We start from the raw sequence: 267,148 nt of genomic DNA on the forward strand, positions 1-267,148 counted from the left end.
AATTAAATTATTTTTAATTAAAACCAATTTATCTCTATCAACTCAGAAACTAAATTGTAAACTCACATCTCGTAACAAATTTCAAAAATTCCAATATTAATTCCACAGGTTCAAAATAACCTCTAGATAAAATAAGGAAAAATCTATTTTTAATTAATAAAACCAAAAATAATTCAAATAGTAATTTTTATCTCCATAACCACGAAAATAACACTAATTTTAATTATTTTTATCCAATACACTCATATATTAATATTATGCTCATGCATTATTATTTGAAAATCAAAACAACACTCAAGATAACCACGAGTCAAAGTCAAACAAACAAGTCAACACAACACAAAAGTCAACATTCTCCTAATAATAATAATAATAATAATAATAATAATTAACTACTAAAATATAGGGTCTTACAGGCGGATTGGCTCGCGAAGCATGGCCTTAGTCTCTTGGCCCCTTGAATTTTTAATATTGTATAGCCGGAGAGTGAACTTCAGTTGATTCTGCTAAAGGACTCTCTAGCGGTGCCTTAGTTTTTTTGGTTTTTGTTATTAATTTTCTGATGTAACAAAAAAAAATGGAATAAGGAAAGGTTAGGTCCACCCACGTTCACTAGATGAGATAAAAATAAAACAAATGATAAAAAAAAAGAGAAATTGAATGCAGCCATTCTCGCACAGGAGAAATTACAGCCACCAAAGTCAAGCCTATGAGGCTATGATGATATGTAACCATATGAACAGTGGCTGAACTTGAAGAAAAAATTGAGAAGACTAATTTAACATTTAGATAAAATATATTTTCCTTCATAAAAATAATAATAAATTCATGAGTTAAGGGTCATATTAGTCTCTGTGTTTGATTTTGGTCCATTAGTAAAAAAAATGATGATTAGTGGCGATTTTTTTTACAGTTACTGGCAGTTTATAATTCAGTTACTGGCGATTTTTTGACTGAGGAATCAAAATCAAATGTTTTTACAATTACAAAGACTAAAACTAATATGACCCTTAACCCTAAATTCAGGGAAATTATATATTATTTGCTCTTAGGTGGATAACCCAAAAGAAGGTGGGGTGTCAGGGAGGAGTTGAACCCCTGACCTCTCGGAGATATCAAAATTCACACACCATTGGGACGAGACTTACATTGCTACAAAGGCCATCATTTATTATATATAAGGTATTCTTAATGCAAAATTTGTTTATACTATCAATTACAAGGCTCCCCTATGTCACCACCAAGTTCCACCCCTGCCTACGAATTGCTTTCTACCTTCATCTTCTTGAGCAATAAAAAAAAAATTCGAAAGCAAATTCAATATTATCCACCTTGGTGAACCTTAAGAGTAAACCAAAAACAAAAAATGTAAAACCTACTTTTATTGTTTTTAAAATATAGTAAAACCGTTTTGAAATTGGCTTAAAACTGACTTCAGCACCAATTTAGCCAAACAGGTTTTTTTTTGCCGGTATTCAACATGCAATTGATCTGGGTTACAGTATTGATTCGTGCTCCTCAGATTGCCCCGGGGTGGTCCATGCGTTGCAGCCAGGCAGTGATATAGCTACTCATTGGGATAGGGAGGATGTCGGTCGCGTGCGTGAGGTTTTGGCCCGTCTTTCGAATTTCACCTTGATGCATATTGAGCGGGATAAGAATAACACGGCTGACTGTTTAGCTCGGGAAGCCTGTCGCCTTCAGCGAGTACTCGACCGACATGATGATATCACAAAAGGTGGGTCCTCAGTTCAAGTCTGGAAGCTACCACCCTCATTTGTTTATGCTTCTTTGTTCATAGATTTAGCTAGTTAGTTCTTGTTTTTCTATTACTTTTGCTCCTGTAACAAAAAAAAATCTTATCTCATATCTAACACTGTTTATGTGACCCATTGGATTTCTCCTACGTATATATAATAAGTTTTGAAAAATGAAATTTAAATAGGGTCAAGAATGCAGTTTTGATGTACTTTGGTTTTTTGTGCTCTTGAAATGCTAAAAATAGCTTACCACCAAAATAGACTCAATTGTCCGATAAAGAAATATGATTACAAAAATGCTCAATCATGCTTATGTATTCATTGATTTAGTCCTGGGTTAAGTTGTGTATTTTTGACTCTCTTAGCATGGGAATGGAGTAGGGATGGCAATGGGTCGGGTAGGGTGCGGGTTTTGCCAAACCCAAACCCAAACCCGAAATCAAAAACCCACACCCGCACCCGCACCCGAACCCGAAATGGGTGGTGAACTTAAACCCACACCCGAACCCATTGGGTTTCGGGTTCACCCGACCCGTACCCACACCCGCACACAACCTTAAACAAACAGTTGAACTCGGAAACCCGACCTGAAAAAGACTGTGAAGAGAGCTATATTATGTAATGTAACATTGTAATTGTCATGTTACTGTTAAATTAATATGCAAGATGCTGCATATATTGTACTGCACAAGCAGAATACTTAGGTTTCACTTATACAGATCCGGGTTCGGGTGCGGGTTTGGCCAAACCCAAACCCGAACCCGAAAGTGATCGGGTAAAACCCGAACCCGAACCCGAACCCATTTAACTCGGGTTTTCACCCAAGAAATCGGGTCGGGTCGGGTCGGGTGCCCATGGGTTCGGGCTTCTCTGCCATCCCTAGAATGGAGTGTAGAGAACTAGAATGGATAAAGTCAATTACTATAAAAGCAACAAAATACAAAGTCTATAAAACATCTCCCTAAACTAAACTAAGTTTTTTTGTGTTAATTTTTTTTTACAATTTTAATCGGATGTGATGAAGGCCAAAAATTCTCCGAAGAGTGCGGTTTTTACGTATTAAACTATCAACCTATGAGTTCAAACAATCAATTTTACTACTACGATTAACATCTGTTACGTCTTAAACTAAGTTTCTTCTAACTTGATATGTAACGAAATACCTCATTTGCAACATTACTTGTGAGTTGGTTACTCTTCTCCTATGTTGATTGCTTAACTCTAATGAAAATTTTAACATAATAAAAATTATAACTTAGTAATAAATGGATAATAATCTCCTCAACTTGAAACAATCCGTGGGAAGCAATAATAAACGAATGATCGTAGTAACTAAAAATTACACAAAGATTTTAATGTGGAAAGACCTCTTCGATGCCTTATTGGGAAGGCATGGAGAGCCTATAACATCTGATCATGCACCACCGTCAGGGTTTCAGTCAATTCCAAATTTGAGAGCAATAGCAATTGCAACCACAGCCTGTTTCCACATTGTGAAATTAATTCAAAATACATGAATTCAAACATATAGAAAGAGTTGAATATGAAATTAGAATAAAGTGCATACCTGACATATCAATATTTGGATCCCACCTTCAAGGAAGAGGGCTCTCCTACCCCACTTATCAACCCCATTAATGGAGACAAGGTTCGCAAACACATTAAAAAGTCCAATGATCACAGCTGACCTGTTGTCTTTATACCCGATAAAGCAAAACAACACAGGTGCGTAAAACATGATCACATTGATGTCGATAAACTGCTGGAACTTTTTGGGGATGAGCGTGGCCATGGAGAGTTGGGACTCGTCACTAGCTGCCACGGGGCCATTAAACTCTGGTCCTTTGAACTCAAGGTCATTTAACTCTAAGAACTCAAGGTCATTTAACTCTAAGAATATGTTTTCCCCCCTGAACATTATCTTCAGCTGGCCCTTGGTCTTGTCCCGTTCGCCTAACACAACCAGAAAATTCAGATAATCTAGAGTGTCAGTTACGTAGAATGATCCCATCATGACTACGAGAGCTGGCATCCACATAGCACCCAAGCACATCCTCCATTCGGGAACCGTTTTGATTTCGGCAAAGACGTAGGTGAACCAATTCGTCAAAAAAATACCGATTGTCATAGCAAATTGGAACCCGATGTTTAGTGCTCCTCTGTATTTGTAGGGAGCCATCTCAGAGAGATACATTGGCATTGACTGTAAAATCAAAATCAAACAGATTTAGAAAATTATATATGTTTCAAATTTTAAATTAATATATATTGATAGATAGATACCTGATTGACAAATCCAAAACCAATGCCGAGCACGATTCGACCGAGAATCAACATCCAAACGTATTCGGCGAAACCACTGAGCATAGCACCAATGTAAAGGAGGAAGCCTCCTAAAGTGGTGGAGCATATACGACCAACGCGACGGGTGACAGTGGGCGCTCCTAGGGAAGACAAAAGCGCCGCTAGGTACAATGACAAGGTGAACATTGTCAGCATAAGACTGTCGTAGTTGTTTGTGAATTTGTCCAAATTCTTCTTCCCACACACAGAAGGGAAGAACTTCAACAGAAACGAATCCATGGAAGTCACGACACCTACACATTCACAAAATTAATTGTTGGAACAAAAGAAACATTAAATTAAAGAAGGTGCAATGTGTTACGTACCTAAAATCCCAATATCATAGCCAAAGATGAGACCACTCGTTGCAGCAGCAGCTATAGACGTTTTCAACACATAGGGAGTAAGGTCTTTCACACCTTTCACAAGGTTCTCCTCCTCAACCCTTTCATACCTTTCACATGTTCTTTTTCCGGCAGACATTTTTCCCACTTACGCAAACAAATTAAGAAAGCAAGTGTGATGAGATGTGAAGTCTATATATAGGAAAATTTGTTTAGGGATAATGTTGCAAATTAAAATAAAATTATCAGCATAAAGATAACGATTAAGCTGCGATATAATTTGTATAAATAAATTTGAAATTGAAACTAAGATGATGGGTAACTAACTAATCTATCACAATCTAGATTTAAATTTTGATCAAGATTCATTTAACTCATATATATGTAGCTAGGAGTATTGAAGTAAATATCAGTTTGTTACATATCTGTTTGTTATTGATAACATTATCTAGTTGTTAGTTCTCCTATTTTTTAGCTTATCTAGTTGTTAGTAGTTCTCCTACTTTATTATTTCCTGGATATGATATATCTATAAGTTAAATCATTCAAATATCTTTTACCATATCTATTGCACAATATAAAGATAAACATTGATAAAGTAACAAGATATGCATTAAACTGTGATATAATTTGTATATATTTGAAATTGAAACTAAGATGATGGGTAACTAACTACTCTATCACAATCCAAGATCATGGTTCATTTAAGTCATATACATCTATCAATTAAATCATTCAAATGAAACTAATATTGCAATAATGTTTCGATGATTTACTTATTGGTATCTATACCGACTAGCATTTTTTCTCGTGCGCTGCACCACAAAGTTTCCTATTATATTTGACACATTAATAAATATTTTGATTATAACTAACTTAAGATACTAAAAATGAAAGAACAATCATAATAAAGATGTAGAGTTCAAAAAAAAAAAGATGTAGATATTAGAAAAACATAAATTATGCACATGGGACGTACAAATGATTTTTTCATGAAGATGTAAATATATATATTTTAATTTATTAGGTTCGTGACTTACAAAGTGAAACCAATATATATATAGATATATAACTGCACATAAATTAATTTTAAAATTATTAACAGCGCTCTTCAATTATTTGAAATGCACCAAAAAATATATATACTAAAATAAATATTTAAGCCAATTTTCAATCTTTATAAAAAAATTAAATTTCTTTAAAAATGAAGTTGACCTATATTATTATGCTTACAAATTTAACATAAAACAATATTGTAAACCAGAGAAAACAACTTAAAATTTATTTGAATATTATTTTTTATATGAAAATATTTTCATTCAAAATATTTCAAGTAAGAATTTCTTCTAAGAATAAAAATCTTAATATACTTGATTGTAAAATGTTCATTCCCGTGTTTTGTATTTTATCACTTAATTTTGTATCCCAAGTTACTTATCATCATTGTAAAATAATTGAAAGAGTAAATAAGGATTAGAACCGCGTAAGGATTGATGCTTTGAACAGTGGAAATTCTTTTTTAAAATTTGAAAAAATATGCTTTCAATTTCAAAGCACCGTTCATGAGAGCATTGCATAGATAATTATGTTGAATCCTTGGAAAGTGGAATAAGAAGTCATGGCATTTGTGCTTGGGATTCAAATAAATAATGAGTGATTGCCATAACTTATATTTCTAAACCGTGAATAATATAAAGTACACTTGGTCATCAAAAGTGGTTGACATTGCTTGAAGTAGAGCCTTAGGCATATAGTGAGGACAATATCAATTCCTTCTTTACAGATTTATTTCCAATTCATCTTCTAGTGGAACCATATGCTTAAACATCACTCCATTATGCATTAGGATTCCACACAACAACATATTATAAAAAGGTACGGAATAGATGACAATTTTTCTCTATAATGAATCTGATGAACAAACACTACTTTATACTAAATACATGCTCCAATCCTTTTCCCCATAAAGATTCTTTTCACCACCTACATATGGAAGAATATAAGAATATAGATGAGTGAGAAATAGAGAGCTAAATCAACAAACTTCAGCTTTCTCATTTATTGACATAGATCCATAGCAAAATACTAAATGATGTAGGTAAACAACCAAAGAGTGAACGATGAGAATTTCTAAAATGACAAATGATGCATGCAACAATAATGAAGTTCAGATCATGCTTCTATTGACATGGATAATGCGTTGTGAATTATATGAGCAGAAGATGATTATGAAACATTAGGAATCAGAATTAGCAGCATGAAGGAGTGCTTGTTTTTGCAAATAAATATATAAAAAAAAATTGTGGGAAGTATAAATTCACTTTATAAAGATAATCTGGAAATTTAATAATTAATTTTTCTAAGCTTGTAAAACAAAAAGACCGAACCAATGTGTAACACCCCGATTTCGGAGGCGTCACTTTAGTAACCAAAAAGAAATTAATGAACGGAAAAACGTGAATATTTTTTTTTTAATAATAGAACCAAAGACTGGAAGAAATAGAAACTCTACAACAAAGGATATCCGAACTAATATACGATAAATACAGCCCCCGCTGTAGTACCAAACCAAAAGAAAGGTCAAGTGTTCGCAACACTATCCCTCAAAAATGAGAATGAGTTAGCCCAAACGGCCTAAAACAAGACCTCCTAAGTCCAACCAACTCTCTGTGATTCCCGTAAAGAAACCACACAAAAAGCTATAGGTGGGAAACTACCCTGTTCCCAAAAGAAAACATAACGGTCAGAGCTAAGACTCTACTCCTACACTAATCCCATCTCGAGGAGCTCACGCCAGCACTAAAACCTACACACTAGCGTGATCGTCGTCCGAATCTGAATCCAGAACGACCAAGTCTATGTACATCATCCGTTCTCCTCTCGCTACCGCGATGCGCTCCTATCCCGGCATCTCGAACCTAGTTCCCCCCGAAGGGTGAACCGTCGTGAATCAGTCCACCATGGACATCTGACAATGGGCGTTTGTCCGCCAAAGCACACACAGAAGACGCGAGGGTCAACTCCAAAGAATTACGTAAATAATAAATCCAATAGATACAGATAGATATAGCTACTTAGGCTTATAAGTTAGAGATAGCATCCTAGGGTTGTACAGTTCACAATGAATATAAAAGACGATAATAACAATTAACATGCATCAGATAAGATTAACAATTATCAATCACACACAGCAACTAAGTCAGTATGCATGTTGCATGAAATGCAAATGACGGTTAACCCAGTTAACCAAATGCATTCCGGAAACGGATGGACATCAACGGATCAGCCCTAACACCAGCCACGGTGGGACCATTTCGGCCCGCGTGCCTCTTACACCACACAAAGGTAGCCAGATCAGCAGTAAACCCGAAGGTCTGCCATTTCGGTCTGCTACAAGAGTCGTCTACAAACGCTCTTACACGGCATTCCGGGTCTTATGACCATTTTGGAAACCGACGAGGTCCAGAGTACGTCCTGTGTTAATACCTCATTAATGTTGCATGAATGCAGGATGATTAGTCAAACAACGTCTCCGAATCTCACTCGACACGTCGCCACGTGTTCTAGCTAAATTAATGTCTCTAAAAGCTTACCCTAAGGTAAAGTCGATTCTGCGACAAAAGACACACTTCACAACAACACATTATCTCGTGATGATCTCCAAATCATCCGACTCATCTCCATCCGATGGTCAAAACTGCTCAACGAGCAAAGAGTATCAACATACTCGAAAACTACCGGTTTCCCGGACTTATCCCCAGGATAGCCCCACAACACAACTGCTCCCAGAGCACAAGAGTATCAACATACTCAAAAACTTACTAGTTTTCTCAGCTCTTGGACTCGACGACACTTCTCATTTTCAAAACTTAATGTTCAAGCCCTAAACTTTCGTCTGAGTCTTTTATCATTACATTAAGGGTTTTGAGGTTGTTTAATACATTATGGAGGTTCATTATGCAATTGTTTAAGTTTCGTCTCTAATCCTATTAGTTTCAAAGTTCTCATAATTCCAATGATTCCCTGGAGAAGGTCTCAAAACAAAAGGTCCATCATCACCCAAGTAAAGGCCCGAGAAGTTCCCAGGTAAGCTGGCCGGGCACAATGCCTCATTAAAAGCCCTTCTTGCCTTAGACAGAACAACCCAAGTTCTTACGTGACTTCAAATGGGGTGTTTCCAATATCATTTTCAAACTCATTTTCCTTTGAGAAGGTCTTGATCCATAAAACAATAATAGGGTACGAACCTCGGTCCGTCCCATGAAACTTCCTCAAAATCTCAAAATAAAATCGGCATAACATGCCCGTTATCCTCACTCTGAAGCATAGCAGATATATGTGTAATAACATAGTTAAGTCAGCACAATCCAACAATCATAAATCATGTATCAACATATCCTAATTTAAACACGTAGCACTTAGCATAAATAGCAGATATCACACATCCTAGATTAACCATGTAGCACATAGCATATGAATCATTTAGCACACAATATCAAGGCATCATGAAATCAACAAGCTCGGCCGAAGCCTCAGAAATCATTTCAGACATTTAGCAATTAAGTGCATAACACATAAATCAAGTCGAATTCGTCGACACCTAAAGCATTATCTAGTAAATTCAGAGAGTAGCCCTCACCTGTAGATTCTCCAGGGTTCTCTTCAAACGCTCCTTCACAATCCTCTTTTCCTGCTCCAAGTGTTCCTCCAAACGAATCTTTGAGCAAACGAAGCGAAGGTCAATCAAAACAAGTCAATTCGGTCAATACAATACTAACTAGCGTTTAGACAAAGCTTAAGAAGCTTCAGAGTACAATATTTAAGCATGAATAGACGACAGAACCTCGTTCGCTAAAACGAGCATAACTCGAGCTACAGAACTCGGAATGGCACGAAACCAGCGCCAAAATTTCGACAATCGAAAGAGCTACGCAATGGCTCAGGTCATAGAGACCCAAAAATTATTTTTGGACACGGTACCCTAAGCAATAGGTTTCGGCCACTATGTAAAATAGGGTTTCCAAACTTTTTCTTCGATCTAAATCGATTCCTAGGTATTCTTAGGCGATATCTAGGCCAAGGAAACTCTCAGAAAAATTATCGAATCGAAAACTGTCGCAGGGGTATTTTGGTCATTATTTTTAGCTCAGAATTTCAAAACTGAAATCTCAAAATGCAAATTGGATGGGGACGTCACCAACGACGTTTATGACAACTAATCCTACTAGCACTAAGCTAAGGCGATAGTTTTCAGCCCAAAGGACGAAGCTTTACCCCAAAATGGGTATTTTAAGCAGAAATTGATTCCGGCGGAAATCCGGCGATATAACGGAAAAACTAATCCGACAGAAGTGCTCTTGGGCACGTAAGGAAGATGTTTAGAATCAAAAATGAAGTATTCAGGATAGTTTTGCAAAAACCTCAAAACTATGAGCACAGAAAGACATAGAGAAAAGCTATGGAAAAAGCGATCAGAGGTAAGGATTAGCGACTATACCTCGAAACCTTGAAGTAGCAACTGTTGAATCAACGATCAAGCAAGAAATGAAGAAAAGCTCTCCTCCTCCTTCTTCTCTCCAAGCCGCGGGTTGTGTGTGTGTGTTTGTGAGGTTTTTGTTTCAAGCTTCACATATTTATAGGGAATGAAATGGAAGATATTTATTAAGGATAGGATAAGTATGAATAGATATTTATCAAGATTGGATAAGTATGAACAGATATTTATCAAAGATTGGATAAGGTTGAATAGATATTTATCAAAGATTGGATAAGAATGAATAGATATTTTGTAAACCGGTACAGTTTTATTTAGATATCGGAGGATTTAACTCATAGAGTTAAAATAAAAATATAAAAGCGATCCCGATTTCTTCCTACTGATTCCAACGTATTTTAGACACGATATTCTCCCCGCTGAATCTTCTAATTCTTCAAAGAAATATCGGTATGATTTTTGGTTTTCGAGGCTTGTTTTTAATGCTATATATAGAGGTTGGAAAACACGGGAAAATGAAAGTTTCGCGAACCTGATTTTTCCGGCTTCATTCTCCATGAATTCTAAGATAGGTTTTGGCGAAAGAATTCCAAAACTAAAAAGAGGTTCCCTTGTATTTTAGGCGACTAATGCAAAGTCGGTGTAAAACTATTTTGCCCGATAAGTTACTTTTTGCATCGAATGTCGGAATAGAAAACTTTCTTCTGAAGAAAGATTGAAATCATCAAGAGAAATGGGTGTACGCGTGTGGAATCTTCATTTGATGTTCTGAATAGAAAAAGTCTTCATTGTCGGGTGATTTCTAGGGTTTTGAAATACCAGGGTTTCGGTTTCGGCAAACTTCCGATGATTGGAATCGGACGTTCGTAGATCCTAGAGTTTCGCCTCGAAACGATTGTGATATATGGAAAAAGAGAAGTTCTAACATTTCTCTGAAGATTTTTGGAATAAATTCCTACAGTGTTCCAAGGGTGGAAGATTTTTAGAAATTTATTCTTATAGTGTTCCAAGGGTGGAAGATTAGTCTTTTCCTGAACTTTCTCCTTCATAAATTTATTCCATTCGATAAACTCTTGTTCAGGTTTTTCCTTCACGATACGTCAAGCCTAATCGTAAATGGAAGTCCCTTCCACTTATTCTAAGCTTAAAAACTTGGGTCTTACACAATGTTAGATTGTTAAAGAAAACATTAAGGCCCGGTCATTAAGGGATAAAAGAAATATTTGAGTGGTATTGATGTGGTAGGAAATTCGGCATCTTGAGGTTGTTACTAACTTTAGATGCAAGACCAGCAGGTACCTCATCCTCCATAGCAATAAGAACATTTGACAGCTTCATAATTAGGGTCCTATTCTATTCCTTAAAATTCTTTGCCAAAGCCTCCATGTGATCCACTACCTTGCACTCCTAGAGAGACAGGGGGCTCCAATACAGCCACCATGGCACAAATCACGACAGCCGCATTTGAGACCTTCACCATTAGGTAGTAATTGAATAATGCATGCAATATATTCCCTTTTTCTACCTGCTTAAACTAATACCAATGCAAAAATGTTATATACTATTGTCCATAAACAAAGATTTCCCCATTTTGGTTAAATTCTCCTACTCTGCAACAATGGAAATAAAACTCCTATTTGAGAGCATAAATGATCATTTAATAGGGGGAAAATGGAAAAAACAATTAAAGCTTGAGGGATATTAAAAGCTAGAGGAAACATTAAAGCACTATATGAAAAAAGTATGGAAACCATGGTGAAAAAAACGTAAAGAAACAAATAGGGACAGTAACCAACCAAAGGAACAAAGGAAGAAGTAACTTCTGCACACACGTTCTTACATTCATAGACAATTCATAAACCACAGGGTTAAGTACTAAAGTTCATGTTTAAAGGAATGCCACACTAAATTGGAATCAAGCTGCAAACAACAGTCTAGGCAAATAAAAAAGGAAGAACCTGAATTGCTATTCATCAGCACAATCAAATAAAAAACATGCAAAAATTAATTCCTTCAAAGAACAATAAAAGAGGAAGCCACACCCGTATGAGGAGTTATTAAATCTATATCCCCTAAAAGGCCTTCATAAAGATATTACCTTGCTGCCAATTGACTTTGCTCCCTTGTTAGCAATCTTTTCCTGGCACCTACATCGAAGCAAACACTACAACAAAAATATTAATCATATACAAAAGAAAACAATCAGAAAAAGAAGAAGGGAAAACAATCATAGAGAACGGTTTCTTCCTGAGGGACCGGCAAGATTGAAGCTCGTAGGGGGAGTGGGAGAGTAGAAGTCGGGGCTGGGGCTCGGAGAAGAGAAATGACGCCAGCGACGGTGGTGGGGAGGTGGTTGATGAGGGTGTTGTCAAGGAAGGTTGAAAGAACGGAGCGCCAGTTGGTAGGAGAAGAAATATCGCAGAAAGCTGGGGAAGAATGGGCGATATTCGGGAGTGAGAGAGTGCTTCATGGGGCGATATCCCATCACTCTTCACATACTGTATTAATCTCATTTTTCTAATCAATCACAATTTATACTGAACATACATTTTATCACCTTTTTCATTTTTTTCTTTCTTTCCCTTTGCTGAGTGTTTCTACTCTGCAATAGTAGCAGCATCATTCTACAGTTACAGAGTTACCTACATAATCAAAGAAAAGTAGATTAAGAAAGGTAGCAAAGATAATAATTTTGAGTTACATTATAAGTTTTTAACCTTATGAATAACAAACTCATCCTCAAATTCTAAATAATCATATTTTCATAAATAACTGGAACTAAAGAGACCAGACCAATAAATATTTGAATAACTACTGCAAAATGAAGCCCACACAGTAACAGGAAATTGAGACATAATAAAATTGAATCAGAAATTTGAAAAACACAGAAGCTCTAAATCAAGTCATGAATAATTGGATTGAGGCTGACGATCTTAACATAAACATGGGACATAGGTCATTGCAAAAGGGAAAACCAAGCTGCTGAGTAAAGAATAGTTTACTGAGAAAGGAATGAAGTTGAATTGAGATGAAAAAACATTGGGTTATTTATAGGAGAAAGATGTGATAGAATCCATAAAATTGATTAATAACTATTGGGAATACCTCACATTTATGTGTCTCAATTCTACTTCCAATGTTAAATGTGGACGACTCACACAAATTATTTTACAGTTTTATTTCTTTTAATTTTTAGTGGTTAATGAAAAAAGAAGATAGATAGATAATCAATTAAAAATCATGTATAAAGAGGATGAATCTCAAACAATTTTCAACAGATTTTTTTTCGCAACACATCAAAATGAATAAATTCAATATTGATACACAACCACTGTTCTCAATGCAAGTATTGAACCAATATGCTCCCAACGATAATTAGATGGCAACAGATGTAATATTCATCTTCAAACCTGAATAACTATTGTAACGTATAAAATCAAAGTAAAACAAAAATGTACTCGAGCAAAAGATAATCACTTTTTTAAAATAGTTTAATTTGTTTAAATATGATTGGTGTAGAAGTAGGTAGTGAAATAAATATGAGTTAAAATTGAATTATTAGAAATTAATAACTTTTTGGAATACATCCCCTTTTATGTGGCTCAATTCTCATTCCAATGTTAAATGTGGACGGCCACCACAAATTATTTAACAGATTTATTCTTTTAATTTTAAGTGGTTAATGAAAATAGAAGATAGGCAGAAAATCAACTTAAAATATGTATAAACAGGATGAATCTCAAACAATTTTCAACAGATTTTAATATCCACTTACCGACTATCAACCTATTGGCTACTTTAGAAGTGGAATTAAATATAATTAATCACTTCTTTAAAATAGTTTAATTTGTTAAAATATGATTAGTGTAGAAGTAGGTAGTGGAAAGTAAATATAAGTGACCAATTAATGTTAGTCAAAATAAAGCTTTAAAATTATTTGAAAATTATTAAAATTGTAGGTGCTATTTCATGGTTACCCTCCAATAAACTTACAATTAGCAAGGATGTCACTCTCAAGTTTCCAAAAGTGGTAATCATATTTTATTTTTATTTTTTTTTAATCTTGCAAAAAAAGCTGAAACCTCCCTCAATGGATGCCAAGTGATAAAAGTTTCCATCTTTTAAGGCTTCTTTTATATTGTATTTAGATTTAGATTAGAAAATAAGGAAATATAAAATTTGAAAGAACATGAGAGGAGAGAAAGAGGGGAAGTACCGAAATATTAATAAATTGATTGTAGTCCCACTAAATTAGAATAGGAAGATTTGGGGAATTTTGAAATTCCATTAAATGGGAGAGAGGAACGAAAGTTGGGGGAAGAGAGAATTAAGGAGGAATTTAATGGGTAGAGGAAAATTTAAAATAAAGGTTTTAGAAAACGGAATTAATGAGGTTTAATTGCACATATATTCTCATGGAATGAGAGTTAATTGTACATAAAAAACATATAGTATTAAACACTCATAATAAATAGTTGAGGATGCCGAGTAAATGTGGGAGAGAAAAAAGGATGGAGATAGTGGGGGAAGAGGAAGAATGAAGAATGGATCAATAAATTTGAATATAATAATACAAAGATGACAAGTGGCAAGTTGTGGCTCAAAGTTAGGGAAATAAAATATTGTAAAATATTCTGGAGCCGAGATTTTTTATAATGACATCTTAGAAAGTTACTGCTTTAATATATATATATTTATTTATTTATTTATTTATCTATGAATTTTGAATTTAAAACTGATATTGGAGTGCACCGCGTTGGATCTTTAGCCTTCACACCAAACCAGGATCACATCCACCTTGGTGAACCTGATTAGTCTGGATATACAAATGCATCTTCAGTTTATCTGTTTGAAAGGATCAATTCCTGCAATCTGTAGTACAAATCAACAATTATTGTAGAAGGAAAAGGAACACAATTCCTAAATTAACAAGAAAAGCTTCCCTAATGTCATGAGCTATGTTGCACGTGTACGTTAAAATTGGCAGAGTACCGATACCGGTTACCAGGGTCGGTCCCGACATTTTGGAGGCTCTAGGTAAATAATAAAAATGGACCTCCAATTTTTCTTTTTTGAGAAAGTTTGATGGGAACACTACGCTAAAAAATGCTTTTTACAACGGTTCGGACCCGCCGTAGATCTCGCCGCTGTAAAAAACTATACAGTGGTCCAAACCACTGTAAAAGATAGATTATTTACAGCGATTCTTTAAGGATAACCGCTGTAAAAAAAATTCGATTTTTTTTATGGTCCCTTCATTTTGGAGGCCTTTGGCCGTGGGTCTGCTTGCACAGGCCTTGAGCCGGCCCTGCCGGGTACGTACCCGTTACAGGTACAAACAAAAAAAATTGGGTACGCACGTTTTGGGTTCATCGAGGGTACGCTGTATAAGGTTTTTTTTTTTAAATGAAAAATGTTCAAAACTATGTCGTTTTGTAGTTTTTTATGTAATTTTAAAAATAAAAAATTTATTCTCAATTTATTCAAAAGATCAAAACCTAATTTACCTTTCACTCTTTCTAATATACGACTGCTATGGAAAATGAAGAGAGAGAGTCGCTCACGTTCTTCTTCCTCCCATCATGCCACCATTGAATCCACCGTTCTGTGATGGCTTTCATGGTGGTCTTTAATATGAATATTAGCCAAGAAATACGAGTATTGTACATTAGGAGATTTGATATTTTTAATTAATAATATTGTGGTAGAAAACATTTTATTTCAATTTTTATATATATATATATATATATATATATATATAAAACTGGCGTATCCTGTTTTTTCAAAAAAATGTCGTACTCGGTACCGTACCGGGTATCCGTGCAACATAGGTCATGAGTGATTCAATTTTTTCCAACCAGAACGATAAATTAACCTTGATTCTAAGCTTTGGTCATACAAATTTGAATAAAAAAGGATGAAGAACATAATAAATCGCACACACATGCATGAAGCAGCAAAAGAACGAAACTCTAATTTATACATTCAAACTGAGACCTGAAAAATTGCTCTTCAACAACCCACCCAGCAAGAAAGCGAGCATAAGCGAAATAGGAGAAGAAAAAATGGAAACTAAGAGAGAAGAGAGAAGAAGAAAGCACAGATAGAGGGAGACTTCACCTGAAAGATACGGGAGGGAGGGAGGGAGGGAAGGAGGGGAAAACCAGAACTCTGAGTCTGAGGCACTTCCAATTCCAAGGTAGAAGAAGAGAAGCGGTATCTATATAGCTATATAGGTGCTTACTACCATACTACAAGAAAGATTGTGGGTATGATACATGAGCTGAGGTGGACCAGTAGGATTTAAGTGGGTTAGTTTACTTTTATTTATCATTTTTCATTTTATTGTATTTTAATTTAAAAAGTTGGAAAATAATTTTTCTTAACCCATAGTTAACCAACCCTAGTTAGATTTCAGTAACTTATTGTATTTCCAATACTTTAAAAATCAAAACTTTATAACCAAAAAAAAGAAATCAAAACTTTTCTTGGGGACCTGTTCTTCTCTTCTGTGTTGGGCGGCGTTTTTGTCAAGCTGGATTGTGCCTCACCTAGTTCCCGTTCTCAAACTTTTCTTGCTTCTTGTCTTATGTTTTCATTTTCTCTTCTAGTTAGTTGTTATTGTTTATCCGTTTTTCTGGTGCAAGGTGTATCTATGAGCCTTTATTTGCTTTTCTATTTGTTTGTTTGGGTTTTATACCGTGAACCTCTATCTTTTTATATAATTTGATTTGATTTTGAAAAAAAAAATCAAAATTTTTCCTTCTTCTCCACACTTCTGTTAGAATTCTAAAGGTTGGTGCTTTGTTCCAAAATTCTTTCTCTTTTCTCCTTCCCCCACCCCACCCCTCTCTTTGTTCGGTGTTGTCCTCCGGCGGCAGTGCATTTTGAGGTAAATGTTCATGGCCCTGTTTTCTCCTTTATGCATGTTCCTGCCGCTCCATTTTCCTTTCTTTCTTCATCGTTTTTTACCGTTTGGTTTCTCGTGAGCTCGCATCTTTTTCGTTCACATCTGAACTTGTTCATATATATGACATATTACAAAGATTCATCAATTGATTGTGCAAATAAGTTGCCTTGGTGAACTGAATGGATAAATCGCTAATTCTTAAGAAACGGTAGAAGGAATTGGGAGAGGCTACCGTAAATCCCTAATTCTCTCCATGCTATGGACTACTTTCTCACCTTTCAATAACTCAACCTAATGTAGGGGCATAATGGTAATTTGAATCTAAATAGTGACTATTTCTAGTTTCTATTTTGAAATTGTAAACTTTTTTTTTTAAAGAATTCTGAAATTGTAAATTAAACTAGTGTTTTTTTCCCGTGCGTTACACGGGGAATATGTCTATTGTATTTTATATATCAATTAATCATGAATGTGATTATGTGTGTTTGTTTAAATCTTAGATAATTAGGGTAAATATTTTAAAATTCGATTTCAAAATTTGTTTTGGAATTAAGAAACACATGTCAACAAAATATAAGTTATCTAATTTTTTTCTAATATATATTAATATATAGAGGGGGAGATGACTGGTGTTGTATCTTAGACAATTAGGAAAAATCTTTTAAATTTTAATGGATTATAATCTCAGCATTACATATTTTTTTATATTGTAGATCATGAGAAAGAATAAAAGGAGAAATCACGGGATTCCTGTAAATATGCAGTAAATTAGGCTTGATCTTTTTCCTAATTTAAAGAGATAATAAAAACGGTTTCAAGATTTGTTTTGGAAATAAATTTAGTTAGGAGTAATCTAGGTAAATCTTAGATAATTAGGGCAAATCTTTTAAAATTCGGTTTCAAAATAAAATAACACAACATAAGAGAATCTATCAAATGAAATGACACGTGGAATTTTTTTTAGAGTATTAATTAATTTCAGATAAAAATAAACAACCTAAATCCTAATTAATTTATACTCTAAAAATAACTTTAAAATAAAATAAAATATTTCCTGAAATTAACATTAAATAAATAATAAGATAAAATCAAAAAATAAAAAATCTAAATCCGAATCAAATCTAAAATCTAAAAAGGTAATAAATAAAGATTTAGAGAAAAACTACAAAAATCTAGCAAATCACAATAAAAAATCATAAAATCCTGAATTAATTAAAAATCTGAAAATTAAATAAAAATACCATAAAAAGTAATTAATACTCTAAAAATAAATAATAAGGTAAATTATGATAAAATCATGAAATAAACACATAAATCATATTCAAATCTAAAATTTAAAAAGGTACAAAATAAATATAGATAAAAACTATCAAAATCTAGCAAATCACAATAAAAACTCATAAAATCATGTATTAATTAAAAATCCGAAAATTTAATAAAAATACAATAAAAATTAATTAATACTCTAAAAATAAATCAAAAATAAATTAAGATAAAATCAAGAAATAAAAAACCCAAATCCTTTTCAAATCTAAAATTTAAAAATGTATTTTTTATGAGAATTAACCTGAAAATGACACGTGGAGTTTAAAAGGTATTTTTTTGGTCCCCTTAAACATAAGGGGTCAATTTGGGGATGAGTATACTATGAGAACTGAGGGCTAAATGCCGTTTAGTCACTCAGAGCCATGTTTAAGAAATGTAGTCATGACTCCTTCAAGGTTATATCAATGATGTTTAAATAAATCATAGAAATTGATGAACCCTGTTTTTGAAATATTTTCAAAAACCATATAAAAATATAATGGAGGTAACTTTATCAATTGAAACTACACTTTACTATATGCAAAAAATACTGAAATCTGAATCTATTAGAGACAATTGAAGGCATTATTACATCTAGAGAGGTTATAGATGTTTGCTCCCTATTGGAGTATGTTATCACCTCTATGCGACAGAAGGATGCAAAATCAACTAAGTAATTATAGAAGATATAATTTATGCTTACATATTTGTCCACTGCTGAATCAGGTCAAGCAATATAGAGAACAAAAGAATCGGAATCCTCAAAGGATCTGAACTCCCCACTGTTTCCTCACCTTGTTACCCTCATCACTCAACAATGTAAATGGAAGTCTGTACTTGTGTGCAAATGCTTGCATTCCATGCATTCAGAGTAAAATAGCATGATCAAATGCAACTAATAATAACAAAAAATAACAGTGGAAACTGTAACTTTTGATTTTTACCTTGTGAGATGAAGAATCATCACCATCAACTTCAGCTCCTGCTTTCTTGAACTTCTCATATGAATCCATGAAAGTGCAAGCTTGTAGTAATAAATAAATTAAATTGGCAGTGAGACTACATGATGTAGCATGGTTTTAAATTGCAATTGCGGTTGCAGTAAATACGAACCCAAATCAAGAAGAGAAAGAGCGGTGGAAAGAGTAAAAACAGAACAAATAAAGAATGAAACTAAAAACCCTAATGCTATGATAACGGAACAATATGGAATCCTAACTAAACACTGCTTCAAATGATAGAAGAACAATCGTACGATGGGAAAAAAGAGAAGTGCAGGAAAATGCGTTGGTGAGTGGGACGGTGAGAGAAGGGAACAAAGGGAGGAGAAACACGGTTGGAAGAGAGGGTGGAGAACCACGGTTCGACGACGATGGATCAAATAGAGGCGCGGCGAGCCCAGATCATGAGATCGTCGACCTTGGAGATTCTTTTTTTTGAGAAATAGGTTTAGCCTTAAGGACAAATTTAGGACAAATTTTTTAAAATAATCAACTAAAACATAAGTATGTATATAACACATACTAATTTTTTTTTCAAATTTTTTAAAATATATAAAATTAAAACATAAGATTGATTTGATTTTAAAATAAAATATGTCAAGATAAAATCTAGCAAATACCTAAATCCTAATCAAATCTAAAATTTAAAAAGGTACTAAATAAATATAGATAAAAACTACCAAAATCTAGCAAATCACAATAAAAACTCATAAAATCCTGAATTAATTAAAAATCCGAAAATTCAATAAAAATACCATAAAAATTAATTAATACTCTAAAAATACCTGAGAATGACACGTGGAATTTTTTTTATTAGAATTAACGTGAGAATGACACGTCACTAAGAATTAATCTGGTGCTGACACGTCATGCTAGAAGTTGTTCTTTTCTAATATATATTGATTGATTGATATTGATATTGATATTGATATTGATATTGATATTGATTGATATTGATATTGATATTGATTGATATTGATATTGATGATAACGTGATGGTTGAAAAAATAATTCAAACAGTATATCTATGTTAAAAAGAATCTAATATTTTGAAAATAAATACAACATTAAGATTTCATTAGCAAAAAAAATATAATATTTTGAAAACAAATGCAACATTAAGATTTCATTAGAAAACATAATATAATGTTTTGAACATAAATACCAACATTAATATTTCATAGAAAAAATAATATAATGTTTTGAAAATAAATACAACATTAAGATTTCATTAGAAAAAAAATATAATATTTGAAAATAAATACAACATTAAGATTTCTCATAAACCTTTTATTTCTTATCAATAAATTCAGTTTGCTCTTAAAAAAAGATTTCATTAGCTAAAATGAATATAATATTTTGAAAATAAATACAACATTAAGATTTCATTAGCAAAAAGAGAATAAATACAACATTAAGATTTCATTATAAAAAATAAATATAATATTTTGAAAATAAATACAACATTAATATTTCATTAGAAAAAATGAATATAATATTTTGAAAATAAATACAACATTAAGATTTCATTAGCAAAAATGAATACAATATTTTGAAAATAAATACAACATTAAGATTTCATTAGCAAAAATAAATATAATATTTTGAAAATAAATACAACATTAAGATTTCATTAAAAAAATATATATATAATATTTTGAAAAGTAGTTAGGGTTGATAACACACTCAAAGAAACTAATCACTAATGGAAGGGTGGGAGAGGTACATAGGGTTGATGACACACTCGAAGCAACTAAGCACTAAGGGAAGCATCAGAGAGGTAATTAGGGTTGATGACACACTCGGAGCAACTAATCATTAAGGGAAGGGTCGGAGAGGTAGTTAGGTTAGGGTTGATGACACACTCTGAGCAACTAAGCACTAAGGGAAGCGTCAGAAAAGTAGTTAGGGTTGATGACACACTCGGAGCAACTAATCACTAAGGGAAGGGTCGGAGAGGTAGTTAGGGTTGAGGACATACTTGGAGCAACTAAGCACTAACGTCTAAGGGAAGCGTCCGAGAGGTAGTTAGGGTTGATGACACACTCAAAGCAATTAATCACTAAGGGAATGGTCAGAGAGGTAGTTAGGGTTGGTGCCTTAAACTAAGCGCGACTAAGCACTAAGGGAAGCGTCAGAGAGGTAAATAGAGTTAATGCCTTAAACTAAGCGCGACTAAGCACTAAGGGAAGGGACAAATAGCTAGGTAGTTATGGTTGATGCCTTAAACTAAGGGCTACTAAGCACTAAGGGAAGCGCTAGAGAGGTAGATAGGGTTGATGCCTTAAACTAAGCGCGACTGAGCACTTAGGGAAGAGATTGAAAGGTAGTTAGGGTTGATACCTTAAACTAAGGTCGATTAAGCACTAAGAGAAGGGTCTGATAGGTAGTTAGAGTTGATGCCTTAAACTAAATTGTTTTAACTTAAGCTATTTAAAATATTAACTATTAATTTGCACACTTTACATAACTTTATCAGTGTCTTAATGGTTCAAGTGGTTGCAAATTTATTACTTGTCCATGGTTCGATTCTTGTTGAGTGGATTTTTTCTCCATTATATTTCTTTCTTTTACTTTGAATTAATTTTTACAAACTATTTTATTAATTTATCAAGATTTTTGAACAAAATCATAATAAGTGGTGTAGTGGTTACCTTTGTGCTATTACTACGCGAAGTCTTGTGTTCCAAACCTTACTCTTGTGTTTTTTTTTCCTTGAAAAAACATCATTAACATAGTACTTATACGACTGTTGGAGCTTTAAATAACAAACTTTCAACGTAGTACCGCGTTGGTGCTTGGGCCAAATGCTCTCATGTCTTGTGTTCAACACCTATCTACCTTTTTTTATTATTAAATGCAGTGATTGTTATCTTGTTGAAATTCATTCACGTACAGTTCTTGTGTTCAACACAAAAATTCCATTTTTTCTAATAAAAGATGTACCATATAAAATTAGATAACTCAAAGGCCCACCAAAGGGCATTTAACCATGTCAGAAGCATCAAAATTTGGCATACACATACCTTGGAGTTAGACACACACAACAAGTGACTTTCTAACAATGTCAATATATCATCTTAACGAGCAACATCCACAAAAAAAAATGTAATCAACATAAACATGTCTTATAATAAGCAAAAAATGACTTCATTAGCAACTTTTTGTCCAGCATCCCTTCATTGTCCACTGTCTTCACCTTCGCATTCCGTTCAACTTCATTCAAATGACTCATAAACTATGACACATCAACCACCAAATCAAAAGTTTGAAAAAAGGAATTGAGGGAACATTGCAAATCCATTCACCAAGTTCACTGGAGAATGAGAATAAAACTGAACTCCACCAACATGCACTTGTGTAGCATGATGATCACTCAAATCCTGTTACATTTACATCCAAGAGTTAAGTAAGTTCAATTGTACCAGAGAAAAATCAATATAGATCAAACGAATAATGTAACAGATCATATCACTGTAAGGCACAGAACTTGTGCACATAATATTTCTCCAATAATTTCTGCAAGAGACATTTATGGATTTGGTCAAACTTGAAGATAGTGTATGCATAATGCAGCACTATATGAAACGACAAAGTTTGTGTGCTGGATGATGCTGTGTGAGGTACTTCAATTATGCAGTACTTAAATGCTAAACACTTAATTATTTACAAGTGATTTGAGCTTTGTTATTTCCACAAGTGTTCAATTATGCATCATTTAGAGAGGATCAATAGTCTTTATGTCCTTAATCAATTTTATCTTTAAAATCAATTGCAACATACAATATCAGCAAGTTTGGATCAGTTTTTTATCTTTTCAGAATCAATTATGAAACTCATAGTAGAAGCTACTCACTCACATAAACTTCTCTACAAAATTGATTTTAGCTTCAGAATCAGTTTTAGAATTTTAGTTAGACTTTGGATTGTTTTTTTTTTTGAAAAGCCAAATTTGAATATATGAATATGAATAGCATTTGGGAGGGCTATAAACCCCCTGTAAAAGTAAGTGGAATGAAAAAAGAAAAAGAGCTGGTACCAGACACAACTGGCTAAACAGCGAAAAGCAATTAGCCTATGAGGAGCAAAAAAACCTCAGACCAGCAAAGCCATCCACTTGAAATAAAAAGCACAGCCCATCAATCTTGAAACCCAATTCAACCAAAGAAGCTCCCAACGATGCAAGCCAGCACAATCAGGAAAACACGACCAAAAGATTGGTTTTGAAGAAAAAAGCACAGAGCCTTCAGTTTCCAAATTGGGATCAAAATACTCCCTATCAATACTGCGGCCAAGGTCCTCCCAAATTAACGATTCCATGCTAGACCCATCCCCAAGCATAAGGACGGGTTTGGTACCTTCTAAGATTTAACAATATCTAAGAATTGTGTATCTTATCAAGAAAATGGATAATCACTTAATCAGTGAACTCAACGAACCAAATACCAGAAGCAAGAAGATGGAAACAAAATTTCAACACAATGAAACATATAAAGAAAAAACAAACGAGTTTGAAAATCAAATCCGACAACAATAAAAAACCCAAAAACCTGAAGTAAGAAAATGTAAAACCGGTGACCTAAACCCTAAACCAAATACCAGAAGCAAGAAGATGAAAACAAAAATTCCACAAACTGAAACAAACAACGATAGAACAAAGGGAAGTGCCAGATGCAAGAAGATGGAAACAAAATTCTCAGAAACTGAAACAGAAAAGGGAAAAAATAGAGGGACTTACCACGTTGACGATGAAGACGCCACCCTCAACGAATCAAATCACCGCCGACGACGATGAAGAACGGCCCAGCCGACAACCCCGCCGTTCGCCGCTGGTGAATATGAAAACACCTAAATCAGTTTACTCTCCTATGCATCTCTATTTTCCTCTTCAGAAATTTTTGGAAACTTGAACAATCTCTATTTTTCCTCTCTTCTCATTAATGTTAACCACACTAGTTTAATTTAACCCAACCTCACAATTTTAATTTTCGAATATCTTTTCTTTTATGTTTTTTGAAATGTTTAAAAAAGAAAAAAAACGAAAGTCAAAGATTACAGTCAAACGTTTCTTACTAGTCCACATCACTATGGTATGATACAATTGAGGTATGGTAGCATTCACCATCTATATATATATATATATATATGAAAATAAGGTTTTTTTCTAGAAACCTATGACACATGTCACCCCCAAAGTCTTTCATTTTTCTTCCAAGAAACAAAAACACATCCTACTTTTTTGTCCCAACATAAAACCATGACTCACCATAATTATTGTGGGCTAATTTAATTACAATTTTAATTTTCAGTTTTCTTTTACAATCATAAATTTGAAACAATTGCAAAACACATGCCTAACATTCAAAAGATTAAACAAATACGGATTTGTTTTTTTGTTACATAATAAATGGAATTTCTTATTATGTAAAAAGAGATATTAACATAAAAAGGATTGAAACCCATATTTTTTTTATTAATTTTATTTTACAGCAAAATATATTGAACCCAGCCTTTTTTATACAAAATTACTACAGCACAGCTTTTAAAATAAAAACTTCATACTGTTTTAACATTATAAATAAATAATGCAAAATTATAAGTTAAAACCCTATATTTGTTTTTATCAAAAAAAAACCCCAAAATTTGTTTTTTACGAAAATTATACAACACAGCTTATAAAATAATAATTCCATAATGTTTTAACATTTTAAATACATAATACAAAATTAGAAAATGCAGTAAATTCATATTTGTGTTTACAAATATAACCAAATAAAAGATGATTTGCAATACAAATATATTAAAAAAATTCATTCAAATAATTTTGAAAAAATTCCTATTTTAAACAACCATTTTTTTTTAATCTAAACAACCATTGTTAATTCCGCCAAACTCATTAAGTTTCTACCTAAATTAGAAATGTTTTCCAATTTTTAATAGCCATCAATGCTAAAATTGATTGAATAGGTTTTAAAATAATGTTTTAAAAATATTTCCGGCAAAAATAGACTAAACAAATATTACCATAAAAAATATATTAAAAAAATACAGCTTAGATATTCCAGCTTCGTTTTTTTTAATATTAAAATACAACTATATTGAAAAAGTCTTTCAAATTTCAATTATTTTCCTATTTTAAACAACCATGATTTTTATTCAAAAAATAATCATTATTAAGTTTCTCCATAATCATTATTTTTCTTCTCCAATCGCTACCTACATTTCATTTTTTTCCTATTTTAGTCAAACATTTTAATGTTATTTTAATGCTGAATTTGGACGAGGAATTTTCTTGATTGCATTATGCTATATTTAAAATCCTAATTCTAGCAATAATATACTCCTCCCTTGATTATACTATATACTATTCTACAACATTTATTATACGTTTTTTTTTTCATTACACGGTTTATTACAAGTATAACTCCCGGTAAAGTGTTATTTCATTGCAAAACAACAAATTTTTCTTTCACCACATCAGTGCCTTCACAGACAACACACAATGAATTCAAACATCGATCCTATCTCCAAAATTCGGGTGGCGACCAATAAGGCTTGGAAGATTGTTGCCAGAGTGATACGATTTTGGAGAGTCCCAAACAACAAGGAACCGAGTCAACCCGACTTCATTGACATGATCCTTATGGATTCTAAGGTTTGTTAACGACCAAATTCATGACTTTGTGTTTTTAGATCTCAACATGTTATCTATTTTTTAAAAAAAAAAATCTTCCATCCATTTTTTTAACGAAAATAAAACATTTTTCAGGGTGACAAGATTCAAGCTACAGTGTGGAGTAGCCATGTTGAAAAATTTGAGGCAGTCTTAAAAGAGGGGTTGTGTTATGAAATTGTTATTCTCAGCGTTGCTATCAATAGCTACAAATACAAACCTTGCACTCATCCGTGCAGGTTGTATTCCAAGTTGCAAATCGAAGTGAAACCTATAGAAGCACGAAATATTCCCTATTATGGGTTTAGTTTTGCACCATATGCTTCAATATTTGAAAACCCTAAAGAGGATGAAAAATTGATCGGTATGTTTTACAAGTATTAGTATTTTAAAAATAAATATAAAGATTATCACTAATAATATTTTGATGCAAACGTCATAGGTGTTGTCATAGGACATATTTCTAATTTCTTTCCAAAAAAAAATAATATAAAGATCACCACCATCTTCAATATTTTGATGCAGATGTCATGTGTTTTGTCGTAACTAGAGGTGAACTTTAGATTTCAAAAATTGAGATACAAAAGTCAACTATATTGTTGTTGATTTGGATGCTCTAGAGGAAGTAATATAATTTAACCTTCTTGTGATTTCTAATTTGAAAACTATATATTTACCTTAGTGATTGAACTCCAGCGAAACTGAAATCTTGAGGTGTACACTGCACAGAGAAGACAATGGGTAGGGTCTGGGTGGGGTATTATAGTACTCATCCTGTATTCGTGCTTTCGAAAACTACCTATACCGTCCCTATACCCGCGTATATAGCTTTTTTAAAAAGAGGAAGTGAGAAATTTGTAATTTAAGGTTGTAGGTTAATAATTTACTTATTTCATAAAAAGTTGAGTATATTAGCAACAATATATACAATATTACTATAAGAAAACAATAGATACATTACTTTTGGGTAACAATATATATAATATCATAACAATACTTATTCACTTATTTTTTATAATTAAAAAAAAACTTATTTTTTTAAATAGTAGAAAATTATAAACATTTGTTAAAATACTATGTCTATATATATATATATATATATATATATATATAATAATGTTTGGGTGGGTTGGGTAACCACTATTTTTCGGGTAATTACCTATACCCAATTATATACCCATCTAGCGGGTTTTCACTCTACTCATTCTATCACATTGACTCAAACACAAACGATGTTAATATACCCATTGACCAATTATGTGTTAAATAAATGAGTTTACAAGATAATTGTAAAACTAAAAAACTACAATGAAGTATGTAAAATAAATCCCTAAAATTTATTCGTTTCATACCAAAGTAGGAACATAATTTAGTTGTTAATCTATCTTAGATTTAAACATTGAATTACAAAGAAAAAAAATCACGACCTCAATATTATAACATCTACCTTTCAAAAAACAAAAATTCTATCTTTATTCATTAAAAAAAAGTTATATTCCCCATAAATTTTATTTTAGAACTTTTTAATTTAAAATTCATGTGAATTATAAAAAGATTCTGAGTTGAAAATTTAAGTGAATTTATATAAAAAATCTCAATTTTTCCAAATTTAAATAAGTAAAAATTTCTGGTAGATTAATACACAATGTTCACTACTAAGAACATATAATTAAAACAATTGTTAAGATATATTTACTAAAAAATAAAAAAACATAATACTACACAAAGTTTACATTTTAAATAACAAAAGTCACCCCGTGCAGGGCACGGGTAATTCCACTAGTTTATAGGTAATTGAAAGAAATAGCTCAAAATAAGAAAAGATAATTGAAAGATATATGAAATTTTACAAATTTAATTAAGGGTATAAATTTGAATCACTAGTTTAAACATGTTTAGCGGGTTGGGAAAATTGTTTTTTTTTTCCTTTTCAACTTAATTATTTTTTTTATAAAATTTAAGATAATTATTTTTATCAGTGTTTTAAAACTCGGCTCGGTCATCGACTCGGTCGGGGTACTGAGTCACTGGTCGGACCAGTGGGTCACTGGTTCGATTGCTCGACTCGGTGTGTATTAAAAAATTATAAAAAATGTCCAATGCAATATAAAGTTAATATATAACTCATAAAATGTGTCTCCAATCAATAACAGTCAGATGGTGCAGTGGTAAGTTACTCTCCATAATTCCTGTGTGACCTGTCTTCGAACCCTCCTGGCTTCCAAAATATTTCCAACTGGATCAAAAAAGACGATTTGAAAGGCCCAATTTGTTAAATAATTACTAGACAACAAAAAAATGGGCTTGTATATATGGCCCATCATCAACATATTAATTAAAAAAAATATGAAATGGGTGACTCACCGGTTTAATAAATAACCGGCCAAGTCACCGGTTTAATTATTAAACCGGCCGGTTCAAAACGGTTCCAACTGAGTGGTATGCACAACCGATCTAAGGTGTGGCTCGGACCGGTCAGGTCACCGAATCCCGGTCGGACCGGTGGGTCCGAGCCGAGTCTTAAAACACTGATTTTTATGTGATTCAAAGAAAAAAAAAAAGAAAGACAGTTTCTCTTGTAAACTTCTAAAAGTGAAGGGTTTCATATTTTTTGGCTTTTTAGTGAAATAATGAAAGCGAAAAACAAAACACACTAAACCGGCACAACACATCTATCAAAAGCAGGAATATGACTAAGCTCGCAGGGAGCAAGGGCCCAAACTAGTGAGCAAGCTCGAACCCAAAGAAACAAGTTTTTCAACACATGTATTAGGCTTTCGACGAAGATACTAGAAAGATATGCACCACGATCAAGTAGAAATATCAACAATATTTCCACTTGTTGATTGATTGTTATGTCTTGTTTTAACACTTCATGTTTCAACATCTACATAGCCAACTTTTAATGTAATCAGAGTTGTTAAGACTTGCCTTCGCAATAATATCAAATATGACTTTCTCAAAAATTTGTTAGGCTTAAATATGTCTTTGGTTCCTCTAAAATTAGGGTACTTTGGTTTAGGCCCTTCAAAATATTTTTTGTTGGTATACACCCCTAAATGCAAAATGATATTGAGGTTTCAGCCCCTGCCATCAGCTTACGTAGTTTAGAGAGACCTAAACCAAAGAACCATGATTTTAGAGGGACCTAAGACATGATAAAAATTGAGTTTTAGATCCCTCTAAAAAAATATTGTTGATACAATAGTAGATACGTTTATAAGTATGAAAGAACGATGAGTGATGAGTTGTATTTAAATAAAAAAAAATATTATTAAATTAAGTATATTATTTGATAAATTTGTTAATATTTTATTCCATCCCCCAAACAATAAAATTTTAGAAACGCACCTAGGAAAATAACTTGTAAATAAATAAAAAAAATTGTAGCTAGCTACACTTTTTATTTTTTTGGTCAAAAGCTAGCTACACTTAAAATAATAATCTGTGACTTTACTTGCCCACAATGCAGAAGTTCACAAATTTGTGGGCTGGCCCACTAACCAACAAAAGAACGACGGGGAAAACAAAAAGCACATAAAAGGAATGTATAGTCAATTACATATATAAAAGTAAGCATAAAAAATTACATATAAAGGCAACAAAATACAAAGTGTAATAAAATATCTACCTAAACTAAATTAAGTTTTTCTTAATTGTTTTTACAATTTTAATCGGACGTGATAAAGGCCAAAAATCTCCCAAAAAGTACAGTTTTTACATATCAAACTAATATATACTTGTTGTAATATACATATTCGTGTACATATTCTCACAACCCCTCCAATGCTACCTTTTCCACTTAAATCTAGGGGTGTCCATCAGTCGATTTTGGACGGATTCAGGCCAAAAAAGCTCAATCCTACCAAAACCGACCACCACACAGATTGGAATGTGACCGTCCGAGAAGGTTATCAGTTTTTTGAGTTTCAAGTTGGGCAAATAGCGGGTTACTCTGGTGGGTTCATGCAGTTAGTTACCCATTCTGATCCAGAAATTTTGGCAAAACAACAAGAAGAGATGAGAGCAAGAAAGAGATACAGAGAAACCATTAAATCCACAACTTTTTCGAGAGAAAAAAAACAGAAGAGATGAACGTGAGAAACTGAAAGATAGAACAGAGAAAGATCAAAAGTTGATCTCGTTGCCACGGATTTTCAACGACAATGTCTTGGTGGGGGTGAGGGGTAGCTTCGAGATGGGAAGAAGAAGTGCTTGCTCTGGTGCCTTGAAATTCAAGTGAGTATATAGTACATGAATGATATGGACCAATAATATCAATACACGTAGCTGTCATGGATAAGTGAGTGATGACTTCACTCTCTATTCTAATTTATCCTTGTTCTTTGACTCCCAATTTTATTTGGTGTGTGCTTATTTTCACCCCTAAGTCTTCTTTCTCAATCACGCTCAAAACATAACCTTTGGCTCTTCTTCTTATAATTTGGCTTGTTTTAGCTCTCTTGTTGCCTTCATGTGGTTGGGATAGTGAATAACCCAACGAAATAACCCAACAAACACCTTTAGGGTTTTTGGACAGTGAAGAGAGTGAGAGAACTCTGTGACTTTTTCTTCACTTGTTCCCCTATTTTGAAAAATAAATTAATCATTTTACTTTGGGTTGTTGTTAATGGCGAAGCTTTCTCTGTAACAAGATTTCATTTGAGATTGTCGCATGTTTCAAAGGAGGACCTCATAGGACATAGGAGGACTGAAATAAAAGTTTTAACACTTTCATGGGGCTGATTTCTAATTATTACAAGTTTGTGACTTCAATTACTAGATAAAAAAATTACATGTGTAATCATACAATTGGTACATGTCATTCATATACTATGCTCATAAAATTATTCCTACACCACAAATGCTCGATGAGGAAAGGCCAGAAGGGTGCACTTCCGGCCGCAGAATGAGATGATGGAGGCTCCTAGGATCAGGGGAGGACCCATGTTAATAGGGATGGGGTCAAGTGCCCCCACATCATTTTCACTTTTGCTCCATATATTACATAGGATATTACATTGCCCCTCACTTTTTTTCATTGAATGAAAAAAAAAGACACTATTTGATCCGATTTTAATGAAAAAAAATCAGCATTAAATTAAACAGTTTTCCTTAATTTTAAGCCCTTGATAAATAGTTAGGCTAATGCTTAGTTAGTGAGATATTTAATAGTGAAAATTTTGTGCAATATTTTGAAAATATGAAAACTTATTAAGTGTTCACTTTCCCTCTCTCTTGTGCGTGCGTACATTCTTCTGGAAAAGTTCCTCATCGCGTTCGTTCCTGTGCGACTTGGAATTGACCTAACACTCTCAAATTCGCCGCCGCAGCTCCTCCTCCTCCTCCTCACAGAGGTAATTTGTTTCTCTTCTTCCCATTATGGTTTTCACAAATTCTGGGTTTGACATTTTGAGGACTGTTTGTTGTGATTGTGAGTGTGGTGGCCATTGCTGTATTTCTGTGTTCTTTGCTCCTTTTGGTGTATCAGTTCATTATTATGGGCCTCTACACACCCTGGTAACCCAATGTCAAGTGGGAACTAGGTTAACTTCCTTGGTATCTGCTGTTGTAGAACTAACGACACATTTATTGCTCTGCAGAGGGCAAAGATGGGCCTTTGTTGGACACGTCTCTAAAAACTCGATCTAAGGGCAAGGATTGGGAGAAGTTGTCAATCACTAAGCTGGTGTCTTTGGATCTGTTCACAGTGCTTGATATTGAAAGAGGTTTGTTACCAGTCTTATAGAACTGAAACACAAGGTCTCTACTGTTTTCTTGATTATGGGGATTCTCAACGGGCAATGAATTGAAATGGAATCACGATTTGTAAAAATCAAGTCTTTTGGTTCCTTCTGTTTCTGTTTCTTACTTCTATTATTCGTATAATGTTAATTAGATATAAAGCTTTATCCTTTTCCAATGTTTTCCCTTAATTTTATGATTTTATACTTTTTCAAATTTCAATGCAGTGCTATAAATTTTGGTTTCTTTGTTTACTGCTTCACTGATGTGTTTCATTCTTACTCTCTTTTCTGTTTCACCCTTTTTATTGTTTATTGATTCTTCATATTGACCGCTAAGAATGGTAAACAGTTTATAGGAGTTCACTGGACATTCAAAGTTGGTATTTTTTACTTGATATTCTACGCAGCCAGTTAGATATTGAAATCTTCTTGTCATCACTAGATTTCTTTTATTAAAGTTTCTTCTGAAGCGGATTAACCTTTTGAATTCGATAGATTACAAATAGTATTCTGAAAAGTGTATCAGTTGTGAAGAATCTTTCTCTGTCAGTCTCACTAATTATTTATTTGTTAACTTTCCCTTTCCCCACAATAAAAAAAACATACCTTTTGTGTATTGAAGGCATGAATCACATAGATGGTCTTTACTTTTGCAGTTACCTTTGGGGTCAGTTCATCCCCCTTTCATTTCTTTGTTTTTTCCTTTTTCAATTGACATTTTTGGTGAATTAGAATTATAGATAGAACCTTGAATTGGGTTATTTTGCTGAATTTATTGCAGACACTTGTTCCTGTTGGTGCATTAGCTGAGTCATGTCTATTTGAAAGTTTCTCTACATTTTGTATTGGGAGTTTTGCATATATTGAGTCTTGATGCTTTGCCTATCTCATGGTGCAAGAAGCCATTCAAATCTAAATTGAATGTTTCATCATATTTTGACACTTCTAATGTAGCCACGTGAGGTTGGCTACATAGTTCATAGGGTGCACTGATTCCATATCATGTACCTCTAAATATCTCTTAGTTGTTTGACTTATAATTTCTTCTTTTATCCCCCTCAACTATTTGAATATCCTATATCTCCTCCATCTGGTCAGCTCTTCTTAATGGTGCTTCTACAAGTCTTTTTCGCTTAGCAGCTCCTAATTAAAGAGGATTGTTTAAAAAATTCATTTTTGATTTTTGATCTAATGTTATCTCATGACTGTACTGAATTGTTGATATGACATTTACAGGTTATTCTCCAAAAGAAGTGTTGCTCCTGTTATTCTCCTCAGCCAGTAGAGAAAAGGAGAGACTTTCAAACTCTCTTGCTCCCTTCCGCAATCCAAACAAGTCAATGAGGTTCTTGAGGTTGAAACTGTTTCTAAGTTTTGCTGGTGTGCTCTTGATGAGCTTTTCTATTGGTCCTGCTATCTCCAGCATGATGGAGCTTGGGCTAATTGTTCCGGCCTTTTTGACATTTGGGTCTGCTGGAGTCATACTGATAAGTTTTATGATTTGGGTCTCCAAGCTCTGGCTGAAATTTGTGGCGGTTCGTGATTTATTTGCACCAGGGACAGCACTGAGATCTCTAGCCATAGTGTTACTATTGCTGATTAGTTATCTCTTCAATCTTGCTGTACACTTGCTGCGAGTACCCTCAGATCCGATTAGCGATGCCGTACATGATCAGACTGCAACTGCGAGCTGCGTTCTCTGGGGTTTGACTACGGTCATAGCTGGGCGGCTATATTATCTGAAGGGTATAATTCTGTTACTTCAACGGCCACTAATTGCGACGAGTATCAGTTTCGGATTCAGATGTGCTGATATTGTTGAGTGTTTTGCGGTACGGTATTCTATCTACTTCTCGTCACTGCTATCAGCAGTGGTTCTGCTGTTGCTTTTCGATGCCGGAATCTTCCTTACCTTCCGCGATCTCCTCCGCCGTCTCCTCCGCCGTGCTCCTGCTGCATAAGACTTCTTACAACTGAGACTTGAAAACTTATTGCTTATTTGCATATTGTGTAGGATTTGTGAGTTATTCTAATAATGAAAACTTAGACTTTTGATATGAGTTTTAGTATCAACTTTGAGTCAACCTTCATTTCTGAGTTTCTTGCTTCATTGTTCATTGGTGTTATGGATTTGATTAACCTGTGTGCAGCATTAAGAGTCCATTTTATCCATAAATTCTTGGCTGAGACATTCTTTCATCTCTCTCAAATAGTGTTCTTTAAGTTGATTATGGTTTGGTGGGATTTCCTTATTTTCTAGAATTGTAATTTGAAGCTATGTCTTTCATGATTCATTTACTGCTTATGATAACTTTAACTTCATTTTTATATGTTTTATAAATTTTCATAAATAATAAATTATTGTGTCAACAACCACAATTCACACATAGAACTGTCTCTGTCTTGACTTCTGGTATTGATAAATAAGCTATCCGTGAGGGATTGTTTTTATATACGTATTTTCTATATTGAGATCTAAACGAATGTATGTTCTTAAATCTTATCTCATATCTAACAGTGTTTATATGACCCATTGGATTTCTCCTACGTATATAGAATCAGTTTTGGATAATGAAATTTAAATAGGGTCAAGAATGCAGTTTTGATGTATTTTGGTTTTTTGTTCTCTTGAAATGCTAAAAATAGCTTACCACCAAAAATAGACTCAATTGTCCGATAATGAAATATGATAACAAAAATGCTCAATCATGCTTATGTATTCATAGATTTAGTCCTGGGTTAAGTTGTGTATTTTTGACATTCTCTTAGCATGGGAATGAAGTGTAGAGTGTTAGAAATAGTAATAATTCAGAATTCAGTCCTCTTAGTTAGTTCATGAGTGTATGTTAGTCCCTAGAGATTGTATTCATTAATCATTTCAGTCCTTGTTGTAATTGACTTAAATAAGACACACACTGTGAGAGTGTGTACACAATCAATGTTAATCATTTTTTCCCTCTCTCTCACCAGTTAATTCCGTTTACCTTCATTACTATCTTTCTTCCTCTTTTCTGCACATTGAATGGTTTTAGCCTTAGCATTGAATTGAAGCATTCAATCAGGGTTTTCCTTCTTCATCTGAGTATACACAAATTCTCCAACAGTGGTATCGAGAGCTAGGTGACATCCGGCGACCTCAAACAACACGCGAAGGCGGCGAGCTGCGACGGCGAGCTGCGGCGGCGTCCAAGAAGCGACGACGGCGGAGATTCTGAATACGGTGAAGGTGGACGTGTCTTTCAAAGTCATGGCGGGTGCGAATGGAAACTTTCCGGCGTCACTGCCAGTTCTTGACGGAAAGACCGACTGGGATCGTTGGCATACCCAGATGGAGGTGATCTTCGGTTTTCAAGAGGTTCTTGAATACGTAACTTCTGGGTACGATCCATTACCGGCGAATCCGACGGCTGAGCAAACCGAAGCTCACCGTGAGGCGAAGAAGAAGGATCTGAGAGCTTTGTTCATCATTCACCAGTGTGTGAATCCGGCCAATTTCGAGAAGATTGCGGCGGCCAAGACCTCAAAGGAAGCCTGGGATATCTTGAACAAGAGCTATGATGGTGTAGCCAAGTTGAAGAAGGTGAAGTTGCAGACTCTTAGGAGGCAGTATGAAGCATTGCGCATGGAGAAAGCAGAAACGATTTCGAAGTTTTTCACACGTCTTCAGACTCTCACGAATCAGATGAAGACGAATGGCGAAGCAATTACTGATCTGATTCTTGTTGAGAAGGTACTTCGATCGCTGACATCGAAGTTTGATCACATTGTGACCACAATTGAAGAATCTAAGGATCTTGAAGCCATGAAGATCGATGAACTGCAGGGGTCACTTGAGGCTCATGAAATGCGCTTGAACCTGAGGGATAATGAGAGAGATACTGAGCAAGCTTTGTATGCTCGTGGAAATTCCAACAAGAAGAATTGGAATGACAAAGGCAAATCTTTCAAGGGAAAATCTTGGAAGGGAAAAGATTCAGGACAGTCATCAAGCCATGAGGAAGATACTGATTCAAAAAGGAAGTGGGATTCTAAGGATAAAGGACAGGACAAGGAGAAGGCCAAGAAGGGAAAAAGCAAGAAGAAAGATGTTCAGTGTTATGCTTGTAAAAAACTTGGTCACTATTCCTATGAGTGCAAGAGCAAAAAGAAAGGAAGCAAGCCAAGTGGAGATGATCAGGCTTATTCTGCTCAAGATGATGAGTCAGATTCTGAGCAGGTATTGTTTGTTCTCCCAGCTGATGTTGATGAAAATTGTCCTGCTAAAATTGCTAGTATTCCCAGTGTTGAAGTGATTAATTCAGTTGTTAGTACTCATAAAGATGATGTTAGTACCTGGTACCTAAATTCTGGTTGTTCCTCTCATATGACTGGTCACAAGGATTGGTTTGCTGACCTTGATGAGAGTAGAACTAGCAGTGTGAGGTTTGCTGATAATAGCATGATCACATCTGCTGGAAAGGGTAGAGTTTTGATCAGGAAGAAGAATGGCAAGCAGGCTGTGATTCCTGATGTATTGTTTGTTCCTAGTGTAAAGCATAATCTCATAAGTCTAGGACAGCTCATAGGAAAAGGTTATTCTATGAAAACAAAAGGGAAGAAGCTGTTGATTTTTGATCCAAAGAAGAGATTGATCTTGCAGTCAGTTCTGTCCAAAAATAAGACATTCAGGGTAGATTTGGACACTAGTAGATCAGAGTGCTTCTCAGCTAAGATGCAAGAATCAGATTGGCTATGGCATTTGAGGTATGGACATCTCCATTTCAAAGGGTTATATCAGTTGTATCATGAAGAAATGGTCAAGGGTCTACCTCATGTGAAGGCTTCTGGACAGTTGTGTGAAGGCTGTTTACTGAGCAAGCAACCTAGGAACTCTTTTACTGATAGTATGCCAGTGGTTTCCAAGGGTTCTTTAGATGTGATATATTCTGATGTTTGTGGACCCTTTGAGGTTCTATCAACAGGAGGAAATAAGTATTTTGTCTCCTTTATTGATGATCACACAAGAAGAATGTGGATCTACTTATTGAGTAGAAAATCAGAAGTATTTGAGGTATTCCAGAAGTTTAAGAAGCTGGTTGAAAAACAAAGTGGTAGAAGCATCAAGACCCTCAGAACTGATGGAGGAGGGGAATATGTATCAAATGAGATGAAGGAATTCTGTGAAGAAGCAGGGATTGTTCATGAGGTCATAGCTCCTTACACCCCTCAACACAATGGTGTAGCTGAGAGGAGAAATAGAACTATTTCCAACATGGTGAGAAGCATGTTGAAAACTAAAAATCTTCCAATTAAATTGTGGGGAGAAGCTGTGTCCACTGCTGCTTTCATTCTCAACCGATGTCCTACTAAGAAGCTAAAGTCATTGACACCAGAAGAGGCTTGGACTGGGATCAAGCCAATTGTGAAGCACTTTAGAGTGTTTGGATCAGTTTGTTACAGACATCTGCCAGACCAGAGAAGAAAGAAACTAGATAATAAGAGTGAGAAGTTATTACTAGTTGGTTATCATTCCACTGGAGCATATAGACTACTGAACCCTACTACCAATGTAATTGTCATCAGTAGGGATGTGGTAGTAAATGAGGCAGCTGAATGGAAATGGCAAGATGATGGTGATGATCAGCCAGAATCATCTAATGCTAGGGTTCCATATGAGTTCCCTGAGATGATGGTTACTGCTGACTCTGTGGATGTGAGAGGTGAGGGTCAGGATGGAGCAACTGGACAGGCAACAAATAATGTGCATACTGACAATGGAGTACAGAGAAACCAAAGGATGAGACAACCACCTTCTAGATTGAGTGACTATGTATTGTTTCCTGACAATGAAGTTACTCATGAAGGTGACTTGATCCATTTATCACTTTTCATTGAAGCTGAACCCGTGAATTTGGAGCAGGCTTTTAAGCATGAGAATTGGAGAATAGCTATGAAAGAAGAGCTTGATTCAATTGAGAAAAATAAGACCTGGAGCTTGGTAGATTTACCAAAGGATAAGAAGGCTATTTCTGTGAAGTGGGTTTATAAAACAAAACTGAAGCCTGATGGATCTGTGTCAAGATACAAGGCCAGGTTGGTGGCAAGAGGTTTTCAACAAAGAGAAGGATTGGACTATACTGATGTTTTTGCTCCAGTAGCAAGAATGGAGACAGTGAGGATGGTGGTTGCTACTGCCAGTTTGAAGAATTGGAGATTGCATCAACTGGATGTTAAATCAGCATTTCTGAATGGCCCCCTTGATGATGAGGTTTATGTTCAACAACCTTCTGGTTTTGAAGTTCAGGGAGATGAGCACAAGGTGTATAGATTGCATAAAGCTCTATATGGGCTCAAGCAAGCTCCTCGAGCTTGGAATAAGAGAATTGATGGATTCTTGAGTCAGTTGGGTTTCTTAAAATGCATTTCTGAACATGGTGTGTATGTGCTTAAGACCAAGAGAACTGGTATGCTTATTGTGTGTCTTTATGTAGATGATTTACTAGTCACTGGAAGTGATGAGGCTGAGATAAGCAGGTTTAAAGAGAAGATGCAATCAGAGTTTGAAATGAGTGATATGGGAGAGCTAACATACTTTCTGGGAATAGAGTTTATCAGAACTAAAAGAGGAATTTTCATGTGTCAAAGGAAATATGCAGCTGAAGTCTTGAAGAGGTTCAAATTGGCTGAGTGCAATGCTGTGACCACTCCAGTAGAGTGTGGTGCTATTCTAACCAAGTCTGATACAGGAAAGCCAGTGGATTCAACACTGTTCAAGCAGATAGTGGGTTCACTAAGGTACCTATGTAGTAGCAGGCCAGAAATTAGCTATGGAGTGGGATTGATAAGCAAGTTTATGGAGAGTCCCAAAGAATCACATTTTCTGGCAGCAAAGAGGATACTAAGGTACATTAGAGGAACCCTTGATCATGGAATATTGTTTCCCAATAAGGCTTGCAATGTGAAAAATGAAATTACTGGTTATGTAGACTCAGATTGGAGTGGAGATAAAGATGACAGAAAGAGCACAACTGGTTATGTGTTCTTGTGTGGAGATGCACCTGTGTCTTGGTGCTCAAAGAAGCAGCCTATAGTAGCTTTGTCCTCGTGTGAAGCTGAGTATGTAGCAGCTTCTTTCAGTGCTTGTCAGGCCTTGTGGATTGGTATGGTTCTGGAAGAGATAGGTCTGAAGGTTCCTGAGGTGATGAAGTTACTGATTGATAACAGATCAGCTATTGATCTAGCTAAACATCCTGTGGCACATGGAAAGAGTAAACACATTGAGACTCGCTTTCATTTCCTCAGAGATCAGGTGACAAAGGGAAAGCTTGAGCTGATTCATTGTCCTACTGAAGAGCAGTTGGCAGACTTGTTCACTAAACCATTGAGGGCTGAGAGGTTTAGTGTATTGTGTAAGAAGCTGAATATTTTGTCTGTAGCTGAGGTTTTGAATTAGGAGAGAGTCTTTTGAATTCTGAATTAGGAGAGAGTGTTAGAAATAGTAATAATTCAGAATTCAGTCCTCTTAGTTAGTTCATGAGTGTATGTTAGTCCCTAGAGATTGTATTCATTAATCATTTCAGTCCTTGTTGTAATTGACTTAAATAAGACACACACTGTGAGAGTGTGTACACAATCAATGTTAATCATTTTTTTCCTCTCTCTCACCAGTTAATTCCGTTTACCTTCATTACTATCTTTCTTCCTCTTTTCTGCACATTGAATGGTTTTAGCCTTAGCATTGAATTGAAGCATTCAATCAGGGTTTTCCTTCTTCATCTGAGTATACACAAATTCTCCAACATAGAGAACTAGAATGGATAAAGTCAATTACATATAAAAGCAACAAAATAGAAGTCTAATAAAACATCTCCCTAAACTAAACTAAGTTTTTTTGTGTTAAATTTTTTTTACAATTTCAATTTCCCTAAAAAAATAATTCCATTGTACAAGAATATGAATATTACAACATCTATGTATATGACTATATGTAAATAATCTTGATAACAAAGAATTTGCAGTCGGCACCCCCAACATGCTCTACAATTTTGATCCCCTTCCACAACCCTCACCGCCACTCTCATCCCTCCCAACCCCAAAATTCACTTGTGAACCTCATCAAGTCATTTACTGGAATCAAAAGTAGGGGAAGAAAAGGCCCAAATGTTAAAATTATCAATCACTGTTGTGTTTGAGTGAGGTAGAGAAGATAATTTGTTGAAGCAAACATCACAATTTACAACAGGAAAGATAAGAATAAGAATTCCTCCTCCGCTTCATGCTGCCAGTCATCGTATCGAGCCACCGTCAGGGTTACCGCTGTAAGAGAGGGTGCTCCACTTTCTTGGACTCGTCACTAGCTGCCACGGGGCCATTAAACTCTAGTCCATAGAACTCTAGGTCATAGATCTCTAAGAAGACGTTTTCCACCCCGCGAAAACTCTTCAGCTGGTCCTTAGCATTTACACCAAAAAAAAAGGACGCAATTTGTATGACCCGGAAATTATTGAATAAGTATTTCGAAATAAGTATATTATTATGATAATAACTATATTATTTGATCTTGGTTGTTGATTGTTTTTCGTAGATTAACTTCCGTTGATTCATTTTTTGCTGTTGTCAATGTGAAAATTTTGTATATTTCATGCTTACATAGTGGAGGCTCTTAGGACAATACCCTTGTTGTTGATGTTGTGTTGTTGTTGTGATCATCATTGGTTTGACGTAGGAAAACAACATGGAATATTATTTCTGTAATTAGTTGACTGTAAACGACAGAAATGAGCTATTTTTGGAAATAGACTTAGGATAATTATTTATTTAACCTTATGAATCATAAAAAAAATAAAATAAAGTGAAATAAGGATTATTAAATTTGTAGATTTCGAGGTTGGTGACTAGGAGAGAGAAAAATAGGGTAAAAGCTTAATTTAGAATTGTTGAGGGTTTTTGTATAAAATTATGATAAATCTTTTGAAAATAGAGAAGTTGATGAAAAATTCAAATAAAATTATGATGGGTCTGAAGTTACTCAAAAATATTTATTTTATTAAAAAAATAAATTATTTTTACAAAGAAATTCGTAATTTGCTATTTTTGAGTTTTTAAGGTAAATTGAAGTTTATATCTTTAGCATATCACGGGAAAATTTGAAATGAGTTAGTAAAATTTATAAATAATTTTTAGAGGTAACTAAAAACCCTTGGGAGTAGGGAATAAGTTGAAATTCGGATTTGTGGTTTTTAGCAATTAAAATGAGCATTTAATCATATTTTAGACTTTAAAATTCAAGAAAATAGGAGATATGATTTTTAAAAATTGTGGGAAGACTTCTAGAAGCTGAGGAAAGCTTGATACTTTCAAAAAAAAAAGGAAAGCTTGATGAATGAATGTGATCTATGTCTTGACTTAAGGGAATTTAATTTCATATTTTTCATATTTAATTATATTATTTAGCATTTTTGGGGTTTTGTTGCTTAGAGTGCAAGTAATTAACCTACTTTGATTCTAGGACTTTTGAGAGGCTTCTAGAAGAGTGATAGACTTTAGGAAACTGAATGGAATCAGTTTTGATTAAGTTCCATATTTAATTAATTAATTTAGTGTTTTTTAAAGATAATTTGATATAGTAATCAAGTAAATTCAAAAATAGGGTGGAGTTTGAACCTAGACCTAAGAATGGACTAAAAGGAGTTTTTAAACATGAGATAACAACCGTCAAGGTTGTTTTGGTTGAGCTTCTTAGTAGGGGGAAGGTTGGTTAAATATCTTCTATAAATAGAGCATTAACTGTAGGCAAAAGTCACAAAACCACAGTAGCTGATACCTTCACTCAAAAACCAAAAACACTTGAGACTTCTAGGACCTTAGAGCTCTCCTCCTTTGGCTGAAACTCCCCTCTCACCTTGGCATACTCATATCAACTTCATCCTTGTCCAAGGTTAGTAGTTTGTCACCTAAGTTTTGATCTTGATCATATTTCGTAAGGTTGGGACTAAACATGTCTCGTATGATCTTTTACTAAAAATGAAACTTAAAGTGGAGTAATCTCTCTGTTTTTTTTTTTTACTCAAGTGGTTAAAAGATCTTAACTTTTCAAAAAGAGACGTTTTGGGTTCATTAAGGGGCTAAGGTTTTGAAATCGGGTTTGCAAACAAAAAGAAGAAAAAATTCTTTCCTCCTTCCTTGTAGTAGTCGTGGGTTGGGGTATTAGGGAGGGGGTAATTACTATTCTTTTGGTAGGTTGTCATCACATGCAATACAACTTGAGAAGGTAAGGGTAGTCTTTTTACTAGTGCGTGAGTCTGCATGTCTCTCTCTCTCTTTTGCATGGTATTTGAGATGAAGGTGTTGAGGCGTTTGTTGTTGTTTGCATGCTATGCTATTGTATTGATTGATTTATGTATGCCTATGACATAAATTTGTTGGATACATGTTAAGATGTCAAATTTGGAAAATTGTCGAATTGTTGAATAGAAATTTGGAAAAACGACATCCCTTGTTGATATATGTGACCATGGGTCACGAAATTTGTTGTTGAATAACTTGAGCATTAGGGCTTGAATTTGAAGTGGCAACATGTTGGTAATTGTCCCACCGTTGTCCCACCTTTCGAGGTGTTTTGAATTACTTGACGACGAAGTCGTCTAGCCTTGTGAGGCTTGATCGATCCATGTTGGTAGTAGCATATAGGCATTAGGACTAACCCTATATGTTTTGAATGGTTGATAAGTTGTTAATTGTCTATCTTTAAAATTTAAATTATGAAGTTTGTTGTTATTGATAAGGATAAGACTTTTAATTTGTTGTTATCTCTTCTTTAATTTTGAATTTGGAATTTGTTATCTTTAATTTTGAATTTGAAATTTGTTGTCTTATCTTTAATTTTTGAATTTGAAATTGTTATCTTGTTTGATTTTGAATTTTTGAGACTAACCCTTAATGATTGTTACTTGAATATGAGGGCGCTTAACGCCAGATGAGCTGTCGGACAGCGGAGTTTGAGCGACGAGTTGGGTGTGGATTGTTGATGTGGCGACACAAAAAATCGACACTTTCGTGAGGAGTTTCTCGGACTGATTGGTTGAAGAACATAACTTTTATTTATGGATTTCATTTTAAACCAGAGTTTTTATTTTTGTCGTACGTCGATATTTTTATTTGGAATTTACGGTAGCGCGGGTTCTTAATTAGGTTTTATCGGGTTACTTTATTATTATCATAACTATTCTGTTTAAAGTTCTGAATATCGTTGTTGGATAAGTTTTTTGAAAAGGACCAAATGATAATGTTTTTGAATCGACTAAGATAAAAACAAACGACGAGTTTTTGAACTTGAGGATAATGAATCAGTTGTGAAAATGATTTTGAAAATAAGATTGAAAAACCCCATTTGAGTTCAAGAAAGAACTCAGGTTGTTCTGTCTAGGTAAGGAGTGCTTTCAATGACGCATTGCGCTCGACCAACTTACTTGGAAACTTCTCGGGCCATTACTTGGGTGATAGTGGGCTTTGTGTTTTCGAAAATCATTACCTTCGAAAAAAAACCCCGAGTTAGCCCTCATATTTGATTGGGTTACTAATGTGATCCCCGGTTTAGAAATTGGGGCGTTACACAATTGGGACTTCACTGTGATAGATTACTCAACCAATACAACCACCCTCTAACAATTTGGTAACCCAATTTTCCAAAGCTGCAACCTGTGTGGAGGAACTGTGTTTCCAAGCCTAAAAAAATTCTCCTTATAGAAATTAAACCATGGACGAAAAACCTCACTCATCATGCCAGATTCGCTTCTTTCCTCCCCAAATGAGTACCAAATGATTTCCCATCTTCTCCAACTTCCATTAGGAAGAAGCACATTGATTTCCAGACTCAAGTCACATAAACATTCTACCTGAATGTAATCAGGAATTGTCTGCAAAATTAGAATGTATTATGATAAGTATAGCAACAACTATCTACAATTAAAAAACCATACACTTAGACAAAATAAGTCAACAAACCAGATGACAGAATCCATTCATTAGATCAGCAGTGAGAGATCAAAAGTGTGTATCAACATACTCATCACCTTCTTCCTTAGAATCAGAATCATCAACATAATCCATACTTGAATCTTCCCCTTCATCATCCGATAATATATCAATAATAACTTTACTTGGACCTGCCACACTCGCCCCAACATGGCAACACCGCTCTCTATATTTGATCTCACTGAGGTTGATATCAAAAATACGTATATTAAACTTACAACCACCTACGTAGATAAACTGAATAGTTATATCTCCATTAATTTGGTGCACAGTTTGCAACTCAGAAAGATTAGGTCCAATTCTCGGTTCGCTCTGATCATAATATATTTTTGAAATTAAATTATTTTTAATTAAAACCAATTTATCTCTATCAACTCAGAAACTAAATTGTAAACTCACATCTCGTAACAAATTTCAAAAATTCCAATATTAATTCCAAAGGTTCAAAATAACCTCTAGATCACTTTTCAAAATAATAATTTTGGATTTTAAAATTATCTTAACCAAAAATAATTTTTATCCTATTTTCTCTCTATAAAATAAGGAAAAATATTTTTTTAATTAATAAAACAAAAAATAATTCAAATAATAATTTTTATCTCCATAACCACGAAAATAACACTAATTTTAATTATTTTTATCCAATACACTCATCTATTAATATTATGCTCATGCATTATTATTTGAAAATCAAAACAACACTCAAGATAACCACGAGTCAAAGTCAAACAAACAAGTCAACACAACACAAAAGTCAACATTCTCCTAATAATAATAATAATAATAATAATAATAATAATAATAATAATAATATTTAACTACTAAAATATAGGGTCTTACTGGCGGATTGGCTCGCGAAGCATGACCTTAGTATCTTGGCCCCTGGAATTTTTTAATATTGTCCAGCCGGAGAGTGAACTTTAGTTGATTCTTCTGAAGGACTCTCTAGCGGTGCCTTAGTTTTTTTGGTTTCTGTTGTTAATTTTCTGATGTAAAAAAAATGGAATAAGGAAAGGTTAGGTCCACCCACGTTCACCTCACCATTAATGATATTAGATGAGATAAAAATAAAACAAATGATAAAAAAAAAAGAGAAATTGAATGCAGCCATTCTCGCACAGGAGAAATTACAGCCACCAAAGTCAAGCCTATGAGGCTATGATGATATGGAACCATACGAACAGTGGCGGAACTTGAAGAAAAAATTGAGAAGACCAATTTAACATTTAGATAAAATATATTTTCCTTCATAAAAATAATAATAAATTCATGAGTTAAGGGTCATATTAGTCTCTGTGTTTGATTTTGGTCCATTAGTAAAAAAAAAAGATGATTAGTGGCGATTTTTTTTTACAGTTACTGACAGTTTATAATTCAGTTACTGGTGATTTTTTGACTGAGAGACCAAAATCAAACGGTTTTACAATCACAAAGACTAATATGACCCTTAACCCTAAATTCATTAAAGTTATATATTATTTGCTCTTAGGTGGATAACCCAAAAGAAGGTCCCTAAATTCATTGAAGTTATATATTATTTGCTCTTAGGTGGATAACCCAAAAGAAGGTGGGGTGTTAGGGAGGAGTTGAACCCCTGACCTCTCGGAGATATCAAAATTCACACACCACTGGGACGAGACTTACATTGCTTCAAAGGCCACCATTTATTATATATAAGGTATTCTTAATGCAAAATTTGTTTATACTATCAATTACAAGGCTCCCCTATGTCACCACCAAGTTCCGCCCCTGCCTACAAATTGCTTTCTACCTTCATCTTCTTGAGCAATAAAAAAAAGATTCGAAAGCAAATTCAATATATTCAAAGAGATAGTGATTTTCATTGGGCGTAGTACTTGTCCGTTGCTCCATACATGAATATATATGGCCGTGTTCTTCAGATTAGGCAAAAAAACAAGGTGAAAAAGACATTACAAGAGTTTACACTCTTAGAGCGATGGAGAGAGATACGTGAACACTTATGTGTACATGATCCTAAAAGTAAACCGAAAACAAAAAATGTAAAACCTACTTTTATTGTTTTTAAAATATAGTAAAACCGTCTTGAAATTGGCTTAAAACTGACTTCAACACCAATTTAGCCAAACAGGTTTTTTTTTTCAAAATCACTTTTCAAAACCAAAAACCAGAAACCTGCAACCAAAATTAACAACCCATTGGCCACTCTCATCCCAACCCAAAATTCACTTGTGAACCTCTCAGCTTCAATTTTGTGAACCATGGCGCCAGCGTCAGATCAGTCAGGGTTTCAGTCAATTCCAAATTTGAGAGCAATAGCAATTGCAACCACAGCCTGTTTCCACATTGTGAAATTAATTCAAAATACATGAATTCAAACATATAGAAAGAGTTGAATATGAAATTAGAATAAAGTGCATACCTGACATATCAATATTTGGATCCCACCTTCAAGGAAGAGGGCTCTCCTACCCCACTTATCAACCCCATTAATGGAGACAAGGTTCGCAAACACATTAAAAAGTCCAATGATCACAGCTGACCTGTTGTCTTTATACCCGATAAAGCAAAACAACACAGGTGCGTAAAACATGATCACATTGATGTCGATAAACTGCTGGAACTTTTTGGGGATGAGCGTGGCCATGGAGAGTTGGGACTCGTCACTAGCTGCCACGGGGCCATTAAACTCTGGTCCTTTGAACTCAAGGTCATTTAACTCTAAGAATATGTTTTCCCCCCTGAACATTATCTTCAGCTGGCCCTTGGTCTTGTCCCGTTCGCCTAACACAACCAGAAAATTCAGATAATCTAGAGTGTCAGTTACGTAGAATGATCCCATCATGACTACGAGAGCTGGCATCCACATAGCACCCAAGCACATCCTCCATTCGGGAACCGTTTTGATTTCGGCAAAGACGTAGGTGAACCAATTCGTCAAAAAAATACCGATTGTCATAGCAAATTGGAACCCGATGTTTAGTGCTCCTCTGTATTTGTAGGGAGCCATCTCAGAGAGATACATTGGCATTGACTGTAAAATCAAAATCAAACAGATTTAGAAAATTATATATGTTTCAAATTTTAAATTAATATATATTGATAGATAGATACCTGATTGACAAATCCAAAACCAATGCCGAGCACGATTCGACCGAGAATCAACATCCAAACGTATTCGGCGAAACCACTGAGCATAGCACCAATGTAAAGGAGGAAGCCTCCTAAAGTGGTGGAGCATATACGACCAACGCGACGGGTGACAGTGGGCGCTCCTAGGGAAGACAAAAGCGCCGCTAGGTACAATGACAAGGTGAACATTGTCAGCATAAGACTGTCGTAGTTGTTTGTGAATTTGTCCAAATTCTTCTTCCCACACACAGAAGGGAAGAACTTCAACAGAAACGAATCCATGGAAGTCACGACACCTACACATTCACAAAATTAATTGTTGGAACAAAAGAAACATTAAATTAAAGAAGGTGCAATGTGTTACGTACCTAAAATCCCAATATCATAGCCAAAGATGAGACCACTCGTTGCAGCAGCAGCTATAGACGTTTTCAACACATAGGGAGTAAGGTCTTTCACACCTTTCACAAGGTTCTCCTCCTCAACCCTTTCATACCTTTCACATGTTCTTTTTCCGGCAGACATTTTTCCCACTTACGCAAACAAATTAAGAAAGCAAGTGTGATGAGATGTGAAGTCTATATATAGGAAAATTTGTTTAGGGATAATGTTGCAAATTAAAATAAAATTATCAGCATAAAGATAACGATTAAGCTGCGATATAATTTGTATAAATAAATTTGAAATTGAAACTAAGATGATGGGTAACTAACTAATCTATCACAATCTAGATTTAAATTTTGATCAAGATTCATTTAACTCATATATATGTAGCTAGGAGTATTGAAGTAAATATCAGTTTGTTACATATCTGTTTGTTATTGATAACATTATCTAGTTGTTAGTTCTCCTATTTTTTAGCTTATCTAGTTGTTAGTAGTTCTCCTACTTTATTATTTCCTGGATATGATATATCTATAAGTTAAATCATTCAAATATCTTTTACCATATCTATTGCACAATATAAAGATAAACATTGATAAAGTAACAAGATATGCATTAAACTGTGATATAATTTGTATATATTTGAAATTGAAACTAAGATGATGGGTAACTAACTACTCTATCACAATCCAAGATCATGGTTCATTTAAGTCATATACATCTATCAATTAAATCATTCAAATGAAACTAATATTGCAATAATGTTTCGATGATTTACTTATTGGTATCTATACCGACTAGCATTTTTTCTCGTGCGCTGCACCACAAAGTTTCCTATTATATTTGACACATTAATAAATATTTTGATTATAACTAACTTAAGATACTAAAAATGAAAGAACAATCATAATAAAGATGTAGAGTTCAAAAAAAAAAAAGATGTAGATATTAGAAAAACATAAATTATGCACATGGGACGTACAAATGATTTTTTCATGAAGATGTAAATATATATATTTTAATTTATTAGGTTCGTGACTTACAAAGTGAAACCAATATATATATAGATATATAACTGCACATAAATTAATTTTAAAATTATTAACAGTGCTCTTCAATTATTTGAAATGCACCAAAAAATATATATACTAAAATAAATATTTAAGCCAATTTTCAATCTATATAAAAAAATTAAATTTCTTTAAAAATGAAGTTGACCTATATTATTATGCTTACAAATTTAACATAAAACAATATTGTAAACCAGAGAAAACAACTTAAAATTTATTTGAATATTATTTTTTATATGAAAATATTTTCATTCAAAATATTTCAAGTAAGAATTTCTTCTAAGAATAAAAATCTTAATATACTTGATTGTAAAATGTTCATTCCCGTGTTTTGTATTTTATCACTTAATTTTGTATCCCAAGTTACTTATCATCATTGTAAAAAATTTAATACCCATACAACAAATTTCCCTTAATTTTTATAACCTTCACTTGCAATAATTCCTCTAAAAGCAACTGAAAATTTTCACTTTACACCCTTCAACAACAATTTGCAGTTGGTAACAAAAAAAATTGCAGTTCTCTCTAGTTAATAGTATACATTAGCGTCCTATGCCCTTTTACTATACATGAAAGAACAAAAGAATGTAATTTTTTGAAGACTATCTTAGAAGAGGTTGCTAGCAATAGGCCAACTACATGCCCAGAATAGCATTAGAGCCATATTTTTCAAACTGAATTGAAACTATGAAAGAATAAAATAATTGAAAGAGTAAATAAGGATTAGAACCGCGTAAGGATTGATGCTTTGAACAGTGGAAATTCTTTTTTGAAATTTGAAAAAATATGCTTTCAATTTCAAAGCACCGTTCATGAGAGCATTGCATAGATAATTATGTTGAATCCTGGGAAAGTGGAATAAGAAGTCATATGGCATTTGTGCTTGGGATTCAAATAAATAATGAGTGATTGCCATAACTTATATTTCTAAACCGTGAATAATATAAAGTACACTTGGTCATCAAGAGTGATTGACATTGCTTGAAGTAGAGCCTTAGGCATATAGTGAGGACAATATCAATTCCTTCTTTACAGATTTATTTCCAATTCATCTTCTAGTGGAACCATATGCTTAAACATCAGTACTCCATTATGCATTAGGATTCCACACAACAACATATTATAAAAAGGTACGGAATAGATGACAATTTTTCTCTATAATGAATCTGATGAACAAACACTCCAAGTATAGATAAACACATATGCTTTAGACTTTCTACTAAATACATGCTCCAATCTTTTTTCCCATAAAGATTCTTTTCACCACCTACATATGGAAGAATATAAGAATATAGATGAGTGAGAAATAGAGAGCTAAATCAACAAACTTCAGCTTTCTCATTTATTGACATAGACCCATAGCAAAATACTAGATGATGTAGGTAAACAACCAAAGAGTGAACGATGAGAATTTCTAAAATGACAAATGATGCATGCAACAATAATATAATGAAGTTCAGATCATGCTTCTATTGACATGGATAATGCACTGTGAATTATATGAGCAGAAGATGATTATGAAACATTGGTAATCAGAATTAGCAGCACGAAGGAGTGCTTGTTTTTGCAAATAAATATATAAAAAAAAATTGTGGGAAGTATAAATTCACTTTATAAAGATAATCTGGAAATTCAATAATTAATTTTTCTAAGCTTGTAAAACAAAAAGACCGAACCAATGTTAGATTGTTAAAGAAAACATTAAGGCCCGGTCATTAAGGGATAAAAGAAATATTTGAGTGGTATTGATGTGGTAGGAAATTCGGCATCTTGAGGTTGTTACTAACTTTAGATGCAAGACCAGCAGGTACCTCATCCTCCATAGCAATAAGAACATTTGACAGCTTCATAATTAGGGTCCTATTCTATTCCTTAAAACTAGTGTTTTTTTTTACCTGCGTGTTGCACGGGGAATTTGTCTATTGTATTTGATACATCGATTAATATTTTTAATTATAAAATATTTAAGATGCTAAGAATGTAAGAACAATCATAATAAAGATGTAAATATTTTAAGAGCACAAATTTTGAAAAACATAGAAGTTAATAAGCCAAAAGCTTTAAGTTTTGCATATATGTGAGGTATAACTGAATTTTGTTTGTGAAGATGTATACTCGTGTTGCATAAAATGTAATGTTTTTTTGTTTTAGATATATAACAATACAAAAATATATAATTATTGTTTAAATTATTAAAAATACACTTAAGTTATAGAAAAATGAATTATTTTTTTTAACTCGTACAAATTTTCATTTTTCATGTAACATGTTCCTCCCCGTGACATCTCGTAACTCTAATTTGTTATCACTAATAAACTTAGGTCCTATCAAAATCTAGAAAATCACAATAAAAACTTATAAAATCATAAATTAAATAAAAATCCGAAAATTCAATAAACACACCATAAAAATTGATTAATACTCTCAAAATAAATTAAAAAGAAAATAAAAGACCCAAGATAAAAAATTGATCTCCTAATTGCCATTTGTCTCTGTGATTGACTTGTTGGCTTTCAGAGTTTAAGAGCCTAAATGTGTGAAATTTGTCTTATTCCTAGTTACAACCTACTATTTATAATGTCTGAAATAAAACTGCTAACATAATCCTACGGTTAAGATTCAAACATAGAAAATAACTTCCTAATCATAGCCTTTGATTTCTTGTAACTGTCATCTTCACTTCTGCTTCTACTTTGCTCGATCTCCTTTCTTGAATCAGCACATTCTTCTTGTAACTGTCACCTTCTTGTTTGGTCGAAAAACATCATTTCCTGAATTAACTTGAGACTTGGCCTTCATTTAATTTAAATAGTATCTAGCCCTTTCATAATAAGGGGTTGTCTAAATAACCCATGCTCAATTTTGGGTTATATCACCCAAGGTCTTGTTGTACCAGTTATAATCTGACACGTGTCATCTTATTATCCACATCACTTCTAATATTTTATTTTCGTAATATATATTTTATTATTTAATTTAATTGCATAATAATCCCTACCAATTTAGTTAATAGCTTAGTAATCCTTTAATTTTAAATATATCCCCATTCCCCCATTCACGTTCTTCTTCATAAAAAAGAAATCGTTCTTCCTTTCCTTTCGCCGGCGGCAACAACGACCTAGCGTGGTGCGGTGGTGGATCTCCGGCAACCTAGCCCGCTTCTCCAACCAGCATGCTGATTTGGTTTTCCTCTTCTCCTTAAGTCCTTGTTGATTTGGTTCATTTTTCTTGAATTCAGTTGTTTACAAGTTCAATTTTTCCATACTGTTTTTATATCAGATCTTGATTGTGTTCATGGAATTTGAAGACTTTAAACTGAGTCTAGTTTCTTTTCTGCAATTGTGGTGTTACATTTCTACATTTGTACAAACTGATTTTTATGATGCCCTTAAGCTGTTCGATGAAATGCTTCATTGAAGTGTCTTTGTTCAATTACTTTGTAGTAAGTTTCGTGTCAATCCTGGCTCTGAGTTTGGAGTGTCATGTGATGAAGCAAACAAGTATGTTGGTTTTTTTTTTACTTTGTAGTAAGTATGGCTGATTGAATGAAAATCAGAACTTTTACTTGATACTTCACTCTTGATTTTAAAAACTTTATCTGTTAGTAGATTATAGCTTTTACTTTTTGTAAATATGGCAATGTACTCTGTCAAAGGCATTCCCCATTGGCTATGTTAATTTGGCTGATTCATGAGAGGTATGAAACTATGAATATGATTTTTTTTTTTTAGTATTTTGCTCTTATTGTCAAGTTATTGTTCCTTCCTTATCCAAATCGGTTAAGTTTTCAGAGTTAAACCATGCTTAATAGCTTATATGAGTGGATGGAATATCAAAAGGGTTTGATGAAATAAAACTGATAGCAATAACTAATCATATTTAGCTTGTTCCTCAGTACTATCTTATGTGAACCATGCTCAATATCAAAACTCAAATGGGTTGAAGGAATATCAAAATATATTCTTGCTTAGGGAACTTCCCACACATGAACCGTAGCAATATAAATATCAACCTTTGTTTTGTTGCATTAGACACAAAAATCAGTTTCAAAAAAAAAGACATAAAAATCAATGGTTAAATGATAAATCTTGACATGATCTGCATTTTTTTTACAGTTGAGAAGATTCATTTCCCTTCAAATTCACATGCCTTGATGATGTTAAATATCAACCTCTGGTGTATTTCCCTTCACATTCAATACACTCCCTGGCGACGTAATTTGTTGCTGCCCTGTATCTCCTATCTGACTGGTGCGGTCTATTCTTTTTTCTGTACTGTGCACTCAGCCTGCATAGGCGCTGGTTTAGTGGTGTGGGCTGTGGAATATTTGTAGGCGAGTATTCCGCTTGACCGGGGAAATTGGAAAGGAATCCTGGATAGAATAGTGGTCTACTGCAGTGATGAGTTGCCCCTAATCTATTTATCCCATTGAGTTCTATGTGTGTGCTGATATGCATCTTGTTGAGTTACATGTTCAAAATTTATTAATCTTGGCTCCTTCGTTAGCATCACTGATCCAGGTGGCAGATTTGATGAAGGTAGCTTATTGATTGTGCTGCATAGTGGCTATTGGTCTTGGTTGTTGGAGGATTGTGGCTACCTGTTTTGTCTCTAATAGCTAATAAAATCCACAAAAGTCAACAAGGATTTGTATGCTGCGTGGATCTGCCTTGTTGGCTTTAGGGAGCATTTGAATTACAATGTGATATTTTAGTGCTCTCTTTGATGGGGATGGAGGGATGGTTTAGAATCATGTTTAGGTTCATCTTGTAGCAGCTAAGGTTGTTCTTAGGCATGTCTTGTATTTTATCTTTATCTTTTTAAACTATATATTTGTATTGGGTTGAAGTACCCCTTGTACTTCTCATTCAATACATTGTTTTGCTTATAAAAAAAAACCTCTGATTTATTTGGTTTATTAATGCAGCAACTATATACAATTTGAGTGTGTCATGCATTGGAATTATTGGGATCATTACATCGTCTAAAAATCGACAACCAGGAGCCATAGTCTGCAAGACCTCTCTAGTTGCTGGGATAACAACATGGTCCACGAGCACTTCTCTGTGAATATAGAAATAGAAATAAGAGGAGAAATATTGACATTTTGTTTATAAAGCTTAAGAAACTATGTCAAATCACAAATGAAGAGTGTTATATATGTTACTCTTTTGGAAGTGTATCAGAGAAAATGTATTCAGCAACATCTTTCTTATAGACATCTAGCAGCGGAGTGACGATAGACAAAGAGTTGGTCAAGACCTCCTGACATTACATTAGATAGGAACCCATTAAATCATGTTGTTTTTGTCACACAAAATACTAAGTTGACTAGCTTTTCGTTATTTAGCTTACATTAGTTGGACGATCCATATGAAACGATCGTTTTGCTGTGTAGTGACTCTTATTTAAAGCATTCGGGTTAAATTTGAATAACACTCTACCAGTTGGGAATTTTTCATCACTGATTGAACTTGAACCCTAAAAAAAAGTTAGGAAACCAAGTTTATATATCAACAATTACTACAATGTTATGATTTAAACAAACAAAATGATGTTACCTCAAATTTTTTGTAGAATGTTGGTTGAGGAAGTTTAACATTACATGGTGGTGTATCGTCCTCATTTTTTGCTTTCTTCCCTCTTGAATTGCGTAAATTGTAGTCATGTTTTCTTGTTGCATTTGGCACTTTAACTTCTTTAGCATGACTACTTGCAGTAGCCGGCGATCCTTCAGCCTACACAATAGTATAACATGAGTCTGATTTGAATGTTACATATACACTATTACACAAAATTTTAAAAACCATGAAACCAAATATTTTGGTACATTAGGTGTTGGAGATTTTGTTAATTGAGTATGAGACATGCTGGACATAAACTGCAAATATTACTTAGATACGGTTACTTAGATCCTAAAAAAAATTAATATAACAAATTTTATTATACGAATATACATATATACTTAATAAACAAAACTTAAAAAATTAATATAAGAAATATTTACAAAACATGGATTTACCTTGGTCACAGATAGGGGTGGAAATAGGCCGAGTCGAGCCAAGCTTTGCGTGACCTGCATTCTCTTTTCGTGGCCTAAGTCTGGCCTGTGGCCTATCAATAAGCCAAATTTTGTGGCTTGGCCTGACCTTTTCTAAGGCCTGGCCTACAAACCTTCTTAAAAGCCTATTTAACAGACAATTTTATCAAAAGAAGCCCATTAGGCTGGCGGGCTAATAAGCCTTTTATATATCATTGCACTTTTTTTTCAAATAAAAAAACATGTATCATGGCATTTCAAAAACTAAACTTATATCATTGCAGGAGAGGTGGACTTGGCAGCGGTAGATCGGCAGTGGCGACTGATTGTAACCTGCGTCCTGTGCGGCTGAGGATGTGTTATGTTGAATATGTCTGGAACGTTTCTAATCTAGGTTAGGGTAGGGACTTAGGGTTTTCTTTTATACTAAAGTATACATCAGTTTAAAAAAAATAAATTATATATAATTAAATTAAAATTTATTTATATTATTAATAAAAATAATATATAAGTAGGCCGGTCTATCAGGCCAAATAGGCTTTTTTAAATTGTTTGGGCCTGACCTTTTTAGTTAAACAAGCATTTTAAAAAGCCTAAGCCTGATCTTTTTAATAAACGAGTCAGGCCGGGCCGAGCCTCAAACGAGCCGAGCCATAGGCCTCTGACGAGACGCCTGACCTATTTCCACCCCTAGTCACAGAACATTCGTAGTCTACTTGAGCAAGAACTCTTATCTACAAAATTATACCAATTCTAAAGTCAATTATTTGAATGCAGAAAAATAAATCAAATGTTAAACTTAAATAAATACACTTACCGTTTTAGTTCCTAACCCTCCACTTCGCTCAACTTGTTTTGCAACTTTGTCCAGTTGCTTATCAGTCCAGTAACGAGATGGAAGCTCATTGGTTGTTCTCGGTATGACACCAAATACAAAAGCATGTTCAGTGTGCAACACCTGTAACAAGTTTTAAGCCAATTTTAGTAGTAAACAAAATCAAAATCAAAATCATATTGTAAGCTGATGTGAAAGTTAATGAAATTACCATTTGTGCATACACACATCCAGTGATGCCGGCAGTGATCTTTCGCCGATGGTTTTTAATGCCCTCCACTAGGAAGTTCATTATAAATGTAGCCCAGTTAACTCTACTTAGGTCACTAAAATTACGAAGAGAGAGTGCTATTTGTGGGTGTAATTGGTTCTTGAATGTCGATACCAAAAAAGTACCCAACATAAACAACACAAATTTTGCAGTGAACTCATCAACGAGTAACACTTCAGATAGGAGATCTTCTTTCAAGTCATCCATTTCACATGGCCATTTTTTTAAGTTGTAAAAGTACCCCATTCTCTCAGTGGTTGTTGCGCTTATCCTTTCAGAAATCGAGTGAAAGGTTTGTTCTAGACCACCTTACTTTAATTTTATATTCACTACCAACGTGTGATTTCCATCACCACCACCACCTCTGTCATCAACCGCTAAGTCACGCCCGAAACAACCTCCATCACTACCAGCATCAGTGGTGGTTGACAGCGCTAGCGATTGTCAGAGTCGTCGATACTGTAAGACCACTTAGGCATGTGCCTTAGGTCCCCAGAACAAAAAAATTGGTACCTATAACTAGAAGATTAATATATTAAGTTTCTTTACTATTATTGTCGATTCAAAAGCACTTTAACATTTTCACCTTAATCCCCAAAATGTCTATACACTGCCCTGGCGATAGTGAAGGTGGCGACGACGTTAGTGAAGGTGGTGAAGGCGACGACGACGACTACAACTGTAAGAATGTTGGTGATGGTGGTGGCAATGGTGAAGGTAAGGGAGGTAGGATCGTTGATAGTGGAAATTGAACCAGTGGAGGTCGGGAAAACACATTAGGTCTCATATGGTATGTTGTTTTAGGCATGACGATATAAGCTATCACCACTAACGCCGCCTCGACACCTCCACCATCACACTCTTACACTGCCACCACCCTTTACAGCCACTACACGACCACGAATGCCACCACCACCACCATCACCTTACAACACAGCCAATGCCACAACAACAACCATCCTACAACAGTGTCACCACCACAATACCCTCCACCACCACCCTTCACCTCGAAAACCGGTTTCACATACCTCCACCACCAACATCATCGCCGCGAACACAACTTACCACCACGACATCTTTAAAAGAGTTTGTTTTATTTAAACCAATAAATATTCCTTAACCAAAGTAATTAAAGTAATGTCATTCATATTTAAATACAGTCATAGAGGTGATGGTGGTGGTGGCAATGGAGGTGGTGGTGATGGTAGTCGTGGTAGCACCATGGTTGTGGTGAACGGTTGTGATGGAGGTGATGGTAGAGACAATGGAGGTGGTGGTGGTGGTGGTGGTGGTGGAGAGTGGCGGTAGTAGTAGAGGTGATGGTGGTGGTGGCAATAGAGGTGGTGGCGGTGGTCGTGGAGGTGGCAATGAAGTGGTGGTGGACGGTTGTGGGGGAAGTGATGGTAGAGGTGTAGGTGGTGGAGGGTGGCGGTAGTAGTGGATGTGATGGTGATGGTGGTGGTGGTGACGGTGGTCGTGGAGGTGGCAACCATTTGGTGGTGGACGGTTGTGGTGGAAGTGATGGTAGAGGGTAGATGTGAAGTATCTATAACTTATTTGAAAAATGCTCCCTCATTTAACTTTTTACTTAAAAGTCACTTTTTTTATATTTTCTTTGTAAAAACAATAAGAAGCTTATATTTTAAGAGCTTAAACGTCAAAAATAAGTTGGGTCAAACACTTCCTTAATACTTAAATTTAACATCCCATAATTACTAATTAGTCAACACAAATTTCCGTGGATCTTGCTTCCACATGTAAGTATGTCAACCCCTGTAACTTTTATTTAAAAAAACACCATGTATATCAAGTTTCCGTTTAAAAGAGACATCAAATCCTTTATTATATGTATCTCAGTGTTTCCATGAATCATTGTGCAAATCAGCTGTGTATCCATTTTCATTCACCCCAAATCAAGTGCGTTACAGATTTCAATTGATTCACTTAGATTATCATTCTCAAATCCTCATTATGAATTTCAAATAGATAACAACTGCAAAGAGTTTAACAGATTTATTTGCTTTTCGTTAAATGCAACACAGGATCTAAAAGTACAGCTGATTGTATTAATTTGGATGTTGATTGTGAGGAAGACATTAGTGCCAGTCACAACCACAAGATGCAACGAGATTTTCTATGAAATTGAGTTTCATTGCAATTGTACAAGCATTAGAGAGAAATATTGAACTTGCCTAACTTGCCTTCTGTGGTTCTATCAAGATTTTAATTGTATTGCACCATGACCTTTTATTTTCTAATTTTCGCAACCTATTTCATTTTGTTTCCCATTTTGTAAAAAAAAGGTACACATCAAAAGAGCTCCGACAATAGATATTAATCAAAGGTGCATAAGCTTTATTCATTGAATATAATTTCAGACTTGATAGAAAGATGAAGTACATTGTGCACAAAGGCCACAATACAAGCTATGACACACAAATAAAATCTACACTTGTTTTCAAGGAAGGGCCAAGTTTTTTTTTGAAGGCTAAAAAAATGTATATAAGATACCATAAGGGGTGCTATAACCCATATACAAAGAGAAGAAAAAATAGATTGGGGTTGCACGAGCTTGTTCTTAGACATGACATTGCACATTTGCTTTCTCCATTCTTCAATAGCAGGAACCCCACACTGATCCGCAATCCAGTTATTGTAGTCTAGTCCCACTGCAATACTACTGTAGTGTAGTCCCACTGCACGAGCTTGTTCTTAGACACGACATTGTACATTTGCATTCTCCATTCTTCAACAGCAGGAACCCCACAGTGATTCGCAATCCAGTCTAGTCCCACTGCAATATTACCAATCCTAAATATGTCAAGGCTATGCAAGCGAAAAACAAACTAGTATTTTTAGTTTTGTCTTGAAAACAGAACACAGATTGTTTATTTTTATGTCTTTTCATTTTATCCATGGAAGAAATGTACCGTAAAACAAACAAAGTGATGAAACAGAATAAACACACACCTAAACAAGGGCCAAGTTATGAGTGTAGCTCTTAGGAGTGCCGGATGCTTCAAGTGACAAGTAACATGCTTCATTATCTTTATCCATCTCCTCTTGAGAAGGAAGGGCAATGCGATTAGACAATATTCCAGCACAACAATTTTGTCCTATGCAAAAGTGGCATCTTAGTCCATGTTCTCTTCAATGTAACCTATCACAATCAAAATAACAACCCACTAATACAGTTACAACTCACAAAAAAAGTGCTAAAGCATAACCACACAATGCAAACCAAGTTGAGAGCAAAGGGGAATAACACAGAAGAAGAAAAAGAAGAGGATTGGAATGTTTACCACTTTACCTTGAGGACAGCTAGATCATATGCTGGATCAAACTCAATTGCTTTCCCTTCCCTGTAAAAGCTATTTCCTTTGGTATCAGCTAGGAACACCTGTAGACAGAAATACGAGCATAGATGCAAGTAAACTAAATGATGGATAATACAGGAAAACAGACTTATGTTTCTTCCATCTGAAATTTGAAGTTTGAAGGAATTAACAGCATAAGGGAAAACCTTACAACGTTGTAAACCACTTGTATCAGTAGCCAGTTTAGCAACAACATGGTAATTGGTGACCTGTCCACCAAAAAAGCCAAATGACTACTTTGAGCAATTGGTAATTGTGCAATCAAATACAATATCAATGGCATGAAGAGTCTGCAATTCCTTATCAAGACAGCTTGTAAAGTTATAAATACATGCCTTAAGTTTAGTTATTCAGTATCCAATTATTTTGATAATGACCAAAGGAATTTCAAACTCATTGAACAGCTTTGCATATTTCAATCTTCCCTGAATTAAAAGCACCATTATACTACTGTCCAATAAGATAACTAGCCTCAAAGTTAAAACAAAGAAAAAATGATTATGAAATACAAGTAGAATCAAATCTATGTGGGACAACCAAATTCCCTTTCTATAATTTTCCCTTACTATGTGACCAAATTTATCCCAAATGAAGCCTGAATCAGTGCCTTCCACTTTTGCATCTTCATCCTCATTCAGCATGACTTCATCAGAAGAAGTCTTTGGGACTTTTGTCAATTCAAGATCTTTAATGAACCACCATTATGTTAATGTGATAAAAAAAACATATATAACATGAGCAATAAGCTAATAACTGTGTTGAAAGTGTGTCATAAGTAACTTTATTTTCTCATATAACCTAGTTTCTTAGCCAGACAAATGAAAATATAGAGAAGCAATTCTAAGAAAGAATGACCAGTGAGAACAACTTCTAAACCATATACTAATACTACAGTGATCAAACACCTATCCAGCATCACTTCTAAAATTTTGGAAGCAACTAACAAACGACTGCTTGATATCAATTATCTTTTTCCCTTTTTTTCCCATTCTCCCTTGGTTCTCTGTTTATTTTTTCTGACCTTGGGTCTGTACTATTTGTTACTCTTGGCACATCTTGTGCTTTATATATAAAAGTTTGGCTTAGCTAAAAAAAACCACCATACTTGTTTGCTTCATCACATACCACTCCAAACTCAGAGCCAGGATTGATACCAAACTTACTACAAAGTAATTGAACAAAGACACTTCAATGAAGCATTTCATCGAACAGCTTAAGGGCATCATGAAAATCAGTTTGTACAAACGTAGAAATGCAACACCACAATTGCAGAAAAGAAACTAGACTCAGTTTAAAGTCTTCAAATTCCATAAACACAATCAAGAGCTGAAATAAAAACAGTATGGAAAAATTGAACTTGTAAACGACTGAATTCAAGAAAAACGAACAAAATCAACAAGGACATAAGGAGAAGATGAAAACGAAATCAGCATGCTGGTTGGAGAAGCGGGCTAGGCTGCCGGAGATCCACCACCGCACCACGCTAGGTCGCTGTTGCCGCCGGCGAAAGGAAAGGAAGAACGATTTCTTTTTTATGAAGAAGAACGTGAATGGGGGAATGGGGATATATTTAAAATTAAAGGATTACTAAGCTATTAACTAAATTGGTAGGGATTATTATGCAATTAAACTAAATAATAAAATATATATTACGAAAATAAAATATTGGAAGTGATGTGGATAATAAGATGACACGTGTCAGATTATAACTGGTACAACAAGGTCATGGGTGATATAACCCAAAATTGAGCATCGGTCATTTAGACAACCCATTTTTAAAATAGTAAACATTTTTGTATTAGTTTAACTAAATTTTTAGTTAGTGCCATGTGTCATAGGTTTCTAGAAGAAAATCTTCTTTTCATATATATATAGATATAGAAGTTCACCTTGTACTTAAGTTTCTATCCAAGAATCAATGGCCAAGATCAAAAGCAATGGACGGTCACGATTGATTTTCTATTCAATAATTAATAAAATTACAAAAATATCCATGAAAAAAATTCAATCATGTATACTAACCAATTGAATTACTGTTTTACCCTCCTAACTTCCAAAACTTCACCTTTATAGTTTATATATAGTATAGATAGATAGATAGATTCCTTTCAATTTTTTTTTTATAAAAACATAGTATACACTCAACGAACTTAATATTGTGAACAACTGAACATACATTTAGTTTTAAAAAAAGTTTTTGATTTTCACGAAATAAAATCTTTAACTTTATTTTAAAACTTATTTTAGTAATTTTTATCTCTTTTAGAAAAAAAATTAGCTTTGAGAAGTTTTTTTATGAGCCTTAGCCCTTAACTCCTTAAGTGATATCAAAGTTAAGAATGCACTATTAAAGATAAAGGCCTCTAACTAAAAAACAATAAAAACTTATCTATAAAACGTGCTTCCCACTCCTCATGATCTTCAATATTTTTCTTTTCTTTTCTTTGTTAATGTTGTTATCTTCATCAAAACTCAGCCAAGGTTAAGGTTAAGGAGAGACTCTTCTTCACATTTCTCTTAAAAATTGGTGACGGTTCAATATTATATTATTAAATATTTTGTATTATTATTCGCCGTTCCATTGCAATCCCGGTTGGAACAATTGACATTTCACACTCTCATGCCACGTATTCTAATGGCAATATAGCTGAGCAAAAATGAAAACAATTAAGCTTTCTCTGAAATATACTTTGATATATGGCTCAAACATTGTCCCAACCACTACAAAAAAAGAAGCCAATTGTGGCGGTTCTAACCGCAACCATATGCATTAACGGCGTTTTTTTGGTTATGACATACCGCCGGTTTCGGGAAACCGCTATTGCATCCGCCACAATTTCTGTTTTTGTAAGAAACGGCGGTTCAAACCAACATAACTTTCCTGAAAGTTTTTTAATTTTTTTGACTGATCAAACGATTCAATTTCCCAATTTCAACTTTTACTCATCAACTTATTCATTATCTACACATTATTTAGAAATTGTGGCTTTTTTTTAAACAGCATAAGTGCAGCCAAGATGCAACTATCAATTCAAGTATATATCTGAATCAACACAATAAAATACACAATCTCTTCATCAATTAGCATTCAACTTTAAAAAACATTCAAATAGAAGGGATAGCATATGACTTGAATCACAACCAATGAGATTCAAACAAATTCAACATAATTCATTTATTGTATCATCCTATATGTCAAATCTAGCAATCAGATGTCTGCATCCTTTTCTTTTATTTGATGTACATGCCTACATGGATAGACATTAGACATAGTCTGTTCAAGTCCAGAAGCACATAGGTCCTTTAACCCTAAATATAATAAAAATGATAGCAATAAAATGCTGATCGTAATGAAATTAAAGAAGTAAACAAATTATTTTTCAGACACTCAATATTTACTGTTTTAGACCTCACACTATCAGCAATCTTGCTTTCATTCTCTGTGGAAACAGAACATGAATCACACATGCTTGAATTGACAAAACCAAAATTGCTCCATCCCACCTCATAATAACACTCAAATAATGATATTAAGACTTCCATCAAACACCTTGAATACATTGTAGGAGAGACAACCTAAAAGAATTAAGGAAAATTCAAATAGAATTGCCCATGTTAACCACATGTACAAAATCATTTGCTAGTTTGCTACAGATGCTAGCTCTAATAGCATCTGTAAAACAACCCGCAACATTGAACTATTAGAGGTAACAAGCTAACCTTGGGGATTAGTGTGAACGACAACAGGTTACCTGATGTTCCTGCCGTGAATCACAGACCTACGAGCACGAAGGCAGCATCGTTAAATGGAATTGAAAAGTGGATAGTAGCTTGGAAAGTGGCCTAGATAGAAGAAGCTATTTCGTGTAAACATGATTCATTCAATTTCAAAGCATGGTGAATTTACGAATACTAATCCCACAGACAAACATCCTCGACAGTCGACACCAAGTCACCACTTTACTTCTCAGTGATAGTATTTTATAAGATAATAAACATACTATTCATATGGCAGATCAGAACATTTTCAATATCAGACTGAGAAATTAGCTACCCCTCATATGAGCTGGCCTCAAAGTTTGTCACTGCTTCCTTTCCATTGCATTTTATGGCTAGAGGCTGAAAAATCCAATCAGTCTTTAGAATGGAAGAGGGGTACCTGTAAGCCATTTCATCCATGACAGTTTTACCAACACAAGTGGCACCAGCACTGAGGAGAGCCAAAACAGTTGGAGCAGTGGAGGTAGCAACTGGATGAGTTCTTGCCCAATCAGGATTCCCAAAGCTAGCTACATACCCTTTCACATCAAATCTGGTCCACGAAATTCATGATCTCTTCACGTTAAAATTGATATCCGCATCAACACCACAGAATTTGATTGCAGCTCGATCATATGCCCTGAAATTTATAAAATCCATGAAAAACACTTCACATGCACGTTCAAGAAAACCAAATTTACCTAACTACAAAATCAATTTCACCTCGCTACAGCATGCGCGGTATCAAATCTACCTACAAACAAGAAAAGGAAAAGTCGATGCTTCATCGTCCCTGATTCAAATATAAACTTCAAAAGTAGCCTAAAACAATTAGGCTGCAATTAAAACTAAGTTCAATATAGTCCTTTCAAGTGAGGGAAGTTGACTAGGTTCCAATAAATTTACACTCTTTAGAACAAGCTTAACTGGCACCTGAACTTGTCGATTATAACTTAATCCCATGGCCAGACAAATTATATGCTTTCATCTAAGCAACTTTTGAACTTTATACACCTAATCTAATATTTTGGATGAAATTCTGCTTGAAAAGAAGGAAGTACTGCATGGAATGCATTAGATTTTTCCAAATTAAAGTAGACTAATTGTATACTTTTACCTCATGAAAGTTAATAGCAGAGGTAGGCAGAAGGCTTTTGAAGGTTAAATTCTTTCTGTTGAGCCATCTTGGAAGCTACACTATGATCAAAAAAGTATAAACCTGCTATCATCAGAGCTGGGATAATTGCCCCCAATATATATATAAAGGGTACCTTCCCCATATCCTGCAATTTTTAGTCACTGTTACATGGATTTTAGGACTTGCCTAAATCAAAGTAATCACAAATCTAAAAGCATGGAGAAACTCGAACAAGTACAAAAACTATGCACTTTGCTAGGTATCTGTTGAAAATCTTCAACTGAATTTCATTGATTGAAAAGGTGATGAATACATGAGAGATTACAGTATTTATACTATGAGATTTGTTAGCTTGAGGAAGAAGCTAACTCTAACTAACCTTGACAGCTAAGCATGTAACTAACTCTCTAACAAACCTGCCAGCTAGGCACAACTAACTGAACAGAACACAGTCAGCATTTACCTAATGACACTTAACAGTAACACTAACATAGCAGTAACTATATTACTCTAATAGGCCCCCTCAAACTCAAGGTGGGGGAGAAAGTGATTTCTCAATCACATTGAGTTTGCCACGAAGAGACTAATTCAGTTTCATAAGAATGCACTTTAAATGGAAAAAGTTGTACCAAGTGTATAACTAACAACAATACAATACCTTGACTACTGTCCAGTGATAGAGAGATGCAGGTTCCCAGGGAAGTGGACATAACAACCTTCTAGGTACACCCTCTGGAAGTCTGTCAGGTGGCATATAAGATACTGCAGTTCAGAATACCACCATTATTGGAGCCCCGTAATCTGCAACAAATCCCCGAAGCCACCCTGCATTGAATGCAAGAATAAAGATCAAATAAGTGATAACATAAATCAAGTCTTAACTCCGCCTATGCTTGCATAGCTGGTCCTAAGTCGGGGAAAAGGAGAAAAGTTGTGTTAGGCCTTCAGCAGCCAACCTAAAACTCAGCAATATCTTTAATATGGATCATTAGTGATCCATATAGCTAACTTCACTTAGTGGGATACGGTTTTTGTTATTGTTATAAATTGTATTAAGCCAAAAAACATTTTGCTTAGGTCTAATCTTGTAGATGTTTGGATGGAATCATTTACCTGTTCCGTATCTCCATGTTCTTGCTTTTCTGCTTTTAAGGGCCGTGACAAGTAGTCCATAAGCGAAAATGATTGCTAGCAATCCGTTCGTGTACCACCATTGGAAACGAAATTGCTTTGCTGAAGGATCTTCATTCTCGGGTGTTCTAAACTCGGCAATCAGTCCCTATGGTTTAAAAAAATTTCAACTTTGATCCCTACAGTGCCAAATTCAAAATCTATTTTGCTATGAAGAGAAAGAAGCACCTTTATAGCCTCTTGAAAGAAAAGAACAGTGATTAGCTGATGAACACAGAAACTAGAAGATGATTTGTATTGAATAGTGACTCAGATTCCTCAACTGAGAATCAGAGCTTCACAGTACATCAATGGTGGAAATCTACCTAAGCTTTCCCCTCTGGATATTCGAGAGTCCAGGCTCTCCACAAATGCCAACTAACTGAATAACTACCTGTAACTTCCGCCTTTCCCCTTATTTATACTACTCAGTAGTTCTAACAGAATCACAACTATAACAGAATGAGCCAGCTGTACTCTAACAGAAACAACTAACTATGTCAGCTGTTTATTAACAGAACAACTAACAATAACAGTCACACTAAGCTGTGACTTTCCTCTTGTTTCTTCTCTCATACACCTTCTTAATTGAAGGTCTATGCTCATCATTAGCATGCCAAATAATTCAGATGCTACTCTTGTAAACCTAGAGATAATTGTGCAAGCGTTAAAAATTGCAAGCAGAACTAACAAGAGCGCTGTCCAAATACAAACCCTGCAACACAGATGAACATGAAAGTTAGACAAGTATGTCTGTAATGTGATTCAATATTTGTTAGGTTTCATGTTGCTTGTCCACCACAGAAGCACTTCTAGTATTCTCTAACGAGTTTTTTGTTATCAGAACATGTTCGAGTGAAAATCTTAGAAGCACTTCAGCCTGACAAAATGATGTTGAGGCCAAAACATGAATACCAAGTTTTTGAGTTGACATGAAAATGATTTTAGCTCTTCTGACAAGACATTTCTATTATTTTCCTATAAAAATCACTTTTATAGTAAATGTTTCTAAACATAAATCACATCACTTTCAGCTTACTTTGGCCATAGTCAATTTTGTCAAAATCAATTCTACCAAAATTACTACTTTCAAAGCTAAATGGACTAAGGAAATGGGAAAACCAGAAACAAAATTATAATGGTCAATGTCGTACCAACCAGCCCAAGCGAGAAAGAGCTTAGCACCCAGTTGTGGAGTGCTTTTGCAGAAATTGAATAAATATGTATACATTATAACAGTTGGTTCAGCAACTCCTGAAATCAACAAAGGCTGGCCACCAAATATTGAGTGGATAATTCCACAAATGGCTGTAGATGCCTGATAGAAACCTGATTTTTACTGATAGAAAACCCTAATTCCCAATTGGAAACTAGGGAGAGATACAAGAGGAAAGGATACCAAACACCCTTCCAAGCCTAAGAGAGAACCACTTCTCTCTCTAACCCAATTCCAAAACTGAATAACAAGATGATTCCTATTCTCTAACCCCCTATTATTTATAGGCAACAAGCCTTACTCCTCTCAAACTATCTAATTATATGATAACTCCCTCACTTAAACTAACTAAACCATGTGTACCTATCAATGCCAATGTTTCCACTGTGCTCAAGCTTCCATCTATAAAAGCAAGCAGGACAGAGAAACTTGCTTATAGAATGAACATTGAACTTACAAGATACAAGATATCCAGCTGCAAAAGCCTCAAAAGCCTCAATTGTGCTCAAGCTTCCATCTATAAAAGCAAGCAGGACAGAGAAACTTGCTTATAGAATGAACATTGAACTTACAAGATACAAGATATCCAGCTGCAAAAGCCTCAAAAGCCTCAATTGATAGGACTCCAGATTCTTTACTGGTCTATTTTCAAAGAAGAAACTCAAACCAAAATTAACTAAACAAAATGAAAAACCAACCTCCTCCATCAAAATTAACTAAAGATGCATCAATTTAAAAAAATTCAGTCCCTAGGCAGCAACTCCTTCATTAAAATATACATTCCGCTAGAGAACTTGAAACAAAGGGTAAAGAGAAAAGCAAAAAAAATCAGTGAAAAATGGGCTTCTTTCTATTCACAAGCAATTACAGATGAAATCAAGTAAAGAAGTATCTATATCTACCAAAGCACTTGGCCTTCTCGCACTCTATATCTATCTCTCCTCAAGTATTTGTTTAGATCAAAAAATTGAAACATGTTATGAAGCCTTATGTACAGGGCTCTCTACATATGTGAAGCAGACTCTGCACAGAATTCTAGAACTTTTGAAGGGCTCTGCAAGGCCAAGAGAACCAAATCCATTCGCGGCTTGTCTGAATGATTGAGGTTTAAACAAGCTTTGGCCACAAGGGCTGTAGCCCAGACTTCCTCTAAGAGATCCTCATCAACACGCAGAGTTGGGTCCAAAAAATTTTTCACAGCCTCCTTGTCCAAGGTGCAAGGTAGAATCTGATCAACACATCTGTATAGGTCACCCTCATTGGATGCACGGAGTCCAATATTACCGGTAATCAACTCAAGTAACACTTTCCCAAAGCAATGAACGTCATAGGCGCAAACTGTTGTTAATAAACCTGTTTTCAGGGTAAAAAACGGGAATGGTGAAATAATAACACTCACATTATACAAATTATTTGTTAAAGTCAAGCAAATCCAAACATGCGCTTGTGATACAGACAAGCATTCAAGGCATACCAACCATGACAAAATCTAAGGTTGAGTTTCTACTTACCAGATTTGCCTTGCTCAGAGGACCCGCTCAGAGTTTCTCCTTCTTGAGCACAGGCTTCACTTAGACTCCCCAGCCGAGCTTCATAGTTATCATCTAGAAGTATACTGCTTAACTGAATATCTCTGCAACAATAAGAAAATGCACACCATTTAGCTTGAACCTTTGTCATGCCTTTTATCATCTAGACAAGTTGAACTTGTTCCAAACCTTCCAATCTTTCTAAGATTCATTATGAAGCAAGTGGATTTTAGTCACACTCAATAATAGTGACAAAATGCAGTCATATAGGATATTAATACTTAATCACTTAAAAGATACAGAAACAAACACCAATGTAAATTTCATACTTAATCGGTGAAAAGAAACAAATAACGCCACATAATGGAGATAAAAAACTACCTGTGAACAATGGGTGGAATACATTCATGATGCAGATGCGTTAAGGCCTCTGCTACTCCAGTAGCAATTTTGAACCTAGTTATCCAGTCCAATTGCAATAAGCAATCAGACATATTCCCGTATGGCATCTGCTTATAAACCAAAAGCTTATGATTCTCGTTTTCGAGACAATGACCCAACAAGGGTACAAATCTTTTATGAGAAACCTTGTTGAAAAAGTCCAGTTCCGATAGGTAAGCGTCCGTCTTAGTTGAATATGTGCCGGTCCTTTTGATTACAACATGCGTGCCACACTCCAAAAATCCGTTGAAAAGATCGCCAGTGTGGCCATGTTTGATAAGTTTTGCATCATTGAAATCTCCCGTTGCTTGGAGCAACTGGTTATATGTAAATGTCACTCCTAGTCCTATATTTCCAACGGACTGAGAACTATCCTTCGAAAGAAACAAAACTGCTACAAACACGAGCACTGCAACTGTACAGAGAACACCAGAGAATGATACTAGGACAATCTCTTTTATATTATTACTCGTGTGTCCAATGCCGCCAACAAATTTAAGCCCCCTATTATGATAGAACATATCACACTCCCTGCTGCTTCTTTGTCCTGGCACTTTTGGCAGACAGTTCTTTTCTGCAACTAGATTAGCTAATGGATTTGGCAACTTACCTTGAAGGTAGTTGTGGGACAGGTTTAGAGATCTAAACCATTTGAGCCTAGGAATACCCCCGTAAAATATATTCTGCGAAATATCCAGTTTCTGCACTGATGAAGAATTAACGGCCCAAGAAAAATCAACTATAACACCAGTGAATTGGTTGCAGGATAAATCCAATACAGCTAAAGTTGGAAGAGACCACAGCTCAAGAGTGAAATACTCCAGGTGATTGTTGGAAACATTTAAGTACTTTAAAACCAATAAATTTCCTATGCTAGGGGGAATCGGGCCAGAAAGAGAATTATTAGAAATGTCAAGAATGACAAGTGAAGAGAGTTGACCCAAACTATCAGGAATTGAACCAGTAATGGAGCAAGAACGAAGATCAAACACCTTAAGTGCAGGGAGGTTGAAGCCAAACCACTTGGTCATTGGACCTGGAAGCAGGAAACCAGAGGCATTGAAGGCCTTCAAGAGAGTGAAATTGGCCAAAGCTTCCATTGCAAATTGACGGTGGTGACTTCTCTCGGGTGTTGTTCTTCTCAATCCTGAGATATTGATTGAGACCACACGACCGTTCTTGCAGACGATACCAGACCAGGTCATACAAGGGTCCGACATTCTTGGCCAATCTTTGCTCCTTAAACCCAGAGAATCACTCAGTTGGAGAAGCGCTTCTTGCTCAGTAGAAGAACGCAGGGGGGCCCCAGAACGCAGTGGCCTCGCCACTGCCACCACCAACGTGCACCAGAAGACAAACAACCCCACCAAGAAGGCATGGTGGGGACCCACCATGATCGTGTAAAGATTCAAAAATGAATCTTGGAAGAATGCAAAATCAGAGTTTTTTTTTTTTTTGGTAAGCTGCAAAATCAGAGAGTAACACTGTTTGGGTTTTTGACCGGCTATTGTCGGTATTCTTATTTAATTAGGCAAACAGATTAAGTTAAGTATTATTTTAGGGACTAATTAAATGGGTTAATATGATTAGATTTTTACTGTGGGGTGATGGAAGGAGCGACCGTTAAAGGTAGTTTAGGTCATTGGGATTTTGATGCAGGCCGGCTTGAAGGAATCGCACCATCATGTTACTTCCGACATGAGCGACGATTGAAGGAATCGCAGCTTCATTTTGAATCTGCGATTGAATGAATCACAGTTTTATTCTTCGCGATGAAATTATGTGGGCTGAAAAGAAGGTTAAGGATAGCGAAATGCGTGTCTGTTCCCGGGTCATGTTCCGAGTCACCTGTGTCAAACACCATAGCGGATGAAGACGAAGGACTCATGTTTTTTGTTTGGAAGGTGTAGGTGTATGGATGGATCAGAAAGTTGGACAAGGCCAATATGATCCAATGGGCCCGATACAATACTGTTGATTTTATGCAATTTTTTTGTGGCTCCCCAACCCAAAATATATACAGCCCATACCTTGAACAAAGTATCATTTCCTTGTTGTTGACCTAACTGAATGCCCCTGAATGAGTAGCTGTTGATAGTCTCTCGGGCGCTATGCCCGTCTTTGACCCCGCTCACTTAGGTGGGAGGGTTCCCGACGAGAGCGACATAGTTGTTGACCTAACTGAATGAGTAGTTGTTGATAGTCTCTCGAGCGCTATGCCCGTCTTTGACCCCGTTCACTTAGGTGGGAGGGTTCCCGACGAGACCGGCATAGTTGTTGACCTAACTGAATGAGTAGTTGTTGATAGTCTCTCGGGCGCTATGCCCGTCTTTGACCCCGCTCACTTAGGTGGGAGGGTTCCCGACGAGAGCGGCATAATTGTTGACCTAACTGAATGAGTAGTTGTTGATAATCTCTCGGGCGCTATGCCAGTCTTTGACCCCGCTCACTTAGGTGGGAGGGTTCCCGACGAGAGCGGCATAGTTGTTGACCTAACTGAATGAGTAGTTGTTGATAGTCTCTCAGGCGCTATGCCTGTCTTTGACCCCGCTCACTTAGGTGGAAAGGTTTCCGACGAGAGCGGCATAATTGTTGACCTAACTGAATGAGTAGTTGTTGATAGTCTCTCGGGCGCTATGCCCGTCTTTGACCCCGCTCACTTAGGTGGGAGGGTTCCCGACGATAAAATTATACCCTAAGCCTTGTATAATATCCAATAATACCTATAAAATTTAGGGTTCCCGACGATAAAATTATACCCTAACCCTTGTATAATATCCAATAATACCTATAAACTTTGACCTAAGATAGTCACTCAGGCGTATTATCCAAACCCTTCGTTGGAGATGAATTTTGATCCAAGGGTCACGCTTGATCCAAAACCCGTTGGGGATAATGAAGAAAACCATTTCGTGTATTGTTGCTGAAGGCATTAAATTCGATGGGACAAGTCTGCATATTTATGGGTATACGTCTGATCGCACAGCACATCTGTCACCGTTGTGTACAATATAGGCTTACTAGTACACTGACACCTACAATGAGACAAATTCGTGGGTTAACATACACCGTTGATCTCGCATAGTGATCTGTTGCTAAGGGGAGATCTATATCCCGTATGAGCGGTGAGGTTGGAACTTGCAATGGGTGTTAAATGCGAAATGTACGAAGCCAATAGTTTGATTGTACATGCGGCAGATGAGATAGTTTGAGTGGTTAAGGTTTTCATTAAATCTCGGTACCCCTGAAGGAATCACTTGTGCCATGTCAACATTTATTACTCATTTATAATTCAACTAACTGGCCCCAACTAACTTCAACTAAACTATTAAATTGGGTCTTCTGCATATAAGGCAGCTTGAACGTTGGGTTTGCTAGCATACCAAAAGAAAGTTCCTGGTTAAGTTCCTTCTATTCCTCATCATGAAGCGTCAAGGCAAGAGCCGGAGCTATGTGGTGTACATTGGTCGTCGGCCAGGGATATATTCTACATGGGGGGAATGCTCCGCCAGGTTACCGGGTTCCCTGGGAATTTGCACGATTCTTTTAGCACTAGAGAAGCTGCGTTGACCGCATGGAACAATTACTGGGCAGAATCTGAGCCACTTCCAACGGGCAATGACATGGCAGTTTCAACTGAAATCCAGCCAGTCCATTGCAGTGGTGTGGATATGACCGTAGGCAAAGTTGAAGAGTTGGTTACTCAGAAATGCCTTACAGAAGAGCCAACAGATGCAAAGGGAAATGTCCCTCTCTTATCTACGACGGAAAACAGTGGTGACAAAATGGCGGAGCCTCCCTTCATTCTTGGTGTTATGATAGGGTTTATTATTGGAGTTTTGTTTGTTGGTGTACTTGTCATTATGTTTAAGTAATGTAATGGGTTCCAGTGTCCACTGTTAGGTGTTTGTTGAAGCTATGTTTAACCCTTATTATTGATGTCTTGCTATGTATCATGTGTTCGTTATGTCTTGCCCCCATTGCTATGTATCATGTGTTATTTGTGTATTCTACCCCTTGCTATGTTTAACCCTTATTATGTGCATGTCACCACGTTCCTCGTACGTTCTATAGGTTCTATATTTTAAAATACAAATTGAACACGAGAGAGGTCTTCAATTGTTAAATACCAATTAGTTTATTCAACTTTTGTTGGAATAACTGATAAAATAATTAAGATTCTAATTTTGTTTATATGAGTGCCATTAACCATTCAAATCTTTCAATTAAATCTTTCAATTGTAGTTTCTTGATTCCTATTTTAATTTTCAGAATACATAGTTACGTACCCATAAGTCCAATCAAATTTATTTTTATGGAATTAATATGATTGACATACATTAACTAATCACAATCCAAGAAAATGAAAATATAAAGTACATTTTGAGTGGATTGATCTCTCTTAAGTCACAATCTAGAATTTAATCTAGCGTCACCTTACTATTCTTACATAAACAATAAATGCATTTAAAAGATTGTTTAAAATTAAAAAAAAGTTGTTCTGTTACAATCAAATATTTATTGTCTACAATCAAATATTGATTGTCTAGCATTAACACAAAAGGGACTGTTTTATATATTTTTTAAGATTTTCGCAATATTTTAAAACCACCCATTTTATATATTTTCCCTGAAAATATAACATAACTTCAATGTGAAAAATAAAATTGTTTAGAAGGGTAGCTAATAAGATACAGTGAGATCAAATGGAAATGAGTTGTTTAGAAACTCCAACATCAAACGAATTCTCTCATTAGATAACATAAGAGAATTTCATGCGTTTGCTTAATAAATATTTAGTATTTACCCATATCTTAAATGGAAGGGGATGGTTGCCTAGTTATTTGTTGGTTTGGAATATCTTCAAATACCAACAAAATCCTGGGTTCAAATCTTTCATAAAGCAATATCTTAAATGGAAGGTGGAAGATAGGTTTAAACTTTCATTTTTATATATTCTCATTTATTACATTAAAATCACAATCTATAACGATTGTGCAGTTAAAGTCGTAGTTAACAAATTAATAATATTTTAATGGTACACAACTGATTATTACTCGAATGAGACTTATGTTTTGGAAGTAAAGATTGTATCTGAAACAAATGTCGAACAAAGATTTCCCATAGCGAGATTAACATTAACTCCATCAGATAGGAGATTTCATTTAAAATTTCAAATGAGACAATTTCCTATATCACTCTCTTTTGTCATGACAATAAACAAAATTCAAGGACAATCATTAAAAATGTGGGGTTATATTTGTCATAATAGGTGTTTTTACATGTCCAACTATATGTAATTACATTCTCTAGAGTTACACATTGTAAAGGATTAAAAATCCTCATTTGCGATAGTGATGACATCGATTGTCATAGTACCTCAAATGTAGTTCACAAAAAAGTCTTTCGCAATGTCATGTGTATGAGATCTTTTTACACGAAATGTGGAACGATAAGTTATCGGTCTTATTCTCAATGTAATTATTTAAAATGCAAAAATAAAAGAAAAATTAATTCAGTGTTTATTTTTAGCACATACATGTTACATCAACACCCTGTAATAAACTACTCAATAGATATAAAAAAACAACCATCAAACAAGCATTTAGGAAAACAACGATAAAAGATAAAAAAAAGTTGCAAGTGATAAAAAAATCTGTAAGACCTTGAAATTATTGAATAATTTATTACGAAATAAGTATATTATTATAATATATGAATTGGTTGATCCTTGTCTGTTGTCTGTTTTCTGTAAATGGATTTCCTTGATTTATTTACCGTTGTCATGATTGTGGGAATGTGTGTATAACATGTATACATGGTAACATCTCATAGGACAACCCCACCTTGTTGTTGTTATTGATGTTGTGTTGCTGTCGGAAAACAACATAAGTTTTGTCTTAGTAGTTAGTTGTCAGCAAACGACAGAAATGCATAATATTTAGAAATAGACTTAGGTTAATTATTTGATTAACCTTATGAGTCATAAAAATAAAAATAAAGTGAAATAAAAATTATTAAATTGGTAAATTTCGAGGTGGGTGACTAGGAGAGAGAAAAATAGGATAAAAGCTTAATTTAGAATTGTTGAGGGCTTTTGTATTAAATTAGGATAAATCTTTTGAAAATAAAGAAGTTGATGAAAAATTCAAATAAAATTATGATGGGTCTGAAGTGACTCAAAAATATTTATTTTATTAAAAAATAAATTATTTTCCCAAAGAAATTCGTAATTTGCTATTTTGAGTTTTTTAGGTAAATTGAAGTTTATATCTTTAGCATATCATGGGGAAATTTGAAATTTGAGTTAGTAAAGTTTATAAATAATTTTTCGGGGTAACTAAAAGCCCTTTGGAGTAGGGAAGAGGTTGAAATTCGGATTTGTGGTTTATAGCAATTAAAATGGGCATTTAATCATATTTTAGGCTCTAAAATTCAAGAAAATAGGAGATATGTTTTTTAAAAATTTCGGGAAGACTTCTAGAAGTTGAAGAAAGCTTGTTGAATATATGTGACCCATTTCTTGACTTAAAGGAATTTAATTTCGGATTTTTGCAATTTATTTTGATTATTTAGCATTTTTTGGGTTTTTGTTGCTTGGAGTGCAAGTAAATTAACCTACCTTGATTCTAGGACTTTGGAGAGGCTTGTAGAAGAGTGATAGACTTTAGAAAACTGAATAGAATCAGTTTTGATTAAGTTCCATATTTAATTAATTAATTTAGTGTTTTTTTAAGATAATTTGATATAGGTGTCAAGTAATTTCAAAGGGAAATAAGGTGGAGTTTGAACCTAGACCTAAGAATGGACTAAAGTGGGTTTCTTCCATTCTCCAAGTTACTTGAGGTTAGAACATAGACTAAACCTACGTGAGTATGCTTGCATTTTGTTTCTCGCATGGTATACGAGATGAAGATGTTATGGCGTTATGGTTGTTGTTGTATGACTTATAATTTGTTGATTATTGTCTCACATGACTTTGCATGCTTGTTGTTGATGTATGAGATATGCCATGATTTTGGTTTAAGTCGTTTAAAAGTTGAGTTTTGGAAAATAAACGACCCTCTTTTGTTGTTGTTTGGCCATGAGCCTTTGATCGCTAACAAAGAGCATCTAGGTTTGAAACTAGAAGTTGCATTATGGTGGTTATTTGTCCACCTTTGTTGTTAGTATTGATAAGTCGTTTATTGTTGTTATCTTTTAACTTGTTGTTAGTCTTGATAAGTTGTTTATTATTGTTATCTTAAAAGTTATTTTTAAAGATAGATTAAATTTTGAATTGTGGTTATCATTTATTTTAAAAGTTACTCATTAAACTCTAGTATTTATATCTTTCTCTATTGGGTGTGCCGTTTGAACAGTTTACAACTTTTAATTTCTTTCCCTCTAATTTCCCTGATCTGACGACACACAGTAACATCAATTGCCGGAGAAAGAGAAAGAAAGAAGATGTATCTTAACTGGCTTTGGAAGCGAGGAGGAAAGAATTCTCCACCTCAACCTCAGCCACCTCCTCCGCCTCCTGAAACCCACAATTTCTCCGTCTTCATACCTTCCCCCAATATTGAAGATTATTACACTAGCAGACAGCTTGCCAATTTTCCCTTCGTCGTCATTCCAATGTCCTCTCCCGTCAAATCGGTGGTGCGTTTCGTTTCGTTTCGTTAATTTTTACACCTTCTTGAATCTTGAACTCTAATCGTGATTTTCGCAGGGTGCTGGTGTGAGGAATCTTGGGTCCACGTGTTTCATGAGTTCTATTCTTCAGTGCCTCACCCACACAATCAAGCTGTTCCAGGGTCTCCGTTCTTACACTCATGATTGCCCGGGTGAGCAGAGCACTACCCAATCTAGCGTCAAGAATCTTTCTTGTTTTGTAACTGCAACATTTTCTTTTCAGGTGACGCGGGTGAATTCTGTGTTTTCTGTGCCCTCCGTTCACACATGGAGTCTTGCTTTACACCTGCCAGAAGTGTGGTTTGGCCTATATTCCTTGCCGATAATTTGAAACGTATCTTTTTTCATGTTACCAATTGTTAATGCATCTATTTAGTTCATCATGGTTTTAAATTCTAGTCCATAACCATAATTGCCATCACATCAGCCATTGTTTGAAATTGAAATTATAGTCAGTAACAGTATTGCAGCACACAACCACAATTGCAATCACATCAGCCATGTTTTTTAGAGTTTAATTCAGGCTTGTCTATGGTAAATGAGTGTGACTGTGATTGGGGTAACCAAAGGGTGGGGAAATAGAAACTTGGGCATGTATGTTGTGATCCATGACCACCTAACAGAATTTTCAGCTGGTTTCAAAAGAGGCAATCAGGAGGATGCCCAAGACTTTATGAACCGTGCCTTGAATAAACTGCAAGGTTGCTTTTCAGAAGGACATCCTAATCTTGTTGGAGAAATCTTTGGTGGTCGTTATGTTAGCCAAGTATGATAACAGAACTGCACTTTCTGCCTTTATTATTGAATCATAGTGTTGATTAGTTAGCTTTCATTCTTTAACTGGGTTTCAATGTATTTTACTTGCTAATTCTTTATATAATGTTATCTTTTTCTTATGTTTGGTGGTGTGTTTCAGCTTCGATGTAGTAACTGTGGTCACTGTTCTGAAACTTTTGAAGCGATTATTGACCTGAGCTTAGGGATAGAAAATATCTATACCATTCAGGATGCACTGGAATCATACACCAAGGTGGAAAAGGTTGGTGGGAAGTCTACTTGTAATAGCTGCAAACAAGTTGTATCCATGGAGAAGCAGCTTCTGTTAACTCAAACACCTTCAGTTGCGGCATTACATTTGAAGAGATTTAGGGGAGGCGGGATTTCTGTTAAAAAGATTGAAAACCATGTTTTTTTCACCCTGGAATTAGACTTGCAACCTTATACATTTGGTGCTGAAAATCATAATGTAAGCTGTTTTTTTTTAAGTTCTTGTCATGTTAGTTTTTTAATTGTACTCTAATTTCTGTTGGATTCATATTTATGTAACAGGTAGAGCTGAAATATGATCTATATGCAGTTGTGGTTCACACTGGAAATTCACCTAATTCAGGGCATTACTTTTGCTTTGTTCGCTCTGCTCCAGACAAGTGGCATAAGTTAGATGACTCAGAGGTACCATCATTAGAAAACCTTCCTATGATAAAGTGTTTTAATATGATCATCTACTTAATATCATAAAATATGTATCAAAAAGAACAAGGGCTATAGCTCAGTTGGTAGAGCACCTCGTTTACACACGCGCCAATGACTTTTTTTTTCATAGGAGTCTATCATGTAATCAAAAAAATTGATCTGATTGATAAATCGATGTCTTACTCCATTTTAGGAAATAAGAGAACAATAGCCTGACATATGTTTGATAATAAGAAAAGTGATATTGCATTCCTTTGTTTTTATACTGTTTAGTTTAAGCATGAATTATTGTTGATAATTCCTCTTTAGGTTACCAGAGTATCTGGAGATGAAGTCTTGTGTCAACAAGCATACATCCTGTTTTATGCACGACGCGGAACACCATGGTTTTCGAGTATTATAGAGGATGTAAACTCATCATATCCACACTCAGGTTCAGGCAACAAAGGTGATTGTGGTGGTGATGAACAAATTGAAGATCAACACCCAGATTCAAACTCAGTTTTAGGCAACAAAGGTGATAGTGATAGTGCTGAAGAAACTGTGGATGATCCTATTGATGCAGATAATGAATGTGTGAGTGACTTGCGTGTTGGGGATCCGGAGAAAAATGCGATACCACACATAACCAAGTGCCACCTGATTAGAAGGACCATATTCAAGAGAAATTCATACAAGAGAGAGGTGGAATTTTGAAGGTTTCCTTCATATAATTGTTCATATCCATTCTTTGTTTAGTCTGTTTTGTACAAAACAATTGTTAATATTTTTTTGATAGATACATTTGTTGATAATAGAATGGTTACTGTTCTATAGTCCTACTGCTAAATGCTAATGCTCCATGTAATTGATGATAACAGTTTTTTTTTACACTGCTTGGTAGGATCATTTAAAGCAGAAGATTTGGATTTAGAAAAAATATTACATTACAAATTTAGAATACAACCTTTGTTTGTTAAAAAAAAATATCCTCTGCACTTACATCTCTCTCGGTCTCCGAATGCATGTGAACCGTGGTTGATTCAGTTGAGAGTGTTGTGTCACCCTGCTATTGGAGTTTTGGACCAAGCAATGGACAGTAAGATGATTGTGGAGGATTGGAGGGTTGGTTGGAGGGTGAAGGAAGATGTAAATGATGATGATTTGGTGAAGAAAGATGAAATTGTAAAGCTAATGCAATTCAGATTGGTGGCTCAGCTGAAATCGATTTGAGTGCCTTTATTACTGAAATATGCAAATGCATAAACAATATCCAACAGATGTGTCCTGTAATCCTTCTCCATCTCAATCATGTTTTACTCAACATATTGATATTTTGAGTAAGCAAATGAATGTCATTCTCTTATCATCTAGTTCTGATTTTTGCGGATTCGATGATTAACTGACAAAATCGAAGAGATTGGATCGATGAATTATCTCCTCAAATAAGCATATTAAAAATACAATACAGGACATAGAGTTCAAAATGATGAATATGTAGAAGAGTAATGAGTTAGATATACATATCGTCTGAGCACAAGGCTAAAGAAACAGACTCTGGTTCACCAATAACAATATAGATTTGGTGTATTAGAATGTTCCTTTACCTATGAGCCACAGCCAGTCAAGAATAGCCCCAGAGCATATGCCGCATAAAAGACTCAGGACCAGTAAATTACCTAAAGCATTTTGCTCAGGACCCTACAGCAACATAAACTCCAAAATTAGTTTGAGTTTAAATTAGTTTGATAAAATTAGTGTAGTTATGAGATGATTAAATAATTAAGTGTTCCGTAAGTACATAATTAGGAATTTAGGATGATTTAGGAAATCCATTAGTTTGACATCCATGAATGAATTTTTAGTTGTGTAAACTTGCCTTGTAACCTCTTGGTGCCACCGTAAGAACACATACAGTGAGATAGCCATTGGTGAGTGCCAAGAAGGAGGTGAGCACAATCATCCACCCTTGGTCACCATATTTTGCAGTAAAATAGAAAGCTGGGATTAGTAAGAATCGCGAAAGGCTTACAATTAGTAGACCCTTTCTAGATTCCAACTTAAGCCATTGCACAAGGGGAATGTATCTTGATATGAGATCTACCACATTATACATAGTAATCAAAACAATTGGGTACCTAGAAAGATCACCACTATCAAATCATGCAAATTAAACTAAAGATGGAATTGGATTAGCAAAAGACTAGGCATAAATAACCACTTACCATGTGCCTAACTGATGTGAACCAGTGTTTTCATACAAGAATCCAGGGAAAATTGATAGTGTTACTAAAAATATTAGGAATAATGTAGCTGCATAATCAAGGTTCTCAAGGAATAACTGTTTTTTGCTCAATCGCTCTCCGTGTTTGTTATCATATCCAACCTACAAAAGTTTCAAACCTTTTAGGACATACTAAAAAAAAAGATTACTGGATTATAATTTAGCATAGTTATGTAATTATGTTACTAGATCATGATCATGAGTCTTTGTTTGGATGCCAGCAGCTGCAAGATCAGCTGAAACAGTTTTTGATCCCTCTAAAGCGGCTTTTGAACGGTAATATTTCACTATGGGTAACTTGGTGAAGCAAATTGAATACAAGAAGATACAAAGGAACTCAATGAAAGTGGAGATTGCAAGGAATAGTACTGCAAATGTAAGAGAGCAATCCTGTTATTTCAAAGAAATCAAATTCCAAAGCAATAGGAACCATTATTTGTACTAATTGAAAATTGACAGAATGTCATAATCTTAATAGATGATAGATAAAGATTAACTTTAACAGGACATAATATTCTAACATAAGCAGTTAATCAAGAGAAGATAAAAGTATAAGAAAATATATATGAGCATTGTAAAATGAGAATAATTAACATACTAGCTCCCTTGCGAAGCCCGTTATGAGATTTCTCAAAAGCTAACTTGGTCAGCATTCTCAGAAGAGAAGTCAAAGCCCCTGATGCTGCAAAACCAGCTAGGTAGGACTGCACAATGTTATGTATTGTTTAGGCAAAAAGAATAGCAGGCATCAAAGAATACTTCAAAATATAATTGGAAAGGGTAATACTTAAAAATATATTATTAGCATTTTTGGATTCACGCTCATATATTTCATAATCAATTCTGCTACCACAAAAGCTACTAGGAGTAGCTTCTCCCATAATCAATCCTCCTTCCAACCTGAAAATCTACCGCGTATCCAAATATGCACACTAAATTATATTGAAAACCAACCTGGATAAACTCAGGGCACATAAAACACAAGTCTCCTACCATGCCACCTTCAACATGACCACCTGCTATTCCAAAACAAGCAGCAGCCACGAGTATACCAATGTAAGCTACAATTCCCCCTTTCCCTGATGTTGCTAGATTCCACTGTCACAACAGGTTATTGAAGCTCTATGAACCAAGGAAACTAGGTCATCTAGGAATGAATAAAATAAACATGCTGCAAATTATGGAATTGGAAAAGGTGTACTTACAACAAGAACAAAGACATTACAGACAAAGAAAAGAGTGTAACCAGCCAAATTCCGCATTCTAGTATTGATCTTTGACTCATAGTATGTTAGTAGTAACATCGTTCCGAGTGAAAATGGTTGATAAACTAGGGTCAGTGCCCTTGCAGGATGATATTTCTTCAGAGTGAAAAGAAAATTATTCTAATGAGTTATTCCAACAAAAATGACATTTATCCATGTTCCCTTCTTTGAAGAGAAAACTTTGTACAAATACCCAGTTTTATGAGAAGTTAATAACAACATGAGTTTCTTAGTACTTACAGGGAACACTTCATAATAGTAATCTCCTATTGTCAACATGCTGTTCCAGGAAACTAGTGACCCAAGTCCAAGAATGAAACAAACAACCATTGCTTTGCATTTTCCCTGGTTGAATTAATTGATTGAAAACAAACAACCTAGGAATTAACTTGGTTCTTGAGAAACAATAAATGCCATGCATGTTAGTTATCAATTCTTCAAAGGGCACTTACCTCAGGCTTTCTTGGTGCTCCAGTACTATCATCACTACTAATCATCACTATTCCACTTACAGATGAAACGATTAAGGATAATCAATTTTTTTTGCAACAACATCTAGTATTATTAATGCTGGGGTTAAATACAGGACAGGGGAAATTAAGAGTAGAAAAGAACTTGGCTCATAATTCACCTACTGGTTGTTGTCATGGCAGAGAAATTAGTGAGACTGAAGGTAAATATGGCTTTTGATATTTAATTATTTGATGCTTCATTTTCATTTGGATATGTTTTTTACGAGGACATTAATAATGAATAAGTTGTCCTTAGTTTCTAATCAACACTTATAACAATGATTTGTAATAAAAAAACACTCATCACAATGACTAATGTTTGGCCGATTGATTTAATCTCTTTTGGTGAAATCCACGACAAAATAGAATTAGTTTACTGAACTTCCAATAAAAGTCACGAGTCACGACGAAACCTCAGCTGCTAGTGTCAATGATTTTTTTTTTGGTTACCTAGTGTCAAGGATTTATTTTGTTAAGTTTAATTTACAAAATAAAAAATTAAAATTAAAATTAATTTACTAAAAAAATTAAAATGGCATTTATAAATTTTAAAAAATTTCAATAATTACCATGTTTTTTAAAAACAACTTAAGATTTTTTTTTCTTTTGTAAATTGAAAATAAACAATCACTAGATTAGTTTATTAGTTCTTTTCACGCATATCTTCAATAAGAATTATTATTTTTATTTAAATCACATGTATCATGCATTCTTGTTAGAGTCTCACAATGACTAGAGATGTGACCAATTAAATGCTTATAAATAGTAGTGCAAACTTCAACTCTTGAGCTAGCTTTTGGGTTGAGTTAGGCCTCCCAAATTCTAATATGGTATCAGAGTCTATCCTAGATCCATTTGTTGACTCCCCATATTTGGGTCACCCGTTTCATTCCACGCTCTAGATGTCCAACCCTAGGCGTGAGGGGGGTGTGTTAGAGTCTCACATAGGCTAAAGATGTGACCAATCAAGTGCTTATAAATGGTAGTGCAAACTTCAACTTTTGAGCTAGCTTTTGAGTTGAGTTAGGTCTCCCAAATTCTAATAATTCCTGGTGCTTCTTCTCTTATTCTTTATGTTAATTTTATTTGTTTTTTGGCTGACTAAAAAAAAATTACATGTATCATCTTGACTAATTATCTCTGCAAGTCAAATCCAAATTATAATTGAACATGATTCAGCAAGGTTCTTGCTGAATGTCCCCAAACTATTATTGCCTTATTGAGTCGTTCTTACCGTGTAATGAACCGCGCGCGCTCATCATATTAGTGAAGAGACTACATCTGCTTAACCTTTTAAAAAAGTAAGGGCAAAATCGTGGAGTAACTAAACTAGGGGATCAAAATTGCGAAAAAAGTGTGCGAATTATAATTGTTGAATCACTAAACTAGAGGATACCAAAAGTACAATCGAGTTTTTTTCTTAACCCAAAATATGTTTAAGCAACATCATACTTAATTATGCTAGAAATTGGCAATTTAATGTGATTTTTGACACCATGACTAATTAAGTAATTATCAAACACACGCAGAAACTAACTGTTGGATAAAAGTACAAAAGTCTTCTTTATGTGAGCATGAAGGAAGACCCTCTCATATATATCTTTCATAAGGTTAATGTGCACCATTCTCATGAAATATAGTTAGTAAAATGAATATGTATCAGAGTATGGTGTGTATTGATTTAGGAATATTCAAATTACAGGGCATGCGAATACGCCAAAGATTTATCAGTAACAATGTGACTTCAAATGTATTTTTAGAATGATCCTTTACCTATGAGCCATAACCAGTCAAGACAAACCCCAACAAATATGCCACTTAAAAGACACGCCACAAGCAAATTGCCCAAAGCATTCTGCTCAGGAGACTGCAACAACACAAAATATAAAATTAGTTCATAATTTAGAGTTAACTCATGACATGTAAATCAATTGAACAAACTATTTTAATGATGAAAATGAGAAAAAATGATCATTAATATCTTTTCAGTCCTAGTTTCACCATTAAGTAAATAACTAATGTAAGTGGACAAAACCCATTAGTTTAAGATCCATGTACTTATGAATTGTGGGTTGTGTACACTTGCCTTGTAACCTCTTGGTGCCACGGTAAGAACACATACAGTTAGATAGCCATTGGTAAGTCCCAAGAAGGAGGTGAGGAGGATCATCCATCCTTGGTCACCATATTTTGCTGTAAAGTAGAATGCTGGAATCAGCAAGAATCGAGACAGGATTGCTATTAGTAGACCCTTTCTGGATTCCAACTTCAGACTTTGCACAAGGGGAATGTATCTTGCTATGAAATCCACAACATTATACATAGCAATCAAAACAATTGGGTACCTAAAAAGATAAATAGTAACAACATATAAACTTATGTTTCCCAATCAATTTCATCAGTCATCAAAGGAACATAACAGAAAACACATATCAAAGGACCTAGTAAATTTTTTTCTGAAGGCCATGGTCAGGTATATCATGTAAACATTATAATTAAATTACGTTAACAAAACAAATTAAAATGATGTATATCATGTAATGTCACAAGACAGTTGAATTGAGAAGACAAAGCATAAATAAGCACTTACCATGTGCCTAGCTGATGTGACCCAGTGTTTTCATACAAGAACCCAGGGAAGATTGACAGAGTTGCTACATATATAAGAAATATTCCAGCTGCATAATCAAGGTTCTCAAGAAACAACTGTTTGTTGCTCAACCGTTCTTCTTGTTTGTTATCATATCCACCCTACAAAAATTCCAATTTTTTAGAACATAATAAAGATATTACATGTAGGAGTAATGTATTTATGTTCTTGCATATTTATGTTACTTCATTAGTCTGTGTTTGAATGCCAGCAGCAGCTAGGTCAGCTGAAACTGTTTTTGATCCCTCTGAGGCTGCTTTTGAACGGTAATATTTCACTATAGGCAATTTGGTGAAGTATATTGCATATAGGATTATACAAAGAAACTCGATGAGTGTGGAGATTGCAAAGAATAGTACTGCAAAAATAACAAAAGCAATCAATAAAATTCTAGAGCAATATGGAGTTAGGGACCATTATACTGATTTGAGAAGATAGAATGTCATAATCATTATACATCCTACAAAAGTTTTAACTAGAAAACAACTATGTTTGGAAATGAGTCATGCACACACTCCAATCATCCAATGCACGTTGGGGCAAACTGTACATATTATTTGCTTCCGCTAGACGTGGATCTGGATAGAAAACGTGGTGACCAGACTCATTCCCAAACATACACTATCTCAAACAAAATCAATTCATCAAGAGAAGACAAATATAAGAAACCAATATATATGAGCATTGTAAAAGAAGAATAACATACTAGCTCCCTTGCGAAGTCCATTATGAGATTTCTCAAAAGCTAACTTGGTCAGAATTCTCAGAAGAGAAGTTAGAGCCCCTGATGCTGCCAAACCAGCAAGGTAGGACTGCATACACTTAACAATTTAGGCAAAAAAAATAGCAGCAAGTGCAACCCCTTCTCCAAATATATATATTTTTTGAAGGAATTATAACTGACAAGGGTAATGTTAAAATATTGAATAAATTAAATGAAAGACCAACCTGGATAAACTCAGGGCACATAAAATACAGGTCTCCTATCATGCCACCTTCCACATGAGCATCTGCTATTCCAAAACAAGCAGCTAGCACACATATACCAATATAAGGTTCAATTCCACCTTTCCCTGATGTTGCTAGGTCCAACTGTCACGACAGATTGTTCAAGCTCCATATAAGCCAAAGAAAATAGGTCATACATGAATTTAAGAAAATCAGATAATGCAAATTATGGAATTTGAAATGGTGTACTTACAACAAGAACCAAGAAAGTGCTAGCAAAGAAAAGTGTGAATCCAGCCAAATTCCGCATTCTAGTATTGATCCTTGACTCATAATATGCCAGTATTAACATTGTTACAAGTGCAAATGGTTGATAAACCAGGGTTAGTACCCTTGAAGGATGATATTTCTTCAAATGAAAAGAAAGCTTCTAATCAGTTACTGAATTGCACTTATTCCTAAGAATCAATCTTTGTAGGATGATGTCAAGTCTTATAAAAGAAACTAAAAGCACCGTGACTTACTTACGGGGAACAATTTGTAATAGTAATCTGCTATAGTCAGCATGCTGTTCCATGAAACAAGGGATCCTAGTCCAAGAATGAAACAAACTACCATTGCTTTGTACTTTCCCTATTGAAAACACACAGGCAAGTTAACAAACTTTGTTCCTGAGAAATCCTAGTAACCTATTCTCCAAGGAATATAAAACAGGACACTTACCTCAGGCTTTCTTGTTGCTCCACTGCCATTTGTAGTAAACATGACCATCTCATTCTCACTCACAAAAGAAACCATTACAATAAGAAACAATTAAGTACATGTTTAGAAATTCATCTACACTCAAACTCATTTATGGGAAAAAGCACAGTCGTAGCTTTTTGGTGTCAAAATTAATTCTAGAAATATTTAGTGAATGTTTGGAAACTCATTCACTCATGGTGGACAGAAGCAACTTCCGTTAGTTTTTGCTTCTGTCCAACATGGTTTTGCTTTACATGTGATTTTCGATCGAGTTTCCAAACATGCATTAAGTGATGGAGCCAGAGCAACATCACAAGTACAAATAATGTTGAAGTATACGAATAAATGACACAAAAGAGAAACTCAAAAGTGGTTCAGTTTATGAGATATCTCCTGCTGGAAAGTGCTACAACCAAACATCACTAAGGTAAAATAATGGAAAAATCTAGTGCTAATTGAAGACAATGATAGGAAACCCCTAATATCATTGAACTAAGCACCTTCATTTTATCTATTTCATATCAATAATCATAAGGGAAAATACAAGATGTAGGATGGAAAATAGAAACAAAATAGTAAAGAACTTCACCTATTGTTTGTTGCCATGGCAGATAAATCAAGGAGAACGATGACAAATGAGGTCTAGAGAATTGATTATGTGACATTTCATTTCCATTTGAAGATAGTAATGGCGGTGATAATGATATGTTTGTGTTCTACTGATGATGTGCACCTCTTGAACCGGCAACCTCGTAATATGAAAATGGTTAAGCACAGATCTGGTTTCTTCATTTGTCCTTTATCATTGGCTTAATGGCTTCTAATTCATATTAAATTGTCAATAATCATTATGATGACATTGACAATTTAACATAGAGTCGGTTAAATAATTGACAAGTTGACCAATAAATTTGTTCCTTTATGAAGGCCATGAGGAAAGCTCAAGAGAGCAATGCCAAATATTTTAAGTTTTCTTTTATTAAATGATTATTTTTTACAACTTTTTTAATTGAGAGTTGGCCCCATAGGATAGGTATTGCCTATTGGTGTCCTCGTAGCTCTGCTGCCTGTTGGTTGACAGGTTTGTCAATCTTTATCGGTGAGGAGGTCCAGACATTTTTCATGTGGTTGATGATGGACATTGTGAGGATGAAGGACATGCTTAGTTGAGATTAGAATGTCAGTTTCTTACATATCTCTCGTGACAAAAACACTATTGTTAATGTTTTAATGCAACAAGCTTCGCGGGAGAAGTCTCTTTTACCTATTTGGAAGTTTCATCATTCTTTGGTTATTTCTTATCTATGGCAACTTGCCGAAAAAGTTGTTTTTTTTTAAGTATTCCAAGTGTAGCAAAAAAATTGAGAAACACATTTTAGAAAGAAAGAAAAAACATATCGTAACTTGATTCATTTATTTGCTGCAGTCATACATCATTATTATTGGATCATGATCGAACCACTCATTTCTAAAGAATAGTTGTATACTCTAATAAGAGAATTTTAAATCTAAACCATAAATGTGATGAATTTAGGAAAATTCAACTTGAGGAAGGCGGATGCATAAATTGTAGTCACATGGAATAAACATAAAAAGAAAAATTGTTTTATTAAATGATGTTCTGCCAATCTAAACCATGGCTTTAAGATGGAAGCATTACCTAGGTGCTTAATACCCGCTTAAGCAAAGAGAAACCACCTAAAAAATCAGTATTTACATAGATTGCTTCATTTTAGAATCCTGATTTCCCTATAAGCCACAACCAATCAAGAGCTACTCCAGCAAATAGGCCAGCCGCAAGAAACACCACAAGCAAGTTACCTAATGCATTCTGTTCAGGACCCTACAAAACCATAAACATATGACAAACAAAATCAATTGATACTCAAAGTTCATTCTGTATAATTTATGAACATGGTGGAGATTAGAAAAAAGTGCTAAAGAATTTACCGTGTAACCTTTGGGTGCGACTGTAAGCACACAAACAGTGAGATAGCCATTGGTTAGTCCCAAGAATGACACAAGGAAAATCATCCATCCCTGGTCACCATATTTTGCTGTGAAGTAAAATGCAGGGATCAACAAGAATCTAGACAGAATTGCAATGAATAAGCCATTTCTGGATTCCAACTTCAGGCATTTGATCAGGGGAATATATCTGGATATTAGATCCAAGACATTGTACATTGCAATTAAAACAAGTGCGTACCTAAAAAGAACACTAGATGTGTCATTTGAAAACTCACTTGGATGACCAAAAAATTGGGAATTATTTAATAAGTGCTTACCAATCCCCTAGCTTGTGTAATCCAGTGTTTTCAAACAAGAAACCAGGGAAAATTGACAAGGTTAAAACATATATCAGAAATAAATCAGCTGCATAATCAATATTTTGAAGAAATAGTTGTTTATTGCTGAGTCGTTCTTGTGGTTTAGCATCAAATCCGACCTGCATTAGTTCCAAAAGTGTTTCAAGTCATTAAAAAGTACTTGCTGGTGCTTAGCATATATAAAATCAGTTTAACACAAGTTACATTACTTCATCATTTATTTCATTCTTAATGCCAGCCGCTGCAAGATCCGCTGAAACAGTTTTCGATCCTTCTGAGGCGGCCTTTGAACGATAATGCTTTACTATGGAAAACTTAGGGAAATAGCTCGCATAGAGAACAATGCATATTAACTCAAAGCAAGTTGAGATTGCAAAGAATATTACTGCAAAATAAGGAATTAACCATCATATATCGAAGAATAGAAGCTTCAAAATCAAAATCCATTGAGAGTAAAGCTGAAAAGCACATGTCCATTAGTGAGTAAGAGTGACATACTAGCTCCGATTCGAAGCCCATTATCAGACTTCTCAAAAGCCACTTTGGTGAGAAGTCTCAAACCAGATGTTAGAGCTCCTGAGGCAGCTAAACCAGCTAGGAAGGACTGCGGCGCATTAAAACGATATGATTTAGTCAAGAAGACAGAACAAAACTATTATTTCAAGACAATAGATGCAAGAAAAACACGCACATTCATGATATCCTTAGACTCAGTAAGATGTTTCACTTACTCCACAAGCATATAAGAATTTCACAACATATAGAGACGCGTGAAACCAACCTGGATGAACTCAGGACACATAAAAGACATGTCTCCAACTATACCACCTTGGACAAGAGCATCTGCGAATCCAAAACAAGCAGAAAGTGCACACAGGCCAATATAAGTTCCAAGCCCCCCTTTCCCTGATGTTGCTAGATCTAGCTGTCACACAAAGTATTCAGAAGCTATTAGATGAAATTCACTTAAATTAGGTGTAGCAAACATCAAATGATATAGAATCATGGAGATAATGAATTGTATACTTTCTGAAGAAGAAAATAATTAACTGAATTGGAGAACTAGTACTTACAACAAGAACTAACAAAGTGCTAACAAAGAAAAGACTGTATCCTGCTAATATCCGCATCCTAGTGTTGATCCTTGACTCATAGTGGGCTAGTATTGTCATAGTTACCAGTGCAAATGGTTGATAAACGAGGGTGAGTACTCGCGACGGATGATATTTCTACAGGAAATAACTTGTTAGAGCAATACCTCACAATTATTTGACAATAAATTGCAATTTACAAGCACATTTCTATTACAGTTGGAACATTGAAAGATAATAGACACTTTTTCCTGCATTCACATTTCCCCAATTTCACAGTCACTTCAATTTGTATCAATATTTCTACTAAAAATGAAAACTGGAGATTCTAAAATCATTGTTGGTTCACTTGAAACTGAAGAAGTGATGAGATACTCACAGGGAACAATTTGTAGTAGTAATCTCCTATTGTCAACATACTATTCCACGCAACCAGGGATCCAAGTCCTAGAATGAAACACACAGCCGTGGCTTGAAATTTCCCCTGCTCAGAATAAATGAATTGAAATTGTTGTTGCCATCAAACAACAATCATGAACAAAATAAAATACAGTAATGTTAGTCATGGTTAATAATTTGTAGTACAAATACCTTGAGCTTTGTTGCTGCTCCATTTTCATCAGAAACTGTCATGACTAATCCCTGTCAGAAGCAATTAAATCAGCATGAACACACACAATTTGTAGAATTCTTTCAAGGAAATAAATACTTCATGGACTGTATGGAATTGAAGAAAATAAATTAAGCAACATGAATGAATGAAGAGAAAGTAAACCAGACGTACGTGCCTAATAAACCGAATTTGAACCTTGTACGCAAAATCAAACAAAGAGAAAGTGTACAAATATTGAAATATATAGGGATTATAATCTGAGAAAGAAGTGAGGCAGAGTTGTGTGGAGTGAATAATCAATTTCAATTTCAATATTCACACCATTGAATATAGTGATTCTTATATGAGTTGGGAGTGATTCTAGGAGAAAATTAACATATGTAGGTAGTGACAGCTAGTGTGACATTTAATCACGTCGGGTCTTATAGTAACGTTGGCTGATGTCAAGGAAGGTCTTACTCTAATATACTTTGGTGATGGAGTAGTAATTGACGCACGCTATTACTCAGAATAATAATAATAGCCCTTTTTCTTGATTTGAAGACGAAATTGCCAAATTATAGGTCAAGTTGAGGAAGAAACAAAAAAGTCGTCGTTGGTGTCTTTATCAAACCATTAATGTTTGATTCACATCCCATCATATAGTCAAATCAATCCCATTTTTGTACATCATCCTCTTGCCGTTTATCTCTTTTAAGTTTTGGCAAATTCTTCATTTTTTTGGTAGGTGTAAAACAGTGCTTCAATCATACCGGTATGTCAAGTAGGAAAAATAATTTTTTTTTTAAATATTATAAAAATATATTTTGTGATTTTGTGAAAATCAGTTTTTTAAAACAGTTTTACACTTACCGTTACACAAACTTTCAATCTTATTAATAAACAATTAAATATATCTTTCACGAACACACTTAAGAGATTTTTGACATTCACCACATTTGTGTCAAAATAAAATTGTCCCGATTATACTTGTGCTTAAAAAAAATAAACAATTAGATATATCTTTTCAATTTAACGCTTAGAAATTATTATGAAGTGATAAGTCAAAAAGTGAAGAATATTGGAAAAGGTTAATTAACATGCATGTGAGATAAAGAGTATAATAAAAAATTTAAACAATATAATATTTTATAGAAACACGTTTTTATAAAATTACCAATAATAATATTACTTTTGTTGTAAAAAATACCAATAAATGGGTTTTCTTTTATTTTTTAAGTATTTATATTCAATAAAAAAGTAAATTATTTAAAGACAAGTGGATAATATCAAATTATATTTAATTTTTTTCGTAAATTGCTCATAAGGGCTAATTATTTAGAACATAAATGTTAATAAGTATTTTAAGAAGGATCTTAAATAAAATAAAATAAAATAATTAATCATGAAAAACCAAGTTTTGTGCTCACTTGTTAAGATTTACATGTACACCTACATGTGCACATGCACCCTTCCTTATGTTTGATTGATTGCACTATATAATTTTAACTTTTTTGAATAATGGTTGATTGAAACTTAATAAACACCTACATCCGGGTGAAAATAAGAAGAGAAGAGAAAGAAATGAAACATATGCTAAATGATGGGAACATAAAAGAGATATGAGAAGAGAAGAATTAATTGAATATAAGATGGAATAGAAAGTTATGTGTAAATGAATAAATCCCGAACTTTTTGCTTCATTACTCATGACATCAAAATCGCAAACAAGGAAATGTCACAAAAGAGTTGGCCCCCATTGCACTGACGAATATCTTGCCATATGTTGTTGTTGTTTCATGGCATGGTTTTCATTTGTTTGCCACGGTCTCTCTGTCACATAAACATCCTCACCATTTGGCCCTAGCCCAACATACTGATGCATCACCAACACTGAAGCTGTTGTTTCAAAGTCTGAAGAAGCTAACAAATCTCCAATGGCTCCCAACTCAGGACACTCACTCCAATCTGTGAGTCCATTTGTTAATGGTGAACATGTCCCTTGACCTCTCCCAACTATAAACAAGTCATTCACATTGTTCATTGCTCTTATTGCTGATACTGTTTCCTCCCCATTGTTCACAACTTTGTCCATGTAAACAATTGATTCATCATTTGCAGTTACCTTCCTGAACTCTTTAATGTACTCCTCATCTATTAAGTTATCCTTCCCAATTTTTATTTGATCCTCCTCTAAATTAGTCTCATTTTCCTTGCTTGGAATGAAATGCATCACAGTCAGGCGAACCCTTGGATGCCTTGACATTCTCCATCCATAGGACAATGCCTCTCTATCATCTGGTCCTCCAAAGTACAAAACTGCCACCTGATGAGGTTGTTGATTCGCGGTTAACCGGTTCGAACCGTTTAGTCCTCTGTCCACAAGTATCCCAACTGAGCAAGGAGAGTTCTGTAACAAATTGTGGTTCACCATTCTGAATGCAGGGTTTGTGTCCTGCATGTCTCCATCAACTGTTTGTTGTTTGTGGAAAGGAATGATGATGACAGCCACCCTTTTCTCCTCTGCCAAATTGCATATGTCTTCATGCATTGTGGAGTAAGGGGAGATTGCTGTTAAGGGCTGCACTGAGACATAGCCAACATGTTCCTGGAAATTCTGAAATGCTGTTATAATTTGGTCTGTTTGTGCTTGTGTTTTGTTGAGTGCTGGTCCTCCTGATTGTCTGTTAGCATGGACAGCAAGCATGGCAGAAGCTCTTCCTGTGAGCTCAACTAGGTGAAGAACATAAGCACATATGGGAGATCTTTTGTTGGGGTGTGTTGCTTCAAGGAGGTTGATCACTGTTGGGACATTTCTTGGGGTGTGGATAGACACCAGCACCCTTAACTCTGCATCAAGTCTTGAACTTTGCACTGATCTCTTCTTATAAGGTATGAGCCTTTTTCTTGGCTTGTAGATCAATGTTACAATAGGTGAAATGACTGCTGTCATTATAAGAGTTACAAGAACCATAATTGAGAACACTTCATCCCCCAAGACCTGCATATGCCAATGTGAATGTGTCAAATTCATATCCAATAAGCAAAAGGGATTGATATTTTCTGCCCCCAAACTGTTTGATTTTTTTGTCCCACTGGAAAATTTTGACATGTGAATTGTACCATGTAAGTTTGTAATTGGTGCGTACGGAAATTGAGACATCATTTAGTGACAGAAGATCTTGATCCAAAAGGAGACATAACTAGCTTAATTACCAAAATTCAGGTGGTAGATATAGATACTAAGAGTGAGTTGTGTAGTATACCTTTTGTTCCCTCCCAATATTGAGCACAATCATTTCAATAAGGCCTTTGGTGTTCATAAGTAAACCAAGAACAACTCCATCACGAGTTGGTATCTGGAAAAGGAGTGAAATAATAAGAGTCCCAAGGATCTTGCCTAAGAAAGCAAGAGGAATCACCATGACTGTAAATGACCATGCAGAAGTGCCACTGATTAAGGTGACATCAGTCTTAAGCCCACTAATTGCATAAAAGAGAGGGAGTAAAAGCCCGGAAACAAAGTCTTCTAGCTTTTCTATTATAGCAGCTCCAAGCGGGCCATTTGGAATCACCAAGCCATACACAAAAGCTCCAAAAACAGAATGTGTTCCTAGAACATCTGTGATGAAAGCTGAGATCATAACACCAGTGAGCACAACACATATTTGGAACTCACTGAAGGGTTTTCCTTCTGGAGTTCTCTTGATCAACCATGTCACTGCTGGCCTAACAACAAGAAAGCAGAAAGCAACGAAAACAATGTTTGACAACACAACCCAAACTGAGACCATGGAGTTAGTACTTGGCTCTGATAAAGCAATAGCCAGAGCAAGCAAAATCCATGCACACACATCATTGATGAGTGATGTTGAGAGGGCAAGCCTTCCAAGCTCTGTGCTGACAAGCTTGAGCTCAGCGAGCATGCGAGCAAGAACCGGGAAGGCGGTGGCGGATAAAACTATACCGAGATAGACGACATAGCCGCTTTTGCTTGTGTTCTTGTCTTCAGCAGCTAAAATAAAGGAGGATCCAACACCAACAATGAAGGGCAATACCATGCCACCAACAGCTATGAACACTGCCTTTTTCCCTGTGCGTTTGACAATTGACATGTCCATCTCTAACCCAACTAGGAAGAGGAAGTAGATGAGGCCTATGTTTGCCATTGTTTCCAGCACCATTGCACTTTTTAGAGGGAATACTGCATCGGCAAATTTTTCATTTCTACCTAGCACTGATGGGCCTAAAAGCAATCCACCCTGTAAATATTATCAAATCAAATGATTCAAGCCAAATTTCAAGTCATGAAATGTTTCAAAACAACAAAACAAATCACTCTCAGTGATATCTGGTTACAGAATTCAATACACGTTCACTCATAAGCTGAGACTAGTAGCTATTATAAACAGAATTGATTCTAGCTAGAGCATTTTACCGTGCAACCAAACATTCGATTGAAATGTCAAAACCGCAGCATTATGACAGTAATTGATCACCTTTTCGTTCGCCGTGGTCACATCAGAAAGCCTAGTGCATATAGTTTCTTGATCATCAATGTAACAACTTTTTCTTAGGGTACAAATCATGTAATAACTTCTTGATAGTTAATAATTATAAGAGAAACTATAATGCATTGCACACCTATGAGTTAATATCAGGTTTGCATACCACAAAAGATATGTTATGTTACATTTGTAATTATTTCTGGAATTTCAAAAAAAATAAAATAATGTTGCATCCTTATTCTACATGCCTAATTGGGATGAGGAAATACAAGTTTGAATAGAAATGAACTACTCACCATGATTTCAGCAATGACGCGAGGTTGGTGAAAGGGCTTGAGGATGAAAACAAATAAACGTGTGGCAACAACAACTAACGTTAATTGCAAGATGAAGAGAGGGAGGGAGAATTCTAAAGGGTTGTCTCCCTGCCACACACCATTTGTTGTTGTCATGGTTGGTGTGTAGCAAACTATTGATTTATCTGATGTGTTTAGCAGAGCCATCGTTGAGTTATCCATGTTTTGTTTTTTCCAATATGAAGAACACAAGCAATGACCCTAGCTAAATGCTTTTAATTATTGTCACATAGCCTCCTTTTGTGATGTGCAAGGCATTAATTGTTGTCTTCCCTGTCCAGAGTTATAAAGAATATTGCAGGCACAAACAAAAGGTGCAGTGCAGGCACCCTTTGCTTGTGGTTTTTTCTGGGAAATATGGGAGAGACAGGAATAAAGGAGAGTTACTTTCTTCTTAGGTGATGTATTGAATTGAATTTATCTATATGTATTTAATTGAATGTATCTATAACTATCAATCTATTTTTGAAAGGGAACTCAAACCACCTCTGTTTAGAATGGGGTTCGGTGTATGTGCCATTTGGGAAAAATGTAATCATGACTCCTCACCTCTCAATAGATCTCCACTATCAGTCTATCACCAGCTCAATTTTCTTTTTTCTGTTAAAGATCTCCTCCAAGGCAGCTCAAAGCCATTAGATCCTCTTGTGTCAAAATTTTCATGTGTCACATATTTGAATTTTGTATATGCATTAAATAGGTGGAAATATAGTGGATTCTTTTAATATTAGAGAGATATACAGAATATTTCACTTAACATTATCATATCACATGAGATGAAATGATCCGAATTTATAATCTTTTATATTTAAATATTTAAAAGGTTTCTCCGACACATATTTAATTCATACATGTAAAGAGAGATAGACATATTTCAACATAAGGTAACATGAGAGATTTTTCACAGGGATGAAAAGATTTAAATTGAGGCTTTGATATCATGTCAAATAATCAATTATCTCAAAAGCTTAAATTAATGGGTATGAGTCACTTTAATGATTTTATATTATATTCTAACAAAATTAAAGAAAGAAAAGTAAAAAAAAATTGTTTTAAGTTTTTGTCATCTATTTCATTTTCATTTATTTGTTTTTGGTCAACAATCCATTTAAGAAAACCAATGGAATATATTTTATGTGAAACATTCCAATGGACTTCAAAAGATTATAGATGGGTTATTATTCACATAATAAATTAGCGGCATTGTCATGGACCTGATACCTTAAAAAGAGAGGCTTTAGTACCTTCCAAACTACTAAATTGAAAGTTACAAAAGTTTATTACATCAGATAATATGACACATAAAGGTAAAAAAGTATGAAACTCCTTCATTTAAGAATGGGTACCAGAGAAACAACTTTAATTAATTGATAGATTTCATTGTGGATGGATTGGATGAATAATTCATCTATTTGACACTCATAGCAGCACTTGAAAAAGTGTTGTAGGTATAAAAAAACTAGTAGGGTTGTTTAGATAACTTCATGTAGATTTGAAGTTTTCACAATTTTAAACAAATTTTTTATATTGCTAAATGTACCATTTATCTTTTTCTGCTCACTACCACCAATATCGATCTCTTAGTCTTCCATGGTCAACCATCGAAGACGAATCCACCGTCACTGGAAAAATGATGAACGACATAGTAATCACCCTTATTTACGTGACACAATTTTAAGAAAATAAGATACCAAATGATGATAACGTAAAATAAAATTGCAGGAAATCCAAATCCAGTGTCTTAATGTACCAAAACTCTTATGTCATTGTCCCACATTAGTCACATGTAATGGTACCTCCTGTTGGTAAAGACAATTGAATGTCCCTCAAGACCCCCAATAACCTGAAGGTTACAGATAATTCCCAATGCAGATCATAGTCAATTTTATTTAATTGGGTCGTTTCTGACACACACTTCCTATCTGGTCATCATGTGAACAACTCTGCATTTATGTCTTCACTCTTCAACACAAGTGGCCGAATCAGCATTACATGATGAGAATAGCATGCAGCGGTTAAATATTCTGCAATGACATACATAGCAACATTATTAACTTCATTATCACATAAGGGTATCATTGTGACTCTAACAAAAGGGTATCAAAACTAGTCAAAGTTTAAATTATTGAGGATGTTATGGTAAAAGAGGATTACTTTTTGTTCATGTTCGGTTTGATCAGATGGAAAATGTGTCAAAGGGAATAAGGTAAAGATTTCATGGCTATCATTGAAGGGAATAGAGGTTCCTTGCTTTTTCTTTTTCCTTTTCTAGCAAAAGGGTCAAAAGCTGAAATCAAAAAAAGGGTGTGCATTATGACATAAATTAACTCAATTGTTTATCACACAAACACACTCATGTTTGCAAAGGTTGACAATAAATCCAAATAGGACTAGTTGGTTTTCGAGCTACTACTATCTTGTTCTTAGTGATGGATTCAGCTACACTCCTTAATGTTTAGCAGCGCTTATCACGGTCAAGAGAGTGAATCCATACCACAAGTGTCTCTACCATGCTCTGATTACAATATTAAGCAGAGGACCACTTACACTCTGATGGTGATTTTAGACATGTTTTACAGCACAAAATTGCTAGAGTGAGGAATAAAGGGTCCATAGTATGTATGTGTGAAATGTGAACAATTCTTCCAACTTAGAAGCCAGCACTGTCACTTTAATTATGAGCACACAAAACGAGGCTTCTGTTTCTTTTCCATCATTGCAGTTACCAGCTTAACACTTTTTGTCTCAATGTCTCATGTTTTATCCTTGAATTCCTCAATAACAATACACTGGCAGTAGTAGTAGTAGTAGAACACAAGTCTAGGTAAAGAAAGGGAAGATGGACTTTGATATTGAAGACCCACTAGCTAGTTTCAAAGAACAGAAAACATGTACTCCTATATCAGAACTCTTTGCCTCGGAATCTGATCACATGCCCTCACCAAACTGCTCAAGTTCAACACATTTTCACGTTTTCCAATGTGAAGCCATTTCTCTCACACTTCAGGTGAAAAGTTAGGCCTATATAGCATATCTTCATCAATTTCTCCTCTTTCATGTCACATTTGTTACAACTTGTTATGTTTCTTCAGGTCCAGCTTTCTTGCAATTTGGACCCATTTGTAGCTTATCTTGCTATAAATTACTTGCACCGCTTCATGTCAATCCAAGAAATTCCGGTAATCGAACTCCCCTTTATGCTTATGTCTACGAATCACATGTTTGTATCAGCTTATTTTTTTTTCAAAATCAATTCTGACACCAAAAAACTACTCACAAAAACTTCAATTGATTGACTTTAGAATCAATTGAAGAAGAATTTCCAAATATGCTAAAAAGTAAGGAAAACATGGGCCAATTACACCTCTGGTATTCCAAGATTTCCAAGAATTTTTTCACTGACATTAGTCCTCTGAGTTTGAAGCAGAAGAAGCCATGGTTACTCAAGCTTGCTGTCATATCCTCTCTTTCTCTCGCTTCAAAGATGATGAACACACCTATATCATTTTCCATTATGCAGGTAAATATTCAAACTCATGTGCTTACAATCATTGATGGAAATAAAACATGTAACAATGCCTTAGTAACTTGAACTACTCTTGTTTGCAATCAATGAAACAGAAAGCAGGTTGCAACTTTAAGGCTGAAAATATTCAGAGAATGGAACTTATCATTCTGGGGGCTCTGAATTGGCGTATGAGGTCAATAACACCTTTTCCCTTCTTGCATTTCTTCATCTCTTTAGCTGAAATCAAGGACCAATCACTGAAGCAAGCACTTAAAGAGAGAGCTTCAGAGATAATCTTCAATGCTCATAATGGTAGTTTACTAATTTACTTCTCATATTCAAACATGTGACTCTATTTTAATGTTCAATTCCAATCAGCACAAACACTGAATTGATTACCTCTTATGGCTGCAGACATTAAGCATTTAGAGTATAAACCTTCAACTATTGCAGCAACTGCCCTTATCTGTGCATCTCATGAACTAGTCCCCCAGCAATATTCTGTTTTGAGAGCTTCAATTACAGCTTGTGAGCATGTAGACAAGGTAAGTGTACATTCATGATTCAACTCAACTACTTATGCTTTAAAGCAAGTGTTTTGATTCTTTATTGGTATAAGGGTGAAGATATTGGTGGTGGTTGATGTAGGAGACATTGTCCAAGTGTTTCGATTTGATGCAAGAGATGGTGAGAGTAGAAGCACTGATGGTAGATACTACTAGCAGCACTGAAACTCCAGTGAGTGTGCTGGACAGAAGCACCAAAAGGCAGAGAATTTGATGGTCTCAGTTGCAGAAACAAATTCCAATTTTCTCAAACTTGGAAGCTGAGGGAAAACAATCTTATTCTGTGATCATGTGTTTTCTGTTCATGTTTCCACTCAGTCCACAAAAAGAGACAGCAGAGAGGGCTACAAGGTCTTGATTTGGAACATGGAGTTGAGAGATCCATACACTCATGAGAGTGCCAAAAAAAGAAAAACTGGTGTACTTTGCAGAAAATGAAATTCAGAAATTATTGAAAACATAATGTGGGGGTTAATTTGAATCCGATTAAACATTTATTAAGGTCACCACAGAATTATATCTTTACCTGGTACATTTCTTTCTCTCTTCCTCTCTCTCTTACACTGACATATTATTATAAATGGTCACAAATAAGAAATGGTCAAAATCTTAATCCCAGGCAGGAAATCATGCCTTCTATCTCCAACAAAAGAAGTCATAAAAAGCTTGACTTACATGTTTGGATTCATTTCACTTACATCAAAATCAATTATGAAACTTCGAAGCTACTCACATAAGATTCTCCTCAAATTGGTTTCGTCTTTAGAATCAATTGTAGAAAAAATTTCAACGTGCGTGGGGTGGGAGTGCATGTCACTAAATGTTCCCCTTGTTGCATTGCTACTCAATTACTTGATATACAAGGAAGCCATGGCATTTTTCCGCTTAGTGATAAAAATAGATGTGGAAAACTTGCAATTGTGGGATGAATGTTGGGCTCCATTGCTTTAAAAAGAGAGATTATTCTCAGGTCTTTTCTAATATTGTTGTTTGTTTTCTGTGTGTCAAGTGGAACATCTACATTCACACATGATATTTTCTAATATTGATGTTGTATGTTTGTCAAGTGGAACATCCACACTCATACAACTTTATCTCATCTCCACTCATGTGTTTTTAAAGTGTGAACATAATTTTTTTCCATATATATTTGTTTATAGACATGATCAATTAATAGCTTAGGATGTATTAAAAGAATATAGAAAACACTTGTTTATTCTAAAATTATTTTAATATCATTTGAATTTCTTGGTCGGTTATTTTTATGAACATGATTATGCAAGAGCTACTCTAGCATTGTTCCTACAGCTTTTTTTATATAACCAAATTGTCACTTATTGAAAAAGATTTCAGAGGACATTAACGATGCTTAAGCTCTTTGCAATTCCTTCAGCAGTTGCAAAATTTAGGAGTGAAAGTTTACCACAATTAAGACAAGATTCTTTTACAACTAGGCGTTTCTTACGAAAGGTATGGATTGTTTTTGCATACCAATGAATATTTCCCTAACGATTAAACCATTTTATGATAATAAAAAAAGTTATTTAGCTGTCTAAGTAAGAGGTGGAGTACAAAGGATGAAACCTATCAAACTTTTATTTGGAAACCACTTGGGCATTTGGCACCAACAGCTTCAAACCAAAGACTAGAACAAAAAAGGATAAGAGAAAGTTCTATTTTAATAAGATTACCCAAAGATTAAAAGTGGAAACTTCCTCAACTCTCATTTGAGGATATACATGAGATGATCCATTTCTTTGTTCATTTAACTCTCCTTAAACTATTGCAAGGGTTTGTTTATTTTAAGAAAATATCTTATGTTCAAGCTTTTTTACTAATTCCTACACAATTATTTAAAAACATATATAATAGAGTGAAAATAAAATAATAATAATCATGATTGATAGTGATACTTTTATAAAAGTAGCTTTGTTAGCATCTTTGATTGACTACCGCCTCAATAAGAATAAATTATAACATTTATAAATCTTTATTAGTAATAATAACAATGGTGACTGATAGTGATACTTCAATTTAATATACAGTTGCACTTGTCTTTTACACTTTGATTGAATCTTTGTAAATTGAATATATGTTATGAAAAGACTAAGGTGCAAATTTAGACCCCATGCTAAAATACGCAACTACTTTGCAAGTTGCAACTACAATTGATATATGGCTTAGATTGGCTAAATAAACTCGAGGTTAAAGTAAGTCAAATTGACAAGAATATTGACAATGTTTCATATGCTTGATTCAGATTAACTCTCTCATAGCCCTATTGAAAAATACAGACATGAAAGAGAGTCCCACCTCATAAGTTCAGTAAAAACCGGCCCGGCCTTTGTAATCTGCAGATTTTACACCAAAACAAGAGGGAAAAAAGGGTAAAAATTGGACCATAAGAAAGCATGAATAAGTTTACATTATAATACAAGTACAACAACTAAGATGGCAATCTTTCAACACTATAACACTAAAAAACTATACTACAGGGGTTGATAAAAATAACACCCCATTAGTTGCAAGTGACAGCCTCTATATGCACATTTGAAACATCCTAGAGGGAAACATCATATGGTAGTTGTATTTCATGTGACTGTTTCCACTTAATCCTAGTATAAATTTTTGTGTTACAACCGTCATCACATTCATGTCTTGGCCGGGAAACATGAAATGAAACATACAGAGCAAACACTAGGGATAGCATTCAGATGAAGAATCATTGATTCGAAACTTCCCCACCACCTTGATTCAAGATTCACTGCTGATGTCTATGCTCTTTTCCGTGCAATTTTGATCAGAATGCTTGATGGTCTCAATAGAAGGAGGACTTAACTCAGTGAGTGCTTTACTCCCATCCCTATAGCCACCTATACATATCGTGTCACCCCGACCATGCCAGGTGCCGTCTTGAACGTTGTTCATCTCAAGTGTTCTTGACTCCTGCACCATAAGACAAAGATACAAAAACTCAATACAATGAATGACACTAATTATAGATATTTCCCCATTTTGGTTATTATCATTTGTAAAGATATTCTATGAAGTTAAGGGAGAGAAGTTTGAATGACCTGACATAATGTACAACAAGGACAGATGAAATGGTAAACGCAATCGTCCAACGAACTATCACTACCCTGAAAAAGATACCAAAAGATAAAGTGTTATATATACAAAATTACAAACACGGCCAAAATTATGTCAAAGTTGGTCACCATGTATTACACAAAACTAATAGCACGTAAACGACAAAATTAAAGTCAACACACGCTACTACCAACATAATAGGAAATTACATGATTCAAAGCATCAAAATACTCCAAAACATGTGCGTGCAGGTACACGCGCAAAATAAAATTCATGACGTCCTCCATCACCGGAGTCAAAAAGAAATATTCCAAGAAAGGATAAAGGAGACATCACAATCATTTTGTCATTTGATCACATATTAGAAAGTTCTTCATATAATCAAACTAAATGCTCTGATCTAGCAAGGTATATAAATAATATAATTCCAGTTCAAGGTGTCAGAGTCAGACATGTCAAGCCTTTCAACATCATAACTATCTTTCATGTCATCTGCTTATATGCAATGTAATTAAAATACATATAATTTCAGTAGATCCATAAGGACACAACACACAGAACCCATATTCTCAGAAGTTGTAAAATAACAAAGTGATACTTATACCTCCCCCTCTACGTCTCTGGTCATATTTACACCAGAGTCAGCACTATTGCTTCATTGGTAATAATTTCACAACTCATAATTACTGAATAAGGATGGTGCAACAATATGATCAATATATAACGCAGTTCTTATAAACAAAGAGAACAAGACAATTAAAAGCCTCTAAAGTGAGCAAGGGATGTCCACAAAGAAATCGTAGTGAGTTCAGATCACAGCACACTTGAAGTTATATGAAAGGTGAAAGGTGGATGCACCTTTACTTGCTCACTTTCACGGAACTTTGTCCAAACAAGACAAAACTTATGATACAGGAAGAAGAAAACATATGTATCCTCTGACAAAACCTATAAGTTAATAACTTAATGTTAACTAACAATCGCAGTATATGCAAAAATACCCCACCTTGATGTTGAATTTCTTTCGCACACGAGTTCGATAGAAACCTAAATATGCTCCCACAGTAATGATGAAGGCAATTCCAAGGTATAGGAAGTAGTGACGCCTCGTGACCGTAAAAGCAATAAAGTTAAGAAAGGCACCAATAGCAAGAAGAAAATATACTACTGCCTGCAATATTAACACAAAGAAATCCAAACTTCAGAGTTATACTACCAAAAGTAAGAAAATCTGAGCATATGGAAATCACCAATTCTAAAGGTGATTTCCATTTGCTAAAGTTTTCAGCTATGATTAGATTGTATAAAACAACACAGATGCCCTTTGATTTTCCAAGCAATTTAAATATACCTGAATAAAGCAAGAACCAAAACCAGCTCGCTTCATGTTCTTCCCAAACCGGTAGCATGGACAACTGCAAAACCAAGTGAGCCATTAATTACAGACATGTTATATCATACAAATCCTTGTAAATAACTAATCTCCCAGCATATTACTCATTCTTGTGTTTATGAGAGGAAAACTATCACAAAGTTGCAAACTGAACTGAAATGCAAATTAGCAGTCAACATAAGTCACATTAGGGACCTAATGACACGAATAAAGGATATCTTACATGTAAACATTTCTCCTCCTATTCAAGCTGAAATTATAGGCTCACATGGATTAATTTCATTCATCTATCCAGAAATGAACCCCCATTTCTTTCAAAATCAGCTAAGCTTCCCACAACAAACTAACAATATTCTCCACCAAAACATAGGGAAACCCCTCAAAATGAACATCAACACTCAATCAATATACACAACTTGATATCATACAGAAAATCAAACAACACAATCAATCAGAGAGAACCTTACCATGCAGATTCAAGAGCGATGCGGCGATCATCGAAACAATCAAGTAATTCACCCTCCCACATCCTGAAAACCCCAGCAACACCAAGGTGTTGTTCCTCATCCCTAAAAGTTCCTCCAAGCTTCCCCCAAGTCCCATTGGCAGTTTGCATCGCGACAGAGGAACAAAGCATGTCAAAATCCAAAACCTCCATCCCCTCTAATAGCCTCTCCTTCTCTTCAACCCTTTCCTCCTCCTCCAAACCCTCAACAACCACCCTCTCCTGCTTCTCCAAATCCCCCATTGCTGCAAAGCTAAGGCCTCTCCCTTGTCTTCCCCACAAAGATTCCTCTGAAATTTGGGGTTTTGGTTTTTGGGTTTTCAGGAAAGAATAAGGAATAATGCTTTTTGTTCAACAAAAAAAACAGTGAGGATTCTTCATTTGTTGTTGTTGGTGCGTAGGTTTTGTTATTGCACATGAAAGAAAGAAAGAAAGCAAGCAAGTTGAACCAACCAAACCATGTTTCTTCCGGCAATTATTTTTTATAATAAATAAATAATTAAAATTATTATTTATTGTGTAATGCTAATGGAATAGTGATCCTTATTCCTTAGGTTGGCGGGTAATAATGGCGTGTGGGACCTACATGTATCCTATCCCTATCTCACTAGAATATAGCTAAGATTTTCCCATGCTGAATTATCTATTAACCGTCTTCTAATTTTGATTTTGGCTCTTTTTATGATTAAAGAAACTTTGCTAAGAATAAAAACGTGATCAATTTCTACCTCTTGATAAGTTCAGAACCGGAAAAGTATCTAAACATGTCATGCCAAAAATAACGTAGTCTCTTCTTCTACGTCGTTGCATATTTTGCCTTGTTTCCTCTTCAATTTGCCTAGCTAAAAAGATGGGGGTAGAATAATGAAAATGGAGAAAAATGGTTTGAAAGTGAAGGCGAATTCAATCTTAAAGCGTCAAGTTGCGTTTCGTAACATGTGGCTTTATGGGTTTTCATTGGTGGTGACTGGTGATGCTATTCTAACTTGGCAGCGATATTCTACCATATTATCATAATTAGCTGGTCCTCTTGACAATTGACTTCTTCAGAGTTGGTTTAATGTGAAAAGTAGAAGAAAATATTTGGATTATGATTAACACTTTTCATACTCTGGATAAAGTCAAAACATGTCAAGCTATGCATAATCATGTGAGGTTTTTTAAAATATACAGTCAAATGGGGTCGATTTTGCATTTAAATAATGCTACTTATATTTAAGTGAATTAATATACACAGTTTGCTTAATAATTGAATTATCATAGTCTGTGAATTGTGTTGAATTATCATAGTCTGTGAATTGTGACCATTGACAAAGTAACTACTAGTTGGATGAGAAATGGACAAAAAAACAATGGGCAAGTTCGTTTGGTTGGGCTAAAATCCGTATCAACTTTTAACTTAAATCTTTTAATGGATATGGATATTTCTTTCCCATTCACAAAAAAGGATAGGGATATGAACAAAATATACAAATGGATGACAGCACAGACAGACAGATAGATAGGAAATGAATTGTAGATGTGGCGGATAGAAAACACTGTCGTCAGATGCCATTGTCTCCACCTACTCAGAGCAAGCAAATATGACATTTGCATGAAAACAAACAAAAATATTCCACACTTGTTCATCCAGCTTTTGCTTTTCTTGGGATGGGGTTATCTAATTATCTTTGAGTTTCATTCGTAGATAAGGGATTGACATGCACCAACTACCAGGGTGAAGGACAGTAACCAGTAAGTAATTGAAGGAACAAACTTGCTTTTAAAGTTATTTATCAGGGTTTCATTTGGAGTAAACAAAAATACAAATCAAAAGTAAAATACACGAACGATTATAGATCACACACAAGACAGATAATGATGAGTATACATCAAATATGGCTTCAAGTCTTCATTGCAGGTCTAACCAGTCCCAAACCAGAACCACTTCCCAAATGCTTGAAGTCTCTGGCTTCAAGATGATCCCCATGACCTGCAAAACCCGTCCCTCCTTTCTCCAAATTCACCAAATGTCTCTCTTTACAAGCCTTGTTGCAAACTAGACAGACCTTATCAGAAGCCATAAATCTATCAGCGCATTTCTTGCAAAACACGTGCCCGCATGAACTAATGGCCACAAGTGACATTGTGTTGGTGAGAGTAACTTTGCAGCTAGGACAGATGTATGAGTTATCAAGAGCCTTGGGATTTTTCGGCTCACTAGTATCTTCAGTGAAGATGACAGGGAAAAGTGTCTTTAACTTCAGTTTCTCATTGCCTTCTGGACAGATTGTACTGGTTGAAGGTGCATCTACTTTCGCAGCAGCTTCTGGTGTAGCAGAAGGCAGCCAAAATGCCTTCATGGTCCGAAGGGCTTCCTCCTCATAGGAAGTGGTCTTTACACTGTTTGCCCCATGGAAACCATTCTTATCGCGGCTATAATTTCTATCACTGTATTGTGGCACAGCACCGTGGTTTTGCTGATCAAATGCTTCAAGCTCTTTAGCCTTTTGCAATGTCAATCTCTCTTCTTCCTCGTCTTTTTCTTGCTTCTGCTGAGCAGCATGGGCCACAAGCCTCCTGTTTTATTGTCAATGTCAACATCAAAACCACATTATTAAGGATTTGAGGTTGACAGCATAACACCGGTTGCAAACCAGGGGAAAACACAGTATAAACAAAGAAAATATATATTTAAAGTTCTGAGCAAACTAATGGAAGTAATTCTACATAGGAACTCAGACCAGCAATCACAGGAACAGCCAACTCTTCATAGATCAGGTACATGATTAAAGCCATTGTAACTTTAAAGCCCAACGAGCACATACATAATATGGTGTTTGACTTAAAATTCAGAGCTATTGTCAGACAATATTCCATTTCTGCTATCTAAATTCCAAACTAATGCAAAGTTAATTCTTATTTGCAAAAATTCATCTCAAGCAGTCAAGCTGTCTACCAGTTCATGTCTCAACTCTCAAAGAGGAAGTCATAAGTGAACAAAACCATCAATCAAAACCTCATATAAATGCTTTCAAAAGGTGAGGCCGACACATGAAAAGGAGACTACCCTCCTAAGCCCTAAGCCTCATTACCATTTGCAACACATGATATTCAACTCAACTTCGCAAAACAAATTACAGTAATGCAAAAAGCATTGCCTTGAACAATAAGGATCAACTACCCAAATTCCAAAGCATTCAAAATTAGTGATAGTGAAGAAGATCAGTTATATCAAAAAATTAAGCTAGTACTGCCGAAAACTTCCTCTATGAATGCCACAATTCTTGCAAAATTAAGCAGATTCCTTGTATGCCCAAAGTGCCAAATCCAAAAGCCCACACCATCATGGAGCTTTGATCAAACAAACAAATTCAATTGGCAATAAAATTACATTTTAAGCTTGACAATTGCCATATTAACATTCCAATCAAAAACCCGCCATAACGTAACCCGATTCCTAGCTTACTCTAACCAGGATAATTAGAAACTACCAATGCAATTCACTTAATAATCTTTCATTCCCAGTTTCTATCACAAGTTACAAGCACTCAATTCAATCAATCATTCAACTTCTACTACCTTATGCTATGCAATTTCAACCAAACAATATTCCAAACTCAACTAACTACCATTAAACACAATAATAGAAAAAAGAATTGGAATCTGAACCTTTGAATGTCTTTCTTCTGAGACAACAAGCACTGAAGAATGCACTCTTTGCAATAGAGATGGCCCTTTTGGCAGCTCATGGGGTCAATTAGGGATTTGAGGCAGAGGCAACAAGCATCGAAGGGCTTAATGGAATCCTTACCCAGCCTCTCCTTCTGAGTGCCATACCCGAGTTTGCGCTTCTCATCGTAGGTGAAGAAGGCGAGATCGTTGTTGTTCTTCGAGTGTCTCTGCGGCATCGCTAATTTCAACGTTCAGAGCTTCGATCTTCGGAAAATTCACAGGAAGATGGATTAGGGTTTCAGATCGATCTTCAACTTCGAACCTTTTGATTTTAGTTCGAATATCACGAAGGTGAAGGAGCACAAAGAACTTGTTAATGGGCTTCTCATTTGATTTTTGTTGGGCTCAATAAATATACATTTTTGTCAGCCCAAATTACATATTCATTTTTGTCAAAGATTTTTAAATATTTTTTTGAGTTTTAAAAGAAATCATTATTGATAGAAAAAATTAACAAAGAATTCACATGTGGCCATTTGGTATGTTGTATAATATAAAGTCTATTAGTATTATGTCTGATTGTATATTTACGTTTGATTGGACAAGACCCGATAAAAATATAGTATTATACAAGTACAAAAAGACGTTGGGTACTGGTTAAAATATAGGGTAACAGTTCTACAGGTGGTGCTAAACAAGGCATTGCTAGAGTTGGACAGCAGTTAGTAACTGCTATGAAAGGTAATAGAAGAAAAACGGAAGGAAAGACCAATATTGCATTTAACAAATACTATAAAGTGGTGGCGGTGGTGGCGATAGGGTAGTGTTTGTGGTGTCGGTGGTGGCAATAGAGTGGTGGCGGCAATAGGGTGGTGGTTGTGGTGGCGGTGGTGGTGGCAACACCAGTGGTGACTGCAATTTCTGAAATTTCTAATATTTGTTAACTGCAATATTAGTCTTTTCTTCCATTTTTCTTCTATTACTTTTCATAACGGTTACTAACTGCAGTCAAACTCTCGCAACGCCTTGTTTAGCACCGCCTGCATAACCGCTACACTGTATTTTAACCACTACCCAACGCCTTTTTGTAGTAGTATACAATATTTGTTCATACAATGTATAATTTATCATATCATTTAATTTGATATAATATATGTTCAGTGGATGAGAATGGTGATTATAATGGTGGATTGGTGGTGGTGGTATGGTGGAGGCGGTGGATGGTGGTAGTTGTGGAAGCAATAGTGTCGATGATGGTGGTGTGTGTGTGGTGGTGGTAGTGTTCGTGGTGGTAGCGGCGAAGACCCGATAATATTATGCTTGATTGTATTATGCTTGATTGGACAAGCCCTGATAAAAATATAGTATTATACAAGTATACAATATTTGTTCATACACGATATAATTTATCATATCATTTAATTTGATATAATATATGTTTAGTGGAGGGTGGTAGTGGATGAGAGTGGTGATGATAATAGTGGTAGTGGTGGATTGGTGGTGGTGGTATGGTGGAGGCGGTGGAGGGTTGTAGTTGTGGCAGCAATAGTGTCAATGATGGTGGTGGGTGTGTGGTGGTGGCAGTGGCGAAGGATGGAGACAGGGAAAATGGTGGTGGTGGTACTGGCAATGGCGGGGTGAAGTTGGTTTTAGTAGTGGCGGCGTGGTGATGACGACGGCGGACCGAGTTGGTGGTGGTGGTGGCGATAACCGCAGCGGTGGCAGTGGCGACGTCAACGATGGAAATGGCATAGCAGAGGTGGTGGCAGTGATTGTGACAGTGAATTAAATAATTTCAAGTAGCTTATACCTCACAATCTTATCATGCCTTATCCATCATATATAAGGTGAATTAAATAATTCATTTTAATGTATACGAGTTGATTGATGAATAAGTATATACAATACAATGTTAGCGTCAAACAATTAATAAACTCATAATGTATTACATAAGCTTAATTATATAATCAAGTCCAATACAATACACCAAACGAGACCTAAGTGTATATTTCACATGTCTAGATCAGTTAAGTACGCTCGCAATGTTTTGAGTGTTTTGGTGTGTACAAAGAAATAAAGTTCATTCCTTGTGACCAAATTTTGGGTGACACTCTAACATTTGTAATTTGTGGTGGTTTTTTACCGCCACAAGTTGTAGAATTTATTTTTTTTAAATAAAATATATAATTTGTTGCGGTCAGAATTAGAAACAGTCATAATTTACTTAACCGCCACAAATTATAATTGTTCGGTGTCTCACAAAAATTAGTTGATGACACATGAATATTTTTTATGAAAAAATTATCAAGCAACTATATTATTGTTGTCATCGAGTGTAGTTAGTGATGAACTTCTTTGAAACTTGGACACATCATGCTGCGGTTGAAAATCACTCAAAGAGGCACTAAAACTCTAAAAGTGATATACTCAGACAAGCATTACACAACATCAGGTTTATCTAATTATCTATTGGGCTCACATGTTTTGGAGTTTTGTTGTAAGCCAGAAAATTATATATTGGGCTCACATGTTTTCCTGGCCTCCCCTTTCATAAATCTGAAATTGACTAGCTGATATTTGATATAGACTCCATAGAGTTAATTTCCATCGTTGCTTGAAGAAAGCAAGCATGCACACTTAAACTTAACATCACCTTTGCTCAGAAAAGACTAGTGATGACATTTGTCGATACCAAATTAAAGGGTGTGTAGTAGTGGCTATAATTTCATGAAAAAGTTCACGCCCGTAGAATATTTTAATTTCCTTTTTGTGGTTCACATATTCACATAGTACAATCAGGGACATATCAGAAAACCAACGGCTTTGAACTGATAGAATCCAAGGAAATGAAGAAGGAATAAGCACAGATGAGATAACTCAAAAAGTATCTCTCGTGTGATGTGTCTATGGTGGTAAATTTTGGCAAAATTAAAGCTTACACTCACAGCCACACAAACCCTTCTATTCTTCCAAAGAAACAATTCTCACAGTCATTGCAGATTTGATTCCTTACATTGTTTTTTTTCGAAAGTTAAATAGAATTCATATAATAATGAGGAGATATACACGATAAACACCCTCCTAAAAACAGGACTTTATCTTTTATCGAAATGTTAGTTATACTATTGTACATATAATTTGTTAGCGACTTACATTAGTGGCGATTTTTAACGGTGACTAAATATTGTGGGAAATTTTAGCCCTTAGATTTTAGCTTCTCAATAATGTGTGTCAATTGTGTACACACGAAAAGTGTAAGTCCACATATAAGAAGTTGGAGACTAGGAGGCGAATTTGGTGTGGATGAATTACTTGTTTATTAAATCGGATCTCGTTGACAAAACAGATATAATTAATCTAGTTAAACGTTGTTTGAGTTGGTACTATCCATGTTCACATATTAAAATACTAAGTTGTGCTTATGGAAGGCACGTGGTACTGTCGGATTTGCTTGGCCCCATTGCCCCATTCTCAGGTTCAAAAGCTTATTATTTCAAAATTATAAATCACATCAGCATTGGTTGTTGCTTGCTTTGTCCAATCAAGGACACTAGTTATGATCTAAATCATGATTATTAATCAGTTAAATAAAGATAATAAGAAACCATTTTACATCCAATGTCTTGAAATTGAGTGAAGTTTGTGGTTATATTATAGTCTTAGTAGTTAGTACATCTTTGAATGTACGATGAAAAATCAGTCCACCGTGATTTTAATTTTACTGTACTTTTTAATTCAGGTGTCTATCCAAACACTTTTTTGGTCCACTTGTGCATACCCCTTTGATTTCGGGCTCTCCTAGTGCTTCATTTAATATCAGGTGTTTGTTGAGTATACTAGTTTATAAAGGTATAGATTCTAGGCAATATCAAAAATCAGACAAATCCTCAATCAGTGTTCAGAATTCATTCACACTCACGTTCCAGGTTGGAAGGAGAGCCATGTTATCGAATCAAACAGAAGTTGAAAGCATGAAATGTGATTATTAATAAATGAATTCCATCAACTGTTGCTAGTGGGCAATCTTTGATTAGAACCACAAGTTTAATGCTCTATAATTGTGACCTTTCATCATATACAAATCTAGTCTAGTGAATCAAAATCAATAGTAGTGACTGTTGGCATTAAAGAAACGCAAATATTACAGCACATAAACCACCAACAACTGATTTTGCAACCTGTAATTTATCGGTTATATAACTATTATAAAAAATGTTCAACAATCTTCTTTCACATGGAAGATTCATCCCCAAGCAATCTGAAAGAACCCTTTGAGAGAATCAATCTACCAAGGCATTTCCTCTTTGTTATTTGACAGAAAATGCCTTGATTGAATTTGGAGGTATTGCTAATGAGCAGAGAATTAAAAAAAAAGAGCCTAAAACCCTCAAAATTAGAAGGACAAGAAAAAACAGAACAGAACAGAGGAAGAAAAACAGGGGATCTTGGAAACATAACTATACTTGTGATCATAGCTTTACAAAACAGAGGACTTAGCTTCAGCAGCAAGAAGAAAACATTATTAGTCACCTTCTTGAGTCTTGACCATGAGAGAATCTTCTAGAACTAGTTGCACTATTTGAAGAACTTGAAACCGGTGGTGGCGGTGTAGATGACCATGGTGGAACCACTTGGTTTTCTTCATCATCATCATCATCTTCTTCTTCTACATCAGTATCACCATCGTTTTCTGTATCATCCTCCTCTGTTCCTTCACCATCATCATCATGATCATTTTGTTTGGTAACACAGTGATTGCAAACGGTGATTGTGGGTACAAACTTGGGCCCGGTGCCATGCCAAGCTGTTGGAGATTGACAAACATGGCAGAGGAGAAACCTGGAATGCTTGGTGACGAGGAAGTTTGCAGAGTGAACCTTGGCATCACATTGCCAACAGAGGCTGGCTCGATCTGATTCACAGAACAGTTTTGCGGGACTGTTGCAGAGCTCGCATGACTTCTTCATCTCAATTCTCAAACCTTAACTCGTTTTGTCTTTGTTGTTGTTATAAGCAAAGGCTAGATATACTAAATTGTGAACCAGAAAAGACAAAATACAACTTGTGACTATTTTAAAACCATTTCCTGTTTTTTTTTCTTCCCTGGTTTTTGCTTGGTTGATCAAAGGAAAGGGTTGTAAATCTAAAATTTTACATGTTTGATTCTTCTTAGTGCATTTTGGATACAAGGTGCTAATACAGTGAGAATGGAGAGATGGAGATAGTTGCAAGAGTTAAAAGAAATTTGCTTATGTTTATTTTGATTTTGACTTAATCGTGGTTTTCGACACTTAAGTATGATCTCCAATTTAATTTGGTGAATACAAAAAATTCATGCTAAAGCTAACCTCATAATGTTAGTTTCAAACATTATCCATTTGAGTATTGTTTATGGAAAAAAACTTTCATCACAATGTAGATATTTTTATCGAATATGATTGACTTTTGCAAGATAGATGTTTTAGACAAAAATCATTCTTCAATCAGTAGGGTATTATCACAATCCTTGTTAACAAGCCCAGTACAAATGCACAATAATGGTGAGTGTAGCTTTGTTAAGATAGATTGATTTGTGTTTTATGTTCAAGTTGGTTTTATTTACTTAAAATGGGCATGCCAAGTTGCATTTCTGACTATTTCTAGTTCTACTAATCAAAGTTAGCAAAATGATTATGATGTCTTAATTAATACATAGTACCAATCAGTGGGAATTTGATTTTCTCATATTGAAGTGAGAATTGGGCAGATAAAGATATAAGATATTATTAAGGTAAGCACCACCCAAAGCGTGCCACATCGAGAGGCACTAATTTTTTTAATTATCCTCATTGCTGATATTGTGGAGCTTTAGTCTAGATGATATTCTTGCTTTGATGATCATGTACTTAATTGTGTCCCTCTTTATCTGAACAGAAAATTTGCATATGCACTATACAACGATATTGGCATTTATTCTTGAGCTAGCAACTTGGGAAAGTACAAGAAGGTCACACACGTCCAGAGCCAAGTGATGAGTGAATTCTGTGGGTTTCATTGTGAGGTCAGTATCTGCCCCAATTCTGGAGGTGGTTTTGGTTAAAAGGTTCTTCTTCTTGTTTCATTGTAGACCGCAAAGTTTCTTGCAACTGAACATAATATGGACGAAATTCATGTTAGTATTTGGAAAAAAGTGTGGTCAACGGTCACCAAAACAACGCTTAACTCTAATATATATTAAAAAGTTATGTCCCGACTAAGAAAAAAACAAACTTATTAACTAAATAATACTAAATGATAAATGAGGTCTAAAACTAACTTTAAAGTGAGACCTTTTTTACTTAGTATTAATGCTTGGTTTTTTGGGGCTTTTTTACTTGGGTGACTTTACCCTTAGACCGGCATGTTATAAATAAATTTTAACACATAATAATTATATTATAAATAATATGCACTTAACACTAATTGCAAAAACACATTCATGGATCAATTTTTAATATGATTCATAATAGAAGTTAAAAAAAATATAATATTAATTAGGGTATGAATTAGGAAACAACAGTGACAACAATATATGATAATAAAATAAAATAAGAATACCAGATTTTTTAATGCGGAAAAACTTCCCTCAATTTGAGAGAATAAAAAAAATCACGGGCACAAGCCAAAATATCACCACTATAGAAAAATAATGTCTTCATAGAAAATTTAGGGACATCAAAATTAACACCTTCAAGGTGGAAAGTGGAAACAAACAACACAGTAAAAAAAACTCTAACAAAAAATAGCACTACCTAAAAATAGAGAAGGTAAAAACCTAGATAAAAAATATTAAAATAACGAGCTCAATGACAAAAAAAACACATATTGAAATTTCACTCAAAAGAGAGTACAAACGATGTACCATCAAAATATGTTAAAGAGACCAAACTTTCGACGTAGTGCTTGAATGAGAATGTCAATTCTTTTTTTTAATTCAAAGGTTTATATTTCATTCATAACCCAAGGTTTGTCTAACGACACGTATAACATGCGAAAATAAATTTTAATGAGTGATAACACAATGCAAAACATAAGCAATTTGAGTACAAGTAGGGGTGGAAATAGGCCAGGCGACTCGTCAGGGGCCTATGGCTTGGCTCGTTAGAGGCTCGGCTCGTTTATTAACAAGGCCAGGCTTAGGCTTTTTTAAAAGCTTGATTAACTAAAAAGGTCAGGCCCAAACTATTATAAAAGCCTATTTGGCCTAACAGGCCGGCCTATTTATATATTATTTTTATTAATAATATAAATAAATATAATATAATAATATATTATTTGATTTTTTTTAAACTTATGTATACTTTAGTATAAAAGAAAACCCTAAGTTCCTACCCTAACCTAGATTAGAAAGGTTCCAGACATATTCAGCATAACACATCATCAGCCGCACAGGACGCAGGCTGCAGCCAGCCACCACTGCCGGTCTGCCGCTGTCAAGTCTACCTCTCCTCCAAACCGCAAGCCCACCACCGTTTTACAAGAATTGCAGGTGTCTATTTTTATTTAAAAAGAAAGTGCAATGATATATAAAAGATTTATTAGGCCACCAGCCTAATGACATTCTTTTGATATAATTGTGTGTTAAATAGGCTTTTAAACAGACTTGTAGGCTAGGCCAGGCCTTAGAAAAGACCAGACCAAGCCGTAAAACTTGGCCTATTGATAGGCCACATGCCAGGCTTGGGCCACGAAAAGAGAATGCAGGCCAGGCCTAGGCCACACAAAGCTCGGCTCGGCCCGGCCTATTTCCACCCCTAAGTACAAGCATTGAAACATCCAACATACTCCTAAACCCCAAATTAAAGCCCAATTGATAATTCTCTTTACATTGCTGTGTGCCAAAAACAAGGGTTTTGATCCCTTTTAAAAACAAAAATTGGGCTGAGCCCATTAAACCTTTTTTTCTTTTTCTCTTCAAAATAAAATAAGTTGGTGTGATCCACGAACAAAAATATGGTGAGTTGGAAGGTATGAGGTTGGCTTTGCACAGGGGTTGAACTGACTGCATGAAGCCAGGTGGCTGCAGCTATTAAATATTAATAGTAATCACACCCGATTTCCTATTTGGGTCTAGTTTATTGAAGGAAATTTGGAGTGTGGATCCCAATAACGGAGTCAAGTCAACCAGTAGTCCATATGACTTGAACAAGTCCATGGAGAATTTTCTTAACATTGAAGGCATAGAATTCCAAGGAATGATTCAAATTGATCAGCTAGCTACTAGTGATCTTGAACAATGACTTTAATGAGAGCCCATATAATTCCAACAAGTTTTTCAAATTGGTTGGGTAGTAGTACTCATTCTGTTTTAAAATAATTGTCTACCTAAGTCAAAAACACATATTAAGAAGTACAATTAATTTTATTAACTTTTAAAAAAATATCATTTATTTTTCTATTTTACCCTTTAAAATGTATATTTATCTCTCATCATTTATTATTTTTATAAGAATATTGTTTGGAAAAATATCAATTAATACTTTCTTAAAATTTTCTCTAAAGTAGAGAATTATTTTATAGTAGTGGGAGTAGTACTTAACAATATACATAGCTGCAATCAGACAAATAAATTTTCAATCCAAATTTGAGCCCCAGTCCCAGATATGCTTCAATGACTTTGAAAATGTCATCAAAAGCATATCTCAAACTCTAACAGCAGCAATAATAATTTCTACCAAATGAATTTTGTTCTTGCTCTAATTCAAATCTGGTGAAAATTAGAATTAGATATTTATTTTAAGAAGAAACACTTCATTTTCTAATCACCAAGAAATTTGATGTGAAAATTACACACACATCTATATTTGACTAAGATTGTGACCGGTAAAAAATAGGCTTAATTGTATCTTTGGTCCCACACGAATTGTATTGTTACATTTTTGGTCCTACACGAATGAAAATAGCAAACCGAGTCCTAAACGAATGACTCTGCTAGCATTAATGATCCTTCCGTCAAAATTCTAACAGAAATTACTTACTACACCCCTCATTTTACTATTCTCACCCCTCTCTTTATAAATAAACAAACAAAAAATGAATTAAAAAATAAAAACCGAGAAACTTCTTTAACCCCTTCATCTTGTTCAACCACTTCATCATCTTCTTCTTATCCTTCTTCATCTTGAGCAATTGCCTTGTCTTGATAATAGGAACATGAACATATGTTTCTTCATTTCCTTTAATTTGCTTATAAGATTAGAGAACATGTGCGGTACAAAAATTTTAAATTTTGATTTAATCACTAACCTAATGGCAGATTTAAGCATGGCAAATAGGACAACTGAACAAGGTTTTAAGTTGACTTAGCTTGAATAACTTGTGAAGGAAATAAAGATATAAAGTAAAGGAAATTGTTATTCCGAGAGCCAATGGAGGGCCAGCGCATGCGACAAGCACAACTCAAAGCCACTTGGTGTCGACCAGCTCGAGGTATCATCAAATGTAATTTCGATGCTTCTTTTCTTGATGGTGGACTTGCAGGCCTGGGCATGGTTGCCCGCAACTGTGATGGCGAGGTGATGGCTTCCGCTTGTTCATTCCCAATTTCCATAAGCTCTCCTCTCCTAGCTGAAGCTTTGGGGTTGCGGTGGACAATGCAGCTAGCTACTGACTTGGGCTTTCGCCGGATTACTCTTGAAACAGATTGTTTGCAGCTTTTTAATACTTGGAGATCACACGAGGAGAGACGCTCTTATTTGAGTTCCATTATTAGTGATTGTCGCATTTTAATTTCCGCATTTGACTATGTTTCAGTTTCTTTTGTTCGACGCACGGGTAATACTGTTGCGGATTTCCTAGCTAGGAACTCAGATACTTATGCCAATATGGTTTGGGTAGAAGAGGTTCCATTAGCAGTAGTTTCTTTGATTGATGCAGATGTAATGAACTCTTTGCCTTCTGGCCTTTAATAGATTTGATGTTGAATTTCAAAAAAAGCATATTGAAAAATGGCACGCCGTGTATAGCTGGTTAGTAGTGCGTAGTTTGAAAATTCCGATCCACTTAGTATGGTGGATTATATTTTTAATTCAATGACGTAATAGTGAACTGAATTTTAGTCTATAAATTAGCTAGGAGTCATTAATTAGATGAGGGAAATTAAATATTCTTGTTCTTGCATTTGGTGCCACCAGTGCTGTTGGTGGGTTCTGTTCTGTGTGAAGATGGAGTCGTATCTTGTTGGATCTTTTCCTCATGCCTCTTCAATCACCACTGGTATCTTTATGTTTTCTTTCAAACATGCACTCACTAATCCATTACTTTCTTTTTCCATTTCATGATCTATTTTGTGTACAACTTTGGTATTTGGCAATTTTTTTATTACGAAATCATTTGCTGAGAGGAATCATTGGTAATTGAAGGTGGAAATCTCTTGCGGAGCAAGGCCAATAACAACATTTACCATGCAAGTATGTCTCACATATCTCCCTTCTTCTTTTTTGTCGGAGGATGGAGTTTCACCGACCTTGGCAGGCCATAGTTGATGATGTTACATTATTTACGTTATTTTTTATTAACATTAAATATCCACATGTATAATTTTATGAAGATATAAATGAATGAAAAGGAGACGAAGTCCCCTCGCTGGCGTTGGGAAGGTGTGCTTCCCCACCGTTGTCCTTCTCTCTCAATTCCAACCCAACCATTGCCGCCTCTTACTTTAGTAAATTCAATACACTATAATGTGTTTTTTTATTTTTAAAAATATATTTTAAAATTTTTAAGGGAAGGGAGAGAAAGTGTATTTTGCTATAAAAAGAAAGAATTTTCCAGAACAATAATTCTTTCTGCAAAACCTTGTACAACCCATCAATCTCACAGAAACAACCAACAAAAAGAAGAGAAAACCCCAAAACCCTACCATGTTGCTGTCATCGAACAATTGCAAAACCTCCTCTCTCATTTGATAACGACAAACCCGGAATTTTTTTCTCAATCAAAAAGCAAAACCTTAAGTAATATTTTCAACATGAAAGTCAATATTGAAAATTTGTTTTGCGTTGCCATTTGACTGATCAACATCCAAATTTGGTGATCTAGGTTCTTATGTACCTAAATCTTCACAACACAAATGGAAAGCTAAAAAAGAATATCCTGTTTCGAGGTCACGGATGCCATGTTTGAACAATCATTACAAATACACTGAAGGACTATCTACATACCAAGAGGACGATAGGAAATATTCTATAAAAACATCTCTAATTGGATCATCTTTTGAATCTGAACCTCATGCTGCTGATCTTCAAAGCAGTTTGGACTCTGCCAAAAAATTCTTGGTTGCTTTCTACAGGTTTTCCACTCCATACTCATACGCAACTATTGCAAAAGTAAGTTCCAATCACTCTCATAACTAATCATCAAATGTTTTAGTTAATAAATAATTACTTTTATTTGTATGGAAATTAAATAATTGTGGATTATTTTTTTGGTACATCGGAAAATTAAATAATTAAATAATTGTGTATTATAGATATTTTGAATCTCTTAAAAAGGCTGACTTTATTTTTTATTGTGTAGATATTATACACAGCTTCTATATCTCTCCTCGCGGTGGAGAAATCATCAGACATGTCTTTATTGTTTTTCACTGGTTTATTGAAGGTGAAGCCTAAAAAATGACGTCTCTCTATAAAAAATCGAACTTGCAGTATTCATCTAACTTTAGTAATACCTTTTTTTTTATGTTTCAGGTTGTCATACCACAAATATTTATGGGGATTTATCTTAACGGTGTTAATCAATTGTATGATATTGAAATAGATAAGGTATGAATTGAAACTTAAAAATGATAAAGAATAAACTACGTACCTTTTCTTTTGTGTCTTTTGGGCTTCTGCATTATTCAAATAATATACATATATGTGTGTGCGTGAGATAGTGACATAATTGTAGTAATAACTATTAAGTGAGATATCCAAAAACATGTAAAAACCAAGAGTATAATTTGTTTTTGAAAGCAAAGACGAACCAAGAGTATATATAAATATTTCCTCACATGCAAAGATTTTAGTGGTTTTTATGATTTTTAATTTTTTTTAAGTTTCCGCAATTGTTGTAGCCTTTGATGTGGTTGACATAACAAACAAAGTTTATGTCTTAAACTTTATGAGGAATTACCTTATGAGTTCTGTTACTAATTGGTTGCATCTTTTACTGCAGATAAACAAGCCACATCTTCCATTGGCATCTGGGCAACTATCGTATACAACTGCTGTCTTTATTATGACATCTTCTTTAATTTTGGTGCCATATAGATCCACATATTTCTATAATGATATTTATTAACGATAAGCTTCCTTGAGAGAGTAAAGTAAGGCTGGCTCTTTTATTCTTTTACAGAGTTGTTGCCTTGCGTGGATTTTTGGTTCACAGCCATTGAATTGGAATCTTATGCTAAGTTTCATGATATTGACGGCTTATTCAATCAATGTGAGTTGTTTTGAGCTGTATCTGGACTTATTTTTTCTTAGCTCTGTACTCCCATTCATGGCTAGTGTCTTAACCTTTGATTGAACATCTTCAAGTGGAATTTGTACCTTCACCATCAAGAACTTGTACCTTAGTTTAATGAAAGAATAAACCTATTGATTGCTGAACTTGTATGCATGTTTAACCTTTAAAACCCATAATACTTTGAAGATGATCAATTCAACTCCCTATTTGATCACCTATAACTTTGTCCAGATAAAATTTAATGAAATGCATGTTGTATTTATTTTATTTTATTTTTTGGTAAGCAAAATTGTATTATAGAGGTACTAGGCCACTACAAGGGACATAGAAAAAAGACTAAGGCAACAACAGACAGCAACAAACAACCATGCATCCATTATCTAACTAAACCACTACAAGACCAGCTGCTAATAATTAAAAAACGACCCTAACAATCCTCTGAGATACTCCAGCAGCAAACAAGGCCAATAGCAAGAGAAGGTAAGCCAAATATGCAGAGAAACTTTAGCTTTTAATTCCCCTGTACACCCCAGAAAGAAACTATATAAGTTCCCAAATCCTCAAATTGATCCAGCTAGCTGAAAATGCATGTTGTATTATTGTTTGTTGAGTACATGTCAAATTTTTTCACGTATAATATGCGATATTAATTTTACTTTATCCATGTTTGAGGTTATACATGAAAAGTATATTTAGGTTCAAATGTGGATTTGAACTATTTCAAAGGTTAAAATTATCTATTAGATGAAAATGCATGAATGATTCTAAATTATACCCGGAATAAGTATTTAAAAAAAAAACAGAATCTTTAGACTTTGAACAGAGGACAATACATTATATATGTTAGCTTGTGATAAAGTTGACATTTGGTGAAAGAGTTGACATTTGGTGAATTGGTGATAGAGACTATGATATGGTAATTATACATTATTTGTTAGCTTGTGAAGGGAGTACTATTTATTATAGGAAAAATAACAAGGATAAAGTTGACATTTAATTTGGTGATAGACACTGTGATACGGTGATATCATGTCATGAAGTAATTACTCCAAAATTATAATTTTGTATTTTGTTGTGTTATTTTAAAATTTTAGAGGAAAAGGCTAACAAAATTTTAATGATACATTTTATTAACTTACTAGCTTCTTAAATACTCTCACCATACCTATATGACTGATATTTTAAGATTGTTGCACAAGTATTAAGAAATAACAATTAACGTTATTGTTTTATTAAAATAACTATTCTAACTTCCTATTATGCCCTTTATCTCTCTTATTAATTCTAACTTTTCAATTTTCCTACCACCAATAAATGAAGGGTACAATTGGTAAAATATAATTAATGCTCTCTTGAAATTATAAAAGTGTCAAAATAGGAACAAAAAAAAAATCAAAATAATACTCCCTCCGGTCCTATTTATAAGCATGAAAGAGAAGAAAAATCTTGGTCCTTTTTATAAGAACCAAATGAAAGTTTGAGCTATATTAATTAATTTTTTCCAATGATGCCCTTATTAATTCTAACTTGTAAAATGTGTCTCATTAATTATTCTCTTTCTTTTCCACTTTCCAACACTAATAACAAAGGGTAATTTTGGAAGTTCATTTTAATTTAAGACAAATTTAATGCATTTTATCTAGTTTAACTACATTTCTTAAACTATGTGAATTTTTTTTTTGTTGCTTATAAATAGGACCGGAGGGAGTATCAGTTATATAGAAATAGAGGAAGTATAATTTTTGGATAAATGAGATACGTTGGACTTCTAACTATTTTCCATAAGCTTTTCTTTGGGATAGGGACTTTTTTTTTCTTTTCAAAATACCTCTTGAGATGGTGGAATTTCAAATATATTTTTTGGGAAAAAATTCTCATAAAACTACTTAGTATGTTCAAAATTCTATTATTTGATATCCAAACAAGATATTTTATATTAATAATTAAAATCCTCTAAAATATTAACTCATTATAATTTACAGCTGAAACACAGAATAAGCTACTAGATGAAGATACAAGAATATTTTTTAACTAAGACACTTAAAAGTTGTTTGATATTTGATAGTAGTTTTTAATTTTTTCAGGTGCCTCTATTGAGATGGAAGGGAAATCCAATTCTTGCAGCAATGACCTTTACTTCTCTTTGGGGATTTATTTATCCAATCACATATTTTCTTCATATGCAGGTTTTGTCCAATTACCAATTGTGCTTCTTTGAATATTTCAAGTTCAAGACCAACATTAATCATTGTCTTTGATACACACAACAATTATAAAAATCTTTCTCCTAAGTTTTTACTGTTGGTTGTTGGAGAGCCATGGTCAAATATTTGATACTATTATTTGAACTGAATGAAGATATATAAAGCAAAAGGTTAAGGAAAACTGAATGTGTAGGGAGAAGTATGACTTTTACTTTCATTTCTTTGAGTCTAAGATATAAATTTGCATGGGAAGATAACTATGCCAACTATAGCAATCACACAAGTGATAGAGATATTGTAACTAATTATGAAAAAATAATAATCGATCAAATGGTAGCATGAAAGTCACTAAGGTGCCAAAATTGCTTGGTCTACTAGGCCAGCCTATTCTTCGGTCCATCTTTTTTAGTGAGTTGAGTTGAAATTTTGAACCCAAATTCTAAAAGTAGGTAAGCTCAATCATATCTAACCTACAACTTGACGAACTAATGGCAGGTTGGGAAGTGTTAGCTCGCCAACCCATATATATTTTCACCTCATTTATAGGTTATGTTTTGTCTAAAGCTTTCATGGTTGCATGACATTATCATTTAAAATTGTTACTTGATTATTATTGGTTGAAGTAAAATTTTGCTGATGATTGTAGAACACATTTAGTAATGTTAAGAAAGTTAAAGCTTTCATGATTGCATAACATTATCATTTATAATTGTTAGTTGATTATTGATTGAAGTAAAATTTAGCTGATGATTGTAGACACATTTAGTAATGTTAAAAAGTTAAGTGAGTGTGTATTAAAGAAAAATTAACATTTACCAATTATAGTTGCTATTGAGGTTCGGTTACAATTTTTAATAATAAGACATGATAACTATTTGTTTGATATTGTCATTGGTGAAACTTTTTGTTGAGCTCATAACCTTTGAAGATGAAGAACAAGTAAAATATGATTCTAATTTTTACACGTGACAACATATACAAAAAGTGAAAGATTTCTTCAAATTGTTAATCGCATTTTTTTTTATTTCACTATATTTTCTAAGTGGATCTACCCACTAAAAATGTGAATTGAGTTGAGACTTTAAACTTAAATAAAAAAAAAAACAGCCCAAGCCGCATTTTAGTGGATCAATGGCGGGACTGGCTAACCCACCCCACTAGCTATCATTTGTTATCGCCCTCTAAATAATATACTTTCACCATATAGTCCTAAGCGTCAAACGTGTGTATTCTTACTAACCCTTCCATGATATTAATTAAAATATATATGAAAGATGAAAGAAAGAAAATGGATATATATGATTTTAGTTTTAGCAATATTGTTCTCAGTGTGGATAGTACACAATAGTTTTCCATCCAACAAATATATCTTGAGGAACCCATTTTTTTATACTAATTCATGTAACAATGCCCAGACTTTCGTGTTCAAGAGGCCTGCTGTCTTTCCAAGATCACTCGCTTTTGTTCATGTATTATTGAGCTTCTACTTTGTAGGTATATCATTCTTGAAGGTAAATACCTTTTTCCTTTGAAAACATACGTTTGCTTCCAACATCAAACTTTTGGTTCAATATGTTAACCTAATGTGAAAATTTTATTCGATTTATGTAGGATATACCTGATATTGAAGGAGATAAAAAATTTGGCATCCATTCATTTTCAATGCGTTTTGGAAAAAAACGGGTATGTTCATCAAGTCCAATATCCATGTACAATAGCTTCTGCCTCTAGCTAATTAACTAATCTTTGCTAGGTATTTTGGATTTGTGTATCCCTTCTTGAAATGGCTTTCGGAGTAGGCCTCCTGGTCGGAGCAACATCTTCTTGCTTAAGTAATAGAATTGTCACGGTAATGTACTTATTTACATGTGTAGGTTGAAATTATATTGTATATGCCTTGTCTTCCTTATTCGATCGGTGCTAATGTGTTAGGTTCTCGGACACGCTGTTCTTGCTTCGGTTCTCGGGTTCCATGCCAAATTTGTAGATTTGGAAAGCAATGCTTCCACAATGTCTTTCTATAAGCTTGTCTGGAAGGTAATCGTTTATCTTCGAGACTGTTTACGATTAGAGTAGTTCAAAATCAAGAATATTGATTTAAAGAAATAACTATTTACTTACTTCATTAGAATACTTATATTGACTTAGATATATTGCATAGATAATCTTCAAATCTTCAACTCTTGAGCTAGTTCTTAGGTTGAGTTAAATCTCCCAAATTTTAATATAATATCAGTGTCTATCCTAGATCCGTTTGATGGTGGAGGCATGAGAGGTGTGTTATTGGTTATGGATATGACATAGATAATCTTTATAAATAATAGAACAACTCTCAACTCTTTAGCTAGTTTTTGAAATGAATTAAGCCTTCCAAATTTAATATACTTTTCCATGTTTTTGATAAATAAACTTATTTAATTTCTAGAGATTTTCATATCCCAATTGAAGTAAAAAGGGGTGTACCAAAAATGCAGTTGTTTCTGAACATAAATATTATCATCCGTTTTAACACTGTTTAAAGCATACAATAAAATGAGACACGAATTATATTGCCAATTTACCTGTGATTATTTTCAAATTATTTGCACAAAAATCTTGGTCTTTTCTCTTATATATTATAATATAATATTTTATTGATGTCTTGTTTCTTTTACAGCTATTATATGCAGAGTGCTTCCTTATACCTTTCCTTAGATGAAGATTAGTTCGTAAAGTTGGCTTGGTGATAAGTTTTGCCTAAGTGGTGCATCTAGATTTTGTCACGGATTAGATTTTGTCACGGATTTTGGGAATAAAGAAATGATTTCTTTATGTTACTATATATGGATTTAAGATGATGAAATGTGTCAATGAAGTTAATGAATGAGGGTTGACACTTGTCGCAATTTTCTCTTTCAGCTTCTGCATTATAGTTATTGTATAGATTTCTTCTAATAGAAACAGTGATATTTATAAAGAAGTCCATGCCTAATGGAAAATGATGTGTCCTGCATATATTTCATGAAAGTAGTTCAACATCTGTGTACTTGACAAGTGTTCAAAGTGTAAATTATGAAAAGGTATGCCAAAAACCTGCTCAAAAGAACATATGGGTAATCCTCAAGCTCAATCTGAGAGGCGCCACTGTAATTCCAAAGAAACAAGGATCAAAAGATGTTCCAACATTTTTTTAAATAGCTAACCAGACTAAAGTTTTGTTAATAAAATCAGTATGACCTTTTGACGCATAGCTATTGCGGAATCTAGAGCATCATTTCTGAGGCCACTTTCAAGACCCTTTTGCAATAGTTTCTCTCAGAGCAATCAAATATTCCATGGTCTTAAACAAAAGTTTAATTCCTTGTTCTGCACCAGGTGTTGGTTCTGCAGCAGCGTCCATATTCTGGAAATGTACAAATTGTGATGATCCCATAGAGTAGCCGAGTCAAGTAAAAAGGATCAATAGTACTTATTCAAACAATTATTACTTGAACAAATCAAACAATAGAGTGGATATTACAAAAGCAAGGGCAGAGGAAAAAAATGATATTCTTACATAGGCTGACACGCATCCACACTAGTGACATACTGAAGCACAAACTTAGGTGTTATTATTTTGGAATACCAGGTGAACCATTTTTGGGATATAACCTTTGATCCTAAAGGAAAATCTCCAACAAAAACTAGTCCATTTGGAATTGATTTCAGAACAAGCATATGCCTATATAACACCACTCATTCCTTCCTTACACAATTTCTTATGTATAAGATGTTTTACTATCTCAGCTAAATTCCTTGTTGATGTCTTCGTTTTACACTGGTAAAGCTTTTGACATTGCCAATCCTTTTATTCTATCAAAAATAGTTGTTATTCCAAATCCTCTAGGGGAAGAAAACAATAATCAAATGTAAAGGGTACATTTAACAATTAATATATAAGAACCCAAGATTCATTTCACAAGGTAGATTGCTTACAGAATTGATTTCTGATACAATAATTTGGTTTTTGGTTTTAGTTAATTTCTGAACCGTGCAACTGCTGGACAAAGTGACAACCATGCGAAAGTATATAAATATGGATGTAAATAGTAAACAGAAGTAGCTTCAGGATCTGAGTAATGTTTTCAATGACAATATCTCATTATACTAGAACAAGATCAGAACATATTTAAAAAATGTCTCAACTATCAGAAACATGAAGATTTACATAATCATTTTATTGAGTTGTCTAAATGACCTTAGGTAAAGTTTGTGTTAATTTTTTTTTTCATAAGCCAAAGATTGCATTAAAGGGAGTACAAGGGACCGGTACTCCAACCCTTAATACAATGAGAAGAAAGAATGGAAGAGCTCTAGCACATAGACATAAACAGAGCTATCCAAAACAGAGAAATACAAAGGAACATGCTAGGAACAAGAAGCATGTTTGTGTTAAATAACCCTAGTCTTTGGTGAACCAATGCCATTCAAGATAAGTTGCCTTAAAAAAAATGACATTCAAGATAAGAGAATTATGAATTTCATATTTATCTATTTATCTTAAATATCAAAGGTCCACCTTGGATTAGGGTGATTTAACCCAAATTGTGTCTAGGGTAATTTAAACAACCCTTAATTTTGTGATTTTGGGAATATACAGCAAATCAGATGATGTCATGCTCTTTTCATTATCTTGCATCTAGTAATGTGACTGTAACTTGGTTCACACTCCAGGTTTCATCTTGATTACTTGAAGAAGAATCAGTCTTTGGAGGATTCTTTCCTAGGCAAAACCCAGGGTTTCTAGGTTGTAGCACTAATGGAGTTTCATTGTTCAACATTAAGATCACTGAAGACATTGTTGGTCTATCATCTGCAAGTTCTTGAACACACAAGAGCCCAATATGTATGCATCTAAGAACTTCACACGCTGAATATGAACCACTAATTGATTCATCAATAAGCTCTAATGCATTGCCTTCTCTCCAATGCCTCCAAGCCTACCACAAGAAAAAAGCATCAGCAATTGTTTGTTAACACAAAATGATATTTTCAACTACATAGCACTCCACGTACATTCCCTAAAAGATTCATATCTTTGTTAGAGTAGTAGAATCCTCTATTCTTCTTTCCAGTTATGATCTCTAGCACAAGAACTCCAAAGCTAAAAACATCAGACTTCACTGAGAAGTTCCCATCCAAAGCATATTCAGGAGACATATAGCCACTGCGCATTGAAAACATATACAAATTAGAACTAAGGTCACCACATTTTGTGTTTTGGAGAGAAAAATAGTACAATGTTGTTGTACTCACTATGTTCCAACAACCCTGAGTGTATTTGCTTCTGTCTGATTTGTGGCAAAAATTCTAGCCAGACCAAAGTCTGATATTTTTGGGTTCATTTCACTGTCAAGAAGAATGTTGCTTACCTTGAGATCCCTATGAATAATCCTTAATCTAGAATCATGGTGCAGATATAGAAGCCCTCTAGCTATTCCACATATAATGTTGAAGCGCATCTTCCAGTCTAGTAAGTGATTTCTGGTTTTGTCTGGAACACCATTTGTTGTAAATATTTGATTTAGAAGATTCACAAAACCATAATAAGCAAAACAAGCCTAGTTGTCTATATTATACAAACAATTAATTTAGTTTTCCACCAAACAAAAAGGGGCTCTAAAATACAAAATATTAAAGCAACTCACCAAACAAAAAGGAATCGAGACTTTTATTCTCCATGTACTCATACACCAGAAGCTTTTCATTCATCTCAATGCAGCAACCAAATAGCCGCACAAGATTTCGATGTTGAAGCTTGATAATTAACTTCACTTCATTCTTAAACTCTTCAGTTCCTTGCCCAGAGTTCTTAGACAACCTCTTGACAGCAATTTCTTGGCCTTCCACTAACCTGCCCTGGTATAGCCATGTATAATCAGTCATGTTAGGAAAGATGTGTTATGTGTTGTGTGTGTTTTGCGATTTTGAAATAAGTTAACAGCTATAAAAACAACCTACCATGTAGACAATACCAAATCCTCCTTCCCCAAGTTTATTTGCTTCAGAGAAATTGTTTGTAGCCATTGTTATGGTATTAAAATCAAATAATGGCAAATCTAGTTCATCCATGTTACTTTCTCCTGAGTTTTCTCTATCTCTATTAGTTGGAAATATCACCTCATTCATTAGCAAATCCCGATTTCTTTGGAGAGAACCTGGTTCAATGACGAGAACAAGAACCAATAAACTTTATTATGTAGCTAGCACACTATATATATAAATTGTGCAGTTATAAGGAGGGACATTATGATATACTCCATTACCTTTGGAGTTTGTCTTCCCATTGAATCTACTTAGCAATTTCCTCTTCCTAAATAAAATGAAACCCAATAATCCTAAAATTACAGCAACTGCACAAACTGTAGTTCCTGCAATCCTAGCACTGTTATTTTTCTTGTGAGAGTCATCTGCAAAAAAAAAGGACCCCCTTTTTATAAAATCAAACACGTTATTATATTTCAATTATGATTTACATTTTTTTTATAATGTTAGTAACCCCATACAATTAAGTGAATTAACAACTAACATTTCTTAAATTATGTAAAAAAAAAATTTGCTTCTTATAATAGGACCGGAGATAATACTCATTTAGATGCCCTTCGATTATTATTGTTTCCAAAATTGAACCCTCGAATCGCACCAACCATAATAATCTGACATAGAAATGAAAGGAGAAAGCATGTACGTACCAACATCTGAAGCTGCTAATCTGACATAGAGATCTTGACCACCAGCAGCGTACTGCCTCATGTCAATGAGCTCACCAATCCACATGACACAACCAGTCCCTCCATTGGCGGTCTCAATGTTGGCATAAGCAGTGCAAGAACAGTTCCTTCTGCACAAATCTTTACATTCCACAAGGTTCATACTCCTGTTCATATATACCATGGTTGTGTCAGGCAACTTGACCTTAACAGTCAAAAATTTATCACTCCTGCAGTCCAAATTGTTGTTCCTCACACACCCACCAGACCCTTGTCTCAAATTCCAAGCCTGCTGATTCTTGGGGCTGAACCCGCTCACACACTTGCATATCGGTGAAGCATCAGCATCGCAGATACCATAAGGACCACACGTTCTGTAATGGTCACACTCATCTTTCGGTGCATACCAGAACTTGTTCCAACTCTGGCTGCTAGGAACCCATGTGAGGCGCTGAAGTTCACCACTAGAGGTGACTATAAGCCTTGAGAAAATGGATCGGTTGCCAATATGGAACGAGTAGTACACCCCATGTTGTTGTGCGGAGAAGTTGAACACAATAGAATTCGTATTATGCTTCATCTCCGGCACCCCGCTGAATCTGTCACCATTCCAAGGCCCACTTCTATATATTTTGGTCTGGTTTATCCGCAGGTAACCTTCTGGGAGTCCTTGAGGACGTATCTTCAACGTGCAATCGCCGGTTGAAGGATCTTTATCTGTGTCCCTCCATGATGTTAGGTGATCCTCCGTGCCCTTGTCTAGGTTCCAACCCATGTACATATCCGGTAACAACGTATCCGTTGGGTGATCAAAGCTCTGCCATAGATAATTATTACTAGCATGGGAAGCTTCTTCTCTAATAACTAAATTGCCAGTGTCCAAAAGCTGAAGAACTGGGTTGCTAGCTTTGGTTTGATTGGTGGAGGACCATACAGGGTTCCCTGCAGATGAGTTAACAAGAGCTATGTTTCCATTTTCTGAGTTGATCTTGAGAGATATTAATCCTGTGGAGTTGTTGTCAATAACTGGGTTGTCTCTGTTTGCCACCCAAACCACTGTTCTATCACCCAAGTCCTTGTACCATATGCCCAGGTAGTACGAAGTGGGATTGGTGCTGCTGGGGAAGAATCCAAGGATGAAAACAGCGTTAGATGATTGGAGGGTCTGGTTGGTTGCGAGAGTTTGTGTTGCGGTTAAGGTATCTGCTGAGAAAGTGTGTGGCGCCAATGCCATGAAGCAAAAGAGGAAGAAGCAGAGGACTTGCATGATGTGCGTGGTTTCTTAATTACACAAGTTGATAGTTTAGCAGTTATTGTATCTGGTGTGGAAAAAGTGTGTGGAGTGATGAAGCTAATAAAGAGGAAGAAGCAGAAGAGGAGTGTCATCATATGATGTTTGCAAGCACAAGTTGCCTGATAGTTTAAGTTATAAGTTGAGGAGAGAAGAGCAACATTGACCCGGCACTACCCCAAGTTTGAAGGCAGAGACCATGGCTATTATTATTATCATTTGGGAAAGACTTAGTTGACCGGTGTGTAATAGATGTTTGTTTCTTAGTAGGTTGAGAACCACATTCCTAAGAAAAATATTTTTCGAGAATTTGATGATTGAGAATATCATTTTTTGGTAAAATTTATAAGTGTGTTTGGTTTAGATTTACAATTCTCGGAAATATATTTAAATTTTATTTAATTCAAAAATTTAAAATGAAAAAAAAATATGATGAAATTTGTGAGTCGTAGAATGTTAGATTAACTTTTTTATGAGAATGCAAAATTCTCAACTCATTTTATGAGAATCAAATGATCAGAATTATGGAAGTTATTTGTGGGAATATTTTATGTCCGGACATTCAATTTCCAACCTTATCATAAACATGAGAATATGATTTCATACATCCACATTCCTGAAAATATATTTTTTAACCTTGTACCAAACGTCAGGTAAGAACATCGCTATTCAGATAGTGATTACTAACAACTATAGACACTCTTAATATTTTAAGATTTAAATTTTGAAATTTTGGGACCTTAAATCTAGAAGGAAAAAGTGTGGGGTTTGGTGGAGTGAGAAATTTAGCTCGTTTAATCCAATGAGTTCCACCACTTTTCATTCACAAAAGCTAGAATTGTGCAAAGAAGAGGCAACGTGGGCTTCACTTTGTTCAGTTAGTAAAAAATAAAAAACGACCTATCAAGAGTTTTTTTTTTCTTGCCATGAGTCGAATGGATTGCAAAACCAAGCGGTTGTTTATAAAGGAAAGATATACTAATCACTAATGCTTGAAAAGTCAAGCTGATTCATGCTTTGTCTTAAATTGCTTGTCCAGTAGTGCACTGCAAAATTGCTGCTTCCGATTTTAGTCCTACTAATATGAATTTTATGGTTGTTTTTTTTATAGATAAATATTAGTTGTTAGTAAATTAGTATAAATTATTTATCTTCAAGGTTTGAATACTGATCAACCATGTAAGCTACTAGGGGTGTACAAGGGACGGGTTGGGACGGGTTTTGGTTAACCCTAACCCGGCCCTAAATATTGATCGGGCCAATTCTTAGACCCTAACCCGCCCCTAGACCCGAAGAAACCCGACAATATGCGGGTCCAATTTATGACGGGTCTATGTAGGACGGGACCGGGTTGACCCGAGGGACAATAAATCTAAGACTATTTAATACTAATTATAAAATTTAAAGACAATAACATACTAAAAGGGTTACAAGTTAGAACTATTTTTTAGAACAAAGAGCTTGAAATGATCCAATTCTTGCATAATCTATGTCATAATCTATTGCACTTGAGAGGTTTACATTTTATTTGATCTATATGCACGTGTCACTCATTTTGTTTGATCTCTCTTCACTTGTCTCACATGTGAATTACATGATTTTCTCTTGTTAAAGCATGAAAGTGTTCATCTTTTAACCAACGTTTATTTAATTAGTAAGATAAATGTTAAACATTTTCATATCATCCACATGGTAAGATAAACTTGAGCACCATCTATCACATTTTGACCATTATAACAAATTAAAATTTTATAAAATATATATGTGGGACGAGTCGGGTGGCCCGAATGTCAACCCGAACCCGACCCGACCCGAAGCCAGATAACTCAATGATCAACCCTAACCCGACATCTTTTAATGATCGGGCCGGGTTGAACCCGGCCCAAAAGGCTTGGGTCGGGACGGGTTGGCGGGTAGGGCCGGGTCTTGTACACCCCTATAAGCTACCCATCCATCCCGAGTTTCACTGTTCTAAGCTTCATTGAAAAAAGAGTTTTTTTTTCTAAATTAAAAAGCATGGTTTTATCTTCAATATATACATTAAATCACAATATTTATTTTTATAAAATGAACTTTTAAAATAAATCAAAATTTGACTACTAAATTTTTTATTTAAATAAAATTCATTTTTAAGTATTGATAAAGTAATATATATGTTACAGTAATCATATTGTTTAAAATGTATTATTTTAATATAATTAATGATTCAATTAATTATTTGTAGATATACTCTTTTAATTTATTATAGTAAAAATTATTTATTTAACATTTTATACGATTAATATAGTAAAAAAATTGCTTTGTGTACATTGTGGATTAACATATTAATCCTTAGAGAATAGAGATTTATGAAAATGAAAAACAAAATGAAAGTAGTGGAAATGAGATAGAAGGAAAAATAACATGCAAATTTTCTTAATTTTTTTCTTTTCTTTTTCTGAAAGGCTTTTTTGAGTTTTTTCTTTGTTATTTTACCTTTTCATCTTCTTCATTTTGCATAAAAAATATTAATTTCCGAAAAGAAATAGAAATAGAAATGAAATTAATCCTTGAGTTAATTTGGGGTTGATTACATCTTTTGCGAATTTAGGGATTTGAGTTCACTCTCACTCTCACTCTCGCATTTCAATTTCAATTTCAATTTCACACTCGCTCTCGCTTCTGCGAAAGGTGTTGTTTTTGATTCCTTCCCTTTCTTTCTCAATTTTAATTTCTTCATTCGCAAATTGCAGTTTCATAACCTAATAATTAATATTCTCTCATCTCTTTATTCTTTTATGTTGTAATTTCAACGCAATCTTATAATTTTGTATGAATGGATGCTAATTTTGATAGGGTTATCGTTATTGCTTGATTGAATTGCTGCTGTAAAAGTAGTGGAAAATTTGTGAATTGCTGCTGCTGTAAGAGGAAGAAGAAGAAGATGCAGAATAAAGAAGCAGTCTCTGAAGATGGTGAAATAGGGTCTGAGTGGAACAATTTTGGAGACGATGATATAATGCAGCAGCAACATTCAATTCAAGCTGATCAAGCCAACAAAGTTCCATTTGTTGGTGACAAGGCAAGAAATTGAAACTTCTGAGTGTAATTGTTTAACTGTGTATATAGTAGGGTTGTTAATGGCGGATAGCGTATTGTAGCGGCAAGCCCAAAAAACGCGCTATAGCGGTGAACCCTCAGAGTGCTACGCTATAGCGCGCTATTAACAAGCCTGGACTATATAGTGCTAATAACAATTAAAAAGCTATGAATTTGATATATTTAAGGAAATAGATACAAGTTATTGCATTCTGGTTGCATTATATGATATTTGATAATGAGTAAAATTCAAAGATTTCATGTGGAAAATTCGCAGGAGCCGTTATCTAGCTTGGCTGCTGAATATCAATCAGGCAGTGCTATTTTGCTCGAGAAAATCAAGGTTTGCTCAACCTTTTATATCTATTTCCTGCATCTTATCATGTTCTTGAATCATTCTCTTATTTCTTCTTAATGCAGGTGCTTGATCAGCAATATGCTGCCATTCGGCGAACTCGCGGAGATGGAAACTGCTTCTTTCGCGGCTTCATGTTTTCGTACCTTGTATGTTTTATTGTATCTTAGCTTAGAAGCATCTAGTTTAACATCAGATGGTTATTCTTGGGGTCTATGGATTATAGAATCAAATACTCTGATAATTTGATCAATTTATAAATTTTCTTTTTTAAGGAGCATGTTCTGGTATCTCAAGACCAAGCTGAAATTGATCGTATCCAAGCCAATGTTGAAAAAAGTAGAACAGCACTGCAGACCTTGGGTTACACAGAGTTAACTTTTGAAGATTTTTTTTCGGTAACTTATCAATTGCATTTGTCTCTGGGTTTTTGTACATATATTTCTGCTTCTTATTTCGTAAATATCTTAAGATATACTAGCAAGAAATGCATACCCACTAAACAAAAATGCTCCAAAAATAGGTGTATTGCACTGGGTGGTGTACTGAATAATCTCTGCTAACGTATGGGAAATGCCGGACTAGATATTCCATATATCCAGTTTTAATTTGTGAACAGTTTCTTTAGTGATGTGAATATCAGGTGACAAAAATTTATTGATATAGGGAATAGGGATGGATTTTATTTTTTATTCAAATTTTCCCCAAAATTTGAAGAAATGAAATATATGTGCTAATTACCATGTGATGGCTCGTTTGTTTTCAATGTTATGATACTTACTCTCCAACTCTTCCTTCCTTTCAAAATGGTAATAGAGGATGTTAACTTTGAACCTGAGATCCTATGAAATCTTAAACTGAAAATTCCAGGCCCCATAAAGTTCATTTATGGAGCTGGCAAGGTGCTTTCAATTGGAAATGGCTAATTAGACCTATGGTCTGGTGTGTTTTTGGTCATGGAAGAAGTTATTCATAACATTTTTTAGTAACTTATCCAATAAAATTATAAAAGCTTATGATTGTTAAAAAAGTTTGTAAACCATACAATAGAACAAATATAGGCTGCATTCAATCTTAAGAAAGTTTTCTATTGAAGGAAAGAATTTGGAAAATTCTATGGGATATACGTCTTCTGTTTGCCTTGGTGAATAGATTGGCAAATCCAGAAATATATTGTACATTTATTTGAAAATGCTTTGACTGGACATCTGGGAACCCCCAAAAAATGTTTCAATTTTTTAATCTGTAGAGGTGCTTTTAGAGGTTTAAAAGCTTATACGTGCAATTGTTTTCCTCTTCTAAGGATATAAATTTACCTTTTATTATCTCACTGTAAAATATTTTCAGTTATTCATTGAGCAGCTGGAAAGTGTTATTCAAGGGAAAGAGACTTCCATAAGGTGTTAACTTGTTCCTTCACCATGAATTTACATTGACAATCTTGATGTGGGCATATGATATGCTCTCAGGATATTCATTATCACCATTAATTTTTTATCTGACACTAATTTTCTTATTCTTATTCTTTCTGCATTGCGACTCTCTATGTATGAACTTAATATATATATGTTTTATGATCACAGTCATGAAGAGCTTGTTCTTAGAAGCCGAGATCAGTCAATATCTGATTATGGTGAGTGACTTAAAACCTGTCCCAATTTTCAAATGCCTTGATCTCATCTTTTTTATATGCCTTGACAATTTTGCTTTGGTAGTTGTTATGTTCTTCAGATTTGTTACCTCTGCTGAAATACAGAAGCGCTCAGAATTTTTTGAACCTTTCATACTGGGCTTAACTAACACGACAGTTGAGCAGGTTTGTTCAGTGCTAAGAATTTTTTCTGTCCCTCCAAAAGTTGTTAGTATATCTAGTATCTGATAAAATATAAAGAAGACAACCATCACTTCTATTGTTGAAAAACTGTCCATGGTCTAAGTCTTCTGATTTTAATATATTATCCCCCATGTCTCTGTGTTTTTAGTTTTGCAAATCATCTGTTGAACCAATGGGTGAAGAGAGCGATCATGTGCACATTACTGCCCTTTCAGACGCATTGGGCGTTCCAATTCGTGTTGTGTACCTTGACCGCAGCTCATGTGATACTGGTGGTGTCAGTGTTAATCATCATGATTTCATGCCAGTTGCTGGTGATCTCCCAAATGCTAGTAGCTCTGAAAAGAATACTCCTTTCATCACGTTACTATATCGCCCTGGTCACTATGATATCCTCTACCCAAAGTGATGAGTGATGACCTCTTGGGAAGCTCCGTTACTTGTTGCTTTTTATATGATCTGTACTTTGTATCTTGTTAATGTTGAATGGTCAATTGTCTAAAACGTGTTACCTATTTTGAAGAGATTGATCAACAAAGTACATCAAGATTAACACATTAATAATCAAAACTCACCTTGATTGCTATTTTCCCATTCCATTATAGTTGGCTTACCTTGCTTTCATTCTTCCAAGTATCTATGTGCATTGGTAGTTAGTAATTAGTGTGATGGCATGGCTCTTGGTGGCTCCTGCAGTAACGATGCAGATGCATTATCTCATCCTGAATGTTACCGTTCCGCACCTATAATCATTTTTTCCATCAATCCATGTAGTTTTTATGGATCATCTGGCTGTGTGTGGACCATATATCTTTAGTACTTTTGGGTTTTGGCAGGGATGTGAATGTGATAATGGGCAATGGGATTGGATTGGTGGTTGGGTTTCTTATGTGTTATGGCAAACAAAAGTTCTCAAAGGGACCTGAAAATTCGTTCGCTCAGCCTATCCAAAATTCATTATTATTTTTGGCTAGCTCATGTACTTTCGACTTCAACCAAGGTATGGAATTTTCATCCACGCAATGATGAAACCTAGGTTATTTAGAATATTGGCAGTAAAACGTAATAAATTTATCTGTACAGAAGTTTTTAGGTACAGATCTTGTTATAGTAAATTCATTTGTAACTATATTTTCCACTATAATCAAGGCCTAGAATTGCAGGTCATTTATATTTGTGTAAATTAGTTTATATCAACTAGTAAATCCAAGGTTAAATAATGAAGTGCATCATTATTGTTCAGTCCTAACATTTTCTGTATTTGTAAAGGGTTTTTCTCGCTGCACTCAATAGTCATCTATGGGCTCCAAGTCTTTCAAAGAGAAGTTATGAGATTTACAATGTCTATCAAACTGTGCATCATTTTAACACCTGATTTAGCAGGGTGCATTTGGTTGCAATTTAGAATAATAATTGATAAATCCTTAAAGAAATATATTTCAGAATTACATTATAAGCTAAATGAGTCTTTAATTTATATAAGTGCATTATTGCAGTTTTATTCTTTCATGTTTAGTATTGAATATAGTACTTGTGGTAGATAAACTGTGCACCCAAAAAATAATGGTTTGATAGTGAAGACGAATCTCAGTATTGGTTATTCCATTTGCTGACTTCCTTTGTTTTTTAGCTACTTTCCTAGCAAGGAGCCTAGACAACTTTTTCTTCTCAATTTTCTCCTAGATAGAATTCATTAATTTAGTAATTTTATGTTATAATTGATTGGAAAGTGCCTAGAAGACTTGGGAAAGTTCTAAAATCTAATTAGAAATCCTTATGACTATGTTAAAGGTCGGCACGATGTATACCTTCTATGCTGTTTCCACGCTTTAATTTTAATTTTTTATGATATGATGCCTATTAGCATTGCCTACTCACCAGTACACAGGAAACAACCAAATCGATAAAAATAATAAGGGCAATAATAAGTGGCATTGTTGAATAACATTTCAACAAACTAAATCCAGAAAAAAAAGGAAGCACCATATAGAACTACAAGTCATGGAGATGAGATGGTAAGAGAGAAAATGAGGGCATTCAAAGGGTTAAAGAGATGAGTTTAACAGCCTAAAGGTCACTAAAAATTGCTTCCTCCAAAAGTTCCTTAGAATTGTTCATCAAAGCAGGACTCAACCTGAACATGAGTGTGCAGAACTCCATCTCATCCAGAGCGCCATCTCCATCTATGTCCCCTTCTCTCAGCATGCACATGATCTCCTCGTCGCTCATCCCTTCTAACCCGAGCAATGCAGAGTTCCTCTTCAAGCTCTCAAATGTGATCACTTTCTTCTCCGTGTCCATCAACAACTGAAACCCATTTGTCAGCTCCTTCATAAACCCCTCAGTACCCAGTTTCTCCATCATCGCCGGGAAGTAGTCCTCGAAAACAATCGGGCTCTTCTTCGATGCCATCTGAATCTCTTAATAAAGAAAGAAAGAATTAGAAACAGGAGAAAAGGCCTAATTTGTGTTCTATAGTGGGAACAATGTTGGGGAAAATCTTCTCTTGTAGGGAAGTTATCTATGTGACTATGTGCATTTATATGGTAAGATGAAGAATGAAAAAGACACAGAAAGTGTTTAAGGAAAGAGTAATGATAGGTGTTGATAAGAAGTTGACAAGTATGGTACAGTATTAAAAAATAGAGCAATAGAGGGGGAAGTTGTTGCTAAGCACTAATTTTGCTTGCAAGAATTGGAAGCCGTTTTCTTGTTACTCTTTCCTGGAAGGTGCGTGGGAACCTCTATAGTGAGTGTGAGGCGTGACTAGTGAATGTACAAAATGGTTATAATGACTCATGGGGTTAGCATTTTGCTTTCTGTCATATATAAAATTTTGGTACTTTCCTCAGTTTTGGACACAGCCAGTTTACGCTTTACTGGCAAATCCCAACACGAAAGTTACAAACAACCAAAGCAAGAATCAAAAACGAAGATGCTGTGATGTAGCTATACAATCCAAAGAGTTGACCCACATATATAATTAAATGGAGAGCCAAGTTCCTTTCTTCAATATTTTCAATTTGGATTCAAGTGATGTACAAAAGTATGGATCATGTAAATTTTAGCCAATATATAATTACTTGAATGCTAGAGGATTTATTCAATTGAAACATTGAAAAGTATGACATACTTTTGTCTTAGACTACGTAGGTTTGTTGTAAAAAACAGACTAAAGGTTTATAATTATAGTGTCTTCAATTGGTAAATGGTAACAAAAGCTAATGCCTTGATGGATTAATGCTCCATGAACTGGGAAAGGGGACATGGCCATTGGCTTTGTTGGTTTCTTTCTGGTCATCTTTTCATGGCTTTTTGGAAGGTGCCGAAATGTTCTGTCTTTCTGGATGTTATAAAGAAAAGCAATAAAGGGGTTACAAAATAGAAATTTCATGTAGTTTTCTATAGTTTGGATTTAGCTCACTGTTTGCACAATTTCTGTCACAAATGCTTTGGATTTCTGCAGTAATGTGGCTTCTATGAAACACAGTCTGACAAAATGTCTGCCCTGTGTACGGATTTCATGTGATGGCACTTGGGCCTACAAATAAAACTGTTATAGAAGTTTTTTTTTTTACATTTATAGTATACTTTTTATAACATATTTACCCAGTTGCGATACCAATTTTATTTTTTTTTTAAATCGCAGTTTTACCAATTTTAAATTTTTTACTTTCTTTAATGCGCCAGAAAATTCCGTCACTGCTCTTTACTTTGCGACGGAAATTTCCCTATCAAATAGCCGTCGCTAATTCAGTTTCTGAAATTCACAAGGCTTTTGTGACGGAACAGACTTCTGTCGCAAATGAATTTCTGTCGCTAAATATTTTGCGACGGAGTACTTCTCCTCCACATTCCGTCACTAAATATATATTAAATAATTTTTTTTTATCTGAATGTAACAGAAAAATAAAAAAATCTGCAAGTCAAAACACACTTTTTTGACAGTTTAAGACCTTGTAGGGGCTGCGCCTACCGTGGGTGGTTTTGAAACTGACCCACGGTGGTACACTTTTACTATTTGTATGATAAGACAAAACTAACCTTCATTCTTAAATATTTTCCATGTTTATCCTTCACCTAAATTCTTTCTTCTTCATCTTTTTTTCATTTGTTACCACCGCCCCTTTCTCTCCATGTTCTTCATAAAACAACCAATCTTCAACAACCATGCTGCTCCTCCCACCGCCGCAAAACCACCCCAAACTACCCAGAGAAAGCAACGGGAAGCACCCGGGTTACAGAGGGGTTCGAATGCGGGCATGGGGCAAATGGGTATCCAAAATCCGCGAGCCCCGCAAGAAGAATCGGATCTGGCTCGGCACATTCGCCACCCCGGAGATGGCGGCGCATGCTCACGGCGTCGCTGCTCTCGCTCTGCCATGCTCAACTTCCCTAACCTCGCAGGTTCATTGCCCCGACCCGAATCCCAATCGCCTAGAGACAATTTTGGATCTGGGTTTTGCTCTTGAACCCTTGCAATTTCGTATCTGGGTTTTGTCAATGCGATTTTGGATCTGGGTGAGAATTATGGTGGATCCATGGTAGTTGGATGAGGGCTAAGTGTAAGAGCTTCAATTTTTCATTTTATGAGTGGATTACCAACCCACGGTATTGCTTGGGAAGCCTACGAGCTGTTAATTTATTTTATATGATGCCTGAAGTGTTGATCTCATGGAAATTGAAAGGTTTTTTTATGCAGTGGTCTTGCTTGTACAGTTTGGAATGCAATTGAGTTTATGGCCAGAATTCACAAACTGAATAATGCAGAACTGAAGGTCTGTCAGAGAAACTTGCAGCTAGGAAATTAAAGTATGCAAGGAGTGTTAGTGGTCTTTATGCCTACTGTAGCTTCGTTTTGTGATGTTGCTGAGATACACTCTTTGGTTTTTGGGGGTTGCCAAGTAGAAAAATAGGTACTGGACTTATGTTAGTTTGTGGCTCAATTATTTCCTCTGTTTTCTTAGTGTGGTGGTTTTCTGGGAAGTTTGTATATTCTCCCTGTTTTTTCTGTTTTTCCTTCACTGTACTTACCATGGGTTGAGGTATCCTTAGTACCTCCTCAATACAATTTTGCTTACCTAAAAAAATGGTGGATCCATGGTGGTGGTGCTGGTAGGCTGAGGGAGATTCACGGTGGAAGTATAGTGGTTCAAGGACTGTAGTGAGGTTGAAGCAAGTATGGGAAGTGGAAGGGTATTTTAGTAAAGTTAAATATATTTAATTAATGAATTTTTATTATTATTAACTGATCTGGACCGTTCAAATAAAAACATTAAATCTAACGGTGAAAAATTGAACTGAACCACCGTGGAACTGACCCACGCTAGGCAAAACCCCTTGTAGGACTAAGGATAAACTGAAAAGTAAAATAAAGGCTTAAAAGCACATTTGGTCCCCCACAAATGCGAGTTGTGCAAAATGAGTCCCTAAACTATTTATTTAGCATTCTCAGTCCCCCACGTTTTCTCCTATTACCACATTTAGTCCTTCTGTTAGATTTTGGACGGTTTTTTCTTATGTGGATTTTTTTAAATGACTTGGAGGAGAAAGAAGAAGGTTAGTAGGAGAGAGGGCACGCATGTGCCTTGCACGTGCCCCTTTTCTTCATCTTCTTCATCCCAAACCCAGAATAAACCTAAAACCTTACATTCATCAATGCATCTAAAACTCCTAACATTTAATCTGCAGCCAACAACAAAAAATGTCCAGCCCCATCTTTCTTTCTATGAAACCAATATGAAAATAACCACCAATCCTTGCAGATTCAGATTTCGACCTTTCCCCTTTCTTCCAGATCCAAATTCAACATTTTCCCTTCCTCCCAAATCCGTTTTAAAGATCAATCGGGCATTTCTTTCTGATATTTTTTTTTTCATTTTTGGAGAGGCCCCCATCCACCGCTCCATGTGAACTACTTCACGCATTGTACAACAGAGAGAACCCCACTCCAATTTTTTCTTCTCCTTCTTCCCCAATTTTTTGTGAATCTTTCTCTTCCACTCCTTTTTGAATTGGGGTTTGTTTGATGGTGTTTCTAGGTCCAAGGGAGAGGGTTCAAAGGTACCCAAAACTTTGCAATCTGGATTGGTGTTTGTTCAATGGTGTTTCTGGGTCTTAGGAAGAGGGTTCAAAGGTACCCAGAACGAGATCGAAGGAGAAGAGGGGTCGAAGTTACCTAGAACGTCGCGATTTGGATTGGGGTTTGTTAGATGTTGTTTCTGGGTCAAAGGAAGAGAGATTGAAGTACCCAGAACGAGATTGAAGGAAGATGGTTCAAGGGACCCATAAATTTGTGTTCAAAAAAAAAAAAAATTCGTTCACGGTAGAATTTCCAGCCTTGGGCTATATGTTTTTGTATTTATTGACTTGCTCTTATAGAATATAGATGATGATGTTTTGGAGACAAATATGATGAACGTGATGGTGAATCTTCATTCATATGTCTATGAGTTTTTTATTATGAATTTGTGATGGAAATTGGGATGTAGATAATGAACGTGATGATGGAAATTGATATTTGGGTTTTTCTGGGTTTATGATGAAGAAGATGAACATTCATCATGTTTTTTATTTTTTTTCTTTTATTTTTTAATCAATTTTTTAACAGATTCTGTTAGTTTATAGACGGAAAACTAAAATTGCAAACAGAGGGTAATGTCGGGGACTAAGAATGTTATTTTTAAAGTTTAGGGACTTATTTTGCACAATTCGCATTCGTGGGGGACCAAATGTGCTTTTAAGCCTAAAATAAAAACAAGGATGTCTCAATTTGGGAATACAATGAAAAGGTGATGAGGCTAAACTCCTCACCTTCCACCTCTCCCTCCCTCATTCAACCAAATAAGGATGTCTCCCTTCTACCTCTTCTCCATCTTTCGCCCTCTTCCTTGTCTCTTCTTTAACTCAGCTACACCAATCATACTGTAAGTGACCTTGCTACAGAAGGAAGAATAAAAAATAGAATTATTCATAGGTTTTAAACAAAACAAAACAGTGCACAAATGTTCAAACTTCTAGATGTGGCCCTTCACCAATTGAATTGAATCTTCATCCCAAAAAATTCTCAAAGGCTTAAATGCCTAGGCATTGACAAACTTGTGCCAGTGCCTCCTTAACAAAATTCCAATAACTATATATAAAATCATGGTACGTGTATCACTAAATGTAAAGGGAAAAAAACAGATATTGAGGGTGGCATATGTATCTTATGGTAAAATGCATAGGAAAATGAGAATGAAGAATACAAATTCAAAGTTTGGTTGTTTAGAAACCTCAATTCTTCAATTAAACGAAGGTGAAGAGAAAGAAGCTCCTGTCTGTTTCTTGTCTAGTTGACTTCAATTTGATTTTTATTAGCATGATTTCATTACTCAATAAAAAATGTAGAAATTCAAGATGAATAGTATGATAAGCATGGTTTGACAAATTTGCATCTTAGTATTGAACAAAGAAAGTATTCAGAATTACTAGCTCCAAAGTTACAGCTGAGACATTAAAGAAAGGGAATCTCATGAACTAGCTATTCATGATAACCCAAAATTTTCAACATCAGCCATAGACTTTTCCAAGGCATTGAAAAGTCAAGAATTCTCAAACTAGAAGAAATTTTCCTTCAAAAAGATTAGAAAACTTTTCATCTATAATAAATTTATGTAACAGGTTCTCATCTCAGCAGCAACAATGGCCTTCATCAATTACATAAGTTTGTTCTCAACTTTGATTATATTTTGTTTCCAATATCTAAATTTTAGCACTGCCATAGACACCATCAATTCCTCTCACTACATAAAGGACCCTGAAACTATAACCTCCAATGATGGTGCTTTCACCTTAGGATTTTACAGCCCTGAAAATTCTGCTAATCGCTATGTAGGAATTTGGTACATGTCCAAATCCACAGTGATATGGGTAGCTAACAGAGACCAACCACTCAAGGACTCTTCTGGGAGTTTCACAATATCCAATGATGGAAACCTTGTGGTTTTGAATGGACAAAAACATGTGATGTGGTCTTCCAATGTATCAAGCATTTCTACCAACTCAAGTTCCAAACTTTCAGATTCTGGGAAACTTGATCTCCTGGACAGTAAAGGAAACAAGGTGTGGGAGAGTTTTCAGCATCCTACAGACACTTTGATGCCAAACATGAGACTGAGCAACAATGAAAGAACAGGTGAGAAAGTTGAAATCACAGCATGGAAAAGCCCTTCAGATCCATCCCGCGGGAACTTCACTACAACCATTGAACGAGAAACTTTTCCAGAAATTTTCATTAGGAATGAAGAAACTCACCCGTACTGGCGCAGTGGTCCTTGGAATGGTATAGTCTTCACCGGTATACCTGACATGCTATCTTATTATCTTAATGGTTTCAGTTTAAATGTTCTGGAAGATGGCACTTTTTATGTCAGTTATGTTTATGTAAATAAATCTCTTTCGACACTTTTTGCCTTGAACTGGGAGGGAAAGTTACAACAGAAGATATGGGATTATGAGGAGAAGGAATGGCAAGTGGAGTGGGAAGCTCAAGTATCTGAGTGTGATGTTTATGGTAAATGTGGGGCTTTTGGTATCTGTTATTCAGAGAGATCACCAATATGCAACTGCTTGGAAGGGTTTGAACCAAGTAATAGAGAGGAATGGAATAGACAAAACTGGACTAATGGATGTGTTAGAAGGAAATCTCTTCAGTGTGGAAATCCAAATCAAAATGGGAGTGAAGCAGATGGATTTCTGAATCTGCAAAATGTTAAAGTTCCAGACTTTGCAGAGCGGTCTTTGGATAGTTCAAAAGAAATGTGCAGGAGTCAGTGTTTGGCGAATTGCACTTGTGTTGCATATTCATACGATTCTCAGATGGGATGCATGACTTGGAGTGGCAATATAATTGACACACAAAAGTTTTCAAGTGAAGGCATCGATCTTGGCATTCGCGTAGCAAGCTCAGAACTTGGTATGTTGATCGTTGTCCTCTCCTAGATTCTTAACTTCGTCCGAACACTAGGGTTGGGCCTAATAACATGTTTGGACCAGTTTCTCTTTCATCATAATCAATTCTAACATTCAGAAGCTATAGAAACTTCTTGACATAATTGATTCTGACTTTAGATTCAATTGTAGACTGATTTCCAAACATGCACTAACACTTGCAATTTTCCTTTCTTTTTACAACTTCCTAAATACAGATAGAGGGAGAACCAACAAGGCCATCATTACAATTTCAGTGATAGCAGGATTGGTCATACTTGTCATCAGTGCATATTTCTTATGGAAAAACTTTGGTACATATTATTGTTGTGAAATCATATTTTTAATTTTGATTTGCACATGTTTGTGTTCTCTTTTATGTTGATAAATTATAATTTTTCAAATTTATTACCCATGTTTAAGATATTTCCATGTCTACAAATCCTGCTAAGTTAACTACATTTTAATGAATCAGCTAGAAAAAGAAAGAGAAAAGGGTTATTACCATTCAACCGAGGAGAAGCATCTGCAGAAAATATAAGTGGCAGTCTAACTGGAGTTGGAGATCGGTCACAAGTTGAACTGCAGGATTCGTTGTTGTTTGATACCGAAACACTTGTAATTGCCACAAACAACTTCCACTTCTCCAACAAACTTGGTCAGGGAGGTTTTGGTCCAGTTTACAAGGTAGGTAAATTAAGTCCTGCAATGTGAATCATGTTCATATGTAAAGCCAATTTTTTAAATTCCAGAATCTTGATGTAAGAATATTATAGGGGAAGCTGAAAGATGGCAAAGAGATAGCAGTTAAAAAACTTTCCAGTGTTTCTGGACAAGGGTTAGTAGAATTCACGAATGAGGTCACGCTGATTTCTAAGCTTCAACACCGCAATCTTGTAAGGCTTCTTGGCTGCTGTAGAGAATATGAAAAGATGCTTATTTATGAATTCATGCCAAATACAAGCTTGGACTCATTTATCTTTGGTTAGTCCTTTTGATGCCTTGTTATGTACCTATGTTATATCTGTTTCAAAATTTCAACAACAATCTTATCATGCACATAAATAATGTTTTTTATTGTGTCTTATCTGAGTTTTCCTGTTCTGCATAAGAAGGGAAAATGACCAATTTTGGGAAAACTTAGTCTTTAACACACACAAACATACATGATGCATACATAGTTGTTAAATAAAAATTTTGTGATTTGTGAGGTTGCCTCCTCTTCCATTTTACAGATCCTCCTGAGAATAAATTCTTAAATTGGAGAAAACGCTTTAACATAATAGAAGGAATAGCTCGAGGTTTGCTTTATCTTCATAGAGATTCTAGGCTAAGGATCATCCATAGAGATTTGAAAGCAAGTAATATCTTGCTGGATGAGGAGCTGAATCCAAAAATATCAGACTTTGGTTTGGCCAGAATATTTGGAGGACATGAAGATCATGCTAATACTAAAAGGGTTGTTGGCACATAGTAAGTATCCCTCTGCCTTTGGCCAAGGTTATTAATGTAGTTTACAAATATCTTGCATAATACACTATCTAACATTTTGTCACAGTGGTTATATGTCCCCAGAATACGCAATGCAAGGATTGTTTTCAGAGAAATCAGATGTCTTTAGTTTTGGAGTTTTGCTTTTGGAGATCGTTAGTGGAAAAAGGAACTCTAGCTTTAATAAAAATGAGGAATCTGTGAGCCTTTTAGGATTTGTAAGTTTCTTATATTCATCACCTTGCTCAATCAGAGGAACCCAATTAGTACTAGGATGAAGATTCTCAGTCTTCATTTGGCGTTTACTTCTCTGTCCCACCAATAAAATTGTGTCATCTAAGCATGAGTATGACAATTTGGTGTGATAGGAAAGTGAACACCAAATGGGGACAGCGGATTTCGGTCCTTAGTATTGATCCAACTGTTAATGATTATGTCTTCTATTTTATTTTAGGCATGGAAGCTATGGAATGACAACAATTTTGTACCTTTATTAGATGAAGGGATGCATGGTTCTGATCATGAGAAGGATATTTTGAGGTGTGTGCACATTGGACTTCTGTGTGTTCAAGAAAGTGCAAGAGACAGGCCTGCTATGGCTGTTGTAATATCCATGCTCAACAGTGAAATTATAAATCTTCCTCAACCAAAGCAACCTGCATTCATCATAAAGGAGACTATATTACCATTGTCTTCTGAAGAGCATCATGGATCATTTTCAAACAATAGTGTCAGTGTTACAGAAATCCAAGGAAGATAAAAATGGAGAAATCTAGTAAGATTTTTTGAAGGAACTAGGATGAGGTCAAACTTGTATACATTTAGAAGATTTGAAGTTTGTTTAATTTCATGATCAATATTATACTAGTAATGACAAGTTGAGAGCTTTTAGAAGTTACTTGGCAGTGTAAAAATATTAAGTACAATTTTTTTATACACATGCAAAGATTGTGTTAGCCATTTTGTTATTAGTTGTCTGTTTTGAGTGATGTCAGTGTTCTAAAGTTCTAAGCGCTGAGTTTGTAAGCTTAGGCCTAGTTCAAGGTGACTTTAAGTTTCTAAGTTTTAAAATTTGTAAATACTACAACTTGGTGAGCGAGTGCAATGATTTGAACATGAGAGCTTATCTAAAACAAAATGCCTTAAGATAATTGGACTTGCATTATACTTATCATACTGCTTAATTTGGGAACTTGTGTTTTAAGAACCTAAACGACCATTCGAACTAAACCAATTCAATTGAGATCGGGTTGGGTTGGTTCGGGTCTAAAAATAAAAATTAGGAGATCAAAACCAACTCGAACTGAACATGTTTGATTGCTTCGGGCATTTAAACACCCTAAATCGAACCAATCTGGTCTGATTGCACCCTTAGCCAAATCGGTATAAATCGCTACTTTGAGTGAGGATACCAAATTTTTATATTTTAACTTTCTTTACTTGCGACGGAAAATTTCGTCACAATATCCTAGTGCATAATTTTGCAACGGAAGGTACCGTCACAAAAGTATTCCGTTGCTTATGACTTTGCGACGGATATTTTCCGTCTCAATTTTCCGTTGCTAATGTTCACAAGGATTTTGTGACGGAATAAATTTCCGTCGCTAATAATTGTGCGACGGGTTCTTCTAACTCCACATTCCGTCACTAACTATATACAATTTTTTTTTCAAATGTAACAAAAACAAATAAAAAATTTCTACAAGTCAAAACACACTTTTTGTTTAAGATCTCGTAGAACTAAAAATAAAATAAAAACAAACTTTATTGTCTTTCTTCTCAATTTGGGAAGACACCGAAAAGGTGATGAGGCTCAAACTCCTCACCTTCCACCTCTCCCTCCCTTCATTCATCCAAATAAGGATGTCTCCCTTCTATCTCTTCTCCATCTCTGTGGCTCTCCTCCTTCTCTCTTCTTTAACTCAGCTCCACGGCCCCACCAAACATATTGTAAGAGCATCTCCAAGATGACAAGAAAACCCAAATCCACGGGGCCATACCCGAATCCAACCCGAAATTTCGGGCGAAACCAGTGGCGGATCCAGGACCCCCCGGCCAGGGGGTTCAAATTTTTCACATGAACACATCGGTAAAAATATAATTAAAAACAACTTTAATATGTTTATACATCAGAAATTATACAAGTCATAGTTGTCCTCTACGTGATTTCATATTATGAAATCGTTGAACAATTTACACTAACAGTAGCGATTCTTTTCTCCCCTCAATCGAAGGAAAACTAAATAAAGTTAAATCTTACATAAAACTTGCAGAAATATATAAAAGCGACTTTCTCTTATTATTTTACTTACTAACGAAAATAGCAGCCCAAATAAGTAAAAACAGAGGAAAAAGTACCTGTCACTTGAAATTTTGTATCTGCAAATATTTATGTATATATGCACATGTATATGTATGTATGATTCATTAATATTTATGTATATATGCACATGCAAAATATCTTAGTTTAAATTGACCAACTGAGGTGAGAAATCTAAACTGAAAACACCAGAAAAATATATTGTTCACATTGAACGTTTCCAATTCAGTAAAGATCAGATAAATGAATAATTCGATTGTCTTCAAGAATTAAGTAACTAACTCGAAACAGAAAAATTGAACAAAGGAAGCATAATTTGAGATTGAACTATTTTGCATATGATGATTCTGATTGCAGTTCTCACATGTCAGTTTGGTGGGACTTAGGGTAGCGAGAGAAAGAGGATGAGTGTGTGTGAGAGAGTGAGAGGAGTAAGTCTTTAGTGCAAATAGGTGCACAACTTAGTCTACTATTATAATTTAAAAATTTCAGGGGGTTCAAAAAATATATTATATAGGGGTATAAGTGCAAAAAAAAATTGTTCAGGGGGTTCAATTGAACCCCCTCACTTACAAGTAGATCCACCCATGGGCGAAACCCGATATTTTTGGGTTTGGGTTTCACCCGAATTTTAAAACTTATTTGGGTTTGGGTGTGGGATTGATTAAACCCGCACCCAAACCCAAACCCGAATTTGTGGTTGTTTTTGTTCTTTTGTTATATTATTTGTGGTTGTTGTTGTTTGTTGAAGACTTCGACCGGAAAGTTTAATTAGAAGAATATTGAAGAATGGAGTTTAATTAGACATTTATAATTGAGATGTTTATAAATCCATGAATTATGTTGTTTATCAACTTATATTCATGAACTATAACTTTTCCTTTCTATGAGAAAGATGATGAGGTTTAATCAGCTTATATTCATGTTGTTTCCGGATCGGGTATTTGAGTTTTTTGAGGGTTCAGTGCACACATCTGGTTTTAGATTTGGGTTTGGGTAACCCGAAATCCAATGGTTTGGGTTTAATTTTTGCACCCATATTGGGTTTGGGTTTGAGTTTGAGTTTAGGTGTTAAGTTCGAGTTCGGGTGTGGGAATGGCCAAACCCACACCCACGGGGGGCCCATTGCCAACCTTATCTCCAATGCTAGTTCTTATTTCTTAGTTCTTAGCACTATTCATGTGGGTCTGTATTGCCACATGTGCTTAAGCAACTCTCAAACAGTTTTGCTCCAACCATGAGTTCTTAGTTTTTAGTTCTTACCACTATTCATTTGGTCTCACCAACCACATTATTTATACTTTTTATTTTCATAAAGTAATAAAACAAAACTCATAAAGTAATAAAGAAATTTGGATGAAAGAGAAAAAATAATTTTTTATGCTAAGAACTCAAAAAGTAAAACTCCTTATATAAGAACTGAGTTCTTATTTTTAAGAACTAAGAACTCCATATCAGCACCTCAAATGGTTAAGAACTCAGTTCTTAGTTCTTAACTCAAAAATATAACTAAGAACCTTGCATTGGAGATGCTCTAAGTGACTTTGCTAAAGAAGAAAGAATAAAAAAAGCAATATTCATAAATTTTATAAAAAAAAGGCTTAAATACTCTAGAGGTCCCTGAAATTGTCTCCAGTACGAAAGTAAGTCCCTAAATTGTTTTTTTTTTCTGATTTCGAATCCCTGAATTTTTTTTAATCAGAATAGGTCCCTACTCGTGTTTCCAGCTTATGTGACTTAATTTTTGCTGAGTCATTTATTCCACGTAGCTTATATATATATTTTAAATACACATGTATTTAAAAAATAAAATTAAACATTTAAAATTAAAATCTTATTAACCTAATTAACCCTAAATCTAATTACACAGGGATTTTTAATTACATTTTTTTTTCTGGATTTTTCTTTGACACTGAAGCAAGAGAGGGCTGAAATGATGTGTAATAAAAATATTAATTAAAATTCCATGTGTAATTAGATTTAGGGTTAATTAGGTTAATAAGATTTTAATTTTAAATTTAAATGTTTAATTTTATTTTTTTAATCCATGTGTATTTAAAAATATATATATAAAAGCCATGTGGAGTAAATGACTCAGTAAAAATTGAGCCACATAAGCTGGAAACACGAGTAGGGACCAATTCTGATTAAAAAAAAATTACAGGGATTCGGAATTAGAAATTTTTTTTTCAGGGACTTATTTTCGTACGGAAAATAATATCAGGGACCTTCAGAGTATTAGTGCACAAATGTTCAAACTTCGTGCCGGCGTCTCCTTAAAAAAATCCAATAATTTCATTTAAAATCATGATACGTGTCTCACTAAATATAAGAGGAAAAAAATAACCGAGTTATGGAATCATTAGAGAAAATATCAAAATCAAAATAGTAGTTTAACACCCTACCCAAATGTGTGTATATTTGTTTCCCTTCTACCCATAATACATGACGTGGCTTTAGGGTGCCATATGCATCTTATGGTAAATTGCATAGGAAAATGTCAACAGACTGTGAAATAGAGCATTTAATGCTCTTAATTAGCAGTTATATTTTTGTTTGTATATAATTATGTTGTTTCCTGTTTGTACTTAGTTTATTTTAGGTAGTTTCTTATTTTCATTCATTCTCCCTAATTCTCTCTTTAGTCAAGGATTTCCTTCTTTGACTTTGATCAATCACATTATGTAATTCCCTCTATAAGAAGAGGAATCCCTGTACAGTTTTTCATATCAATAATATTACCAAATATTTCAACTTGGCATCAGAGCAAAGATCTCTGCGCATCTGATTTGCATCCATGGCTGACAGTTCCTCAGCCAGCGATGATCAGAATACGGAGGAGATTGTGGTTCCCAAAGTCTCGCAGCCTCCAAGGCAGGAGCAGCGAGTCCTGTTCGGCGAATCTCATTCTGTGCCTCCAAGGCAGGAGCAGCGAGTCCTGTTCGGTGAATCTTATTCTGTCCAAATCACCACTTTTCGACTCAATGGGTCGAACTATTTCCGGTGGTCCCAATCTGTCCAGTTGTATATTCGTGGCAGAGGAAAACTTGGGTATCTCACTGGTGAGAAACCCATGCCAGATATTGCTGATCCACAATATGCTGTTTGGGACGCTGAAAACTCCATAGTGATGACATGGCTGGTAAACTCCATGGAGGAGGACATTAGCAGCAATTACATGTGTTATTCCACAGCCAAAGAGCTATGGGATAGTGTCACGGAAATGTATTCAGATCTTGAGAACAAATCTCAGATCTATGAACTCACCTTGAAAGTCAGAGAAATTCGACAGGGAGGTAATAACGTGACAAAATACTTCCACTCTTTGAAGCGAGTTTGGCAGGATCTAGATCTCTTCAACACTTACAAGTGGAACTCTGCAGAGGATGCCAAACACCATCGACAAACCGTGGAAGAAGGTAGAATATTTCAGTTTCTTGCTGGTCTGAATGAAGAGCTAGATGAAGTTCGTGGCAGAATCATTGGGAGAGCAACCTTACCTTCATTGGGTGAGGTCTTTGCTGAAGTTAGAAGAGAGGAAACTCGCAGAAGTGTGATGATGGGAAAGACCAAAACGGATGCACCTCCTTCTGAGACCAATGCTCTTGCTGTAGAAACTGCTGCCCTTAAGACTTCTACTAACCAGAAGAACTTCTCAAACCGCTGGTGTGATCATTGCAACAGACCCGGTCATACTCGGGAAAGTTGCTGGAAAATTATTGGGAGGCCAGCACATCTAAAGGGTGGCAAGTCAGGTCCTAAAAATCAAAAATCTTTCCCTACAGCTCATGAGGCAGAAAAGACTTCCTTGAAAAAGGAACAAGTTGAGGAACTCATAAGGTTGTTAAATTCTAATTTTTTATCTGGTACTCCTAGTGGTTCTGTGGCACAAACAGGTAATTTTTCTACCCCTAGCTCCCTTAATTGCACCTCAAATATTCATGCACCATGGATCATTGATTCAGGTGCTTCAGATCATATGACTAGCCTTTCTCCTTTATTTAAAACCTATTCTCCTTGTTCTGGAAATGGAAAAATTAGAATTGCAGATGGTTCTTTTTCCGCAATTGCAGGGAAGGGGAAGATTACCTTATCCAATAACATTGACTTAGGAAAAGTTTTACATGTGCCCAAACTATCTTGCAACCTTCTTTCTATTAGCAAAATCTGCAAAGATTCCAATTGCAGTGTGACATTCTTTGACACTCATTGTGTTTTTCAGGACCGGATTTCGGGGAAGATGATTGGCAGTGCTAAGATGAAGGATGGACTTTACTACTTTGAGGATACTTTCAGAAATAAAGCAGCTCAGGGTCTTTGTGGTATGAGTTGCACCTCTGTTAGGGACCAAATAATGCTCTGGCATAACAGACTAGGGCACCCGAATTTTCAATATCTTAGGCATTTGTTTCCAGATTTATTCAAAAATGTTAATTGTTCTTCTCTTGAATGTGAAAGTTGTGTTCTTGCAAAAAATCAAAGAGCTCCTTATTATTCTCAACCTTATCATGCATCTAGACCTTTTTACTTAATCCATAGTGATGTTTGGGGGCCTTCAAAAATTACAACTCAATTTGGAAAAAGGTGGTTTGTAACCTTCATAGATGATCACACCCGGTTGTGTTGGGTCTACCTTATGCATGAAAAATCTGAAGTTTCTAATATATTTAAAAGTTTTTCACAAATGGTAGAAACTCAATTTGATACAAAGATCTCCATTTTGAGGAGTGATAATGGAACTGAGTACTTCAATCAAAATCTCAATGAGTTTCTGAAAAATAAAGGCATTCAGCATCAATCGACATGTCCAAATACTCCTCAACAAAATGGCACCGCTGAAAGAAAAAATAAACATCTCCTTGAAGTAGCTCGTGCCATTATGTTTGAGAGTAATGTTCCAAAGTATTTGTGGGGAGATGCTGTCCTAACAGCAGCCTATCTTATAAATAGAATGCCCACTCGTGTGTTGAATTATCGCACACCTTTGGAAAATTTCAAAACCATTTTTCCAGCATGTCGATTACATACTGATATGCCTTTAAAGGTGTTTGGTTGTACAGTTTTTATGCATAAACCTTCCACATCTCGGTCCAAACTAGACCCAAGGGCAGAAAAATGCATTTTTGTTGGTTATTCTCCAAACCAAAAAGGATATAGAGTCTTTAATCCTGTCACAAAGAAGCTTTGTGTTAGCATGGATGTTACCTTTCTTGAACATCAACCTTTTTTTCAAAAACATTCCCTTCAGGGGGAGAATAATAATGTGAGTGAAGACAATTTTTTGCATGAACCGCTGCCCATTCCTATTGTAGACACAGAGAATACAAATTTTATTGATGAATGCAACAAGGAAGAACATGTGGAAACAAGTTCTGAAATTTCTAAAGAAAATCTTATGCCAGACTTAGGTGGAGCCCAAACAGAGAAAGAAATACCACAGTCAAAAAAGGAGTTCCATGTTTATACTCGGAAGTATCCTAAAAGGACCAAAGACCAATCCATCATCTCTGCACCAAGCCAACCAGAAATCCCGGAAGAAGGCCAAGTAAGAATACCACAAGAAATTCGAGGTAACACTGACATTTTCACTTCTACTATTGAATTACCCATAGCTATTAGAAAAGGAACCAGAACCTGCACCCAAAAATCAGAAAAATCTAGCACAAACCATCCCATTTCCCAATATGTTTCCTACCAAAATCTTTCACCGAATCACAAAGCTTTTACCTCTAAAATAACAGATCTGTTTGTGCCTAGAAACATTGAGGAAGCACTAGATGATCCCAATTGGAATTTAGCAGTCTTAGAAGAGTTGAGTGCACTGAAAAAGAATGAAACTTGGGAAATAACAGACCTGCCACGTGACAAAAAACAGGTGGGTTGTAAGTGGGTATTTACCATTAAGTGCAAGGCCGATGGAAGTGTAGAGAGGTACAAGGCGAGATTGGTGGCAAAAGGGTTCACTCAAACTTATGGAGTAGACTATCAAGAGACGTTTGCTCCAGTTGCTAAACTTAACTCTGTTCGGATTCTTATATCCCTTGCTGCAAGTTACAACTGGCATTTACATCAATTGGATGTAAAGAATGCTTTCCTGAATGGGGAGTTAGAGGAAGAAGTGTTTATGAGTCTTCCCCCCGGATTTGAAGAAGAACTTGGAAGAAATAAGGTGTGTAGACTAAAGAAGTCATTATATGGGCTGAAGCAATCTCCAAGAGCATGGTTTGAGAGGTTTGGAATAGTGGTAAAAGGGCTTGGATATATCCAAAGCCAAGCTGATCACACATTGTTCTATAAACATTCAGCAGATAATAAGGTTGCTATCTTGATTGTATATGTTGATGATATTATTCTGACAGGTGATGATAGCTTGGAACTCAAAAATCTGAGGGAGAAACTTGCTAAAGTTTTTGAAATCAAGGAACTTGGCCCATTGAAATACTTCCTTGGAATTGAGTTTGCAAGATCAAAGGAAGGTATCTTTATGAACCAGCGAAAGTATATTCTGGATCTTTTAAAAGAAACAGGATTACTTGGATGCAAAGCTGTAGAAACACCCATGGAGCCCAACTTAAAGCTGCAACCAGCTGAAACAGAAAATATGGTGGACAAAGGAAGGTACCAGCGACTAGTGGGAAGGCTAATATACTTATCTCACACCCGTCCAGACATTGCCTTTGCTGTAAGCATGGTAAGCCAGTTTATGCATGCACCAGGTCATGAACACTTGGAGGCAGTTTTTAGAATCTTAAGATACTTGAAGGGATCACCTGGGAAGGGGCTTCTTTATAAAAACCGTGGGCACCTTCAGGTAGAAGCCTACACTGATGCAGACTGGGCAGGGAGTGTGACAGACCGAAGATCAACATCAGGCTATTGCACCTTTGTTGGAGGAAACTTGGTTAGTTGGAGAAGTAAAAAACAAACCGTTGTAGCAAGGAGTAGTGCAGAAGCTGAATTTAGAGCAGTTGCTCATGGAATTTGTGAGGCATTATGGGTGGAAAAGCTTCTACAGGAATTAAAGGTTTTCAATTCTCCTCCAATAAAGCTTTATTGTGACAACAAGTCTGCAATATCTATTGCACACAACCCGGTCCTACATGATAGGACCAAGCATGTCGAAGTTGATAAACACTTCATCAGAGAGAAGATAGAAAGTGGGCAGATTTGTATTACATATGTTCCCACTGCAGAGCAATCGGCAGACATCCTAACCAAAGGATTACCCAAGAAATCCTTTGACAACATAACTAGCAAGCTGTCTATGGAGGATATCTTTAGGCCAGCTTGAGGGGGAGTGTCAACAGACTGTGAAATAGAGCATTTAATGCTCTTAATTAGCAGTTATATTTTTGTTTGTATATAATTATGTTGTTTCCTGTTTGTACTTAGTTTATTTTAGGTAGTTTCTTATTTTCATTCATTCTCCCTAATTCTCTCTTTAGTCAAGGATTTCCTTCTTTGACTTTGATCAATCACATTATGTAATTCCCTCTATAAGAAGAGGAATCCCTGTACAGTTTTTCATATCAATAATATTACCAAATATTTCAACTGAAAATGAGATTGAAGAATACAAATTCAAAGTTTGGTTGTTTAGAAACCTCAATTCTTCAATTAAACGAAGGTGAAGAGAAAGGAGCTCCAGTCTGTTTCTTGACTAGTTGGCTTCAATTCAATTTTTATTAGCATGATTTCATTAATCAATAAAAAATGTATAGATTTAAGATGAATAGTAAGATAAGCATGGTTTGACAAATTTGCAACTTAGTATTGAACAAAGAATGACACAATGGCAACAAACTTCTAGACAAAACCCTTCAGGGTGTTCAGAATTACTAGCAATGTTGCAGCTGAGACATGAAAGAAAGAGAATCTCATGAACTAGCTATTCATGATAACCCAAAATTCCAAATAGATAGTTTCACGCAAGTTGCAACATCAGCCATAGACTTTTCCAAGGCATTGAAAAGTCAAGAATTCTCAAACTAGAAGAAATTTTCCTTCAAAAAGATTAGAAAACTTTTCATCTATAATGAATTTATGTAACAGGTTCTCATCTCAGCAGCAACGATGGCCTTCATCAATTACATAAGTTTGTTCTCAACTTTGATTATATTTTGTTTCCAATGCCTATATTTTAGCACTGCCATAGACACCATCAATTCCTCTCATTTCATAAAGGACCCTGAAACTATAACCTCCAATGATGGTGCTTTCACCTTAGGATTTTTCAGCCCTGAAAATTCTGCTAATCGCTATGTAGGAATTTGGTACATGTCCAAATCCACAGTGATATGGGTAGCTAACAGAGACCAACCACTCAAGGACTCTTCTGGGAGTTTCACAATATCCAATGATGGAAACCTTGTGGTTTTGAATGGACAAAAACATGTGATGTGGTCTTCCAATGTATCAAACATTTCTACCAACTCAAGTTCCAAACTTTCAGATTTTGGGAAACTTGATCTCCTGGACAGTACAGGAAATAAGGCGTGGGAGAGTTTTCAGCATCCTACAGACACTTTGATGCCAAACATGAGACTGAGCAACAATGAAAGAACAGGTGAGAAAGTTGGAATCACAGCATGGAAAAACCCTTCTGATCCATCCCGCGGGAACTTCACTACAACCATTGAACGAGAAACTATTCCAGAAGTTTTCATTTGGAATGAAGAAACTCACCCGTACTGGCGCAGTGGTCCATGGAATGGTAGAGTCTTCACAGGTATACCTGATATGAAATCTTCTTATCTTAATGGTTTCAGTTTAAATGCTCAAGAAGATGGCACTTTTTATCTCAGTTATGCTTATGCAAATGAATCTGTTTTGAAACTTTTTGCCCTGAACTGGGAGGGAAAGTTACAACAGAAGTTATGGGATTATGAGGAGAAGGAATGGCAAGTGGAGTGGGAAGCTCAAGTATCTGAGTGTGATGTTTATGGTAAATGTGGGGCTTTTGGTATCTGTTATTCAGAGAGATCACCAATATGCAGCTGCTTGGAAGGGTTTGAACCAAGTAATAGAGAGGAATGGAATAGACAAAACTGGACTAATGGATGTCTTAGAAGGAAAGCTCTTCAGTGTGGAAATGCAAATCAAAATGGGAGTGAAGCAGATGGATTTCTGAATCTGCAAAAGGTTAAAGTTCCAGACTTTGCAGAGCAGTCATTGGCCAGTTCACTGAGTTCAGAAGAAATGTGCAGGAGTCAGTGTTTGGCGAATTGCACTTGTGTTGCATATTCATACGATTCTGAGAAATGCATGACTTGGAGTGGCAATCTAATTGACACACAACAGTTTTCAAGTGCAGGCATTGATCTTGGCATTCGTGTAGCAAGCTCAGAACTTGGTATGTTAACTGTTGTCCTCTCCTAGATTCTTATCTTTGTCCAAACACTAGGGTTGGGCCTAATAACATGCTTGAATCAGTATTTCTTCCACCATAATCAATTCTAACATTAAGAAGCTAGCCATTGAAACTTCTTGACATAATTGATTCTGACTTTAGATTCAACTGTAGACTGATTTCCAAACATGCACTAATACTGGTCATTTTCCTTTTATTTTTTTACAATTTCTTAAATACAGATAAAGAGAGAAACAACAAGGCCATCATTACAATTTCAGTGATAGCAGGATTGGTCATACTTGTCATCGGTGCATATTTCTTATGGGAGAACTTTGGTATATATTTTGTTGTAAAATCATTTTTTAAATTTTAATTTGCAGTTGTTTGTGTTCTCTTTATGTTGATAAATTGTTGATAAATTATAGCTTCTCAAATTTATTACCATGTTTGAGATATTTCCATGTCTCCAAATCCTGCTAAGTTAACTACATTTTAATGAATCAGCTAGAAAAAGGAAGAGAAAAGGGTTCTTACTATTCAACCGAGGAGAAGCATCAGCAGAAAATATAAGTGGCAGTTTAATTGGAGTTGGAGATCCGTCACAAGTTGAACTGCAGGATTCGTTGTTGTTTGATACCGAAACACTTGTAATTGCCACAAACAACTTCCACTTCTCCAACAAACTTGGTCAGGGTGGTTTTGGTCCAGTATACAAGGTAGGTAAATTAAGTCCTGCAATGTGAATCATGTTCATATGTAAAGCCATTTTTTTAAATTCCAGAATCATTATGTAAGAATATTATAGGGGAAGCTGCAAGATGGCAGAGAGATAGCAGTTAAAAAACTTTCCAGTGTTTCTGGACAAGGGTTGGTAGAATTCACGAATGAGGTCACGCTGATTTCTAAGCTTCAACACCGCAATCTTGTCAGGCTACTTGGCTGCTGTAGAGAAGATGAAAAGATGCTTATTTACGAATTCATGCCAAATACAAGCTTGGACTCATTTATCTTTGGTTAGTCCTTTTGATGCCCTGTTATGTACCTATGTTATATCTGTTTCAAAATTTCAACAACACTCCTTTCATGCACATAAATAATGTTTTTTATTTTGTGACTTATCTGAGTTTTCCTGTTTTGCATAAGAAGGGAAAATGACCAATTGTGGGAAAACTTAGTGTTTAACACACACACATACATGATACATACATAGTTGTTAAATCAAAATTTTGTGATTTGTGAGGTTGCCTCCTTTTCCATTTTACAGATCCTCCTGAGAATAAATTCTTAAATTGGAGAAAACGCTTTACTATAATAGAAGGAATAGCTCGAGGTTTGCTTTATCTTCATAGAGATTCTAGGCTAAGGATCATTCATAGAGATTTGAAAGCAAGTAATATCTTGCTGGATGAGGAGCTGAATCCAAAAATATCAGACTTTGGTTTGGCCAGAATATTTGGAGGACATGAAGATCAAGCTAATACTAAAAGGGTTGTTGGCACATAGTAAGTATCCCTCTGCCTTTGACCAAGGTTATTAATGTAGTTTACAAATATCTTGCATAATACATTATCTAACATTTTGTCACAGTGGTTATATGTCCCCAGAATACGCAATGCAAGGATTGTTTTCAGAGAAATCAGATGTCTTTAGTTTTGGAGTTTTGCTTTTGGAGATCGTTAGTGGAAGAAGGATCTCTAGCTTTTATAAAAATGAGGAATCTCTGAGCCTTTTAGGATTTGTATGTTTCCTATATTCATCACCTTGCTCAATCAAAGGAACCCAATTAGTACTAAGATGAAGATCCCCAGTCTTCATTTGGTGTTTTCTTTTCTGTCTCACCAATAAAATTGTATTGTCTAGGCATATGAGTATCACAATTTGGTGTGATAGGAGAGAACACCAAATGGGGGGGACGGAGCATTTCGGTCCTTAGTATTGGTGCAACTCCTAACTTCCAAATTGTTAATGACTGTGTCTGTTATTTTATTTTAGGCATGGAAGCTATGGAATGAGAACAATATTGTACCTTTAATAGATGAAGGGATGCATGGTTCTGATCAGGAGAAGGATATTTTGAGGTGTGTGCACATTGGACTTCTGTGTGTTCAAGAAAGTGCAAGAGACAGGCCTGCTATGGCTGTTGTAATATCCATGCTCAACAGTGAAATTATAAATCTTCCTCAACCAAAGCAACCTGCATTCATCATAAAGGAGAATATATTACCATTGTCCTCTGAAGAGCATCATGGCTCATTTTCAAACAATGGTGTCAGTGTTACAGAAATCCAAGGAAGATAAAAATAGAGATATCTAGTAAGATTTGTTGAAGGAACTACTGAACTAGGATGAGGCCAAACTTGTATACATTTAAAAGATTTGTAGTATGTTTAATTTCATGATCAATATTATAGTAGTAATGACAAGTTGAGAGCTTTTAGAAGTTACTTGGTAGTGTAAAAATATTAAGTACAATTGTTTTATACACATGCAAAGATTGTGTTATTAGTGGTCTGTTTTGAGTGAAGTCAGTGTTCTAAAGTTTTAAACGCTGAGTTTGTAAGCTTAGGCCTAGTTCAAGGTGACTTAAAGTTTCTAAGTTTTAAAATTTGTAAATACTACAACTTGGTGAGGGAGTGCAATGATTTGAACATGAGAGCTTATCTAGAAATTAAGATAACTAGGATTGAGACCCGTGCTATGCACGGGGTCTTCATACGTGATTTTTTCGAGGTTAAAATATAATCGAAACGTATAACAACTAACTCTACATACAGTCAAAACTAAAGAATCAATGTTTATCTAGCATTACGAATGATCGAATTAACAATTCTCAGCATACATTGATGCAGTTATTATCATTTTCATGGTCAGCACTCTTCCTTTCACAAAAATATTGCTCTTATTCTTCTATGCAAAAGGGTCTATTACTTAGGTTGATTTGGATTGGTTATTAGAGTTGCTCGTTCTACATTGTCGAAGAGGAGGCCACCCAATTACTTGACTGTTGAGAAATTAAATCACAACAAATATGACAACACCATTAGTGAAGAAATGAGAATGAGATTGTCAAATATTTGATCATAAAAAAAGGGATTGTAACACCATAGACATCATTGAGAAAAATTATAATCATCTACATCACAAAATAAAAAGTATTTTTTGCACACTGCAAACTTCTTGTTAGAATTAGTAAATTGCAAATTTTATATCTTTTTTTAAAAGGTGAATCTAATTATAAGGAAAACTCTTAAGTAAGCATTAGATGAGAGTTTTTGGGTTGCGTATCTCTATTTCATGAAATTTTTAGATGTAGACATCCAATATACTGATATGAAAATGTGAATCTATAAAAATGATAATAAAAAGCTTTTACTTCAAGAGAATTCAAATATTTTTATTTCTACACAATATCTGCATATATCTATATTTCTGCACAACAATGGAAAGATTTCTACCCACAATTTTCCCAAACCAATAAAAAACCAAAAAGGAACTTGTGATTCTTCATGTCCAAAGTACCCGTAGAAGAAACAATCATTGGTTACCTTGACATGTGTCTCATCTATCCAAAAGCTGTAATCAACATCAACATATGATAATGCCCCCTTCTCATCTTTCAAGATCTGTTGATGTGGAGAATGATTATTTAGTGAGTCCACTTTTTCAGCTATACGCATAAGAACTCAGAAATCAGCAACGGTCTTCTAATCCATCTGCAGAAGCTCAGGTTCTGACAGCTTATCGAAACCACGAAATAATGGAACAACGGGCTTAGTTTTTCACCTACAGGTGGTTTATACTGTACAATCATCCCATCAGTTTCATCTTGTTTTGATGATACCTCCTCATTTGATTTCCTTAGGATTCCAAGAGAATATTTTAAATTACTATGATATGCATATATAGAAAACAAACATCACAGGAATCAAGAATGTTAACTAAAGAATGTTCAACCCCAAAATATTCTCATTTTTCAGTAAACTTGACATATTAGAAACAACCATATTAGGCAAAATCACAGCTAGTAATTCAATATTGTAAATTAAAGATATATGGTGTAATTTGGATATGGTTGAACTTAAATAAATCTATACATGATTATTTAGAAATGGAGTTCTCGAAGAAACACCAAGTAAAAAACATACTTATAAAATCTAGCAAATAACTCATTTAAATTTGTAAATGAAACCAAACAGCTCAATGGTTTAAGGAAAATCTAGTGGTAGTTATTCACCTTTTGCTACCTCTTCATATTCATCATACATTAGAACCACAGATCCCTTAGGCAATGCACCAATCATAGGTTTAGGCAATATCTACACTATTGTACCCATATCTCTGAGAATCTTGCAACATAGACAGGGGAGTAAAATATCCCTGAAAATCCTTGAAATCACACTAAATTGAAGAATTTTGATATCACTTCGAGTAATCACTCCATAAAATGAGCTATGTGTTAGTGCAACAGCTCACCAATCTAAAATATAAATATCCAAGATGAAACAAAAAAATATGCAAATCAAAATCACTTTTATTGTTATACCTCCTACTCCCAATGTGAGCTATTTTAAACAAAATGCATATCATTTAATTTGTTGTCATACGAATGTGTGTTTACCATTTAGAAAGAAGAATACTCCCTCCGTTCCTAAATATAAGACCTATTCCAAAAAATTGCGCTTATTAAGGAAGTATTTAATGTGACTAATTAGTGTATTGATTTTTTAAAAATGCATCAATTCTTCCTTATTTACCCTTTGTTATTTTCTCTCACTACTAATCATTGCATTTATTACATTTTATATACTTATTATACTTATTGATTTCAAAAAAAAAATCATTTTACTATACTTAATTGTTTACCGGTAAAGAAACGCTTCCTTTTCTCTCTGTCATTTGAACAACGAATTTTTTTTTGTTCCCACCAAACTAACTTAAACTAAACCAAACCGTTTCCAGTTCCCATTTAAACATAAGTCCTTTTTGAACTTCATGCTCTTTTAACAATGGAGAAGAAAACAGGAGAAGAAAAGATGAAAGGGGAGAAGAAAAGATGAATATTGTGTGAAGAAGAAAAGAAAAGTTCAGAATTTATGCACTCACCATTGATATCCCAAAAGTCATAGTAGTAATTAATGGAAGGTGGTAACTTTGAGATTGAAAACATGTAATTAATGTGGAGGGTAAAAATGGAAGAGTACAAAACCTTTTGTTAGATTATTGTAACTAGGTCTTATATTTAGGAACTTCAAAATTTTGAAACTAGGTCTTATATTTAGGAACGGAGGGAGTAATAATTAAGAGTAGATTAGTGGTTAAAGCTTTATAAAGTTTGCAAAAAAACTTAGGTACTAAGTTAAAGTATCAGCATAAAGCTAAAGTAAATATAACTAATGTGTATAAGCATGCAACTATGAGTACAGGCCAGCTAATACCTATGGATGTGACTTGGATAAGGATGCAGCTCCAGGGTCATAACTCCATGAATCTGTTCCGCGTCAAAACCTGAAAAAGAAAATATAACTTATGAGTACATAGATAATGAGAAAATCATTTAAAACTTAAATTTCTATCAGATTGACTCACTCTTTTGACTATCATATAAGCTGTCTACTAACTTCTCTAGTTACATAAGGGGAGGAACATATAGGCAGTTGCTTTGGAAACAAATTCAATCAGTTTTTAACGATCCATTCTTCTGAGCCTCCCGGACTGATGTATGATCTCTAACTCTAGATACAAATAAACCCCACAAAAGAGGTTTCAGTCTTGATGCATTGTAAAACTAACCGGAAAAAAAGATGGAATCCACTTTAAACAAAATCTTCAAAAATTTTACCTCAGTCATACTTTCCATTGTTGCATTCAATAGCATTTACAACCTCCTGAAATGTGGAAACACTGCATGAAAATTTCCAATCAATTATTAGGAGAGAAGAAAAAGGGATAGTTGGGCTCATGACTAATTCAAAGAGATAAAGTGGAAACAAAAATAACTTCATACAGGACCTTAATCAGCTAAGCCAAAATTCATCATCAGGATACAAAATTAATACCAGCCTTAAAACTAAAATGAATAAAGCACACGGTTTTTAAAATAAATAATAAAAGACCTTCATTTCCTATCACTTACAACAATTAGCAAATAATACCACCATTTTAGAGTCTTACTTGAAAGTTCTCTTATTTGGCTTATAGATGTTAATGATGAAGCTGCTTCTACAAAGGGCGAGAGACAAATCCCGTGGCAACCCATCTTCTCCACCAACTCCTCATGCATTTTTAGCTGTCCAGCCTTCCTCGGCAGCTCTAGAATCATTTCATAAACTTGCAGATCTGGTTTTAGGCATTTTTCTTCAACCATCTCCTTCAACAACTTGTAGGCATTGTTCCAGTGTCCCTTTTCACAGAACATCAAAATCAAGGTGTGGTAAGTGTTCAAGGGTCCTCCCTTTCCTACATGAACAATATAGAACTCAACAACACTTTGAACTACTTAAATAAAAACGGAGAAGATACCAGAAAATAAAAACACATGAATGGAACTAAGTTAGTCAAACAAATGGATTCAGCACACAAAAATGACTAACAAATCTAAACAGAAGAAGAAATAGATCACATACACAATTTGGTTTTGTACTTAATCCTAGCACAATTACTTAAAAAATCCAAGAGTTTGTAATTTAACATTTTTTTCATGTCATATATATGATCACTTTGATGAATAATTAATTCAGAATGTTGGTAACTCAATCTTGTGATAGGATCCATTATCAGACATTTGAGACTTGACAGCTAGCCTTGCTATAAAAGTACAAAGAGAAGTTTATTAGATTGTTGAGCTATACATCTGTAAATATTTCTTATCATACCTGTCACAGAAAGTTTAAAACTTGACTTAGACGTTCAGAATTATGCTTTGGATAAGTACAATGTACAAAAATTCATATAAGCCAAGGTACTATTTGGCATGACTATGATAGCATAGAATGAAATCCATTAAATATTTGTGATAGTGCAATTGCATGACAAAGAACCCCTAAGAATCCTTAGTATGCAGTGCTTAAATCATTGGCTGCCTTCTCTTCTTCCTATTGATTTCAGATAAATAATAAGTGTAGGAATCTAGAGCTATATTTTAAAAAATCAGGATTCCCAACTGAAAAGAAGCAATGAGAAATCATGTTTCAGAAGCAGAAAATTAAAACTCAAAATATAGAGTTTCAAAAGAACTTTACTGGAGTAATTTAAATCTTTGTGCTCATCTGATCTAGAGGTACAAGAGATTAAGCTAGTTACCTTACCACCTTCGAAAATTGTGTTGGCAGGATGCTCACGCGGAAGAAAATGATGGACCAAAGAAGGCTAAATTGTTCTTTGCTCATGCTGCAGACAAATGGGATGCTGAGTTTACAAAAGAAGCAATCTCAGTAGTGATAACTTCTCAAACTCCACACTTCACAAAAACAACACATCAAACCACTACATATAGAGGCCAAGGTGCAACAGGATAGGAAAACCTTGATAGCGTCAGCTCTGTGAAGAAAGTACCATGATTGACAGGGTGGTGCGACTACCATCGGAAAACGTGGGCACGCGTTAGGGAAGATTTGTTGCTTTGCATCAGCATGAGGTGAGATGATGACCACCAGGTAGAGTTGCAGTCTTTAGGTCTGTAATTGCAATTGAAGCAAGCTATGAGAGTAGGAGTAGGCAATAACTAGCGCGCAGATTTAATATGATAGAGATTGTGAGATTTTTTAATATTAATTTTGAGAGAGAAATTTATAGAAAATTAAATAAAGGTAATCTATAAAAGTTAATACTTTTAACAAATTTATTGTCAGTAACTAATTTATGATCGAGAGTGTTGTTGACTTACATTTAAATTTACCAAAAGGCCCCCTAATTTGGGCTGGAAAACCCACTTAAGATAACTCCAAGGCCCAAGATAAAACTCAAAAATATCTTATCTATTTCCCCATGAGCCTCTTGTCATTATTGCTATACTTCCTTCGTTTTCGCTCGTAACCTCTGAAGTCTGCAATTTCGCACAATGCAGTCTAACTTAACAACGTACCTGCTTTCACATTCACATTTCTTTATTTGAAAAAAAAAGGGTATTCTAGAAAGTGGTCCCTGTTATAGAGCCTTTCCATCAATGTACAGTACAGGTTACTTCATAAACCATAAATTAAGCAAGTCAAATATGATTAACTACATAAAACAATACAAAGACTCTTAATTAACAATCTCATACCATTATCTGGTCCTTTTATTAAGGGTTGTAGAATCGACATCACCAATTAACAAGCTGGCTCTCTATGAGATATACTTACATTTCATCAGTCAAAATGTGAACACAAGGATAGTCAACTATATACATAGAATAATTCACAGGTATGACAAAAATAATGTTTCAACACGGTCCACACAACTTTACCTGTGACAAATCATTGTTTCAGTTCTTGCAATACAACTTGAACACCTAACTACAATGATTTCACTAGGGAAGTTCAGAACATTAAAACACACTTCCTAGTTCCTAGTTCCTAGTTCCTACGTAGTACTATGATTATGGGATTCACAATCACAAGTCACAATAGCTTAGTAAATTCTCTGCTCCTATTTTCCATCATTTTTCTGGGTTTTACCTCTGCGAAGGATACAATCACATCATCTAAGTTCATCACAGACTCAGAGTCAGAGACAGTAACCTCAAGTGACAGTATCTTCAAACTGGGATTTTTCAGCCCTGAAAACTCCACAAACCGCTACATAGGAATCTGGTATGTCAATGTCTCCAACATCATATGGATAGCTAATAGAGACCAACCACTGAAAGATTCTTCTGGGGTTTTCAAGATCTCTGAAAAGGGTAATCTTGTGGTGCTAGATGGAAAAAAACAGGTACTTTGGTCATCAAAAGTGTCAACAACTTCAAATAGTACCACTGCTCAACTTCTACGATCTGGAAACCTTGTGCTGCTAGATGATACCACTGGAAATACTACATGGGAGAGTTTCAAACATCCTTGCGATGTGGCGGTGCCGACAATGAGAATCAGTGCTAATAGAATCACTGGGGAGAAGTCAAGGTTCATATCAAGGAAAAGCACTTCTGACCCTTCAAGTGGATATTTCTCTGCTTCTCTTGAACGCTTGGATGTGCCAGAAGTGTTTATATGGATTAATGGAACGCGCCCGTATTGGAGAACTGGTCCATGGAATGGTAGGGTGTTTGTTGGGGTGCCACTCATGTCAACTGGGTATCTATATGGATGGAATGTGGGATATGAAGGCAATGAAACTGTTTATGTGACTTACACTTTTGCTGATCAATTTGCATTTGCTACCATGACTTTTACTCCACAAGGTAAAGTTAAAGTGGTGAGATATCAGGACAAAAAAGAACAGTGGACTCTGATGTTGGAAATTTCTGATTGTGATGTTTATGGCAAATGTGGGGCATTTGGAAGCTGTAATGGGCAGAGCTCACCAATGTGCAGTTGCCTGAGAGGATATGAACCAAAGGTTCCAGAGGAGTGGAATAGGAAGAATTGGACTAGCGGGTGTGTGAGAAAGGAAGAACTGAAATGTGAGAGGCTAAAGAATGGAAGTGAAGCTGCTGGCCAAGAAGATCAGTTTTTGAAACTTCAAAAGATGAAGGTTCCAGACTTTGCAGAGAGGTTAGATGTTCAGGAAGGGCAATGTGGAACCCTTTGCTTGCAGAACTGCTCTTGTTTGGCATATGCATATGATGCTGGTACTGGCTGCTTGCACTGGGGAGGAAGCTTAATTGACTTGCAACAATTCACAAATGCAGGACTTGATCTTTACATCCGTCTTGCCTATTCAGAATTTCAACTCAGTATGTTGTTCTCTTGTTCTTTGTTTATGTTTAACCTTAAGAAATTAGAACCTATTCTTCCAATTTCTTGTTTATCAGTATGATATGGATCAATTTTATTTTAACTTTGGTTAGGTAATGCGGATAAGCATACAGATAAAAGAAGAAATAGATTAATCATTGGAATTACAGTGGCAACTGGAGCATTTATTTTGGTCGTTTGTGCATGTCTAGGAAGCTATAGATATCGCTCGAAGAAAGGAGCTTCTGACAGTTCAGGTAATGAAGCCATAACAGCATTTGGTAAACTTATATTTGAGCAGAACATATGGTGCTTATTTTTGTTATATGTGCTTCTGACTATGATGTCAAAACCTTCATACTTACTTTATAGATTATCCTTTAGTTCAGAAGCTTCATGTTTATGGGTTATTGGTAAATGATTCTTGATATCCTACTTTATAGTGTCTAGGTTGAGATAAAATGGAAATGTCCTTCTGATAATTTAAATGCAATATGATATGAGAGCTGTTATATAAAAAATTTAGCATGCCATTTTTCTGGTATAAAGGAATTTTTGAAAGAACTAAAATGATGACCTATGATCTAATACAGCAGGAATATTAAGTGGATTAGATTAACATTGATCTCTGGTTGTTTAATGAAGCATTTACTCATTAGATATAGAAATGGTTTCTCCACTTATGGGCTTTGTTATTGTTTCACTTAAATTAGAGATGGGATGAAACTAATTGTTATTTATTCCAAAAAAAAGTAGTTCATTTAGAGTAAAAAAAGTGATTTTGCTCATACTAAACTGTACATATCCAGAAAGTGAGAGTCAAAGAATGACTGGGGTGGTCCAAAAACAAGCTAAACTGGATGAGCTACCACTATATGATTTTGAAGTGGTTGCAGCTGCTACAAACAACTTTCACATAGCTAATACACTTGGCAAGGGAGGTTTTGGTCCAGTGTACAAGGTAATACTTTGTGTAATAATATTCACATCTTCCATATCACATATTTATATAACTGTTATTTTAATTAAGTTCAATTTCTTCTAGGGACTATTGCCAGATGGTCAGGAAATTGCAGTGAAAAGACTCTCCAAAACATCTGGGCAGGGGCTAGATGAATTCATGAATGAGGTGGCGGTGATTTCTAAGCTTCAACATCGCAATCTTGTAAGACTTCTTGGCTGCTGCGTTGAAGGAGAAGAAAAGATTCTGTTATATGAGTTCATGCCAAATAAGAGTTTGGATGCATTTATATTTGGTTAGTTTATATATATTGTCCATTTTGGTGGCTGAACTGACTGTGCTTCTACCCTCTAGAAGGTTTTATATGTGAGTATTGCTCTAAATTTCACCTTCTTTGCAGATCCAATCCAGCGAAGACTTCTAGACTGGACAAAACGTTTTAATATAATTGAAGGAATCGCTCGGGGCATACTTTACCTTCATAGAGACTCTAGATTAAGAATCATACACAGAGATTTGAAGGCAAGCAATATCTTGCTTGATGCTGAGATGATTCCAAAAATTTCAGACTTTGGTTTGGCTAGAATACATAAAGGCGAAGATGAGATTAATACCAAAAGGGTTGTTGGCACATAGTAAGTATGCCACGTTATACTTCAAATTATTAGCATATTGTGAGCTTTGATAATCAATGTTATTGTGATCTAAACAAATGCAGTGGCTATATGTCCCCTGAATATGCAATGGAAGGATTATTTTCCGAGAAATCAGATGTATATAGCTTTGGGGTTTTGTTACTAGAGATTGTTAGTGGAAAAAGAAACACTAGCTATCGTAATGATGATGAGGCTCTCAGTCTTGTAGGATTTGTAAGTCTTGTCCCACTTCACAGTATTCTTATTAATTTAACTAGTCTTTGTTTGCTTGCTAATGGTGTCATTCAACTTTACATGTCCTCTGTTGCTTTTGCTTAGGCGTGGAATCTATGGAACGATGACAAGATTAGGTCTTTGATCGATCCAGATTTATCAACCTCAGGTTCTGAGAATCATATTTTGAGGTGCATCCACATAGCATTTCTGTGTGTGCAAGAAGTTGCAAAAACAAGACCAACTATGACTACTGTAGTCTTGATGCTTAATAGTGAGATTTCCAGTCTCCCTCCTCCTAAGCAAGTTGGATTTGTGCAGAAGCAAAACTCATCAAGTGTAGAGTCTTCTTCTCAGGAAAATCAGTGCAATTCCAGCAACAATGTAACAATTACTGAGGTCCAAGGGAGATAACAATATTGAATCTTTGTCACTGTGGTAATTAATGTCATTCTCCATGCTAAAGATATTAAAGATACTAAGACCAAAAACACTGACTAATGCCGACTTAAAAATTCATATTTTTTGGGTACAAAGTGCAGTGTAGTATATATTACTCTTTACCCCAGCCATTTTTAATTTATATTTAAATAAAACCAACACTTTATACTGACAGCTATATTACTTGTGATAGCATATTATCATACGTATTGTGACACTTGAATCACAAGAAAAGAACCATATTTTGGCCTGAAGAATCTCATAGATGTCTTGAGTTTCATGCAAGAAATTCTGAAAGCAAAAAGTGCTCATAAAGAAAAAGTTTCAAAGGCAGGTCCAATCTTTATATAAACATGCATGATTTGATTTGCTTCTTCAATCAAACACTACTTACCCTTAATAGAATTAGCTTAGCCCTTCTGAAATGGCTCATCCTTCTCCCTCACAGTCTCAAGGAGTGAGGCCGAAACGCACAAACCTGCTACGTTACATAGCCATGGCAATTTTGGCCTTGATAATCCTTGTGGGCATAGCAGTGATCATAATTTGGCTAGTTCTGAAGCCTAAGCACTTGGAGTACAGTGTGGAGAGTGCTTCAATCCATAACTTCAACTTAACCAATTCCAATCACCTCTATGCCAATTTCGATTTCACATTAAGATCATACAATCCCAACTCCAGAGTCTCCCTGTACTATGATTCTGTCGAGGTTTCGGTGCGGTATGAGGATCAAACACTAGCCACAAGTTCAGTTCAGCCATTCTTGCAGCCTCATAAGAATGTGACTAGGCTATACCCGAAGCTCACGGCTCAAACTGTGGCCTTGTATGATCCTGTGCCTAAGGACCTTCGGCTAGAGAGGTCCTCAGGGGATATTGAGTTGGATGTTCTGGTCAGGGCAAGGATAAGGTTCAAGGTTGGGGCGTGGAAGTCAAAGCATAGGGTTATGAGGATTTTCTGTTCTCCTGTGTTGGTGCACTTTTCTAAAGCTAAGAGTTTTGAGAGAACTTCATGTGAAGTAGATATGTGAACAAGCATGCCTAATGGAGCAACATGATAAGCATGAGATGCTTCTTTTACCTTTCTGAATCTTGTTATTATTTGTTCTTTTTTCGGTTTGGTGATTTTTCTGTCTTCCCTAAGTTTGCCAATGTTTAGATTGATTATATGATTCTTTTGTCATCACTATATTGTAATTTTTAATTCTGGGGTTTTGTTTTCTTATGTTGAAAGAGTTGTGTGGACATATGAAAGAAGGAAAGTTGGCTGTTATCCATCCTATTGATGTACGCATTATTGATGACATCCTTCAATGTTCTTACATTTTGACAAACTTGCAGAGGAGTACATGTTGATGATGCCATGGTTGAAATATACACTACTCACCCGAATAACCAGAAATCAAGATTTTTTACCAAACATGTTTGCTTAAGGTTTTTAAAAAAAGTGTTTTTAAGGTTGTATAAAATAGGGATTTATTTTTTAGAGATTTATGTAGGGAAGTTGTTTTTCGTTTGGTTATCTCTTGCATTATATCTCTTGCATATTACACCAAAACAAGATCAAAAGTAAATCTTAAAAATGCCTCAACTACCAGACAAGGGAAGATTTACAGACTTTTTTGTTTTGTTTAGAGAAATATACATCATGTTATATGATGTCATGGTTTTTCCATTATCTTGCATCCGGCAATGTGACTGTGACTTGGTTCACACTCCATGATTCATCTTGCTTACTTAAAGAAGAATCAGTTTCTGGAGGACTCTTTCCTAGGGAAAACCCAGGGTTCCTTGGTTGAGGCATTATTGCAACTTCGCTGTTCAACATCAAAATCACTGAGGACATTGTAGGTCTATCCTGTGCACATTCTTGGACACACAAGAGTCCAATATGTATGCATCTCAGAACTTCAGATATCGAATTTGAATCATTAATTGATTGATCAATAAGTCTCAATGCATTGCCTTCTCTCCACAACCTCCAAGCCTACAACAATAAAGAAAGCATTATCAATTGTTTGTTAGCACAACATGATACTAACAATTGCATAGAACTTTAATCAAAAAATCTTTAAAAAATCTTTCACATACATGCTCTAAAAGATTCGTATCCTCGCTTGAGTTATATCCTCTGTTTTTCTTTCCAGATATGATTTCTAGCACTAGAACTCCAAAGCTAAAAACATCAGACTTCGCTGAAAATTTTCCATACATAGCATATTCAGGAGACATATAGCCACTGCACAATAAAAGAATATATAAATAAAGAATAAGGTGCTATATATTTGGTATTTTAGAGAGCAAGTTAGTACAATATTGTGGTTGGTAGGTACTCACTATGTTCCAACAACTCTGAGTGTATTTGCTTCTATCTGATTTGTGCCAAAAATTCTTGCCATCCCAAAGTCTGATATTTTTGGGTTTCTTTCACTGTCAAGTAGAATGTTGCTTGTCTTGAGATCCCTATGGATAATCTTGAATCTAGAATCATGATGCAGATAAAGAAGCCCTCTAGCTATTCCACATATAATGTTGAATCGCTTCTTCCAATCTAGTAAGTCTTTTCTGGCTTTGTCTGGAGCATTATTTATTATAAAGTATTTGATTGAAATTAATAAAGCCTGCTGTTTCTCTACATTTTGCAAACAAATTAAAAAAGATTTAAGATACAAAACATTAAATCAACTCACCAAACAAAATGGAATCAAGGCTTTTATTCTCCAAGTACTCATACACCAGCAACTTTTCATCCATCTCAATGCAACAACCAAATAGTCGCACAAGATTTCGATGTTGAAGCTTGACAATCAACTTGACCTCATTTAAAAATTCTTCAGTTCCTTGGCCAGAGTTCTTTGACAATCTCTTAACAGCAATTTCATGGCCTTCCATTAAACTGCCCTGGTATAGCCAGAGTCACTCCAGTTAGGATAGGTGTGTTATGTGTGCATTGCATTGTGATTTTGAATTATCATGGAAGCTATAAAAACAACTTACCCTATAAACACTACCAAAGCCTCCTTCCCCAAGTTTATTTTCTTCAGAGAAGTTGTTAGTAGCCATTGCTATGGTATTAAAATCAAACATTGGCAACTCTAGTTCATCCATGTTCATTTCTCTCGAGCTTTCTCCATCTCTTTCAATTGAGAATATCACCTGATTCATTAGTAAATCGCGACTTCTTTGGAGAGGACCTGATTTATTTATTGACAATAACCAAAGCATTTTATTATGTAGAAGCTAGAAGTATCACACCAGCATATCAATAAGCATTTAGAAGTTTGGTACATTACCTCTGGGGTCCGTCTTCCCATTGAATCTAGTTAGCAATTTCCTCTTTCTAAATAAAATGACACCTAACCCCAAAGTTACAACCGCTACACAAATTGTAATTCCTGCAGTTCTAGCACTAAAAATTTTCTTGTGAGAGCCGTCTGTAGATTCTAAGTCATCTGCAAAAAAAAAAAAATACATGAACATTTCTTATAAAAAAGACAATAATGATAAATCTCATGAGAGGTTAGTGTAATGTTTCTTATGAAATAAAAATGAGAGATCAGTGTAATAATAAACTTTAGGAAATGTGAGTGCAACTTATCCAATTAAAAAATAATGAGAGACTCAAATCAATAGTTTTCAATAATGCAACGTATTTAAGCTTTTAACGTATCACTTCATCATTGATTAGTATTAATTAATATTGATTTGTTGACACCTATGAACAAAGAGATCCGTATGAAGATCTTTATAATTATTTAGTAATTTAACGTGTTAAGCTATGTACCATAAAAATATCAATAATACTCTATTCACACTTCTCTTCCACCCACTAGTGAGATAGGAAGAAAAAAGAGAAATATGAGTGATATAATACATGATGTGATGTGAAATGCTGTTAAAAATGTAAAAAAAAAAAGAGTGAAAATGAAATGAAACAGAAAAAAATGTGAATGATTATCACGTATTAAACTACTGTTTTATACTAATAAAATAAAATCATCACTACAATTTCTTTTTCATAGCTGTGCACATGTTCTCTAATTATCATTCTCATTTTCAAAGAGATGCATGTGAATTATTATATTTGAGGACTCTTTTTTAATATTCTCTTTTTGATTGGTTTAAGTTCATGTAAATTCCACCAAATCGAAAGTAATGAATTTTAACCGATTAAAATGAGAGGGTTAGAAAGAGAGTGTTACATGGTACCTATGTCGGAAGATGCTAATCTGACATAGAGATCTTGGCCAGCACCTTCTAAAAACTGCCTCATGTCTATGAGCTCGCCCATCCACATCACACAACCACTCCCTCCATTGGTGATGATCTTAATGTTGGCATAACCACTGCAAGAACAGTTCCTGCTGCATAAATCTTTACATTCCACAAGGTTCATGCTCCTGTTCACAAACACCCTGTTTGTAATCTCCGGCAGCTTCAAGTTCTGCATATGGAGAAACTTGTCAGTCTTACAATCCAAATTGCTGTTCCTCACACACCCATCAGACCAATATCTGAATCTCCAACCCTGCAAATTTTTAGGCCTAAACCCAGTCATACACTTGCACACCGGCGAAGCATTGGCATCGCAGATACCAAAAGCACCAACATTCTGTAATTATCACACTGATCTTTAGGCACAGACCAAAACTTGTTCCAACTCTGGCTGCTTGGTACCCATGTAAGACGTTCAAGTTTACCATCAGAGGTCACTACCACCCTTGAAAATATGGATCCATTGCCAAGATGGAAATAGTAGTACTTCACCTTCCCGTTTTGGTCTGGTGAGGAATTGAACACAATTGAATCCACAGTGTCCAGACCCATCTCTGGTAGACCGCTGAATCTCTTGCCATTCCAAGGTCCACTTCGATATATTGTGCTCTGGTTTTTCCGCAGGAAAATTTCAGCTAGTCCTTTGAATTCAATCTTGAATGTGTAATCTCCTGTTGAAGGGTCTTGGTCTGTGTCCTTCCACGATGTTAGGTGCTCCTCCCTGCCCATTTTCATGTCTGGTAACAACGTGTCTGTTGGGTAATCGAAGCTCTGCCATAGAAAATATGCAGGGGAATTGTTCATGTTTGCTTCTTCTCTGAGAACTAGATTGCCAGTATCCAGAAGCTGAAGAACTGGGTTGCTAGCTGTGGTTTGAATTGAAGACCATACAGGGATACCAGATGAGCTTACAAGAACCAAGTTTCCATTTGTTACATTGATTTTGAGAAATCCTGTGGAGTTTTCAAGTGGGTTGTCTCTGTTTGCCACCCAAACCACTGTTCTGTCACCCAAGTTTTTGTACCATATGCCAAGGTAGTAATAATTTGGATTTGTTCTCCCAGCGAAGAATCCGAGAATGAAAACACCATTGGATGATTGGAGGGTCTGGTTGGTTGTGAGAGTTTGTGTTGCGGTTAAGGTATCTGGTTCTGAGGTTGAGGTTGTTGTGGTGAAAAAAGTGATTGACCAGAAGAGGAAGAAGCAGAGGACTCCCATGTTTGGGGAGCAAACTGTGAGAGTAGATGAATATGATGTGTGTGGATTCTTCATTGTTCTCGTGGTAGACAACTTTATAGTTTTAAGCATTACTATAGATCAATTATAGGTAGAGCTGTAGAGGGAAACATAGAGGAAATGAAAACAGTTGATTGAAGTTTTCTGTTTTTTTTATATATTAATTAATTAATTAATTAAATAGGTGAGATATTTAAAATATTTATAAAGGGAGATGTAGGACACAATATACCACAACATGGCATTATTATGTCATATGAGAGCACCATAATCAATTGTTTCTCCTTTGTACTATAAGGCTTTCATAAGTGAAGTGTGTATCTTTTAGATATCAATGGCATTTTTTGGGATAAAATGATTAGGCATGTGGCCGTAGAGATACATGGCATTTTTAATGGAGTTATTTAGAGTGAGTTCTTATTTTTAACGACTATTGTTTAATTTTGATGCTCGCTTACATGGGTTGCTAGTTGTTTAAATTAAACAACTGTAATTAACTCGATTATTAAATAAAAAATATTTCTTTTTTCTCTTATACTTCAATTGGGTTACTAAATATATGAGAGTTTTATGCGATCAACCAAAAGTGAAATAAGAACTTATAGTTTGAGCGAAATCTACATTTTACTTATATCTTAAGTGATATTTCTAGGCGCATAGTGATAAACAACTCATATAATTACATGTGCATTGGAGGTGCTCTTGGAAGACTAGTTAGATAAGTTAAAGTTATCTTATGTGAACACCGTAGATACCAAATGAAGGTGCGAAAAACACTAGAAAGGGGGTTTGAATAGAGTTTTTAAATAAAATGATTCCCTTTTAAACTTTTTGCAAACTCAAGGATAAGAACTAGGTGCTAAAGAGTATGAAATAGAGCACGCACGTATTTTATCCTGGTTCACTTGAGATAAAAGCTCAAGTAAATCCAGTTCACCCGTGAAGGTGATTTCTTCCTTCTTCTGATGAAGGCAATTCACTAAAATCAATGAGTGTTACAACTGCACTTTGCAACCTGCTAAGTGACTAACAATACACTGATTTTCTCACTAGTATACTCTTAAGAAGCTGATCTACCGATCCTCTCAAGACTAGCTAAACACTGAATCAAACTTGATTCAGTCTTCTTAAGATCCGACCAACCTTGGTCTCTTAAGGAACTTTACAAAGTATTTGTAAAAGGTTTCGGGGTTACAAAGAATGCTTCTAAAAAGCTAATGGTAAACTCAGATGTTTAAGAACAGTGAAGAAATATTGCTAAGAGATCGGTCAGAATAAGTTGAATAGTTTCAGCAAAGTTTCTTAGCTTCTTTCTTCTATCTTCAGCCCTTATATACTCCAAGGCATATGATGTAGCCGTTGTTAGGGTTTTGTCCGTTGGAGTGGCAATCTTGTGATATCAGACTGCTAGGCTGAACGAGGTAGGTGACGAACAGACTGAGACTGTATGATGTGTACTATGACAGCGACCTGTCCTTTCACCAGCTGACTTATGATCTGGATTGCTTCAGATGGACGTTGGTGAAGCTTCTGATCAGAGTCAGACGGAAGCTTGGATCCTCTGACCTTGCAACTTCTGCTTCTGAACAAGTTCCTCAGAACTTCTGAACGTCAGAGCTAGAATAGTTTGGGTCTTCAGAGCCAACTTCTTACAAGTCTTCAGAACTTGAGTCTTCTACTTTCAGGACCGTTCCTTCTAGAACCTCTGGTCTTCAGAGCTTCTGACTCCGGTTCTTCAGTACCTCTTGAGAACTTCTATCTTCAGAACTTCTGAAGGATTTGCCACTGTTCTGAACGAACATGGTAAGCTCTATAGCTCTCTTTTTAGTAACCCTTGGTTTTTCTTCTTCTAAAAGAATGGGCTTGGGCCAGAATCAGAACTTGTTTGTCACAACTAAAAGAGACAAACGTTAGGGTACCACAATTGTTCATCATCACAAATCTTAATTGTAATCATCAAAATATAGAGATGCAACCACTAATCAAACCTTGATCTTACACCAAACAGTAAACACATCCCACAAACTCCTAAAAAGTTTCAAAAAATAATTTTAATAATTAAAAAAGTATTTAAAAAAACTGAATCAAACAAACAAACTCTTTTTTTGGTTACAAACAAACAAACAAACAAACAAACTCTAAACCTTCTTCTATTAAAAAGTGAATTTTCTGTAAAAAAAAAAACAAGAAAAAGAAAGGTGATTTTGTGTGTTAGAGTGGTAACTGTAGAATAACCAGTAGTAAATAAAGCAAATAACGCATCGTTCCGCAGAGCTACACCGGGAGCGTGAATCCATTGGTTAGCTCAAAAAGGTTCATTTTTACAGTCTTACAGGAGCAAATCTCATTTGGTTGATCTTCACTCTTTGATTTGGTTTTTGCTTTCTAGTATTTTGATTTTATTACTTGCATACCCCATGATGATTCTTGGTTGGTGTAGGACTCTGTAGGGGCATCAATGAAGAGAAGACATAATGCCAGAAGCAGAATGAGAGATGTACTTTCCCTCTAAAAAGGTATGCAGTCAAAGTTTAGGCTAGAACTGCTTTCAAGTTGCATTTGTAGACAAGTGAAATTGATTTATATTGCCTGTTACTGGGGCAGCATTCCAATTTTTGTTATAGTCCTAGTCTGTTAAATAAATGTTGTTCCTAGAATAGTGATTATGATATCCAACAGTTTCACAATTCCAGGATTACATTAAGCATTGTCCATTCCTGCCTTTTGGAAATGCTTTTCAAAGGCTGCATACTCATCAGCTGCAGGCAAAGCGTTTTAGATGTAGCCTATATATAATTGTGTATAACATTTTAAATTTGGTTTATTTTCTGACAACATTTGATGTAGCCTAAATTTGATCCATGTAACAGACCTCACTCAGTAGGATAAGGGTTTTGTTATTGTTGTATAACAACACTATGGCCTATCTTCCTTGGGGATTTGTTACACTCACAAAATTGATGGAGCCCTCTCCATTCACCTTAGTCTGCCTTTGAATGAAATCAACGAATGCGGGGTACCCTGGGGTTGGAAGATTAACAGTCTCATTGCTTAGCATTGAAACTACAGTAGTCATTGTTGGCCTGTCTCTTGCAAGTTCTTGTACACACAAAAGGCCAATATGGATGCATCTAATAATATCTGCATGAGAGCTAGAATTTGATATTTCTGGATCAATTAGAGATGCATTGTTGTCATCATTCCACAGCTTCCATGCCTACAAACATCAACAACATGATCTAGTAAAACTTCAAAGTCAAAATCATATCAGGAAGAGTAAATATAGCTTTTGGAAATGATGTAACTAACTGTAGAGGCTTACAAATCCTAAAAGGCTCAAAGATTCAGCATCCTTAGAAAAACTGCTATTTTTTCTCCTGCTGACAATCTCAAGCAGTAAAACACCAAAGCTGAAGACATCAGACTTCTCTGAAAATAGCCCTTGCGTGGCGTATTCTGGGGACATATAACCACTGTATAATAATTGAGGTTAGTTTTCATAGCTCAGTTTAATAATACAATCTTAGACAAAAAGGACAAAGGATCCTCACTATGTTCCAACAACCCTTTCAGTGCTGGCCTGATCTACACCGCAACCAAAAATCCTTGCCATACCAAAGTCTGATATTTTTGGATTCAGCTCTTCATCCAACAATACATTACTTAACTTCAGGTCTCTATGGATAATTCTTAGCCTAGAGTCTCTATGAAGGTAAAGTAGACCCCGAGCAATTCCTTCAATTATATTAAAACGTTTTTCCCAACTTATTCCCTTTTTATGAGGACCTGGTATAGATAACAGCAAAAGGGTGAGCATAAAGCATCTCAGCAGAATCAATCTCGATTTGTCAACACCCAAAAATTACCAACACTCACCATACACCATATATATCACATCTATCACTTATCTCATTTATCATGGAAACCAAAAATAAATTAAATCTAACAAGTAAGAAATTTGTACATTTAAAAGCGTCATTCTCACCTTGATTTTAGTATAGGATCATATCATAATCATATAAGAAAAAGGAGATGATGAGAACTAACCAAACATATATGCATCCAAACTTATGTTTGGCATGTACTCATAGATCAAAATCTTTTCGTCTCCTTCCACACAACATCCAAAAAGTCTGACAAGGTTACGATGTTGAAGCTTTGATATTACCACAACCTCATTCATAAATTCTTCTAGCCCTTGTCTAGATGTTGTTGAAAGTCTTTTAACTGCTACTTCCTGTCCATCTTCCAATATACCCTGAAAAAAAGTTTCAAGTGGGAGCAATGAAACTCTTGATTTGTGGGATTATGAAATTCACTGTGATTTTAATACCTTGTAAACTGGTCCAAAACCACCTTGCCCAAGCTTATTATCTGAGTGAAAGTTGTTTGTTGCAGTAGAAAGATCTTCAAACACAAATTGGGAAAGGTCCGGGAATCTAAACTCTTTACTCAAGGCATTTACATGGCTTTTGCTCTGAATTGTCAGATTTCTTTTCTCTGTATTGAAATATCAACAATCTGCAAATTATTCTTCATAGAAAAAATATATGTATAATTGTAATACAACACTACTTATGATACTTTTTGTAAATTACATATACTATATATGCATGTCTTTTAACTAGGTGACTAACTTGAGGCCTCACATCAGAAGAAATAGATGGTTGCTTAATAATACACAAGCTTCAAGTAAACAAAATACCACACAGGAGCACCTTTGTGCTGGACTTGAACTGAATTGTAAAAAATAAATAATAGGAAATGCAACAAGGAACCAAAAGTGGATGAAACCCAGTTATGGTTTTAGATTTTCAACAAACAAAATGAAAATACCAAATTAATAGGAAGGAAACCACAAAGTGGATGTCAAAGTATATAAAAAGTACAAAAGAACATGGAGAAATGAATGTTTTCACCAGCAGTACAATGACATATTACCTGCTTTTCTAGTCCTTTTCCTCAAGACATATCCACATGCCACAATTAGAATTGTTCCTATTATCGCTGTAACTGCGATAATAGCTGTTACATTCTTCTTATTTTCATCTGTTACCAAAAGTTCAAGACAAAGTCATCCTACAGTCTGCGTGTAAAATACTCAAAATTGAGTAATCATTCATTGAAAAGAAACAAATAACTTACCAAGTTCTGAATAGGGAACCCTGATGTAAAGATCAGTTCCTTCAGTTGAGAACCTTTGTATGTCAATTAAGTCTGAAATCCATATCATACAACCGATGCCAGCATCAAACGCATATGCTAAACAAGAGCAGTTTTGCAAGCACTGAGTTCTGCAAACATCATAAAAAGTAGAAGACCGCTGGACAAAGTCTGGAACTTTGGTGTTCCGGAGCTTCACAAACCCATCATCCTTGTTTCCAGCTTCACTCCCATTTGTTACTCTCTCACACTTCAAAGGTTCCTTCCTAACACATCCACCGGTCCAGTTTTGTCTATCCCATTCCTCTGGATCTCTTGGCTCATATCCTGTCAAACAGCTGCAGATAGGTGAACTTCTAGGATTGCAGCTTCCAAACACTCCACATGTGCCATAAACATCACACTCGGATTTTGGAACTGACCATTCGATAAACCAATTTCTCTTTGCAAAATCCCAGTCAAATTTGTATGTGGTTCCTTGATAATCCAACACATATGTTGTCAACTTAGACTGGTTTGAATAGGTATAAGTGACATAATAACTGCCATCCCCATCATCTGGCAGACCCAACTTAAATCCATCAAGGTAATTATTTTCCATGTCAGGTATTCCAAGAAAGGTTTGACCGTTCCACGGACCACTTCGCCAATATGGTTTATTTCCTCTCCAGGTGAAAACTTCAGGGATTTCTAGGCGTTCAGGACCCATAGAGAAGTTTCCAATGGATGGATCCTGAGGACTTTTCCATGAGGTGACTTTCATTCTAGTTTTATCTGAATAAAGCTTCATTTTCTCCAACAATGTATCACAAGGGTGCTCAAAACTCTGCCACACCCTCCTTCCTGTAGTTCTTTCTTGCAGTACAAGGTTGCCAGTGTTTAGTAGCCTAGCCATTGTAGTCAATGCATTATTGGACACATTTGTTGACCAGAGAACTTCTTGCTGTCCATTCACCAGAACAAGATTTCCACCCTCGAATATTTTGACTGTCCCAGAAGAATCATTCAGTGGTTGGTTTCTATTAGCTACCCACACCACAGGGGGTTTAGACATGCACCATATTCCCAGGTAGTAAAAGGTTGAGTTTTCAGGGGTGAAGAATCCAAAGTGAAAGAAACCGTTACTGGAGCTTAAAGTTTCAGGGTCCTTGAGGACATAGGATGATGTGATGGTGTCTAGGGAAGTGCCGACATGAATGCACAAACAGAAAAGTACTAGATAAATGGGTATCTCTATGAACTTAAACTGACTGAACCACATGATGAGATGAATTTGATTTTGTTGTTTGGTTTGGAGATTTTGGCAGATTTTACCCTTCACTAGTATGATCTTTATCTTAGTTTTGACACATGCCACCCTTCATTATTTTCCAAAATGGTTTGACAGCACTCTCAGCCCTGCCTCCCAATTATCTTTTTGAGTTCTGAATATCATTTTGCTGATAACAAAGGAATGTCTATTTTTGCACAAACCTTATTCTTGTTTGGGAAGCAAGTTAAGCTGTTTCTAAGTAGATGTACCAATTATTCTAAAAGTTTAAGCTTTTGGGTAAAAGACTTCCACTTGGGCTTGAAGCGTAGATAATGCATAGGTCTACTTATGACTTGTTGAAATTTAACTTTTTATTAGAATAATGGTGGCAACAAGAATAACTCTAAACCACTTAGTCATAGAGACTCTAATACAAGTCATGAACCAATTATCCCAAAACCAAATAATAGGTAAAAGACTCAGGAATTATTATATTTCTAAGAAGAACTTGTCAATTTGTGATGAGGTAGGATAGCTGATAAGTTTAAATAACATGTATTCAAAGTCCACAGTTCCTTTATTTTTTTTATGATGTATTTGGTTGCATCATAATACAAGTTTTTTCATGCAAAGACCAATTCTTATGAAAATTTATGTTTAAATATAATTCAAGAATGCGAATAAATGAATTGGCACACTGGTCAGACCTTTCACATTGCAAAATTGTACCAAAATTGTTAAAGTTAAGAACAAATTCAATCTTTAGGTACTTTGCCTAAACAATAATTTACCCTTCTATGTATAAAATTAGTATGGAAACAGTGTTATATATAAGTACTTTTTAAAGTTATTTCATTAAGTTAATAAAATTTAATGGCCAGATTATAATGATTCCACATGAAATGAGTTGCCATTTATCCATATGCTATCATTGCACAATAAGTACGGCTTGCAATAGAAAGAAAAAGAAAGTGGACTAGAGATCAAGCAGAAAGTCAAGTTTGAAAAAATAAGCTCTCATGGCTTCATCACGAGGTTTCTCTTTGCTGCAGTTCCTTTTTCTTATCCCTCTATGCATATTCTATTTGCTACCAACCACTTGTGGCACAGGATTCACAATCAAGGAGGCCAGTGTGCATGATCTCCAACTTGCTTTCCGCAGAAACCAGTTAACCTCTAGGCAACTTGTTGAGTTCTACCTTAAACAAATACAAACCCAGAACTCAGTACTCAAAGGGGTCTTGGAGGTGAACCCTGATGCACTAGCACAAGCAGACATAGCTGACCAAGAGAGAAGAAGGGCTAAGTCACCTGAGTCTCTTTCAGGTCTACATGGAATACCTATTCTGCTTAAGGATAGCATTGCTACTAAGGATAAGCTCAACACCACTGCAGGCTCTTTTGCACTGCTTGGCTCTGTGGTGCCTAGAGATGCAGGTGTAGTTGCCAGGTTAAGGAAAGCTGGGGCTATCATATTAGGAAAGGCCAGCCTCAGCGAGTGGGCACATTTCAGGTCCGGGGGAGCACCTAGTAGTTGGAGCGCCAGAGGTGGAGAAGGGAAGGTAACTAATTTACTTTCTAAGTTAATTTTGGTGAAATTGATTATAGTAAAAGTGAGTTGAAAGCAAACTGACTTATCTTTGGATACATTTTTTTTTTGGAAAATGGATTATTGGATACATATATGAAATAGTGATTTTCATTGGATAATGTTATGGAATTCAATTTTAAAAGTCTCACGTTAACTAGAGATATGATCAAATAAGTGTTTATAAATGGTAGAGCAACCCTCACCTGTAAGCTAGTTTTTGGGGTAAATTTTGGCATAACCTAAATTCTAATAGTGTTCAACGCGAAAGTTACTTTTCTAACTTCTATCAATATTGATTCTAGGGTTTCCCAACAGCAATGGGAAACCAAACACAGTCTAAGTTAATATTCAATCTGAGCTTGGTCTTGCTTTTCAAGTTGGGTATATCTCAGTAGGAAATTTAACTCATAGCATTGCTCTCATCCAGGAGGTTGGTTATTCCATATTTGATAGATGTATATATCAATCGTTGTGAAGTCATGGGAAGTAATAGTTGTATGATCTTTGGAAATCCTTCTATAATGGATTTCTCGGAGAAGCTTTTGTGATTAGCTTCTTGTCACAATTGATTTTGAGGAAATAGAAGCTGATCCATACATGTTAGAAAATAGAGAGTTGACATGTGCTTTATGTTCTGCAGAATCCTTACACAATGGGAAATCCCTGCGGGTCCAGCAGTGGATCAGCAATATCAGTAGCAGCAAATTTGGTGACAGTGTCACTTGGTACTGAGACTGATGGCTCCATTTTATGCCCTTCAGATGCTAACTCAGTAGTGGGGATCAAACCAACAGTTGGTCTCACTAGTAGAGCAGGGGTAGTTCCAGTCAGTCCAAGACAAGACTCTATTGGGTAAGTTTATTGCAATGGCTCCATTTTCTTGATATAAACGCCGTTAGCAAGCACAATCTCCTCAGTGCATGTTTAGAAATTCTCCTACAACTGATTCAAAACTCAAAATCAATTTTTCGGAGAAGCTTCTATGAGTAGCTTGTGGGTGCCAGCATTGATTATGAGAACCATGCAAAAGCCATTTCACCTCAACAAGTGTCTAACTTTGTGTTGGCTGGGACAGACCAATTTGCAGGACCGTAGCAGATGCTGCTCTTGTTCTTGAAACCATTGCAGGCATCGACACTAATGATAAGGCAACAATTCAAGCATCAAAGTATATCCCAAAAGGTGGCTATGCTCAATTTCTTAAGACAGATGGACTAAGGGGTAAAAGATTGGGAATAGTGAGATTGTTCTATGATTTTGGAAATGATACTTTTCTACATGAAACTTATAAGTCACACTTCAAAAAATTAAGGTAACAAAAGTAACTATTTTTCATTTTTTTGCCAACTATTACTGCTGGTGAAGCTTTAGTAAGTCTTGTGCATTTGCTACAACTCAGGCGAAATGGTGCAGTTTTGGTTGACAATTTGAAGATAGATAAAATTGATGAAATTCTCAGTCAGTCAAGTGAATTTATTGCTTTGTATTTTGAATTCAAGTTATCCTTGAACGCATACCTGAAAGACCTGGTAGCTTCCCCAGTGAGAAGTTTAGCCAATGTGATAGCCTTCAACAAGAAGCACCCAAAATTGGTGAGTATGTGAGAACGGCACTATTGTTTATTTGTTTATGGGTAACATAGCTTTTAGTAACTTAACATTGGTATGGAAATTGCAGGAGAAATTTGATGAGTACGGTCAAGATCTCTTGGAGCGAGCTGAAAAGACCAATGGAATGGGTAAAGAAGAAGAACAGGCATTATTAAACATGACAAGATTGTCACAAAATGGATTTGAGAAACTAATGAAAAAAAATAAACTTGATGCAGTGGTAATACCTTCTTACCTCTTCAGTAGCATACTTGCTATTGGAGGTTATCCTGGAGTAATTGTTCCAGCAGGATACAAAGAGGGTGTGCCATTTGGAATTTCCTTTGGAGGTTTGAAAGGTTCAGAGCCAAAGCTGATTGAAATTGCTTATTCCTTTGAGCAAGCAACTAAGATCAGGAAGCCTCCTCCACTTAGAAAGTTGAAAATTTGAAGTTATGTTTGACAGATAAAATAAATAAAGAAGTTTGACAGAATAAGGAAGTAGTTGTTGTATAAAATAAAGTGGTATGAATCTCTTCACTAACACTCAATATAAAAAAGGTCTGAAAAAATTGTGGCAATGAGGTTCAAACTTCAAAGTAATCATCAATTTGACTTTTGATATGTTCATTTAAAGTAAAGTTTCCTGACTTGTAAACTGCTTGTGCTATGGATTTAAATCCAGACCAGTAACTGAAGTGCTAATCAAGGCTGAGTTTAATAATGACTTTAAAGCATTAAAATGGAGTTGTCTAGTTTTAATAAGGAATGCGTCCAATTGTTTAAAAAAAAATAATAAGGAATGCGTCCAAAAAAAATAAGTTGAGCAATATAACCCAAAAAATAGTATGAAAATAGAAGAGAATGTCAAATACTCAAATTGTAGTTACAATGTAGAAAATTTTGGAACAATTTGAAAGCATTTCTTTTCTTTCATGATTAGACACTTGTCCTCAATTAAAATGTGTAGAAGGCAATGTACGTAGAAATGTATAGTGGACGGCAAAGCCTGCAATATATATGAGGATTCCTTTGAGAAATGAGGTCAAACAAACGCCTTATGAGGCTCAAGACAGCACCGTCCATTGCATGACCCCGAGTTCAATTTCAAGTGCAAACTCTCCTCCCCTCCGTCCTGCCTGCCATTTTTGGAGAGTCAACCTGCCTCTGTCTTGTTCTCCTGTGGTCCTGAAGTCCTGTCTTATTTTCTTTCAATAATTCATTACATTCACAACTAAGTGTGTCAACTTGATGAAGTGATTTATTTATGTGCCATGCCATGCATGTGGTAGATTCGAAGTTAATATATAGTAACTAATTATTTAGCTATTCATGAGGTATTTAAAATACCTATTTTTTTTTGTTCCTCTATTCAGTTAAAATAAGTTTTTTTTTATAATAAGTTGGTGTGGAAGAAAATCTTAGTGTGTTTTCAATTTTTTAATTTTAATTAAATTTATTTTTAAATAGTTGATAATCCATATTACAGAGACTTAAAATAGACTAAATAATTACATAATTAAATAGATAAATTTATATTTTCTTCATTTTTTTTAATCGTTTCTTACACCTAGTGATTTTTTTTTGTCCATTTTTTTTCTCCATAGCGCAGAGTAGTTGGAAAAAGAGTACAAGGTGAAGTAAAATCGGTAATCTTTCTCGTACATATCGATCTCTGCGACATCCATCCGATATATGCATACTGTCATAATCATAAAAGTATTTTCTCAAAAAATTCCTAGGAGTATAATGTTATAATTACCGTTACAAAGTTTACATGCTTATTGAAACAAGTAGAAATCTACTAAACGCTTTAGTTTTTATATTTCATATTGATGGATTTGGATCCTCTCCATCCAACTTCTCTCCATCCCGTCTCCATCCAAAATTTGAGCCATCGATTTTAAATTTTAAAGGTGAGGATTAATTCATGTTTTCTCTCTCTTCTTAAATTGATCCAAGCCTTTAAATACAATTCATTTTTTCTCTCTCTACTTAAATTGATCCAAGCCTTTAAATTTCAAAATCAATGGCTCAGATTTGGATGGAGAGAGAATGGAGGAAACATGGATGGAGAGGATCCAAACCCCATATTCATCGGCCGTCATAATCTTACCACTAAACGCATATATCAAACTGGTGTTGCACGCCGTGAGATCTATGTATAAAGATTTTTTTTTTGATACATCCGAAAATATGTATAAGGATTCTAGTACTATATATAGTATATAGTATATATGAGTGCCAAAGTGTACTTCCAGGAAACCTTCCTTTCCTTCCTAGTGACCCGTGGGGGAGATTCTCCCTTGGTAATAGTGGGCATCAAGCAGACAAGCATGGCATGGCAGCCTTCAAGTCAATGACTAGTCAGTCATAAACGCCAGCATACATTAGGCTTAAATAAGTTTTTGGTCCCTAACTTTTACCAAATGCTTTGTTTTAATCCCTTGCCGGAGCAAAGGTGGGTTTTAGTCCCTAACTTTTGTCAAAAAATTTGGTTTTCATCCCTCCGGAGCTCTTGGTCAACGCCGGAGCTCCGGTGACCCATGTGGCATGTCCATATCATTTAATGAACAGAGGTGGATTTTATTTTATTTTTCTTTATTTTTTAATTATTAGTTAGATTATTAATTAATAAAATGAAAAAAAATTAAAAGAATGGATTAAGGAGTGAAAAACACTTCATCCCTTTCCTTTGCTAGGGTTCCTCGCGTCCCTTTCCTCCCACGCTGTCATCGAAGAATCACAACGTTGTGAGGGGCGGTGGTGACTCAACACAGGGAGACGACAGTGATGGTGTTTTCTTAGTTGCTTTCCCAAACCCTGATTGAGGAACCTCACTCTTCAGCGCTTGGATTTCACCATCTAAAACATCCAACACCATGTCTCAATCTCCGTCAGAAGCAAACAAAGAAGCATACAAGATCCTCATCTACAGCAAGTTCTGCGGCTCGATCTGGATGTGGTTGGGTTTGGGGGTCTCGATCTGGGTATGCGCCTGGTTTGGAGTGGCTGGGTTGGGGTGTGGGGTTGTTGTTTTCTGGGTTTATGGTGAATAAGGGAAAATAGGTAATTTTCGGAATTTTTGTTATCTTAATTGTTATCACTGTCATGTTAATTTCTAGTCTATTCTCAATGTGACAGAGAACATTTTATGGGTAATTTTTTTCTGCTTGAGTTCGCTTCTGGGTAAGGAATGGATGAGAACTGCTGATGAAGATGAGTATGAAGAGCAAGAGGGAGAGTATGAGCAACATGATATGTGATTTTGATGAAGATGGATAACATGCTGCAACTTCCTGTTGCCAGTTCATACTCTTGTTCCTGTTACACGTTTTACACTTTTGTTCTTGCTACCATTCTATCAAACTATTTCTGATTTCTATTTTTGTTTCTAGTATGACAATATTGCTCAAACAATTTGTACTATTTTAATCTGCTTGAACATTTTCTGGGTTTATGCCACTGTGATTTGCAAGCTAAATGTGTTTCTAGGGTTGGGAATTTTGTTTTATGGGTTTGATTGATGATTGGGGGATGGGGAACTAATTAAATGAGTGTTTTAATTAATTAGGTGAGGGATTAGTTTAGGTAATTGAGTCAATTTAAAAAAAAAAATTTAATTAACACCTGGCTTCATTAATCCCACATGGCAAGGCCACATGGGCCACCGGAGCTCCGGCGTTGACCAAGAGCTCCGGAGGGATGAAAACCAAATTTTGTGGCAAAGGTTAGGGATTAAAACCCACCTTTACTCCGGCGAGGGACTAAAACCAAGCATTTGGTAAAGGTTAGGGACCAAAAACTTATAAGCCTACTTTTTTTGTATTTTATTTTAACTCCTAATCTCCATTAAGTAACAGAACTCATATTAAATTATTAAACAGTATTGTCAATACACTTATTGCAGGCGGCATTAGGTTTATAAAATCTCAGCCACTTTGCTTTAGAATCTTACTAGATTGAATATATATATATATATATATATATATATATATATATATAGGGGATGTATCATGTGAGAAAGGTGTTCTTATGTGAGAAAATGAGAATAAATCATGATCGTTAGATCATATCATGAACGGTCTAAATTAAAACAATTTAATGCTTACATGATCACTTAAAAAAGTCGTGTGACTTTCTTAAAAACTCACAGGACTTAATGTTTTAATCTGGACCGTTCATGATTAGATCTAACGGTCATGATTTATTCTCATGTTCTCACATAAGAACACCTTTCTCACATGATACATCTATATATATATTACATCCCCACGACCATATGACTCTGACTATGACATTGGTTTCCATTGTCAACTCATTCTCCAATCGTGGTTTCAACAAAACGTGTCTCTTTTTCACTTTTCTTCTCAGAACAATCAATTGTGTCGTCTCATCTCCTCGCTCACCTAAACCAAACAAATATATACCTTAACCTTCCCCCTTACCCTGTTCCTCATTTTCACCTTCTTCTTCTTCATCTTCATCATTCCTCACTATGATCATGGTTGCTACATACCATTACCAACGCTTAGTTTTCACTCTTCTCTTCACCTTCCTCTGTTTCCTTGCTGTTTTCTCACATGCAGCCAGTTCCAGAGTCAAACTCAAACAAGGTGAACTGATCAGAGACAAACAACGTGAGACTCTGGTGTCAGAAGAGTTAGAATTCGTGATGGGTTTCTTCTCTCTCGAAAACTCCACTTCACGCTACGTTGGGATATGGTACTACAACATTCCTGGTCCTGCAGTCATCTGGGTCGCAAACAGAGACAAACCCATCAAAGACGCAGGCGGCGCCATCACCATAGCCAGCGACGGCAACTTGGTGGTCCTCGACGGAGAGATGAACCAGGTCTGGTCCAGCAACGTTTCCGTTCCTAGCAACAGGAAGAACAGTTCTGAAGCTCTGCTTCGTGACGATGGTAATCTTGTGGTTTCAAGTCACGGGGAGGAGTTATGGCAGAGCTATGAGAATCCAACGGATACTTATGTCCCCGGAATGAAGGTTCCGGTGGGAGCTTCGTCGGCGGGGAAGGGCTTCACGTTTAGGTCATGGAAGTCAGCGACGGATCCTTCGCCGGGGAACTACAGTATGGGGGCGGATCCTGAAGGGTTGCCGCAGATTGTGGTTTGGGAGGGGGAGAACTTGGAGAAGAGGAGGTGGAGAAGTGGGTACTGGGATGGGAGGATTTTCACTGGGGTGGAGATGACTGGAAGCTTGCTCTATGGTTTTACACTGAATGGGGATGGTGAAGGAGGAAGGTACTTTGTGTATAATCAGCAGAATAGTACTAAGGTGAGGTTTCAGATTGGGTATGATGGGTTTGAAAAGGAGTTCAGCTGGAATGAAGGTGAGAAAGATTGGAGTGAGGAGCAGAGAGGGCCTGCTAATGAGTGTGAGGTTTATGACAAGTGTGGTAGTTTTGCAGCTTGTGGTTTGTCAGATTCAGGTTTAGCTGTTTGTAGTTGCTTACAAGGGTTTGAGCTTAAGGAAAAAGAGAACCTTTTTGGTGGGTGTAAGAGGATTACAAAGCTCAAGGCTGAGAGAAATGCTAGTTCTGGGGATGAGATGAGTGATGGAGAAGATGGGTTCTTGGTAAGGAGGTGTATGAAGTTGCCGGACTTCGCACATGTAGTCAGCACCGAGGATTGCCGGAGCAATTGTTTGAAGAATGATTCATGCACTGCGTATGCTGAAGTTCTTGGAATTGGGTGCATGGTTTGGTATGAGGAGTTGCTTGATGTTCAAGAATATGATAATGTAGGAAATACACTGCACATTCGCCTTGCTCATTCTGATTTAGGTAAGGTAAAGTGTCCCTTTATCCTTGTTTTCATGGATAAATTTTTTCAACTTTGATTTACATTTGTTAGTACTAGTAGTACTATTTTGTTATTTTCATGTATGGTTCTTGAGAAACTGATTCAACTGGTCTCACTTCAGTACTTCACTCACTATCAGACTAATGTTATGTTGTAGTTATCAGCTGCAGAAAGCTCGCGTTTAATCATCCTATTGATATATTGTTTATAACATGTCAATCAATGTAGCCCCACAACTAATCAAAATGATAAATCTTCGAAAAATGCATAGAGTTTTATTTTTTCATGACTTGGTTGACATAAACTATTTTGTCTCTGAAGATGACCTGGTTCTAATAACATGTGACTTCTATGTCTTCAAATGCAGATGATGGAGGAAAAAAGAACAATGTTGTCATCATATCAACTGTTGTGGCAGGGTTGATCTGCCTTGGAATCATTGTCTGGGTGGTGTGGAGGTTCAAGGGAAAACTCAAAGGTGAAATATTAGTTTCCCTAATTTTTCTTTTTCCTCTCAGAGGATTGACAAAGGTATATAAAATGATGTTTTTGGTATTAACTAGTGTATATTTCTCATTTTATTTCTAGCAGTTCCTACAACTTCCTCAGCTTCATGTTGCAATAATAGTGATGTACTGCCAGTCCTTGATGCAAGGAAGAGCAGAGAAATGTCTACAGAATTTACAGGATCAGCTGAACTTAGTTTGGAAGGGAATCAAAGTGGACCAGAACTTCCATTTTTCACTTTTAGTTCAATTGCAAAAGCCACAAACAATTTTTCAGAAGAAAATAAGCTTGGGCAAGGAGGCTTTGGTCCTGTCTATAAGGTGAAAATGCTTCAATATTCAAGCCTATATTTGTGGAATAGAGAAGGCTTGCTCAGATCTAATAAAAATTATTTGTTCCATTTACCAGGGAATGCTTCCTAGCGGAGAACAAATAGCTGCAAAGAGACTTTCAAGAAAGTCTAATCAAGGTTTAGAGGAGTTCAAGAATGAAATGATGCTGATAGCCAAACTACAACATAGGAATCTGGTTAGACTTATGGGTTGTTCTGTTCAAGGGGAAGAAAAGTTGCTGGTATATGAATTCATGCCGAACAAAAGCTTGGATTTCTTTTTATTTGGTATGTTTCTTCACATTAAAACCTTGCCCTTTTTTTTTTTCAATTGGCATGAAATATATTATAAGCTCATTTTCTTAACAATTTTGCACTTTCTGGTAAACTTCATGACAATTAACAGATTCAGTCAAGCAAAAACAATTAGACTGGACAAGACGCTTTGAAATCATTGAAGGCATTGCAAGAGGACTACTTTATCTGCATCGTGATTCAAGACTCAGAATAATACATCGAGATCTAAAAGCGAGCAACATTTTGTTAGATGAAAACATGAACCCAAAAATATCAGACTTTGGCCTGGCCCGGATATTTGGTGGAAACCAGAATGAAGCCAATACAAACAGAGTGGTTGGTACATAGTAAGTGTGCTTTGATTTTACTTGTATACTTATACCTTGTTCATTCTTACTTGGACTAGGCTAATCTCAAAAAAATCTACCTAATGCAGTGGTTATATGTCCCCGGAATATGCAATGGAAGGTCTGTTTTCAGTTAAATCTGATGTATATAGTTTTGGTGTATTGCTACTAGAGATTGTTAGTGGCCGCAGGAACACTAGCTTTCGTCATTCAGATGACTCAAGTCTCATAGGATATGTGAGTTTCTGCTATTGCTCATTAATTTTTTGTATCAATGCAACATGCATAAATGATTTTCTTTTCTGCAGAAATTATTTTCCAGCACAGAATCATGTTATTAATTTTTACAATCTTGGTATCAAGATGCCAATTCTTAGTTTTGCTGAAATTTCCAAAATGCATAGAAAAGAAACTAGTTGGAAAAAATGTCTGAGAGCTGCATCATTTTCAATAAAGTAAATTATATTCCTTCCTCTTAGAGATGTTTAAATTATTCAACTCTCCTGTTCCTAGTATCATACTTTTGGACTTTTTTTCTCAATATATGATTCTCAGTTGCATCAACATCTAATTGACCCTTTTAAATTACCATGTTTCTTGTAGTGCTAAGAGCTAATGTTTTATACGTGATGGAATGTGTGTAGGCATGGCATCTTTGGAATGAACAGAGAGCAATGGAGCTTGTTGATCCTTGCATTCGCGATTCTACTCCTAGAAACAAAGCTTTGAGATGCATACACATAGGGATGTTATGTGTGCAAGATTCAGCATCTCTTAGACCAAACATGTCGGCAGTAGTTTTGATGTTGGAAAGTGAAGCAACAACTCTCCCATTGCCTGCACAACCTCTGATTACTTCCATGAGGAGATCTGAGGATAGAGAATTTTTCACGGATGGCATTGTTGATGTTTCAAATGATCTAACGGTCACAATGGTTGTAGGGAGATAGAATCATTGCATTGAATTCTTCCCTCTCCCTCTAAGTTTTGATTACCACTAGACAGGGCTCATAGTCATAGATTTGCTTCCCCCCCCCCCCTCCCCCCTTGCTGTGTACTATATTGAAACTATATTCTTAAAATTGAATACATTGTATATGGCAGTATATACTTTATACATTGAAACTTTAGAAAAGTGCTTTACTCCATGGCCGGCAAAATGGAAAAAAGATAACAAAAGACCATGTTGACTTGAGTTAAGCCAATGAGATATGTAGGTGAGCAACTATGAGGAAATTAGTTTCACGTGATAAAAAAGAAAACATCAATTGGGGTTTATTTGAGACTTCTGAACTTCAAGAGGTACCATCATGTATATAAGTGTAAATATATAATTAGGTCATTGGGAAAATGCTGCCATGGACGAAACCATTTCCCTCGGAAGATTGTGAGTGGTGAGCAATCTGTAAGTAAGTGTTCTATGATTCTTGAGACATGTCATGGCATGTGATGGTGACTCAAGTCAAACTCATCCAAACTTTTATTCCTTTAAAAAAAAGTCTTTGGAAAAATCTTGGCAAGAGGCTAAATTACATTATAGTCATTTTCTATAAAATTTTATTTGTAGGGCATGTTTCGATAGGTAAATGTGAATTTGGAAGACAAATTTAGAATTCAATCACTTATTATTTTTTGGATTAATTAAAATCACTGTATAATAAAATAGAAATTTATTTAACATACATACTATTTTTAGAAGTGATTTAAAAACGTGAAGCATCAAATTCCTTAAAAATGCAATATAAATGGCCTAAACGAACCAGACAAACATACATTCGACTATATCATATTTTATCAATTGAACATCCAGTCATTTTCTTTGACGAAGCTTCTTTTGATTCTTCATATATGTGAGTTGAATATATCTATTTTTTTTTTGTTGCAAATTCCATTGTTTGATTGATTCTACATTACTCGTCGTGGACAAGTCCATGCTGATCTAGAAACCAGACCACAAGCACCAAATTTTAGGTTGATAAAAAATGTAGCCTAGATGGAAACAATATTATTTAATGAATTTTAATTACATAAAAGTACAAAAACTGGTCATTAGTATCATATCTTCGTTGACAGACTTCAGTTAGATCGATAATTAAGGCCCAGTTTGAAAGAGCTTATTTGAGCTTATCTGACAGCATAAGCTCTTATGCCAGTGTTTGGGAGGGCTTATGCAAACAGCTTATGACAGGTCATAAGCTATTTTCAGCTTATTTTCATAAGCTACTCAGGATAGCTTATGAAAAACAGCTTATGCTTATATACAGCTTATTTTTAATTTATTTCAATAAATTTTCAAAAATAGCTTATGAATAAGCGCTTATATCATAAGCGCTTATGACCATAAGTGCTTAATTAAGCTGTTTTTCCAAACGGGGCCTAAGTATAACTTGCTGGCCGTAACCACTGACTAATTAATAAGCTTAATGAATTAGATCCGAAAGAGCTAAATATAATAATTAATCAACCAACTGCTTATCCAAAAAAAAAAAAATCAACCAACTTTCATTTTTTTTTAAAGGAACCAACTTCTTCAAAAAACACGTCATTTTTTTTACTCCCTCCGTCCCCTATTATAAGTCACTTTTTGTGAGTTTTTTTTTTCCCAAAATATAAGTCACTTTACAATATCTATGCAACATTCATTTTTTTTCTCCATGTTTACCCCTATAGCATTTAAAGAATTTTCCTACTTTCCAATACTTTTCTGTATTTTCAAGGCCAATTTCATTTATATCTACTTCAAAAACTTTCAAAACTTATTTTTTATTGGTGGAAGGAGGTTTTCAAGATAGTGGAACATTAACATGAAGAGAGAAGTAGATGACATTAATTGAATTGATATACTTTTAAATGAGAGTAATTTAGGAAAAAAGATAGGAATTTATTATTGTTAACTAATTCTAACCACTTTTCTTAATTCTAGAAAATTAGGTAAAAGTGATTTATAATAGGGGACGGAAGGAGTAACGCAAAAGCACGTCATTATTATTATTATTATTATTATTATTATTATTATTATTATTATTATTATTATTATTATTATTTTGGTCAATCACGTCATTATTTAATTGTGTCTAGTTTTTTTCTCTTTCATCTTTGTCCCTAGACTGGCCCAAGCCTAACTCAACCGATAGTCTGGGCCAAACCTATGCGGAGTCAGGTTAAGAAGCTACTAACTCACCATCACCATAAATGTCTACCGCACCTTCTTACAATGGTGGTGGAGTCGGAGGCAAAGATCAAGGCAAGACCATACGAGGTAATTAAAGTGTTTTATTTAGTGATTAATGTCTTTATATATAAGAGTAATATGAGAAAATATATACAGTATAAAACATGAAATTTATAGACCAGTCCACCCTCTCTTTATAAAATTTTTAATAGACCACTTAGGGTTAGGGTTAGGGTGATTTAATTCAAACTTTGCTTTGGATAATTTAGACCACCCTCTCTTTATTTCAATTTTTATTTTATTTTTTCAACCAAATCACATATCACAATCCTCAATTCTCCATTTATTTTCCTTTAATTTCATGTGCGCATTTAATAATTTGTTAAAAAAGTTAATAGCTATGCCACTTGTGAGGATCCAACTTGATTCACAATAAAAATCATAACGCAAGTTCGAATCCGAATATATTACTTTTGTTGCGAGAGACATGCAACTGTTTTCTAAATAAGTGACAATCTATCTATATAATATACTAAAGGAAGGTTTTTTTCTAGAAGATTTTGTCATGTGTCACCACAATATTATCCTATAAAAAAATATACAATTTTTTTTTCATAACTTTGAAATACATATTTTTTAAAACGCTATTAAATCTGCATTTAATTTTTGTATCTTAAAACCAAATATTGAAAAAAAAACATCATATATAAAAAAGTGCAATATTGGGAATATTTTATCTAAAAAGGTTTTTTTTAGATATAGATAATAGATGAACATGATTTTGTATCAAAATAAACTTCTCATATCTTTAATTATAATAATTTAAGATAAAATCTTTTAAATTGACCATGATTTCTTAAATTTTTTTATTATGATGCTATAAATTGTGTTCATATAATTTAAATATAGTAATTTAAGACAACTTTGTATAGATTGACCACGATATCATCAAAATAAACTTCTCATCTCTTTAATTATAGTAATTTAAGATAAAATCTTTTAAATTTAATTGAATTATAGTAATTTAAAAACAATTTTTTTATAGATTGACCACGATATCAATTTTTTTATAAGAGTGCTATAAATTGTGTCAAGCACATAATTGTGCAATACACAGTGTGAGGAAGAAAAAAAAATGAGTCATACCAAAAGAGGGATAAGGGATTTAGGTGTTTATCTTCTATTGAGTAAATTTTTTCAATAAATGACCGTCTATCACTCTTTAGATTACAGTTGTGTTTTTGTGCTCTTAAATTATGATTTGGAATTCTATGCTTGGACGGTATAAAAAATTAGACTCTCTATATCTAAAAATATGGATATCTGAATTTTGTTTAAAGATTTGGTAATTTTTGTTCTCTCATATTGCTTCAGTAGTAATTGACAAGCATTGAGCCCATTCATTGTTTCTTATCTCTAGATGATCAAGAAGCTACACGAATGGTGGTGGTAGTGGCAGCAATCCCCAAATTCTATTTTACCCACCAAATCGATATATTATTTATTAGTTTATTTTTTTGAAAATTTTTAATTTGTTAATATAAAACACTACTACTAATAATTGATTTTAAATGTTAATATTTTATGTACAATTTTCATCCAAAATATTTTTTAAATTAATATTAGCATCTTAGTTTTTTTAGGAAATATTACATAAAAAATAACTTGAAATACATTTTTCTAAAAAGGTTGTTATTTAAACGTATAGGTCGAAAAATCAATCCTTAAGGACCACACTTTTAGATAGACTTTTGATCTCCACTACACCCGGGTTACAATTGTGAGAACATTTTAACACACACAAAATCTAACAAACACTTATATATTTATACATTTGAAAATTGTAAAAAATTTAAAAAATATAGTATTAAACAAATTTTAGATATAACAAAAGTCACCCGTGCATTGCACAGGTTAATCAACTAGTATTTGTCAAAGAACTTGATACATAATATATAATTGTGTAACATATAAATATAATTAAGATTTTAACAATTTTTATTATAGATATTCGCTTTTCATACTTTACTTTCAGGAGATCATTTCTTTTTTTAATTTTTTTTCTCATTTACAAAAGTTGAGAATCAAACCTCAATCTCTTAATTATTTGAGAAATGAAGTGCTGAACTACTTTTTCAAATTTAATAAATGAATAAATTAATTAACTTTACGATTTTTTTTTATCTTAGCAGGATAAAATTTTCTTTCTCTTCGAATCTCATTAGAACACATAAATTTACACATAATCTTTAAATTAATTATATATAAATATTAAATTTAGAGAAAAAGTTGGATGCACCGAAGGTGTAAAGTTTTTTTACACCGTCAACCAATCAGATTTTAAGGATGTGAGAAAATCTCTCTTTTCATTTAATTTCTTTAATTGACATGTCACATCCTTGAAATCTGATTGGTTGACGGTGTAAAAAAGCTTTACACGGTCGGTGCATCAAAATTAAACTCTTAAATTTATAATGTTGGCTTTTTTCAGCCACCCGTGTTGGTAACAAGGTGCCACGTTTGCATCCAGATTTGGTCACCTAACTAGGCCGCTTAGCTACTTGTCTGAGAGAGTGACAGACTGACAGTGATCAAACAGAGAGAAAACATTTCTTACCAAATCAAAATAAAAGCTTTCTTCCAAAACTGTCATAATTATACTAGTAATTAAAAAATAGGTAGAGATATATACCCCGGCCCCGCTTATCAAAAAGAAAAAAATATATATATATATATATAGGGAGCATATCAGGTGAGAGGAGTGGTTTATGGTGAGAGATGAGAGGATATAATAATAACCGTTTGATCAATATAAACGGTTCAGATTCCATCTTACTTTAAAATTTCCACATGCTGCTTTTTCCCAAACCCACGCGCATCTCTCTTTCTTTCCTGCGCGTGTAACCTATCTTTGTCTTCCTCCCCTTTCTCCCATCTGCCATTGCCACCCATCAGAAGAAGCTTCCAAAAGACATTTTTCCTCTCAAATACCCCGTCTGAACTCTGGACCCATGAACCTCATCAAATTTCGCTTGGAGGTCAAAGATCCTCTGCCATGTGGGTAACAAGCAATTCAAATTTTGTTTCTGAAATTGGATGAATTCGTGATCCATTCGGTAACTGCATCTAATCCATTTGATGGTTAGCATAACAGTAAGGATTTTAGTGACCAAATTATTTGATTGTAATATATATGTCATGTGAGACCCAAATAAAGTAAGGATCTTGATTTGCCAATTTTCTTTACAGATCGTGTATGATTATGAACGGAGAGGGATTAACTGCGTCTATGGATGAGTGGCAATGGCGGAAAACACAAGCAGGAAAGTAAAGGTGCATCCATGGTGGGGGTCGGAAAGTTACTGCGAATGAGAAAAGGGGGCCACGGCAGCGAGCGTGTGGGATTGGGGAATTGCTTACGTGTATTCATTTAAGTTGGAATAAATCTGAACCGTTTATATCAATCAAACGGTTATTATTATACCCTCTCATCTCTCACAATAACACACCACTCTCACCTGATATGCTCCATATATATATATATATATATATATATATATATATATATATATATAACCCCGGCCCCTTTAGACCGCAAACAACATGTAAAAAGTGTATGATTTTGCCAAGTCAAAAGTTAACACAAAGTTTCCATGATTAATAAAGAAATTAGTAGTTCAAATATTGAAATAAGACTTCGATCACCTGTTGAAATTTGTGCAGATAACATCACAAAAATGAATAATCAATTGATAGGTGTGAAGTGTAATCCCTTTCAGTAATATATATATGTGGCAGTACCTTCTAATAAATATGCATATGAGCTCGAATATTGGGAAGCACATAAATTGAAGAACATTACATTGGATGAATTAAAAATTATGATTCAAGGTATATAGAAATTTAGTTAGAAAATATGAAATGAAATAGTAGTCAATAAGGTTTGAGATGATTGGAAAATGTTGTATATGGCCGGATTTCTTTAAAAGGGTGTCGGATGTTAAAAAAAATTGTATATTACATCTATATTTTTATTTTTCTAATGCTACAAATCAAAACCTTCAAATTATTATTTTCTCGTTGAGATTTATTCTGACATGTTGTTAGGTAACCATTCAGTTATAAATGAACTATGCATTGAATTTTTTTTTATTGTTTTCCTTATTGATTAATTAAAGTGAGAAGTGAGAACCCTATTAGTTGCATTATTGGAGAGCATCAAGATTCTGATTTATTTTCCTGCAAAGATAATAGTAATAGCGATGGTCTCTCCTTTCAAACTTGAGAAAGCCTTATTCAAACCAGAAAGAAACAAGTCTAAGACCAACAATAACATGATGATCATGAGAAGGAGAAGAAAAACCAGTGCCGGGGTCAACTTCCTCTTCTCTTCTCCACCATCTATAAACAACAAACACATCATCATATTCATCATCATCTACCCTCACAATCCTCTCACGTTTGCTCTCTGCAGCAAACATCATGAGATTCCTCCTCACTTTCTTCCTCTTTTGCTTCATCACCTCACACACTCTCTCTGCATCAGACACCTTAACCGCAACACAAACTCTCAAAACCAACCAGACCCTCCAATCCTCCAACAACGTTTTCATCTTCGGATTCTTCCCCGGCAGCACCAATCCAAACTCATACTATCTAGGCATATGGTACAAGGATTTAGGTTACAGAACAGTAGTTTGGGTCGCAAACAGAGACAACCCACTTGAAAACTCCACAGGATTTCTCAGCATAGAAAATGGAAACATCATGGTTCTTGCCAACTCATCTGGAAACTCAGTTTGGTCTACAAATCAAACCAAATCTACTAGCAACCAAGTTCTTCAGCTTCTGGATAATGGCAACTTAGTTCTCAGAGAAGAAGCTTCCCCTGCTACTTATCTATGGCAGAGCTTTGATCACCCAACAGACACGTTGTTATCAGAAATGAAGATGGGTTGGAACCTGGACAAAGGAACAGAGGATCACCTAACATCGTGGAGGGACACCGATCAAGACCCTTCAACTGGAGACTACACATTCAAGATTGATTTCCAAGGACTCCCAGAAATTTTCCTGCGGAAAAATCAGACTATAAGATATAGAAGCGGGCCTTGGAATGGTGATAGATTCAGCGGGGTACCAGAGATGGAGCCAGATACAGATTCTATTGTGTTCAATTTCTCTGTAGATCAACATAGTGTGTATTACTCGTTCCATGTTGGAAATAAATCGATTTTTTCGAGGCTAATTGTTACTTCTGGTGGTGAACTTCAGCGTCTTACATGGGTTCCTAGCACACAGAGCTGGAACAAGTTCTGGTTTGCACCGAAAGATCAGTGTGATAGTTACAGAATGTGTGGTCCTTATGGTATCTGTGATGCGAATGCTTCACCGGTATGCAAGTGTTTGAGCGGGTTCAGCCCGAAGAATCTGCAGGCTTGGAATTTGAGAGATGGATCTGATGGGTGTGTGAGGAACCACAATTTGAGTTGTGGGAGTGATAAGTTTTTGCATATGGAGGATGTGAAGTTGCCTGAGACTAGCAAGGTGTTTGTGAATAGGAGCATGGATCTTGTGGAGTGTGAGGATTTGTGTAGAAGGAACTGTTCTTGTACTGGTTATGCTAACATTGAGGTTACCAATGGAGGATCTGGTTGTGTGATGTGGATTGGTGAACTTGTTGATATGAGGCAGTATCCTGATGGAGGGCAAGATCTCTATGTCAGATTAGCAGCTTCTGATGTAGGTAAGTGCTTTCTGTTTTCCTTTCTTTTTAACAATTGAAGGTCTCTAACTCTCTATTATAGTATGGCTTTGATTTGATCAATTTCTGCTTCATACTCATATGCTTGTTAGTTAGATTTTAGATTAACATGGTATATGCATTTGGCTAATTCAATGTGATTAAAATTGATAGGGTAATGATTGTATTAGAGTTGAATCGGATGTGAAAATTCTTTCATTTGTGCTAATATAGGTTGAAAGTGTATTCAAACACACACTTAATCTAATTAAACACTCCTTACATACACAATTTAAGCCCTTGAAAGATTTTGAAAGGAAAGTATAATAGAGATGCTGTGATTTTAGAACTTCATGGAATTTACATCAATCAGTTTTCACTTTCACAAATTTTGAAATTACAAAACCCAGAATGTTTTTTTGTTGAAAAATGGACAAGGATTGATGCGGAGTTTTTTGCGAACTTGTCTACAGCGTGCTCATTATCTCTTTGAAAATGAAATGAGTTTTATAGAACATGTGCACACCAAAACAATTAATTTTTTTGTGCTAGTTTAATTAATATCAAAACCAGCTTTAACTTAAAAAAAAAAACCCAATGTGGTAGTCCCTAACCCCAAACCTACAATGTCAAGGTCCAAAACACAGGTTTTAACACATTCTCCTTTGGGTACATGGCAACTACAAACTGATTACTTTAAAGATAAAATAATACTATTTTTCCTGGTCTACTAAATCTTGAGTCAACTAATTGATGTATGCAATGATGCAATACATTAAAAAGAAGAACTAATCTCTGGTTGTAAAGATAAATTTTCAAAAGCTAAAAAAGGATTTTAATTAAAGTGAACAATTCGCATACAAAAATGTGTGAACAAAATGAAAGAGTTATATTAAAATGTAAACTTGTATCTCAATAATGTATTGGTCTAGTGTTATAAAGACGAACTAAACCTCTCTATATATGAGGATAGTAATATAAGTTTGAATTCTGAAAAAATCACTTAGTTACAGTATTCCTGAACCAATTTACGTGGTAAATGTATCAATTTAAATTATTAATTTGTGAAATAATAGTTAATTAGATATTTGGTAAGATATTTCATTTTCTTGGCTTAAAAGAAGGATATTTCTAAGCAAACCAAGTGTCAAGTCGGGTTGTGATTTAGCTTCTAGATTAAAGGGAAAAATGCGGCTATGTTTATTGCGTTTCTCCCAAACAAGTGAAGTTGCGTCATTGTTAAAACTTAAAAGTCATTCAATTTTACTATTTAAACATCTTAATATCATATTTTTATTTTACATTTTAAAAAATAGCGTGGAAATAAATTAAAAAAAGTGATTGAAAAGACAATTTCCATGAAAGTGGTACATTTTCAATAATTTTTCTGGCCCACTCACTTTCTATCATGGGCCCCCAAACTTTTATTAATCGGCTCCTAAATTGTCGTGGACCGTCCTTTTTGACTCGTCAGGTTTCCTCTTTGGACCCAGCTATGCTTTTCACAATCATACTAAATAAATAGTCATTGTCACTTCTACCTAACAAATCAATAGTCATCTTCACATTTACATTTTTCTTTTGGTTACAAAGACTCACATTTACATTTTGATAGATAAAAAAATTACATTGTAACCCAAAAAGATTGTAAAGAAATATTTTTAGAATTTAATTTTCTATAATATATGACTATACAGTTTTTACCATACATCCAACTAACATACATTTTCTGGCCGTTATTTAAAAACATCCACAATGGTTAAAAACTCATTATGTTGGATGTCCACAAAAAAACATATGTCTCACAATCAATTCTATTTTCTATCTCTCTTATTCATATAAGGAGCACAATGGAAATTCTAATGTAATTAATACAAATATGGAAATTGTTTGCAAGTAATAGATGTTATTTACAGAGTTGTTTGAATTACTTCAAAGCTAGCTAACTATGATTGTGTTCATATTTGAATTTGAACTTTACAAACAAACAAGAATTTGAATCAGTAGAAAATGTATTAAATTGATGTCATGGACCATGGTAAGTTGCCAAGGGTTGGTAGGATAATGGTGAGTTAGAAAAATGATACAAAACCACCAACCCAAAAGAGCTCACTTTCATCCATTTTGGTGGGAGTAGGCGCCTCCCAAATTAGTATGTCCAAAAAATTCAAAACAGAATTCTCTTATTAGAAACCCATAATTGTGTTTAAAAAAAACATAATTGGAATATAATATGTTGAATTTCATAAAAGAGGAAAAAAGCTAAGGAAGTATAATAAGAAAATAAGCTAATTTGATTGGTTTCTTCTCTTGGTCCATGAAGTGAAATTCTGTGGCTAATGTTGAGTCATCATTTATTTGGAAATTGCTAATCTTTTTGTCAAAAACCTATCTTTTGACATCTCTAATTAAGTAAATATATCACTAAGAAAACCTTTTTTTTTCCCAGATGACTCAGGATCTGCTGTCAGCTCTCACAAGAAGAAAAATGATAGTGCTAGGATTGCAGGAATCACAATATCTGCAGTTGTTGTGATTTTGGGATTGGGTTACCTTTTAATTAGGAATAAGAAATTGCTAAGTAGATTCAATGGGACCACAAACCACAGAGGTAATACATCATAATGCCACTCCTTATAACTCTGCACATATATACACATATAGGGTATATATATATATATATGCTGTTGTACTACATAATAAATTGTCTTGGTTCTTGTCACTAAACCAGGTACTCTCCAAAGAAGTAGGGATTTGCTAATGAATGAGGTGGTAATTTCAGCTAATAGAGACAGAGAAAAGTCAGGAGAAAGGAATATGGATGAACTAGAGTTGCCATTGTTTGATATTAATACCATAACAATGGCTACAAACAACTTCAGTGAAGCAAATAAACTTGGTGAAGGAGGATTTGGTATTGTTTACAAGGTATGTTGTTTTTATAGCTGACTGAAATCATAATTCCAAATCACAAAGCACACATAACAGACCTATCCTAACAGGAGTGATTGTGATTCCAGGGCAGATTAATTGAAGGCCAAGAAATTGCTGTCAAGAGGTTGTCAAAGAATTCTGGGCAAGGAACCGAAGAATTCAAGAATGAGGTTAAGTTAATTGTCAATCTTCAACATCGAAATCTTGTCCGGTTATTTGGTTGCTGCATTGAGATGGATGAAAAGCTGTTGGTTTATGAGTACATGGAGAATAGAAGTCTTGATTCCTTTTTATTTGGTGAGTTGCTTTAGGTTTTGTATCTTAAAAACTTAAAACCTTTTTTTTTTCAGAATGTAGACAAGTAGGCATGTTTTATTTGTTGTTCTATATCAAAATCCTTATAATAAATCATGTTACAGACAAGACCAGAAAACACTTACTAGATTGGAAGATTCGGTTCAACATTATATGTGGAATAGCTAGAGGACTTCTTTACCTGCATCATGATTCTAGATTCAGGATTATCCATAGGGATCTCAAGACAAGCAACATTCTACTTGACAGTGAAATGAACCCGAAAATATCAGATTTTGGGATGGCTAGAATTTTTGGCACAAATCAGACTGAAGCAAATACACTCAGAGTTGTTGGAACATAGTGAGTACCACAATATTGTACTAATTTTCTCTCTAAAACTCAAACTATGAAGACTTTAGTTATAATTTGCATATTTTTCTTATGTGCAGTGGCTATATGTCTCCTGAATATGCTATGGATGGGAACTTCTCAGTGAAGTCTGATGTTTTCAGCTTTGGAGTTATTGTGCTAGAGATCATAACTGGAAAGAAGAATAGGGGATTCTATTACTCAAATGAGGATATGAATCTTTTAGGAAATGTATGTGAAAGTGTTTTTTTTTATTAAAGTCCGGTTGAATATAAAATCCTATGCTAACAAACAATTGAAAATGTTTTGTTTGTTATTGTAGGCTTGGAGACAGTGGAGAGAAGGCAATGCATTGGAACTTATTGATCCATCAATTAGAGTTTCATATTCAGCTTCTGAAGTTCTTAAATGCATACATATTGGACTCTTGTGTATTCAAGAACGTGCAGAGGATAGACCAACAATGTCTTCAGTAATCTTGATGCTGAACAGTGAAGCTGCATTAATGCCACAACCTAGAAACCCTGGGTTTTCTTTAGGAAGAAATCCTCCAGAGACCGATTCTTCTTCAAGCAAGCAAGAGGAATCATGGAGTGTGAACCAAGTCACAGTCACATTGCTAGATGCAAGATGATGGGGAAAAAAAGCTGTGACATCGTCTAACATGTTGTATATTCTCAAAACCATACAAATATTGCGTAAATCTTCCTCTGTTGATAGTTGAGGCATTTTTGAGAACTACTCCGAACTTGTTTTGGTGTAATATGTAAGAGATATCATTATTGAAACCATTAACTAGTTTCCATCTAATTCCCACATACATTCTTTTTCTTTATCTCTTTTATGTTTCATTCACAAGACATAATATTTTTTTCTCTATTTTGTTTCCTATATCTTCTAGGTGCGGGTGTAGGTGCCATTGAGATGTGAATCCATATTTTTCCTTAGTGTAAAAGTGGAGAACAATTAGTCACGATACTGTTGGTAGATAGTTGAGTTCCTTAAACATCTTATCGAGTATTTTATTCCTTATCGTTCATATGAAGAATGATTTATTGATAGAGCTCTATCCACTGAGAGCTTTACTCTCATGGGTAGCCAGCAGGGGCGGAGGCACCGGGGTGGCTCACCGGTGCCGCCGCGCCCCCCATATTTTACATTTTCATCCTAAAAATATGTATTTTTTTCATTTAGCACCAGTGAAAATATTAATATAAATTATTGGGTAGTACAACTCATTAACAGGCAGTGGTGAGCAAATCGATTATTTCTTTCACGGTCCCAGGTTCGAATCCTTTAGGCAACATTTTATTTTCATTTTTGGACAAAAAGCTATAAAGTGGGGAATCGAATCCCCTTCAATGAGGATTGCATCACTTTAACTTACCACTAAGCAAGGGATATATTTGTGTAGCTTATGTTGTATTATATTTATATATATAAATAATATCATCATTTGTTATAAAAAGACAATTTATTATTCAAACTTTCAGTTTTGACAAACATATGAGTTGATTAGTATCTCTTATACTCAAATTAATTATATATCTCTCCTACTTATAAAAAATATCAATTATATTATTTCATTTACACATGTGGAGTCATTTGGATTATTGTTCGATAAAGTTATGTTTGATATAATAAAGTTTAATAAAATGAAGGATAAAAAATTGAATATGTGTATAAAAATTATATGCAAAGGTAAGTTCAAAAAATATAATTGTTTAGATAAAAGAAAGCAAGATTAATTTTTATTTGATCTTTTAGCCACCCCGGTGCCAAAATCCTGGCTACGCCCCTGGTAGCCAGGTAGGAATACATTGTTGCACATAAAAAATGTAAAAGTGGAAGATACAACAACAATTTTTTTAACATTCTTTTTGGTAAGAATACATTGCTTTAGTTATGTTAACTTGATCAATTATGAATATAGTACGTATTTTTCTTTTACATTTGTGATTATTTTGTTTACTAACTTTCTTGGCTACATTGTATTCTCACTTTATGCGAGGTAAAACTTCAGCTGATCAACTCTCGTACAGTCTAGAGATGAAGCTACAACTAGGAGGAATAACAACAAAAACGAGAAATAGTTTTCTAAGCAAAGAATGAAACAACTCAAACAAGAAGCATCATCTTCTTCAATTTCGTAAAATAAGGAGAAAGAAGTCATGGATAAAGAAAGACCAATACAAGATGGATCAGGTGGAGGAGGTCTTGGAGATGGAAACAACAACAACTATTCTCTTGTCTCCGCAGTTTCTCTTTGTTCAGCTTTCCTTTCACTTCCATCTTGCTTGGCGGAATGAACGATCACAAAGAGATTCATGTTACTATTAGAAGTTGATTAGCATTTGCTTGTGCTAATTCACTACAAGAAAACATGACTTTTACGATAGACATCATGCTTTCCTCGAAACTGCCGCCATATTATAAGCTGCAGCGGTTTGGGCAACCGTTGTTAGTGTACAACTTTTGCAGTGGTTTTTAAACGTTTTGCGGCAGTTTTGTCTGTTTTGTTTATTTCTGTAAAATTTGTGTAGTTTACTGCGGTTCCAACCGCCGCCAAATGGTAATCAGTTTGTTTCGTATATGTACATGTGTGAGTTTTGCGGCGATAAATTCAGCGGTTGTCATAAACCGCCATAGGAAGCATATCGACCACGGAAACAGAGGCGGTTTGTAAACCGTCGCGAGATGCATTTAGCAGCAGTTTAACCGCCGCAAAACAATCCTGCAACGCCGCAAGACAGAGGCGGTTTGTAGTGACTAGTGATTGAAATTACTTTTTTATTTTCTCTTTCACCTATCACACCAACTTTTTTTTATAAACTAATTAAATTATTATTTTCCAAATAATCAAATTCCAGTCTTTTGAACCTTTTTAAAAAGCTTAAGCAAATACCTAAAAATTTGGAAAATAATGATTTTTTAATTAAAAAACAGTTTTTTTTTTTCGAGGAATCAATAATTGAACCCAATTTTATAGTGTTGTTAATAATTTAAGTTATTTTACTGGAATTTTATAAGTTATTTATGATAGATTTTTAATTAACATGTAGTATAAATTTTCACCTCCTCTAATTATTTTTCTTAGTTCTATTGTTGGTGAGTGGTGACGATTTTTAACTTTCACAAACATGGACATGACATCCTTAAAATCCAACAGTACTACATATGTTATATATGTTATGACTCAAAAGGATGATCATGATATCATTGTTGAATTGTCAATGGGCGTGTGTTACTATATATTTAAGATTTATCTATGGCGATCTCATTTCTTATCCATGACGTCCATTGTCTACATGCCGGTTCAAACATGGGGAGAGACCCAGTGCCAGTGCCAGTGCCGGGGTCAATGCGCTCTTTCTCTCCTCAACCTGTTCTGTTACTTAAATGCAAACTATCAACTTGTGTAATAAGAAACCACACACATCATGCAAGTCCTCTGCTTCTTCCTCTTTTGCTTCATGTTCATGGCGCCACACACTTTCTCCGCCAGGGATACCTTAACCGCCACACAAACTCTCGCAACCAACCAGACCCTCCAATCATCTAACGCTGTTTTCATCCTTGGATTCTTCCCCAGCAGCACCAATCCCACTTCGTACTACCTGGGCATATGGTACAAGGACTTGGGTCAAACAGTGGTTTGGGTCGCAAACAGAGACAACCCAGTTATTGACAACAACTCCACAGGATTAATATCTCTCAAGATCAACTCAGAAAATGGAAACATAGCTCTTGTTAACTCATCTGTAGGGAACCCTGTATGGTCCTCCACCAATCAAACCAAAGCTAGCAACCCAGTTCTTCAGCTTCTGGACACTGGCAATTTAGTTCTCAGAGAAGAAGCTTCCCCTGCTAATAATAATTACCTATGGCAGAGCTTCGATTACCCAACGGACACGTTGTTACCAGACATGAAAGTTGGTTGGAACTTAGACAAGGGCACGGATAATCACTTAACATCGTGGAGGGACACGGATCAAGACCCTTCGACAGGAGATTACACGTTAAAGGTAGATGCTCAAGGACTCCCACAAGGTTTCCTGCGGAAAAACCAGAGCATAATATATAGAAGTAATCCTTGGAATGGCGAAAAGTTCAACTACACGGATTCTGTTGTCTTCAGTTTCTCTGTAGATCAACATGGAGTGTACTACTCATTCCATATTGGCAATGGATCCATTTTCTCAAGGATCACGATCACCTCTGATGGTGTACTTCAGCGTCTTTCATGGGAACCGAGCACCCAGACTTGGAACAGTTTCTGGGTTGTACCTAAAGATCCGTGTGACGTTTACAGAACGTGTGGCCCGTATGGTATCTGTGATGCTAATGCTGCCCCTGTTTGCAAGTGTGTGAGAGGGTTCAGGCCTAAGAATCAGCAGGCATGGAATTTCAGAAATGGGACTGATGGGTGTGTGAGGAACACCAATTTGGACTGCAGGAGTGACAAGTTTTTGCATATGCAGAACCTTAAGTTACCTGAGACAAGCTGTGTGTTTGTCAACATGAGCATGGACCTTGTGGAGTGTGAAGATTTTTGCCGCAGGAACTGTTCTTGCACTGCTTATGCCAACATTGAGGTCAACAATAATGGAACTGGTTGTGTCATGTGGATTGATGAACTCTTAGACATGAGGCAGAACTCTGCTGGTGGTCAAGATCTCTATATCAGAATAGCAGCTTCTGATGTAGGTACATGCTTTCTCTTTTCATTTCTTTGACCAACTACTGTCTCTATTATGGCTTTGACCAATTTCTGCTTCATACTAATATGCAGGGACGAATCCACCTTGGTCAATAGGGGGGCAATTGCCCCCCACTACACTTTCACATATTGCACTTGTAATACATTATATACTAAATTAACCTTGTTTTTTTGTAGATGACTCAGGATATGTTGTCAGCTCTCACAAGAAAAAAAACAGTGCTAAGATTGCAGGAATCACAATTAGTGCAGTTGTTGTAATCTTAGGATTGAGTTTCATTTTATTTAGGAAGAGGAAATTGCTAAGTAGATTCAATGGGGTCACAGACCGCAGAGGTAATGTATCATAATTTTCCTCCTTATAACTGCACATGTTATATATGATGTTGTGCTACATATTAAAGTGTCTTGGTTCTTGTCACTGAACTAGGTTCTCTTCAAGGAAATCGGGATTCAATAATGAATAAGGTGGTACTGCCAACTAACAGAGATAGAGAAAGCTTAGGAGAAAGTAACATGGATGAAATAGATTTGCTATTGTTTGATTTCAATACCATAACATTGGCTACAAATAACTTCTCTGAACAAAATAAACTCGGGGAAGGAGGATTTGGCATTGTTTACAGGGTAGGTTATTTTATAGCTGTCAATATAATTAAAAATTACAAAGTACACTCAACACCCTATTCTAACAACTGCGATTGTAAATTTTCTACCAGGGCAAGTTAATGGAAGGCCCAGAAATTGCTGTCAAGAGGTTGTCAAAGAACTCTGCGCAGGGAATTGAAGAATTTAAGAACGAGGTCAAGTTAATTGTCAAGCTTCAACATCGAAATCTTGTGAGGCTATTTGGTTGTTGTATTGAGATGGATGAAAAGTTGTTGGTGTATGAGTACATGGAGAACATAAGCCTTGATTCATTTTTGTTTGGTGAGTTGCTTTAATGTTTTGTATTAATAAACCATCCATTAGTTGGACACAGTAAGTAACTGAATTAGTTACGTTCAGTTAGGGTCGTTAACTGAACGTAACTAATTCAGTTACTCTGCCCAACTAATTAATCTTGTATTATGTATCTTAAAGCCTCTATTTTGCCAGCAGAATGTAGGCAACTAGTTTGCTTATCATGTTTTTATTACTTTTCTAAATTAAATGATGTTCCAGACAAAACCAGAAAACACTTACTAGACTGGAATAGACGCTTCAATATTATATGTGGAATAGCTAGAGGGCTTCTTTATCTGCATCATGATTCTAGATTAAAGATTATCCACAGGGATCTCAAGGTAAGCAACATTCTACTTGACAGTGAAATGAACCCGAAGATATCAGACTTTGGGACAGCTAGAATTTTTGGTACAAATCAGACAGAAGCAAATACACTGAGAGTTGTTGGAACATAGTGAGCACCACAATATTATTTTTCTTCTCAACTACAAAATGTGGCAATCTTAGTTGTAACTTATATGCTTTTTTTCCTAATATGCAGTGGTTATATGTCTCCTGAATATGCAATCGATGGAAATTTTTCAGTGAAGTCTGATGTTTTTAGTTTTGGCGTTCTTGTGTTAGAAATCATATCTGGAAAGAAAAACAGAGGATTCTATAGCTCAGAGGAAGATATGAATCTTTTACGAAATGTATGTGAAAATGTTTCTTTGATTAATAATGCTTTCTTTGTAGAAATATCATCTTATCCTAGCAGATTTAATAATGCATTCTTTGTTATTGTAGGCATGGAGACTGTGGAGAGAAGGAAGTGCATTGGAACTTATTGATGCATCAATTGGAGATTCATATTCAGTATCTGAAGTCCTTAGATGCATACACATTGGACTCTTGTGTGTCCAAGAACGTGCAGATGATAGGCCAACAATGTCTTTAGTGGTCTCGATGCTGAACAGTGAAGTAGCATTAATGGCACAACCCAAAAACCCTGGGTTTTCCCTTGGAAGGAATCCTCTAGAGACTAATACTTCTTCAAGTAAACGAGAGGAATCATGCAGTATGAACCAAGTCACGGTCACATTGCTAGATGCAAGATAATGAAAATACCATTACATCATCTAACATGTTGTACCTTCATATTCCCAAAAAACATACAAATATCATGTAAATCTTCCTCTATCCTATAGGTGAGGCATTTTTGATATCTAGTATGACCTTGTTTTGGTGTAATATACAAGAGATATTATTATTGAAATCATTAATTTACGAACTTCAAAAAAAAAAAAAAGAAATCATTAATTTACTTACGGCATGAAACTACTTATTTCATTCAATTTTCAGGCACACTCTCTTTTTATATCTTTCTTATTTTTCAATCACATTACATACCATATTTTCCATTTCTCTATCTTCTTCCCTATCTTTTTTTAGTGTGGGTGCGGTTAAGGTGTCTAACTCATGTTTTCTCTTAATATAAATGTAGAAGACCAATAAATCATCGCGCAGTATATAAATAATTGAACTCTTTAAACATCTGGTGGATTGTTCGATCTCTAATGATGTGCAGATGAAAGATTTATTTGACAGACCTAATGTAATCTCACATTATCAAAAGGATTAGATCTATGACGGTGAGTTGAAGCATACCACATCAAAAATGTAAAAGTGGAAGATAAAAACTACAATATCCAAACAGAGAATAAAAGCTTACCCTTTGTACTTCATCTGGAATGGAAAGAGCTTCCTTCTTCGAAAACCCTCCTCTGCATTCCTCTACCGGAATCTCACTCTCGTAACCCTGAACTCACTCAGGTGCGGCCTTGTCAAACCAAACAACCGCAGCTTCTGCCTCCGTCACGATGAGTCCAGGTTAGGTATTCCCCTTTTTGAAATGATGCATCTGCATTGCATTTTAACGAACCTATTCGTGGTTTACGCCATAAAGATTTAGCTCTAGGATGATTAGGTTGGCTACTGTGGTTGCTCTTTAGGTCAATGTTAGCTGACAAATACTCTACATGAGCTATTGAAGCTAGGTGGTGGTGGACTAGGAGTGACGGTGGTCGGAGGTGGCGGTGTGGGTGGTTGTCTTACCATGTGTTGATAGAGAGGGTAAAGATATTTTGGTTAATTAACAGTTTTAATATTGATAATATAATGAAAAGATTTGTAATATGAATCAATTTCCAATATGTGTATGATTATGATCTATATCTTAATTGAACACATGCCATACTTCATTTTTTTTCTTCCCAATATGGTATGACAACACTCTCAGCTCTGTCTCCATTCAGTTTTCTGAACTTTGAATATCATTTTTGCTATATTGAAGGAGAGTCTATTTTTATTTTGGGAAGCTAATTAAGCTGATTCTGAGGACTTGTCAATTGGTGATGAGGTTGGCTAGCTGATAAGCTTAAATAGTATATATTGAAAGTTCAAAGTTCAATTTGTATTTTTTTACATGGTTATTCAATTTTCATCTGATAAAACAATTGTATGTCGATTGTTCTGTGGCGTAATGTGTCTAAAGCAATGATTTGGTTGCTCCATAGTACAATTTTTTAATGTAAAGACCAATTCTTATAACAGTTTGTGTTTAAATATATTTCAAGAATGCGAATAAGGGAATACGCATACTGGTCAGACATTTCTATTGCAAAACTGTATAAAAATTGATTAGATTTAGGGAAATAAAGATTGTAATGAGAGATTTTTAAGGAGACTAGAACGAATTTAACTCCAACAGATTGATTGTGAGGTGGGGGGCCAGTGCAGGGAGGGAAAACATGAGAGTTCTCCGTTTCTTCCTCTTTTGGTTCATCACTTCACAAACTTTTTTCGCCACATTCTCAACCTCTACAGACACTTTAACTGCAACTCAAATTTTCAGGACCAACCAGACCCTCCAATCATCCAATGGAGTTTTTGTCCTGGGATTCTTCACGGCCAGCAATTCCAACTGGTACCTTGGTATATGGTACAAGAACTTGGATAGAACAGTGGTTTGGGTTGCAAACAGAGATAAAGCCGTTGACAACTCCACAGGATATCTCAAGATTGTTGCAGACGACGGAAACATGGTTCTTGTCAACTCATCTGGGAACCCTGTATGGTCCTCCAATCAAACCACAGCCAGCAACCCAGTTGTTCAGCTTCTGGATACTGGGAATTTAGTTGTCAGAGAAGCAAACATGAATGACTCCATAAAGTATCTGTGGCAGAGCTTCGATTATCCGACAGACACGTTGTTACCAGACATGAAGATGGGTTTGAACTTGGACAAGGGCACAGAGACACACCTAACATCATGGAGGGTCACAGACCAAGATCCTTCAGTCGGAGAGTACACATTCAAGATTGATATTCAAGGACTCCCAGAATTGTTCCTGTGGAAAAACCAGACCATACTAATTAGAAGTGGTCCTTGGAATGGGGAAAGATTCAGCGGGGTACCGGATATGGGAACCAATACGGAGTATATTAACTTCAATTTCTCTTCAGATCAACATGGAGTGTACTACTCATTCCATGTTGCCAATCAATCCATTTTTTCAAGGCTCACAGTTACCTCTGGTGGTGAAACTCAGCGACTTATATGGGTAACGAGCAGCCAGACTTGGAACAAGTTTTGGTTTCTACCTAAAGATCAGTGCGATGTTAACAGAAATTGTGGCCCGTACGGTATCTGCGATGTTAATTCTTCGCCGATTTGTAACTGTGTGAGCGGGTTCAGGCCTAAGAATGAGCAGGCATGGAAATTGAGAGATGGGTCTGAGGGGTGCTTGAGGAACACCAATTTGAACTGCAGCAGTGACAAGTTTTTGCATATGCAGGAGGTGAAGTTGCCTGAGACAAGCAGGGTGTTTGTGAACAGAAGCATGAACCTTGTGGAGTGTGAAAATTTATGCCTCAGGAACTGTTCTTGCACTGCTTATGCCAACAATGAGATCACCAATGGAGGAACTGGCTGTGTCTTGTGGATTGGTGAACTCATAGACATGAGGCTGTTTCCTGGTAACGGGCAAGATCTCTATGTCAGATTAGCAGCTTCTGAAGTAGGTACGCCATCTTTTGCAAACCTTTATTATCACTTCGAAAATGAGAACAAGAATTATAGAACATGTTACACCAAAGAATATAAATTTTAGTACAAATTTTATTAATATAAAAAATCCAGTTTTTAAATTTTACAACACAGGTGGAAGTGTGTGACCCTAAAACTATAAGGGTAAATACATTGTCAGCTCTCAATCAACTTCCCTTCCATGCTATTTTTACCCACTTAATTTTATTTTCTTTCTCTTTTTTCTTTTCTTATCACATGTATTATACCTCTCATTTCTCTATTCTATTCTTATTTCTTAGACGAATTTGAGATATGAATAATTTTTTTATTGAAACTACAATATCAAGGTCCAAAACACAGTTTTTAACACTTCTTTTGGTACATGGCTTGACATATTCAACTACAAACTAATTATTTTAGATGGGAAAATATACTTTTCGTGGTCCCTTAACCTCAAGTCAACTAATTGATGCAGGCAATGATGTAATACATTAAATAGAAGTCCTAAACTGTTTTTGCAATAATGAATTTTCTTAGTGCTTCAAAGAAGGATTTTAATTAAAATAAATAATTAATTTTTTTCCTAATATCTGTTAAGGTCTAACTATAAAATAATTATTTCGAAACAATTAAATATTTTCCTTTTCCTTTATATGATATAACTTTTTTCTCTCTACTATAAATATAACTAGCAATGAATTTAATTGAAAACTATTGTTAAATTAAAAAAATATGTTTTGAATTGGGGAGCTCAGAGTAGAAGAAATGATAAATTTTTTATTTTAAATGAATATTATTTTTATTTGAGATTTTTAATTCTCATTCTTTTTTTATTTTTATAATTGAGGAATTTGAGTTTAATTAATGACAAAAAGGGTAGGCAAATCCTTCAAATAAGAAAAGTGTGTTGCATCTGCACACTTGCACCCAATTCCTCTTTAAGCTTTCTGGTTGCAATTGTTTTCAATATTTAGGGAGAAAATGGATTTTTAGTATTTAAATACACACTTCTATTGTGTAAAAATTTTATATTTATTTTGAAAAAATATTTAAACATATTAATAGAGCTTTATTAATTTGAAAAACAAATATAACACGTAAACAAAACTATAAATTAAGTTTCATTTTCATGTTATTTTTAGCTTTTTTAGAACTGATTTAATTCTTTTATATGCAACTTCCATTGAGAAGGTTTTATAAAAAAAAAATTACTAGGATGCTGGGTGAATTGAAATTAATGTATAAATATTATATTTTTTTATAAGTAAAAATGTATATAGAGAGTGATGTGAACTTTGTAGAAGTTATTACATCGTCTTCTTGGATATGATAGAAAAGAGTGGTGTGATTAAAGTTCTTCTATAAATTTTATAGAAAAATTAGGTGGTATGGTTAATTAATGGGGTGGTGCAAATAGCAAAACCCTATGACTCAGGTTTTCTCTTTGGACCAAGATTGCTATCTGCTTTTCACAATCATGCTAAATAGTCATGGCCACTTCTACCAAATGCAACAACCTTTATTTCCTTCTCTCTCTCTCTCTCCCTCTCCTAGCATTCATATAAGCAGCACAATGTTTTTTAGGTAAATGCAATTTTATGACTACGGCTGAAGAGCACACTGTGTATGCAATTTATTTTGAGATAAACAAAGGCTAGTGCTGTTAATACAAGTATGGAGTCCTTATAGTTATAAGTTATAACCAGTAACTACACATACATCAATATATCTTAGTTAAAGTGGCTTCCTTAAAGTTGCAATTAGATGTTATTTACAGAATTGTTAGTTTACTTTAAAGCTAGCCAACCTTGCATGTGTTCATCATATTTGAATTTTGCAAACAAAATAGAATTTGGGTTAGTAGAGAAGTATTCAATTGATGTCCTGATACATTTTGGTGGGAGTAGGCCTCCTCCCAAAGTAGCATGTCCTTAAAATTCAAAACAGAATTCTCTTGTTAGAAGCCATGGTTGAAATAAATTAACGTGTTTGATTTATAGAAGGGATAATAAGGAAGTGTAATAAGAAAATAAGCTAATTTGATCTGTTCCTGTATCTTGGTACTTGAAGAGAAACTCTGTTGCTAATGCTGAGTCTTATGTTGAGTCATCAGTTATTTGGAAATTGCTTGTTTTCATGTCTAAAATCTATCTCTTGACATCTCCAACAAATATTAAGTGAATGTATCTGCTAAAAATACCTGTTTTTTTTTTGCAGATGACTCAGGATCTGCAGTCGGCTCTCACAAGAAGAAAAATGATAGTGCTAGGATTGCAGGAATCACAATATCTGCAGTTGTTGTGATTTTGGGATTGGGTTACATTTTATTTAGGAAGAAGAAATTGCTAAGTAGATTCAGTGGGACCACAGACCACAGAGGTAAAACATCATAATGCCCTTCCTTATAACTCCGCACATATATATACATATATATGCTGTTGTGCTACTTAATAAATTGTCTTGGTTCTTGTCACTAAACCAGGTTCTCTCCAAAGAAGTAGGGATTTGATGATGAATGAGGTGGTATTTTCAGCTAATAGAGACAGAGAAAAGTCAGGAGAAAGGCACATGGATGAACTAGAGTTGCCATTGTTTGATTTTAATACCATAACAATGGCTACAAACAACTTCTGTGAAGCAAATAAACTTGGGGAAGGAGGGTTTGGTATTGTTTACAGGGTATGTTGTTTTTATAGCTGAAATCATAATTCCAAATCACAATGCACACTAACACACCTATCGATTGTGTGTATACCAGGGAAGGTTAATGGATGGTCAAGAAATTGCTGTCAAAAGGTTGTCAAAGAACTCTGGGCAAGGAATTGAAGAATTTAAGAACGAGGTCAAGTTAATTGTCAATCTTCAACATCGAAATCTTGTGCGGCTATTTGGTTGCTGCACTGAGATAGATGAAAAGCTGCTGGTGTATGAGTACATGGAGAATAGAAGTCTTGATGCGTTTTTGTTTGGTGAGTTGCAATGTTTTGTATCTTAAAGCCTCTTTTTCTGTTTGCAGAATGTAGACAACTAGACATGTCTTGCTTTTTTCGGTTTACTAATTTTCTAAATCATATATTTTGTCATAAATGATGTTTCAGACAAAACCAGAAACCACGTACTGGGTTGGAAGATGCGCTTCAACATTATATGTGGAACAGCTAAAGGGCTTCTTTATCTGCATCATGACTCTAGACTCAGGATTATCCATAGGGATCTCAAGGCAAGCAACATTCTACTTGACAGTGAAATGAACCCAAAAATATCAGACTTTGGGATGGCTAGAATATTTGGCACAAATCAGTCAGAGGCAAATACACTGAGAGTTGTTGGAACATAGTGAGAACCCCTAATATCATACTAGTGCTCTCTAAAACACAAAATATGGTGACCTTATTTATTATTTGTATATTTTTCTAATTTGCAGTGGCTATATGTCTCCTGAATATGCTATGGACGGGAACTTCTCAGTGAAGTCTGATGTTTTTAGCTTTGGAGTTCTTGTGCTAGAGATCATAACTGGGAAGAAGAACAGAGGATTCTATTACTCAAACGAAGATAAGAATCTTTTAGGGAATGTACGTTCATGAAATCGTTCCTTTACTTAGAGTCCTATGTAGTTGAAAATATCATTTTGTAACAAACAATTGGTAATGCTTTCTTTCTTGTTGTAGGCTTGGAGGCAGTGGGGAGAAGGCAGTGCATTAGAACTTATTGATCCCTCAATTAGCGATTCATATTCAACCTCAGAAGTTCTTAGATGCATTCATATTGGACTCTTGTGTGTCCAAGAACGTGCAGAGGATAGGCCTACAATGTCTTCAGTGATCTTGATGTTGAACAGTGAAGCTCCTCTAATACCACAACCCAGAAACCCTGGGTTTTCCCTAGGAAAGAATCCTCCAGAGACTGATTCTTCTTCAAGTAAGCAAGAGGAACCATGGAGTGTGAACCAAGTCACAATCACATTGCTAGATGCAAGATAATGAAAAGAGCGTGACATAATCTGACTTTCTGTAGATTCCCAAAAGCATAAAAATATTATGTAAATATTCCTTTGTCTGATAGTTCAGGCATTTTTGGATCTACTTTGATCTTGTTTTTGTTGTAACGTGCTAAGAGATATGGTTCTTGAAAACATAACTTAGTTTATGGTCTGAATCTACTTCTTGATTTTTACATATATTTTCATTATACATTCGCATGCTTGTCTCTATGTCTAGCAGTTGAACGGTCCAGACATTAACTAAAACCAAAATCAAGTCAGATTTGTGATCAAATTGCATATTTATTATGTTTAACTTTGACTTGGCCAGCACTTTTGTTATACTTTCGTCCAATCTTTGGTAGTTGCCGTATTTAATAAACTGTTACTGTTTTTTTGCTATATATGTCCTCAGTACTAATTTCTTTGTCTCCATTTGTACCGCAGAGAAACTCAATTCGGATCTAAGCTTGTCCATTAATACACAAGAATTCTTCAGTGTTAAATTTTCGCTAGGTGATGTAAAACTTTAGTCAATCTCTCTCTATCGAAATTTATAAATGTATGAGGTTCACAATTTTTTTTACAAAAATACTTGATCTCTGAGAGAATCCACGTGATACTCAAATTACTACCTGCCATCTAGTCTTGTAACCGTGACCTGGTTTATGGTGTATGATTCTTCTTGCCTAGCAGAAGAAGAATTAGTCTCACCGGGGCTCCTTCCAAAGACAAAACCAGGGTGTTTAGGTTCTGGCATCAATGCAGCTTCATTACTCAACATCAAGACCACAGAAGACATTGCAGGTCTGTCTTCTGCTCGTTCTTGGACACATATGAGGCCAATGTGTATGCATCTTAGCACTTCTGATTGTGAACATGATTCAGAAAATGATGAATCTATTAGTTCCAATGCACTTCCTTCTTTCCAGAGCCTCCATGCCTATCAGTGCACAATAAAAAAAATTCCATCATCATAAGACAATGTTAATAAATTATCAGTGATTACTATTCAACTAGACTCAGTTTTTTTTCCCTTACATGTCCAAGAAGATTTATGTCATCTGAGGAATAAAATCCTATGTTCTTCTTCCCACTTATGATCTCTAACACTAGAACTCCGAAACTGAAAACATCCGATTTTACTGAAAAGTATCCACCCATTGCATACTCAGGAGACATGTAGCCACTGCATATCATAAGAATAAATGAGTTAAAGGTGTTTTAGACAAAATTTAAGGTAGCATTGTACGTGGTACTCACTATGTTCCAACTACTCTCCTTGTATTCGCTTGTGTTTGATCATTGTCAAAGATTCGGGCAATCCCAAAATCTGATATCTTTGGGTTCATTTCTTTGTCAAGTAGAACATTGCTTGCCTTGAGATCCCTGTGGATAATTTTAAATCTTGAGTCATGATGGAGGTAAAGGAGCCCTTTAGCTATTCCACATATAATGTTGAAGCGCATTGGCCAGTCTAGCATGGAACTCTTTACTTTGTCTGGAAAACAGTCTTTGATTAGGTATGATAAAATTTGAGTACAGATTGTTGTCCACAATCAAAAAGACTTTTCAAAGGAACATTGGTAAGTTTGAAGGAAGGTTTATCCTTCATGATGTTAAAATAACTCACCAAACAAAATAGAATCTAGGCCTTTATTTTCCATGTACTCATAGATCAGCATCTTCTCATCCTTCTCAATGCAGCAGCCAAGCAGTCGTACAAGATTTCTATGTTGAACCTTTGCAATTGAACTTACCTCATTCGTGAATTCTTCATTTCCTTGCCCCGAGCCGGTTGATAACCTTTTCACAGCGATATGTTGGCCACCCGCTAGCCTACCCTGCCGTTGACACATTTACTTGTGTCAGACTCGGTGTTTGATGCAAATGAATGCTTTTGTGATAGATTCACTGACAGTGGTATATGTAAAAGAAACTTACCCCGTAAACACTTCCAAAGCCTCCTTCTCCAAGTTTATTTGCTAAAGAAAAGAAGTTTGTAGCCTCTGATATGGTCTGAAAATCAAACAATGACAAGTCTAGCTTGTACATGCTCCTTTCATCTGCATGTTCTTTGTTATTTGAAAATCTTGCATCACGTAACAACGTCGTCTGACTTCTATTAGTATTATCTGGTTTAGAACCAAAGACAAAAACCTTATATGAAGAAGCAAGAAAACTTTATGTGAAGTAACATGATTTGGCTTTAGGAAAACATAGTATCTACATTATGAATGATTTATTACCATTCTGTTGCTCGTTCCCTTTAGATATACTCCTCAATTTTACCTTCTTCCACAATATGAATATAATCACCGCCAAAACTACTAGAGCTACCGGAACTGCAATTCCTACAATAACTCCTACATTCTTTTTATTGTCAGAGCCACCAGAAGATCCTGTATCACTGTCATCTGAGAGGAAACATAACTTTTAGTATAGAACATCATTTACATTAAATTTGGCCTACAGTAAGTTACTTACTAAATAAATATAAGCACCTTGCCCAAGTATAAAATACAATTTGCTGACATTATAATAGTTATCAATACAAAGCAGCTATAAGAAATCACTTCCCCACTAGCTAAAGTGTTTTTACCCCTTGCTCTAATATCCAATAACAATGCCAAGTTGAAAATTAAAATCCAAAATATGAAAACTAGTGGTTAAGGGAATGAAACAAAGAAACTTACCTACATCAGAAGCTGCTAATCTGACATAAAGATCTTGGTCACCTTCTACAAACTGTCTGGTGTCTATGAGATTACCGGTCCACATCACGCAACCGGTCCCTCCATTAGTAATCTCTGCATTAGCATAGGCAGTGCAATTACATTCCCTCTGGCACCTACTTTCACAATCCAATAGGGTCATGTTCTTGTCTACAAATGCCTCTCTGGTATCAGGCAACTGCACATTCTTCATGGGTAAAAACTTGTCTTTCCCACATTCCAGTCCTGTCTTTCTCACACACCCATCAGAGAAGTTTCTCAAATCCCATTGCTGCTGATTCTTGACACTGAACCCTTGAATACACTGGCATACAGGGAAAGCATTTGAGTCACAGATACCAAAAGGACCACACACTCCATATTGATCACAATCTCCATTAGGTGCAAACCATGTTCTTGTCCAACTTTGGCTGCTCTCTACCCAAGCACAGCGTTCAATTGCGCCGGTCCAGTTCACAACCATTCTGGACAGATTAGATTGTGCAAGTGGTGAAATGATGAAATACACTCCATGTTCATCAGCATGCACTGTATCATTGAGATCAGCTATGGTGTCTAGTATTGGTATTCCACCTAACCTCTCACCATTCCAAGGTCCAGTTCTAAAGATCCTTTGTTGTTTGTTCCATAAGAAAACATCTGGTATTCCATGATAATCTACACTGAAGTAACTGTCTCCGCTTGATGGATCATCTTGGCTTTTCCATGCTGTTATCCGGCGCTCCACGCCGGTGTCAAGGTCCCAACCAAGCTTCATGCCTGGCAACAAAGTATCTGTGGGGTGATCAAAGCTCTGCCATAGATAGTTTGTGGTGTTTCTCTCGTTTGCTTCTATTAGAATCAAGTTCCCACTATCCAAAAGCTGAAGAACTGGGTTTGTAGCAGTGGTTTGATTTGATGACCATATGGTGTAACCTGTTTGATTAAGAAGAACAAGGTTTCCTTCTTCTCCAATCCTGAGAGTTCCATTGGAATTTTCAAGTGGGGTGTCTCTATTTGCCACCCAAACCACAGTTTTGAAAGGAAAGTCCTTGTACCATATACCCAAGTACCATTTCGAACCGTTTGTGCTAAAGAAACCAAGCTCAAACACTTCCTCTGGAGATACAAGTGTTTGGTTAAGTCCAAGGGATTGGGTTGCAGTTAAGGTATCCACTGAGAGCACAACTGTATTGGAAAACAAAGCTAAAGTGAAGAAGAACCAAAACAATGAAGTTGTAGAACCTTTCATTTTACAGGGCTAAGCTATGAGTTGTTCCTTAATAATTAATATTAGCTGCTTTCTTAATATGATAATATCACTGGTCTAAGGGTCAATGATGTATTTATTGTATACTAAGAAAGCCAATCCTAGTCACAGGATTGAAAATTGTTGCTAATCAACAACGTAATAAGAATGGCATACAGTATAAAAATGTATGATGATGTTATTTTTCAGGATTGTAGATTAGTTTCTAGATGTCGTGTGAAAATTCTCCACCTATGTTACGCAGTTAGATTTGGTTAGTTCATCTCATCAAGTTATGGAATATTCAAAGAACCTGTGATGTATAGAGGCCACGACTCATTACACCCCTTTCATTTGGTTGAGAGAAACAGCACGTGTGAAAGAAAAAAAGGAGTCTTAGGCAAAATATTGGATTGTAATAAGAAGGCACTAATCCAATCTAACCTCATTTTCTTTCCCCTTGGATGTATTGGGAAGCTACCTAAATTGATTTGAAAAGATGCCAATGGAATAAAAAGCATGCACTAAGTGAGTTTTTTATTCAGTATGGGCTGTCTGGTTTAGGGGTTTCAGCCCATAATCTTCTGAACGCCAATTAGTATTACCCTGCTAAGTTAGTTTTCTTTTACAAAAAAAAAAATATGGTTGTCAACAGTGTAATGTAGTGGATTTGCTTGGAATTGCTTTTTGTTTTTGTTATGAATATGTGAGCAATGACTGCAAGTCTGCAATGTAGTGTAGTGCTCAAGATCTGAAAGAATTGTGATATTGCTTCAGGGAATTAATTAATGGTTGTCAACAGTGTAATGTAGTGGATTTGTCGGTTTTTTCAAATGTTTATGACTTTATGTATTTTCTGTTTTTGGATTTGTTCTTTTTGTTCTGAAGCAGGAAATTAATTTGATATTTTTTCTAAATTAAAATGATTAAGCAAAATTACAACCTAACTACAACTTTTTTGTTCTGTTCTCCAAGTCTACTGCAGACATGAGTGTTATATTACCTGGAATCAACACAACTAACAATGCCTAGGATTTATATTTTGGCCATAAATCCTATGAATAAATAGCACTACAAAGTGTGACATTGTGGTTGTTGTCCTCGTCCCTAATCATGGAGTTCGAGGTTTGATCATTATTCATCGAAATGAAACACATTTTATAACCAGCCGTTTATTGTTTAGTGGTTTCACCCACAACTAGGATATTGGTTACAGTTTTGGGGTGCAAATACCTAAATAATAGAGGTTGGTATAGATGATTATATTTTTCTTTAATGTAAGAGAGTTAGGTATAAAGTGTTTACCGATATCAACATCTTCCAGCACTCATTGACAAAGAGTCCTCTGCAGTTCATCTCATTGGAAACATGACATTAAAATAGTGTATTACTTAGCTATCAAGAGTGATTATTTAAAAAAAAATGCTTCCAGGCCTCTACTAAGATAGGTCTGTGGTAGCAAATTTCAAACCATACCCTTTTTCTGCTCATTGTTGTAGCTTCAATGTTGTTACTTAGTCATGGAGGGGTCATTGTTGTCTTCACTCTCAATGATATATAATGGTTGATGTTGTTGACTCTCTCATTCATAATCATACCTGCTCCCAATTAACCCACCACTGTGAATTTTGGTAGCTGTAAGATCAATAGAACTGGGTTTTTCTTTCTTTTCAAGTTGTAACTTGAAGGATCAAGTTACTCATGGTGAAAACAGAGTTCATCCTATTAATTCTTGCTACTTGCTTCTATTTGACACCCTTGTTTCCCATTTTCTTGAAAGCAGAAGATAGCATAACTCCACCACAAACCATCAGTGGCAACAAGACACTAGTTTCCCCTACTCAAAATTTTGAGCTGGGTTTCTTCAGTCCAGGCAATTCCACTAATAGATATCTTGGAATATGGTACAAGAACATTCCAAAGCAAACTGTTGTTTGGGTTGCAAATAGAGACAAGCCATTAGTTGGTTCTGGTGGCTCCTTAACATTCAGCAATGATGGGAAGCTCATCCTTCTAAGCCACATAGGAAATGTTGTATGGTCCTCAAATTCTTCTGCTTCACCTGCAAGTAATCCAGTAGCACAGCTCCTAGACTCTGGAAACTTTGTCTTGAAGGATTTTGAAGATGGATTTGAGGGAATTTTGTGGCAGAGTTTTGATTATCCATCTGACACATTGCTACCAGGAATGAAGCTTGGTTGTAACTTCAAAACTGGCTTGAACATACATTTAACTTCTTGGAAAAACAGTGCTGATCCTTCTTCAGGAGAATTCACCTACAGTGTGGATCCCCGTGGCCTTCCTCAGCTTTTTCTTCATAAGGGAAACAAGAAGGTCTTCAGAAGTGGACCATGGTATGGGCAACAATTCAAAGGTAATCCAGTTCTCAGGGAAAATCCAGTTTTCAAACCCATCTTTGTGTTTGATTCGGATGAAGTGTCTTACTCATATGAGACTAAAGCTAGCATCATCTCAAGATTTGTGCTTAGTCCATCTGGTTTGATTCAGCATTTCTCGTGGAATGATCATCGGTCTACTTGGTTCTCTGAATTCAATATTCAAGGGGACCGTTGTGATGATTATGGCCTTTGCGGTGCTTATGGTGCTTGCAACATCAATAGCTCCCCGATTTGCGAGTGTTTGAAAGGTTTTGAGCCTAGGGTTTCAGGTGGATGTGTTAGGAAGAATGCACAGGTTTGCCGAAATGATGATGCATTTAAGCTTTTTGAAGGAATGAAACTACCAGATTCTGAAGAGTTTCTTACAAATTATAGCATCAGCATTGATCACTGTGAAGCAGAATGCTTGAAGAATTGCTCTTGTGTAGCTTATGCTAAACTAGATATCAATGCAAGCGGCAAAGGCTGTATTGCTTGGTTTGGGGATTTGTTCGATCTGAAACAGGTTTCTGTGAATGGGCAAGATTTCTATGTGAGAGTTCTGGCTTCAGAACAAGGTAAGAAGATTGAAAGTATATACTACCAATCTCTCTAAAATTCAAGTCCTATTTTATTTGTTAACTTCAGAAATATAGCTCATTTGTTTTGTTCACTGTGTACACCTTTATGCTAGTGCAATGGTCAATGGTCCATTCATAACATTTATTTCATCTTTGGATCAGCTGGCACGCAGAAGCTTCACCTTAGAATTAATCTGGCTTTAAAGATTTTCAAACATGCTATTGAAGTTTTTGTTTCTAAGTAATCTATATAAATGTGTATGTATTGAATGTAATCTCTTCATTTTGGTGTTAGATTCAAGTGTTGATAAAGAGAGAAGGAATAAACTCTTACTGCTTCCTCTGGCTATATCAGTATCGATTTTCTCGACTATTATTGTCTCCGCATTATGGTTCATAATTAAGAATTGGAGAAAAAATGGAGGTAAAGATATCTGCAGTTCTACTTTTATGAGATTCCATGCTATTTCTGAACCATGGTTTCCTTGGATTAGCACTTAGTATTGCTTTCTAATCCTTGGTTCTTTACTTCTGTAAGCAGCCAAAGAGGCAAATATTCAATTTAGTGTTGGAAGAGCTAGGAGCAAGAGGAATGAGTTTGAACTTCCAGTATTTGAGATTGCCATTATTGAAGCAGCTACAGGGCATTTCTCTGTTTACAATAAGATTGGAGAAGGTGGATTTGGTCCTGTATACAAAGTAAATTACTCTTTCTCTGTGATTAATATTGAATAAAATGATATTCGAAACAATGCCACATAGTAGTCTTTGACAATTGTCCTCCAGATTGCATCACAAGAAAACTTTTTAGCTTAATTCTATTTTTAACACACTTCTAAATAATTCAGACAATGAACTCTATCATTCTTTTAATCTGAATGAATTGGATATTTAATATAATATATTGTCATCTTCAAGTAGTTAATTAGTTGATCAGTCCAAGGAGACAGTAAAACTTTCTACTTACTTATTAAACAAGTTTATCAGTTTACCAACCTGGTTCCATTTTCCAACAAAAAAAGTTACTTACCCTCTTAGTTTTGCAACAAGGATGATTATATTTGGGATCTGTTGGAATTTCAGGGTCAACTTCCATCAGGACAGGAAATAGCGGTGAAAAGGCTTTCAGAAAGTTCTGGACAAGGCCTGCAGGAGTTCAAGAATGAGGTTGTTTTGATCTCCCAACTTCACCATAGAAACCTTGTCAAGCTTCTGGGTTGTTGCATTCAGGGAGAAGATAAAATGTTGGTCTATGAGTACATGCCAAACAGAAGCTTGGACTCCTTCTTATTTGGTTGGTCTCTCAACTATTCCACAATCACATCTACATGTTAAACAATGTTTGAACTTTGAACAAATTAACATGTTTCACTTAACCATAGTATACTGTATAACTAGTTGATGTCTGAATCAGATGAAACCAAGCGTTCTGTGCTTAGTTGGCAAAAGAGGAAAGACATTATAATTGGCATTGCTCGCGGAATTCTGTACCTTCACAGAGATTCAAGACTAAGAGTAGTCCATAGAGACCTGAAAGCAAGCAATGTTCTCTTGGACAGTGAAATGAACCCAAAAATTTCTGACTTTGGAATGGCAAGAATGTTTGGTGGAGATCAAACTGAAGCAAAGACCAAGACAGTAGTAGGAACCTAGTAAGCACAAAGATAAATAGCCTAAACTTTCCACAATTTTGTGATCTTAAACTCATTTTATGTTTCGAAATTATCACAGTGGATACATGCCCCCAGAGTATGCAATGGATGGCCGCTTCTCTTTCAAATCTGATGTTTTTAGCTTTGGAGTTTTACTCTTGGAGGTGTTGAGTGGCAAGAAAAACAAAGGATTTCTTCACCCAGATCACAAATTGAATCTCCTAGGCCATGTGAGTATATATAAATATATAATAGTGAATAAGTATCATTTTTTATAGTATCTGATATATAATCAATTTGCAAATTGTAATCACATTAAATGAATAACTTGGTAGGGATGGAAGCTTTGGAATGAAAGAAGGGCTTTGGAGCTGATGGATCCAATGGTTGAGAATGAGGTCCCTTCCTCTGAAGCTCTAAGGTGTATTCAAGTGGGCCTTTTATGTGTTCAACAGCATCCAGAAGATAGGCCAACAATGTCATCAGTGTTGTTGATGTTGGACAGTGAGAGTGTGTTGCTTCCCCAACCTAGAAGGCCAGGATTATATTCTGAGAGATTTTTCTTAGAGACAGATTCATCATCACGTGATAGACTGAATTCTGCTTCCAATGACATAACTGCTACCATAGAAGAGGGTCGTTAGGAACTTGCCTCTGAAATTAGCCTAAATTAATAGGCATGAAATTCAGCATTATTGTTTGTTTGTACTCCCTTCAATCAAATAATGCAGAAGCAAGGGAGTAGTATGATATTGCCAACTATATTGAAGTATTAGTATCTTCTTCTTACTAAAACTTTATTTACATGTTTCGATCTTTTGCCCCTTCTCAACCCACAACCTTTAATATCGATAAAAGCAGCTTAACGTGTGGTGCATTTTAAAACAGTTTAAGCTAACGCATTTTGTGGCATTTAACCACCACAAAAAGAACCGTAGCGACTAGCTTCACATATTGCATTAATGTTAATGTTTGAGACTAAAAACTATGAAATTTTTTCAGATGAACCAAATTCAATTCACATTTAACCCTTAACCTTTTACCATTGGCAGCTAGTCACTCCAACATCCACATTCCAAACAATTCAAGTCCAACTATATAATAAATAATGAGCTCAACAGACCAACCCAAACCCAATTTCTCACTCTTAAGCCTACGCCACCTTGACCCAAAAATACTAGCTACCAAAAACGTTTTTTTTCTATATAAAAACAAAACTTGCTATAGAGTTTGTTTTTGTTTTGAGGCCCAAGTTGGGCATCACTTCAATAAACGTCATCATAATTCTTATACAGAACTTATATATATAATCAATGTCAACTAATGAACGTTACATTCAAGTCAGTATCTGTACGTTTTGCTCCCTAAAGTCCTCATGTCCTTTCAACTGAGAATATTTCATTCAAGTCAATCAATCATGCAGCTTGAGTTAACGAGCTAAGGAAGAATATATATAATCTGACCATTGGTGTGTATCAACCATCTTTCAAAGCTGGAGCCCTTTTCAAGCTGCAATAAAACGTGCATTACAAGATTGAAACACAGGGCTTGTCATTGATTAGCCAAAACAATAAAAAAGAAAAGTGTTTTGCATCAAAGTAAGATCAATGTGTGAAGACTCATAATAATAGGCATGCTTTATTAACATCACAATGATGCTTCATGTCTTTTTCTATGCTACTTTATATGAAATTCCTTTTATGTGTATGTATATATGTTCTTTTATTATATGAAGCGACCACACAGCTAGCTTTATAAAGAAAAAACCAAAGATCTGATACTCATGGAGGAGTAGTAGTACTCCAGCAGCAAGATGCTTGAGTTGAAGGTACGTAGGGTATGATTCAACATTTATCGTCTGATCATCTTCAAAAGTCATAAATAAAAATGATAAGCTAGCCTTCATCGCGCGCCATGAGATATTGACCGTTAGAATTTTAATTCCTAAAGTAGTACTTTTTCATGATTAGTCATTTCTCATATCTGGATTCTTCAGCTTTAAGCTTATTTCTCTTTTCATCATGACTTATTTTCCCCTCTTTATCTTTGTAATTATAAGGTAAATTTATTTGAGAAGTCTTACATTAACACGTAATCAGATAATATGAATTAGACTTAGCCAAAAAGTTTTACTTCTAAGCTAGTTAGTTTTTGAGATAGAATTAGACTGCCAAAATTCTTAAAAGTAAGAATCCAAGTTAATAAATAACTCGAAACTCCTAAGAAAACAAAATAAAAGACATTGAAAAGGAAGAGATGTGAGTGTCTATTTGTGCGTATCAGTTTAATTATTAATTTTTTCTATTATAGTAAATTACTCTTTAACTACTATCTTCAATTTTATGAAAATTTAATTATTCTTTAAAATTTACACTTCACCCCACTCTTTTCAACTTTTGAGTTTGAATTTCAGAATATGTAACAAAATTCATAACCTACAAATAATAGAGACAAAACTAGTCATGGATTTCAGGAATAAAACTTGTGACAGAAAAAATCTCTACAAAATATGTAACTAATTTCATCTCTATTATTCATGAAACTCTAGGAAAATTGTGACAAATTCTAATATTCCGTTACAAAAGTTGAAAGCGTAGGGTGGTTTTTAGTCTCTTTTTATTAAAATTACTAAATGATATAGTAACTACTAACTCTACAATATCATGTCCTTATCCTACGAGTATACGTGGTGTTGAGAATTTTTCTACGTACATAAGAATCACGACATTTGGAAGATCAGAATTTATAAAGATGGAGAACAATGATTCATTGCTATTGACAATGATTTCATCATACATACGTGCTTGAAAAGCCATTTTCGCGTGCCCTTACTATTTGAGAAGTAACAAATTAAAGGTAACCCTAAAACAAAGACTAATTGACAAGGGAGAGCCACGACCACCACCAAATAAAAAGGAGTAGTTAATTAAATTAAACCAAAAACAAATGAATATTGATACAATACATTATCCACTTTATTCTGCTAAGAAAAAAAAATTAAGTTGCTGGTGCGTGATGATTCAGAATACAGATAATATATTGATAAGCAGGAACAAAAGGCGTGTTAGCTTGGTTGCTAGCCCCATGATCTGCTAAATTCTGGCAAATATATATTGTTTCTTTCTACCAACAAAAACTATATATAATGTAAAATGCCGCTGAATTTAGCACTTGTTCCTGCCCCCACCGTCGACGTTGGATTTCTAAAAACTTAATTGGAGCTATTAATCTTAAAGCACCTAAAGCTAGCTAGCTAAAGTGTATATATTCTCTTCCTGGCCCATTCCTTCATGATCCTTTGTCTTTACCAATCCCTTCCTTTAAGTTTACACATGACATGACATGTATGTAAATATATAGTTAACATGGTCGTTAATTAGTTCTGATCCACTGCCTGAGATGAGTCTCTTCAGCTTGCTTTCTCTACCTACCCATACCCATGGGTGGGCCTCCAAATGTTGGTGTCCAGAAATCAACAGTGGTCTCATTTGTCACTGGAAATGTGCTTGAAATCGGTACCAAACATAGCCCTCTCCTTCTTAAATCTTCTTCTGATGACTCCTTCACATTATCACAAGTACCCTTCAAGATATACAAATTAATACATCAAAATCCACACTAAAATAATTATTAAAAATCATGTGTGCAAGTGTGTGTATGTGTAATATATATCTAAATGCAATCATTTTGGAGTACCTGCTGGTTTTGAATGGGAGCTCCACTTTTCATATATGGTGTGCTCAATACCTGAAATTTACAAAATACAATTATATTTAATTGAAACACACGAAAAAAGCCTTCTTGTTAAAGTTTTCTTTAAGTTTAACTATAAGAAAATGATAATTTGTAGACATCCATATAGTACAGACATCCAACAGATCATTAAAATATGAAGAGAAAAGTAATGAATGTAATAAGAAACTATAGATGTAAAGAGAAAATTAGGATGTTTGTTGGATGACTGGATTATATATGTATGTCTAAGTATTGCTTATCAAAAAAAAATGTATGTCTAAGTATCATTAATATTATGCATAAGTATGATAGCCAAATAATTAGGGTTTTCTTTAGGACAAAGTTTCGAAGAATGGAAACATACATTGACTTGATCATGAAGGAACTTGATGTAGTCGATGGCTTCGTGAAGAACGGATGCTGTGTCCGTCTATACATATATCAAGATCAATATACGTGGTCAGTTTTTACCCTTTAACGTTTATATACAAAGATAAATATTGAAATTTCATCATAGTCTAAGGTAAAATGAAGAAAAAACCAAGCATATAAATTCACCTTTCCAAAAGGTGAAACCAATTGCTGAAGAGCAGTGATTCGGTCCCCCAGCTTCTCTTTCCGAACCTGAAAGTCCATACATATAAACTTTGATTTCATCAAATCAATCTATTAAGATAGTAATGAAGAAGATTTGGAGTTGTCTAGTTAAAAAACTTTGGTTATCATGAAGAAAATATAATAACACTACAGTATACCTTAAAAGTTGGCAATGGAGATGGAGTCTCAATTCTTGGCCTTTTTAGTGCAGGCTCAGTAGAAGTACTCTTCTTCGCTGCATCTGGAGATTCTTCTCGCTTGAGCTGCGTTTACATCAATTCAATTCATTATTACCCTTAATCCAAAAAGTGAAATAAAATAAACCCTAGATAACAAGCCATGGATTATTATACACAATTATTTACCTTGTTTAATAGAGCACTAGGTGGATTTTGTTTCTTCTCTTCAAAACTTGGCGTTTGGTATTGAGTTTGTGATGAAGCAAAAACTCCTGCTCTTATGTCATGAAGTGCCTCAGCTGAAGCATTCCAAAAAGGGGTGCTATTGGAAAAGTGCAATCCACTAAGCTGTTGTTTTGGCATTGCAGGTTTCAGAATGGAAGAGAATGTTGGTGACAGCTCATTGGAAGATGAAAAGGACATAGAGGGGTTGGTGAAAAGTGATGAGTTCTGAGGTTGTGGTTGAGAATCATATAGGCTTTGTACCAAATTTGAAGGGTAACCATAGGAACCTGATCCATTAATTGGGATTAAACCACCTGATAAATTACCACTGCTGGTAATTACAGAATTCAGACCCTGCTGATCTAAGCCAAAATCTTGGTTCATTGCCTTGAAATTAGCATCAACAGAGGAAACTTGTGGATTATGATGACCAGAAGAATCTAAACCAGTTTCTTCCATGCTCTGTGGCCTTCCACTACAATGACTGCAGAAAAAGAAATCCATAAAAGATAAGTGGATGACAAGGAGAATCTAATTAATAGGTAAAGAAGTGGTGAAGTACACCTAGAAAAGATGAAGTTCCTTTGAGAAAAGGAATTTTTTGTGAAAAAAAAGACAAACTTTTTCTTCCTTAGTGGAAGCTTTGGACCATGATAATTATATACCATATATAGTTTGTGATGGATATATATCTAACTCTGAGAACTTACAAGAGAGACTGGTTATTCCAATTGGATGAAGTTGGAGATGAGAGGCCAAACCCCATGATTTGTAAAGTGGAATCAATCAAGAAGCTACTAGTTCCATTGGCTGATTCACTCTGCTGTGGCTTCTGAGCATCTAGGAAACCCAGAGAAACATCAGAAACCATGTTGTTATTGTTAGTTTCTTCAGCAACACAAGGCCTTGTTGCTCTCAAATCAAGAAAGTCTGTTTGCCAAGTGCTGTAGTTCCCTGCATCATTAGCTGCAACAGAACAAGTTGATGATGGACTCATGAGAGGGAACGCGCTTCTTGTTGGATTCATATTCCACCATGTTTCACCACATATCCCAGCTTGAAACTCCTCAGCCATGTCAAGAAAATTGGTGCTATTTGTCTGCTGAATTTGTATGTTCTTCTGATCTATTTGCTAGCTCCTTTGTGCCTTTGAACTCTTCTTGTTGACAAGTTGCTTGCTCTGAAACTGTTGTATCACTATCACATAAGTAGGAGCTTATTGGGTTAACAAAGATTGGGGGTTGAGAGATTTTATATATGGAATGGTTGAAGGGTCCAGGGAGATAACAGGAATTTGGTTGACATTAATTACAAGGGGTTGATTTGACAATTGAGAGAGATTTTGAATCCAATTCTAATTCTCGGTTTTTTTTTAACTTGCATTTGTTTATATGATTAAATTGTCTAAGATTTGTTTTCTCTTTGTCATACTTTTTTAAGAATTCATAGAGAGAATAGTATATGAAGAACTAGTATCATATACATGCCTTCTTCCTTATTTGTTAAGATTTGTGGGTATGCTGATATTGAATATAATGGTGATGGTGACAGGGTTTGATCTACAAAGTAATATAATAAGATCATAAGGTTGGAATTAATCCCATGGTTTTCTAAACGTTTTTTTTTCTAAATGGCAACTGAAATATTTTTTTAAAAAAATCAATTGGGTAAAATCAAAATGTGAAAATTGGTATAAAAAAATATAACCAATAGCTAATTAAATTAATCAATCTACCAGAGATAAATCACCTCAAATCTATCAAAAAGGGTACTAGTGACACATTGGGAAGACTAGCAGAGACTCACTCTTATGCTAAGAAGACCAACACAGACTTACTCCTAAATAGAAAATTAGAGAATTTCCCGGAAAATTGTCCACGTATTTATTAATTATATAAAAATTTATGAAATTGCTCCATGTTCTACATTTTATTCATAAAAATTTTTATGCAATTCCTTATTATTTTTTCTCTTAATTATTATTGTACCACAAAGGAGTACATACACCACTCTCATATATCTACTTTTATCTACACACTTAACTCTTATGGTGATTTTTAACTGCCCACAAAATGGGTTAACTGCCAAAAGTTGAGTGTATGAAAATGAATGTGTTCTTTTTCTTTTGAAATGTGTGAATATACTCTTTAATTAATGTTTAAGCGATGCATTTTCTCATACTCCCTCAATTTCATAAAAATTATTGTCATAGTTATGAGACAAAAAGTAAGATATTAATTATTAATATTAGTATTGGACTAAAATACCATGGTTTATTCTTTTATAGTAACCAAAAATAATAAATACTTCCATAAATAGTAAAGAATGTATAGTTTTTTTTTATTATACCAAGAATGTATAGTTGATAGAGAATAAATGTGATTTGTCGATAGGGGTGTTCATCGGATTGGATCGATCCGATAAAACCGATGAACCGAACCGAACCAAAGCAATTGGATCGATTTTTTTTTTTTGTTATTCAGTTCAAAACCGATAAAAACCAATGAAGATTGGTTTGGTTCACGGTTTGAAAAATTAAAAACCAATGAACCGAACCGAACCAAAGCAATTGGATCGATTTTTTTTTTGTTATTCAGTTCAAAACCGATAAAAACCAATGAAGATTGGTTCGGTTCACGGTTTGAAAAATTAAAAACCAATGAACCGATGAACCGAACCGATGATATATATTATTTAAAAAATATGTATATATTAAAGAAATGTTTTGAATAAATATTGTTTATGTTAGACTTATTATGTTTTGCTTTCTATTATTAATTTGGTAATGTTTTTGTTTACAACAAAAACACCCTCTTATTGATTGAAAACTTTGATTAATTTGTAATTGTACTCATACTAAACACTATTTTGCTTTCCTCTTGTAACCAAAAAAAAATACTAAACACTATTTTAAGCATTTCTACATTGTTAAGTACTTAAGTTGTTGATTATGGATTATTGATTTGTAATTAAACTATGATTGAGTTAGTTATTTTCCGCTTTTATACATTGTTAAGTTGTGAATCATATGTGATTACTATATATTAAAAGTTGTAATAATGATATTGAAAAAAAAAATGTAAGTTGTGAAACCGATGAACCGAATCGATCCAAACCGTTCATCATTGGTTCGGTTCGGTTTGAGAATTTTTTTTTTTGCTAACAATGGATAGAAACCGAACCAATGAATTTTGATTGGATCGGTTTTTTGTTTCACCTAAAACCGGTCCAAACTGAACCGCGAACACCCCTATTTGTCGATATAAAATGTGATAGATGAAATAATGAGATATAAATAAAAAATAGTGGGAAAAAATATAGCGACTTTTTTTTGTACATCAATCAGAAATATAAATTGCTTCATCCGGAATTAATTTTTGGACCTCCCCATCTCAACCCATATGTCCTTTAACTCTTACTACTTGAGTTATCATTCGGGAACATAGTATGTCGACTTTCTAAAACAACAAAAAAATTTAGAAAAAGTGAAAGAAAACTAAAACAATAATCTTTTCGAAACGGAAAGAGAAATATCGTGTGGTGGTCCTAAATCCTAATTAATGTTTATCATTATAGACATTGCAATAATGGCATTAAACAAAACCCCATTTCTTTTCATATCCTCTTTTTCATCTTTTGATGCACTATCATATCTATATATATATATAAATAAAGGAGACTTGAGGTTTTGCATGTATTAAATGCATTAAATCATAAAGCTCCCATACATTTATATTAAATACATTAAAAAATAACATAAAACATTAAATATATTAAACTCTGAAAAAAATTTATATAATTAAAAACTATTCAACTACCTATATTAAATAACAACATTCATAAACTTAAAATTTACTTGACTTTTGTATTTCACAAATATTAAAAATTAATTTCAATAAGAAAATAATACTTGCTAATAGATAATTTAGAAAAAATAGTTTAAAAATTTAAAAAATTATATTTATATGTAAAGGAGACTTGACTTTTACATTAAATACATTAAATCATAAAAATCTCATACCTTTGTATTAAAATACATTAAGAAATAATAAATTTTCTTTGAAATATTGAAAAATAATTAAAAACTGAAAAAAAAATTGTATTGTCAAAAAATATTCAACTACTTACATTAAATAGCAACATTCAACAACTTAAAAAACATGAGATTATCTTTAATTAGGTTTGAATTTGACAAATATTAAAAATATAAGCTATTTAATAATAAATAATATGGATAAAAATTTTAAAATTGAAAACAAATGCCGCTAAAAGATATTTAATATTAACTATAACATATATCCGCATTATTAAAAAAAATTAAATATATTTTAATTTCTATATATGATATATTAGTAAAAATTACTCGAGGAAGCATAATAGAGAAAAATAATAATGGTCAAAGTCGAATAAATGTTTGTTGTGAGAGCTATCTGGCATATTCACTTAACGTGATCGTAGAGCCTCAAGGATTAGTATCATGGCTATTGCCTGTGAGAAAACATTAGCAAACTAAATAAGTTGAAAAAAATTAAATTCATAAGATAATATTTTAGGCTATTTTTTTTTATCAAAAGGCTATTTAAGTTATCACTTCTTGGTCTTGACATGTCAGAGTAAATGATTTTTCAGGTAAAAAATATAAAAAAATGATTTAAAACTTATTTTATGAAATTAAACATTTATTACTTAACATTTCTTACGAAATTTAAATATTTCAAATTAAATTAATTATTTTTCATATTATTAAATAAATAAATAATTTAATTGTTAAAATGATTTCTATGCTAATAGTTAAATTGGAGTAATATTAATTATTTATACAAAAGAAATTATATTATTATTAAAAGATAGATGTACATGAGAACAATTCTCTCATGAAAAATAGGGGTTAAATCAATACAAGAATGTCCCCTGCAGCCTTGCCAATTCATAAAATATTTTGGTGCTTAAAACAACTTATGCCCGAGCCTCATTAAAACATTAATAGGAAAAATCCAGTGGAAAAAACCCTAGGTAAGGAAAAAGAGTACTCAAAACACAAGCGAGCAACCAATATGTCAATAACAACTGCAAATACATAACCTCATGCTACCATAAAAAATTTCTATAATAATTCAAAAATACTTAACACAATTTTTTATTTATAATTAAAAAATATTTTAATTTTTATTTAGTTAAACTATAATAATTTTTATATAATGTTAAAAAATATTGTAAGTAAAGTTGCACGGGTATAATATCTAGTTTGATCGTATTTCACTATTTCTTTTATATTTCAATTTTTCAAATACAGATTAGGTGGCCAAAACGCAGTGAGTAGGCGCGTGTACATCACATGAGATAGAGAAACTGAAAGACAACATTTTGACGTAACAAATACTCTTTTGCTTTTTCTTTTTTTGTATATAGATTATAGAATGATGTTTATCAAAAAAAAAGATTATAGAATGATCTCTTGCTTTTAGTCCCTCTATCTATATCTGTGTTATGTAACCAACTAAAAATAATAACACTCGACCTAACATAACTGTAGCGGGACAAATTCGTATGTCAAGGACCTTGTCCCCTTTGAAACTGCTCCTTAATCTTCTAGCTGAGAAAGATAATGTTTCACTGAATGCACATTTGGCTTTAGGTCATGTAATTGTTACATGTTTTCAACCACTGCGCTAGCTGAATACTTGTCTTTCATGTCAAATACTTATTTTAAATGATAAACCAACGTAATTAAACCAATGTCAACCCCTAACTTTGGCGTTCAGCTTTTGTTCTATGTCTTTCAGATTAGATTGTCATATACCTCATCATTTTGACTAAGGTCTATAAGTGTTAAGGATATATAGTACCAAAAGATATCTGCTGACCTTTTTTTTCAGAATTTGTTTAAAATATACGTTTCTATTTTAAATTAATTAAAATTTAATAATGGAATGAATTGGATGCAGTATCTTGGTAGGAAAAGAAATATAGGAAAATAAATTAGTGTAGTATGTGTTGACTTCAAATACTGGCTGCTGCAAAAGGAAATCCAGTTTATTAGATGAGTAACTATCAATAATTATGGTTAGTTCTCATTACACAACTACTAGTAATATATATGCATTTGACGAAGACGGATATATAAAAAAAGTTAACAAAACAAGTAAGACGGATTTTCATGATTTGGATATATCCAATCACAGAAATTAGGTCAGATCCATAAGTTTCTGTTTTCTTTGAAATTGCGAGGAAATTGACTTATGACAAACTTTATGAGTTGAAGGTTTACTTTAAAAATTACTAATTTAACATTAGCCCCCCGCCCCCACTGTGCAAGCAATCCATGTTAAATTATATTGTATGTATATGGTGGTCTTATGGATCACTGCCTAATATTGAGTCTGGAAGGTTCAAATTCTTACTTAGGACGCTGGTTTTCTTTAAAATTTAGGCTAGTAAATAGTAATACAAATCCAAATAATTTAAAAGTTAACTAACTTAACTACCAATTCAATATGATTCACCAACTATGGCCTGAAGAAATCATATCTTTTCAAGCGATAAAATATATTTCAAAACTATGATATCTCAATTCAATTGATTGATAAAAATGCATTAATGAAGAAGGGGAATATTTTAATCATAATATTTATATTTTTAAAATACAAAACTATGTTTTTTTTTTTTAATCCTGAAATAATAATATTTAAAATAGGGTGATGCAACAAAGTAAATTATTGAAAGTATTAACGAAAAAACATTAGTTTCCCTCCTAATTAGTTATAACTTGAGTTAGTTGTTTACCTAACCTCTTATCCTAGCTATTATGAGTAGTATCAGACTATCAGTATGTATTATTAAGAAATAATTGACCCAAAGTATTGTATGGTATTTGTAGACTACACAGGCAAAAGTTGATGTCATGCTTATGACCTTATTGACGCGGAAAGATCAAAACGGGACCCGCCAAGCATGCGCGCGTGCGCCAGACACTTGGGGCCTCCTCCCATACCTCATAAGTCAAAGACTTAAAGGGTTGACTCTTTACTCTTCACATTCTAATCTCTTTTACTTATTCTCTGATTTTTATTAGAAAATAATTAAATTTTTCCATTACTAAAAGGTATTTTTTTTCAAAAATAGAAAAATATGATAGAGTTGGTAAAAGTGGGAAGTTATATTTTAAAAAATTAATTTTTCAATAAGAATGTAAGATTCTCAACCTATTTGATTAGAATGAAATGAAATGAATGTTGACGGTTATTTTATAATTAATATGTTATATTTATTGAGAATTCTTCAAGTGTGAGTAATAAGAAAAAATAAATAAATAAGTCTCACATTGAAAAAAAACGAGACTAATAAACACTTTATAAGTGAAAGGGTTCATACATCCATTAACTTAGGGTTTTGAGTGAAAGATGTGGTGTTTTTCACTATTGTGGGAAACTCCTAATAAAATGTGGTTAAAAAAATAATTTATGATCATAGTCCTCTTAGATATACCCTCTTCATATTAATAATAATATTTAGGGTACTTTATAATCTTATATATCGTCTATTTGCTTTCTTATTATGCATTTTTTTTTTGCAAATACTAGTTGTTAGTAATATAATGTTAGTAAATTAATTCATTCACAAGGGTTTGATTCTGACTCTTTAGTACTATTCATTCTCCTCAACTTCTATCATCTAATTCTTACTACTTGAGTTATCTATACAATTTAGGAAGGATTATGAATCATCATTTCCATCACAGAATTTGTTTAAGAGTGATTTTCATCGGGCATCTTCATCTCTATAGGGATAAAATTCTCAAGACTCGGACTCACTCTGAATCCCATCTTCCAAGGGAAAATTGCTATCCCTAGGATATGTGTGCGGGAAAAATGTAGAGAGAGGTGGGGGCAATCACATGAAATTCTGATTGAAGTTACATCTTCATTTTCTTCATAAAAACGTGTTGACAAATATATACAAGGCCGTAAGAGGAAGTCATTGATTGTACATAGATCATTCGATTGCCATTTTTCTTCTTTGCTTAGCATAGCCGTCCAACCCTTTTTGGAGCTTTTTCTTTGTCTTTTATCTTCCCCAACATGTTCCTTTTTGCTTTAACAGAAGTGAAAATGACCATTCTGGACCCTTTCTTGTTCATGTTATAGCCGAGACAAGTACACACATATACCTGCTCACCTAATTTAATTTCCAACATTTAATAATTAACATTAATAAGTCCTTTTTAGACAGCAAACACATTAACAAGTTAAAAAGACTTGCGATTATTCATTAATAGTAAAAACTTAAAGACCCTCTTAATGTCCTAATAAATTTATGAAATGTATGTGTCAAGCATTTAATAAAAATACATTATTTGATATACGTAAAAATATATTAGTTCATGTATATGCATGACACACGAGTGTACACAATACAAACGAAGCGTATATATACGTTGATGTCATGCTTTTGTAATAATGAGGTGGGCAATGTGACAAAAATGAAGGGAATAATTAAGAACACTATAGAGTATTGGCTTCAAAAAAAAAAACACTAGCTATAGAGTGATCACGTGTTATGCAGTGTAGGACGGAATGAGCTAACAAAGACACGTGTTATAAAAAATATGAACTGCCAATTTCATGATCATGATTACGGGGTAGGATAAAACACCTAAAAATAATTTTAAAAGTGATAAAAAGAAGAAAGAAGAAAGAAAAAACAAGAAACCCATGGACAAAATGAAGATGGAAAGAGAAAGAAAAAGGACAGAGTCTTGTGGCCACAAAATTGAGCTTGTATGGGGCTTTAACTATTGTTTTTCATTAGCGCGCACATGTGTTTCGTCCCAATGCTTTTGATTAATCAAAGTGAGTGTGTTGTGTTCTTGGTAAGCTTGGTGAGTCAACCCTAAAAGGATCTTCTTAGAAGTTAAAAGAGCCGCCCACTAATTTTAATTCTAGAGCTATCCTATCTTACTTTGTCTTGCTAGTTATTCATTCAAAATGATCAAAGAGTAAGTGGCTAATGTTAATTTTTGTAAGATCCATGTGTTTTGGATTTGGATTAAACAAAAATCTTGAAAGCTAATTAGACAGCTCATCAAATGTTTCAATAAATCTCAATTTTCAAGCTATGATTTTAATTGAATGACTCAAATTTATTGACTGTATTAATTTTAAAATTTTAAAACATTGGGGTCTATGAGCAAATTATAAGCATTAGTATATTAATGAGTTGTTACTCTAAATTTCTGTTTAAGTTAGAATAATCTTGTGTCAGTTGATCTATACGTTATATATTATAAATGAAGTAAGATGTAAAGAAATATTGCTTGGAAACATTATGAACAAAATTGTTAATATAAACAAGACCACATTGTTAATATGCACAAAAATTATTTTAAACAAATTCTAATCTAAATCTAGAATACGTTCCCCTTGCTTTCAAAAGTAAAATATTACATTATGATTATGTGTAGAGCTTGTTTAATTTCCACTCGCAAATACAATCAATCCCTATCAGAAGTTAATGAAAGTCAAGTCGCGCGTTCACATTTCACACGGTGATCTTTGCTCTTGCATTCCAAGGATTGACAAGTAGTCTTTCGTTAATCATTGATTTGTGGACGAAACGAAATTCCACCTAATTAATCTTCCCCTTGGCTTGGTGGGGTTGACATGGATAATTGACCCTTGTTCATTCCTTTTGTCAACATTTGGGTCACATTCTATATTTAAGTACTATATTCCTTTCAATTTAATTCTTCCAGTTTCATAATTGACCCCAACCCTTCGTCTCAAATATATTTTTTATAGAGTAGAAATGAGATTAGTTTTTTTTCTTCATTTCCGTGAGATATTGTTGCTAGCCGCCATAACAAACTCTCTTTCTTTCTTCTTCCTCAAATTTCATAAACTCCTACATTGTCTATTGAGTCGCTGATATGTGAACTATGGAACAATAGTGATATCCATAAACACCCACTTTTAATTTATGGCACAATTTGAAAAGTAAAAAAAAAAAAACCAGTGAGAATTTGTTAAATTTTGAAGGACATATGATTAGAATAAAAAGAGTTGGAGTATTTTTATTTTGAAATAAATCCAATGACCTGAATTTTCTAATAAATTATATAAGATCATTGCTGCATCGGATGGGTAACATTTGATTTTGATTTTGAAATTTTCACTTTTCACTTTTCATCATAGGGTCAATTATACCCTCATGGATCTAAGGACTTTGAGATTTGAATAGCAATGAGGTAAAATGGAGTTGAGCAATGTGTTAAACCTACGCATTGTACTTCTTTTCATGTGTGACATTATTGCTCAACAAAGGATGAAGAACCACACCAACTTCTCTCCTTTTTATTTGCAACTCATTTCACTTAATTAAACCTGCCACGTGTGTTAATTGATCAAAAAAGTGTTGAAAAGAAGATTTTAAATTATACAAACAAATTCACCTCACTTGTCTTTTCGAAATTGGATGGTCCTAGAATTGACGAAGACACCAATTTAAAGTTTATTGATCAGACTGTGATTGAACAACGACAAAATCGGTAGTAATTAAATAAAAAAATTAACACGTAAGAGAAATAAATTTTTAACTTCAATATATACAGTTAAGAAAAGCTTCAATATATAGATTTTTACCATACAATTTCGAGAGCAGGGTGCATCAAAGTAAGATAATTCTTCTTGCATAAAATCATGGAAAAAAACATAAAAATTAAATGACAGAACCACTTTGGATTGATTTGTTACCGGTCTTGGGCCCATTCTACTAACTCCCACTAGTTTTCTACCATACTGGTTATAGGATCGGATCGAACCAGTCGAGGTCCAAGTTCCTAATCGAATCGACCAGTTCGGGTCGAGTTCTGTCAACCCTATTTCTCGTAAACCTTTGTGCAACTTCTTTTATTTAATTTCATGTTTTAAATTAAACATTAAGAATTGTTGTTTACTCAATTCATTTAATTAAAATATCAAACGAATATCAAATTAGCTATCCCCCTCTTTGGTCAATATTAGAATTTCCCCACCACTTGTAGCCTTCTACCAAATAATAGTATCATTTTGTTTAGTTTGAAATTCTTTTGAGAGACATTAAGTCAATCAAATACTCCCTTTCACAATTTATTAGTTGATGTTTGTTTTTGACAATTTATGAGTCTAATTGTTTTCTTCACGCAACACATTTCTGTCAGCCTTAATTAAGGTTGAGTAAAAGTACATGACTAGGAAAGTTGGGAATGGTTTTAGTACCACTGATACCATTAATGTGATACTAAAAGCAAACAGAGGATAAAGACAGATTGACTAAGGAAATAACGACAAAACTAATTCACTTTCTTTTTTGGTATTAAGTTAACTTAAACACAATCATAATCATAGAAACTATGGTAAATTAATAAACTGCTTCCGAAGGTAATAAAACAAGGTTTGGTTGCTTAAAACTTTTTTTAAGAATGGCGTTTTCTGCTTGTTGCTTCCGTTTTTTCTTCTGTATCCTTGGATATAATGTTCTTTAAACAATTAAACTCCAAGTAATCAAGTTCTGTTGAACTGTTTCTTCCTTTTAATATTAATTAGTATTATTTTCAAAATCATGATTTATATGCATAGTAGGGCATACAATTTAATTACTATCAATTTTGTTGGATTGAGACTTATTTATCCTGATGTAATCTGCACCTAATCTCAAAACTCTATGAGGATGATCTCCGATTGAATCAAGACTTGAGTTTTTACCCGTCTGTTGTACAATAGAGTTTTTCACTGTGTTGATTATATAAGTTAAACCATTGCTCAATCCTCTTTGGTTTAATTAGTTGATCAAATTGTCAAACTAAGCAGGATAATTAGAAGTTTGGATGGATCGGAAATCATTGAAAATATATATATATATATATATATATATATATTTTATAAGTAATATGAATTTTATTAAAAAGAAGTACAAGGGGTACTTCAATCCCAATACAAGTAAGGAAGAATGAAGGGAAAAAGACTGAAAATAAAACAATACAAGGCAACCTACTACATCCAATTGTACTTTTTGTTTCCTACATATTAATGATGAAAATAATCATATCTTTCTATGTGAGAATAGTAGAATAAATACTAAAAACATGCAAATGTACAAAGCTGAAATGGAGGGACTTCATTTTTAAAGTATAGTTCAAATATACGGATTATGATCCTTTCTATCTTTATATAAATATTCAAATAGTACATATGAAGAGTCATCGGAAAGATCAAGTGAAATCACTGCGAATAGTGTTGATTAAAGAGGAACAGTGAGACTTCGACGAGTGTACGTCGACGATGAAGACCGGAAGAGAAGGAGCAAGTCCACGATGGTACCTAGCTAGCTCTTCCCTTCAGCAATAGATGCCAAGACAAATAAAGGGTCCTACTCGAGAAAAGAGTTATGCAACCAATCATGGTCTCCTATGAGCGGAGACGATCAGACTCTCCTTCAAAACAAATTATTAAATCTTCCTCCAGAACAAACAAAAAGAGAAATTGACATAAAATTTCAACTTGAGGAAAGAGAGCTTATAACTAAGAGGATCTTCCTAAGAATAACCATTTTTTATTTTTTTATCTTGTAAACAAGAAAAGGATCCATTTCCAGGTGCTGCCATACCAATTTGGATTGATGGGCTGCTTTTCTCATTTTCTTTCTTGTCATGAGAGCTATTCCCATTTATCTTAAACCTTGGCCACCTTTAAACAAAAAACAAACATATTTTCACCTCTCATTTTTTTCAGTTTTTTATTGGACTCTAACCACCAAAAATACTCAATAGCCCATTAAAAATCTAGCCCAATTGTATGACACAAACATGGCCCATAGATATTTCATTCTTGAAAACGACGCCGTATTTGATTGTCCCTTTCTCTTTGAAGAGCCTTATCATTTCATCATCGCTCACACTGCACTCTGTGTTCGGTTTCGTTGCAGTGTTTCTACAATGGCGACGATTACCTTCTCTTTCTCCGCCAAAACCCTAACCCTACCCTTTCACTCCAAAACCCCTTCACTCTTCAACTTCTTCAATCCCAGCCTCAACTTCAACCGGGTTGCCCCGCGTTCTATCCGGGCAATTACCCGTGCCCGGAACCCTACCCGGATTCGTGCGGGGCTGGATGAGGATTACTCGGCGAAGAGGAGCAGTAGCAGTGAGCAGAGGGAGACGATTATGCTCCCTGGTTGCGATTACAATCATTGGCTCATTGTCATGGAGTTTCCTAAGGACCCTGCTCCTTCACGTGAGCAGATGATTGAGACTTACCTCTTTACTCTCTCCACTGTTCTTGGAAGGTTCTCTCTTTCGTATTCCTTGTGATTTGTTTATTTTTTGAAAAATCTGAATTTTTAATTTTTAATTTTCTGACATTGTGTTTGTGAAGTTTTGCTAGTGAGTTGTTTGGATTGGTGTTGATGGGGTTGGGAAATGAGAAATTATTCACGTTTTTCTTATAAGGGTATCTGTTGATTAGAAGCTGGAAGCTATGTTTCAATTTGGAATGTGCATATGATGCTAGTGTGTTAAGTTTGTTCCTGATAATCTAGGATGATGAATGCTAGCAACACACTCAATTAACACTTCAACATACCCTTTGTGATTGATTCATTAAAAAAAACACATTTTTAAGGAAAGTGATCAATTTATCAGGCAAATATGTAGGTTTTTGAAAAAAAATCAGAAATGGATCAATTACAAAATGCGTGTAGAGAACTTCAGTAGGACCGTGGCATCAATGCACCTTTTCGTCGATACTTATTTACGTAAACTAGATGTTAAGGCAATGTCAATTGTATGATGAGATACCGTAGTTGGCTCCGGTTAGCGCGAAAGATAGATATGAAATGCCTCTTTTAGTGTTAGAGTGTCTTGAAGTGCTGGGCTCAATAGTGTCCTTCGTGAGATGAGCTGGGCAAGGATAGAATATCTTAAAAAGAGTGAGTTACCAGCATTTCTTATCTAGGATATATAAAACGAATTGTAGTTTTCTCTTCTTCTATCTGGTCTCTGTTTTGGGGAGGTTGAAGTCAACACACAAAACAAGCTAAAGTTAATAGATGCTTTGTATTTATAATGTTAATTTTGCACCTGTTAAAAAACTCAATTTCTTTTAGATGGATAAAATGCTTTAATTGGTGGATGGCATGCAATGGTAATGATGTGTTGTTTGATGGAGGTCTTTGTTGTTGTCGACATGTTCATGCTGCAAATTTTTATTGTGTGTTTGGGCTTGTGTATCAGCATGGAAGAAGCAAAGAAGAACATGTATGCCTTTAGCACCACCACCTACACTGGATTTCAGTGCACTGTTGATGAAGCAACATCCGAGAAATTCAAGGGTAATGTTTTCATTTGGAAATTGTCTTGATAACCTTGTTTTGTTACTTGACAGATTTTTGTTCCTCATATTTTGTTAATTAATGCTTGTCCTGCCTTCAGGTTTGCCTGGGGTTCTCTGGGTACTGCCAGACTCTTATATAGATGTTAAAAACAAAGACTATGGAGGTTAGATATTTATTTATACAGTTATTTATTGTGTGATCATTATTCTATGTCTTGATAATCTATCACTAAATATACTTACTGTTATTCAACTTTAGGTGACAAGTACATAAATGGGGAGATCATCCCTTCCAAGTACCCTACTTACCAACCAAAACGTAGTGGAGGATCAAGGAATGACAGTAGAAGGTACGAGAGAAAGAGAGATGGCCCTCCTACTGATCGTAGAAGGCCAAAACAAGAGGCAGAGACGACGTCAAAGGATTCATCCTCTACATAAGGTAGTTAATTCTGTTCTCTGATCCACTTTTTGTGACTTAAAAATATGGTACTAGGTCCTAGAGTTCTTCTGCTGCTGTCGCTGTGGCTGTGCTTGTGTCAATATGTGTTGCTTTTTTCTTAACAAGCAAGTTGCTGGTCTGTGATTTTATTTCTGGGTGTGGCTTTTTTATTTGTAGTGAGTGTGAAAAAAAGGGCAGGGTGGCAATTTGATCTGCGTCACTGATGCGCATTGAATAATAATAGCGTATTCAGTCCTTTTGGTTGCCGAAAGTATAATTCAGAGAGCACATATGCTTGCATCTACCGTTCTTCTCCTACGGTTCTTGCACTAGATGCTCTCACATCATCACTCTTTTTTTCTTCCAGGAATCATCAAGCTTAGTAATTGTTCTACTTACGGTTTTTAACCTACAAATTCCCTAATCATATATATTATTCATCATTATGCTTTTATATCCAAAAAAAAAACTTTACAGCACTCATACTGGATATTGCATGAAGAAGATCATTGGATTTTCTGTATACATGTTATTTATCATAGCTTGTCAAGCTATGCAATTACTAATATTAGTATATTGCAACCTCGCAGGCGATTTTCAGTTTTGTTCTGAGTAATGTCAAACGAAGCAATTTGTTGCTCCTTACACAGCATTATCACGGTCGCGGGCATGCTCATTTAACACAAAAGGGTATATCTTGATTCATATCCTCACTAGATGCATACAGTTTTTATGGCAAGCTCAAAGGGGCTCAAAGGGGTATTTCACGATTCATCTCGAGGAGTATGTGATTTTAGATCGAGTATGATGTGTAACACAGGTGTTACATGTATTTGTCTGTGTAATTTGGGGTTCACTTATCGCTCAATCAGTGTGTTTTTTGTGATAAGTATTTTTGCGGAGTTTCTGGGCAAAATTGAACATAAAGTAACTGATAGGGACTGCACAATTTATGTTTGGTGCATATTTAGCTTTTTGCCATTAAGTAGCCAGTTAATGAAGCACAAGTCCTGTTGCTATGATCTCAATTTTGCTGCTTTCGAACTCACCCTCCAAATAGTTTAAATATTTTGATTATTGTAGTGTGGTTTGGGTGTGGTTTGGGGAACAAATTCGTTTGAACTGAGTGCATTTCATTGAGATTCGTAAACCATGATTGTTAGCCAAAGGAGTTTTGTGGAGGATAATCAGTTTAACAGCCGGGAAGATGAAAATTGAACTGATTGGGGTATATAAATAGCATACAAAACAATGAAGAAGTGCAAGAAGCAATCCTTTCAAGATCGCTAGGGATAAAAATGGCATGTAATTCTCGGCTTCTAGCGACATGTAATATCACAGTTTACAGTTTTTACTGTATAAACTATGCGTACATAAAGTTTAGTTTATTGATTTTCATGGAGTCTGGATCTATAATTTGTGATATGCATTGAAAGCTTTCAACTTAGGAAAAGGATGGGTATAGAATGTACACACTTGAAACTGGAGGAGGAGGATAGTAAGGGAAGAGAGAAAAAAAATGCAGTTTCATGTGATGTGAGATTGCTATACAAATTTACCAAAATTCACGACTACGCAACTTAAAGTAAATCTACGTCGTTCACTTAAGTTGTGAGATTGCTCTTGATAAGCTTCCTGGAGTTAAAACATCAACTAATTGGTTCTTAAAATGATTATGAATAGACGGATCTCGAGCAAACCATCCTACAATTCAATAATCCAATCAAGATATAAACATTCAAAGAGAAAAGATTAAAAATTGTCTCTGTATACCCAAAAAAAAAAGAGTAATAAAGAATACAAATAGAATAGTAAAGGAAAAAAAGTCAAAAACTAATAGATTACAGTAGTTTTTGAACCTTCTATTACTAATGGAATCCTACCATCTTCTTGGAGGAAAGACTTTGGAAAGATGCCTCATTAAAACCTTCATAGGAAAAACCTCCTTGGGAAAACCTAGAGAAAGAAAAATAGTACAAATTTCCAAAGTCTAAAAGGAGCCTCCAATAAGATCTATACAACAAAACAAGTGGAGTAAAACCAATTCCAATGCTCCAACTCCATTCTAAATCTGCCAGCAAAACAATCATCAAGTGCTTCCAACAAGGAAGTATCCAACGTGATATGTTGCCACATATATTGGAGTAGATCCCACATGATAGCCACACCAACCTCAAAACGTCAATCTGCCGTGAGCTCCAAAAGAATAGATCAACTTGCAGTAAAGAAATTTATCATCCCTTCAATATGTTGTATTACCTCCAAGCCACAAAAAACAAAAAATCACACCTGCAACAGTTACATATCAGTAAGACAAAGTAAGGGTTCATTGAACCATTCATACATAGCATGAATAAACCTTCTGCATTTGGCTCTCAACCATGCCCATGCTCTTAATTTAATCAGCTCAAAGATATTTACTGGATCAAAATCCTCCCCCTGAATATTTTCCCATTTCTCCCCAACCAAATATGCCACACCACCACCAGCCAAATAACTGACATACCCTCCCTTCTAGCATGCGAAACAGAATCCACAAATTGAGAAAAATGCTCCATGGCTGAATTTGGAAATACAAATTGAATTCCTAACCGATTAGCCACCATAGACCAAATCTGCCAGGAACATGAGCAAGAAAAAAACAAGTGGGCAACTGATTCATCAACCACAGCACACAAAGAACACAAAGAATCACCAATTAGCACATTTCTCATCAGCAGATGATCTTTAGTTGGAATCCGATTAATGAAAATTTTCCACCCTAATGCAATGGCATTTGAAGGGGCTTTAACTTTCCATAGTTGTTTGAAAGCGGCTTCAAGTTCAGGATGGCATTCTGCAATTGCAGCATATGCAGAACTGACCGAGTAATTTCCATCTCCTTTTATCCACAGCCAAGCATCCTTCCTTCCCTTAACTGGCGAAAATGAATTAATTATCTGTAACAAGGCCTCACACTGCCTCAGAACAGCCCCTTCCAGCCTCCCCTCCCACTTGAAATCCCACTCCCACACGCTCTCAATAAGGCTTGGAAGGATTAAAGACATGATGCAGAATTCAATTGTTTGAAAATGATTAAAGACACGGAAGGATAGTTTTAAACTAATGAATAAAACATAACGAAAAAATCACATAAATATGCTCATACCAACAGTGTCCAAGCTTTGAGCGTTTGGAAGAACTCCAATGGTGGATACAATTCCATGAGATGGTCGAAATCCAAGAATACCACAGAATGCTGCTGGAATTCTAACAACATGTAGTATCAGTACCTACAAAATCACAATATTTTACCAAGTTTCACCCATATACTTGTCAGTTGAAACTGAAAATTCAAGCAAATAGTTTTCATGAGCATAAGATGACTGCACTTTGGATGTGTCCATTAAGCCTGTTATGGGATCAGAAAGATACAGACAATGCACAACAAGCCATACTCCAACAGTATATGAAAGAGATCACAAAAATAAGCTAGGAGCTGGAATTGTGCAACTATCTTAATGTGTAGATCACAACAACCATAGAACTGAATGTCAGCAAAGTGGAACTCATTACACCCCAAATAAGATTTGCAATTAGGTATACCGAAAAGAAGACTGTGTAGACAATAAATAAATGGACAGATTAGCATTTTTTGAATGAGTGATGGAACATGCAAGTGGTAACCAAGTAAACTCACCAATAGCAAAGTCAACTAGGCCAGCAGCAACTGCTACAGCGGTCTGAATCATCAATCTAATTGGTTATTCTGCAGAAAGCCTCATAATGACTTCTAAGAATCACTTTAAGAAGAAGCTACAATGTGAAGTCAGTGTGGTTTTGATTAAAAGAGAATTCATCCATGATAGTCTTGCCTACACAAGTAGCACCATTCCTGAGCAGTGATGACAGTGGCAGTGTCGCCAGCCTCCTCGTGCGTAAACCGGTCACGTATCCCTTCACATCAAATCTGCAATAAACAAATCACAAATGGAATTGAAAATGTAAACGAAAACGAAACGAACATGTCTCTAACGGCGAAGGGTGAGGGAAGGGGAGAAGCTCAAAACGCGTCTACTTTTTCAGTCTTCTTCCTCCTTCGACGCCGGTGATTCCTATTCCGATAAGCAACCACCACCTTCAGTGATTGGGACAAGATCGTTGTCGCGTGGCGGTCCAGAGAGGGAGTGATGATGTCGTCGTGCGGCACAACTGGTTTTCTTTTTCTTTAATTTATTTATTTTGTCATAATTTTTCTTTTGCAAATACTGGCGTTGGGATACTACAATTTATGGCGGTTAGAAACTACCACAAAGTATCAAACCGCCAGAAATTTCATGAATATACTGGCGTTTACAAGATACGTTGTGACCGCTTCAAACCGCCAGAAATGTCTTGAAAATACTGGCGGTTATGATTCATTTTTGGCGGTGTAAAACTGCCATTGAGTTCACGCATTTACTGGCGGTTAAAATCCACAAAACAGGTTTTGGCAGTCATAAACCGCTACATCTTACTGGCGTTCAATTGCCAGAAATTGCTTTTAATCACCAGTAACAGGGAGCACTAAAGTGCCAGAACATGATTTTGCTTTTATACCACAAAATTATTGTGGCGGCGGCCTAATATGGTGAGATGAATGTAGCGACGGAGTATTAGAGAGGGATTTCGTCCGTCGCAAAGGCGCTCGTCCCTGTGACAAAACATGCGTCGGAACTATCTCTTTAAGGGCTTGTTTGGTTCGAAAAGAAAGTGGAAGGAAAGAAAGAAAAAGAAAGGAAAGGAAAAGGAAAGAAAGAGAAATGAAAGTGAGATGATTTTTTAGAATGTTTGGTTTAAGAGAAAGGAAAAGGAAAAATGAGTGGAAAGAAAAGTGTGTATGTATGAAATGACATAAACATCCTCAACACTTTTATATCATAATCATTATTCCAAATTAATGTAAACTCACCTTTTTAAAAAATGTTTTTTAATAAATTGTTCCACGCATTAAAGTTTAGAAGTAAAATAGTTTAAGTTAAATCAGATGAAAAATATATATAAAAGAACGAAAAAAATTTTCTTTGAAAAAAAGTATTTATTATAAAAAAAATTTGGCAGTTAGAATAATCAAGGTTGTAGGGGTAAAATTGTCTTTTGAACAAAAATCATAGTCATTCTCTCACTTTCTCTCCAATTTGGGCGGAAAGGTTTTCTGGAGGGGCCCACAAAAAAACCATTCTTTCCTTCTTTCTTTTGTTTATATCAATCAGGGGAAAGTGCATTGGATTGTGTGTTTTCTTTCCACTGCCAAATCTTTCCTTCCCCTTCCTCCAAACCAAACACCCCCTAAGATTCCATCTTTCAGGATTTTGTGAAGGATTATTTTCTGTCAGAAACAACCCTATGCTGATAAATTCTTTTTAAACTAATATTAAATAAAATGTAGCCCTCCCAATTTCTTTTGCACTTCTATAGTATTATTTTTCTATTTAACTTTTTTATGCTTATGATGAATGGAGGATATAAAACAATTTCAAAAATATAAATGTGAAAAAATTAATGAATAAAAACTATATTTGATATGATTTAGGTTTAAAGATAAGAAAATTGGAAACCCTTGTGCACCAGTAGCACCACTATAGAAAACACAAGAAGGTCACCACCTCTGCCCCCAATTTTACTCAACTCTAGTAAACTTTATTCTACAAGGGGGATTGGTTTTGATGTCATCCCCTCTCAGTTTTAATGTCATCTTTATTTCTTTATAAATCTAAAATACACTTTGTTAAAAGAAAAATTAACACTAAATAAGTGAGAAATCATGGTGATTTTCACCCTTATTATGGAGAATTTTATGTTGCATTCGTGATCGTTGCAGCACCACTTATTAGCGATTTAAGTTGATTTTCGCACTTAAAAGTGAAAAAAAATATATCATACAGGGAAAAAATGTGTGTTTCGCACCCACTACAAGTGCAGAAAAAAAGTTTATGTACTTGCCCAATGGCCAAAGTCGTTGAAAAACACCAAGAAAAGAGAAGTAGTGAAAGATAGGAAGAGGATAGATAAGGAATGAAAATTGTTTTTAAGAGTATTTTAGTAAAGTACGAAGAAAGGATGACATGAGAATCAATTGGGGTGGCACCAAAACTAATAATGCCCTTCTACGAAACTTCAAAATAAACTCACACCTTAGAATTCGTTGTACATAGACTAAGAGCTTCTTTGTTTTACAACTATAACTATCACATTCTTTCTTAACGTTTTATTGATACATTATTAGTTCCTAAAGTGTGGTTTTCAACTTTTGGACCCAACATAGCAAGAGTTTGGTGAATGGTGATTGATAAGACTAATATGACCAAATCACTTGGAAGAATGTTGAGAGGGAGCCATGGCAAATGGTGGTGAATTCCTTCTCTATGAAGGTGCCTTTCCATATCGAAAAAATGTGTCACTGTCAAAGAGCCAACTAGTGGAGAGACGTGCAAAAATACTCTGATGTGCAATTCAGGATGTGGTTAAGAAGTGAGAGATAGATAGTGAAGATATGTGTACCTTTTGCCATGCGAAATCCACCTTTTATAGGGTTGAGTTTAAGGGCTCGAAGATCTGGAAGTTTTAAATTGAATGTCATGACAAGTTCAACGTACATCAACGATGAATGATCATAGGATATTCTGACATGTCATTTAATCGGACAATCATTGATCTTTTGACTATCCTCTCACCAATCACATTAATCATATTGGAAAACTTTTTTTTTTTGCTTCATCGAAAAATTACAAAACAAACAAACAAAAAACTAAGGTATAGAAAGAGAGTCCTTCAACAGAAGGTACTCAACATCATGATCTGGACTCGGAATAATCCAAGACCCCGAACTCATAGCAGCAACACCTCTCCGAGCTAAGTGATCCGCAACCGCGTTGCTATCCCGGTGAATTTCTTCACAATCATATTTAATCTTATTAATCATATTTTTCTTTTTGTTTTTGACGGATATCACAATCTGTTGTTTGAGAAGCTATCATATATTAGAGGGATATAAATTGTTATTAATCTTGAATAAAAATATCATTTTCACGTTAAAGATACAAGTCAAACCTAAATTAATTCATAAAAAAAGGTTAAATAAAAATTAAAGTATTATTTTCCTTAATATACATATTCAAAGTAAGTTTTGTTTATTTTTTTTTTATCTAAAAGTAAATCTTTTGCTATAATGCCAACCATTATCATCAAGATATATACTTTTTTAATTTTCTTATATTTGGATATTGGCATCAAAGAAGGAAGATATGAATTATCGAAAAAATAATAATGAATTATCTTATTTAAAAAAGAAAAAAGGGTTAAATATGTTTTGGTCCCTAAACTTTGATCGGATTTCGGTTTTCGTCCCTCGTCGTCGTCGTCGGCGGCGTTTGGGTTTTGTCCCTACCGGAGTGGTGGCGCTGACCGCCGTGAACACTTGTCTTTTTTAGCCCACGTGACCTTGTCACGTCAATTAATGATGATGTGGGAAAAATAAAAATAAAATAAAAAATACCGAAATTAAACTAAATTAAACTTTAAAACACTAATCTAATAATCTTAAACTCGTAATCCCTAATCTAACTACATTAAAAAGGCCCTCCATCATTCATCCCCAATTCTCCCCATCCTTATTCGACAAATCCAAGAACCTATAAATTAGGGTTTTGATCATCCCCAATTCCTTCATCTCAAACCCAATTTCTTCTCCAGTCCATCAAATTCGTTGTTCCATTCCTTTGATTTGATCATTTTCTTCTTGTTTCACGCATACCATATCGTGTTCTTCCTCCTTCAATCACAATGTCGTCGACAACTTCTTATGGGAGTCGCTCATCTTCATCTTTGTCCATGAAATGTGCAATGGTCAGGTGTGGGATGTGTTCTTGTGGAGAAACCCTCATCCGGAAGTTATGCCGGCGAGGGAATGAGGGATGAAAACCGAAATCCGGCCAAAGTTCAGGGACCAAAAACATATTTAACCCAAAATTAAATGAGATTATTCGATCACTAATGTAATGCTGTATAATAGTATTAACTTTTTTTCGATTGTAAGATTATATATATATATATATATATATATATATATATATTATCGAAATACAATAATTCTGCATATTTGGCATTGTATTCTTGACACAATCATAAGTGATTCTTTTTATGTCACAGTCAGATCACTATGGCTCACTGGCTATCCAGTAACCACTAGCTACTAAAAAGGTTGGCGTATCCAATCATACAGCTTTGAAAAACTTATCCTAACTTCCATTGAAATCAAATGGAAAGGCATTGCTATGGCCTACGGTTACCCCTCACTTTTGCTGGTTAGAATAGGTGTGTCACATTAGTCCCACAAGGCCTACTCAACACGTTGTTTTCTTTACTTTGAAATACTTGTGGGCTGAGATAATTAACTTTAATTGTTTAATTTCACATAAACAAGGTTATGTTTTATTTATGTTCAAAGATTAATGAAACTGGGGGCAAGATACTCTCATATAAAGTTACAAACCATGTGTCTTTATTGCTTACGCTTGGTGAGTGTTGACAAATGACAAGTGACACATGGTACAAAATGGGTTCTGCTTTGTTGCGTGGTAGAAAATGGCTTTATTGCACCATTGCATGTGGACATTTAAGACTAGATAAGAATTCAGCGGTTGGTGGGAATGAACTATAATACTTTACTCTTTCTTTAGTACTAATCTACTCAATCTACTCAAATACTTGAAGGAACAAAACCAAGAAACTGGATCTGATCCTGAACTCATGTCATAGTCGCTGCTGTTCTAGTAAAAGGTCTCATCTTCAATCTCTAATGAACCATGGCCTACTACTACAACTCTGCCAATTCTGGGTCTGAATATGGTGAGTACAATTTCAACTCTTATGCTGTCAATTATGATTATGCTCCTCAAGTTCCACCCTTTATGAATTACAATAGCCATGAGTACAATCAAGTGAATCAGCCATATTATGGTTATGATCAAAGTTTGTGTTTTGCTCCTAATTATTACCCTGATCAGTGTTACCAAAGGGTATCATACTCTGCCACCAATTTTAGTGAACCAAAATCACTTGTATATGATCCTAATTATGGTATGAGCCAGCTTGTGATCTCTTACTCTAAATTGGAATTCAATGAGCCTGAATTTGAAGAATATGACCCAACGCCTTATGGTGGAGGGTATGACATTGTTGAGACCTATGGTAAGCCTTTACCACCTTCAGATAAAATTTGCCATCCACGTTCTGATGGGCCAAGTTCAAATAGCATCATCCCCTTGGATACTGTTCCTGCTGTGTCCATAGTACCATTGCCTACTGTGAAAGAGGGAATTGATGAGAAGGCCATCATACCCCAGAATGGAACTGCAGGACAAATGCTTGAAGACAAGCCCCAATCACAAGATATTATTAGCACTGATCAGCCAAAGGAAGTAGAAAACAATAGGCATGTCACTTTTGATCTAAAGGCTGATGAAGGGGAAGAAGACAGTGAGGAAAGTGATGATGAAGATGATTACTCTTCTGAGTCTGGTAATGGATACAGTGGAGTACAGTATGATGAGCATGAGAAGCAAGTGCCTCTGCAATATCCTAGTGGATATGGGTTGGAAACTGTGGACATTTGTGAAAGCTTGTTTGGGAATTGGCCTTGTTTGTCTAGAATGAAGAGAGAACAACAGCAAGCTTTGGGTGGAAACAATTGCCAGGACAACATGTGGCAAGGGACTGCAGACTATCTATTTGGCAATCCATATCCATATGGTGGGAGAGGGGAAGATGGGAGTAGCTATGGAGGAAACCTTGTCTATGGCTATGAAAGGCATTATCCAAGTCAAGCACAGTGCTGGCAGATTGATTATACTGATAAATCTTGGTGATACAAGAAAACAATTTGTTCACATATGTATTGAATAAGTTTAAGGTGCAAAGGTTGACTTTGTTGTAATAAATGTAAAAATCTTGAATGAGAGACATGAAAAGAATAAAATTTCATGTTTGGTTTTCTGCAAGCTTGTTGAATATAGCAAAGCTAAGCTCTAGTTCATTTACATGTTGCTCTGTAGAGATGACAATTATACCTTGATTCTAAGGGTCCATTTGATCTGGTATTTAAATTATAAATTAGAAACAGAAGGGCAAATGTAATTCATCACATTCCCTACTTCAGCTTGTGGTGTTAAAAGATAGGCCAGATCCACTTAACTTTTCCTCTGTGATTTTGGATAACTTTTCTGTCATTGGAAGGGAAAGGGAATTCACCCAATCCTCTATTTCAGCTTTCCGAAATAAATACTTGTTCTTAATATCCATAGCCCCAATTCCAGATTCATTTACATCCAATTCCTTCATCTTCTCAAAGCTACATAATTTGACTATATTTTCTATCACTCCCCTACTTACCTCCTCCTGAGTGAAAGAACAATCCAAGAACTCAACCAATCTTTTCACATGAAATTTGACATCTTCGTTAAGATCCTCATACTTCAAGAACCTTGTCTGCTCTCTCCTTCATGTAACCAAGATGTGGTTTAGTGGTTCCAAGATGGACAAAACACTACTATGCCCTTGCAGTGCATTTCAAAAGCTTCCTCCAGTGTCAATGCAGGGAAATACTGAGGCTTAGTTTTGGTGAGGAAAATCCAGGTAAGACACAAAAGTATCAAAAGGGTTCCTACAAATATAAATTATCTTTACATTTGGACTCCTTGATGGACTTGGCCAATGAAGAAAATGGAATTTGAGTACCAAAAAGTCTTGGCTCATTAATCATGTGAGGAATTTTGTCATAAACTTCACCATAAATTTCATGTTCAAAGAAGGGCACAAGTTTATGTGGAGTGGATGTAAGTAATGGATGGTTGTGCAAGGAAGGAGAAACGTTGACGGTTGATAATGAGAATGTAAGAGCTTTCAAAAGTTAGTTAGTCCACCCTGATCTACTTTTTTGCCAGCTTAGCTCGGCCAGCCCACCGGCCGCTGACCACTCATACAGGGAAGATGACACCAAATGAGGACAGATGATTCATCTCTGAAAATAGATTGGGTACTAAATTTTGTCCATGGGACTTAAATTTCCTGCGCGACTGCATGTTGTGTGTATCATTTGTGGTTATAATAATGGATCCACATTCTCCTGCACTTGTATTCTTTGCTTCAGCTAAATTAATTAAGAAAACATGGGAGGATTAGAATAATTGTATTCTAGAACATCAGACATAGCATGACTTTGGTGATACTTGATACAATGATACCATACAAAAAAAGATGAAGAAGAAGAAAACAGAACCATAATGAGTACAAGAGACGAAACAAAAGGTGTGTATGGCCGGCCCCTCAGCAACCGCAGATTAAGGCCAAAGCGCCAAAGAGAGTGAAAGATATTCAAATCCATGTTTAGTACGTACAACGATGTCACTACACATAGAAAGCATCACAAATCGTAAAGGCAAAGTTGTTTTCAACCATATCATTATTATAATTATATAGTTTTATATCCATCATCAGCATCACCCACCTACTAATTTTCATTATCATAATTGATTAGAATGCAGTAAACGTTAACTTTATTCCATTTCCAACTTTGGATCTCAATTAGGCTATGCTTCCTCATTACATTTCACAACTCATAGGTTGTAACGTAAGGGTAGTTTGTTCATTTCACAACTCACATGTACCATGATTCATGTAATGCCAACCTAGAAATTCTCATCAACTGTCCTCTCTGGCTCCCACTTCCAATCATAGTGTTCAAAATATGTACTACAATAAAAATAAACCCTGTTAAAACCTCATGTACCAAACAAAGGTGTCTCTCTATCATCTCTATTAGCTATGGCACTCAGAATGAGATTTAGATCTTTTGAAGCTGCTATTGTTGTTGTTGTTCTTGTTCCACTCTTACTCTCAGTGACAGTGGCAGCTGCATATTCTTCTTCAATTCATGAGCTGCTCCGCAACTATGGCTTGCCGGCGGGGCTCTTCCCGGAGACGGTTAAGTCATACAATTTGGACCAAACGGGTGTTTTGGAGGTGAAGCTGGATCAACCCTGCATGACCAAGTATGATACTAGAATGTTGTTTGAAACTGTGGTTCGGGCTAACCTCAGTTTTGGTCAGCTTAAGGGGTTGGAGGGTTTGTCTCAAGAAGAGCTTTTTCTATGGCTGCCTGTGAAGGGTATCATTGTGAATGATCCATCATCAGGTCTCATTCTCATTGATATTGGTCTTGCCTATAAGCAGCTCTCTCTGTCTCTCTTTGAAGTTCCCCCAATTTGCAGATCCCAAGGTACTCTTCTGTCTTGTGTGTGTGTATTTATAGCTGTGTTATTTATTGATGATGACTTGCAATTTGAATAGAAATCACTATGTGAAAACATATGCATGCCATTTTCATCTCATTTGTACAAGTTTCCCTTTCTGAGAATTAATTCTGACACTTAGAAGCTACTCACATAAATTTTTCCTCAAATAAATTGTCTTTAGGATCAACTATTGAAGGATTTCTAAACACATACTAATACAGATTACAGAATGTATTCCAATTCTCATCTATTTTAGCTTCTAGCTTCAGAGATTTTGTTATGTATGTAGAGTTTTGATTTCAAACATTGGATGTGGCGTGCAGGTCTTTCAAGGAATATTGAAGGAAGGAAGAGCTTTGGATTTCAAGATCTAAGATAAAAGTTTGTTTAGTTGAAAAGATGGTCTCTTCTTTCTCTTTCCAATTTTGTTTTTTTCTCTCTTTCTTTTTAAGATATGAGTATGTGTCAATGTGATGTAATGTGCATATAATAGATACTGAGAGGCTTGTGACTAAACTGGGAATCAGTTGAGGGTGGAAAAAGGAACTGATAGAGGTGTTTATTGTAAAAAATGTTTTACCAATTTTGTGTGCAACTATTTTCTGATGTTCAAGGTATCTTATCACATCATTTCTTTCTTTCCTTTTGTTTTTTCTTTTCACTTTACTATGATCCTATGCTGAAAATACTCAGAGAATATGCTAATGTTGACTGTGATTAGGATGATTGCTGAAACCAAATCTACTTTACCTCTCGCATTTTGAGTACATAATACCTTAGTTGCTTCAAGTTAAAATTCAAGACTAAGGCAATGTTCACATGGCTATTATAGAATGATAAAAAATCATAGTTAGACAGCTAAGGTAAAAAATTGTGTTCTGATTTGATTAGCTTCTTCATGGTCAGTAAGGTCAGTCTGTAGTGAATTTTTTTCTCAAATGTCATTTTTCAGTTGTGGTTTCTAAACAATGAGAAAGAAAAAAGATATCACCTACTGTATGACCAGATTGATAAAAAAAGTTAAACATAAAGTTACTATCTCCTCATCCTTATAGCATTAGTAGAAGACCTTTCAGGTTTCAGGAAGTCTGACTCTATCGTGACCAATTCATAAAGAGATATGTGGACATTATTCATAGATTGCTAAGCAGGGTAAAAGGAGGAAATTGAGGTTGCCGTGAAGGTATTTAATGAAATGTTGAGTCACATACCACAAGTTTTTTAAAACTAAATTATACTTTCCTTCCAAGATCTTCCTCTTTCCTTTCTTGAAGTTGCAAAACATACCATTAAAGTTGTGTTCAATTTGTTGCAATGTGCTACTTATTCAGATTTGATAGATAAGAGCATGTATACTATTTATGCAAGTCAATAAGATAAGACATTACCACGTATACAAGCTTATTAGGATTTTCACCCCACCCGTTGAGCAGAGATGAAAGTCGGCCTTAGTGATCCAACAGTGCCAAATGGAAGGACCGTCGCTCAACGGATAAAAGTTACTCTAAGGATAACAGGATGATCTTCCCCAAGAGCTCACATCGACGGAAAGGTTTGACACTTTAATGTTGGCTCTTCGCCACCTGGGGCTGAAGTATGTTCTAAGGGTTGGGTTGTTTGCCCAGTTATTGTATGAGGTCTATCTAATGCTATATGTGAAGGCGCATAATAGATTGATATGAACATAACCACTTAACAAGGAAAATAACAAGACTACAAGAGGGACTAAAACCAGTAATTTGAATTTTAAGGGAATGAAAACCGATGAAACAATTTTACAGGGACTATAAAAGTGGCAACCTCGTATATTACTCACTCGAAAAACCTCGTAGTTCTTCCAACACAAAAAACATGTCTGCCGCGAATCATCTACGTCGAATCTTCAACGCGAAGCCCTCCATCAACGCCGCGACCTCCACCGTGTTCCGCCGCGGCAGTTACGAGACACCGGAAGGCCTCCGAAGCGTCGTCGACAACTTCAAGGACCTATGCGAATGCAAGCAGTTTCGCCGCACGGCGAACATGTACAGCGCCACCGTGCGTCGCCTCGTGAAGGCGCAGGCCTTCCCCATGATCGAAGAGATCCTCGAGCACCAGAAGAAGTACGATGACATCTCCTCCGAAGGCTTCGTCATTCGCCTCATCTCCCTCTACGGCAAGGCCCGCATGTTCGATCATGCACGCGCACTGTTCGACGAAATGCCTTCCTTCAATACTCCCCGTTCCGCGAAGTCCCTCACCGCGCTTCTCAACGCTGCCATCACCGCCAAGAGATACGACACCGTTCCGGAGCTTTTCCGCAAGCTGCATTCTCAGCAGTCCATTAAGGTTGATACGCCGGTGTACAATGTCGTCGTTAATGCATATTGTAAGATGGGTTCTACCGATTCGGCTCTTTCGATGCTTCGCGAAATGGAGGAGTTGGGCCTGGAGCCGAATTTGTTCACTTTCAACACACTACTCCACGGGTTTTATCAGCAGCACGGGTTTGCGGAGGGTGAAAAAATTTGGTCCATGATGCAGGCGCGGGGCAATGTTAGTCCCGATGTGGTGAGCTATATGTTGAAGATGAAGGCTGTGATTGGTGATGGCGGAGTAACGGAAGCGGTTAAGGTAGTTGATGAGATGAGAGGCAATGGGGTTGAGCCAGATGTGCGTTTTTTCAGTTTGTTGATTGAGAGTTTCTGTCGGGATGGGAAAGTGGAAGAGGCTAAGTACTGGTATCATGAAATGGTGAGATGCGGATGCGTCGCGGGTCCTGCAACTTATGGCGCTCTTGTTCCCTTTCTTTGTAAGAAGGGTGATTTTGACTTGGCTTTCAAGCTCTGCAAAGATGCAATTGGTGGTAGGAGTTTGCTTATTGGTGAAGGAGCGTTGAAGCGAGTGGTGGAGGCATTGGTTGCTGAGGGTAGGGTTGGAGAAGCTGAGAAACTTGTGGGTCTTGCAAGGAAGAAGAATTTGAAAATAGATTTAACTACCCCCTAACCATGAGGTAGAACAGGACTAGTATGAAGTATCCTCCCTTTTTTGTAATTGTTGCTTTGAGATCACTGATTGTGACAAAATTTAAGGTTGTTTCCTTCTTATGCAGATAATTAAGTGGGTTTGGATATCAATTAAGTGTTATATGATCGGGTTTTTATCCCAATAAGAGTTCTACTCACTTTTTATTTTGAACTGTGTGTGCGCTAACTTGATATCCATACATTACTTAATGTGTTAATGTATGTAAGTTAAACCTTCTAGTAGTAGCCTTTGAATTTCATAATCTTTGATGTCTTTTCCTTAGCCTAAATTTCATTGCAACCATATATTTTTGTTGGTTTGTGAATCGAACTGCCACAATGTCCATCTGTTTCTTCTTTCTTGTATATGCTACATATAAACACAGAACTATGGTTAGTAGGGTGGGGTTATTAATGAAATAATTAGGCCTTAGTTAGAAATCTCCTGACACGCACTTCGTCGTTTTTTTTACATGAGTACTGGACTGGGCGGGACATAAGTATCCCTTATTCCCGCCCAAATCGAGCATTTAGATGAACGAAAGCAGCCATGGCGGGGTTTGTGGAACAGCGTCGAAGCCCGCCCTTCTTTTGGATGGGTCCACGCGCCAGCTGGAAGATTCCTTTAGTTTTGTCTTATATGTATATAGGCTTGGGCCCCGGTTGTCAGGCCCAAGTACAGAGAAAGTCCACGTTATGACCATTCCCTCTATAAAAGGAGAGGTCAACCCCTTGTAAAAAGTACCTTTTGAACATTTAATGAGAATATTCCTTTTGTGATATTTTTAGTACTCTGCTAGGGTTTACTTTCTGTCAGTTTTTGACGTCAGATCTCCCTAGTACAGAACAAGTACCACTACAAATTTGGAGTCACTGAAATGAAAAATACCATTTAGTTATTCTTGAGTACAAAATTAGAGGTATGGAATTTATGATAAGGAAATCGACATGCTTTGTGGTATTGAAACTACTTAACTTGCCACAAAATATTTTATAACTAATAACCGCCTTTGAGAACGTATAAATATTTTACGTTCTCAGCACCAACATTAACTAGTGACTTGACATCTTTCTGAAAATTGGAGAGGCTTGGATTGCTATGGTAGTGATACATTAGAGGTACCATTCGTGCCGCATTGAGGCAGATTTTGGTAAATGATGATGGAAATGGATTTGGGGTGAGGATTTCTCGATTGAGACATTTCCACTCATCTAAAATCAAGTGAGCAACATGCCTATGTACATCTTCAGCTGAAATGTCTTGGTGTTCATTCATATAGCAATCCAGGTACGACCCATCAAGACCATTTTGTTCATTCTGCATTCATAAATAATCATTCACATCCTTACAATGTGTCGTGCAAGTAATGTGATGAAATCACTTAATTTCTAATGAGCAGATAATTTGTGAATCCTAAACCATGGCTCAAGCCTCAATACCATATTATCTCTCTCAAGTTTCCCAATTGGACAAAAGGTGGAAGTGGGTCTACATAAACTCATAGTAAAAAAATGCTAATAACACTTTTTAAACACACTCTTTTGTTGCCTGCACTTTTACAAGACTATATCTTCCATTAATTTAAATTGAAGTGTATTATAATCTTAGTTTACAAAGATCCAATAGTGGATAACCCTTTACTTTATCACTTTATCAAATAAGTTTACCTTAATGCAGGTTTTTCTTTTAGAGTGATAGAAACTGTATTTTGTAATTTTGAGGATTATACTTTTTTTTTGGGTTACAAGATTATACATTTTATTAGATATAGTTATTAGTTATAAAAAAGAGCATTAATTGTTAAAAATAAGTGAAACAAACCTAGAATTTACCTTAGCTCCCTCCAAATCATCAGAATGACGAAGAATTTTCGCCACTGAGTATATAATATTGGGGAAGTTGTCTTCCATAATAGCAACAGTTTCCTTAGTTATACCGTGATCCAACAGGAAGAATGCATGGATAAGCATCACGTGCACTCCTGTGCTCACAATTTCATTGTTCAAGTACTCCTCTGCCTTTGGCAAGTGACTAGATTTCAACCAATGTGCAGAAACTAAGCAAGCATTCAAGAATTGCACCCACTGTTTCATACAAATGATTCAATAGAATTACATGCTGGTTACATTTATAAGTGAAATTAAAGATAAGAACTTTATGCAGTAAATAATTTATGCACCAACAGCTTTTACAACAGAAGTTATCTTAAACCACTTTATGCAGCAACAACTTGAAAATGACAGATTTTCTTTTATTTTCAAGAAAACATACTATGTATGCCCGCAAAAGAATTTACATAAATGATATAAATGCACTCTGTACCGATTTTTTAAGTGTATCTATAGGGTTGAAACCATGCTTTTCATAGATCATTTCAGCGAAATCATTGGTAATGTTGTAAAGAGTACTTAAACAACTTTTCATGAAGTCTGGAAGTTGCTCAGTGCCAGCCAATTCCCATCTAAATCAAGAGAACAAACTGTTGTTAGTAACTTAGTATTAGAATGGAATATCAATTAACAAAGTGTAATTGATACTGATCATGGATAAAAAGACATAAGAATATCAGAAAATGAAGTTTAGACATGTATTTTGACTTTGTATGTTGTTTTGATATATATAAATGTTTGAATACCTGTTAACAGCATCTGTAAATAAGGCAAGTTGGTCTAATGTCCCATAGACATCAAAAATGTCATCAATAATGTAGATTAGAGAAATAGGTTTGGTGATCTCAATCCTTTCGTTTGATAAGTGTGGGTCTGTGTAGCATGCCATTGGCCACATGTACCCCGTAAGAGGTTGATACCCGGCAAACTCCATCTCTTTAGCCAATCTAAGGCCCCTCCACCATCTGTCAAGAGAACATATTAGTTAATGTTTGAAAGTTCTTCTACAATTGATTATAAAGCTAAAATCAGTTTTGGAGAGAAGCGTATGTGAGTAGCTTCTAGGTGACATTGATTTTGAGGAAAATAAACTGATCAAACATACTATTAGTAGTTCCTAGTTCCTACAGATAAAAAACAAATGAAGGTGTGTTATTATTAGTTAGCAAACTGACTTGGAAACTTCAATGATTTCATTCTGGTTCATGAACGTAATTATGCATGAATTGATTTGAGCAAGTTCCTCTAAACAAGTCCATTCATTCTTGGCCTTGAAATCTCGGAGTAATACTCTTCTATCCATGAATCTTGACAAGCCATAATGAAATGGATCCTGAAGAGTGTTGGCAACACTTGTAGCTTCACCACTGTCTTGATGTCTTGATAACCATTCACGAAGAAGCTCACAGACGAGGTACCCTGTATTGTCAAGTCTGTCTTCCCCTTCAATACTTAGCTGGGATGCTTCATACAGGGCAATCAGACCCTTCACATCTTCACCATATTTTTCTTTGAACTTTCTTTTGTCAAAATTCAAGAATTCAAATAAATCTGCATACACGTTGTGGTTGGTGATTATTGGTAGTAATTAACTCAATAATACTTGTTATAAAAATTAACTCCTTCAAAAAAACTCACATCTTGTTCTTATTTTTCATTTTTGAATATTGAAGATTCTTACCTGCACTGACATGATGACCTCCTTGTCTCAGCAAGCGGAATGTAAGTGCAATTTCATAGAGTTGATGGCTATTGACAAAATCACTGAGATCGCTGCTCAACATCAAATGTTGTTTTTGAAGAGCTGCTTCAATCTCCTCTTCAAAGTGATGTTCAATGCCAATCCTTTGGATGATGTCAGTCATTTGCAAACACTCCATTGGATCCTCACAAATAAGTTTCTTGTATACATGCTTAGCTTCCTTCACCATCAATGCTTGTTTGAAATAGTTGGCATCCTGCATGAAAGTGTAAAGCAGTTTCAGAAAGTTGAAGATTTAAAGTTATACCGATTAGAACATTGTATCTCTAGCACATTTACCATGCAGGAAATCATGCTTTGAGTAAAACAGCTAGACTTTGCTTCAGCGTTAGCTTTAAAAGACTGGTGAATGTTTAACTTGTGCAGTGGTTTATAAGAACTCGAGAAAATGAGCATCTTGAAGGAATGGGGAATTGTATGTGTGTATACTCAAGGTTGCAAGGATGCAGAATAGATTTTGTTCTGTGAGCTAGTGATGAAAGTCAAAATGTATAAGCTGCACAGAACATTAATTGCCGGATAGATTACTTATATCTTGAACTTGGCATTTAAGCTTGCGGTGTGGGCTCAATATATAGGTGGAAAATGTTTGGTACTGTCTACATCCAAATTAATTGAGAAAGATTGAGAAGAGAGACAAATGATAAGGTAATATGTGAAAAGAGAAAAATGGTATGTGTCGGGTTAAGATTATATTATACTTTTGACACACTCCCTCACAATCCATTAGGTTTGAAATGTGAATAATGCGCAAACTCATATCTTACGTGAGAGAGACTCTGATATCATATCATGAATTAATTATCTTAAAAATTTAAGTATTGAGTGAATGAGGTGTTTAAAATGGGGAAAAAACATTTTGAGCATTAATAGTATTGTAATTTAAAAATTTTGATACCATAACAATTCAAATATTTTTTACACTGTCCATTGAGAAAAAAGTCACATCAATTAAATTAAATTATGTAAAAGATATTTTTTACACTGTCCATTGACAATATGTAAAAGATATTTAAAGTCACTTTTTCCCAAAGGGTATTTAAAGTCACTTTTTCCCAAAGGGTATTAGGGACGTAACTTAAATCTAGGGATGACAACGGGTAGAATCGGGCATGGATTTTATAATTACCAAACTCAAACACAAATCTCAGAACCCAAACTCAAACCCAAACACAAACCCCTATGGGCGATAAAATGAAATCCATGCCCAAATTAATTGGATTTCGGATTTACTCGAAACCTAAACCCAAACTCATTAGGTACGTAAAATAGTAACCCGATCTAGAACCTACTTTCATATAAAAAAAAGTGAAATTCATAGAAAGAAAGAAAAAAACAAATACTATTCATCATCCTCATCCATCACCAAAGTGAGACAACAATAGTTTAGAGTTTACTTTCTCAAACATACAAAAGTACAATTTATCATCAAACACTAAGAATAAAGTTGTTAATATATATATGTATGAGAGTTTTTTGTAATTTTATGTTTCGGGTATCTTTGGGTTCGGATTTGGCCGGGTATGGACACAGATTTAACTAATACCAAACCCAAACCCATAAATGACTACAGTAATGGGCAAAATCCAAACCCAAACCAGTCAACTCGGATTTTGCTTGTCAAATCGGATCGGGTTCGGGCGGATACCCATGGGTTTGGGCAAAATTGCCATCTCTACTTAAATCATTCCAACTTTGGCAATTGTTTGAAGGGAAAAAACGGTTTGAATTTCTTGCAAAATGTCTTTCGAAAGTTGTCGATACACAATGACTTGCCATTCTTATCAGATTTTGTTTGTGGTGTACAATTTTCCCATGTTTTCCAACAATGAAACATGTCTAGTAAATGATAACCTGAAATTTTATTTTTAATTTTTGTGTCATTGGTTCTTCAATTACGGGACAAGGTAATGAAGCATGTTCATAATAAGAGTCCGCATAACAACACAGCTCTCTAAACTAAAGCAACTATAGCTCTCTAAACTAAAGCAACTACAATAGAAAAAAAAAGCAACTAAGCCCAAGCTAGCATGTTGAAGTTACATGTTACATGTTAGGGTTAATGAGTTAATTATTCAAAAAATTTAAACTGTTGGGTAAAAACTACATTAATAATTTTATATTGTTGT

General features: G+C 35.0%; 36 protein-coding genes, 4 long non-coding RNA genes and 3 pseudogenes across 68 annotated transcripts; 20 read left to right on the forward strand and 23 right to left on the reverse strand.

The window, feature by feature from the left end:
* Nucleotides 1-3,020: 3,020 nt before the first annotated feature.
* LOC130724127 (sugar carrier protein C-like) lies at nucleotides 3,021-4,589 on the reverse strand. Its single transcript, XM_057575299.1, has 4 exons — nucleotides 4,430-4,589; nucleotides 4,044-4,357; nucleotides 3,328-3,963; nucleotides 3,021-3,240 (listed from the first exon to the last, which is right to left on the reverse strand). Exons 1-4 carry the CDS (start codon nucleotides 4,584-4,586, stop codon nucleotides 3,196-3,198), a joined length of 1,152 nt encoding a protein of 383 aa, XP_057431282.1. The 5' UTR covers nucleotides 4,587-4,589; the 3' UTR covers nucleotides 3,021-3,195.
* Nucleotides 4,590-22,155: 17,566 nt separating this feature from the next.
* On the reverse strand, nucleotides 22,156-24,157 carry LOC130723534 (uncharacterized). Its single transcript, XR_009014301.1, has 2 exons — nucleotides 23,896-24,157; nucleotides 22,156-22,540 (listed from the first exon to the last, which is right to left on the reverse strand). It is a non-coding gene; the product is annotated as an uncharacterized LOC130723534 (long non-coding RNA).
* A 1,502-nt stretch (nucleotides 24,158-25,659) lies between these two features.
* LOC130725791 (uncharacterized) lies at nucleotides 25,660-33,805 on the forward strand. The gene is made up of 5 exons (XM_057576983.1): nucleotides 25,660-25,812; nucleotides 25,927-26,194; nucleotides 31,164-31,187; nucleotides 31,434-31,559; nucleotides 32,814-33,805. Exons 1-5 carry the CDS (start codon nucleotides 25,660-25,662, stop codon nucleotides 33,536-33,538), a joined length of 1,296 nt encoding a protein of 431 aa, XP_057432966.1. The 3' UTR covers nucleotides 33,539-33,805.
* An 11,531-nt stretch (nucleotides 33,806-45,336) lies between these two features.
* On the reverse strand, nucleotides 45,337-47,228 carry LOC130723983 (sugar carrier protein C-like). Its single transcript, XM_057575137.1, has 4 exons — nucleotides 47,069-47,228; nucleotides 46,683-46,996; nucleotides 45,991-46,602; nucleotides 45,337-45,903 (listed from the first exon to the last, which is right to left on the reverse strand). The coding sequence occupies exons 1-4, from the start codon at nucleotides 47,223-47,225 to the stop codon at nucleotides 45,859-45,861; spliced, it is 1,128 nt and encodes a 375-aa protein (XP_057431120.1). The 5' UTR covers nucleotides 47,226-47,228; the 3' UTR covers nucleotides 45,337-45,858.
* A 3,820-nt stretch (nucleotides 47,229-51,048) lies between these two features.
* LOC130726480 (uncharacterized) lies at nucleotides 51,049-53,358 on the forward strand. Its single transcript, XR_009014872.1, has 2 exons — nucleotides 51,049-51,337; nucleotides 52,270-53,358. It is a non-coding gene; the product is annotated as an uncharacterized LOC130726480 (long non-coding RNA).
* Nucleotides 53,359-57,634: 4,276 nt separating this feature from the next.
* Nucleotides 57,635-60,233, reverse strand: LOC130722370 (protease Do-like 5, chloroplastic). Of its 5 annotated transcripts, none has more exons than XM_057573072.1 (5): nucleotides 59,244-60,228; nucleotides 58,824-58,886; nucleotides 58,611-58,700; nucleotides 58,271-58,460; nucleotides 57,635-58,094 (listed from the first exon to the last, which is right to left on the reverse strand). In XM_057573072.1, exons 1-4 carry the CDS (start codon nucleotides 59,316-59,318, stop codon nucleotides 58,386-58,388), a joined length of 303 nt encoding a protein of 100 aa, XP_057429055.1. In that variant the 5' UTR covers nucleotides 59,319-60,228; the 3' UTR covers nucleotides 57,635-58,094; nucleotides 58,271-58,385. The 5 variants fall into 5 exon arrangements, with proteins under 5 accessions (XP_057429055.1, XP_057429057.1, XP_057429060.1 ...); XM_057573074.1 differs by having other exon boundaries at nucleotides 60,066-60,223; XM_057573077.1 differs by having other exon boundaries at nucleotides 58,829-58,886; nucleotides 60,066-60,221.
* A 1,760-nt stretch (nucleotides 60,234-61,993) lies between these two features.
* LOC130725792 (probable boron transporter 7) lies at nucleotides 61,994-66,667 on the reverse strand (annotated as a pseudogene).
* A 100-nt stretch (nucleotides 66,668-66,767) lies between these two features.
* Nucleotides 66,768-69,360, reverse strand: LOC130722368 (probable LRR receptor-like serine/threonine-protein kinase At2g16250). The gene is made up of 3 exons (XM_057573071.1): nucleotides 67,871-69,360; nucleotides 67,472-67,593; nucleotides 66,768-67,313 (listed from the first exon to the last, which is right to left on the reverse strand). Exons 1-3 carry the CDS (start codon nucleotides 69,322-69,324, stop codon nucleotides 66,964-66,966), a joined length of 1,926 nt encoding a protein of 641 aa, XP_057429054.1. The 5' UTR covers nucleotides 69,325-69,360; the 3' UTR covers nucleotides 66,768-66,963.
* A 5,934-nt stretch (nucleotides 69,361-75,294) lies between these two features.
* Nucleotides 75,295-77,985, forward strand: LOC130726331 (ubiquitin carboxyl-terminal hydrolase 20-like). Of its 2 annotated transcripts, none has more exons than XM_057577578.1 (7): nucleotides 75,295-75,574; nucleotides 75,645-75,759; nucleotides 75,831-75,941; nucleotides 76,231-76,373; nucleotides 76,524-76,853; nucleotides 76,937-77,059; nucleotides 77,390-77,985. In XM_057577578.1, the coding sequence occupies exons 1-7, from the start codon at nucleotides 75,380-75,382 to the stop codon at nucleotides 77,774-77,776; spliced, it is 1,404 nt and encodes a 467-aa protein (XP_057433561.1). In that variant the 5' UTR covers nucleotides 75,295-75,379; the 3' UTR covers nucleotides 77,777-77,985. The 2 variants fall into 2 exon arrangements, with proteins under 2 accessions (XP_057433561.1, XP_057433562.1); XM_057577579.1 differs by having other exon boundaries at nucleotides 77,398-77,552.
* Nucleotides 77,986-78,033: 48 nt separating this feature from the next.
* LOC130726332 (equilibrative nucleotide transporter 3-like) lies at nucleotides 78,034-81,393 on the reverse strand. 2 transcript variants are annotated; one of them, XM_057577581.1, is made up of 9 exons: nucleotides 81,061-81,391; nucleotides 80,849-80,953; nucleotides 80,549-80,704; nucleotides 80,298-80,441; nucleotides 79,942-80,047; nucleotides 79,530-79,711; nucleotides 79,285-79,445; nucleotides 78,939-79,197; nucleotides 78,035-78,760 (listed from the first exon to the last, which is right to left on the reverse strand). In XM_057577581.1, exons 1-9 carry the CDS (start codon nucleotides 81,103-81,105, stop codon nucleotides 78,650-78,652), a joined length of 1,269 nt encoding a protein of 422 aa, XP_057433564.1. In that variant the 5' UTR covers nucleotides 81,106-81,391; the 3' UTR covers nucleotides 78,035-78,649. The 2 variants fall into 2 exon arrangements, with proteins under 2 accessions (XP_057433565.1, XP_057433564.1); XM_057577582.1 differs by lacking the exon at nucleotides 80,549-80,704 and having other exon boundaries at nucleotides 78,034-78,760; nucleotides 81,061-81,393.
* A 1,302-nt stretch (nucleotides 81,394-82,695) lies between these two features.
* On the reverse strand, nucleotides 82,696-86,263 carry LOC130723451 (equilibrative nucleotide transporter 3-like). 9 transcript variants are annotated; one of them, XM_057574510.1, is made up of 10 exons: nucleotides 86,052-86,263; nucleotides 85,442-85,499; nucleotides 85,247-85,351; nucleotides 84,972-85,127; nucleotides 84,719-84,862; nucleotides 84,477-84,582; nucleotides 83,956-84,128; nucleotides 83,711-83,871; nucleotides 83,207-83,465; nucleotides 82,696-82,987 (listed from the first exon to the last, which is right to left on the reverse strand). In XM_057574510.1, exons 1-10 carry the CDS (start codon nucleotides 86,066-86,068, stop codon nucleotides 82,877-82,879), a joined length of 1,290 nt encoding a protein of 429 aa, XP_057430493.1. In that variant the 5' UTR covers nucleotides 86,069-86,263; the 3' UTR covers nucleotides 82,696-82,876. The 9 variants fall into 9 exon arrangements, 8 of the variants coding, with proteins under 8 accessions (XP_057430493.1, XP_057430494.1, XP_057430495.1 ...); XM_057574511.1 differs by having other exon boundaries at nucleotides 85,442-85,463; nucleotides 86,052-86,262; XM_057574512.1 differs by having other exon boundaries at nucleotides 84,972-85,041; nucleotides 85,243-85,351; nucleotides 85,442-85,463; nucleotides 86,052-86,261.
* A 782-nt stretch (nucleotides 86,264-87,045) lies between these two features.
* LOC130723452 (equilibrative nucleotide transporter 3-like) lies at nucleotides 87,046-89,936 on the reverse strand. The gene is made up of 10 exons (XM_057574517.1): nucleotides 89,668-89,936; nucleotides 89,475-89,525; nucleotides 89,263-89,367; nucleotides 88,866-89,021; nucleotides 88,574-88,717; nucleotides 88,291-88,396; nucleotides 88,002-88,177; nucleotides 87,751-87,911; nucleotides 87,413-87,671; nucleotides 87,046-87,305 (listed from the first exon to the last, which is right to left on the reverse strand). Exons 2-10 carry the CDS (start codon nucleotides 89,514-89,516, stop codon nucleotides 87,195-87,197), a joined length of 1,260 nt encoding a protein of 419 aa, XP_057430500.1. The 5' UTR covers nucleotides 89,517-89,525; nucleotides 89,668-89,936; the 3' UTR covers nucleotides 87,046-87,194.
* Nucleotides 89,937-91,096: 1,160 nt separating this feature from the next.
* LOC130726729 (cation/H(+) antiporter 15-like) lies at nucleotides 91,097-94,752 on the reverse strand. Its single transcript, XM_057578028.1, has 3 exons — nucleotides 94,280-94,752; nucleotides 92,742-93,737; nucleotides 91,097-92,476 (listed from the first exon to the last, which is right to left on the reverse strand). The coding sequence occupies exons 1-3, from the start codon at nucleotides 94,499-94,501 to the stop codon at nucleotides 91,214-91,216; spliced, it is 2,481 nt and encodes an 826-aa protein (XP_057434011.1). The 5' UTR covers nucleotides 94,502-94,752; the 3' UTR covers nucleotides 91,097-91,213.
* A 1,960-nt stretch (nucleotides 94,753-96,712) lies between these two features.
* LOC130723748 (putative cyclin-D6-1) lies at nucleotides 96,713-98,945 on the forward strand. Of its 3 annotated transcripts, none has more exons than XM_057574874.1 (6): nucleotides 96,713-97,346; nucleotides 97,432-97,518; nucleotides 97,764-97,859; nucleotides 97,961-98,159; nucleotides 98,262-98,392; nucleotides 98,474-98,945. In XM_057574874.1, the coding sequence occupies exons 1-6, from the start codon at nucleotides 97,179-97,181 to the stop codon at nucleotides 98,567-98,569; spliced, it is 777 nt and encodes a 258-aa protein (XP_057430857.1). In that variant the 5' UTR covers nucleotides 96,713-97,178; the 3' UTR covers nucleotides 98,570-98,945. The 3 variants fall into 3 exon arrangements, with proteins under 3 accessions (XP_057430857.1, XP_057430855.1, XP_057430856.1); XM_057574872.1 differs by having other exon boundaries at nucleotides 96,720-97,346; nucleotides 98,496-98,945; XM_057574873.1 differs by having other exon boundaries at nucleotides 96,720-97,346; nucleotides 97,767-97,859; nucleotides 98,496-98,945.
* A 1,845-nt stretch (nucleotides 98,946-100,790) lies between these two features.
* LOC130724386 (uncharacterized) lies at nucleotides 100,791-103,868 on the reverse strand. Its single transcript, XM_057575604.1, has 5 exons — nucleotides 103,364-103,868; nucleotides 102,855-102,918; nucleotides 102,510-102,674; nucleotides 101,488-101,553; nucleotides 100,791-101,359 (listed from the first exon to the last, which is right to left on the reverse strand). Exons 1-5 carry the CDS (start codon nucleotides 103,642-103,644, stop codon nucleotides 101,168-101,170), a joined length of 768 nt encoding a protein of 255 aa, XP_057431587.1. The 5' UTR covers nucleotides 103,645-103,868; the 3' UTR covers nucleotides 100,791-101,167.
* Nucleotides 103,869-105,140: 1,272 nt separating this feature from the next.
* LOC130724425 (E3 ubiquitin-protein ligase CSU1) lies at nucleotides 105,141-107,402 on the reverse strand. Its single transcript, XM_057575647.1, has 2 exons — nucleotides 107,053-107,402; nucleotides 105,141-105,960 (listed from the first exon to the last, which is right to left on the reverse strand). The coding sequence occupies exons 1-2, from the start codon at nucleotides 107,289-107,291 to the stop codon at nucleotides 105,285-105,287; spliced, it is 915 nt and encodes a 304-aa protein (XP_057431630.1). The 5' UTR covers nucleotides 107,292-107,402; the 3' UTR covers nucleotides 105,141-105,284.
* A 4,080-nt stretch (nucleotides 107,403-111,482) lies between these two features.
* Nucleotides 111,483-112,174, reverse strand: LOC130723805 (B-box domain protein 30-like). Its single transcript, XM_057574941.1, has one exon. The coding sequence runs from the start codon at nucleotides 112,020-112,022 to the stop codon at nucleotides 111,582-111,584; it is 441 nt and encodes a 146-aa protein (XP_057430924.1). The 5' UTR covers nucleotides 112,023-112,174; the 3' UTR covers nucleotides 111,483-111,581.
* Nucleotides 112,175-117,136: 4,962 nt separating this feature from the next.
* On the forward strand, nucleotides 117,137-124,689 carry LOC130722129 (glycinol 4-dimethylallyltransferase-like). The gene is made up of 13 exons (XM_057572768.1): nucleotides 117,137-117,288; nucleotides 117,435-117,482; nucleotides 118,114-118,400; nucleotides 118,591-118,674; nucleotides 118,764-118,838; nucleotides 119,233-119,316; nucleotides 119,413-119,502; nucleotides 121,611-121,712; nucleotides 123,146-123,241; nucleotides 123,342-123,413; nucleotides 123,484-123,579; nucleotides 123,663-123,767; nucleotides 124,387-124,689. The coding sequence occupies exons 1-13, from the start codon at nucleotides 117,162-117,164 to the stop codon at nucleotides 124,426-124,428; spliced, it is 1,308 nt and encodes a 435-aa protein (XP_057428751.1). The 5' UTR covers nucleotides 117,137-117,161; the 3' UTR covers nucleotides 124,429-124,689.
* A 1,185-nt stretch (nucleotides 124,690-125,874) lies between these two features.
* LOC130722118 (receptor-like serine/threonine-protein kinase SD1-7) lies at nucleotides 125,875-129,859 on the reverse strand. 4 transcript variants are annotated; one of them, XM_057572750.1, is made up of 7 exons: nucleotides 128,441-129,859; nucleotides 128,015-128,158; nucleotides 127,710-127,906; nucleotides 127,397-127,607; nucleotides 127,005-127,242; nucleotides 126,765-126,915; nucleotides 125,875-126,688 (listed from the first exon to the last, which is right to left on the reverse strand). In XM_057572750.1, exons 1-7 carry the CDS (start codon nucleotides 129,723-129,725, stop codon nucleotides 126,377-126,379), a joined length of 2,538 nt encoding a protein of 845 aa, XP_057428733.1. In that variant the 5' UTR covers nucleotides 129,726-129,859; the 3' UTR covers nucleotides 125,875-126,376. The 4 variants fall into 4 exon arrangements, with proteins under 4 accessions (XP_057428733.1, XP_057428734.1, XP_057428735.1 ...); XM_057572751.1 differs by lacking the exon at nucleotides 128,015-128,158; XM_057572752.1 differs by lacking the exons at nucleotides 127,710-127,906; nucleotides 128,015-128,158 and having other exon boundaries at nucleotides 128,441-128,575.
* A 2,401-nt stretch (nucleotides 129,860-132,260) lies between these two features.
* On the forward strand, nucleotides 132,261-136,199 carry LOC130722130 (OVARIAN TUMOR DOMAIN-containing deubiquitinating enzyme 1). Of its 2 annotated transcripts, none has more exons than XM_057572770.1 (9): nucleotides 132,261-132,419; nucleotides 132,585-132,810; nucleotides 133,105-133,170; nucleotides 133,248-133,331; nucleotides 133,458-133,580; nucleotides 134,530-134,582; nucleotides 134,766-134,815; nucleotides 134,898-134,998; nucleotides 135,853-136,199. In XM_057572770.1, the coding sequence occupies exons 2-9, from the start codon at nucleotides 132,673-132,675 to the stop codon at nucleotides 135,940-135,942; spliced, it is 705 nt and encodes a 234-aa protein (XP_057428753.1). In that variant the 5' UTR covers nucleotides 132,261-132,419; nucleotides 132,585-132,672; the 3' UTR covers nucleotides 135,943-136,199. The 2 variants fall into 2 exon arrangements, with proteins under 2 accessions (XP_057428753.1, XP_057428752.1); XM_057572769.1 differs by lacking the exon at nucleotides 135,853-136,199 and adding an exon at nucleotides 135,165-135,602 and having other exon boundaries at nucleotides 132,262-132,419.
* Nucleotides 136,200-136,918: 719 nt separating this feature from the next.
* Nucleotides 136,919-138,051, reverse strand: LOC130722132 (calcium-binding protein KRP1-like). Its single transcript, XM_057572772.1, has one exon. It carries the CDS (start codon nucleotides 137,426-137,428, stop codon nucleotides 137,084-137,086), a length of 345 nt encoding a protein of 114 aa, XP_057428755.1. The 5' UTR covers nucleotides 137,429-138,051; the 3' UTR covers nucleotides 136,919-137,083.
* Nucleotides 138,052-142,455: 4,404 nt separating this feature from the next.
* Nucleotides 142,456-146,445, forward strand: LOC130722124 (G-type lectin S-receptor-like serine/threonine-protein kinase At1g11300). 2 transcript variants are annotated; one of them, XM_057572763.1, is made up of 7 exons: nucleotides 142,456-143,972; nucleotides 144,205-144,300; nucleotides 144,462-144,673; nucleotides 144,763-144,970; nucleotides 145,222-145,459; nucleotides 145,545-145,695; nucleotides 145,975-146,161. In XM_057572763.1, exons 1-7 carry the CDS (start codon nucleotides 142,700-142,702, stop codon nucleotides 146,014-146,016), a joined length of 2,220 nt encoding a protein of 739 aa, XP_057428746.1. In that variant the 5' UTR covers nucleotides 142,456-142,699; the 3' UTR covers nucleotides 146,017-146,161. The 2 variants fall into 2 exon arrangements, with proteins under 2 accessions (XP_057428746.1, XP_057428745.1); XM_057572762.1 differs by having other exon boundaries at nucleotides 142,480-143,972; nucleotides 145,932-146,445.
* Nucleotides 146,446-155,628: 9,183 nt separating this feature from the next.
* On the forward strand, nucleotides 155,629-159,651 carry LOC130722123 (G-type lectin S-receptor-like serine/threonine-protein kinase At1g11300). Its single transcript, XM_057572761.1, has 7 exons — nucleotides 155,629-157,149; nucleotides 157,389-157,484; nucleotides 157,654-157,865; nucleotides 157,955-158,162; nucleotides 158,414-158,651; nucleotides 158,737-158,887; nucleotides 159,142-159,651. The coding sequence occupies exons 1-7, from the start codon at nucleotides 155,871-155,873 to the stop codon at nucleotides 159,445-159,447; spliced, it is 2,490 nt and encodes an 829-aa protein (XP_057428744.1). The 5' UTR covers nucleotides 155,629-155,870; the 3' UTR covers nucleotides 159,448-159,651.
* On the reverse strand, nucleotides 156,845-164,867 carry LOC130722133 (uncharacterized). Of its 2 annotated transcripts, none has more exons than XR_009013783.1 (10): nucleotides 164,449-164,867; nucleotides 163,321-163,605; nucleotides 162,989-163,050; nucleotides 162,736-162,881; nucleotides 162,585-162,654; nucleotides 161,384-161,535; nucleotides 160,695-161,006; nucleotides 159,176-159,343; nucleotides 157,684-158,091; nucleotides 156,845-156,980 (listed from the first exon to the last, which is right to left on the reverse strand). It is a non-coding gene; the product is annotated as an uncharacterized LOC130722133 (long non-coding RNA). The 2 variants fall into 2 exon arrangements; XR_009013782.1 differs by lacking the exon at nucleotides 156,845-156,980 and adding an exon at nucleotides 157,068-157,208.
* Nucleotides 164,868-165,553: 686 nt separating this feature from the next.
* Nucleotides 165,554-169,387, forward strand: LOC130722122 (G-type lectin S-receptor-like serine/threonine-protein kinase At1g11330). 2 transcript variants are annotated; one of them, XM_057572760.1, is made up of 7 exons: nucleotides 165,554-167,020; nucleotides 167,234-167,278; nucleotides 167,831-167,982; nucleotides 168,067-168,277; nucleotides 168,383-168,617; nucleotides 168,701-168,851; nucleotides 168,957-169,387. In XM_057572760.1, exons 1-7 carry the CDS (start codon nucleotides 165,721-165,723, stop codon nucleotides 169,263-169,265), a joined length of 2,403 nt encoding a protein of 800 aa, XP_057428743.1. In that variant the 5' UTR covers nucleotides 165,554-165,720; the 3' UTR covers nucleotides 169,266-169,387. The 2 variants fall into 2 exon arrangements, with proteins under 2 accessions (XP_057428743.1, XP_057428742.1); XM_057572759.1 differs by having other exon boundaries at nucleotides 165,556-167,020; nucleotides 167,135-167,278.
* Nucleotides 169,388-169,513: 126 nt separating this feature from the next.
* LOC130722131 (uncharacterized protein At1g08160-like) lies at nucleotides 169,514-170,595 on the forward strand. The gene has a single exon (XM_057572771.1). The coding sequence runs from the start codon at nucleotides 169,717-169,719 to the stop codon at nucleotides 170,320-170,322; it is 606 nt and encodes a 201-aa protein (XP_057428754.1). The 5' UTR covers nucleotides 169,514-169,716; the 3' UTR covers nucleotides 170,323-170,595.
* Nucleotides 170,596-170,861: 266 nt separating this feature from the next.
* LOC130722114 (receptor-like serine/threonine-protein kinase SD1-8) lies at nucleotides 170,862-174,995 on the reverse strand (annotated as a pseudogene).
* Nucleotides 174,996-177,436: 2,441 nt separating this feature from the next.
* LOC130722126 (G-type lectin S-receptor-like serine/threonine-protein kinase At1g11330) lies at nucleotides 177,437-181,784 on the reverse strand. Its single transcript, XM_057572765.1, has 7 exons — nucleotides 179,948-181,784; nucleotides 179,744-179,851; nucleotides 179,136-179,302; nucleotides 178,850-179,060; nucleotides 178,354-178,588; nucleotides 178,125-178,275; nucleotides 177,437-178,019 (listed from the first exon to the last, which is right to left on the reverse strand). The coding sequence occupies exons 1-7, from the start codon at nucleotides 181,224-181,226 to the stop codon at nucleotides 177,726-177,728; spliced, it is 2,445 nt and encodes an 814-aa protein (XP_057428748.1). The 5' UTR covers nucleotides 181,227-181,784; the 3' UTR covers nucleotides 177,437-177,725.
* Nucleotides 181,785-182,109: 325 nt separating this feature from the next.
* Nucleotides 182,110-184,978, forward strand: LOC130722127 (probable amidase At4g34880). The gene is made up of 5 exons (XM_057572766.1): nucleotides 182,110-182,779; nucleotides 183,449-183,660; nucleotides 183,884-184,120; nucleotides 184,208-184,400; nucleotides 184,486-184,978. The coding sequence occupies exons 1-5, from the start codon at nucleotides 182,237-182,239 to the stop codon at nucleotides 184,846-184,848; spliced, it is 1,548 nt and encodes a 515-aa protein (XP_057428749.1). The 5' UTR covers nucleotides 182,110-182,236; the 3' UTR covers nucleotides 184,849-184,978.
* Nucleotides 184,979-188,715: 3,737 nt separating this feature from the next.
* Nucleotides 188,716-192,851, forward strand: LOC130722116 (G-type lectin S-receptor-like serine/threonine-protein kinase B120). Its single transcript, XM_057572744.1, has 7 exons — nucleotides 188,716-190,204; nucleotides 190,591-190,701; nucleotides 190,815-191,050; nucleotides 191,139-191,349; nucleotides 191,468-191,705; nucleotides 191,795-191,942; nucleotides 192,350-192,851. The coding sequence occupies exons 1-7, from the start codon at nucleotides 188,896-188,898 to the stop codon at nucleotides 192,653-192,655; spliced, it is 2,559 nt and encodes an 852-aa protein (XP_057428727.1). The 5' UTR covers nucleotides 188,716-188,895; the 3' UTR covers nucleotides 192,656-192,851.
* Nucleotides 192,852-199,116: 6,265 nt separating this feature from the next.
* Nucleotides 199,117-205,042, forward strand: LOC130722120 (receptor-like serine/threonine-protein kinase SD1-8). Its single transcript, XM_057572755.1, has 7 exons — nucleotides 199,117-200,623; nucleotides 203,070-203,231; nucleotides 203,352-203,548; nucleotides 203,641-203,851; nucleotides 203,974-204,211; nucleotides 204,301-204,451; nucleotides 204,543-205,042. The coding sequence occupies exons 1-7, from the start codon at nucleotides 199,360-199,362 to the stop codon at nucleotides 204,852-204,854; spliced, it is 2,535 nt and encodes an 844-aa protein (XP_057428738.1). The 5' UTR covers nucleotides 199,117-199,359; the 3' UTR covers nucleotides 204,855-205,042.
* Nucleotides 205,043-207,521: 2,479 nt separating this feature from the next.
* On the forward strand, nucleotides 207,522-211,182 carry LOC130722121 (receptor-like serine/threonine-protein kinase SD1-7). 3 transcript variants are annotated; one of them, XM_057572756.1, is made up of 7 exons: nucleotides 207,522-208,927; nucleotides 209,118-209,276; nucleotides 209,371-209,567; nucleotides 209,660-209,870; nucleotides 210,105-210,342; nucleotides 210,430-210,580; nucleotides 210,675-211,182. In XM_057572756.1, exons 1-7 carry the CDS (start codon nucleotides 207,661-207,663, stop codon nucleotides 210,984-210,986), a joined length of 2,535 nt encoding a protein of 844 aa, XP_057428739.1. In that variant the 5' UTR covers nucleotides 207,522-207,660; the 3' UTR covers nucleotides 210,987-211,182. The 3 variants fall into 3 exon arrangements, with proteins under 3 accessions (XP_057428739.1, XP_057428740.1, XP_057428741.1); XM_057572757.1 differs by lacking the exons at nucleotides 207,522-208,927; nucleotides 209,118-209,276; nucleotides 209,371-209,567 and having other exon boundaries at nucleotides 209,735-209,870; nucleotides 210,217-210,342; nucleotides 210,675-211,181; XM_057572758.1 differs by lacking the exons at nucleotides 207,522-208,927; nucleotides 209,118-209,276; nucleotides 209,371-209,567; nucleotides 209,660-209,870 and having other exon boundaries at nucleotides 210,108-210,226; nucleotides 210,675-211,181.
* A 360-nt stretch (nucleotides 211,183-211,542) lies between these two features.
* Nucleotides 211,543-218,152, forward strand: LOC130722117 (receptor-like serine/threonine-protein kinase SD1-8). 4 transcript variants are annotated; one of them, XM_057572747.1, is made up of 8 exons: nucleotides 211,543-211,762; nucleotides 212,782-213,950; nucleotides 216,175-216,336; nucleotides 216,440-216,636; nucleotides 216,716-216,926; nucleotides 217,056-217,293; nucleotides 217,382-217,532; nucleotides 217,629-218,152. In XM_057572747.1, exons 2-8 carry the CDS (start codon nucleotides 212,969-212,971, stop codon nucleotides 217,938-217,940), a joined length of 2,253 nt encoding a protein of 750 aa, XP_057428730.1. In that variant the 5' UTR covers nucleotides 211,543-211,762; nucleotides 212,782-212,968; the 3' UTR covers nucleotides 217,941-218,152. The 4 variants fall into 4 exon arrangements, with proteins under 4 accessions (XP_057428730.1, XP_057428731.1, XP_057428732.1 ...); XM_057572748.1 differs by having other exon boundaries at nucleotides 211,543-211,757; XM_057572749.1 differs by having other exon boundaries at nucleotides 211,543-211,757; nucleotides 212,792-213,950.
* Nucleotides 218,153-218,461: 309 nt separating this feature from the next.
* Nucleotides 218,462-222,301, reverse strand: LOC130722119 (receptor-like serine/threonine-protein kinase SD1-8). The gene is made up of 7 exons (XM_057572754.1): nucleotides 220,636-222,301; nucleotides 220,189-220,356; nucleotides 219,884-220,074; nucleotides 219,573-219,783; nucleotides 219,203-219,440; nucleotides 218,981-219,128; nucleotides 218,462-218,882 (listed from the first exon to the last, which is right to left on the reverse strand). The coding sequence occupies exons 1-7, from the start codon at nucleotides 221,903-221,905 to the stop codon at nucleotides 218,571-218,573; spliced, it is 2,538 nt and encodes an 845-aa protein (XP_057428737.1). The 5' UTR covers nucleotides 221,906-222,301; the 3' UTR covers nucleotides 218,462-218,570.
* A 1,039-nt stretch (nucleotides 222,302-223,340) lies between these two features.
* On the forward strand, nucleotides 223,341-227,319 carry LOC130722125 (G-type lectin S-receptor-like serine/threonine-protein kinase At4g27290). Its single transcript, XM_057572764.1, has 7 exons — nucleotides 223,341-224,858; nucleotides 225,157-225,285; nucleotides 225,403-225,560; nucleotides 225,945-226,155; nucleotides 226,276-226,513; nucleotides 226,593-226,743; nucleotides 226,849-227,319. Exons 1-7 carry the CDS (start codon nucleotides 223,604-223,606, stop codon nucleotides 227,155-227,157), a joined length of 2,451 nt encoding a protein of 816 aa, XP_057428747.1. The 5' UTR covers nucleotides 223,341-223,603; the 3' UTR covers nucleotides 227,158-227,319.
* A 2,103-nt stretch (nucleotides 227,320-229,422) lies between these two features.
* Nucleotides 229,423-232,610, reverse strand: LOC130722128 (transcription factor bHLH112). The gene is made up of 7 exons (XM_057572767.1): nucleotides 231,960-232,610; nucleotides 231,211-231,733; nucleotides 231,004-231,108; nucleotides 230,807-230,872; nucleotides 230,613-230,678; nucleotides 230,210-230,260; nucleotides 229,423-230,095 (listed from the first exon to the last, which is right to left on the reverse strand). The coding sequence occupies exons 1-7, from the start codon at nucleotides 232,322-232,324 to the stop codon at nucleotides 229,937-229,939; spliced, it is 1,335 nt and encodes a 444-aa protein (XP_057428750.1). The 5' UTR covers nucleotides 232,325-232,610; the 3' UTR covers nucleotides 229,423-229,936.
* Nucleotides 232,611-244,155: 11,545 nt separating this feature from the next.
* LOC130723058 (DAG protein, chloroplastic-like) lies at nucleotides 244,156-247,076 on the forward strand. The gene is made up of 5 exons (XM_057573980.1): nucleotides 244,156-244,566; nucleotides 245,513-245,610; nucleotides 245,711-245,776; nucleotides 245,872-246,054; nucleotides 246,645-247,076. Exons 1-4 carry the CDS (start codon nucleotides 244,217-244,219, stop codon nucleotides 246,051-246,053), a joined length of 696 nt encoding a protein of 231 aa, XP_057429963.1. The 5' UTR covers nucleotides 244,156-244,216; the 3' UTR covers nucleotide 246,054; nucleotides 246,645-247,076.
* Nucleotides 247,077-247,804: 728 nt separating this feature from the next.
* On the reverse strand, nucleotides 247,805-250,246 carry LOC130723059 (uncharacterized). Its single transcript, XR_009014150.1, has 3 exons — nucleotides 249,734-250,246; nucleotides 249,203-249,326; nucleotides 247,805-248,343 (listed from the first exon to the last, which is right to left on the reverse strand). It is a non-coding gene; the product is annotated as an uncharacterized LOC130723059 (long non-coding RNA).
* Nucleotides 250,247-254,665: 4,419 nt separating this feature from the next.
* On the forward strand, nucleotides 254,666-256,070 carry LOC130723250 (uncharacterized protein At5g39570). Its single transcript, XM_057574224.1, has one exon. The coding sequence runs from the start codon at nucleotides 254,877-254,879 to the stop codon at nucleotides 255,936-255,938; it is 1,062 nt and encodes a 353-aa protein (XP_057430207.1). The 5' UTR covers nucleotides 254,666-254,876; the 3' UTR covers nucleotides 255,939-256,070.
* A 154-nt stretch (nucleotides 256,071-256,224) lies between these two features.
* Nucleotides 256,225-256,972, reverse strand: LOC130725793 (cytosolic sulfotransferase 15-like; annotated as a pseudogene).
* A 710-nt stretch (nucleotides 256,973-257,682) lies between these two features.
* Nucleotides 257,683-259,000, forward strand: LOC130723251 (uncharacterized). Its single transcript, XM_057574225.1, has 2 exons — nucleotides 257,683-258,346; nucleotides 258,686-259,000. The coding sequence occupies exons 1-2, from the start codon at nucleotides 257,893-257,895 to the stop codon at nucleotides 258,739-258,741; spliced, it is 510 nt and encodes a 169-aa protein (XP_057430208.1). The 5' UTR covers nucleotides 257,683-257,892; the 3' UTR covers nucleotides 258,742-259,000.
* Nucleotides 259,001-260,085: 1,085 nt separating this feature from the next.
* Nucleotides 260,086-261,693, forward strand: LOC130726226 (pentatricopeptide repeat-containing protein At3g13160, mitochondrial-like). Its single transcript, XM_057577461.1, has one exon. It carries the CDS (start codon nucleotides 260,127-260,129, stop codon nucleotides 261,345-261,347), a length of 1,221 nt encoding a protein of 406 aa, XP_057433444.1. The 5' UTR covers nucleotides 260,086-260,126; the 3' UTR covers nucleotides 261,348-261,693.
* Nucleotides 261,694-262,245: 552 nt separating this feature from the next.
* LOC130724147 (neryl diphosphate diphosphatase, chloroplastic-like) lies at nucleotides 262,246-265,535 on the reverse strand. The gene is made up of 7 exons (XM_057575321.1): nucleotides 265,299-265,535; nucleotides 264,939-265,215; nucleotides 264,433-264,808; nucleotides 264,004-264,222; nucleotides 263,691-263,829; nucleotides 263,201-263,452; nucleotides 262,246-262,685 (listed from the first exon to the last, which is right to left on the reverse strand). Exons 1-7 carry the CDS (start codon nucleotides 265,413-265,415, stop codon nucleotides 262,365-262,367), a joined length of 1,701 nt encoding a protein of 566 aa, XP_057431304.1. The 5' UTR covers nucleotides 265,416-265,535; the 3' UTR covers nucleotides 262,246-262,364.
* Between the last annotated feature and the right edge of the window lie 1,613 nt (nucleotides 265,536-267,148).

Source organism: Lotus japonicus, chromosome 6 (assembly GCF_012489685.1).
Source record: "Lotus japonicus ecotype B-129 chromosome 6, LjGifu_v1.2".
Taxonomy (NCBI): Eukaryota; Viridiplantae; Streptophyta; class Magnoliopsida; order Fabales; family Fabaceae; genus Lotus; species Lotus japonicus.

Bases quoted from the DNA above. Each gene is read 5' to 3' on its own strand.
- LOC130723058 (XM_057573980.1), top strand. From the start codon at position 244,217: ATGGCGACGATTACCTTCTCTTTCTCCGCCAAAACCCTAACCCTACCC. The intron at 244,567-245,512 runs GTTCTCTCTTTC...CTTGTGTATCAG, and splicing joins CTCTCCACTGTTCTTGGAAG to CATGGAAGAAGCAAAGAAGA. The intron at 245,777-245,871 runs GTTAGATATTTA...ATTCAACTTTAG, and splicing joins TAAAAACAAAGACTATGGAG to GTGACAAGTACATAAATGGG.
- LOC130723748 (XM_057574872.1), top strand. From the start codon at position 97,179: ATGGACTTTGATATTGAAGACCCACTAGCTAGTTTCAAAGAACAGAAA. The intron at 97,347-97,431 runs GTGAAAAGTTAG...ATGTTTCTTCAG, and splicing joins CCATTTCTCTCACACTTCAG to GTCCAGCTTTCTTGCAATTT. The intron at 98,160-98,261 runs GTAGTTTACTAA...TTATGGCTGCAG, and splicing joins AATCTTCAATGCTCATAATG to ACATTAAGCATTTAGAGTAT.
- LOC130725791 (XM_057576983.1), top strand. From the start codon at position 25,660: ATGAATTCAAACATCGATCCTATCTCCAAAATTCGGGTGGCGACCAAT. The intron at 31,188-31,433 runs GTAATTTGTTTC...ATTGCTCTGCAG, and splicing joins TCCTCCTCCTCCTCACAGAG to AGGGCAAAGATGGGCCTTTG. The intron at 31,560-32,813 runs GTTTGTTACCAG...TGACATTTACAG, and splicing joins AGTGCTTGATATTGAAAGAG to GTTATTCTCCAAAAGAAGTG.
- LOC130726226 (XM_057577461.1), top strand. From the start codon at position 260,127: ATGAAACAATTTTACAGGGACTATAAAAGTGGCAACCTCGTATATTAC.
- LOC130724147 (XM_057575321.1), bottom strand. From the start codon at position 265,415: ATGCTCATTTTCTCGAGTTCTTATAAACCACTGCACAAGTTAAACATT. The intron at 264,809-264,938 runs GTAAGAATCTTC...ACGTGTATGCAG, and splicing joins AGGTCATCATGTCAGTGCAG to ATTTATTTGAATTCTTGAAT. The intron at 263,830-264,003 runs GTATTCAAACAT...CTCTTGATTTAG, and splicing joins TTTACAGATGCTGTTAACAG to ATGGGAATTGGCTGGCACTG.
- LOC130723805 (XM_057574941.1), bottom strand. From the start codon at position 112,022: ATGAAGAAGTCATGCGAGCTCTGCAACAGTCCCGCAAAACTGTTCTGT.
- LOC130722124 (XM_057572762.1), top strand. From the start codon at position 142,700: ATGGCCTTCATCAATTACATAAGTTTGTTCTCAACTTTGATTATATTT. The intron at 144,301-144,461 runs GTACATATTATT...TTAATGAATCAG, and splicing joins TTTCTTATGGAAAAACTTTG to CTAGAAAAAGAAAGAGAAAA. The intron at 145,460-145,544 runs GTAAGTATCCCT...ATTTTGTCACAG, and splicing joins AAAAGGGTTGTTGGCACATA to TGGTTATATGTCCCCAGAAT.
- LOC130722123 (XM_057572761.1), top strand. From the start codon at position 155,871: ATGGCCTTCATCAATTACATAAGTTTGTTCTCAACTTTGATTATATTT. The intron at 158,652-158,736 runs GTAAGTATCCCT...ATTTTGTCACAG, and splicing joins AAAAGGGTTGTTGGCACATA to TGGTTATATGTCCCCAGAAT. The intron at 158,888-159,141 runs GTATGTTTCCTA...ATTTTATTTTAG, and splicing joins CTCTGAGCCTTTTAGGATTT to GCATGGAAGCTATGGAATGA.
- LOC130722127 (XM_057572766.1), top strand. From the start codon at position 182,237: ATGGCTTCATCACGAGGTTTCTCTTTGCTGCAGTTCCTTTTTCTTATC. The intron at 183,661-183,883 runs GTAAGTTTATTG...TGGCTGGGACAG, and splicing joins CCAAGACAAGACTCTATTGG to ACCAATTTGCAGGACCGTAG. The intron at 184,121-184,207 runs GTAACAAAAGTA...GCTACAACTCAG, and splicing joins TCACACTTCAAAAAATTAAG to GCGAAATGGTGCAGTTTTGG.
- LOC130722119 (XM_057572754.1), bottom strand. From the start codon at position 221,905: ATGAAAGGTTCTACAACTTCATTGTTTTGGTTCTTCTTCACTTTAGCT. The intron at 220,357-220,635 runs GTAAGTTTCTTT...GTTTCCTCTCAG, and splicing joins ATTAGCAGCTTCTGATGTAG to ATGACAGTGATACAGGATCT. The intron at 219,784-219,883 runs GTAAGTTTCTTT...TGTCAACGGCAG, and splicing joins GCTTTGGAAGTGTTTACGGG to GGTAGGCTAGCGGGTGGCCA.
- LOC130722130 (XM_057572769.1), top strand. From the start codon at position 132,673: ATGCAGAATAAAGAAGCAGTCTCTGAAGATGGTGAAATAGGGTCTGAG. The intron at 133,332-133,457 runs GTATGTTTTATT...TTCTTTTTTAAG, and splicing joins GCTTCATGTTTTCGTACCTT to GAGCATGTTCTGGTATCTCA. The intron at 134,999-135,164 runs GTTTGTTCAGTG...CTGTGTTTTTAG, and splicing joins CTAACACGACAGTTGAGCAG to TTTTGCAAATCATCTGTTGA.
- LOC130722120 (XM_057572755.1), top strand. From the start codon at position 199,360: ATGAGATTCCTCCTCACTTTCTTCCTCTTTTGCTTCATCACCTCACAC. The intron at 200,624-203,069 runs GTAAGTGCTTTC...TTTTTTTCCCAG, and splicing joins ATTAGCAGCTTCTGATGTAG to ATGACTCAGGATCTGCTGTC. The intron at 204,452-204,542 runs GTATGTGAAAGT...TTGTTATTGTAG, and splicing joins ATATGAATCTTTTAGGAAAT to GCTTGGAGACAGTGGAGAGA.
- LOC130723451 (XM_057574510.1), bottom strand. The intron at 85,352-85,441 runs GTAAGTGTCCTG...TGTTTTCAATAG, and splicing joins GAGCAACAAGAAAGCCTGAG to GGAAAGTACAAAGCAATGGT. The intron at 84,129-84,476 runs GTATGTTATTCT...TTATTTTTGCAG, and splicing joins TGGACTTCGCAAGGGAGCTA to TACTATTCTTTGCAATCTCC.
- LOC130722128 (XM_057572767.1), bottom strand. From the start codon at position 232,324: ATGGCTGAGGAGTTTCAAGCTGGGATATGTGGTGAAACATGGTGGAAT. The intron at 231,109-231,210 runs GTAAATAATTGT...ATGTAAACGCAG, and splicing joins CTAGTGCTCTATTAAACAAG to CTCAAGCGAGAAGAATCTCC. The intron at 230,679-230,806 runs GTGAATTTATAT...ATATATGTATAG, and splicing joins TGGTTTCACCTTTTGGAAAG to ACGGACACAGCATCCGTTCT.
- LOC130722368 (XM_057573071.1), bottom strand. From the start codon at position 69,324: ATGGTGGGTCCCCACCATGCCTTCTTGGTGGGGTTGTTTGTCTTCTGG. The intron at 67,594-67,870 runs GTAGTTTTTTAT...TTATTGTTGCAG, and splicing joins ATTCCACCCATTGTTCACAG to AGATATTCAGTTAAGCAGTA. The intron at 67,314-67,471 runs GTAAGTAGAAAC...CCCTGAAAACAG, and splicing joins CTCTGAGCAAGGCAAATCTG to GTTTATTAACAACAGTTTGC.
- LOC130722129 (XM_057572768.1), top strand. From the start codon at position 117,162: ATGAGGGAAATTAAATATTCTTGTTCTTGCATTTGGTGCCACCAGTGC. The intron at 118,675-118,763 runs GTGAAGCCTAAA...TTTATGTTTCAG, and splicing joins TTTTCACTGGTTTATTGAAG to GTTGTCATACCACAAATATT. The intron at 123,580-123,662 runs GTAATGTACTTA...CTAATGTGTTAG, and splicing joins TAAGTAATAGAATTGTCACG to GTTCTCGGACACGCTGTTCT.
- LOC130722126 (XM_057572765.1), bottom strand. From the start codon at position 181,226: ATGTGGTTCAGTCAGTTTAAGTTCATAGAGATACCCATTTATCTAGTA. The intron at 178,276-178,353 runs GTGAGGATCCTT...ATTATTATACAG, and splicing joins GAAAGGGTTGTTGGAACATA to TGGTTATATGTCCCCAGAAT. The intron at 178,020-178,124 runs GTAAGCCTCTAC...TGATGTTTGTAG, and splicing joins CTTTGAGCCTTTTAGGATTT to GCATGGAAGCTGTGGAATGA.
- LOC130726332 (XM_057577581.1), bottom strand. From the start codon at position 81,105: ATGATTAGTAGTGATGATAGTACTGGAGCACCAAGAAAGCCTGAG. The intron at 79,446-79,529 runs GTAACATAATTA...AAACTTTTGTAG, and splicing joins AGACTCATGATCATGATCTA to GTTGGATATGATAACAAACA. The intron at 79,198-79,284 runs GTAAGTGGTTAT...TGATCTTTCTAG, and splicing joins TCACATCAGTTAGGCACATG to GTACCCAATTGTTTTGATTA.
- LOC130722118 (XM_057572750.1), bottom strand. From the start codon at position 129,725: ATGCAAGTCCTCTGCTTCTTCCTCTTTTGCTTCATGGCATTGGCGCCA. The intron at 127,608-127,709 runs GTAGGTTGTTTT...TGGCTATACCAG, and splicing joins GATTTGGTATTGTCTACATG to GGCAGGTTAGTGGAAGGCCA. The intron at 126,916-127,004 runs GTGAGTACAACA...TTCAATGCGCAG, and splicing joins CTCAGGGTTGTTGGAACATA to TGGCTATATGTCTCCTGAAT.
- LOC130722121 (XM_057572756.1), top strand. From the start codon at position 207,661: ATGCAAGTCCTCTGCTTCTTCCTCTTTTGCTTCATGTTCATGGCGCCA. The intron at 209,568-209,659 runs GTAGGTTATTTT...ATTTTCTACCAG, and splicing joins GATTTGGCATTGTTTACAGG to GGCAAGTTAATGGAAGGCCC. The intron at 210,343-210,429 runs GTGAGCACCACA...CCTAATATGCAG, and splicing joins CTGAGAGTTGTTGGAACATA to TGGTTATATGTCTCCTGAAT.
- LOC130722125 (XM_057572764.1), top strand. From the start codon at position 223,604: ATGGTGAAAACAGAGTTCATCCTATTAATTCTTGCTACTTGCTTCTAT. The intron at 224,859-225,156 runs GTAAGAAGATTG...TTTTGGTGTTAG, and splicing joins AGTTCTGGCTTCAGAACAAG to ATTCAAGTGTTGATAAAGAG. The intron at 226,744-226,848 runs GTGAGTATATAT...ATAACTTGGTAG, and splicing joins AATTGAATCTCCTAGGCCAT to GGATGGAAGCTTTGGAATGA.
- LOC130723983 (XM_057575137.1), bottom strand. From the start codon at position 47,225: ATGTCTGCCGGAAAAAGAACATGTGAAAGGTATGAAAGGGTTGAGGAG. The intron at 46,603-46,682 runs GTATCTATCTAT...TTGATTTTACAG, and splicing joins GTTTTGGATTTGTCAATCAG to TCAATGCCAATGTATCTCTC. The intron at 45,904-45,990 runs GTATGCACTTTA...ATGTGGAAACAG, and splicing joins TCCAAATATTGATATGTCAG to GCTGTGGTTGCAATTGCTAT.
- LOC130722132 (XM_057572772.1), bottom strand. From the start codon at position 137,428: ATGGCATCGAAGAAGAGCCCGATTGTTTTCGAGGACTACTTCCCGGCG.
- LOC130726729 (XM_057578028.1), bottom strand. From the start codon at position 94,501: ATGGATAACTCAACGATGGCTCTGCTAAACACATCAGATAAATCAATA. The intron at 93,738-94,279 runs GTGAGTAGTTCA...TAATATTTACAG, and splicing joins GCGTCATTGCTGAAATCATG to GGTGGATTGCTTTTAGGCCC. The intron at 92,477-92,741 runs GTATACTACACA...TGGCATATGCAG, and splicing joins ATATTGGGAGGGAACAAAAG to GTCTTGGGGGATGAAGTGTT.
- LOC130724127 (XM_057575299.1), bottom strand. From the start codon at position 4,586: ATGTCTGCCGGAAAAAGAACATGTGAAAGGTATGAAAGGGTTGAGGAG. The intron at 4,358-4,429 runs GTACGTAACACA...GTGAATGTGTAG, and splicing joins CTATGATATTGGGATTTTAG to GTGTCGTGACTTCCATGGAT. The intron at 3,241-3,327 runs GTATGCACTTTA...ATGTGGAAACAG, and splicing joins TCCAAATATTGATATGTCAG to GCTGTGGTTGCAATTGCTAT.
- LOC130722131 (XM_057572771.1), top strand. From the start codon at position 169,717: ATGGCTCATCCTTCTCCCTCACAGTCTCAAGGAGTGAGGCCGAAACGC.
- LOC130726331 (XM_057577578.1), top strand. From the start codon at position 75,380: ATGTATCTTAACTGGCTTTGGAAGCGAGGAGGAAAGAATTCTCCACCT. The intron at 76,854-76,936 runs GTAAGCTGTTTT...TTTATGTAACAG, and splicing joins TTGGTGCTGAAAATCATAAT to GTAGAGCTGAAATATGATCT. The intron at 77,060-77,389 runs GTACCATCATTA...ATTCCTCTTTAG, and splicing joins ATAAGTTAGATGACTCAGAG to GTTACCAGAGTATCTGGAGA.
- LOC130722117 (XM_057572746.1), top strand. From the start codon at position 212,678: ATGAGAGTTCTCCGTTTCTTCCTCTTTTGGTTCATCACTTCACAAACT. The intron at 213,951-216,174 runs GTACGCCATCTT...TTTTTTTTGCAG, and splicing joins ATTAGCAGCTTCTGAAGTAG to ATGACTCAGGATCTGCAGTC. The intron at 216,637-216,715 runs GTATGTTGTTTT...TGTGTATACCAG, and splicing joins GGTTTGGTATTGTTTACAGG to GGAAGGTTAATGGATGGTCA.
- LOC130723452 (XM_057574517.1), bottom strand. From the start codon at position 89,516: ATGACAGTTTCTGATGAAAATGGAGCAGCAACAAAGCTCAAG. The intron at 89,368-89,474 runs GTATTTGTACTA...TATTCTGAGCAG, and splicing joins GAGCAGCAACAAAGCTCAAG to GGGAAATTTCAAGCCACGGC. The intron at 88,178-88,290 runs GTATGTCACTCT...CTTATTTTGCAG, and splicing joins TGGGCTTCGAATCGGAGCTA to TAATATTCTTTGCAATCTCA.
- LOC130722370 (XM_057573072.1), bottom strand. From the start codon at position 59,318: ATGCTGAATGAGGATGAAGATGCAAAAGTGGAAGGCACTGATTCAGGC. The intron at 58,701-58,823 runs GTTTTCCCTTAT...TTCTGTCTACAG, and splicing joins GTGGTTTACAACGTTGTAAG to GTGTTCCTAGCTGATACCAA. The intron at 58,461-58,610 runs GTAAAGTGGTAA...TGATTGTGATAG, and splicing joins ATGATCTAGCTGTCCTCAAG to GTTACATTGAAGAGAACATG.
- LOC130723250 (XM_057574224.1), top strand. From the start codon at position 254,877: ATGGCCTACTACTACAACTCTGCCAATTCTGGGTCTGAATATGGTGAG.
- LOC130724386 (XM_057575604.1), bottom strand. From the start codon at position 103,644: ATGGGGGATTTGGAGAAGCAGGAGAGGGTGGTTGTTGAGGGTTTGGAG. The intron at 102,675-102,854 runs GTATATTTAAAT...TTAATATTGCAG, and splicing joins TTGGTTCTTGCTTTATTCAG to GCAGTAGTATATTTTCTTCT. The intron at 101,554-102,509 runs GTGGGGTATTTT...TATCTTTTTCAG, and splicing joins GAAAGAAATTCAACATCAAG to GGTAGTGATAGTTCGTTGGA.
- LOC130724425 (XM_057575647.1), bottom strand. From the start codon at position 107,291: ATGCCGCAGAGACACTCGAAGAACAACAACGATCTCGCCTTCTTCACC. The intron at 105,961-107,052 runs GTTCAGATTCCA...ACAATAAAACAG, and splicing joins CAGAAGAAAGACATTCAAAG to GAGGCTTGTGGCCCATGCTG.
- LOC130723251 (XM_057574225.1), top strand. From the start codon at position 257,893: ATGGCACTCAGAATGAGATTTAGATCTTTTGAAGCTGCTATTGTTGTT. The intron at 258,347-258,685 runs GTACTCTTCTGT...TGTGGCGTGCAG, and splicing joins CCCAATTTGCAGATCCCAAG to GTCTTTCAAGGAATATTGAA.
- LOC130722116 (XM_057572744.1), top strand. From the start codon at position 188,896: ATGATCATGGTTGCTACATACCATTACCAACGCTTAGTTTTCACTCTT. The intron at 190,205-190,590 runs GTAAGGTAAAGT...CTTCAAATGCAG, and splicing joins CCTTGCTCATTCTGATTTAG to ATGATGGAGGAAAAAAGAAC. The intron at 191,051-191,138 runs GTGAAAATGCTT...TCCATTTACCAG, and splicing joins GCTTTGGTCCTGTCTATAAG to GGAATGCTTCCTAGCGGAGA.
- LOC130722122 (XM_057572759.1), top strand. From the start codon at position 165,721: ATGATTATGGGATTCACAATCACAAGTCACAATAGCTTAGTAAATTCT. The intron at 167,983-168,066 runs GTAATACTTTGT...AATTTCTTCTAG, and splicing joins GTTTTGGTCCAGTGTACAAG to GGACTATTGCCAGATGGTCA. The intron at 168,278-168,382 runs GTTAGTTTATAT...CCTTCTTTGCAG, and splicing joins TTTGGATGCATTTATATTTG to ATCCAATCCAGCGAAGACTT.